At 42.0% G+C, this 288358-nt stretch overlaps 1 protein-coding gene and 1 long non-coding RNA gene across 3 annotated transcripts; both read right to left on the bottom strand.

Moving 5' to 3' along the window:
* Positions 1–68571: 68571 nt before the first annotated feature.
* Positions 68572–70049, bottom strand: LOC310964471. Its single transcript, XR_014593747.1, has 3 exons — positions 69846–70049; positions 69392–69573; positions 68572–69275 (listed from the first exon to the last, which is right to left on the bottom strand). It is a non-coding gene; the product is annotated as an uncharacterized lncRNA (long non-coding RNA).
* Positions 70050–74912: 4863 nt separating this feature from the next.
* Positions 74913–225378, bottom strand: afap1 (actin filament associated protein 1). 2 transcript variants are annotated; one of them, XM_083937348.1, is made up of 17 exons: positions 225159–225378; positions 190107–190235; positions 180704–180786; positions 151691–151799; positions 151300–151511; positions 150915–151094; positions 127782–127868; positions 122737–122812; positions 122414–122566; positions 120261–120472; positions 118618–118763; positions 117316–117430; positions 106176–106305; positions 92750–92914; positions 88176–88378; positions 87146–87313; positions 74913–79404 (listed from the first exon to the last, which is right to left on the bottom strand). In XM_083937348.1, the coding sequence occupies exons 1-17, from the start codon at positions 225193–225195 to the stop codon at positions 79378–79380; spliced, it is 2232 nt and encodes a 743-aa protein (XP_083793474.1). In that variant the 5' UTR covers positions 225196–225378; the 3' UTR covers positions 74913–79377. The 2 variants fall into 2 exon arrangements, with proteins under 2 accessions (XP_083793474.1, XP_083793475.1); XM_083937349.1 differs by having other exon boundaries at positions 88188–88378.
* Positions 225379–288358: the final 62980 nt, after the last annotated feature.

The raw sequence follows: 288358 nt of genomic DNA, 5'->3' as shown, positions 1-288358 counted from the left end.
TCGTCTGTTTTTAGTTGTTTTGTCATGTTTTTGTGGTGTTTTCATCTGTTTTTAGTCGTTTCATAATGTTTTTGTGGAGTGTTAGTGGTATTTTAATCAGTTTTTAGTTGTTTTTGTGGTGTCTTGCGTCTATTTTTAGTCGTTTAATCACGTTTTTGTGGTGTTTTACTCTGTTTTTAGTTGTTTTATCATATTTTTGTGGTGTTTTGATAATTTTTTTGTCGTTTTGTCATTTTTTTGTGGTGTTTTCATCCGTTTTTAGTCGTTTTGTCACATTTTTGTGGTGTCTTGCGTCTGTTTTTGGTCGTTTCATCACGTTTTTGTAGTGTGTTTCGTCTGTTTTTAGTTGTTTTATCACGTTTTTGTGGTGTTTTCATCTGTTTTTAGTCGTTTCATCACGTTTTTGTGGTGTTTTCATCTGTTTTTAGTTGTTTCATAATGTTTTTGTAGAGTGTTAGTGGTATTTTAATCAGTTTTTAGTTGTTTTATCACGTTTTTGTGGTGTTTTCATCTGTTTTGAGGCGTTTCATCACGTTTCTGTGGTGTTTTCATCTGTTTTTAGTCGTTTTTGTGGTGTCTTGCATCTGTTTTTAGTTGTTTAACATTCTAGAACTGTCAATTAAAATTCTAGAATTGTAAATTAACATTCTTGAACTGACTTTCTCTAGAAATCAATGCCCCATGATGTCCTCCTAAGATTAGATTAATATGAACTCTAGTGAATAGCATAATACATGATCAATAGAATATGTTTATGTGCACTTAACATACCAGGTATGTGACTTAACATTTGAGAATTGTAACTTAACATTCTAGAACTTTGACTTAACATTCTTGAACTGTGATTTAACATTCTAGAATTGTTATTTAACATTCTAGATTTTTAACTTAACATTCTAGAACGGTGACCTAACATTCTAGAATTGTCAATTAACATTCTAGAATTGAGAATCAACATTCGCTAACTTACTTTCTCTTGAAACCAATGTCCCATGAGGACCTCCCAAGATCAGATTAATATGACGTCTAGTGAATAGCATAATTTAGGATCAAGGCAATAATATGTTTGTGTGCACTTAACATACCAGGTATGCGACATAACATTTGAAAATTGTAGCTAAATATTCTAGAACTTTGACCTCACATTCTGGAATTGTTACTTAACATTCTAGAACTTTGACTAAACATTCTAGAACTGTGACTTAATGTTCTAGAATTGTTACTTAACATTTTAGAACTTTGACTTATATATTACGTATATACTTTCTTGAACTGACTTTCTCTAGAAAACAAAGTCCCATGATGACCTCCCAAGATTAGATTAATATGAACTCTAGTGAATAGCATAATGCAGGATCAAAGCAATGATATGTTTGTGTGCACTTAACATACAAGGTATGGGACTAAACATTTCAGAATTGTAACTTGACATTCTAGAACTTTACCTTAACATTCTAGAACTTTGATTTGACATTCTAGAATTGTGATTTAACACTATTAAACTAAACTTCTCTGGAAACCAATGTCCCATGATGTCTTTTACAAAGATCAGATTAATATGAACTCTAGTGAATATCATAATAAAGGATCAAAATAATATGTTAATGTGGACTTAACATACTAGGTATGTGACTTAACATTTGATAGTTGTAAATAAATATTCTAGAACTTTGACCTAACATTCTAGAACTGTGATATAACCTCCTAGAATTGTTACATAACATTCTAGATCTATGACTTGACATTCTAGAACTGTGATTTAACATTCTAGAATTGTAACTTAAGATTCTGGAACTGTAACCTTACATTGTAAAACAGTGGCATCATATTCTAGGACTTAACCATAACACTATAGAACTGTAACTTAACATTCTAGAACTTTGACTTAACATTCTAGAATTGAGATTGTACATTCTTGAACTGACCTTCTCTGGAAACCAATATCCCATGATGTCATCCCAAGATCATATTAATATAAACTCTAGTAAATAGCATAATGCAGAATTCAAGCAATGATATGTTCATGTGCACTTAACATACTAGGTGTGTGACTTAACATTTGAGAATTGTAACTTAACATTCTATAACTGTAAAATAACATTCTAGGATTATTACTTAACATTCTACAACTTTGACTTAACATTAAAGAACTGTGATTTAACATTCTAGAATTGTAACTTAAGATCTTGGAACTGTTACTTAACATTGTAAAACAGTGTTTTCATATTCTATAACTGCGACTTAACATTGTGCCATTGTGACTCTACATTCTAGGACTTAACCATAACAAAATAGAACTGTAACTTAACATTCTAGAACTTTGACTTAACATGCTAGAATTGTGATTCAACATTATGGAACTAAACTTCTCTGGAAACCAATGTCCCATGATGTCTTTTACCAAGAAAAGATTATTATGAACTGTAGTGAATAGCATAATGAAGGATCAAAATAATATGTTAATGTGCAATTAACATACTAGGTATGTGACTTAACATTTGAAAATTGTAAATGAATATTTAAGAACTTTGACTTAACATTCTAGAACTGTGACATAACCTCCAAGAATTGTTACTTAACATTTCAGAACTTTGACTTGACATTCTAGAACTGTGATTTAACATTCTAGAATTGTAACTTACATTCTAGGATTGTTACTTAACATTGTACAAATTTGACTTAACATTCAAGAACTTTGACTTGACATTCTAGAAATGTGATTTAACATTCTAGAATTGTACCTTAACATTTCAGAACTTTGACTTAACATTCAAAAACTGTGATTTAACATTCTAGAATTGTGAATTAACATTCTTGAACTGACTTTCTCTGGAAATCAATGTCCCATGATGTCCTCCCAAGATCAGATTAATATGAACTCTAGTGAATAGCATAATGCAGGATCAATAGAATATATTAATGAGTACTTGATATAAAAGGTATGTGACTTAACATTGGAGAAATGTAGCTTACCATTCTAGAACTGTGATTTAACATTCTAGAATTGTTACTTAATATTCTATAACTTTGACTTAACATACAATTTTACTGGAAATCGATGTCCCATGATGTCCTCCCAAGATCAGATTAATATGAACTCTAATTAATAGCATAATGCAGGATCAATAGAATATGTTAATATGCACTTAACATACCAGCTATGTGACTTAACATTTGAGAATTGTAACTAAACATTTTAGAACTTTTACTTAACATTCTAGAAGTGTGATTTAACACTCTAGAATTGTTACTTAACTTTCTACAACTTTGACTTAACATTCTAGACCTGTGATTTAATATTCTAGAATTGTTACTAAACATTCTAGAACTTTGACTTAACATTCTAGAACTGTGACTAAACGTTCTAGAATTATTACTTCAACTAGAACTGTGACTTTACATTCTAGAATTGTGATTTAAGATTCTTGAACTGACTTTCTCTGGGAAACCAATATCCCATGATGTCTTTTACCAAGGTCAGATTAATATGAACTCTAGTGAATAGCATAGTGAAGGATCAAAGCAATGATATATCCGTGTGCACTTATCATACCAGGTATGTGACTTAACATTTGAGAATTGTAACTTAACATTCTAGAACTTAGACTTAACATTCTAGAACTGTGACTTGACATTCTAGAACTGGGATTTAACATTCTAGAATTGTGATTTAACATTATTGAACTCAACTTCTCTGGAAACCAAAGTCACATTATGTGTTTTACCAAGATCGGATTAATATGAACTCTAGTGAATAGCATAATGAAGGATCAAAATTATATGTTAATGTGCACTTACATACATACTAGCACATACTAGGTATGTGACTTAACATTTGAGAATTGTAAATTAATATTCTAGAACTTTGACTTTGAATTCGAGAACTGTGACATAACTGTGACATAACCTCCTAGAATTGTTATTTACCATAACATTATCAAACTGTAACTTAACATTCTAAAACCAAGATCATGTTAATATGAACTCTAGTGAATAGCATAATGCAGAATCTAAGCAATGATATGTTCATGTGCACTTAACATACCAGGTGTGTGACTTAACATTTGAGAATTGTAACTTAACATTCTATAACTGTAACTTAACATTCTATTATTGTTACTTAACATTTTACAACTTTGACTTCACATTCAAGAACTTAATATTCTAGATTGAAACTCATGATCCTGGAACTGTTACTTAACATTGTAAAACAGTGTTTTCATATTCCATATCTGCAACTTAACATTGTGCCATTGTGACTTTACAGTCTAGGACGAAACCGTGACAAAATAGAACTGTAACTTAACATTCTAGAACTTTGACTTAACATGCTAGAATTGTGATTTAACATTCTTAAACTCAACTTTTCTGGAAACCAATGTCCCGTGATGTCTTTTACCAAGATCAGATTAATATGAACTCTAGTGAATAGCATAATGCAGGATTAAAGCAATGATATGTCCATGTCTACTCAACATACCAGGTGTGTGACTTAACATTTGAGAAATGTAACTTAACATTCTATAACTATAACCTAACATTCTAGGATTGTTACTTTGCATTCTACAACTTTGACTTAACATTCTAAAACTTTGACTTAATGTTCTAGAACTGTGATTTTACATTCTAGAATTTTGACTTTAAATTTAAGAACTGTGATTTAACATTCTAGAATTGTGACGTAAATTGTTGTCTGTTTCTGTTCGTCTCTATGTGCCCTGAGATAGACTGGCATCCTGTCCATTGTGTACCCCACCTCACGCCAGATGTCAGCTAGGATCGGCTCCAGCCCCCCGCGACCCCGACACCGGGATAAGCGGTTGAAGACGAATGAATGAATTGTGATTCAACATTATGGAACTAAACTTCTCTGGAAACCAATGTCCCATGATGTCTTTTACCAAGATCTGATTAATATGAACTCTAGTGAATAGCGTAATGCAGGATTAAAGCAACTATATGTCCGTGTGCACTCAAAATACCAGGTGTGTGACTTAACATTTTAGAATTGTAACTTAACATTCTAGAACTTTGACTTAACATTCTAGAGCTGTGATTTAACATTCTAGAATTGTGATTTAACATTATTGAACTAAACCTCTCTGGAAACCAATGTCCCATGATGTCTTTTACCAAGATAAGATTAATATGAACTCTAGTGAAAAGCATAATGCAGGATCAATAGAATATGTTAATGTACACTTAACATACCAGGTATGTGACTTGAAATTTGAGAATTGTTACTTAACATTCTAGAACTGTGACTTAACATACTAGAACTGTGACTTAACATTCTAGAATTGTAACTTAAAATTCTTGAACTTTGACTTGACATTCTAGAACTGTGACTTAACATTCTAGAATTATTACTTAACATTCTAGAACTTTGACTTAACATTCAAGAACTGTGACTTAACATTTTAGAATTATTACTTAAAATTCTAGAGCTGTGAATTAACATTCTAGAGTTGTGAATTAACATTCTTGAACTGAATTTCACTGAAAATCAATGTCCCATGATGTCCTCCCAAGATCAGAGTAATATGAACTCTAATGAATAGCATAATGCAGGATCAATAGAATATGTTAATATGCACTTAACATACCAGGTATGTGACTTAACATTTGAGAATTGTAACTTAACATTTCAGAACTTTGACTTAACATTCTAGAGCTGTGACTTAACATTCTAGAATTGTTACTTAACATTCTAGAATTGTGAATTAACATTCTTGAACTGACTTTCAATGGAAATCAATGTCCCATGATGTCCTCCAAGATCAGATTAATATGGACTCTAATGAATAGCATAATGCAGGATCAATAGAATGTCTTAAAATGCACTTAACACACCAGGTATGTGACTTAACATTTGAGAATTGTAACTCAACATTCTAGAACTTTGACTTAACATTCTAGAAGTGTGATTTAACACTCTAGAGTTGTTACTTAACATTCTAGAACTTTGACTTAACATTCTGGAACTGTGATGTAACATTCTAGAATTGTTACTTGATATTCTAGAACTTTAACTTAAAATTCTAGAATTTTGACTTAACATTCTAGAATTGTGTATAAACTAACTTGAACTGACTTTTTCTGGAAAACAATGACCCATGATGACCTCCCAAGATCAGAATAATATAAATTCTAGTGAATAGCATAATGCAGGAACAAAGCAAGGATGTGTTTGTGTGTACTTAACATACAAATGTGACTAAACATTTGATAATTGTTACTTAATATTCCAGAACTTTGAACTTTGATAGTGCGCATGCGCCGCGGTGTATGCAGCCTGTTCTAGTCGCTCCTGCTTACTTTTACTTTGTTTTCAACTTTTCTCATTTTTACTTTATCTTACTTTTTTTTTTTTTCTTTTAACATAGTTGTTTATTAGCCTCTCTCTTTAAACATGCTTGTGTGGAGAGTTTTTGTTGTGGCGTTTTTGGTTGAATCGCTGCTTTTACTCCGCCACACGACGGTTGCTCAGCAACTCCGCATTGTTTACTCCAGGGATCAGCTGATAGAGCTGAAGCCGGCCGGCTCGGCTACGGTGAAGGCGGACATCCCTGCTGAACTATGGAGGAAAACACACCGTGGAGGCAGAGGGAAAGGATCGCTACGGCGGAGAAAAGGAGCGAAACACCGGAGACTTATGGAGAGGAAGACATTCAAGCCGTGTCTCCCATCTCTCATCATGGGCAACGTGAGATCACTGGGGAATAAGATGGACGAGCTAACAGCGCTAACCCGGAGTCGTCAGGAATACCGGGAGTGTAGCCTGATGATTTTCTCGGAGTCATGGCTACACGCGGATGTTCCTGACCACAATATTTCCACCGAGGGCTTCCACACTGTCCGGGCTGACAGGGACTGCACTACGAGCGGCAAGCGTAAAGGAGGGGGGCTTGCTGTTTACGTGAACAACAGGTGGTGCAATCCTGGTCACGTTACCATCAAAGACCGCATCTGCAGTCCGGATATTGAACTGTTATCTGTGGGCCTCCGTCTGTACTATTTACCCCGTGAATTCTCACATGCTATCGTTGTGGCTGTTTACATTCCCCCGTCCGCTAACCCAACGCCGGCATGTGACGTCATCCACTCCACAATAGCCAGACTACAGACCGCACACCCGACTGCTCTGATTATAATCTCGGGTGACTTCAACCATGTCTGCATTAAAAAGACACTGCCGAAATTCACCCAGTATGTGACCTGTACAACAAGAGAGGAAAGGACCCTGGACCTGTTGTATGCTAATGTGAAGGACGCATACACCTCCACGTCCCTTCCCCCCCTGGGGAGATCAGATCACAACCTGGTGCTTCTCACCCCCTGCTATGTGCCTCTAGTGAAGAGGCTGCCTGTGACCACAAAGACAGTGAGGACATGGTCAGAGGACTGCTATGAGGCACTGCAGGGCTGTTTTGAGGTGACAGACTGGAATGCACTCTGTGAGCCGCATGGAGAGGACATTGATGGGCTTACTGAATGCATCACAGACTACATAAATTTCTGTGTGGACGGCATTGTCCCAGCTCGGTCTGTGCGTTGTTACCCAAACAACAAGCCCTGGGTAACCAAAGACATCAAAGCCACTCTGAACCAGAAGAAGAGGGCCTTCAGAGGTGGCAACAGGGAGGAGCTTCGGGACGTTCAGAGGGAGCTTAACAACAAGATCAGAGAGGCTAAGGACAGCTACAGGAGGAAGCTGGAGATGAAACTCCAGCAAAACAACATGAGGGAGGTCTGGAGTGGCATGAAGACCATCACAGGCTTCAGACCAGCTAGCGGTGGATCTGATGGCAGTGTGGCTGGGGCTAATGAGTTGAATCTGTTCTTCAACAGGTTTGACACTGCAGCCCAGGCCCCTGCTGTCTCTCCTGCTGACTGTCTCCAGCCATCACTGCTTCTGACCCCCCCTCCTCCTCCTGTTAGCACCTCATTCAACGCCATGAGACCCTCACACCCATCCCCCTCTCTTCACACCTCTCCTGGCTCCCCTGCTACCTGCCCTCCTCTCACTCTGGACTTCAAACCTCCCCCTGCTCAACCTGCACAGTTTACACCGCTTCAGGTACGGAGACAACTGAGCAAACTCCACGCCGGTAAGGCTGCAGGCCCTGATGGTGTCAGTCCACGGGTTCTCAGAGCCTGCGCCGAACAGCTATGTGGAGTTCTACACCGCGTCTTCGAGATGAGCCTGAGCCTCCAGAGGGTCCCTGTGATATGGAAGACGTCCTGCCTTGTTCCAGTGCCAAAGACGCCGCAGCCCAGCGGTCTCTCAGACTACTGACCGGTGGCACTGACGTCTCATATCATGAAGACCCTGGAGAGACTCGTCCTGGAGCAGCTCAGGCCTATGGTCAGGCCACACCTGGACCCCCTGCAGTTCGCCTATCAGCCCCGGATTGGAGTTGAGGATGCCATCATCTACCTGCTAAACCGTGCCTACACCCACCTGGACAAGCCGAGGAGCACTGTGAGGGTCACTTTCTTTGACTTCTCCAGCGCATTCAACACCATCAGGCCTGCTCTACTGGGTGACAAGATGACGGCGATGCTGGTGGATCCCCCCCTTGTTTCCTGGATTGTGGACTACCTCACTGGTCGACCACAGTACGTGCGCCTGCGTCACTGTGTGTCAGATACAGTGGTTAGCAGCACTGGCGCACCACAAGGGACTGTTCTCTCTCCTTTCCTCTTCACCCTTTACACCACGGACTTCAGCTACCAGACAGAGTCTTGCCATCTTCAGAAGTTTTCTGATGACTCTGCTGTAGTGGGATGTATCAGTAAGGGTGAGGAGGCTGAATACAGGGCTGTGGTTGAGCTGAACCACCTGCAGCTCAACACAGCAAAAACCAAAGAGCTTGTGGTGGATCTGAGGAGGACAAAGACACCAGTGACCCCAGTTTCCATCCGGGGGCATAACGTGGACATTGTAGAACACTACAAATATCTGGGGGTGTTCATTGACAATAAACTGGACTGGACTAAGAACACTGAAGTCCTTTACAAGAAGGGACAGAGCCGCCTCTATTTTCTGAGGAGGCTCCGCTCCTTCAACATCTGTCGGACCATGCTGAGGATGTTTTATGAGTCTGTGGTGGCTAGTGCTTTTATGTTTGCTGTAGTGTGCTGGGGCAGCAGACTGAAGGTTGCAGATGCCAACAGACTCAATAAACTGATCAGAAAGGCCAGTGACATTGTGGGGGTGGAGCTGGACACCTTGGCTGCAGTGTCAGACAGGAGGATGCTGTCGAAGGTGCGGGCGATACTGCAGCATGGCTCTCACCCTCTCCACAACACTCTGGCTGAACTGAGGAGCACCTTCAGCCAGAGACTGATTGCTCCTAAATGCACCACTGAGCGCCACAGGAGGTCATTCTTACCTGTGGCCATTAAACTGTACAACTCATCTCTTTAATTATCGGACTCTTGACTACTTCAAAACAAAACAAAACAAAATATAAATATCTGTTCTCATTTCATTTCATTTGCCATAACAACCTAATTGTACAGTGTATATATCTCAGATTGTATTTTCACACCCACTCACTGTTTACTTGATTGTTTATTATTTATTTGAACTGTATTTTATTGGCTATTTATTAGCTACTTAGATTTATTTTAATTGTATTTTATTTGAGTCTTTACTTTATTTTATTTCTACTTTATTCATCTTTATGGCTTGTTTCTACTGTGCACGGAGCATTGGAACGAAAGAATTTCCCCCCGGGGATCAATAAAGTATTCTGATTCTGATTCTGATTCTGATTAACATTCTAGAACTTTGACTTTTCATGCTAGAATTGTAATTTAACATTCTTCAACTTACCTTTTCTAGAAACCAATGTCCCATGATGTCTTTTACCAAGATCAGATTAATATGAATTCTAGGGAATAGCATAATACAGGATTAAAGCAATGATATGTCCGTGTGCACTCAACATACCAGGTGTGTGACTTAACTTTTGAGAATTGTAACTTAACATTCTATAATTATAACTTAACATTATAGGATTGTTACTTTACATTCTACAACTTTGACTTAACATTCTAAAACTTTGAGTTAACATTCTAGAACTGTGATTTTACATTCTAGAATTGTTACTTAACATTCTAGAACTTTGACTGAACATTCAAGAACTGCGATTTAACATTCTAGAATTGTGATGTAACATCATTGAACTAAACTTCTCTGGAAACCAATGTCCCATGATGTCTTTTGCCAAGATCAGATTAACATGAACTCTAGTGAATAGCATAATGATGGATCAAAATAATGTGTTAATGTGCACTTAGCATACTAGGTATGTGACTTAATATTTGAGAATTGTAACTTAAGATCCTGGAACTGTTATTTAACATTGTAGAACAGTGACTTCATATTCTAGGAAATAACCATATTAATATAGAACTGTAACTTAACATTCTAGAATTGTGATTTTACATTCCTGAACTGACCCTCTCTGGAAACCAATGTCCAATGATGTCCTCCCAAGATCATATTAGTATGAACTCTAGTGAATAACATAATGCAGGATTAAAGCAATGATATGTCCGTGTGTACTTAACATACTAGGCATGTGACTTAACATTTGAGAATTGAAAGTTAATATTCTAGAACTTTGACTTAACATTCTAAACCTGTGTCTTATCCATCTAGATCTGTAACTTAACCTTCTACAACATTGACTTGACATTCTAGAACTGTAACTTAACATTCTAGGATGTTTACTTAACATTCTAGAACTTGGACTTAACATTCTAGAACTGTGATTTTACATTCTAGAATTGTTACTTAACATTCTAGAACCGTTAATTAACATTCTAGTACTGTGAATTAACATTCTTGAACTGACTTTCTCTAGAAATCAATGTCCCATGATGTCCTCCCAAGATCAGATTAATATGAACTCTAGGGAATAGAATAATGCAGAATCAATGGAATATGTTTATGTGCACTTAACATACCAGGTATGTGACTTAACATTTGAGAATTGTTACTTAACATTTCAGAACTTTGACTTAACATTCTATAACTGTGATATAACATTCTAGAATTGTTGCTTAACATTCTAGAACTTTGACTTAATATTCTAGAACTGTGACTTAACATTCTAGAATTGTTACTTAACATTCTAGAATTGTGATTTTACATTATTGAACTAAACTTCTCTGGAAACCAATGTCCCATGATGTTTTTATCAAGATCAGATTAAGATGAACTCTAGCAATAGCATAATGCAAGATCAATAGAATATGTTAATATGCATTTAACATACCAGGTATGTGACTTAACTTAATTGTACCTTAACATTCTAGAACATTGACTTAACATTCTAGAAATTTTATTAACATTCTAGAACTTTGACTTAACGTTCTAGAACTGTGATTTTACATTCTAGAATTGTGATTTAACATTATTAATCTAAAATTCTCTGGAAACCAATGTCCCATATTGTCTTTTACCAAGATCAGATTAATATGAACTCTACTGAATAGCATAATGAAGGATCAAAAGACTATGTTAATGTGCACATAACATACTAGATATGTGACTTAACATTTGAGAATTGTAACTTAATATTCTAGAACTTTGAGTTAACATTCTAAAACTGTGATTTTACATTCTAGAATTGTTAATTAACATTCTAGAACTTTGACTTAACATTTTAGAAATATGACATAACATTCTAGAATTGTTACTTAACATTCTGGAATTGTGATTTAACATTATTGAACTAAACTTCTCTGGAAACCAATGTCCCATGATGTCTTTACCAACATCAGATTAATATAAACTCTAGTGAATAGCATAATGCAGGATCAAAGCAATGATATGTCTATGTGCTATCAACATACAAGGTGTCTGAATTAACATTTGAGAATTGTAACTTAACACTCAAGAATTGTTATTAAACATTTTACAACTCTGACTTAACATTCTAGACCTTTGATTTTAACATTCTAGAATTGTTAGTCAACATTCTAGAACATTAAGATAACATTCTAGAATTGTGAATTAACATTCTTTAATTGACTTTTTCTGGAAACCAATGTCCCATGATGACCTCCCAAAATCTGATTGATATGAACTCTAGTGAATAGCATAATATAGGATGAATAGAATATGTTAATGTTACTTAACATTCTAGAACTTTGACTTTAAATTTAAGAACTGTGATTTAACATTCTAGAATTGTGACGTAAATTGTTGTCTGTATCTGTTCGTCTCTATGTGCCCTGAGATAGACTGGCATCCTGTCCATTGTGTACCCCACCTCACGCCAGATGTCAGCTAGGATCGGCTCCAGCCCCCCGGAAGCCCAACCCCGGGATAAGCGGTTGAAGATGAATGAATGAATGAATTGTGATTCAACATTATGGAACTAAACTTCTCTGGAAACCAATGTCCCATGATGTCTTTACCAACATCAGATTAATATAAACTCTAGTGAATAGCATAATGCAGGATCAAAGCAATGATATGTCTATGTGCTATCAACATACAAGGTGTCTGAATTAACATTTGAGAATTGTAACTTAACATTCTAGAACTATAACTTAACACTCAAGAATTGTTATTAAACATTTTACAACTCTGACTTAACATTCTAGACCTTTGATTTTAACATTCTAGAATTGTTAGTCAACATTCTAGAACATTAAGATAACATTCTAGAATTGTGAATTAACATTCTTTAATTGACTTTTTCTGGAAACCAATGTCCCATGATGACCTCCCAAAATCTGATTGATATGAACTCTAGTGAATAGCATAATATAGGATGAATAGAATATGTTAATGTTACTTAACATTCTAGAACTTTGACTTTAAATTTAAGAACTGTGATTTAACATTCTAGAATTGTGACGTAAATTGTTGTCTGTATCTGTTCGTCTCTATGTGCCCTGAGATAGACTGGCATCCTGTCCATTGTGTACCCCACCTCACGCCAGATGTCAGCTAGGATCGGCTCCAGCCCCCCGGAAGCCCAACCCCGGGATAAGCGGTTGAAGATGAATGAATGAATGAATTGTGATTCAACATTATGGAACTAAACTTCTCTGGAAACCAATGTCCCATGATGTCTTTACCAACATCAGATTAATATAAACTCTAGTGAATAGCATAATGCAGGATCAAAGCAATGATATGTCTATGTGCTATCAACATACAAGGTGTCTGAATTAACATTTGAGAATTGTAACTTAACATTCTAGAACTATAACTTAACACTCAAGAATTGTTATTAAACATTTTACAACTCTGACTTAACATTCTAGACCTTTGATTTTAACATTCTAGAATTGTTAGTCAACATTCTAGAACATTAAGATAACATTCTAGAATTGTGAATTAACATTCTTTAATTGACTTTTTCTGGAAACCAATGTCCCATGATGACCTCCCAAAATCTGATTGATATGAACTCTAGTGAATAGCATAATATAGGATGAATAGAATATATTAACGTGCACTTAACATAACAGGTATATGACTTAACATTTGAGAATTTAACTTTAAATTCTAGAACTTTGACTTAACATTCTAGATCCGTGACTTAACATTCTAGAATTGTTACTAAACATTCTAGAACTATTAATTAACATTCTAAAACTGTGCTTTAACATTATAGAATTGTGACTTGACATTCTTGAAGTAAACTTCTCTGGAAACCAATGTCCCATGATGTCTTTTACCAAGATCAGATTAACATGAACTCTAGTGAATAGCATAATGAAGGATATAAAAGACATGTTAATTTTCACTTAACATACCTGGTATGTGACATTTGAGAAGTGTAACTTAATATTCTAGAACTGTGACTTAACATTCTAGAATTGTTACTTAACATTCTAAAACTTTTACTTCACGTTCTAGAACCGTGATTTAACATTCTAGAATTGTAACTTAAGATCCTGGAACTGTTACTTAACATTGTAAAACGGTGACTTCATATTCTAGAACTGCGACTTAACATTGGGCCACTGTGACTTCACATTCTAGGATATAACCATAACAAAGTAGAACTTTGACTTAACATTCTAGAATTGTAACTTAACATTCTAGAATTGTGATTTAACATTCTTGAACTGACTTTCTCTGGAAACCAATGGCCCATGATGACCTCCCAAGATCAGATTAGTATGAACTCTAGTGAATAGCATGAAGCAGGATCAAAGCAATTATATGTGCGTGTGCACTTAACATACCAGGAATGTGACTTAACATATGTGAATTGTAATTAATATTGTAGAACTTTGACATTACATTCTAGAATTGTGAATTAACATTCTAGAACTTTGACTTTACATTCTAGAATTGTGAATTAACATTCTTAAACTGACTTTCTCTGGAAAGTAAAGTCCCATGATGTCCTCCCAAGATCAGATTATTATGAACTCTAGTGAATAGCATAATGCAGGATCAATAGAATATGGTAATTTGCACTTAACCTACCAGGTATGTGACTTGAACATTATGACTTAACATTCTAGAACTTTGACTTAACATTCTAGAACTATGATTTAACATTGCAGAATTGTTACTTAAATTCTAGAACTTTGATTTAACATTCTAGATGTTACTTAACATTCTAGAACTTTTACTTAACATTCTAGATCTGTGACCAAACATTCTAGAATTGTAACTTAACATTTCAGAACTTTGACTTGACATTCTAGAACTGTGATTTAACATTCTAGAATTGTAACTTAAGATCCTGGAACTGTTACTTTACATTGTAAAACAGTGACATCATATTCTAGGACTTAACCATAACATTCTAGAACTGTAACTTAACAATCTAGAACTTTGACTTAACATTCTAGAATTGTGATTTTTACATTCTTGAACTGACCTTCTCTGGAAACCAGTGTCCCATGATGTCCTCCCAAGATCATGTTAATATGAACACTAGTAAATAGCATAATGCAGAATCTAAGCACTGATATGTTCATGTGCACTTCACATACCAGGTGTGTGACTTAACATTTGAGAATTGTAATTTAACATTCTATAACTGTAACTTAACATTCTAGGATTGTAACTTAACATTGTAACTATTTGACTCAACATTCAAGAACTTTGACTTGACATTCTAGAACTGTGATTTAAAATTTCTTGAATTGAAACTTAAGATCCTGGAACTGTTACTTAACATTTGAGAATTGTAACTAAACATTCTAGAATTTTGACTTAACATTCTAGAACTGTGATTTAACATTATTGAACTAAACTTCTCTGGAAACCAATGTCCCATGATGTCTTTTACCCAATCAGATTAATATGAACTCTAGTGAAAAGCATAATGCAGGATCAATAGAATATGTTAAGGTACACTTAACATACCAGGTATGTGACTTAACATTTGAGAATTGTAACTTATTATTCTAGAACTTTGACTTAACATACTAGAACCGTGACTTAACATTGTAGAATTGTTACTTAACATTCTAGAATTTTGACTTGACATTCTAGAAATGTGATTTAACATTATAGAATTGTAACTTAAGATCCTGGAACTGTTACTTAACACCGTAAAACAGTGTTTTCATATTATATCACTGCGACTTAAAATTGTGCCGTTGTGACTTTACATTCTAGGACTAAACCATAACAAAATAGAACTGTAACTTAACATTCTAGAACTTTGACTTAACATGCTAGAATTGTGATTTAACATTCTTGATCTCAAGTTTTCTGGAAACCAATGTCCCATAATGTCTTTTACCAAGATCAGATTAATATGAACTCTAGGAAATAGCATAATGCAGGATTAAAGCAATGATATGTCCGTGTGCAATCAACATGACAGGTGTGTGAATTAACATTTGAGAATTGTAACTTAACATTCCAGAACTGTAATTTAACATTCTAGAAGTCTTACTTAACATTCTAGAACTTTGACCCAACATTCTAGAACTGTGATTTAGCATTCTAGAATTATTACTTAACATTCTAGAACTTTTACTTAACATTCTAGAATTGTGAACTAACATTCTTGACCTGACTTTCTCTGGAAACCCATGTCCCATGATGACCTCACAAGATCAGATTAAAATGAACTCTAGTGAAAAACGTAGTGCAGGATCAAAGCAATGATATGTTCGTGTGCACTTAACATACCAGGTATGTGACTAAACATTTGAGAATTAGAACTGAAAATTCTAGAACTGTGATTTAACATTCTAAAATGTTTACTTAACATTCTAGAACATTGACTTAACATTCAAAAACTGTGATTTTACATTCTAGAATTGTTACTTAACATTCTAGAACCGTTAATTAACATTCTAGTACTTGATCTGAGTGAGTACAAAGCATTTTATGTTTTATTAGATTTGTATGCCTTGCCCATTTTATTTAGTAATGTTAAATATGTATTAACAACCTCAATTGGCAAATATTCTGTAAATTGTTTATTTTTTAATGAACAGTGTCTGTGTGTGCGTCAAACATGTTTCTATGACACTGCGGGTTTGTGTGTGATGATGCGCTGTTTGGAGAACACACTTGTTAAAGCCCATCGCTGTAGTGTTGGTGGACTTCATACAACTTTGTATTATAACTTAAAAGCCTTCTATTGTTTTCTGAAATTATGCCTTTGTGTGATATATAATGGCGCGTGAGCCCGTGGTGGAATACACTGAGCAAATGAAAGCCACAGTACAGCTTATAGTTGAGTTATTTTCGTATTTGAGTTGGGGACTTTTGCAGCTTTCTTTATTTTGCAGAGTTAATATGATTGTTAAAAAAATATATTAACGAATGTTTCTGTGACGCTGCTTCGGCTGCGACTTGATTGGTTGGACAGTGCGCTCTGCGCTGTTTTGTGAACAAACTTGTTAAAGCTCATACTGTTGGTTGAGTCAATAAAACTCAGTAGAGTAATATAACTCTGTTGTACTTGACTATATGTTAAGGGGATGCAACGCCCAGTTGTGCTGTGTTTTGGTCTAAATGCATAATGTGTAGAGCCATGGCATCATAATTATGGTTTTAAGAGGTGGATTAAGTCTGGTAGGGCATCGCTGCAGGCGCAGGTCTGAAATGCACGGCCCGCCACGCCATTAGACACATGGTATGAGATAATCTGGCATGGAACAGGGGGGAAGACACGGACTTTACACACATGAGGGAAGTGGAACCACAGGTGGAAACAATCGGGAATCAGGGAATGACGTCAGACTGGTAACACAAAAGGAAGGGCAATTGACCTGGAACGAGAGGAGAGTTATCTTTCAAAATAAAGCAGGAAATTTACAAGACAAAAACCCAAAGACAGGACAGACCTCACCATGGCGTGACAGCTTGAAAAAGCTGAAAAAGATGTTTTTAAGCTTGTTAAGGCTGGAAATGACATTTCATATGTGAATCGGCCAAATAACATAAAAATGTGATCCCAAACACATATTCTTCATATGTAGGCTACCTTACACATATGATACTTTGAGATTTGTATTTTAAAGCTTCCAAACAGAACTTAGTCTATTCCATGCAAACATGGTTTTAGGTGTTTCATAGCTTAAAAAAGGCTAAAATAGTGTGTGTGTGTGTGTGTGTGTGTGTGTGTGTGTGTGTGTGTGTGTGTGTGTGTGTGTGTGTGTGTGTGTGTGTGTGTCGAGAGCAGGTCCAGCAGACTGGGTGAGGGTAGACTCCTTCTGGAGGAGTAGGACCTTCTGGCTGGGGTGGTACTCTCTGCGCCTGGCCTGTTGGTCATACCATGCCTTCTGGGTCTGCTGGGCCTCGCGAAGGTTGACTTCGGCCTCGTCCCGGTACTTTGCCAACCGGTCCCTCATCTCCAACACGAACTGGACCACACCACGATCACTGACGCCAGTTCTGGGAGCCTCCCAGACCTTCAGCAGCAGGTCCAAAGGCCCCTGTACGTCCCAGCCATACAGAAGCTCAAACGGGGATAATCCCTTGGACGCTTGGGAACCTCCCGGTAGGCAAACAGCAAGTAGGGCAACCACTGGTCCCAGTGTCGGCCACAAACTTCTGCAGCATCTTCTTCAGGGTTTGATTGAAGCACTCAACCAGACCGTCTGTCTGAGGGTGGTATGGGGTAATCGCGGAAATCCCCAACTGTCGGTGGAAGAGCTGCAGGAGTCTGGAGGTGAAGTTGGTCCCCTGGTTGGTAATGATCTTGTACGGAACACCAACCCTGGAAAACAGCTGGACAAGACAACGCAACACAGCAGGAGCAGTGACAGTGCGCAAGGGAAAAGCCTTCGGAAACCGTGTGGCATAATCACAGAGTACCAGAATGTACTGGTGCCCTCCACTGCTTTTGACCAATGGGCCAACAATGTCCATGGCTATACGCCTAAATGGAGTGGAGATCACAGGCAGGGGTTGGAGGTAGGCGCGGTCTGACTGGCGGACATAGCAAGTCCTCTGACTGGTGGGACAGGTTTTGCAGAAGGTCTGCACATCAACATACATGGAAGGCCAATGGAATCTGGAGGATATGCGCAAGTAGGTTTTGTTGCGGCCAAGATGACCTGCCCAAGGCAAGGTGTGTGCCAGGTGCATTATCATCGACCGACATGACACAGGAACCACAAGGCGTTTGACACCGTCTGCCACTACATACAAAACATCACTGTCAACAATAAAACATTCTGTCTCCCCTTTTGCCATATCCAGCCCCCCAACCACCGTGGCGAACAAGGGCTTCAGAGTCCCGCCCCTTTTCTGACCGCCGCTGGCGACGAGACTTCCTGGGCCCCTTTGTGCCCCCTCAAACATACTGCTGTCCAGGGTTGTGGATCAGGCCCCTTTGCTACCGGGTCAGGCGCCACCCCTGCTCTTGCCTGGGCGCGAGTGATCACATGACCGGACAAACCCTTCCCCAGGTCACTGTTTTTGGGACCGGCCTCCAGCAACAAGTCCAGTAGCACAGGTAAGTCCCAACCCAGGAAAGCAGCAACAGTTAACCTTTCCACCACCCCCACAGTTAGTAAGGTTGCTCGTCCACCACCACCGTCACCTCTGCTGTGGGGTAGGAATGGCTGTCCCCATGCACACACAAAATGTCTTCCTGTCTGCTATAGTCCACAATGCCCATTGGCACCAACTCCCTTCGGACCAGTGTCAGGTAGCACCCCGAGTCAACCAGTGCAGTCACAGATTCACCGTTAATGGTAATGTCTTTAAAACGCTGCTGCACTCTCCCAGCACTTGCAACCCTCAGAGTGTAACATGCCCCGTTAAGTTTCGCTTTTCTGATAGGGCACAAAGAAGCCTTGTGGCAGGAAAAAAAGAATAGAATAGAATAGAATTACTTTAATGATGCCAGACTGGGAAATTATTTTGTAACAGCAGTAGTGGGTCAGCAAATAAAAACTTTGTACATAACATAAATAGAATCCAATATATACATAGTGTATATATACAGTGCATAGTGTGCTATAACAATAAGCAATAATAATATATACAACAAAATATGCAAAATATACTATAACAATAATATATACAAAACAGTAGAGAGAGCAGAGATTAGCAAAACCATCACAAAAACAACACAAAGGTGCCGTGAAAGTTCAAAAAAAGAAAGGTGTTCGTCCTCTCCCAGTCTCCGGAGAAGAGTCGCCAAAAGTTCAGCAAAAACCAAAACACAAACACAACAAAAACTTTTTAAAAACTTAAAAACCCACGGGAGCTGCTGTTACAGGCTGCCACCTAGTACGGTGGCATAGCAACTACATATGAGCTCCTACCGGGGCTGCGCTGGCGAGGTGTGGGCTGGCAGATGCTGGCTGGCTCTGGTTGCTGGTCTGGGCTGTGGCAGAACGTGACGACTGGGACCACCCTGGTAGGCAGTCGGGCCTCCCCTCCGGGCGTTAAGGTACTGCAGCGCTAGCTTGCCTGCAGCTAGCCCATCCGTCGGCTCGTGCTCCTTCACCCAGGTGCGGATGTCTGCCGGGAAGACACGCAGCAGCTGCTCCAAAATGACCTGCTCACCGATCTGCTCCTTTGTATGTTGCTCTGGCAGAATCCATTGACCGTAGAGACCCTTCAAGCAGTGGTAAGTCTCTGTTGGGTTCTCTCCCGGTAGAACTGCCAGGGACCGGAACTGCTGGCGATACGTCTCCAGAGAGACGTCTAACTTAGTCAGGAGCGCTGCCTTCAGGTCCGGGTACCAGTGAGCCCTGTCCTCAGCCATTGCTGTGTATGCTTCGAGCGCATTCCCCGTGAGAGGCACCAGGCGACACGCCCACTCCCCATCTGGCCAACCCCGCATTCTGGCAAATGCGTTCGAAGCGGAGCAGGTAATTTCCAATGTCCTCTCCAGCCAGGTACTGTGGGATCTTGGGGTCGCCAAAGGGTCTGCTCTCTGGCTTTGGAGGTTCTGACCCGCTGCTCACCCCAAACCTTGGTGGCCTTTAGGGTGAACTGCGGCGCGGCGCAGTGGGTGTAGGCAAGTCCATTCTAAGGCTCATCTGCGACTCAGATACTGATGGGGCCCTGGGTGGTGTTTGGATAGGTGCGCCAGCCTCAGCTCTGCCACTGCCTGACCCAGTTGCGGGGTGGGCCACGTAGCCCGGAGTCCCCTTAGCTCTGCCAGAAACTCCTCCTCTCTTTTCTGCTGTCCCTCCAGGAAGGTCCGCATGACCGCAACCAGCTCCTCTCCTGCACTTGGAGCTCTGGAGCGCAGGACTGGAGCTGCAGCACCTCCTCCGCACTCCTCGTCTGTGGACCAGGCTCCCTCCTCAACATCTTCCTCATGAGCTGGTTCCTGCTTTTGTGAGCGCAATCCAGTACGTCTTCCTGTGTACCAGACGCATGCTCCTCGTCGACTGGCCATCCCACTTCTGACACCAAATGTCAGGGTTCGCACTTTGAAGTTGATAGATGATGGCCCAGTCGGCAAGCTTCATTGTGGTGATTTTTTTTATTGACACCAAAAAACCCAAAGAAAAATATCCACAGGTGGCAAAGCAAAGGTAGCAGGATTATTTACAACAGGACGGAGAGAAAAAATATTTACAACAAGACAGAGAAAAAATATTTTTTGAAATAATTAGGACCCACATGCCTCTTAGCCGAATGCCCTCCTCAAGTGAGCCGAGCTTCCCTTATATACCCCCTTGGCCCCGCGGGCAAACCAATTATCCCAACACAGGGGTGTCAACACATAAACAGGGAAACAGAATACCTAAACACAAAAACCCCATAATCTTTTACATCTGTATGTGGCACTAACGATATAGCTGTGCCATAGCTGTGCCTATGTTTACTCAGAACACTTCAATTATCATTAATCATATTATTTGTATAGTCCGCGGTCAGCTGACCCATTGAAGTGCGCCAACCAGCGCTATTTAAATCAGGATCCGGAACTGCCTCGGTTCGGCCGTGAACCCAAGACAGACCTCTACAGCAACAGCAGGTGAGCGTGTGTGTGTTGCGTAAGCGCCGAGTGTGCACCCTCGACGACCTACGGTGGGCAAACAGAGTTCAGGGAAATGGGCGAAAGTTTGTGTCACTGTTGGACCCAGTTTTGATGGAGCTTGGCGCCGCCGGAATAATGCGAGCGCCGCGTGCGTTTCCGACACACACACACACACACACACACACACACACACACACACACACACACACACACACACACACACACACACACACACACACACACACACACACACACACACACACACACACACTAAATCCGTCCTGTTCCGTACGCATGTCAAAGTTCGGGACATGAGTGTACCGTTCGGTTTATTATGGCAGGCCGAATGTGCCACAGTTCGTGCGTAGTTTTTGTGCATCCTAAAGTGCGTTCTGAACGACTTTGCGCATCCCGCAACGCGTAAATTACGCCGTTATTTGCATTTCAAACACGCTTTTTGATGAGTGTTAAGGATATGCATATTAAATAGTCAGATGCTAATGATCTACTACTACTACAAACTATTACAGGACTACTTGTTTATGGTGTTTGTTTAGTGTGCTTGAAAAAAAAAATCACATATCTAACATTTGTGGACATTTTATGTTTAAAGATATTTCAAATATATTTTTGCTATTTATGTCTTCCTGACACTGAGAAGAACTGATAGTAGTATGGTTAGAGTGTCAGTTTGTGAGGCAGTTCCCTACTGAGGTGCAGCTTCAGATCCCACTTTATGCATCACTCTTCCATGCTGTCTATTATGCTGTTAATAATATAATACATAACCCAATAAGGCTGAATTTGGTTTTAAGTATTAACATGCATTTACATAGCCTGAAGATGACAACATAAAAACAAGTTGCACCTTTAAGATTATACAGAGTCCAAAAGAGAGAATAAACAGTGTGGAAATATTTTAAATATGCTGTAATTGTGTGCCCAGATAAAAAAAAAAATCCCAGCACACTGTAGCAGGAAATATAGGCCTATATGTGCATCAGTAGACCACTGATATGTCCGTAAAAATATGGAAGAAAACATACAGTAAAAATCTTTAATTTATTGAAAAAATAACAGTCATAATGTTAAAAGTTCAAATCTTAAATGTTCAAAGTTTCCCCTTAAAAAATAAGAAGAAATATGTATAAAGAGGTTTGAATCCTCGACATTTTACATTTATTATGGGTAATTAGTGTAATAAGTGTTTTTTAAACAAGAAATGTGAATATCACCTTGATGTTCATCTTCTCTTTTGAGCTCTCTTATTATTAGTATCAGTGCAGTGTGCGGTCATGCAAACTATCAGGGTGGACGTGCACAAACCTGTGCAAATTACAAACCTGTGCCAACCAATGCAATGAGGAAGAGCCTCCCAGCACACCTGACAGACTCAGATGTAGATGATGTTGATTAAAAAAATAATCTGTACACTATGATGTTCAGTGAAATTTTAACATTTCTTCTGTTCTCATCTGTTATGTTACCTGTGATTTGGCTTGTGCTGAAGTCATAAAATGCCTTGTTACTCTGGTATATGTTCTGCTTCACACAGGATGATTGTAAAGAGTGTATACATCAATATACTTTGTTTTCACCTCATTTGTTTTTGTTGGTATATGATATCGCAGGGTTAGAGGTTGGAGGTTGGATGACGACAGCATCGTTCAACAAAGTCTGTGGTTTCGCCGGCTGCGTGTGGATGGTCGGCCAAAACGATACTAAAGTTGTGCGGTTACAGGAAAACGCATCTCCATGTGCATGGGCCCTAAAAGTGCTAGGATTCAAAGATTCAAACCTCCCCGTTTCCTGATTCCCATTGAGTCCTAATCTTTCAACATGTTACACAAAACAGTGCCTGTCTATAACCTATTAAAAGACAAAATAGTTTTCTTCATTACAGGGAAAATGCACAAACACGTCTTCTTCCCCTGGAAAGTCAGTGTGGTCTTTCGCACTGGACTGCTCGGATATCTCCACCAGGATCCCACCAAGGCAGCCAAACTGCTGAAGGACAACCTTTCACTGCAGGACAAGTCTGCTGCGTTGAAGGAGGAGCAGATCAGGGATAATGCTCGGACTGTGGTTGTCATTAGAAGGGGTGATGCCTCAGAAATGATGGTCCCACCAAGGCAGCCAAACTGCTGAAGGATAACCCGTCACTGCAGGACTGGGAGAGTACATCCTACAATTTGGAAAATACAAGGGGGAAAACTTTATGCTGGCTCCTGAAAATGAGATAGGGTACACTGTATATCTGATCTAGAACCAGCAAAAAGAAGAGGCTGCAGGAGTATTCATAGATATTTTTAAAGCTGAGGGCATAATTCAGAAATGCCAGGAGGCTGTCCTTGCTGTGTCCCTCAGCTTTAAAAATATCCAGTATCTTCTCCGCTACAAGTCATAGAAGCCAGTTGTGACAGCAGCAGCATCATAGGATAAGCTGATTGGTTTTTGCATTGTGTCACGTTTACCTGAAGACAATGTCAGGGGACTGTATAAACACCAGGGGTCTGTATAATGCGGCGGAGGGTCACGCTGACCAGAGGACAACGTAAAGGGGGCTGTATAACGCGGTGGTGGGTCACGGTGACCCAAAGACAATGTCAGGGGACTGTATAAACACCAGGGGTCTGTATAATGCGGCGGTGGGTCACGGTGACCTGAAGACAACGTAAGGGGGGCTGAATAAACACCAAGGGTCTGTATAATGCGGTGGTGGGTCACGCTGACCCGAAGACAACGTAAGGGGGGCTATATAAACACACCAGGGGTCTGTATAATGCGGTGGTGGGTCACGATGACCCGAGGACAATGTCAGGGGGGCTGCATAAACATTAGGGATCTGTATAACGCATCGCTGGGTCACACTGACCCGAGGACAACGTAAAGGGGTCTGTATAATGCGGTGGTGGGTCACGCTACCCGAAGGCCTGCACATCAACATACATGGAAGGCCAATAGAATATGGAGGATATGCGCAAATAGGTTTTGTTGCGACCAAGATGACCTGCCCAAGGCAAGGTGTGTGCCAGGTACATTATCATTGGCCGACATGACACAGGAACCACAAGGCGTTTGACACCGTCTGCCACTGCATACAAAACATTACTGTCAACAAAACATTCTGTCTCCCCTTTTGCCATATCCAGCCCCCCAACGACCTTAGCGAATAAGGGCTTCAGAGTCCCGTCCTCCATTTTCAATGTCCCAATGTCCCCTGGCACTTCCCACATGCCTTTTGCACAGTCTGGCTCCAGGTATTTCAGCCCCTTTTCAAACCGTCACTGGCGGCAAGACTTGCTGGGCACCTTTGTGCCCCCCTCAAACATACTGCTGTCCAGGGTTGCAAAAAGTTCTGGATCAGGCCCCTTTGCCTGCCCCGGGTCAGGCGCCACCCGCTCTTGTCCGGGGCGCGAGTGATCACATGACCAGACAAACCCTTCCCCAGGTCACCGTCTTTGGGACCGGCCTCCAGCAACAGGTCCAGTAGCACAGGTAAGTCCCAACCCAGGATAACAGCAACGGGTAACCTTTCCACCACCCCCACAGTTAGCAGGTAAGGTTGCTCGTCCACCACCACCGTCACCTCTGCTGTGGGGTAGGAATGGCTGTCCCCATGCACACACAAAATGTCTTCCTGTCTGCTATAATCCACAATGCCCGTTGGCACAAACTCCCTTCGGACCAGTGTCAGGAAGCTCCCCGAGTCAACCAGTGCAGTCACAGATTCACCGTTAATGGTAATGTCTTTAAAACGCTGTTGCCCTCTCCCAGCACTTGCAACCTCAGAGTGTAACATGCCCCGTTAAGTTTCGCTTTTCTGATAGGGCACAAAGAAGCCTTGCGCCCTGCCTGCTTGCAGTAAAAAGAGATGAGCGCCTTACCTGGGCTGCGCTGGCGAGGTGGGGGACGGTGTTCTCCAGGCGAATGCTGGCTGGCTCTGGTTGCTGGTCTGGGCTGCGACAGAACATGATGACTGGGACAACCCTGGTAAGCAGTCGGGCCTCCCCTCTGGGCGTTGAGGTACTGCAGCGCGAGCTTGCCTGCAGCTAGCCCATCTGTCGGCTCGTGCTCCTTCACCCAGGTGCGGATGTCGACGGGGAAGACATGCAGCAGCTGCTCCAAAATGACCTGCTCACCGATCTGCTCCTTTGTATGTTGCTCTGGCCGAATCCATCGACGGTAGAGACCCTTTAAGCGGTGGTAAGTCTCTGTTGGGTCCTCTCCCTGTGGAATTGCCAGGGACCAGAACTGCTGGCGATATGTCAAACTTGGTCAGGAGCGCTGCCTTCAGGTCCGGGTACCAGTGAGCCCTGTCCTCGTCCATTGTTGTGTATGCTTCGAGCGCCTTCCCTGTGAGCAGAAGAACCAGGCGACACGCCCACTCCTTATCTGGCCAACCCCACGTTCTGGCAATACGCTCGAAGCGGAGCAGGTAATTTCCAATGTCCTCTCCAGCCAGGTACTGTGGGATATTGGGGTCGCCAAAGGGTCTGCTCTCCGGCCTAGGAGGTTCTGACCCGCTGCTCACCCCAAACCTTGGTGGCCTTAAGGGTGAACTGCGGTGCGGTGCAGCGGGTGCAGCGGGTGCAGGCAAGTCCATTCTAAGGCTCATCAGCAACTCAGATAGTGATGGGGCCCTGGGTGGTGCTTGGATAGGTGCGTCCAGCCTCAGCTCTGCCACTGCCTGACCCAGTTGCGGGGCTGGCCACGCAGCCCGGGGTCCCCTTAGCTCTGCCAGAAACCCCTCCTCTCTTTTCTGCTGTCCCTCCAGGAAGGTCCACATGACCGCCAGCAGCTCCTCTCCTGCACTTGGAGCTCCAGGGCAGACCTGCAGGACTGGAGCTGCAGCACCTCCTCCGCACTCCTAGTCTGTGGACCAGGCTCCCTCCTCAACATCTTCCTGATGAGCTGGTTCCTGCTTTGGTGGGTGCAATCCAGTACGTCTTCCTGTGTACCGGATGCATGCTCCTCGTCAACTGGCCATCCCACTTCTGACACCAAATGTCGGGGTTCGGACTTTGCGATGGATAGATGTTGGCCCAGTCGGCAAACTTCAGTGTGGTGATTTTTTTATTGACACCCAAAACCAAAGAAAAATATCCACAGGTGGCAAAGCAAAAGTAACAGGAATATTAACAACAGGACAGAGAGAAAAAATATTTACAAAAGGACAGAGAGAAAAACTATTGACATCGATCGGGATTTCACAGCAGCAATTAGGACCCACATGCCTCTCAGCCGAAATGCCCCCCTCAAGTGAGCCAAGCTTCCCTTTAATACCCTTTGGCCCCTCCCCCGGGCAAACCAATTATCCCAGCACAGGGGTTTCAATACATAAACAAAGAAACAGAATACCCAAACAAACAAAAAAAACATTAACTTTCACGTCACAATGTTGCACTAAAAACCCTCCATATGGCTGTGCCATTGTTTACACAGAACACCTCAATTCCCCATACATTCATCATAAATTATAATCTTAGTATAGCCCGCGGTCAGCTGACCCATTAAAGCGCGCCAACCAGCGCTATTTATATCAGAATCCGGAACTGCTTCGGTTCGGCCCGTGAACCCAAGACAGACCTCTACAGTAACAGCAGGTGAGCGTGTGTGTTCGTCTATGTGTGTTGCGTAGTTGCCGAGTGTGCACCCTGAACAATGTATGGTGGTTTAGGGAGTTTAGCGAAATGTGCGAACGTTTGTATCACTGCTAGACCGCAAGATGCGGTCTTTTAGAAGACAGTTGGGATGGAGCTTGGCTCCGCCGGAACAATGAGAGCGCAGCGTGCGCTCCCAGCACCGGCACTCTCTGAGAGAAAGAGCGCGCCGGTCAGGGAATGACGGGCGTTGAATGGAGCTCCGTCACATTGATTAATAGGCCTGAGTCATAAATAGCTGCAACGCTTCCTCCTCGACCACTGCCTCGAGCTATATGAGTATTAATATGACTTGGAGGAGTGGATTAATTTAGGCTAACATATTTTTCATGACACAGCCAGGTTTCAGTCAGACAGAGTAAATCAGTATGGTTATCTGATATCAGATCATTTACTAATACGGCTTTAAATGGCAGAGATCTGATGTTTAAAAGTCCACATTTTATTTTCTGATTTTGTTGCATTATCACAGATTTGGTGTTGATTTGTATCAAGTTTTTCTGTATAGCGCCTCTTCTGTTCACAGCGTTTGTATAATATATTGAGCTGGAAAACGCTCCACAGGGACCGCAGAGAGGCGTATAAGACTGCTACTCTGCTCCCTGGGTATCTGTGATAAAGGCAGAGCAGAGAGGTGTATTAAACTGCGACTCTGCTTCCTGATCCCAACACTGTGTTGGCATGGTTTTAGACCGCTAACCGCTAACAACTGCGGGCCGTATGTTATGAATAAAAGTAAATTTAGTACATTGACTAAATTAATTTAAAAATAAATGAAAAGCAGATTCAGGACATTGACTTAATTAATTTAAAAATAAAAAGTAGATTAGTACATTGATTAAATTAATTTAACAATAAATAAATATAAATCAGATTTAGATTAAGTACATTGACTAAATTATTTTAAAAATAAAAAAGCAGATTTAGTACATTGACTAAATTTATTTAAAATAAAAAGTAGATTAGTACATTGACTAAATTAATTTAAAAATAATTAAAAAGCGGATTAAGTACATTGAATGAATTAATTTAAAATAAAAAGTAGATTAGTACATTGACTAAATTAATTTAAAAAATTTAAAAATATTAAGCAGATTTAGATTTAGTACATTGACTAAATTAATTTAAAAATGAATAAAAAGCAGATTTAGTACATTGACTTAATTATTTTAAATTAAAAAGTAGATAAGTACATTGATTCAATTAATTTAAAAATATATAAGTATAAAGCAGATTTAGGTTAAGTACATTGACTAAATTATTTAAAAAAAAAAGCAGATTTAGTACAATGACTAAATTAATTTAAAAATAAGTAAAAAGCAGACTAGTACAGTGACTAAATCAATTTAAAAATAGATAAAAAGCAGATTTAGTATATTAACAAAATTAATTTAAAATAAAAGTAGATTAGTACATTGACTAAATTATTTTAAAAATAAAAATAAATAAAGCAGATTTAGTACATTGACTTAATAATTTAAACATAAAACGTAGATATGTACATTGATTAAATTAATTTTAAAATATATAAATATAAAGCAGATTTAGATTAAGTACATTGACTAAATTATTTAAAAAATAAAAAAGCAGATTTAGTACATTGACTAAATTAATTTAAAAATAAATGTAAAGCAGATTTAGTACTTTGACTAAATGAAGTCAAAAATAAATGTAAAGCAGATTTAGTACATTGACTAAATTAAGTTAAAAATAAGTAAAAAGCAGACTAGTACAGTGACTAAATTAATTTAAAAATAAATGAAAAGTAGATTTAGTACATTGACTTAATTTAAAATAAAAAGAAGATTAGTACATTGATTAAATTAATTTAAAAATATATAAATATAAAGCAGATTTAGTACTTTGACTAAATTAAGTTAAAAATAAATGTAAAGCAGATTAGTACATTGACTAAATTAATTTTAAAATAAATGTAAAGCAGATTTAGTACATTGACTAAATTAATTTAAAAATAAGTAAAAAGCGGACTAGTACAGTGACTAAATCAATTTAAAAAATAAATAAAAAGCAGATTTAGTTAATTAACAAAATTAATTTAAAATAAAAAGTAGATTAGTACATTGATTAAATTTATTTAAAAATAAAAATATATAAAGCAGATTTAGATTTAGTACATTGACTAAATGAATCTAAAAATAAGTAAAAAGTGGATTTAGTACATTGAATAAATTAATTTAAAAAATGAATAAAAAGCAGATTTAGTACATTGACTTAATTATTTTAAAATAAAAAGTAGATTAGTACATTGATTAAATTAATTTAAAAATTAATAAATATTAAGCAGATTTAGATTTAGTACATTGACTAAATTAGTTTAAAAATAAATGTTAAGCAGATTTAGTACATTGACTAAATTAATTTAAAAATAAATGTAAAGCAGATTTAGTACATTGACTAAATTTAAGTTAAAAATAAGTAAAAAGCAGACTAGTACAGTGACTAAATTAATTTAGAAATAAATGAAAAGCAGATCTAGTACATTGACTTAATTAATTTAAAATAAAAAGTAGATTAGTACATTGATTAAATTAATTTAAAAATATATAAATATAAAGCAGATTTAGATTAAGTACATTGACTAAATTATTTAAAAAATAAAAAAGCAGATTTAGTACATTGACTAAATTAATTTAAAAATAAATGTAAAGCAGATTTAGTACATTGAATAAATTAATTTAAAATAAAAAAGTAGATTAGAACATTGACTAACTTAATTAAAAATAAAAAATATAAAGCAGATTTAGATTTAGTACATTGACTAAATTAATTTAAAAATGAATAAAAAGCAGATTTTGTACATCGACTACATTTATTTAAAATAAAAAGTAGATAAGTACATTAACTAAATTAATTTAAAAATGAATAAAAAGCAGATTTAGTATGTTGACTTAATTATTTTAAACTAAAAATTAGATTAGTACATTGATTAAATTAATTTAAAAATAAAAATATATAAAGCAGATTTAGATTAAGTACATTAACTAAATTATTTAAAAAATAAAAAAGCAGATTTAGTACATTAACTAAATTAATTTAAAAATAAATGTAAAGCAGATTTAGTACTTTGACTTAAGTTAAAAATAAATGTAAAGCAGATTCAGTACATTGACTAAATTAATTTAAAAATAAGTAAAAAGCAGACTAGTACAGTGACTAAATTAATTTAAAAATAAATGAAAAGCAGATTTAGTACATTGACTTAATTTAAAATAAAAAGAAGATAAGTACATTGATTAAATTAATTTAAAAATAAAAAATATAAAGCAGATTTAGATTTAGTACATTGACTAAATTTTTAAAAAATGAAAAGTAGATATGTACATTGACTAAATTAATTTAAAAATAAATAAAAAGCAGATTTAGTATGTTGACTTAATTATTTTAAACTAAAAGGTAGATTAGTACATTGATTAAATTAATTTAAAAATTAATAAATATTAAGCAGATTTAGATTTAGTACATTGACTAAATTAATTTAAAAATAAATGTAAAGCAGATTTAGTACATTGTCTAATTTAATTTAAAAATAAATGTAAAGCAGATTTAGTACATTGACTAAATTAATTTATAAATAATTAAAAAGCAGACTAGTACAGTGACTAAATTAATTTAAAAATAAATGAAAAGCAGATATGGTACATTGACTTAATTAATTTAAAATAAAAAGTAGATTAGTACATTGACTAAATTAATTTAAAAATGTATAAATATAAAGCAGATTTAGATTAAGTACATTGACTAAATTATTTAAAAAATAAAAAAGCAGATTTAGTACATTGACTAAATTAATTTAAAAAATAAATGTAAAGCAGATTTAGTACATTGACTTAATTTAAAATAAAAAAGTAGATTAGAACATTGACTAACTTAATTAAAAAATAAAAAATATAAAGCAGATTTAGATTTAGTACGTTGACTAAATTCATTTAAAAATGAATAAAAAGCAGATTTTGTACATTGACTACATTTATTTAAAATAAAAAGTAGATAAGTACATTGACTAAATTAATTTAAAAATGAATAAAAAGCAGATTTAGTATGTTGACTTAATTATTTTAAACTAAAAATTAGATTAGTACATTGATTAAATTAATTTAAAAATAAAAATATATAAAGCAGATTTAGTACATTGACTAAATTAATTTAAAAATAAATAAAAAGTGGATTTAGTACATTGAATAAATTAATTTAAAATAAAAAAGTAGATTAGTACATTGACTAACTTAATTTAAAAATAAAAAATATGAAGCAGATTTAGATTTAGTACATTGACTAAATTAATTTAAAAATGAATAAAAAGCAGATTAAGTACATTGACTTAATTATTTGAAATTAAAAAGTAGATTAGTACATTGATTAAATTAATTTAAAAATAAATAAATATAAAGCAGATTTAGATTAAGTACATTAACTAAATTATTTAAAAAATAAAAAAGCAGATTTAGTACATTCACTAAATTAATTTAAAAATAAATGTAAAGCAGATTTAGTACTTTGACTTAAGTTAAAAATAAATGTAAAGCAGATTTAGTACATTGACTAAATTAAGTTAAAAATAAGTAAAAAGCAGACTAGTACAGTGACTAAATTAATTTAAAAATAAATGAAAAGCAGATTTAGTACATTGACTTAATTTAAAATAAAAAGAAGATTAGTACATTGATTAAATTAATTTAAAAATAAAAAATATAAAGCAGATTTAGATTTAGTACATTGACTAAATTTTAAAAAAATAAAAAGTAGATATGTACTTTGACTAAATTAATTTAAAAATAAATAAAAAGCAGATTTAGTATGTTGACTTAATTATTTTAAACTAAAAGGTAGATTAGTACATTGATTAAATTAATTTAAAAATTAATAAATATTAAGCAGATTTAGATTTAGTACATTGACTAAATTAATTTAAAAATAAATGTAAAGCAGATTTAGTACATTGACTAATTTAATTTAAAAATAAATGTAAAGCAGATTTAGTACATTGACTAAATTAATTTAAAAATAAGTAAAAAGCAGACTAGTACAGTGACTAAATTAATTTTAAAAATAAATGAAAAGCAGATATAGTACATTGACTTAATTAATTTAAAATAAAAAGTAGATTAGTACATTGACTAAATTAATTTAAAAATATATAAATATAAAGCAGATTTAGATTAAGTACATTGACTAAATTAATTAAAAAATAAATGAAAAGCAGATTTAGTACATTGACTTAATTAATTTAAAATAAAAAGTAGATTAGTACATTGATTAAATTAATTTAAAAATATATAAATATAAAGCAGATTTAGATTATGTACATTGACTAAATTATTTAAAAAATAAAAAAGCAGATTTAGTACATTGACTAAATTAATTTAAAAATAAATGTAAAGCAGATTTAGTACATTGACTTAATTTAAAATAAAAAGTAGATTAGTACATTGATTAAATTATTTTAAAAATAAAAATAAATAAAACAGATTTAGATTTAGTACATTGATTAAATTATTTTAAAAATAAAAATAAATAAAACAGATTTAGATTTAGTACATTGACTAAATTAATTTATAAATAAATAAAAAGTGGATTTAGTACATTGAATAAATTCATTTAAAATAAAAAAGAAGAGTAGTACAGTGACTAAATTAATTTAAAAATAAATGAAAAGCAGATTTAGTATGTTGACTTAATTAATTTAAAAGAAAAAGTAGATTAGTACATTGATTAAATTAATTTAACAATAAATAAATATAAAGCAGATTTAGATTAAGTACATTGACGAAATTATTTAAAAAATAAAAAAGCAGATTTAGTACATTGACATCCTGGTTTGGTGCATGTGCAACTAATTTAACCAGAATGATCAGAACAGACTAGATCAAGTTTGGCTTTTTCATTTATCGCGGACGTTTTAATTCTGCCTTCCTGCAACAGCCCCCTGATGCAGTGAAAATTTGAAAGAAAGCACATAACTGTAGGGTCTATATATGACAAATATTTTCAAGTTCTCTTGTTTGTTTTCTTGTGTTGTAGAGCTCAGGGATTTGTGTGGACATTAAATGATTCCATGAAGGAGGTTAAACCTTGGATTCAGTTGGTGAGTCAGTTGTTGTTAGTCAGGTTTCTCCATATTGTAAATGGTGATCTGGTCCATGCGAATGTATTCAGCTACAGTCTTGTTTATCTTCTGTGTTTCTGCTGACTTGGCTCCATATTATCTCTGCTGATTAAATCGTAAGTATAGCAGCTGCCACAGTTTCTGTCTCACTGTTGGTTGACTTTTCAGACCCGTTACTGTGTCATCCTGTTAAATAAACGTTAGACACAATGACTGATAATGTTAGCTGCTCAGGACTACCGTTAATCATTAATCAGAATCAGAAATACTTGAATAATCCCCAGGGGAAATTATTTTTGTTACACAACTCCAGATATACAAACAAGTGTTATACAGACTAAACATGTATTAGAAAAGACTCAAAGGTAAATTTATAGAAATTAATATTTACAGTAGTGAAGTATAAAGATGATCAAAGATTGTGTGTGGTTGAGTCTGAATTACCGAGAGGAGGTGACAGACTCTCCACCGGCCCTCCTGATCAGTTTGTTCAGTCTGTTGGTGTCTACGAATTTCAGAGTGGAGTCTTGTCAGCTGTCTTCTCGGCCAAAGATGGGGCAAAAGGGACTGCTTGGGGGGGAGGGAAAAAGAAGAGGGGAGGGGGAAGAGGGGGGAGAGAGAGGAGAGGAGAGGAGAGGAGAGAGAGAGAGGGAGAGAAGAGAGAGCGAGAGAGAAGAGGGAGGAGAGAGAGAGAGAGAGGGAGGAGAGAGAGAGAGATAATCAAATACATCTTTGTCCTATACCACGCGTGTTTTTCTTAGAAATAAAACATTGAGGGGTTTGTTTCTCAGTGGCTTTTTATTGTTGAAATAACAACAGTGATAATAGACTCATGACTCATGACACAGCTCCGCTAATTATGCAGGTGCATGCCGGGAAATGACGTTTCAAAAGGGTCATATACGCTGTGATTTTGCCACTAAAACATGTTTTAATGTCACACAAAGCTCATTTTATATTTTAATAAAGATTGAATTCCGATCCCACTCACTTTAAATACCCTATTTGTTGTTTCTGATAACATGTAACAGTTAATAGTGTACTGCCTCGTCATTAACGTTACTGCCAAACTAACGTAAGGTGAATAACGTTAGGCAGTAACCTTCCTGTCTATGTGACACTGTGTAGATTTATTTTGTTAGTCAGTCATCACTTAATCCCCACCTCACATCACCACAGACCATGTTTGATCTTATAACAGTTGTTAACAACAGTGATAATACACAAAATAATACAAGTAAATATGTTTCTCTTTGGCGTTTTATTGTTGGAATAACAACAGTGATAATACACAAAATAATACAAGTAAATATGTTTTTCAGTGGCTTTTTATTGTTGGAATAACAACAGTGATAATAGACTCATGACTCATGACACAGCTCCGCTAATTATGCAGGAAATGACGTTTAAAAGGGGTCATATGCGCTGTGATATTGCCACTAAAACATGTTTTAATGTCACACAAAGCTCATTTTATATTTTAATAAAGATTGAATTCCGATCCCACTCACTTTAAATACCCTATTTGTTGTTTCTGATAACATGTAACAGTTAATAGTGTACTGCCTCGTCATTAACGTTACTGCCTAACTAACGTAAGGTGAATAACGTAAGCAAATAACTTTCCTGTAATGTGACACTGTGTAGATTTATTTTGTAAGTCAGTCATCACTTAATCCCCACCTCACATCACCACAGACCATGTTTGATCTTATAACAGTTGTTAACAACAGTGATAATACACAAAATAATACAAGTAAATATGTTTCTCAGTGGCTTTTTATTGTTGGAATAACAACAGTGATAATACACAAAATAATACAAGTAAATATGTTTTTCAGTGGCTTTTTATTGTTGGAATAACAACAGTGATAATACAGTGATAAAATAATAAAAGTAAATATGTTTCTAAGTGGCTTTTTATTGTTGGAATAACAACAGTGATAATACATTCATAAAATAATAAAAGTAAATATGTTTTTCAGTGGCTTTTTATTGTTGGAATAACAACAGTGATAATACAGTCATAAAATAATAAAAGTAAATATGTTTTTCAGTGGCTTTTTATTGTTGGAATAACAACAGTGATAATACAGTGATAAAATAATAAAAGTAAATATGTTTCTAAGTGGCTTTTTATTGTTGGAATAACAACAGTGATAATACAGTCATAAAATAATAAAAGTAAATATGTTTTTCAGTGGCTTTTTATTGTTGGAATAACAACAGTGATAATACAGTGATAAAATAATAAAAGTAAATATGTTTCTAAGTGGCTTTTTATTGTTGGAATAACAACAGTGATAATACAGTCATAAAATAATAAAAGTAAATATGTTTTTCAGTGGCTTTTTATTGTTGGAATAACAACAGTGATAATACAGTCATAAAATAATAAAAGTAAATATGTTTTTCAGTGGCTTTTTATTGTTGGAATAACAACAGTGATAATACAGTGATAAAATAATAAAAGTAAATATGTTTCTAAGTGGCTTTTTATTGTTGGAATAACAACAGTGATAATACAGTCATAAAATAATAAAAGTAAATATGTTTTTCAGTGGCTTTTTATTGTTGGAATAACAACAGTGATAATACAGTGATAAAATAATAAAAGTAAATATGTTTCTAAGTGGCTTTTTATTGTTGGAATAACAACAGTGATAATACAGTCATAAAATAATAAAAGTAAATATGTTGTATGTATGTATAAAGTTATATAGAAAATAATAAAATGCTTTTAACAGTCCTACAATATAATAGTTATCAGGCTGTGCAATAGCTGTACATTATAGATTAATAGCTGTATAATATAGTTTAATAATGTAGTATAGCAGTTTAATAAAATAGTTCAATAGTTGCATTAGTTTAACAGTGTAAAAGTTGTATAATGAAGTGCAATGGTGTGATTGTATAATAACTGTACAATATAGTTTATAAAACATTTGACAAAAAAACTAAAACTTTTGAAAAATTCAGTTAAATAACACTCAAACAATATTAAAACATGAATAGAAAAAAAATTGCCACTAGTGGTTGGCAGTGCTCTTTAAACAGACTTCCACTACTTATTGAGAGTGTCTTTCCATTCTGCTACATTCTGTCCAGACGCTGGACAGTACCACTTCCCCTTTACCTGTGTATGACCAGTGCTCTTATTTTTAGACTGTCCACATGTTTTGCACTGGTAATGGTAATCTTCTTTGCGCAGACGTTTTTTTGGTGGCTCTCCTCTTGCCATACGCTCCTGGTCTTCAAGGGCTGCCTTTTGCAGTCTCCATTTTCGATGCCGACTTAAGTTGCCGGCAGACAGCTCTGATGTGGCTGCTTGTGGAGGTAGATAGGAGGCTGGAGGGTAGAATGGGTGTGGAGGAGTTGGTGGTGGCTGCCAGGACGGGATGGGATGGGATGGGGCCGGAGGTGGGTTGCCCTGTGCAAATGGGGGCCAGTAAGGTGATGGGGCCGGAGGTGGGTTGCCCTGTGCAAATGGGGGCCAGTAAGGTGATGGGGCCGGAGGTGGGTTTCCCTGTGCAAATGGGGGCCAGTAAGGTGATGGGGCCGGAGGTGGGTTTCCCTGTACAAATGGGGGCCAGTAAGGTGATGGGGCCGGAGGTGGGTTTCCCTGTGCAAATGGGGGCCAGGCAGGTGATGGGGCCGGAGGTGGGTAACCCTGCTGTTATTCAGAAGAACCAGGAGGACAGTAGTGTTCTATATCAGTTCTGACACTTCGGCGCTGACGTATAACTGCCTCGCCCTCCCGATTCTCTGGCTCCTGGAACTCTAGGACTTCATGTCCATGATGAACAGGTGAAGATGGAAGATCCCTAGCCTTTACCAGAGGATCTTTTGCTGCAGAGATGGTTTGGGGAAGCAGGGTTCCTTGCAGCAATGAGTCCCGATTTGCCCTCTGCTGTCTTTCGTGCAACCTAAAAATATAATAATGTAAAATTAATTCAACATGTATCTTATCAAGTGCAGCTAGGTGAGTGTAAGTGATAGTTAATGTTGGCAGCCAAACATGTATCTCACCAAGCAGACACTGTGGTGTTGTTGAGGGTGACCAGCGACAAGTTAGTCTGTTCTTGTATCTGCCGGCTGTCCTCAAGCAGTTGTTTGATGTGAGTGTAGGAGAGCACTATGGACTGCGGTATTGGCAAGGTTCTACCCTTGGCATCTTGTGGCCGATTTCTGGCAAGCCTATACTGCTTCGAGAGCCTGATGCAGACACATTCTGACACTCTGTTCAGATCAGGTCTCTGTGCAGCCTGGCCATGGGTCATAAATAATCTGTAAAGGAAAAGAGGATGTAATCAGTATTAAACAACATACATTTCCAACACTGATCATTTGTTAAACATAGGTACTGTGTTACAGTATCATTCTTTTAGTATTTATAGTGTATCTGTTGCCAAAGAGTCTTATTAAGACATATAGAACATGACTCTGCTTCTGTGAAATACCACTGACTTTAACATTTGATAACGATTAATATGATAGATGTGTAGTACATAGTGTGTATATCTTCTACAGTGTTCACCTTTCAGATGCTTGTTGACCAGGGGCAGAGCCGCTTCTTTTTCTGGAAGCCCTCCATGACCCTGTCAAGGTAGTCTTCTTTGACTTCGGACTATACTTTGACGGCATCTTGTCCATTGGGCAAAGGAAAGAATACAGCCGCACAATATCAGCAGCCTCTCTTGTTGAGAGTGCTGTTATTGTGCAGTTGAGGTTGAGCAGGTAGTCAGCTAAGGTTTCCACCTTCTCCCATCCTGGAACACCTCTTGTGTCACATCGCTCCTCCTGAAAAGAATTAGAACAGATACATTTTTATTGGTCATATCAATTTTGAGCCCACAGAGGCAAATTGTAATATCGGGGCAAAAATAGTTTACACTTTAGCTGTCTTACGTCTGCAGGGCTGCTCTGTGTAGGGGAGGCTGACGGCGGTCTTTCAGCTGAGCTGCTCGGTGTAGCAGGCGCTGATGGCAGCCACCAGGTATTGGCTGACATGTCGGGACTTTGGCACACACCTCGGTCAAAATTGGGCTCCTGGAAATGAGGAGAAAACAGCAAAAAAGGATCACTTTATTATTTAGTCCTTTTATTTCACCTATATGTATTTCAGGCTGGATTGAGTGTCCTTCCCAGAGACCTGATCAGAACAAATAGACTGGTAGGATATTGAAATAAGCAAACAAAAAAGACTTCAACCTAACCTCTGTGTAGAGGCAAATTCAAATCAAAACAACTGTCACAGCTTGTAAAAACATTATTTTGATTGGAAGGATAAAAATTACCCAAATAAATTGACACAGCCGTTTGTCACGGAACTTATCTTGAGAGCTCAAAGAATCGCACACAAATTTCAATAACTTTGCTGTATATTAATGTTTTAATGACAGATGATCATGAAGTGGATGATTACCTGAGGTGTGTCAGCTTTGTCACTTATCGTGTGGAAAAGCAACTCATCCTCCTGATCTTCTACCTGCAGGTCAGGCAAGATGTCCCCCAGTTCTTCATGCTGTTGAATACTGAGCAGGTCGCCTCTGTCTGACTGTGACAGCAAGTATTCAACAGCAATCGGCTCACCTGTTGGAGGGAGGGGGGGACAGCATTTTGAATTCACAAGAATAGAAATATCTACTCTAATGGTATGAGTGAAATGTGAACATTTGACTAAATTTGCAGTTGCAAGGACAAGTGTCTTACCAGTCGGTCTCCCGGGGGGAACAAACTCTGGTAATAGAGCACAGCCAAGGACTCTGTTGCTAAGGGCATTCAGGTTGGACATGAGACGGACATCATACATCCTCGTCTGGGATGCCCCTCTCATATCCAAAGCTTCATGCGCGCGGTTGACATTCCAGCGTGATGCGCCCTCGAGCATGTACATCTGGGTGTGCAGTGCATTACTTCTCCATCCTTGAAAAAGAAACATTATGTTTGAGTGTTAGTTTGAGGTTGCATTTATTAAATGATAATACACACTTGGGCAAGTTTCTCTTTAAAAACTTGAGGTCAAGAGAGGCAAATTCTGTTATTTAATTACAACAGACATGTGAAAAACATGAATAATGCCCAACATATTTCATTTCTCCTTACCTGGGATAAAGGTACACTGGTGGCGATGAAAGCTCTCCACAGATGACGAACCTCTGCCACATCTCAGGACATCCAGAACCTTGTCCCCCTTTTGCAAGCCTTTGCCCAGTCGGGTGTACAGTTCAACGCCAGGTGGGTCCTGGATGCATGACAGGTGTTTCTGTTGAGCTGCCCACACTCGATCCATGCTGTCCGGATTAATTAGACGTAGACCTGTGGTGTCGGTCAGTTCCCACATGGACTGAAGCAACCCTTCGATCAATCCACGCGTTTCCTCAACCCCACGAGTCCTGCGTCTGCAGTGCCGGGCCAGCTCACTTGAGGCGATTTCCGCCAGAACTTGCCTGTCTGACGGAGCAACACCGGCAAACCTCTTCTGTAGCTCAGATTTTTTTGCCTCCTTTAGCTGCTTGATGTCATGTTGGTCCCATTCAAAAATGCAGCTTGACATCTTTGAGCAGAATGTGCTAAATAAAGGATGGTGCTCTGTTGTAAGGCCAGTGGTGAATCTGCGCATGAAATGGAAAATGTCCAGCCTCACGCGTGTCTTCCACGGCCGAAACCACTCAAGAACTTGGGGTAAACCTGCACAAATGAAAAACAAAGCAATGATATGATGGAAGAAAAGGCATGGCAACTACACAGACAAAAGAGTGAACCGAACTTAAATAGACTCAGACAGGGGAGACAACAAGACACAGGTAAAACACTTTAGGGCAGGGCCAATAATCAAACAAGAGACAGGACATGGGAACACATAAGACGAGATACGACCAAAATAAAACACCAAATGTTTTTATACACTGTGGGATGTAATTGTGCTGTGTTTTACTCTTAGTTGTAATGCATAATTAAAATCCTGCACTAGAAGGTTTTCTATAAATGTCAATAGAGTAATACAATTGTACTTGAAAAGTCACACACCTTTCTCACTGCAACAGTCCCTGTCAACATAGATGACCTGTGGCTCTGACTCCCCTGCGTCCTCATAGCGCTTGACAATACCCTGGCACAGGTTGTCGAGTGCAGGTCCTTCACCAGTGGTGAGAACGCAGTTTAGGACCTGCCCACACTCATTGCTCACATTGGTCATCCATGTGGCAGTGTCAGCTATGCCGCCAGCCAGTTTTTTGACGATCTGTGAGACAAAGAAAAAGATCAGAATAAAAACATAATAAAGTAGAATCATTGACGATGATTTATTTATCAAAAGTTTGATATGTTTTCTTTTACCTTTTTGGTTGAGTCCAGCTTCAGAATCCTTCCATATGTAGATGTTATAACACCTTTCATCTCGTCCAGATGACCTAAGATGTCATTGGCATGGACAGTCTCAAACCACTGGGCCAGAGGAAGGGGGACGAAGGGCGGTGGCTGCTCATAGACAACTGCTTTAGATGTAAATGAACAGCTCCTCTTGTGGAGTTCACAGTGAGAAAGGTACTCAACAGAGCGCCTTGCCCACTCCTCGCTGTGAACTTCCGCTACGGCTTGCTGCAGATAACTGGACGTATTTCCAGCTGTCCGTGGTCTGAGCATCGTCACAACCTTCCTGTCGAGAGCCAGCTGGGTGGTGAGAACAGCAGGGAACTTGTTTCTGTGGGCAGGATTTAACTGACTCAGTATTTCGGTACTCCAAGGACAGACGGGGATCTTGCATTGACTGCAACGCGGATAATCCCCGCCAACCAAGTAGTACCTTGAGTCGAGGTCGATGACTTCCCTCACCTTTTTGTAGATCCCCGAGTGGTGCAGCTTTTTGTTGCACTGTGGACACTTCAAAGGAATCGCCCACATCCGCATCGGAGCCCACAGAAACATTCGCTGCCGGAAGTAGGTCATCGGATCTGGTGGTGCAGATGACACTCTGGGGGCAACTGGAGGATGGAACCAGTTTTGGGTCACCTGCTGTCTCAGCTGTCCTGTTGACTCATAGAGACATTGAGCAATCCACTCTCGGTCAGCAGGCTTAATGACTCTAATAAACTGCTTCGGCAGAAAGCCAATCCAGTTTATCGCAGGTGGCCTCAGGTGAGTTATGGCAGGGGGGTGAGAAGTTGTGGGCTGCTGTGGAGCTGGAGCACGGGCTTGTGTGGCTGCTGGGGATGGAGCACGGGCTTGTGTGGCTGCTGGGGATGGAGCACGGGCTTGTGCGGCTGCTGGGGATGGAGCACGGGCTTGTGTGGCTGCTGGGGATGGAGCACGGGCTTGTGCGGCTGCTGGGGATGGAGCATGGGCTTGTGCGGGCTGCTGTGGAGCTGGTGGTGGTGAAGAATGGCCTTCTTCTATGTGCTGGAGCAGCCCAAGTGCACCATTAACTCTTTTTCCACACTGCTCACAGGTCTCTTCAGCATGGAAATCTGAAAGGTGTTCAGTGAACAGTTCCGCCTCAACAAACTGGCCACAGAGAGAGCAGCGTATTTGCTCTGGGGCAGATTGTGGCGCTTTCACTGCTGTGGAGTTGCTCTTGGTAGCGGGTGCTGATGCTGGTGTTGATCCGGTAGATGCCCTTCTCTGTTAAAAAGAAAAAAGACAAGAAAACCTTATGTATAGGTCTAAAATACTATTTGAACCTTACTGTGCAACAATTGTGGAGCCACGTGTTTGGTAAGTACACATATATATATATATATAATGTCTAACAGTAATTGTTTTGATGATTGTGTTTTAACAAACCGTTATTTGCTCTGGGGCAGATTGTGGCGCTTTCACTGCTCTGACGTCGCTCTTGGTAGCGGGATCTCTGAAGACGCTCTTGGTAGCGGGATCTCTGAAGTCGCTCTTGGTAGCGGGATCTCTGAAGTCGCTCTTGGTAGCGGGATCTCTGAAGACGCTCTTGGTAGCGGGGGGTGTGACGTCGCTCTGGGTAGCGGGATCTCTGAAGTCGCTCTGGGTAGCGGGATCTCTGAAGACGCTCTTGGTAGCGGGGGGTGTGACGTCGCTCTGGGTAGCGGGATCTCTGAAGTCGCTCTGGGTAGCGGGATCTCTGAAGACGCTCTTGGTAGCGGGATCTCTGAAGTCGCTCTTGGTAGCGGGGGGTGTGACGTCGCTCTTGGAAGCGGGATCTCCGAAGTCGCTCTTGGTAGCGGGGGGTGTGACGTCGCTCTTGGTAGCGGGATCTCCGAAGTCGCTCTTGGTAGCGGGTGCTGATGCTGGTGTTGATCCGGTAGATGTCCTTGTCTGTTAAAAAGAAAAAAGACAAGAAAACCTTATTTATAGGTCTAAAATACTATTTGAACCTTACTGTGCAACAATTGTGGAGCCACGTGTTTGGTAAGTACACATATATATATATATATATAATGTCTAACAGTAATTGTTTTGAGTATTGTGTCTTAACAAACCGTTATTTGCCAAAATTTCCTTTAATCACAGTGGGCCTACATGGTACAGAGCCCCTAAAATAAGCAGATACAAGGTAACTTTGAATAATAATAACAACTTAATAATTCTAAATGTTGACTAGATATTAAATGTTCTCTTCATACTTTTATAAAAATGTATTAAGGTAATGAATCCTCTCTCTTTCTACCAGGGCTCACTGTTGAACCAATTAAGCCCACTGCGTTCCACATAAGCACACTTTGTGTGTTTCAAAGGGTAATTCCTATTAAAGTGTAAAAAAAAATGTCATCCACTCTCACTTTAGTGCTGTGTGGATTGCTTGATAATAGCATTATTGTTCATTTAGCTCATTGGAAACTACATTTAAAGTGACTTATATAACCTACTCAGGGATGTCAAAGTCAAATACATCAGAGGGCCAAAAAAACTAATTTGCTCCAAGCCGAGGGCCGGACTGGTTCAATGATTATTAAAACAATTAAAATTATTGCATATAACCTGTTGAACCAAGACCTAAAGGGGGAGGGGGGGATGCTGAAAGCCCACATCTGCCCTGAATGCTGATGAATAATGAAGCCGAGGCGGGCCACTTGCGGCGCTGCAGTGAGTTCGCGGGCTACCGTTGCATTGTGGGTAATGTAGTTTTGGTGAGTGAAAAACTCCAGCAGTCGGCTGTGGCGTGCGGGCCGTTTTAACGGTTTTACTAATCAAATATCATCCCGGGGGCCAAGATAATTCTTTTGCGGGCCGGATCTGGCCCACGGGCCTTGACTTTGACACCCATGGCTATGTTGTCACTAAATTGTTCGATGAACTATGGAATATATATTTATATATATATATGAATACACTGGCCACAAACTAGAGTTTTGGCGGTAGTATCGGCTGCTTTTCAAACGTCCAGTATTCATAGTGATATAATATGGTAACTTTGAGTTACGTACAGTTGTAGTTATAAACGCCGTAAGTAGCGTAACGCTGTGTCGCTGTAAGTAGCATATGAACCGTTGCTACCACCGTTAATAACGTATACGTTTATTCAGAGACGTTAACCGAAGGAGAAAAGCTCGTAGTTCTATATCAAATGAATACATTAAGTGTACACATCACTCGCCTTGTGGTATCCACATCTGCAGGGTATTTCCTTGCCGAAAATGTCTCGGTGTCGGACGGGAAAGTTGAATGCCGGCGTTAGCGGGCAGTCGTCGATGACTTTAATCGCCAACTTCCACTTCTTCGCTCCCGGCTTCTTACCTGTTGTGAACCGTAAAGTCCCCTGGGCATACTGGAACATAATTCCTGCCCAGTAGGAGTCCGGTTTACCTGTCTTAGTCATTTTTTTTTTTAGCGATAGCGAGAACGATAGAGCAGTAACGGTAGCCAAGTAATTGACTGCGGTTTGAAAAAAAACATGCCGCGGCCCTAACTTGAACGTTGGCTTTCCCCGCCCCTTTCCCCGCCCCCGTCTTTGCCCCGTCTCTTTCCCCCGTCTTTGCCCTGTGTCTTTGCCCCATGTCTTCGCCCCGTCCCCTTTGTTCCCAGTTGCTAGGAACGGGGTCGCTAAAGTGTTCGGACGTGTGTGGGATGTGTTACGACATGTCTGGACTGGTTATGAAGGCGATAGGACATAGTTAGGACCTGTGAGGACCGCGGAGGCAGTCCAGTTGCTGGAGGTGACGGCCAGGTCATGCGTGAAGGACACTGTAGAGGTGTCCGTCAGGGGAGGGCTGAGGTCATAAGGTATGGAGCTAGAACAGTGACAGTTAACTGAGGTATTGAAGAAAAAAATGTAAGCACTGAAAAAATGTTCAACTTAAAAATAAAATACAAGAAAAAGAAATCATCTCACAATCATGTTTTGCATTTTCATTTTAATATTTTTATGCATTATGATGGGTTTTTCAATTTGAATCTATAGATTTTTCTTGATGTCTGTGTTTTTTCAATAATTACCACATTTATGAGGCCTTGTGTATCAGCAATAACACTGCCCTGAAAGACCTAGTAGACGATAAATACTAGATCATAGAGGACAGATGAACATCCGGGGGCTGAGTTGAGGTATTAGCCAGCATTAACGTTGGCGCTTGTTCAGCTAACCTCTGCCAAAACAGCACAGCGTCCATTAAAAGTTAACATTAAACCAGGCTGCTTCTTATTTGAAAAAACAATTAAATTTTATTTACAGTGCCAAATCATAACAAAAGTTATCTCAGGACACTTTACAAAGTAGGTAAAGACCACAATCTATGAGTTATATAGGATTTACAGAGACCCAACAATTCCCCCTTTGAGCACAGTAGCGTTGAAAACCTTCCCTTTAACAGGCAAGAACGTCTGACAGACCAAGCTCTATGGAGGATGGACAACTGTCTTGACCGGTTGGGGAGGAAGAAAAGGAGAGGGAAAAGACAAAGATGGAAAGAGAGAGAGACAAAGACGGACACAAACACAGAAAGAGAGACAGTTCCAGAGATGCAAGCAACCACAAAAGTAAAACAGTAAGTATAATAATAGCTATAGTAATGTGAGTATAACTTATGTTTTGCAGTTGTATAGTACAATAATAGAAACAATCACAGAGATGAAACTCGATGCATTGATAGTCGTTTTATAATCGCAGTGCAGTCCTCTGAATTGTAATCAAATTGAAGGTGCCTAGAGATTCCCATCCCAATGAATAGTAGAAATAATGGGAATAAAGGTAGTAGAAATATGAATATGAATAATTATGGTGGGGAATATGTCACAAAAACAGACAGACGAATAGATGAATAAAACACCATATTTTAGTCCAACTTTTCAATTTTATCTGAATAGCACCAAATCACAACTGAGGTTCTCTCATGACACCTGGAGTCAACCATGAGCAGATGACCTACAAGAACAGCACCATTCTGTCATTTTAACTCAAATTTTATAAGCTTGCCATTCTTACTTATACTAATAATGTTACCACCAGTAAAAAAAAAAAACCTAATCAAGTCCTTGTACTTTATAACCTCGCTGGTTATGTTGAAGAAAAGGACTAATGCCGGCGTCTCTTTGGAAATGAATACCTCCGCTCCATCATGTGTGTTTCCGACCACAATAAGCTGTGACGGGTGTGTTTTTCAGGAGGATTTAGCGATTCGGGCTCCCCAACGTCATATTACTTTTTCTACACACAACACAGCTAAACGATTAGCATTACCTATATTGCAGTAAGTACTGCTGATGGCTGCCCTCATGTTACTCTATAAGATACTGACAGAGGCATCTTGGTGGATCTTACTGGATTCTCCACGGCCGCTATTTTGTCCTCATCTTACATTCAAACTTTAAACTTCTTGTCCGTTAAATACTAGCATTGTCTGATTTAACTATTTTAAAGGGGTATGGTGCTGGCATGTTTTCCTGTTTTTTCTGTGAACCATTCATTTTTATGACATGTTCTGTTGTACGGCAGAAATACACTATAGCAGTTGGATTGACATCAGTGACAAGATGATTGGTTTTGGCACCAACAGCCAAGGCTGGATTACCAACCAGGCGAACTGGGCAACTGTCCCATGGCAACTAGGGATGCAAATTATAATTCATTAACCAATAGTTGTTTCATTTTATCAATCGATGATCGATTATTTGATAAACGCAATTCTTCTGAGAAGCTGAATTTCCCTCTGAATAGGTTAACTGTATAGACCCTTTTAATGGAATTCCATTACTAGGCAACAGCCTTGGTCCTTGTTAACTTCCTGTCAGCTGATGTTGTTCACATTCACTGCAACAGGAATCAAACTTGGACACATGTAGAATGTTTGTTTACAACTTAAAAAAGGTCTATACTTAACATATTTATTTAGCAATATAAATAGTAGCAATCCTTATTAAAGGAACTTGCCTGTTAACTAGAGGTTTACACTCAACAATTATTGTACTAAAGTACATATTTGAGGCTCCTGCCCCCTACTTGAGTATTTTCTTTTTATGCTCCTTTAAACTTCTACTCCACTACAAATCAGTGGAATTACTCTTCTTTTTACTCCACTACATTAACTGATTACTTCAGTTACTAGTTACTTTACCAATCTTAAAAGTACATATGAAACATTAGTTTATTCATCAAAAACTGGACTGACAAAATTTAACGTAATGTAAATGCAGAGTATTTTTTACACTCCAGTGGTAAAGTGGTGTTAAAGCATGATTTTTCTTAAAATGCCTTATCAAGTTGTACTCCTGACACAAAAAACACAGGCTTCACAGTGACAGTTAGAAACAAAAACTTCTCTGTCCATTCACTGGTGAATTGACGGTTTTGTGTGTCAACCTTTCTTTTTCAGAGTAGAAAGAGACATTGATGTGGTGATTTAACCACGGATTTAACCAGACAGAAACGATTGAGATCAACAACAGAGTGGAGCTTGAGGAGCTGTTGCCAAGAGGATTCAGAAACCCACGAAGAAGAGCGTAGCAGGAGCGTGTGGAGCAAGTCTCCCAGCTAGCCGGGAGTCTACACGCGGAGATCAGAGAGGACAGCAGTCAACATCAGCCACCACGGCCATGGATTACTGTTTCACACAGGCTTCTACTCCAAGGGCTAGGAAACATTCCATTGTTCGTTCGCAATCAATTGTGCAGTCCTAGTTTATACACATAAAAATACACATATATATTTCATTTGTATTTTGTCATTTTACTATGCACTTATTTACAGCAATTAATTAATTAATTAGATACATCCCTAATAAACTCAGAAACATGTAAAGCACGTAAGTCTGTGCCCTGTCTTCCAGCAGGAGCAATCTTGCAATGGGTGGAGATTACAACAACTAAATGTTCAGTGGAGATCAAATTTAGAGAACAAATTAGAAATACTTGATTTATTCTGAAAGACTGTAATATCAGCTGTGGCTATACCACTGCTGTACTAGCATTTTTGTTTTAGATACCAAGAGAACCAAGGTACTTCAACAAATAAATATTGTATTTAAAAGGTTATAAGCCCAACAATGCAGTCTCTCATCCACTGCCACTGTTTTACACACACAGTGCGGTAATCTGCAAATAGCGAAATATTGAAACAAGTTAAGATGAAAGCTGTCTGTATCTATTCTGTTTTTCTTAGGTTGACATAAATCTTTGGCAAAGTGCTATAAAGGAGCTCCTGGTTGAAACAAACCAGCACCCGTCTATACCATAGGTGGTTTTAATGGGTTATTTATCAGATGCTGTAAGTGAGGTATTTGATGTATTTAAATTGAGGTCATTTATTTAAAGCATTAAATGTCACGCCGCGGTGAGGTTTGTCCTGTCTTTGGGTTTTTGTCTTGTGAATTTCCTTTTTTATTTTGAAAGATAACTCTCTTCTCGTTCCAGGTCACTTGCCCTTCCTCTTGTGTCCCCGGTGTGACGTCATTCCCTGATTCCCGATTGTTTCCACCTGTGGTTCCCCTTCCCTCATGTGTAGAAAGTCTGTGTCTTCCCCCTTGTTCAGTGCCAGATTATTTCGTACCTTGTCAAATGTATCCAGCGGTTTTTCCCACAGTCTTGTTCATGCCATCAAGCTTATTGTTTCCACGTTCAGGTGATAGTATTTCTTGTTTTGTTAAAGTAAGTGTAGTGTTTTTGAATTCTTGTTTGTCCATTGTTTTCCCCTCCTGGTTGGACCGTCCTTGTTTAATTAATTATTTTGTTCACTTTGCCTTTTGTTTTTTCCTCCTGGATGGAGTGACTTTATTTTGTACTTTACTTTATTGCTGGCAACTTTCTTTTTGTTCCTCCTGTGCGGAGTGATTTTTTGTTTGTGGATTTTGCTCTGCGCCACGTTCCAGCTACATGACTTGCTGGGGCATTTGTCTCGACCAGCGACCTCAGCTCCTCCTTCGGATAAGGGAGTGGGACGAGTGGAAGATGGGATTCAACACCCCTAGTGGACACTACGAGTATCGGGTCATGCCTTTTGGTCTCACCAATGCGCCGGCAGTGTTTCAGGCCATGATCAATGACGTGCTTAGAGACTTTCTTGACCACTTTGTCTACGTGTATCTCAACGACATAATTTAATTTACTCCCCAGACCTAGACACCCACCAGAGCCATGTTACCCAGGTGCTCAAAAGACTACTGGATAACCATCTTTATGTCAAAGCCAAGAAAAGTGTTTTTCATGCCGACACCGTATCTTTTCTGGGCTTCATTGTAGCCCCTGGAAAGGTACAGATGGACCCGGCTAAAGTTAGCGCAGTTCCGCTGGTCGCCGGAAGCAGAGAAGGCCTGGCAGACCCTCAAGAGACGCTTCACCTCAGCCCCCATCCTCACCATGCCTGATCTGCGCCGCCAATTCGTGGAGGTGTACGTCTCCAACGAAGGGGTGGGAGCGGTCGTCTCACAGCGTCCAGAGCAGGACGGCAAGATGCACCCTTGCGCCTTTCTGTCTAAGCGGCTGTCCAAGGCGGAACGGAACTACGATGTCGGCAACCAAGAGTTGCTGGCGGAAAGTCGCCTTGGAAGAATGGAGGCGTTGGCTTGAGGGGGTCCAGCTGACATGTGGTGGGCTTGGACTTATGGATGAGGTCGGAAATCTCTGAGAGAGTGGGGAGCTCGAAAGAGGAAAAGGGGTGGGCGGGTGGGTGGAGGTCAGAAGTGACACTGGAGGAGTTTAAACCAAGACCCTGATGGATTGTCTGCATTATGGTGTTGAAGAAAGACATAAGAGAGTTATAGAAGGCAGTTGAGTACAAGTGGGGTGGTATAGAAACTGAGGATCTAGTGATATTGTTGAACAGTGAAAAGAGTGACTTTGTCATGAACGGTACAGAGATACAACACAAAAGAGAGGACCCAAGGCAGACACAGACGCGGAATAAAAGTACAAACAAATATTTAATTACAATTACAAACAAAATGCAAAACACTACAGGGGAAAAACAGGCAATATCAATGACGAGACGGTTGAGGGAAAAACAGGAACAAGGAGATGCTGACGTATTAGTATTTAGGCGCAGGAATGCGATGGCGATCCGCCATCCCGCGGTTCTGCTCCGCCGTCTGAAGCAAGGCCCCTCGGGTCTCTCTCCAAATCCGACGTACTCTCCGGAGATGGATTTGGATGGACGGAACAGCTATCTCAGCTTCCTGGGCCGAAACCAGAGGGGAACGAAGCCTCGAAGGGAGACATACCTGTATACCTGAGTATTCCACCCAGGAGAGTTGTGATGACCACGACGAGGGATTGCGGGCACAGATGCAGCGAAGAGCGGCCTCAAGTGCCTGGTTAGCCCGCTCCGTTTGTCCGTTAGACTTGGGATGGAACCCCGACGTTAAGCTAACCTTAGCTCCCAAAGCCTGGCAGAAAGCTTTCCAGACCCGATAGGTGAATTGGGGCCCACGGTCAGAAACGATGTCCGCTGGAATTCCGTGGATGCGGAAGACATGGTCCACCAGGATCTGTGCCGTCTCCATGGCGGACGGCAGCTGAGGAAGCGGGACAAAGTGAACCATCTTAGAAAAACAGTCTACAATGGTGACAATTGTGTCATTACCTTGAGATACAGGAAGTCCTGTAACAAAATCCAAGGCGATATGGGACCATGGTCGACCGGGTACCGGGAGAGGACGGAGAAGACCTGCTGGAGGGCGATGAGAAGTCTTTCCCCAGGCGCAGGCGGTGCAGTCCAGGACAAACTCCAGATCCGTACCCATGGTCTTCCACCAGAAGTGCAGACGAAGAAGGGACAGCGTCCTGGTGATTCCGGGATGACAGGAGAGACGAGAAGAGTGCCCCCACTGGAGCACCTGGGAGCGAACGCCGGCAGGAACAAACAGACGCCCAGGTGTACCACCACCAGGGTCGGGGTTAGAGCGCTGAGGATGGACTCATTCTCCCAGGTTAATGCTACCATCACACATGATGAGGGAACGATGTTATCCACAACGGATTCTTCCTCCTCGGCTGGTCCAAACTGCCGAGAAAGGGCAGCTGGCTTGATGCTTATTACTGCCAGGAATATAAGTCAAAGTGAAGTTTTAAGAATTTAGTTTCTTGGCGGTCTGAATATAAGCCAAGTTTTTGTGGTCAGTCCAGACCACGAATGGAACTTCTGCCCCCTCAACCAATGTCGCCACTCCTCTAAAGCTAGCTCAACCGCTAGTAGCTCCCGTTTCCCAATGTCGTAGTTCCTCTCCGTAGGCGATAGCTTCTTAGAAAAGAATGCACATGGGTGAACCTTGTTATCAGATATTGCCTGCTGGGAAATAACCGCCCCAACTCCCAGATCCAAGGCATCTACTTCGACAATGAACTGGAGGGCAGTATCCGGTTGGACTAGCACGGGGGCGGACGGGAAACACTTCTTGAGAGTCAGAAAGGCATTGTTGGCGGCAGGAGACCAGTCAAAAGGAGTAGAGAGGGAAGTCAACCTAGTCATCGGTGAAACTACCTGGCTGTGGTTACGGATGAACCAACGGTAGAAGTTAGCGAAACCCAAAAATCGCTGTAGTTGCTTCCTAGAGGTAGGCGTCGACCATTCAGTCACCGCAGTGACCTTTGTAGGGTCAGCCCTAACCTGTCCACTCTCCACGATATACCCCAAAAATGTTACGGAGGAGACGTGGAACTCTCATTTCTCGGCTTTGACAAAGAGACAATTCTCCTAGAGACGCTGAAGAACCTGACGAATGTGCACCACATGCTCGTTCAAGTCCTTGGAAAAAATCAGGATGTTGTCCAGGTACACGAAGACAGAGCGATTAAGCATATCACGAAGTACGTCATTAACCAGGGCCTGAAAAACGGCTGGCGCGTTAGTTAACCCAAACGGCATGACCAGATACTCAAAGTGTCCGAGTGGAGTGTAGAAAGACTGTCTTCCACTCGTCCCCCTCCCTCATAAGATGATATGCGTTGTGGAGGTCTAGCTTGGAGAAGATGGTCGCTCAATGCAACGGCTCGAACGCGGAATTGATCAACGGGAGGGCTACTTGTTTTTAACCGTGATATTGTTGAGACCACGGCAGTCAAGGCAGGGGCGTAGCGATTTATCTTTTTTGGCCCCAAAGAAAAAAACAGCTCCTAGTGGAGAAGAAGAGGGGCGAATGATCCCTGACTTAAGCTAGTCATTAATGTAAGTTTCCCGCTCGGGACCTGACAGGTTATAGAGACGACTAGTGGGAAAAGTTGACCCGGGCAACAACTCAATGGGACAATCGTAAGGACGGTGAGGGGGTAAGGATAATGCCTTAGCCTTGCTAAATACCTTGGCGATATCCTGATACACGGGAGGCACGGAAGACAAGTCAGGAGGATGAGGTAGTAAGGAACTGGGGGTACTAGGACATCTAGGAGGAGCTGAACGAAGACAAGAAGAATGGCAATTGCTACTCCAATTCACAACCCTGCCTGTTAACCAGTCAATAACTGGGTTGTGAGTGATAAGCCAGGGGAGACCAAGAACTATGGGAGCATTAGTGGAAGGCAATGGACTGGTTACCAGCAAGAGACATGGTTAAAGGCAAAGTCTCTGCGGAGATCTGAGCGAGTTCGCTTCCACTGAGACTATTAACCATTAATGGAGTGTCTAGCTGGTTCACAGGAATAGCATTAGCTTTAACAAATTCAGTATAATATTAGTTTCAGCCCGAGAGTCAATTAATGCATGAAGGAAAAATTCCCTGCCCTCACAACTCAAAACTATGTCCAGATTAATACATTGGCGGGGACTATTAGGAACAACCGAACGACTCACCAGGACCCCGTCTTTGACTGGTGGGTCTGACAGTTTAACCGTCTGTGACAGTTGGCTATCTGATGATTGGGAGCTCCACAGTAAATACATAATCGGTCTCTAAAGCGCCGCTCAGGTTCAGCGGGAGTCAAGTGACTACGACCTAGCTGCATGTGTCATGGCTACTCTTGCATACAAAAAAGTTAAAAAATCATCAGAGTAGTTTCTGAGGAGGAGGTCTACGACTCACTAAATAAAAAGCACTCGCGGAGATGTTTCTTGTTTCAACAAAAAGGGTTTCGCATTTATTTACATAAACAGAAATATCCTCCGGTTGACTTCAAACCATAAGCAAATAAAAAACGTAATTAAGCTGTTGATAAAGTGTTTCACTCCTCACTACTTCAACACAAAAAGCCGACCAGCAAACAAGCTGTTCTCTCTCCTTAATCACGGGAGGAGGATGGCCTGACTAGAAGGAGGAGTGCCATAAACAACAAAAACAATCATAATAAATAGTAGTTCATGTACATTACACATTCTAAATAGTTATCCTCATTATTTTATGCCGTTACCATATACCATTTTCCTAATAATTAATACAAAGAATTAATAGGCTCCAACAGCATGGGTTCCTCCTGGTCTGGAGCGGGAGACAGGGGAACCTGGTTGCTCACTGGAACAAAGGAAGTATGCTCGGGGAAACTGGAAAGAGGACCTGGAGTTACTGTGAAAACTGGCCGTCTCTCACGTAGACGGTTGTCTATCTTTATGGCAAGACTAATAAGCTCCTGGAGGTTAGCAGGCTCAGACCTACCAACTAAACTGTCCTTAACCTCCTCATTAAGCCCCTTAAAAAAAAATATTCTGAAGAGCCCGATCATCCCATCCTAATTCCGCCGCTAAAGTGCGAAACTCAACGAAGTAATCAGCAGCACAAGCGGAACCCTGGCGTAGATCCAGCAACCGATTGCTGGAATCGCAATTAGAAACAGGATGATCGAAAACCGACATAATCTCACTGGAGATCTGCTGGAAAGTAGCCTGCCGAGTCAGGGGGTTATTCCAAAACGCAGCTCCCCAGACTCGAGCCCTACAGGACAACAAGCCTAGCACATAGGCTATCTTGGAGCTATCGTTAGCGTATGTGAGAGGCTGCTGACCAAAAACCAGAGAGCATTGAAACAGAAAAATCCTGCATTCACCCGATGTACTACAATAACACTCTGGAGCAGGAACATAGGGCTCACGAGGGAGGACAGTACTCACGGTAGTAGCGGGTGACTCAGCATTCACAGGAGCAGCAAACAGAGGTCCTACCTATCCTTTCTCCAAATGAGCTACGCAGGCAGTCAGCTGACTGAGACTCTCCAGGATTCTTTGCAGCGTCTGTGAATGTTTATCGAGCAGTACTCCCTGGGAAGTAACCGCGTGACGAACGGAAAAATCCGGGGATCAATTTCCATGTCCGCGGGGTCCATGTTATGGCCAGACTGTTTTGTCATGAATGGTACAGAGACAACACACAAAAGAGAGGACCCAATGCAGACATTGACGCGCAATTAAAGTACAAAAAAATGTTTAATTACAATTCCAAACAAAACGAAAAACACTACAGGGGAAAAACAAGCAATACCATGTCGAGGAAAAAAAAGGAACGAGGAGACCAAGGAGAATCAGGGAGACGGACGAGGAAACAGGAACACGGGAAACTACGGAGAAACAGGAACAAACACACAACAAATACTTAGCGAGCGTGCTAACCACAACGAGAAAAGGAATGCCAATCCGGGGGGAATAGTTTACCAATGAAGGAATACAACGGTCTGGCGCTGCATGCCTGTCAGCTCAGGGTATAAGCTGGAGTAATAGTATGATTTGGATTTAGTAATATAGTCCTGGTAGTGCAGAAAATGATTTTTGTACATTTCTTTGTAAACAGTTCAAGCTGCCTGCCTTTGGCTTTCATACGCCAGAATTCAGGCGTAAACCAGGGAGCACAGAAGGAGTAAGAGACGGATCTGGTTTTAAGTGGAGCGAGGGAGTTGAGGATATCATGAAGTCCTGTGTTATAGTAGGAAACAGCTGTTCAGGGGTGGATAAGTCTTCAATGTCTATGAAATTGTCAATACCAGAGGAGAGAGGGTCCGTATTTATGTCCTTAATATTGTGAAAGGAGATGAGACGACGTTAAATGAGAGGAGGAAGTGGTCGGTGATGGGGATTTCAGCTATGGCCTTTTGAGTGTGTGGGAATATGTGTGTGCTGCTGAAATCCAGAGCTCTCAAAGCAGGATGCTAAGTCTCTGGTAAAAGGATGGTTTATATTGTCAATGTGCATGTTAAAATCTCCCAGCAATATTAAGCAGCAGTCATTTAAAAACTTGCTATTTGGTTTCGGGGGGCGGTAAACAGTTGCAATAGTTGTAGGATATTTTGATAGATATTGGAATGGTTGCTAAATTGCTAAACATTTGTCCAAATGTAGTCCTGCGACATTGTACATCACAATCTCCTCCACTCAGTGCTCTGGTGTTTACTCTGGAGTGTTTTTTCTTTCTGAAGGCCTGTAATAGTGGAGGAGTTAGTCCATTCAAAACCTTAAAAATGAGGAAGACATCCAAAAACAACTGGTAGCTTTCAAAGTATTTATTCATTAAGCAGAGTGGTTTGTAGGTGCAACCGGCACCCCAAAGATGATTGTACATTTCTTGATTAACTCAAACTTTCAGTTTGATTAAAAGAAGGTCAGCCTGCTGAAACAAAGGCCGGCCATGCAACCTTCCCCCACAACAGGTCACGACCAGGTGTGAATTATTCAAGGGACCCCCAAACTGTCATTGGCTAACCTGACCTCTGGTGATGACATCACCGGTGTCTATAAAACTGTAGGACACTTCCTGCACTTTCTCTCTCTCCCGGATCGCTCTCCTCGAAACTCCACGCTCAACTCGACGCGCTCGTGCTGGATCCAGCGACCAGCTGCCCACTGGACCTGGCCTATGGCGTAGGATCACCAGCAAAGGTTAACCAACCGGTTATCCACTCAACTTAGCAGAACAAAGAGCGATCTGAGGGCGCACTCACACTGTCCTTCCGCACCGGGCCAAAACAGGTTTTTAGGGTAGAGCCTAGTGCGTTTGACCAGTCCTGCACGCACGTCTCGGCTGATGGTGGTGATGCCTGCTGCTGTGGACCTGTGTGTTGGTCTCTGCTGATCGTGGTGGTGCTTGCTGCAGTGGTCCTGTGTGCTGGTCCCTGCTGATGTTGGTGGTGCCTGCTGCCCTGGTCCTGTGTGCAGGTCCCTGCTGATCGTGGTGGTGCCTGCTGCCGTGGTCCTGCATGACGCTTCCTGCTACTTCAATAACTATTAGTCATTTATTCTGTCAATAGTTTTATAAATTATAAAATTTGTAGCAATAAAAACACCATCGTAGCTGCTATTGCCCCTACTCATCATTGATCATGTTTGTCATAATTATTTTCATTTTCATGTTCTGTCACCCTGGATGTGCGTGTTCCTGCTGTTCTGCTATGCAGACTGCCATAACATGTGGGTCATGTTCACATTACTATAGATATTGTTATAGTTACTGTTACTCGCTGGCTGCTTGCATCTCTGGAAGTGTGTCAGTCTCTCTGTCTTTTGTCTATCTTTATGTTTCTCTCTTTCTCTCTCCTTTTCTTCCTCCCCAACCGGTCAAGACAGATGGCCGTCCTCCACAGAGCTGGGTCTGTCCGACGTTCCTGCCTGTTAAAGGGAAGGTTTTCGTTGCCACCGTACTCTATGGGGGAATTGCTGGGTCTATGCCTACTCTGTAAAGTGTCCTGAGATAACTTTTGTTATGATTTGGCACTATAAATAAAATTGAATTGAACCAGTGAGTGCAACCGCTCCACGTCTAGCTGCAGCCAAGTTGGCCGTCCACAGCCCGTTTGAGAGAGGTGGGCTTTTGTAGAGCGCATTTGCACAAGTACGAGCACGACGCCTACGGCAGCTCTCACGTCATTTTATGTGTGCCTGTTCGGACATAGAAAAAAGAAAAGATGGACCATGCGCGGACATTTAACAACAACAACAATGGTGGCAAAAGGTTCACGTTGGTGTGATGCTGAGGTGGAGTGTTTACTGCAGATTTGGGCGGATGAAAATATTTAAAAACAGTCGGACAAGACGCACAAAAACTCTGAGGTCTATGGAAAGATTTGTAAACAAAGCCACGCATCGCGATGTCAATCAATGCGTGTGACGTGTTACGGCATGATGACGTATGGACAGGCAAGAAGCATCCGCGCGGGCTCAGGCAGTGTGAGTGCAAACGGGCTGGCCAGTGGGGGGAGAGGGAGGGGGGGACAAGTACCCTAAAGCCCGTGGCGCGGTGCGGAAGGACAGTGTGAGTGCGCCCTTAGTCCTCTTTTGCCTAAGAGCAACAACCAAGACATAACCTGTCTGCAACCAGCTTCCTTACTTCAACCAGCCACTGGCATCAAGCAACGCAACTTATCTCCCATCTCATGGACTGGTTACTGATCACCAACTGGGCATTACTACATGTTATAGGATTTTATGGACGGGTAGATAGAACTGTAACTTTGTTGTAACTTGAATAAGAACTGAGATTTCAAGCTGCTGGCCTTTGTGTAACTTAAATGTTCACAACTTCTCTGCAGGGGTCCAAGCCCCCACCTCTCCTCTTTGTCTTATTTTCACACACACACAAACACAAACATTTGCTGTTAGCTTTAGTTAGTTTATTGTGTTTTGTTTGTTGCATTTATTAATGTGTTAATAAATGTTTGTGTTTACCATATGTCTGTTTATTTAATATTACACAAAGATGAATGAGCCAGCCTCTACTAAGAAAATAACTTTTAAATCCTTCAACTAATTAAACTATTACATTTATCGATGTTCAACCCTTAATTAGTAGTTTAATATATTAAATGAGACTTTAATATTAGTTGTCACTCCGTCTATGACGCTGGTGCCCCGAGGAACTCTGGTTTAACTAGAGTAATTTTTATTACTATCTTTGAAAATTATAGGTGATAACTAATATTTACTTGATTAACGATAAGTTTATTGAGAATACTCAATCTCATAATCTGAACGTGAGTCAAGGCCCTACATTTAATTGGTTCTCCGTGTGAAGTTTTTAATAAATTAAAGTTATTCATTTTTTGTAATTTTTCTTTATTAATTTTCTTTATCAAATATTCCATTTTATAGTCACACCTTTGATCCAATTAGACCTAAAGTACCTACAGGTTTATTTCAGAGTAGTATTGTATTATAATTATTTATAGGTTAATGTAATTAACACTTTAATGTTGCAGCTGATAAAGGTAGGGATACTTTTATTGACTGCTGTTTAGCTTAATGTATAACAATATGTGTCATTTCATTTGTATTAACAATCTAAATCTGTTAAGTTACTAGATAAATGTAGTCGAGTATAAAGTAGATTCAAATGGAATTACTAATGTACAAGTACCTCAAAATTGTACCTAACGTAATGTAGTAAATGTACTTTCCACCACTGCAACAGCAACTCTCAGGGCTTTTCATACTGCGTCATGCTGTGTATGCTACAATACTGTCACTTTATTTTATTCTTTTTTTTTACCAGGTAAAAGTAAATCAGTGGATCTTTCAGTACAGTTGCAGTGATAGTTTGGACAAACTGTAAGTAAAATACACATGCACCATATACATAGGCGCCACTTTCTCATTACATTTAAAGACTTTTCACACCTTCTTAGAGCTTGATTTATGAAAAAGAGACTAGAGAGCAGTTAAGCTCCTTATTCAGAGAATCAGGGAAAAGGGAGAAATCTGTGGTCGGCCTAATTCATTCCCATACATGTGGCTTAGAGTCCAGTTCAGTAACAGTCTATGGGGTCTGTCTTTCTCCTCTCACGCAGCAGCACTGTTGTTGGTATGTGACACCGCGGGGTTAGAGGTCGGAGGTGGGATGATGACAGCCTTGTTCAACAAATCTGTGGTTTCGCCGGCTGCGTGTGGATGGTCGGCCAAAACGATACTAAAGTTGTACGGTTAGAGGAAAACGCATCTCTGTGTGCATGGGCCCTAAAAGTGCTGGGCCTAAGATTCAAACCTCCCTGTTTCCTGATTCCCATTGAGCCCCGATCTTTCAACATATGTTACACAAAACAGTGCCTGTCTATAACCTATTGAAGGACAAAATAGTTTTCTTCATTACAGGGAAAATGCACAAACACAGTTTCTTCCCTGGGAAAGTCAGTGTGGTCTTTCGCACTGGACCGCTCGGATATCTTCACCAGGATCCCACCGAGGCAGACAAACTGCTGAAGGACAACCCGTCACTGCAGGACAAGTCTGCTGCGTTGAAGGAGGAGCAGGGATAATGCTCGGATTGTGGTTGTCATGAGAGGGGGTGATGCCTCAGACAAAACAGAAATGATGGGAGAGTACATCCTACAGTTTGGAAAATACAAGAGGGAAAACTTTATGCTGGCTCTTGAAAATGACATAGGGTACACTGTATACCTGATCGATAACCAGCAAAAAGAAGAGGCTGCTGGAGTATTCATAGCTGAGTACCACATCAAGGACAGCCTCCTGGCATTTCTGAGTTATGCCCTCAGCTTTAAAAATATCCAGTCTCCGGTACGAGTCAGAGAAGCCAGTTGTGACAGCAGCAGCATCATAGGATAACCAGCTGATTTTGCATTCATGCTAAAGACACCTGGAGATAGTTTTGGGTCAGTAGGAATGATGGCTCTGCTGCTTTCATATGTAGGACCCTGAGAGGAAGTGCTGTTTTGTGAGTTCTTTGTGTCTGGTTTTTCTGCTCGCGCGTCACAGGAAGGGAGCGGGAGATAAGACGTTTTTATACTTGTTTCAATATGAGATATGGTGTGTTTTACAACCTCAAACCCTCCTAGGGTAATTAAAACCCAGAAATTCAGGATGAAGGACCCTTTTATCCTAAATCAACGTCAAATCTGACCGCAATTCAAGATTCAAGAAGCTTTATTTATCCCGAGGGAAATTATTGTGCAGTTTCAATACAAAGGTGGGAAAGGGTCAGAGTAACAATAAGCATAAAAACATAAATCAAATCAAAATAAAGCTAACGTAAAATCAGTCAAGCAATTAAGTGTGACAGAGTGCAACAGACATTGTGGTTAAGCGTAGGTATATACAATATACAGCAATTCGCACAGTGCAGTTTAGCAGCAGATTGAAATGAAACAGTGTCTCCACTGTTCCTTACCTGACCAGGGGGAGATGAATTATAAAGTTTGATGGCCGCCGGAAGAAAAGACTTCCTCCGGCGTTCAGTATTACACCGGGGGAGAATGAGTCTGTGGCTGAAGGTGCTTCTGCTGGAAGTCAGCAGATGGTGGAGAGGGTGAGAGTTCTTGTCCAGGCTGCTGTGCAGTTTAGACAGCATCCTCCTCTCAGACACCGCCACCAAAGAGTCTAGTTTGACCCCCAGGACGGAGCCAGCCTTCCTGATGATCTTACCGATCCTCTTGGCGTCTACTGCCCTCAGTCTGCTGCCCCAGCACACAACAGCAAAGAAGATGGCACTGGCTACCACCGACTGATAGAACATCCTCAGCATGGTGTTACATACATTGAATGACCGGAGCCTCCTCAGGAAATAGAGACGACTCTGGCCCTTCTTGTAAACAGCCTCAGTGTTCTTGGACCAGTCCAGTTTGTTGTCCAGGTATACTCCAAGGTATTTGTAATCCTGGACAACATCCGCAGTCACGCCGTTGATGGAGATGGATGTGGGGGCAGATTTACTCCTGCGGAAATCCACCACTAGCCCCTTAGTCTTGGTGGCGTTTAGAACCAGGTGATTAGCTGCACACCAGTCAACAAAGGAGTCCACAACGCCCCTGTATTCCTCCTCCTTTCCCTCACTGACACAGCCAACAATTGCAGAATCTTCAGCAAACTTCTGCAGGTGGCAGGACTCAGAGAGGAACTGAAAGTCTGAGGTTTACAGGGTGAACAGTAATGGGGAAAGAACAGTTCCCTGTGGAGCTCCAGTGCTGCTGACCGCAGTGTCAGACACTCCGTCCTGCAATCTGACATACTGTGGTCGACCCGTCAAGTAACTGAAGTGAACTGAATTCTCGATTTACTGTACCACTCCCAATTGTCTTGTCTTGTTGTCTTGTTTTCACTCTACCTAAGGGCGCACTCACACTGTCCTTCCGCACCGGGCCAAAACTGGTTTTTCGGCTAAAGCCTAGTGTGTTTGACCAGTGTGAGTGCAACCGCTCCGGGTATAACTGCGGCCAGTGGGCCGTCCACAGCCCGCCTGAGAGAGGTGGGCTTTTGTAGAGCCCGTTTGAACATGTACGAGCCAATCACGATGCCTACGGCGGTTCTGACGTCATTTATGTGCGCCTGTTCGGACATAGTAAATAGAAGGACGGACCATGCGCGGACATTTAACAACAACAACAATGGCGGCAAAAAGGTTCACGGTGGTGTGATGCGGAGGTGGAGTGTTTACTGCAGATTTGGTCGATGAAAATATTCAAAAACAGTCGACAAGACGCACAAAAACTCAGAGGTCTATGGAAAGATTTGTAAACAAAGAGATGCATGCCGATGACGTCAATCAATGCATGTGACATGTGAAGCATTTGCGCGAGGCCCAGGCAGTGTGAGTACAAACGGGCCTGGGGCGCGGGGGGAGAGGGAGGGGGGACAAGTACCCTAAAGCCCGAGGCGCGGTGCGGAGGGACAGTGTGAGTGCGCCCTAAGTCACTGGTGAACAGGGTTATGTACTACTAGATATATAAAGATATATAAACACATTGCTATCTATCAATTTTGGATAAAATATCCTGAAAATGAACATTTACATTGCAGGATTAGAATTCGGAAGTTGTTCCTTAACGCATATCTGACGGTCTTTGATATCTTATAGTGTGGTTTTGACCTGCTCTTTATGAAAAGTGTCCTGAGACTACTTCTGTTATGATTAGATACCATGAATAAAATTTAATTGGATCGTTTGTAGCGTTAGCTGTGTTTTTAGATATTGAAGCATGTGATGCTTCCCTTGTCTCACACTGAATTGGAATAGCTGTGTTTGTTACCAAGGTCTTTTGTTTTTTAAATTGCTACTTAAACAGTTTATAGTGACCTCACTCTGAGTCTCAATGTATAGCTTATATGTATAGGTATTAAAGCATAAAATATATTTTTTTATTTATTATGACCTTCCATTTATGTATCCAATTTTCTGTCTTGTGATTTTGTGCCAATTTTGTTTCAGCTCCACAATCGACATCCCATCCTCCTTGCCATCAGAGCTCTAAATGGGTTTACAGCCGAGTGTGTCTGTCCATGGGAAATGGACACAGAAGATGCCAGGAATGCCCTTATTACAATTAAGAGGATTTATGAAAGTCTTCTTAGCGGTAATGTACACAGTGCATGCTATATTTTCAAGACTCCTTTGAAATACTGCCTTTGCAACACATTTCTGCATATAGAAAAGCAAAGTCTTTTTTTCTTTGTTAACATGTGAACAACATGGCTTAGGATGAAAATGCAGACCTGGTTACCCATCAGTCTTTAACTGTGTCCTTCCACAATTTGATGCAGAATAATGAATCTTGATTGATTCCATAGTGGTATTATGTCTCTTTCATTTGGTACTGACATGTTCAGTTTGTACAGCAAACTGTTTTGTGCTCTAATCAAGTGTCACACACTTATTGTTCCTTATATCTTTCTTTCTTTTTTAAGGACCGTGCCGAGGTGTTGGTGCAGTGGCTGCCTTGCTCTGGATGGTGTGTATGTTCTTAAGTTTATTTTACTGTAGATGAGGAAAATCCACTAATAAAAATAGTAAAATGTCTTCAACTTTAACTGCAGTTTAATAAGGGTCAGCAAAGTCTGAGGGTCAAGCAAGTCACATAGCAGTCAAATGTTTTGGGCAGTATTGTGCATTGGACTTGAAATAAATTCACAGTATATAACATAATCAAGAAACCCCCTGTGCAATATCACTATAATGTGAAATGATTCAAAATTGTATCACCTTATAAAAGTGAACGCCACAATTTTCTCAGTCTTGGCCTGGTGTCTAATGCAATCTAAGAAAAAAACATCTCTCATAAAACGGCACAAAACTGCAAGATTTAACTTGGCCAAAAACATGAAGAAAAAAAGATTCATACTGGCAATACATTCTTTAGTCAAATTAAACCTAAATTTACAAATTTTTTTCCCCCGTACAGATTTCCCATTTACTCAGACGTCGACTCTGTGCTGTTGCGTCTCTGTGACTACCTCCAATGCCAGCTCAGAGGTGTAACAGTTCTGTTGCCCCCATTCCTTCTCCATACCTTTCACACAGACGTTGGGGAGTTTTCTTATACACTGTCTAAATATGATATTGAAAAGCTCATTTTCAAAAAAGAATGCATGCATACCTGTATAATCCATATCTCATTGTAAATAGTACAGTGTCAGTTATATTCTCAAAAATTATGAACAATTTGACAGTAATACTTCTTGCTGTGTTTCTGTCTTACAGTGGGGACAAATGGAAAAACTCCTGGGAGCCGAAAGAAAATGTTTTGCAAAAATAAATGTTTTTAAATCACATATACCAGTTACTGGCTGTGTTCCTTCATATACACTTGATTTCTATGATCGTTCAGAACCTTTCAAGGGCGAATTGTAGTAGTTGCAGTTTCCCAAAAAAAAACAACATTTTGTGTTATTTTTACTGTTGGCAAATTTAGTGTTCAGTCACCATCTTAAAAACATGAGAAATAGAATGATTTACTGAAAAAAGGTGGATGTAAAACAATTATTTTTTGGCTTATTCCCTCACCTTTTCTTAGAGCAGAAATATTTTTCCATCCCCTGGGTTTCTTTCTATGTATTATGTATTTGTACGCTGAAGACAATACCCAGACAAAAGGAAAAGTACATCCTGTTAACACAGCTAAAAATAAACTTTTAAATGTATTCACAATCACCATGATCTACAGGCACCTTATCGATTTATCTGAAATGCTCATTCTTGGCTAACCAATAAGGATAAGGTAAGAAGATGCCAGAGAGGGATAACGTTTTAATCGTAGAATCACTTAGCTTAGACTCATAATTGTTGTCCTTTACTAAGTAAATAATTGGGCTTTTGTTTTTGAATACATTTATGACTTGACATGGGTTTTAAATCATCCTGCAGTCCCATTGGAGAACCGAGGACCCGCCTCCCGGAAGTATTTTTTTCAACAATCTCCTGATAAAGAGTCCTTAATAACTTCACAATACGATGGGTTAATGCAATGGCCATCGATTATAATTATTTCTTTCGGATCTGAGAAATATAGTTTTATTTTGTCAGTTTTGGATAACGGAAGGCTACGTTTTTACCCCCAGCCACCGTTGCGCTTGTTTGGCTTGTGTTGCAGGCGGAAGTGGTGTGTTCGAATACTATTATGAGCTATCCGCCGTGGATGGGCTGCATTCCAACTCAAATTGCCGCCGCTCAGCGTGGTGTGTTCGAATACTATTTTGAGCTGTCCGCCGTGGATGGGCTGCATTCCAACTCAAATTGCCGCCGCTCAGCGTGGTGGGTTCGAATACTATTTTGAGCTGTCCGCCGTGGATGGGCTGCATTCCAACTCAATTTGCCGCCGGTCAGCGTCACTAGCTCTGGCGATGAGACATTTTATAGCCAGTGATTGTAAAATATGAAGTGGCTCATTAATATAATTTAATATTATATTTTTAAGAATATATGGCTGATTATATTTACAATAAAATCGTCATATTAAAAGGAAAAAGACCAAAAAATAAATAAAAGGTAAATACTAAATAATAGATAACAGGCTATAGACATTTGAATGTAATTCCCGTGCTAGGCAACAGCCTTGGTCCTTGTTAACTTCCCCAAATTTCAGTCCTGGAGGGCCACTGTCCTGCATGTTTAAGTTTCTCCCTGGTCCAACAAACCTGATTCTAATGATGTGCTCGTTATCAAGCAGCTGAAGCTTGTCACAGGTTTGAAAATCATATAATCTATATATGTAATAATATGTTGCTGAGGATATTTGATCTACATCATCAAATAAAGCACTGTGTGTGTGTGTGTGTGTGTGTGTGTGTGTGTGTGTGTGTGTGTGTGTGTGTGTGTGTGTGTGTGTGTGTGTGTGAGTGAGTGAGTGAGTGAGTGAGTGAGTGATTGAGTGAGTCTGTGTGTGTGTCTGTGTGTGCGTGCGTGCGTGCGCGCGTGCGGCATTTGTGCGTCATACATAAAACATCATTCTTAATGCTTGCATTGGCTAATAATAACATATACACAGTGAATATTGTGATATATGAAGGTGACTCATGTCAGTCAACAAAGAAACAAACAAAGAATGAAAGAAACAAACAAACAAAGAAACTTTTATGTGTAGAGCCTTCAAAGTGCTGTCTGGATGTAGGGTTTGGATGACCTGAGTCCATGACATGAAAAAATTCAAACTTTGCTGTAGAGCTAAACCAAATACATCATTGGAAAGGTCTCGACCTGGGGAGTAATAATGTTTGAGGGCTTATAATTCTGCAATAAAAAGAAATGCAGAAATGGGACCAACTGTTATAGAGAGCTCTTGACCCCAGCTATAACATGAGTACAATCAACAATTTTGGGTTTTGTCAATTATGGGTCAAATTAATTTTCACCTATGAAATAATTTGATTTTAAAAATCTGATTACATCAATGTGTTAACTATGCCCTTAAACTCCTCAATGTATTCTCATTTCAACATTTACAACTTCCAATTCTATGAAAAATACAACCTTAATTAAAGAACTACAACTCCAATGAGCCGCGCAATAACGCTAAGTACTGCTATCTGCCATAGTTGTAGTTTTCTGTAGTTCTTCCGGTTTGTAAATAAATGGGTTCACAAAAAAAAAAATTATGTATATATATATATATATATATATATATATATATATATATATATATATATATATATATTACATATATCATATATCTAGAACAGCTGGATTAGTATTTAGATTACATAAAGATGAGCTATGTCAACAAAAAGTAAAGATGCCTGTGAATGTTCTCATTCGTCCAGGTCATCGTTATCCTCAAAGCAATTTCAGTCAAAAACAACTGGACTGGTTGTTTGTCTAGGAAGACGTTTCACCTCTCATCCAAGAGGCTTTATCAGTTCATGTACGCATCTGACCAGGCTGGGACTGGTCCAACTAACTGGTGTGGAGATCCAGGTATTTAACCTCTCACAAGGCCGATGATGTCACTGAAACCCTTTGTGCTCCAAGTGCCCACGCCCGTCGTTAGAGTGACAGTCGGTGGTGGGCAGTTGGTTTCGACGTCGTTAGTGCTCTATTGAGTCTGAACGACAGTCGTTGGGGTCACCCGGGCCATGTGTGAACAGTTGTCCTTTGAGGTTAGATTGTTGAATCTCCTGGGAAGGGATGAAAGGGCGGCATTGTAAATTGGAGATAAGTGGTGTCTCAGACCCCCTCCTCTGTTTAGCGATGGTTTCTCCACTTTTACATAGATGGCTTCTTTTACTCCTCTTTCAAACCATCTGTCCTCTCTGTCCAAGATTTGGACATTGCTGTCATCAAAGGAGTGGGATTTCTCCTTGAGGTGTAAGTGGACAGCCGAGTCCAGGCCTGAGGAGTTAGCTCTCCTGTGTTGGGCCATGCGTTTATGCAGTGGTTGTTTTGTTTCTCCAATGTAAAAATCTTTGCATTCCTCGTTGCATTGGACAGCATAAACCAGGTTGCTTTTGTGGTGGTGTGGTGTTCTGTCCTTCGGATGTACTAGTCTCTGTCTGAGTGTGTTACCGGGTTTGAAATACACAGGGATGCAGTGTTTGTTGAAAATCCTCCTGAGTTTCTCCGATACCGATGGAGATGTTCAGTAAAAGTTTGCACCTCTTTGGATTTGATCTTAAATCCAGATGAAACCATGGTGTCCTACGATGTGACTTCCTTGTTCACCTGTATTCCAACCATGGAGGCCTTGGCCACGGTAAGAGAGCGGCTCACACAGGACATTTCCTTACAAAACCGACGATGTGACTTCCTTGTTCACCTGTATTCCAACCATGGAGGCCTTGGCCACGGTAAGAGAGCGGCTCACACAGGACATTTCCTTACAAAACCGAACAAATCTCAAACCAGACCACATTTGCCAACTTCTGGATTTGTGCCTGAATACCACATATTTCCAGTTTAATGGCATTTTTTACAGACAGAAACACGGCTGTGCCATGGGTTCACCAGTATCCCCTATTGTGGCAAATCTGTACATGGAGGAGGTAGAGGGCAAGGCGTTGAACTCCTTTAAAGGAGTAACCCCAAGCCATTGGTTCAGATATGTGGACGACACATGGGTTAAGATCAAATCCAAAGAGGTGCAAACTTTTACTGAACATATCAACTCAGTGGACAGAAACATCAAGTTCACCAGAGAGGAAGTTAAAGACAACAGCTTGCCCTTCTTGGACTGTGACGTCCATATGGAGAATGACAGGAGCCTCCACATAGGGGTATACAGAAAACCCACTCACACGGATCAATATCTACTTTTCGACTCTCACCACCCTTTGGAACACAAGCTTGGCGTTATCAGAACACTGCAGCACAGAGCTGATAACGTACCCACTAGCTCACAGGCTCAAGGGGAAGAACGCAAGCACCTGAGAGGCGCCCTCACAACTTGTGGCTACCCCAGCTGGACCTTTGTTAAAACGGCAGCTGCCTCCAGAAAGAAAACCAAAGTGGTTGAGAAAGAAAAAGATAACAGGAGAAACAACATAGTCATCCCATATGTGGCTGGGGTATCGGAGAAACTCAGGAGGATTTTCAACAAACACTGCATCCCTGTGTATTTCAAACCCGGTAACACACTCAGACAGAGACTAGTACATCCGAAGGACAGAACACCACACCACCACAAAAGCAACCTGGTTTATGCTGTCCAATGCAACGAGGAATGCAAAGATTTTTACATTGGAGAAACAAAACAACCACTGCATAAACGCATGGCCCAACACAGGAGAGCTAACTCCTCAGGCCTGGACTCGGCTGTCCACTTACACCTGAAGGAGAAAGCCCACTCCTTTGATGACAGCAATGTCCAAATCTTGGACAGAGAGGACAGATGGTTTGAAAGAGGAGTAAAAGAAGCCATCTATGTAAAAGTGGAGAAACCATCGCTAAACAGAGGAGGGGGTCTGAGACACCACTTATCTCCAATTTACAATGCCGCCCTTTCATCCCTTCCCAGGAGATTCAACAATCTAACCTCAAAGGACAACTGTTCACACATGGCCCGGGTGACCCCAACGACTGTCGTTCAGACTCAATAGAGCACTAACGACGTCGAAACCAACTGCCCACCACCGACTGTCACTCTAACGACGGGCGTGGGCACTTGGAGCACAAAGGGTTTCAGTGACATCATCGGCCTTGTGAGAGGTTAAATACCTGGATCTCCACACCAGTTATTTGGACCAGTCCCAGCCTGGTCAGATGCGTACATGAACTGATGAAGCCTCTTGGATGAGAGGTGAAACGTCTTCCTAGACAAACAACCAGTCCAGTTGTTTTTGACTGAAATTGCTTTGAGGATAAAAAAGTAAAGATGTTTCTTGAAATAGGTATACAGTTTTCTGGTTTGCAAATAGGGTAGTAAATAATGTGCCGTATACTTTAAATATTGAATATAGCCTAACTCCCGTTTTTTCTTCATATATATGGTCTTTATGTTAAGAAACAGTTCAGATGCTAGGTGTTTGAACAATATTTATTAGTTTTAAGTAAATTAGGGTTTGCATGCAGCGGACTGGCTCCGTCTCTATAGCCACTTCCGGCGTGCGTGGCAACCACCATAGCGACAATAGAAAACGAGACATCTGTGCATTCCAACTATTTGTTCGCTTTGTAATAACTCATAAATAATATATCATAAACATTCACTAGACAAAGCTGTAGATTAGACATTTATTTGTGAGGCTTAATTCTTCATGTCTACATTGTTTTTACATACAAAATACAATATTTTTAAAGATTATCTCCAGACATGTTAGATGTATGAAATATACCTCGTTTGTAATAACAGTAATGTTTGAATGAGCCACCGGTATACTGGATGAACCAGAACACCATGGCACAACAATTTGTGACACGAATAATGTTACATTTCAAAACGCTATGTTTTTATATTCTATGTACTCACATTAGAATATGCCACTCTCATGCAAAATAAAACACATCCCACTGTGATATACTGTAAAACTTACAGCATCTTTAAAATATTTAAACAAATAATTGGTCACACTGTCCAGCACTAGGCACTATATAAATGCAGCCATTTACTGAACTTCCACGAGTAACAAGTACAGAACTCTGAAACTGAGCACATCTTTCGTCACCTGTTATGTAAACTTTATACAACAGTTAGTTTCCAGCTTACACAAAGTATCAAGCTATTGCACAGACAAATGGTTATGTGTTGCTTAGCAACAGTCCAGTTCCAGTCTGGGGCTTTGTAGAAAGGATGTATAAAAGCAATATCACACGAGAGGTAGTGATGTGCTGAACATCATCACAGCTGTGAATATGTAAAAGGCACACGGCCTGCTGCCTTATGTCCACAACTGAATCCCAGCCTCAAAGGCTTTACATTTCTTCCTCTGAATATCTGGAGTGCTGTTGTCCTCCTGGTCACTGTCCTCATTGTCTTCCTCCAACATGAAAAAGGAGGGTTCAGTGTCAAAATGGGTGTTAGTGCTGGTGACTGCGCTCAGTTTCTGCTGCAGAATGTGCAGCTTGTGCAGCAGACAACAGAGCAGCCCCCTGTATCCCTTTTCTCTCAGCTCTCTGGGAGGCTCTAAAATAAAATGTAAAAAAAATAAATAATAATAATCAGATAGAAAATAAGGCAACTCTTTATGAACATTAAAATGCAGATTGTCTGCCCAGCTCTGAGACTGTACTACTACATACCATACTATGTTTCGTGATATTCTCTTGAGTGTGACGAAGGAGGCTGTATACTTGGTCCAAGGCCTTTCTCAGGTACTGGCAATGCTGGGTCATCTCCTTCACAATTATAACTTTTTCCTCTTTCATAGGCCTGACCAGCATAACCTGGTCAAAAAGTCGCCTCTTCAGGCGAAGACTCACCACTGTTTTGGAAAAGAGAACAGATGGGACAAAAGTAAAACACTTAAGCCCCTTTCACATATACACTGCGAACATAAAATGATCTAGACAATCAGTATGTGAAAACACAAATATTTGATCCAGTCAGACTGTACATCAAGTGGAATTTACCTGGCCAGCTCCCAAGTACTACTACTATGAGCTACATGTCTCTTTTGAAAAACAGAAACAAGCAAAATTGACCATAAAAAAATAGTATTGTAAAACATATAGCGAAATGTACCATAACACATACCGTGGCTGCCCACTGCTGGACGTCACACACCCATTCCTCCGTGTCCTCCAGAGAGAAGTTGAGCTCCTGCTTGAGACTCTCAAGATTAGCTCCTTCGATTTCTGCCCTCTGTTTAGTCCATTTAGAATGTTTAAAAAAAAAAAAAAACATAGATAAGTCATGGTGTGATCCGTAAAAAGGTATGTTAACATAGGGCATTAGAGATAAGAGAATAAAGATGTTTTCACATTTGAACCCAGAATAATGTCAGAGAATCAGGTCCGGAGATAGTCCCGAGTTTCTCTTTCACACACGCAGCACACACTTAGATGTGTTCACACTTAATGTAACTACTTAGTTTGGTTTAGGCAAGGGGAGCGTGCAGCTGTATTCACACACGTGCACACTCTGGAATTACCCAGTCCTTGCACTATTAAGCTGGGAGGGTAAACTCCTATCTTAATCCGATATTTGTGTACACACACAGCTGTACCAGGAGATGTTCAGATAGTTTCAGGTTTGCAGTGCATGTGTGACAAGGGCTTAAGATGTAGGACAACTATCTAGTGGAATTTAATACACCAAAAGTATTTCATAGTATCAGAAAAAATGTGTAATATCAGTGAGTGTATCTCTAATCATGATTGAAAAACCTAAATGACAACACGCAAAACATTCAAGCACAAATTTATGAGGATATTCTTAAAGGTATGACCTCAAAAGAGACTATGTGCCTCATGAAACAATTATTTCCTTGTTATAACAAAGGCTATTTTATGGTGAAAGAATGCAATAGGTATATAAGAATGCTAATTGGATAGAAAGGGTATGAGTTGTTTGCTGCAGTCATTTGATGTCAAAAACACTTAATGGTGATTTTTGTGAGTTGTCATGATGACAACACACGCCAGTGGGGCCGTCAAGTGTGCCACAGCTAGTTGGGAGAATGTTCTTCAGAGGAAGGTGTGAGGAGAAGGGACTGTTAAACTCAGTAGCAGTGAGTCAGTGGACCATAAGCCCATTGTTCTGCTCATTTTTTGCAGCCAATGCAGCACAAAAACACAGCGATCCAGCAAGCCAGCAGCCAACCAGCATATGGCTCTGCCATGCCTCCACACCACACCAGTCACCGGACATGAGCTGAACAAAGTTGTCACTCCTTTAACCTGTGATGCCAGTATTCAAGCCCACAGAAAGTAACCATGAAATGACAAATGTTAACTTGCAGTAACTTGCAGAAAAATCTTTTTGCCAGGGTCTTGTGCAGACTCTCTGTCTTCCTGTTGTTTCATCCCATGGCAAGCACAGTTATCATCTCTGCTCTGCCTGTAAAAAAAATATCCACACACACAAAATCCCCCAGAAAATCTCAAAATTCAGAAAAATTTTACAATCTGGTACCGTGTCAAGCCTACCCTTTTCTGACTACACACCAACCAGCATCAGCTGTTTTTCATTGCTGACAGCAATGTGGAGTTACAGTCTCTGCGCCCAATTTCGAATTCAAGAGCTCTGACATTGCAGCTCTGAATTCTTTTTCAGACATTAACTGTTTTCTTGTCCATGCTGACATTGTAGGTGTCTCCTCCACTTTAGTCTCTGAAGATGTTGATCTACAATAATAAAACACAAAAATTGATGTAAAGGACAGTGAATTTAAAGACAGAAAAGTAATTTCCATAATGGCTTTGTGCCATTTTAGATAAGAGAGAGAGAGAGAGAGAGAGAGAGAGAGAGAGAGAGAGAGAGAGAGAGAGAGAGAGAGAAGAAACTAACAAACAGAAGACCAAACAAAGGCTACAGTCAAAGTAAAGACAAAGAGACAAAATGACAAACAAAAGCTCAGAAAATTAAATTAGTGTAACAGGGAGAAGGATTAAGAAAATGGCTCTTAAAAGAACCGTTGGATTTGTGATATATGAAGAGAGTTTTTTGGATAATAAATGAATGATATGAAGCGGGATTAGTTGCACTTCCATAAATGTTACTTATTGCCACTAAAAATAAAAATTTAGCAAAATGTAGGGTAAATAATCAAAAGAATAAAAAGAGAAATAAAATGTGTGCCTACAAAGGTTATGAGTACACTAACACTAATTAAAACTATCAGGGCTCTGTATTTGAGAAATGATTAAGTATCAAAATGCGCTCTCTAAGTTCTTACAGTGCATTTTCACCTGTTTATTACCAAAATAAATAGTTAACAGATGTCCTTATACTGACGGAAATACACAAAATCACATAAGGTAGCATTTTTTTGTCAAGATAGCATAAATAAAAAGCGTGTTAGCATGTGCGCTAACATTAGCGCCTTATTGATAGTTAACATACGACCTCCGTGGCATTCCAAACTGAGTTGTAACTTAAACGTCAAACTGAACTAACTTACTTACACATGATTTGCAGACAATCACCGTGATAGCTCACGCACAGAACACAACATGACCACATAAATTAGTACACAAACGGACTTACCAATGCTACGACGTCCAGTGAAACGTGAATGCCACGCCTCCTTCTGGCGCATCACATTTTGATTGGTGCCAAAGGTTAAAGGGTAGGCGATGACGACATACCCAACACACCGTTTATTGTAGTTATGTACACGACCGCTAAACTCGAAACGTGCCTATGGGTCGTAATAAGCTCCTTGATCAAACAACCTATGTGGTCGTTTTTGGGTGGAGGACAGGCTGCTTACATTGGAATGAGTTGAAAGCCCCCTGCGTCGGGTTTGTAGGTTTAAGGAGCTCTCCGATGAGCGCCCCGAAGAGCGCCCCGAGGAGCGCCCCGAGGAGCGCCCCGAGGAGCGCTCTTCGAGCTTCAAATATCGGCGCGGACGGGCTTACATTGGAATGGGTTAAAAGCCCCCTGCGTCGGGTTTATACGTTTAAAGACTGCCCTGAGCTTCAAATATGGACGTTTAAGGAGAGCCCAAAACTTCAGATATGGACGTTAAAGGAGAGCCCTAAGCTTCAAATAACGCCGCGGACGGGCTTACATCGGAATGAGTTGAAAGCCCTCTGCGTCGGGTTTGTACGTTTAAGGTCCGTAACTAACGCCAAAGGCCCTGACCAATCTATCTATATTTTGGTTAAATTGGATATCAGAATGATTAATAACGGAAAATCAACCAGAGAGTTCAATCTTCCCTGTTAGGATTCTGGCATATAAAGCAGTTAATTTGCTCCAAACGCAGAGGTTTGGGTTAGCCCAAGATCCCCCTTCTCACTCTTCCTGGGTTCCCTCTTCTGCGCTTCCTGTGTTTTGGTTCTTTGTTTCTTTTGTTCAACTTTGTTGTCCAAAAGTTTGCAAGAGACGTTACTTTATAATTTGTTTTCTTACTAAAGCATTTTCGTTTATTAATCTATTTTTATCGCACGACTCTATAAGTTTTCTACGACACGTTTTATCTTTTACAAGTATAGTAAAACCCCTTGTGCTGTCTTTGCCTTTTTGTCCGGCCGACAAATTGCATCAACTCGCGACACCAGTCCACCGAACCAGTCAGAACTTTTTGTCAACCAACAAACCATCGCCAGAGGCAAGCCACCTGAAGAGCTGAATCCAAGCCGTGACGGTAGCAGACAAGCCCCGCCGATCTAACTGTGCAGCTGACCCAGTCTACAGACCAGAACTCAGGTCCACCAAAATCGAGAATCGGACCTAAGAAACCGGCAAAGTAAGGTTGGCCTTTTAATACAACTCCTGGTTGAAACGTTGGTGACAGTTAAATTCTGATCCGAGTTCTGTTGACAGGCTAACTAGAGCCAGTTTAAGTCGCCAGTAATTTTATGAGCCAGCCCCGTATGTCTGAATCACTCTGGTTTTAAACTTTTTTATATCCACATTTAACCCTCTTTCACTTCTCTATTCAGTGTAGGACTATCCTGTATTCTCCTTGCTAGGTAGTCAAATAAATGTTTATAACTTTACGTCATTGTGAGAGTCTTCCGTTCTGTACAGAATGTGTTAGTCCCTGATAAGGCTGTGGTATGAACTAACGCGTTCAAGACGAGACTGATACATTTTAAACAATCAATTACTTCACATAAAGCACACTGTTACTAAGATATAGTTTGTCAGGAGGTTTATTCATTTATATACAAGCATGTCTGTCACCAAGGCGGAGACTGTCTGAGATATACAATAGTGCAGAAACAAACACTTATGCATGAATCCCCCCAATAACCCCCACAACAGGTTCACTGACATCAGACATCTTGCTAAGAAAAAACAAGCTGAACCAAATGATGATTTAAATGAACTAAATACTTGTATATATAAGGTGTCGGTTTGAAAACAGGAAGAACATAGTTATGTGAGCAAGGAGCAGTTGGCGCATTGTGGCATTGGTTTCCAAACTTTGGTGATATTGAACGCTAATGCCAATGGAACATAAAACCATTAAAGATGCACCATAAAAATGTGGCATTGATGTGTAAAACACTAAAATTGAAAGTCTTTAATTTAGCAGAACACAATAATTTGATTTACAGCAAGTGCCTCCATTTCAGTCAGCAGCAATATGTTCACAATTCTGGTGTTCTCTCGTGAATGCCAATGGAGCTGCCCGGTGCTGGGCTGTGAGCACAGGTCCCACTAGAGGATGTTGGGCCCTCATGCCATCTTCATGGAGTCTATTTCTGACAGTTATATCAGAAACATGCGCACCAGCAGCCTGCTGGAGGTCATTCTGTAGGGCTCTGCCAGTGCTCCTCCTCATTTTCACAAAAGAGCAGATACCAGTCTTGCTGCTGGGTTGGTGCCCTTCTATGGCCCTGTCCAACTCTCCTCATGTAATGGTCAGTCTCCTGGTATGTCCTCCATGCTCTTGAGACTGTGCTTGGTGTTATACTGTAACAATTATGTGCTCTCTTAATCGAGACGAAATTTTAATGAATGGACTACATCTAAAGGTAACCTTATAATTTCTGTGAGCATTTGGACCATTTGCAATTGCTGTTTGATCACACAAAACATCAATAGAACAACAGGAACAACAAATGGCTTAATTTGTTGATGTCGTTCTTTTTTGAAAAATTTAAAACTCTATCCCAGTCCTGACTGATCTGATAAATTCATTTGGACAGACATCAGGATACAAAGTGAACAAGAGGAAGATACATTATTTAATGTTGCTTAAAACAAGGAAACAAAATAACTGAAAATCTTCAAGATCATAGACTGTTTTACATACCTGTGTATAAAGATAGTGCCACGCGTTAGGGACATTGTTAGGGTTAATTATACGAATGTGGTTGATTCAATGGGCCCTTTCACACTGCCTATTTATTAAAAGGCTGGTTTGTCTTTATCAGGGCTCCAGACTAACTTTTTTCACTAGGAACACTGTGGACCCCAACTGAAAATTTAAGGGGCACAACCAGAAATTTTAGGGCCACACACCGAGAAATGAATAATAGATGCAGAAATTACAATGTGCGGTTTTAAATTCGGTGTCACATTTTTATTGTGCTCTTTTGAAGATGAAACATAGAAGGTAAACCGTATTTTAACACTTTTAAAATTGGGGGATAATTTTAGCAGAGAGCTGTGGTGCTACAGGTATACTTGTGTTAGCCACGGTGTAGCCTACAGTAGGCGGTAAAATATAACCCTCTTCCCGACCCGGTCCACTGCGGGGGTGCCTCGCCGTCTAAAAGAGCCCCGCTCATTTGTGAAAATGACGGCCTCTATGGACAGTTGGTATACTCCCTGCCTGTACTGCTTATAGTAAGAACTAATATTCTTAAATCCAACATCTTGCCCGAGCTCCTGTATTTCTTTCACAACATCCAGCTGCCACCTCCCATTCTCAAACTTAAAGATTGTAACTTGTAAGATTTCTTAGGGATAATAGGTGTACCAGACTATGATAGAAGAGTTGCCCCAACTCAGTTTGGTATTAAGGGGCAGTCCAACTAAGGACAATGACGTTCTATCTTTCAGATAAATCCTCTCTTTCTTAAAAGAACAATAAACATTGCTTCTCCCTCTGTATTTATACTTAGCAAAAGATACATCTTGAAAAATAATACAAATAACCCTATGGTTAGAAATAGGATTATGGTATAATCAGATTTAGAGGGGAACCCTTAGGGATTCAGAGAAGGCCCAACAAGTCCAAGTCATTTTAAAAGTAATTTTATTTATTTCAATTACTAGTAATATTCTCTTTAATTCTAATTTAACCTAATTTTTGATCAAGCTCGCTCAGATTTAGTTGTTGTTGTCTCTATGCAGAAAAAAAGGTTACAGCTCTCTGCTCACTCATTGGTTGGGACTTTATTTAGTCCAGAGCTTGTGTTCATTTGGTAGGTGACAGGTGAATCAGGCAATCAAATGTTGCTAGTGTAGGGGGCGGGACAAAAAAAATAAATAGCTGGAAGCCTTCCAAAACATAGACATAGTATATACGTAGATGCTGCATTGACTGTTTTGGCCCGTTCCTTTAGCTTAAACTGATTGAGGAATAATTTTTCCATTATTAATGATGATGATATGATTTTATTATTTTATTTTAGCAGTATATATACTCAAAAATCATAGAAAAATGCTTTAGAAGATGCAAACTTGTACATTTTCCCCCCTCTCCCACAATCACTAAACTACAGTTACACCTTCTCAAATATTTAATCACAGTTACACACCCTATTCTGTCGACTATCAGTGGGGACCGGAACAGTGAGCCGCTGTTTCTTTAAAACTGTTTTATTCTATTTATGAAGATGCAAAGAAGTTAGATTTAAAACTTCTACACAACTGAAATTGAATTGAAACTTTAGCCTCTCTAGCATAATGTAGTTCAGATTATTCGAGTTTAGGTAAAGTGGTTTAAAATTCTAAAAAAAAGCAGGCAAATCTCTAGTTCATGAATAGAATAAAGCTTTCATAAATATTAAAATGGGTTCCAGACAGCTTTAATGCTTTACCTAAAATGTCAAACATGCTTTCACAACGGTAACAGGTGTGAAAAAAAACGAGGAGTGGTCACTCAGCTATGTAAAGTTAAGTTTCCCTTAAAGTGTAATTCTGGCGTAAAATCATCCCAGGGTCTTTTTCGGCAATTACATCAAATAAGCCATCCAGACAGGTTTTTTTCATGTATGAACTATAAACGGAGAAATCCGGGAGAGTCGCTACGTGGCTTACACTGATTAGCTCTGGGCACTACGGTGAAGACATTAAAAGTCCCAGACAGCAACTTTTCCCTGCAGCACCCACTCATGCGGGGGGATGGGGGAGTGTGTTGCCAGAAGGGGCTACAGGTAGAGGTAGCATTAGCATTCTCGGTGTGCGGGCATTTTTTGGTGTGCCTGTGGGTATTGTGAGCCCATGAGCACCAAAGAAGAATGTTTATGCTGCCAAGAGAGTGATATTTTTTGCCGTGGCCTGGAATCATTGAATACCGCAACAAGCTGTGTGACTGCTATGGAGGATTCCCCATCCCTCATCAACAGCTACGTACTGGACACTGTTTTGGTCCCCTGAATATTTTGTAAGATGCAACCAATTCCTAAATAAATCATCAATGGGCTCCCTCCTTTTGGATGCATTTGGTAATTGACTAGAATGGACTTTACTACAAGAGGAGCTGGTACTGGGGCCAGTAGGTAAGTCTTTCAAAACACTCTTAATAAACTACATTGTTGGTGCTTTGTTTTCTGTGCAAGGACTCTTATCATGCTACTCCAGACGTTTGTTGTTATTTTGAGAAGTATTAGTGGTTAAAAAAGACATTTTAATGACTTCACCATACTGCTAATCAGTGTTGGTCACGTCCAGCTGTAAGCAACTGTTAGCGGCTCTCTCGGATTTCTCTGTTAATAGAGAAAAAAAACTGCTTATTTTGATATATATAACTGCTGAAAAAGACCATGGGGTGATTTTATGCCGGAATTACACTTTAAGTTTCCCCTTAACTGGTGAATTGGATTCTAATTTCTGCATCGTTGACCACAGTGTGCTGCTGCTGTCAGGTGCAAAGCTCTCAGTCTCCCGCTGGAGCTCCGACTGCAGCTTGAAAGAGGCAATGTGTTTTTCTCCGCTGTGCCAGCAGTTGTAGCCCCGGCGAGTGATCAGACAGCAGTGTCTTGCTTCTTCAGTCCCCCCTGATAGTTGGCAGCTTCTGGGGGAGGATATGCTCATCCTTTGCTTACTTGGAGCCAATATCGTCATCCCACTGCTGAAGTCAGAGTTTGAGTTTGACTGACTCTTGACTTCGAACTTTGAATCAGAAACCAAGCAGTGTAGCATGAAAGTATGGTGGAATCACAGATTATTACATTCTTATTTCCATAGTATATGTTGGAATTAGAAAACTAGCTAGCTGCTTGCAAATAACCAGGCGAGCCAGCCACTCGTAACTTGCCATCTCCATTCATTTCAATGAGAGGCAGGTAGTAGAGGGAAAGCAGTTTTGACCAAAGTGGCAGGGGTAAAGAAGCATTTACTACCCAAGTTAACGCACACAGATTTTGCTCTGCCACCATGAATTCTGAACTTCGGGTGAAAGACGCCTGGTGGCAGGAGCCGCTTATAAAATGCTTTGCTTTTTTGGGAAACGCTCTTGAAAAAATGTGGTTGACAGGGTGGTTGCCATGCATCGGTGTGAAATCAGCGTGTGGTTAACCTGTTTTATCGTGTCATACTGTGCAGCGTATCCTACCAACAAGTCAACTGTGAAACAAAATACAGACCTAGGTTTACTTAGGTGATCTGAGTCGGGGCTAAAATACAATAAAAATTTCCCAGGACAGATTATTTACAGGATATTTGATCATTTTAATCAATTTCCGGGTGTTACCATGACTGGAAACGTAGTCTCTAAATTCCCAGGATTCGTGGGAATTTTTTAATACAAAAGTGTTCATTTTCAAGTATACTACTTTGCATTATTCAGTTAGTTTAGTTGAACATGTCAACATGTCTCACCAACATACAGATCAACCTCCACAGTTGATTGTGTTTTTAAAGTTTGGACGATCTTGAGAATAATTCTGAAATTCCTGAAATAGCCTTTAGAGAGGAGGTGCAGTGTTACTCAGCTAGTGTGGGATGATGATTATGGTGAGAAGCTGTGTTTGCTGAGAGCCATGACTGTAGGAGACAATATTCTGTGAATTGCCACAAATTCAACAAATATTTTTAAATATATAAACATAAATAAACAAAGGGAAGCTATTATTTTCTCTAAACATTTACAAATAAATACTTGGGTCAGACCTTCAAAAAATTCTGACCATTCTTAACCCAAACTGTCAATCTGCTGAAACAGATTTAAATGAAAAGAAAAAATGGTGGTAACAGTGGGCAACACAAGTTGCACAACTCATACTCAATGGTAGAACAGTTTAAAAAGGTTGCTACGTCAGTATGTTTTGGTACTTACAGTATACTAAAAGCAGCAACTGGTTTTGTTGATGTGAATGCTATGCTTGTGTGCAGAAACAACACACTCGGAATGCAACAGTTTTAAATAAATATATACACAATTTTTTTTAAAGAAAAATAGGAATGAAATTATGACTGATGTGAGGGGTTTGGTGGTTCATGTGGTGGTCTTCTGCTCCCATTCCTGCAAAACAAACAGAGAAGCCACCTATTTATCACAACAATCACTTTTTCAGAACACACATAGACACACATATTTTGAGATTAGTTGTGACTTCAACTTTCTGAGGATATCATTATAGGTTTTTATTTGTCTTCAGTATCAAAGTAATTCAGTGATAGTTGTCTGTACATATGTGGATACACTTATAATAGGAACTGTTGCAAGCAAATTCAGCATACTTTTAATGGTGGCAAATTGACAAGATGGAAACAAATACAGGCTGAAGTACAGAACTCATGTCGCTAACGCCATGACAACATCATATTACCCATTGAAACACTTTATGAGAACTGTAGTTCCAATACATAGAGCATGATTGTCATATCAAAGTGCAGTCAAGTATGGTAAAATATGTTTGCACACAGTTGTTTCACTGCACACACTGTTATAACCATTTTTATTATTTGGGCTCAGGGAGGAAACCAAGTCAAAATGTTGAAGTCCAAGGGAAGTCAAAAGTCATGTTAAAGGTTGAATATGTAGAATCTTTATTAAAAGCTATATATATCTATACATATATATATATACAGTATATATATATATATATATATATATTTTTTTTTTTTAAATAATAAACCCAGGGGGCTTTTGGAGGATGGCGGTGGCAAGGAGACGCAGCTAGGCAGCGAGGAGAGGAGATGCAGCGAGGCAGGGGATGCATACCCACACTTCTTATTACATCTAGAAGGCTACTCATCTTCCACCAAAGCGCTTTTGTCAGCCACAAAGCCATGATCTGGCAAAAAATTTACAACACGCTTTTTATAGCTCTGTTGCTGCTTACTTCTGTCAGCCCTCCACTACGGGTCAACCTGTCAGGGAAGACACAGGCGGAAAATCAATGCTTTGACAACCACTAGATGCAACAGGTGGCTTGGACAGGAGAACGCTGGTGTTTGCACTCAAACTGTTCCGCAAACACTCGGACTGTATCCTACCACCATAACTTGCTTGGACTCTATGCCATCTACTCATCTGTTTTGCATAATGGTAGTACCACGATTGACCAAAGGTAACCACAAAAGACAGCGGGGACTAACCTCTCCACCACGGAAGATCCACAGCATAGGTTTACTACTCCTCTTACTGCTGTTATCCGGGGATGTACAACTCAATCCAGGACAAGTAGTCACTCTAAGCGCATCACAAGTCAGCGGTATCAACCTCCCTACAACAACAGTAGCGACATCGCCCAAGGAGGTGAGCTTATGTGGAATTCCCGTACCTTGCCAGACTGGAGTAGATGCCTTGGCCTTAGACTTTAACAACCTAGCCAGCACAACGGCAGCGTTAACGGGGGAACATCATCTTATAAATTCTGGTCAGGTGCATCAATCCTGCTGTTAAAAAACAAATTCCTTTTAAAACTTTTCAAACTGTTAACCACGCGGAGGTAGTTTGGGATCTGAAGCGGAAACCGAGAGGACTTCTTGGTGGCATCTTAAACATCATAAGTATCGTCTCAAAAACGGTTGACTCGTCTTCTAGCGAACTCAAACTTTTTGTGCATATCTAAAAAAAGGGTTAGGGTTAGTTCAAGCTGGCATGTTTTTCAAGCTCGCAATCTCCCTTGAGTATGTTGCACTTGAAGTAGTCTTGTCTCAGCCAATGTCATACAGCATCATAGGCTTTTATAGACGCCCGACTGCCAATGACACATTTTATGAAGAACTTACTGATATACTTAAAGAATGTGATAGTAACAAAGAAATTATCCTCATGGGGGATTTCTTTTTTTATCACTTAGATTTTTTCACATATAGGAAAAAACAATACAAAAAACAAGGTACAAGTTAGATTAACAATAATAACACTAACATACTGTCTGGAGATGCTACTGTTCAATCACCTTATTTATAGTTTCATTTGACCTTATCTCTTTGGTGAAATAATCTCTCAACTGCAGATATCTATAAAAATCTTTGTTTTCGAGGCTATACTTTGTCTTTAGATCTTGGAAACTTAGAAATTGTCCACCTTCTGATACTGTACATATTGCAGTCACACCTTTTTGTGCCCATTCTTTGAATGCTGGGTCGTACATCCCTGGCTTGAACTTTAAGTCATACGCAAACCACACCAGATTGCATATATCCCTCTTTAGTTTGTATTTTATTACAGCAGTGCTTCATATTTTAAGTGTAAATGCTACTATTGGGTTCATAGCATGTCTCAAAGCACTTATCAAATGTTTATTCCCCACAAATATCTGGGTTTGAAAACCCTGTACTTCCCTTTCCATTTCATTCCATTAAGACTCATAGTCAGGTCTACACCAACAGGCCAAAGCCTTAACCTAAGTTGAGCTGCATAAAAGTATTCTGAAAGGTTAGGTGAAGCCACCCCCCCTTGCTTTTAGGTAGTTGATGTGTCGTAAATTTTATTCTAGGTTGTTTACTATTCCGAAATAATCTAGAAATCATCTTGTCCCAGGCTAAAAATGTGTTTTGGGGGATGTTAATTGGAAGAGCTTGAAATAAATATAACAATTTAGGTAAAATGTTAATTATGACTGTCCATATTCTAGCACTGAAGTCTAATGGGAGGGTAGACCACCTTTCAAAATCTTTTTTGAGTTACACCAAGATACTTCACTGTTTTATTCCATTTCAAATTATATGGATATTTTATTTGTCGGGATGGAGAATAATTTAACAAGAGAATTTGAGTTTTTGATATATTCAGTTTTTACCCTGAATAGTATTTGTATTTTTACCAACATATATCTGGTTGTTAAAGAAAAATAATGAAATTATCTGCGAAAAAAAAAAAAAAAAAAAAAATATATATATATATATATATATATATATATATATTTTTTTTTAAACATTATGAGAATAATAAAGTAGCTGCCCTGCCAAACCGTAATTGAATGAAAAAAGATATCCCTAAAAATTAAAACATACTCGTGTTGATTGTCTGTTACTCGTAATATTTAATAAATAATAAAGCATGAAGTGCGGATATTTTTCGGTTTCTTTATGGAGCCAACCACATACTGTGACAAGGTAGAGAATAAAGATTACTTGGGGGAATCCGCTCAAACTCCTGTAATCTTTCCCTTGCACTGAGCGTAGCATCTGTGCTCATCTCCCCAGCTCGCTGCTATGTTGGGGCTTGAAGAAGCCGCTCTATCTCCCGGCTCGGGTTCGCGGCGCTGCTGCCTGGTATTTCCAATGAGCCTCTCTTCCTTAGCCCCTAGGCTGCATCCTGGCTCTCTCAGAAGTGCGTGTTACAGAGTCACAGTGAATACGCATCTTGTCCAGCGGAGTCTGAAAACGAATTCCTCTCTCTTTCAGGAGCCTCTTTATCTCTGTGTATGCCTTGCGCTTCTGAATAACTTCTGTGGCATAGTCATGATTAAATGACAGGCGTCGCCCCTCAATCATTATTTTCTTTTCCCAGGCTTTTTTCGATGCTGCTTCTTTGGTATTAAACTTCAAAAAATGTACCACTATAGACCTGTTGTTTTGCTCTGGTTGCGGGCTAAAGCTCTGTGTGCGCGCTGAATCTGCAGGCTATTGTCCGTTCTCAGTGCAAGCTCACTTTTCAGAAGTTGTTCCACAAAGTCAGACACGGACTTACCTTCTTTCCCTTCGGGTATGCCGTAAATGCGACTGTTATTCAGCCGAGGCAGCCCCTCAATATCTGTCAACTTTTCCTGCATTGTTTTTTGTCTTTCCATGGACTTAATGAGCGCCTCCTTCATGGCCATGTTAGCCGACTCAGTCTCATTGATCCGTGCTTCTGCTTCATTCAGCCTGGTGTCATTGGCCTGGATCCGAGTGGAGTTAGCAGAAAGTTTTTGGTGAATATCCTGTTTGAGATCTTTGAGTTAATTTTTCATGTCTTCCTTAAGTTCTTCTTTGAGTGTGTAGATCTGCTTTGTGCTCACTCCTGAAGTCGCGTATTTCCTTACTGATAGTTTGAAGCATGGAGCACATGTTTCCACCAGGTTGTCGCTAGCCCACTGAGTGTCGTCCATCTCCAGGGAATTCTTTCCTTCTTGAATGTCACGTTTCGTTTGACTTTTAGTTGTTAACCCCTATTCATTCCAAAGTAAAATTCTTCTATGAATTGCTCAGCAATAGTGAATTTAGAGGGGGGGTAATTCTGACTTGCTATCGGGAGCTCAAGTCTTGCTCCACCGGACATTCTCATGGGGGATTTCAATCTGAATTGGGAGGATAAATCTAAGGGCGCACTCATACTGTCCATCCGTACCATGCCCCAGGCTTTAGGGTACTTGTCCCCTCCTCCCAGGCCCGTACTCACACTGCCTTGGCCTCGCGTAAATGCTTATTACCTGTATATATGCCATCACGCCTTCACATGCATTGATTGACGTCATCGCGATGCGTCGCTTTGTTTACAAATCCTTCCATAGACCTTGTGCGTCTTGTCCAACTGTTTTTAAATATTTTCATCCGACCAAATCTGCAGTAAACACTCAGCATCACACCAGCGTGAACCTTTTGTTTTAAATGTCAGCGCATGGTCCGTCTTTTTAAATTCTTTTAAAAAAAATTCTATGTCCGAACAGCCGCACATAAAATGACGTCAGGCCTCGCGCTCGTGCTCGTACACGTGCTCATGCTCGTGCTCGTACATGTGCAGACGTGCTTTACAAAAGCCCACCTCCCCCAAATGGTCTGTGGCTGGCAAGCTGGCCGCAGCTAGGCGCAGTGAGGTTGCACACTGGTCAAACGAACTAGGCTTTAACCGTAAAACCTGTTGGGGCATGGCACGGATGGACAGTGTGAGTGCGCCCTAAGAAAGCTTAAAGTTATTAGAGATATGTTGAAGAAAGTAAGGTTCTGCCATTGAAAAAGTGTGTATGCAACAAGAACAGTGGATAACCGGAAATAGAGGCCAATAAGATCGCATCCAGTCAAGTGAATAACAGGACTATTTATGCGTATGTTTTGATGACGTTCTGGACACACTAGGAGAGTCTTGGAGGTGATGTAGTAATAGGAGTGTACATATGAAATCAAGGGGCGTGTAAACTTTGTCAACACACGAACATTAGTGTAAAGTGAATTAAAATTATAATAAAATAAAATGGCTGAGGAGGTCTCTGCTGACTCATTTGTGAATCTTTCTATTTTTATAATACATCGTTCTGCAATAAAATGGTGACCCCTGACGTGATCGGTTTGGACCTGCTCGCTTGGGCGGTGGCTGGGTTTCATCATCGGAGCTGTGCAGAAGGTGCCAAAAAAGGTAGGAATTTTTTTCCTATCGTGCACAGTAAATCCAGCCCAACTCAGTGCAGCATTTTTGATGTCCATCCCCAATTGAACAGTCAGCTGAGACGCCTCTGGTTGTCTTGTGTTCCTGCATGCAGGAAAGCTGCTGTAAATCTTTAAAATTTGCTACAATATAACAATAATTTGAAACTATGGACTGTTTCAGCAGCTGTGATACAAAAGGAAAAAGAACACTGGCTAGACAGAAAGAGTTGAAATTGTGTGTGTGTGTGTGTGGGTGACCGGTTATTTTGTGGAAATGTGGGAGAGTGGATGTGTGTTCAGAAAAAAACAGACTGAATTGTGGAATTGACCTCAGAGAATATTCCCAAAGAGTTTGGGAATTAAAACTATGGAGGGGCGTGCGCTTTTAGGTGCGTCTATGTAGGTCACACGCACATTGTGACCCGCTACCACCACGCGCTGATCACCGTGGGGCTACAGAGTCAACTAAATAATTTACATATACCTGAAAGGAAATTCACTAGCAACTGAGCAGGATCTGTTTCAGCACTGGATGATAATAGGAAAACACACACACACACACAGAAACAAGTAAAAGTGTCTCAAAGTAATTCAGTCGGTAATGGGAACACACTGCTTAACTCCCACACAAAAAACATATAAACTGCATGCATGATACATAAAGCACCAATTAATAAAGGAAAGTTATTGTTTTAGTATTTTCTAAACAGGAAAGAGTGTCAAAATAATATCAGAATAATATAATCTATACATAAATCTGTAAAAATCTGTCTATAATCTACCTATACAAATCTATAGACTGAAGTCTTGAAAATCTTTGACCTAACGGGTTAATTACTGACTCACCCAGTCTCACTGACTGAGACAAGACTGTAAAAAGAATATATGTGTGCGTGTGATTGTTGAGAGGCCTAGTGTGTGTGTATGTGGGAAGTCCATTGAACAGCTGGTTTACATTATTCCAAAGTCAAAAAGTTAATGTGGCTCGGTTGATTCAAATCCAGAGGAAAACCAGCAGACTAAAGAATTGGGTGAAGACATCCTGTGAATTAAACAACTGGGTTTTTGTGGGCGTTCAGAAGAGCTATCAATCGCCATCTTGAAGTTGTGGCTCAGTTGAATTTCAGGATTGGGTATGGTTGTATTATCCAATCGACATTTTGAAGCAAACATTGCGCAATTTACAGTTTTTGGTAGACGTCACTCCTGCCAGGAGTGGCTTGGAAGCCCATCATACAGGAAGCTGGGTGTAACAGATAGCATCAGATGAGAGGGCCTGGCAGTTAGCTATAGGCCCAGAGAGCATAGGAATAATATTGATACATAACCACTATGTCATGACTGTTTATGCATGATTAGGCATGAAGTACAAATGTACATGTAAAAAGGAATTTTTGTTTGTTTTTTGTTTGTCAGTGGCTGCTTTTGTAAATTGCTGTTTTTGATTATGCTCTCCGGAGAGTTGTTAAAGAGCCCATCAACTGTTCAATCCCTAGTCTTTGCCACAACATAAGTGACATAATTAGCATCCTGTTACGAACAAGACACAACATCGGTGCTGCATCTTCTCTCCTGGCAAAAGACGCACGGCTAGCACCCAAAACCAAGAGATCTTTTGATCCATCATTCGGTTTGTTCAGTCTTCTTTAGGGCTGAGGTGCAGCTGGGGGTGTCTGAAAATTCTTCCAAAAAGAACCTTTAAAGCTGACTGAAGTACTGAGACAAGGAATTTGCACAGTCGATGTCTGCATGTTTACTAACATATGTTAACAGAGACAGGAAGTCTCTGGGTGTCCATAGCTGTGTTTTTTTCTAAAGAAAATAATAGTTTTTTTGAAATTGTGTAAAATGTATTTACTAGAAAAAGAGGAGTGTATTAAATAGGGTATTTAATAAACTGTAGTTTTAAAGCCAATATAAAAAAACACTTTCACAACAATGCACCCACTAACCTTTTGGTGACCGTCATTATTTTGAATTTCAGTCACTTTCATTTACCCAGTGGGCTGTCATGGAGTGTATGTGTGTATGGGTGTAGTGCTGTGTATGCTGCCACACCCTCTGACCATGTAATGTGTGTGTGTGTCTGTGTGTGTGTGTGTGTGTGATATATTACTGTATGTTACATGTTCTTACTTGTTGAGTGATGTCTGATATTTTTATCTGTGCTGTATTTGTTTGTTCCTAGGGACTGCAGATGCAAATTAGCCTAAGGCTTACTCTGGTGTAATGCTTCAAATTGTTACATTTATGTTTTTAATTGCACATAGTCCCTTTTAAATAAAGTTTTTAGATGAAATTAAAGTATATTTAAACACATTTTTTGACAGGTTTGACAATGACTTTCTGTCACGTTCTAGCGGTAGCTACTGTATGCTGGCACTGGGTGAAATGGAGTTTCCCAATCCTGCAGATGCTTATTTGTCCCAGCAGCTGAGTGACCGGTCTAGATTATGGGCTCTGACCTTGGCCTTCCTGAGGACATGTCCCCGGACTGGCGAGGGCTTCTGGCCGCGCTGCTGCTGGCGGAGCATCGAGGCGCTGTTGACCGGCAGGGAGCAGGATTCTGCATCACTGGTGTCGCAGCTGGAGAAGGGAGAATACTCCTGGGTCCGTCGCAACATCGCTGGTGACTGCCCACCGACAGGGAAAGAATGAGACAGCTAATGGTACACATATGGAGCTAAATTCAGGCCACACATTAAATATAATATTGTTTCTGTTCTGGAATTCTTTTAAATAAATGATTTATTCTCATTTTCATAAATATTTTGAAATATGTAGGCTTATTATTTTCAATTGAAGATTTTCTGTTTTCAGGTTCACTTCACAGTATAACACAACACTTCTAATACACCTTATCCATGTGATTTGCAGTAAAAAAAAATAGTGACAAGTGACAAGGTCCCGTTTAGCAGGCTGTTTTTGACCGTACTTGTTATAAAATTGCAGTATAAGAACAATAAACTATGCCAGATTGTGGAGTTTAACAACAACACTTTAAGACTTGATGTTTACCACTTCCACATAGTACTGGGAATGCAGCGTAGCATCCACTAGGCAGGGAATCTAAGCATAGGGCAATCATTAACTAGCTTCTAGTGTTCATAGATTTAAACTCAAGTTTTTGCCTTTAATGTGTTTTGTCTTTGACAAAATCTGTGTTTGCCAACTGCACTGAGATAAATGTGCTCTCACAGAACCTCTCTGTAAATATAATAATGCTAGGTAATAACTATAAGGTATATTAGTGTTACCGTATCAGTCAGTTTACACAGTATTACCTTTGCAGTCCTCTTTGTTGTTGTACTCTGATACATAAGTTAGGTTGAGTTATACATTTCCTGAAGACAGCATGATAGTGGAAGGTCCTCAACCCTCTTTATTATGTTCAAATGAGCAAAACATGCAGTTAGTTTCTAGCTAGAAATATAAAATTCCTGAATTTCTTGTTAAGTATTAAAGCACCACAAACAAAGACCCACAAGAACGTACAGGTGGTCTGACCTGGATTCCAGAGGAGCCAACTTTTGGTTCGATAGTGAGGCCGAGGGTGACCCCACCACTCAGGGCTTTCTTCAGGCTCTCCTTCACCTCGGTCAGCTCCAGTTCCAGGTTCACCCGTTCTTCCTCTCTCTGTCTGCAGTCCTCCTCCACCTTCTTCAGTCGCTCAGACATTGAGGCTTGTGACCGTTTGCCTAATGAAGTTGGAGAGGGGATATTTCTCTGTGAATGTTCATCACTTTAAATTGAAAAAATTTGTACCTAGCAAGATGTTGAGTGGAGAGGCTGGACAGATTTCATATAATAAAAACAGAACACAATGATTTGCAAATCCTTTTAAACCTATATACTTAAGCAATGAAGTGAGCTATTGCTTATATAAAACAGTTACCATCAAAGGCTGTATTAAAGGGGATGGACATATTCCTATATATATAGAAATATAGATATAGATATGTATAATATATATATATGACGGAAGCGGGTGCGTTCAGCATCATGTAAATAAACGTTGCTGAAACCTGTTTTACAGTCTGTTTATGATACAAACTTGCACTTAGGAGGACAGTCTAAGGTTGTTTTGATGTTTCATGTTTATTTTAATGTTAAATCCCAAATAAATTGTTGAAATTCTGATGGTGTTTTAAGTGTGGTTTTGTTAACAATGGGTGTGTCCTGATTGTGAACTGTAATAGCCCACGGTTAATTTATTCCACGAGCCAATAACAGTAGCAAGCTCGTGAGGAACGAGTCAGCTCGTGAAGAATGGGTTGTTGGTAACTGAAGTTAGTTCTCAGATACCTTACCTGGCTAACGTTAGCACCTCTTCTGTTTCTTCTTCTCCTCTGATAAAATGGTATACGGGAGTACAATGTAGTGTACATCATATGTACACTTAAATTACTCGAGCATTGTGGGTATTTTAGTGTTGACTACACAGTGGATGATATTAACCACGGAGAATTCAAACACCACCACAAAATGGCGTACACACTATATAGTGCACTTTTTCTATGATAGTGAAAGATTTCAAACATAGCTAGAAAATCCTCCATATAGCAAGGCCCTTCTGGCAGGCTGGCAGTTGCTATAGAAAGTACCATCTTGATGTAATTTAGCTTGTTGTTGCCCTGTTGTAGCCTAGATGGCTTGTAGACATTGTGAAGTTTCTCAAACTGAATAAATGCCACACATATAATAACTAAACTGCTTTGCTAGCTTAATCCTGTAAAATAGTTTTTCTGTGGACAGATTTAGCTATTACGTCTGTGAACATGTAGTATTAGCTTAAGCTAAAGACAGTACTCCGTCAGTCACCGTGTCAGCATCACATGGGAACAGCTGATTGACATTTCCAATAAATAAGGATAACCAATCACTTTATAAATAAGTTGAAATCTTCTGCAAGTTTGTTGTTTGTTTAAGTCCCTACACTGTATGAAAAGAGGAAAGCAGAGTGATATATAATTGACAAGGGACTGGACGTCATAGTCATGGTATATGGGATTCATACGACGGCTGACAAATCAGATTGTTGAAGAGCCATCTGTTGAAAGCATCCTCAGCTGGGACCTCACTTCCTGGTTTGGAAACAGCAGGAAGAACGCCGGCATCTTGACCGGATATTGCAAACAACCAGCAGGATCACCGGTGCCCCTTTACTTTTCTTATTAGAGATCTTCCACCAGCGCTGCATCAGCAGAGCTACCAAGATCATCAAAGACTCTCGCCACCCATCCTGTCTTTTCTCCCTCCTGCCCTCAGGTAGGAGGTACAGAAGTAGCCGCTTCCTCCCACAAGCCACCAGGAATGGACTGTGCCCCCTACGACTACCACTACCAAGCTCACAAAACACACGCCCCCCTTGACACCACACCAGCACCTGATACCAACTGTACTGTATATTGACCAAACCGCATAGCCACTGCATGCACCTTACAAATACACACTGAAGTTTATTGTTGTTATTTACATTCTCTATTTTGCACTGACTAGACCTGGAGAAATGGAGCATTTTGTTTTTTTATGTATGCAAATACACAAGTAAATGACAAATTAAGCATCTTGAATTTTTCGATTACACAAAGTCATCAAGTATGTCGTCATTTATCCAGGGTGATGACTTGAGCAAGATGTGAAAATATCAATAAAGTAGTTTGTTATGTCATTAATATGCAAAGATGATAACCCAATTTGATCCAAAACAGAAAAGATAGAAGATGCAGCAAAGGTGTAATGTGGAGGTCCAGCTACTTGGCTAGCTACAAGTTGGCAGCGACACGGGTAAAAACTTATGCGAGGCTCCACAAACAGGAGTCCACAGCCTTATCTTGGCTTGGGCAGAGATAATAACAGGTTTAGGTTCTCCGAGGTCGGAAACTCACTTCTATAGGCTGAAATACTGGGCCTGCTGAGATGAGTGAGTATCTGACAGGTTTTTGGTAGTCGGATACAGTGTGCAGATTTCCTCCAAAACTCTTTGCTGCAGATTAAAATGTCAGATGGCTAAAATGTATTAATTGGTTAAACATGTGGCTAGAAATGACAAGGATCTAAAAAGTGCTCCATATATTATGGCTTAAAACTGGATAATATGTCAAGTCCTCACAGAGCTTTCTGACGGACAAACCAAGCATTCACTGCAGAAAATTCCAGACATAACGCCTTTAATACAACAACAACAACAACCCCCTCCTCCACCTCAACACAATCCCCGCCTCACATCACCACAGACCGGGTCAGAGGACAGCTGAGGAAGCTCCGGCCCAGGAAAGCAGCAGGCCCGGAAAAAGTGTGTCCGAGACTACTGAAGATCTGCGCTGAAGAACTGGGGGAACCACGACAACCGATCTTCAACCTTAGCCTGCAGCTGTGCCTACCCTCTGGAAGACATCCTGCATCGTTCTGGTTCCCAAGAAGAACAGGCCCAGCGAGCTGAATGACTTCTGACCGGTGGCACTCACTTCACACCTGATGAAGACCTTGGAGCTTCATCTCTTCCTCAGCCTCCTCAGACCCCAGGTACGATACGCCCAGGCTCTTCCTCAGCCTCCTCAGACCCCAGGTACAACACGTCCAGGACCGCCTGCAGTTTGCGTACCAGCCAGATGTTGGTGTGGAGGATGCCATCCTCTATATGCTGCACATGAGTCCATCTGGAGATAAGGGAAGCGGCACAGCGGGGACTCTCTTCTTGGACTTCTCCAGTGCCTTTAATACCACACAGCCCCTATACTTCAGGACAAACTGAACAGAATGGGAGTGGACCCCTATCTGGTGGACTGGGTTAGAGAAAACCTCACTGACCCCACGTCGGACACTATGGTCAGCAGTACTGGAGCCCCTCAGGGCACAGTGCTGGCCCCTCTTCTCTTCACCCTGTACACCTCAGACTTCTGCTACAACTCGGAGCTGTGTCACATAAAGAATTACGCCGATGACCAACCATCGTGGGATGTATCAGGGATGACAAAGAGGAGGAGTATCGGAGTCTGGTGGGGGACTTTGCTCTCTGCTGCCACACTAACCACCTACAGCTCAATACCTCCAAGACGAAGGAGCTGGTCATTAATTTTCGGAGGTCCAGACCAGTCCTGCTAGAGGGAGCTGAGGTGGAGGCTTCGGACTCAAATACAACTCATACAAATACCTCGGGCTGTGGCACACACACCAGCCACCTGTACAGGAAGACACAAAGCAGGTTGTACTTCCTGAGGAGACTGCGGTCCTTCAACATCTACAGAAAACTGCTGTGGATGTTTTACCAGTCTGTGGTCACCAGTGTCCTCTTCTACACTGTGGTGTGCTGGGGGGCAGCATATCCAAGAAGGACACCTCCAGACTGGATAAACTGATCAGGGGGTTGGGCTCGGTGGTCGGCATGAAACTGGACTCGCTGGTGACGGTGGCATGGAGGAGGACACTGGACAAATTGCTGGACATTATAGTCAATGCCAGCCACCCCCTGCACACCGTCACCAGCAACCAGAGGAGCATGTTCAGTGGAAGGCTGCTCCTGCCCAAGTGTAGGACCAACAGGCTCAAGAACTCCTTTGTCACTTAGGCAATTTCACTTTACAACTCTTCACTCTGGGGGAGGAGGAAATAAAGAGGACAGAAGGGAAGAAGTGGGAGCCACTCACTGTGCAATTAATAATCTATTCTTAAATACCTGGACACTTTTTGTGCAATAACTTTATCCACCACTTAAGTGCAATAATTTAATCTTACTGCTCATTTCTGTCATATACAGTCATACATATTTTATCTTATACATTTCCTCTACATTTAACTTATATGATTTAATTTTCCGTGAATTTAATTTGACCTGTATTCTTACATCTACCTCATATATATTTGACTAAGAGTTCATTGTTTACTGTTGATTGTTTTTTTATACTTTCTCTATTTATTTAGCTAAGAGTTTATTGGTCTTCCTATACTGTATTTTTTATACCTCCCTTGTTTTTGTAAGTTGCTGGAAACTCAATTTCCTTGTGGGAGTCTTCCCAAAGGGATCAGTAAAGAGAAGTCTAAGTCTAATGACAAGATTTTATTACCCCTACCAGCAGCAGCTTCCACTGCAGTGCGCAGGTCTCTCCTCTCCTTTTTCAGCTGAGTTAGATGGTTCCTGATCTCCTGCTTCTTCTTCATCAGCTCTTCTTCCTTTAGCTGCAGCCTTTTGGCATCAGCCTCCACACGGTTCTTCCCGTACTTACACTGCTCTGCATCTGCACAGAAAAGATTACATGGTAAAAAAAAAAAAGCTAGCTGTACTGCTAGCACTTTTGCATGCTATGTCATAAATTACAGTGACCATGGATAAACGTAAATATGGTAAGATTGTTAGTCACGTCTGTGGTAATGACACCTGATTACGCCAATCGGAAGTCACAGGAGTTAATGTTGAGTCGGAGTGTACACATGAAAACCTGGTCTTATTAGGAGAGATGGTATTCATTCAACTTTGGAGGGTGCCTTATATCTCATATCTAATAATCTGGACAAATTTGTTAGCGGTCTTAAACCATGACAACAAACTAGTGTTAGGTCAGAGCAGAGTCAAAGTCTAAAACACCTCTCTGCTCTGCCCTTACAACAGGACTCAACTTTCAGGAGCACTGCACTGAATTATCAAATGCGCTTGGTGCTCTGTCTGAGAAGATGGAGTGCCCTCCACCCTATAGGAGTGTGGTGCTCTCTAAATGGTTCATCCCAACAGCGCTCTGAATTTATGAACGGTCTTGTTTGTGCCTGAGTGTGCTCATGACTTCACATGTGACTCTTGTACTGTCATGGTTGCAGTTTTTCAACCACAAATTGGAGAACAAAGCGGATGACCTTTTGTTTGGGTTTAGTGGAGCGGCGTGCAGACAGTTCTGCAGTTGTTTAATTGCGACTTCATGAAGATGATGAAGTATATAGTGGAAACACTGTTATTTAATCATTAATTATATAATGATAGCCATTTTGATGCATTTTTCAGGTGTTGCTCCAACAGAAAGCGGTCTGAAAGACCCCTATTTGGTTATTTGGTTGCGCATTGCCAAACTGAAAATAAGAGATATTCTAGGTCAAGACCGAATAGAATAGAAATACTTTATTGATCCCAAGCTGGGGAATTGCAGTGTAACAGCAGCATTACACACAGACACATAAAAACAGTAATATAAAAATACAATATAAAAGATACATAAAAAAATAAATAAAAGCAGACTAACTGTAGTGCAAATGTAAACATATAATAATATAAGGTGCAGTGGACAGATTATGAGGAGAAACATAAGGTGCTTCCGATTGTATTGTTCTGAAAAGTTTAACTGTAATTGTACAGTGTGATGACATGTGGCAGGAAAGATTTCCTATATCTGTCCCTTCAACAGCGAAGCTGGGGCAGCCTGTGTGAGAAGGTGCTCTGCTGTCTGACCACTGTGTGATGGAGAGGGTGCTGATCATTGTCTATGATGGCTATTGACTTGAGATGACATGTATAGCCCTATGTCATCATTCCATCGATGGCTGTCTGGATGGTGCCCGGTAAATAATGTGGGCTTCGTAGATAATTGGCAGTCTTTCTGGGGAAAACCTGGTCTTATTAGGAGAGATGGTATTCATCCTACTTTGGAGGGTCTCATATCTAAGAACCTGGACGCAGTTGTTAGCGGTCTAAAACCATGACAACCCAGATTCGATTGGTTTTAGTCAGAGTGTACATAAACCTACTCACTGGTTTAATCACACCCTCGACCTTGTTTTGGCTTATGGTGTGGAAATCAATGACATAACAGTTTTTTTCACAGAATCCTATTTTATCAGACCATTATTTAATAACTTTTGAATTTATATTACAGGACTACTCACCTCTGGGCAAAAGTTTCTACACTAGATGTTTATCTGATAGTGCTGTAACTAATTTGGGAAGCGATTCAATCTGCATGTAATTTAATGACTTATCCTAATATTCAAGATTTCTGCACTAACGTTAGTTTCTCTGAAATTGATCACCTTGTTGACAGTGTTGCAGGCTCACTACGAACAACACTCGACTCTGTTGCTCCTTTAAAAAAGAAGAAAAAGAAACAGAGGAAGTTAGCTCCGTGGTATAACTCACAAACCTGTGAATTAAAACAAGTATCGCGGAAATTGGAAAGTAAGTGGCGCTCCACTAAATTGGAGGAATCTCACTTAGTTTGGCAAGAAAGTCTAAAAACATATAAGAAGGCCCTCCGTAATGCCAGAACAGCCTATTACTCATCTTTAATAGAGGAGAATAAGAACAATCCTTGATTTCTTTTCATCACTGTAGCCAGGCTAACAGAGAGCCACAGCTCTATTGAGCCATGTATTCCTATAACCCTCAGTAGTAACGACTTCATGACCTTCTTTAATGACAAAATTATAACTATTAGAGACAAAATCAACTGGCTTGGCACCAACTTCAAACCCAGGAACCTTAGAAACAACTGTACCACCTGATATATTCTTGGACTGCTTTTCTACAGTTCTCATCTCATCTTCATCCGCTTATCCAGGGTCGGGTCGCAGGGGCAGCAACTTTAGCAGGGGACCCCAAACTTCCCTTTCCCGGGCCACATTAACCAGCTCTAACTGGGGGATCCCGAGGCGTTCCCAGGCCAGTGTGGAGATATAATCTCTCCACCTAGTCCTGGGTCATCCCCGGGGCCTCCTCCCAGCTGGACGTGCCTGGAACACCTCCTACTCTGAGTTCCTCACGGATGGCTGAACTTCTCACCCTATCTCCAAGGGAGACTCCAGCCACCCTCCTGAGAAAACCCATTTCGGCCGCTTGTACCCGCGACCTCGTTCTTTCGGTCATGACCCAGCTTTCATGACCATAGGTGAGGGTAGGAACGAAGATTGACCGGTATATCTAGAGGTTTGCCTTCCGGCTCAGCTCTCTTTTCGTCACAACGGTACGGTCGAGCGACTGCAACACCGCTCAGGCTGCTCCAATTCTCCGGCCAAACTCACGCTCCATCGTCCCCTCACTCGCTTTAGGGTACTTGTCCCCCCCTCCCTCTCCCCCGCTTGTCAGGCCCCTTTGTACTCACACTGCCTGGGCTGCGCGGATGCTTCTTGCCTGTCCATACGTCATAACGCCGTAACACGTCACACGCATTGATTGACATCATCGCGATGCGTCGCTTTGTTTACAAATCTTTCCATAGACCTCAGAGTTTTTGTGCGTCTTGGCCAACTGTTTTTGAATATTTTCATCTGACCAAATCTGCAGTAAACACTCCACCTCTGCATTACACCAATGTGAACCTTTCGCCGCCATTGTTGTTGTTGTTAGATGTCCGCGCATGGTCCGTCTTTTTCTTTTTTTTCTGTGTCCGAACAGGTGCCCATAAAATGACGTCAGAGCTGCCGTAGGCCTTGTGCTCGTTCTTGTACACGTGCGCACGCTCGTACATGAGCAAACACGCTCTACAAAAGCCCACCTCTCCCAAACAGTCGGTGGCCGGCAAGCGGGCTGCAGCTAGGCGCAGTGCGGTTGCACTCACACTGGTCATATGAACTAGGCTTTACCCGTCAAACCTGTTTAGGGACGGTACGGATGGACAGGGTGAGTGCGACCTAAACCTCTTTAGCCAACTATAGACCTATATCTAACCTTCCTTTTCTCTCTAAGATCCTCGAGAAATTAGTCGCCAATCAGCTGTGTGACTTTTTACACAATAATGAGTTATTTGAGGACTTCCAATCAGGATTTAGAGAGAATCATAGCAGAGACAGCACTGTCAAAAATTACTAACGACCTTCTAATAGCTTCAGACAAAGGACTTGTTTCTTTGCTTGTTCTACTAGATCTTAGTGCTGCATTCGACACTTTTATGGTTATGCTAATGATACGCAATTATATTTGTCGATCAAACCAGAAGAAACCAATCAGTTAGCTGCTCTTCAAATGTGCATTAAGGAAATAAAAAGCTGGAATTTTCTGATGTAAAATTCAGATAAAACTGAAGTTATTACACTTGGCCCTGAAGGCCTCCAAAACTAGCTAAAATATATATATATATATATATAGCTAAAGATATTGTTACTCTGGATGATGTTATGTTGTCCTCCAGCACCACAGTACGGAATCTGGGTGTTATTTTTTATCAGGATATGTCCTTCTATTCTCACATAAAACTAACGACAAGGACTGCATATTTTCACCTGCGTAATATTGTGAAAATAAGGAAAATTGTGTCTCAGAAAGATGCAGAAAAACTAGTCCATGCATTTGTTACTTCTAGGCTGGACTACTGCAACTCCTTATTATCAGGCTGCTCCAATAAGTCTGTTAAGAGTCTCCAGTTGGTCCAAAATGCTGCTGCTCGTGTACCAACTAAAACAAATCGAAGAGAACATTTTTCTCCTGTTTTAGCTTCTTTGCACTGGCTACCTGTAAAGTATAGAATAGAATTTAAAATCCTTCTCCTTACCTACAAAGCTCTTATTGGTCAGGCTCCGTCGTATCTTAAAGAGCTCATAGTATCGTATTACCCGACTAAATCGCTGCACTCTGAGAATGCAGGGCTACTTGTCGTTCCTAGAGTCTCCAAAAGTAGAATGGGAGGCAGACCCTTCAGCTACCAAGCTCCTCTCCTGTGGAACAAACTCCCAAGTGTTATTCGGGAGGTGTCCCCATATTTAAGAGTAAACTTAAAACTTTCCTTTTTGATAAAGCTTACAGCTAGAACTTACGAGCCCTCAGCTATGTTGTTATTTTTAAAGCTGAGTTTGTTCTGCTTAATGATGCTGCTATAGGCCTAGTCTGCCTGGGGATAATACTTTTCCTGATACTGTGAGCTTCTCTCCTCTCTGCCTGTATCATTCATGTCTCATCAATGCTGTTTTCCTCGACCGTCTTGTCCCTAGTATTCCTGTTACCCTGTAGTGTTTGACGTTTTTATTTGTCGTTTTTATATAAAGTTTTTTTGTACTTTTATCCCATGTCCGTGTCTGCATTTGGGTTCAGTTTCTTTGTGTTATATCCCCGTACTGTTCATGACATAATTATGCTGCTATAGGCCTAGTCTGCCGGAAAGGATAATACTTTACCAGATACTCTGAGCTTCTCTCCTCTTTGTCTGTATCATTCATGTCTCATCAATGCATGTTACTAATTCAACTTCTACCCCGGAGTTGTTTGTGCTTTGTCGTCTCGCAAGTCTCTACTGATCGTGGTGTTGCCTGCTTCCGTGGTCCTGCATGACGCTTCTTGCTGCTATTATCACTGTTACTCATATATACTATCACTAGTTTAATAAACTATAAAATTTGTAGCCATAAATACACCATTAGTGGTATGTCTCGCTGTATCGTAGCTGCTATTGTCACTACTCATCATTGATCATGTTTGCCACCATAATTACTATCATTTTCATAATCTTTCACCTTAGTTGTGCTTGTTTCCACTTTTCTGCTGTATTAACTGCCATAACATATAAGTCATATTCACATTACTATAGATATTATTATAGTGACTGTTACGCTTTGGTTGCTTGCATCTCTCAAAGTGTGTCTGTCTGTCTCTCTCTGTCCATCTGTGCGTCCTTTCTATCTTTTCTTCCTCCCCAACCAATCAAGACAGATGGCCGTCCTCCACAGAGCTGGGTCTGTCTGTCCGATAGATTGTTGGGTCTATGTAAATCATAAATAAGTCATAGAGTGTGGTCTTTACCTACTCTGTAAAGTGTCCTGAGATAACTTTTGTTATGATTTGACCCTATGAATAAAATTGAATTGAATTGAATTAAAGTTTTGTTCAAAGTTCTCCTCTCCACCACGGACTCAAAAGACCCCAGCCCGAGACAAAGTACAGAGACAGCCTTCTTGATGATTTTATAAAGTCTGTTGGTGTCACTGGCTCTAATGCTGCCCAACACACAGCAGCAAAGAAAATGGCGCTAGAAACAACCGACTGGTAGAAGATCTTCAACATCTTGCTGTACACGTTGAAGGATCTCAGCTTCCTCAGGAAATAGAGTCTGCTCATCCCCTTCTTGCCTCAGTGTAAGATTTTCAGTCCAGTCTGTTGTCAATCACCACTCCCAAGTATTTGTAGTCCTCCACCACCTCCCCCCTGATTCCTGGTGGCTGTGAAGGCATCCTCCTCTTCCTGCTGAAGTCGATCACCATCTCTCTGGTCTTGTTGACGTTCAGACTCAGGTGATTCTGTTCAGACCACTCTACAAAGTTGTCTACCAGTGTCCTGTACTCACCCTCATCCCCTCTCCTTACACACCCGACAACAGCTGAGCCGTCAGAAAGATTCTGCAGGTGACATGACTCAGTGTTGTGCTGAAAGTCAGTGGTGTATAAGGCGAAGAGGAAGGGAGAAAGCACAGTTCCCTGTGGAGCTCCTATATCACTGACCACCATGTCAGACAGGACACTGCCCAGACGGACAAACTGTGGCCTGACTGTCAAGTAGTCAGTAATCCAGGAGATCTTCGAGTCGTCCCACCACCCGCAGCTTATCACCCATGAGCAGAGGCTGAATGGTGTTGAAAGCACTGGAGAAATCAAAGAAAGTGATCCTCACAGTGCCTCCCCTACCATCCAGATGCATATGGACTTGTTGCAGCAGGTAGATGACAGCATCATCGACTCCTAAACCGGACTGAAACTGCAAAGGGTCCAGAAACGTCCCCACCTGTGGCCAAGACCAGTCTCTCCAGGACCTTCATCAAATGAGATTTCAGGGCGACTGGTCTGTAGTCTGCTGGGTCAGATGGCCTTGAATTCATGGGGACTGGGACCAAGCAAGAGATTTTCCACAGCAACAGGACTTTCTCCGGACTCAGGCTCAGGTTGTCCAAATGTCCAAGTACAGGCGACAGGTGGCTGGGCTTGTTATTGGAGAAGCAGTGAACGGTCCTGGCAGGTATGGTAGTGTCCTTGCAGAATCTAATATAATCCGTAATGCAGTCGGTCATCTTATCAATGTCCTCAATGTCTGTGGCTCACAGAGTACATCCCAGTCTGTTGACTGGAAGCAGTCCTGCAGTGCCTTAGCGATCTCCTGTGTCCACCTCCTCACTGTCCTGGTGCGCACAGGCTGCCTTCACTGAAGCAAAATAAGCTACACTCGCGGTACTCCCTCTGGGTCTTCACCAGCACTGAAAGTTAGTCCATCTTATTCCCCAAAGACCTCAAGTTTCCCATTAGAATTGCTGGGACCGCTGGCTTATGTCTTCTTCTTTTCTCCCTCCGTTTGGTTCCAGCATCTCCTCCGTAACTCCTGCGGGACCACAGGTCTGTCTCCTGGCAGCAGCACAGGCTTACACAGCACAATCAGCTGTTTACGTGTGTAAACAATGCCCCCACTACTCCCGGCAAGGTTCTCTGAAACAAAAAGTAACAGAAGAACGCGGAGAACAGTAACAAAACTTGGGCCAGCCATTGTCTCAACGTTTATGCACAGAATGGGATTAATTCAACAAAACAAACGAAAAGACTGATACCAACAAATAACAAGGTTAAAAAAAACATGATGGGAGCTGCGGCTACAAGCTACTGCCTGAGGCAGTGCCAGAGAGTGAACTGATATACTAGAAGGAGATATATAGTATAGTATACAGTGTTGGTAACGTTACTTTAAAAAAGTAATTAATTATAGTTACTCACTACTTGTTCCAAAAAGTAACTGAGTTAGAAACTGAATTACTCTATAATAAAAGTAACTACCTACCAGGAAAGCAACTATTTACAATATTGTTTAAAAAAGTTGCTATATGTGAAAAGCATTTTTCACAAGACAGTTAAAATATATAGTCTACTGTACTGTATTTTCTTCATTAAAAGACGTAAACAGTTTAACAACATGGAGTCCTTTTAAAAGATTGAACTATAGCTCCAAGATATTCATCTACCCATCCAAACACTCCTTCCAAATTAATAATCCTATCATGTATCAGTCATGTATCCGGCTAACCATCCTACCCTTCAAACAACTGACTGTATCTAAGAAGCAGCAGCATTTCAAACCTCTTGTCAGACAGCCTGCTCCTCTTTGGGGGGGTGGAGGTAGCTGTGTTTTTTGGCCAGTGGCTTTGTAAATGCGACGTGTGTGTCGTTGTGAGATGCTTCACTAAATCAGTTGCTTGCAACAGATGTCGACAAAGTCTTCGCTCCTGGTCATAATGTACACTTTACATGCACGTTCTTGTCTTTGACCTCAATGAATTTGAAGTAGTGCTTATACCGCCACTTAGAAAATGCCAAATTTTCATCGGATTGCTCCAGACTCGCCATTTCTTTTGCTTCTTCGATTCAGTTTGTGTGTTGGCGTATTTGTGTGTGTGTGGATTGCGTGCATGTCCTGGCTTGAGTGTAAAAACAGTGGCTCTGATTGGCTACCATGAAACATGACACTGCCTTAGCCAATCGTTTATCTGGTTGATAACCCAGCCGGTCTCCTCACTAGCAGTGTGTGTGTGGAGCATGGAGCCAGGGTTGCGTTTGGATTACGCAGTTGATTCAATCAATTTATAGTAATGCACCACATTTAACATTCAGTAATGGTAACGGCGTTGTAACGGTGGAAACAGTTATTAGTTAGATTGCCCCGTTACTGAAAAAATAACGGCGTTAGTAACATGCAACAAGCTTTTTCCTCTTTTTATATTTCTTTTGCACTTTTTTTAAATATTCCTTATTAACACTATTTTGAGCTCTCTCTTGGGCAGTATGGAGACCAGACTTGCGTACTTCGTTCTGGTCTCAATACTTATTTTTTCAACTTTTTCCGTTGTGTCCGGGGAGCCTGTACGCAGCCCTGTTGTTTACAGTAGGGATCAGCTGTTGGCCCTCAGAAGCGCTGCGGTGCAGCCGCACGAGCGGCCTGATGTCCCCCGCGAGCTGAGGAGGAGGAGAAGCGGGTGCCGTTCCGGAGCTGCTCGCCGTCGCAGGAGGACACGCTACAGACCCGTCCTCCCGTCTGTCATCATGGGGAATGTAAGATCTCTTCCCAACAAGATGGACGAGCTAACGGCGCTGACCCGGCATCAGAGGGACTACTGCGAGTGCAGCATCATAGTGCTCACTGAGACGTGGCTAACGGAGCTGACCCCCGACACGGGCGCTAACCTGGACGGGTTTCAATTACGGCGGGCAGACAGGACGGCAGAGAGCGGTAAGAGGAAAGGAGGAGGCTGGCTGTGTTTGTTAATGACAGATGGTGCAACTCTGGGCACATCACTGTTCAAGAGCAAGTCTGCAATAGGGACATCGAACTGTTAGCTGCTAGCATGAGGCCGTACTACCTCCCGAGGGAGTTCACACAGGTGATTGTGTTAGCTGTGTACATCCCCCCCTCTGCTAACGCTGATGCAGCTTGTGATGTTCTTCATTCAGTCTCAAGCTTACTGCAGACACAGCACCCAAAGGCCCTCTTCCTCATCTCTGGGGACTTTAATCATGCCTCTCTGTCCTCTACTCTGCCCACATTCACACAGTATGTCACCTGCCAGAGAAAATAAAACGCTGGACTTATTGTACGCCAACATCAAGGAGGCATACAACTCATCCCCCCTCCCTCCCCTCCCTCCCCTGGGAAGATCTGACCACAACCTGGTGCATCTCCTGCCTGTGTACAAGCCCCTTGTAAACAGGCAGCCAGTGGAAGTCCGCACAGTTAAAGCATGGACTAAGGAGTCTGAGGAGGCTCTGAGGGACTGTTTTGACTCAACTGTGTGGGAAGAACTGTGTGTTTCTCATGGGGAGGACATCGACAGCTTAACAGACTGCATAACGGACTACATAAACTTTTGTGTTGATAACACTGTACCCACCAAGACTGTACAGTGTTTCCCATACAGTGTTTTTCAAACACTGTACAGAAAAAGAAGGCCTTTAGGTCAGGAGACCAGGAGGAGCTGAAGGCCTTGCAGAGGGAGCTGAGGAAGAAGATCAGAGAGGGGAAGAATAGCTACAGGAGGAAGATGGAAAACCAGCTGCAGCAGAGGAATGTCAGTGGAGTCTGGAAAAGCCTAAAAACTATCTCAGGGCAGAGGACACCAGGCTCCCAGGCTGCGGGGGATCAGACGTGGGTGAACAACATAAACCTGTTTTCCATCTCTGCTGCCCCCGACCACCTCTCCCATCCCTCCTGTTTATTGTCCCGTTAACACCTTTACCCTCTGCCTCTCCACGGCTCTCATGCCACAGACTCCCCCCACCGCCCCCCATGACATTCACCCTCCCCCCATACACGACACTCAATGCCCCGTTATCACCTCTACCTCCCTCTCCACGGCTCTCATGCCACAGACTCCCCCCAAAGCCCACCTTGACACTCACCCTCACCCAATACACGACACTCAGAGCGTACTCACACTGTCCTCCCGGACCGCGACCCGGACTTTAGGGTACTTGTCCCCCCTCCCTCTCCCCCCGCGCCCCAGCCCCGTTTGTACTCACACTGCCAGGGCCGGCCAATGCTTCTTGCTGTCCATACGCCATCACGCCGTAACACGTCACACGCATTGATCGCGTGTGTGTGGCTTTGTTACAAATCTTTCCATAGACCTCGGAGTTTATGTGCTCTTGTCGACTGTTTTTGAATATTTTCATCCGACCAAATCTGCAGTAAACACTCCACCTCCGCATCACACCAACGTGAACCTTTCACCGCCATTGTTGTTGTTGTTAAATGTCCGCGCATGGTCCGTCCTTCTATTAACATGTCCGAACAGGCGGACATAACGCTACTGCCGTAGGGCTCGTGCTCGTGCTCGTACACGTGCGCACGCTCGTGCTCGTTCATGTGCAAACGGCTCCGCTAAAGCCCACCTCTTTCAAGCGGGCCGTGGACAGCCCGCTGGCCACAGTTGTGCGCGGAGCGGGTGCACTCACACTGCTTAAAGGTACCAGGCTTTAGCTGAAAAAAACGGTTTTGGCCGCGGCCAAAAGGACAGTGTGAGTAGGCTGTCAGCCCCCCTGCTCCACTTTGTCCCTCTCGTCTCTCCAGGTGAGGAATGAGCTGAGGAAGATGAAGGTGAAGAAGGCTACGGGTCCAGATGGGATCAGCTCCAGGCTCCTCAAGTCCTGTGCAGACCAGCTGTGCAGGATTGTAGAGCACATCTTTAACATGAGCCTGAAGCTGGGAAAAGTGCCACTGCTGTGGAAAACCTCCTGCGTGGTACCTGTACCAAAGATCCCTCACCCAAAAGCCTTCAACAGCTACAGACCAGTTGCTCTCACTTCACACCTGATGAAGACCCTGGAGCGGCTAGTCCTCATCCATCTCCGCCAGCTGGTGGGCCCTTTTTTGGACCCTCTCCAGTTCGCCTACCAACCCGGCATCGGTGTGGACGACGCCATCATCTTCCTCCTGGACAGATCACTGTCTCACCTGGAGAAGGCTGGAGACACTGTGAAGATTATGTTCTTTGATTTCTCCAGTGCCTTTAACACCATCCAGCCTGCACTTCTGGGTGACAAACTGGAGCTGGCAGGGGTGACCCAGCACCTCACATCCTGGATCCTGGATTACCTTACTAACCAGCCACAGTATGTGAGGACTCGGGACTACGTGTCAGACACAATTATCTGCAGTACGGGGGGCCCACAGGGAACGGTCCTGGCTCCTTTCCTGTTCACCCTGTACACCCCAGACTTCTACCACCATTCCCCTTACTGCCATCTACAAAAGTTCTCTGACGACTCTGCTATCGTCGGCCTGATCAGGGACGGTGACGACGGAGCCTAAAGAGAACTTATTCAGGACTTTGTGGACTGGTGCCGGCGGAACCACCTCCAGCTAAACGCTGGGAAGACCAAAGACCTGGTGGTGGATTTCCGCAGGCACAAACAACCCTGCACACAGGTGAACATCCGGGGAACGGACATTGAGATGGTGACATCTTACAAGTGCCTGGGAGTTCACCTGAACAATAAACTGGACTGGTCTGACCACACCGCAGCAACATATAAGAAAGGTCAGAGCAGACTGTACCTTCTGAGGAAGCTCAGGTCCTTTGGAGTGCAAGGGGCACTCCTGACCTCCTTCTATGACTCTGTGGTGGCATCAGCCATCTTCTATGGAGTAGTCTGCTGGAGCAGCAGCATGTCGGCAGCAGACAGGAGGAGACTTGATAAACTTATCAAGAAGGCTGGCTCCATCCTGGGACGCCCTGTGGACCCAGTGCGGGTGGTGGGAGAGAGCAGGATGCTGGACAAGCTGTCATCCCTGCTGGTGCAGGAGTCCCACCCCCTGCAGGTCACTCTCACAGCACTGGGCAGCTCCTTCAGCAACAGACTGATACACCCTAAGTGTGCGAAGGAGAGGTACCGCAGGTCCTTCCTTCCTGCTGCTGTCAGACTTTACAATCAGCACTGCTCCCAATAGACTATTGACCTCCTGTACCCTGCACTGTGCAATATATCTGTACCAAGGTCACTTCTGCTTTTTGCACTATTTGGACTTATTTAATCATATTTATTCACTCCATATTACATTATTACAAACAAACAAAACAAGAACAACTGCACTGTATCATGTCAATATGTATATACCGGTATGTCTATTTTCCATTTCTTCCCTTTTTAAATTTAACTTTATTGTTAATTTTTGCTATTTTTTATCTTATTTTGTCATACTCTGTTGCTGCTGTAACAAAAGAATTTCCCCGTCTGCGGGACATTAAAGGTTTTCTGATTCTGATTCAACACTGATAGTATATATAGTAGAAGGGTAGAAGGAAAACATAACCTTTATTATCAGAGCACTGTTAAGATATAAAGAGATATCAAGAGCCCAGAAACCCACTGAACAACCACAGCCTTAAGAAGTAATTCATTAAACCAGGACAGTTTCACCCTGTCCCAACCATTTGGGCTTCTGCTATCATGTCTATTCAACCTTAGCAGTTGATTAAAGTCTGGCTCTTGTGCATCACATGGGATATTCTCAAGTTATTTACTCCCTCCTATTCAAACCAACTGTAATTTGGAGATCCTGCATTTTAAAAACTGCTGAGGAGCAGAATTTTTCAGCAGTGGTGAGGCTGGGTCTGGGGAGCCAGACACACTGTCTGATATTCGCTTACAGCCCAAATCTGACAATTGGAATACTCTCAGAAGTTATCATTTTAATTATATTTCAATTATGAATTTCTGCCCTACGCAGTATAATAAGTTCTTCTGATATCAACACTCTTTTTTAAAATATTATGTGTATGGCTTTTGCCCTTATTATAGTGCAGCTACAGATTAATATAGGAAATGGAGAGAGCGAGAGAGAGAGAGAGAGAGAGAGAGAGAGAGAGAGAGAGAGAGAGAGAGAGAGAGAGAGAGAGAGAGAGAGAGAGAGAGAGAGAGAGAGAGAGAGGGAGGCATGCAACAAAGGACGGTCAAGGGAGTCAAACCCGGGCTGCTGCATTGAGGACTTTCAGCCTCAGAATATTGGACGCATACTCTAACCAATGAGCCACCAGGCGCCTCTTCAGCACTGTTTTTGTTACTACTTACTGGAGTTGTTACGTTTCAGAGAAGCTGTCCCATATGTTCGATTGACTCCATTCTTCTTGGGCTGGTTCTTTGGCTCTGCCTTCTGTTTTGACGCCATCCCATTGGGCCCTGTTCCCTTTTTTCCCCTTAGCTGATTAGAGAAGAAGAACAAGAAGGGAGACTTTTCAAATATCTCAGAAAAGTTAATACTGTACTGTATATAATTTGCATGTACATATTAGTTCTATGTTTTTCTTCTTTCTAAGATCGGTTCCTCAAACCGCTGTAAAAAAAATGGGAGCAGTACAAGCTGAAAAACATGAGTTTGATAAAATACACGCTTAGAGAAACTTGTTATAACTAACATATAAGCAAGTTGTTGACTATCTACTTATCCAGCAGACACATGTACAATATCTTTTTTGTCTCAACCAACTTATTTTCTAAAGTTCTTACAACATATGAGTGTTTTGTTTTTTGTTTTTTCAAGAGAGGTTGAGTAACACATACTTTAATGTATGATTGTCATTTTGAGGATAAAAAATATAAATTAGATTATGACCTTAAATCTGAATCTGAATTACTATTTTCGCTTTACAATCTGGCATTGTGAACTTCTCAAGATTGCATGTTTGTGTTGTTCCCTTACCTAAGACACTATAGATAAAGCAATCAACCATTTTTTTTTGCAATTTAGCATCCTATCAGTCAAAGGTTTATACCAACCAGATATGAAATTAATTCCATGAATAAACCCTCTTGGAGGAGTCCGAAAAGGTTTATATAAAAACCTCAATTCCAATGAAGTTGGGACATTGTGGAAAATGTAAATAAAAACTGAATCCCATAATTTGCAGATCCTTTCAACCTATATTCAATTAAATACACTACAAAGACAAGATTTTTAATGTTAAAACTGATAAACTTTATTCTTTTTCTGCAAAAATTTACTAATTTTGAATGTGATGCCTGCAACACGTTCCAAAAAAGTTGGGACAGGGGCAATACATTACATTTCATTTAGCTGGCGCTTTTTCACAAGCGACTTTCAATAAGTGCATGCAACAATTAGGGTACAAACCAGAAGAGCAAGTTCTTGAGTAAGTGTGGTAGCTTCAAATAAGCCGTTTTGATAGAGTGCTACATATAAGTGTTTTTTCCCCCTATCTTCTCATCTGCTTAGCCGAGGTGCAGTCGAAAGAGATGCGTTTTTAGCCTGCGGCGGAAGATGTGTAGATTTTCTGCCTTCCAAATATCGATGGGGAGCTCGTTCCACCATCTGGGAACCAGGACGGAAAACTTTAGTCGAGTGACTGTGTTCCTCTCAGTGAGGGAGCAGCAAGCGGATTTGCCAATGCAGAGCGGAGAGGGCAGGCTGGGATGTAAGGTTTAATCATGTCCTGGATTTAAGCTGGGCCTGATCCGTTAGAAGCACGATAAGCAAGTGCTAGTATCTTGAAATGGAATGCGAGCAGCAACAGGAAGCCAGTGAAGGGAGTGGAGTATTGTGAGAGAACTTAGGTAGGTTGAAGACCAGTCAAGTCGCTGCATTCGGGATGAGCTGCAGAGGTCAGATGGCACAGGCCCGCAGACCAGCCAGGAGGAAGTTACAGTAGTCAAGGCATGAGATGACAAGAGCCTGGACCAGAATCTGTGTTGCCTTCTGGGTCAGAAGAGGACGTATCTTCCTGATGTTGTGCAACATATATCTGCCCGATCGGGTTGTTGCAGCAATGTTGGTGGTAAGGGAGAGTTGGTCGTCAGGTGTCACATCCAGGTTCCTTGCAGTCTGGGTGGGGGCTACCACTGAATTGTCAAGGTTGATAGTAAGGTCTTGGGTGGGAGAGCCTTTTCCAGGAAGAAAAAGCTACTCTGTCTTGTCTAGGTGGAGATTCAGGTGGTGTGCAGACATCCATTGAGAAATGCCAGTCAGACAGGCAGAAATCCGTTCTGCTGCGAGTGTATCGGACTGAGGAGAAGAGAGAGTAAGTTGGGTGTCATCAGAATAGCTGTGATTTGACAAGCCATGTGAGAGAATAACAGAACCAAGAGAGTTGGTGTACAGAGAAAGAGGAGAGGCCTCAGGACTGAACCTTGAGGGACCCCAGTAGTAAGATGACAGGGTTCCGACACAGAGCATTTCCAAGTTACCTGGTATGTGCGTTTTTTTTAGGTAGGATATGACAGGGAGAGTGCAAAGCCTGAGATACCTTATTGCTGTAGGGTGGTGTGGAAGAAAATGTGATTGAGAAAGTGAATAACAGGCAGAGGTCACAGTGTACTGGGGACATAGGCCTGATAAGCACATTCTGTTTAGAAAACAATTGAACTGTATTTGGGCATGATGACGTCTGGACACCAAGTAGACGCCACTTATTGTAAATGTACTGAGTGTGTATTGGAAAAACCTGACGGGGCGTGTACGTGTTGTCAGCCTCATTATAAGTCAGGAAGTTCTGTTAAGAGACACTTGGAATTTAGGAATTTTGGTATTGTGGATCTTGGAACTCTGTGATGAGTGTATCAAACCTTGATTCAATAAATTCTCCTTGATTGCTGTGAGACCTCTCTGCTGACTCCTTCTTGTAGACCTTTCTATTTTTATAATACATTGTTCTACCATAGTGGAAACAAGGATCTGGTGGTTAACTGTGTAAAATGCTGCAGAAAGGTCCAAAAGCATGAGTGCAGAGGAGAGAGAAGCTGCCCTAGCCATGTGAAGTTGCTCGGTGACAGCAAGAATGGCAGTTTCGGTGGCCGGCCTTGAAACCGGAGTGGTGAGGACCAAGGAGGTTGTTCAGGCGAAGGTAGGAAGAGAGTTGGTTAAAGACGGCACGCTCCAGAGTTTTGGAGAGAAATGGAAGAAGAGAGACAGGTCTGCAGTTATTTACTTCAGACGGGTCAAGGGTAGGTTTTTTGAGGAGGGGGTTCACTCTTGCCTCTTTAAGAGAGTCAGGGAAGCAGCCAGTGGATAAAGATCTGTTAATAAGATGGGTGAGAAAAGGAAGGTCAGTTGCACCAGATTGGAGAAGGTGAGTGGGGATGGGGTCAAGGCGTCTTTTGGCTAAAATACTAAAAGTTGTTATGACACAAACAAAAACCGCTAAAAAGCACACGCTTGTCTGGATAAGCACCAACATATCCGCGGTGTGGACGTATTTCAGTGTATAGGGAAAAAGATGCAGAGGACATAGTTGACATCTGGAGGCAGCATTGTGCAGCTTTGTTCTGTATTAAGAGTGAACCTTAGGAAAATATTCATTTTCAAACCAATGGTGTTCTTAATGCTATTGGGCAACAAGCTAGTGGCCTGGACAACATTACAGCAGAGCACTTAAAGTTAGCTGGCCCAAGGTTGGCAGTGATGCTGTCTATCTGCTTTACTGGTGACTCGTGGCACATTGCCAGACCCCATGATGTCATTGATTCTTGTCCCAGTCATCAAAGACAAGGCTGGTTAAGTTGGTGATTGATAACTATAGACCCATAAGACTTGTCAGCATTCTCTCCACTTTGAGCTGTTTAATAAGCTCAAGCTTAGGGGTGTGCCCAGTAGCTTAGTACGCGTTCTAGCTTACTGGTACACTAACCAACGTATGCAGGTTAAATGTGGAAAAGGGGTGTTTGGTAAGCCATACCTTGATAAATCACTTCTTATATGTGGATCACCTTGCCAATCTATCCCTCAGTAGCAGCGGGTTTCAACTGCTGCTCAACATCTGTTAATTATGGAGATTTGACCTTTAATATAATGCTAAGAGTGGGGTAATGGTTTGTAGGGTTAGGATGACATATAAAGTTCCCTACTTTTTATCTCACATTATCACTGATACATTGGAAGATGAGACATGACATGATTAGACAGAGGAGCTTGCTCTACGGTATGTCGAAGCTAATATGTTGGTCAGATAATTCCGCCACTGATCTGTTGTTGTCAAGGTAAACCTGTTTAGAGCCTACCGACCCCCTCTATATACAGCTCCACTCTTGGTGAAGTACAAGAAGGATAGCTTGCATAAGTTAAAAGTGGTGTACAATGACTGTCTTAGGATTCTCCTGAAGAAATTAAGGAGTACTAGGAGCCAGAGACCTTTTCTGTAAACTGGGACTAACCACCTTCATGGCCCCGTTGAGGAACCTCGCCTTTAAGTTTAGGAGCAGGCTGGGCCACTCTACAAATGAGATCATTGTTTTGATGACAGATACAGGTCCTAGCTCTGTCAAGTATAATTCTAAATTCTGGTCTGCCTTGAGGGTCTCAGGCCTGTATTAAAGTTCATTCTTCTTGCAATTATTTTCATGTATGAACTATTAACGGTGACATCCCGGAGAGTTACTAACAGCCTGCCGTGTCTAACACCTATAAGCTCGGGGCAGTACAGTGAACCCATTAAAATGGCTTTTTTAACCACTAATACTGTTTAAAATAACATCAAACCTCTGCAGTAGCATTATAGGAGTCCCTACACATAAAACGAAGCACCAGCAATGTAGTTAGTGAACACTAAGTTTATTAAAAAAGTGTTTTGAAAGACTTGTGTCCCTGTGAACCTGAGGGCGGTGTTGTCTGGAGCCTGGTGCTCCTGGTAGGGTCTACCATGGCAGAGTGGTCTCAGGCGAGGGACCGGACTAAGAATGGTTCACAAAGACTCAATGGACAAACGAGGAAGAGGAAGAGAGACCCTGCCTGGAGGAAGCCCGTGGCCCCAGTCTGGAGCCAGGCCCAGACAGAGGGTTCGCCGTTGAGCGCCTGGTGGCCGGGTTTGCCACGGAGCCCGGCTGGGCACAGCCCAAAAAAGTGACGTGACACCTCCCTCCTCTCCATCCTGTGGGCCCACCACTTGCAGGAGGAAACACTTGGGTCAGGTGCGCTGCTGCACGGGCAGCAGGAGCTGGCTCTGGGCACGTAGAATGTCACCTCTCTGTCGAGGAAGGAGCCGGAGCTTGTGCCGGAGGTGGAGCGCTACCAGTAAGATCTAGTGGGGCTTACCTCAACAGGACGGTTCTGGAATCGTACTCCTGGATAGGGGTTGGACCCTATTCTTCTCTGGAGTTACCCAGGGTGTTAGGCGCCGGGCGGGTGTGGGGATACTCACAAACCCCCAGCTGAGCGCCGTGGTGTTGGAGTTCACCCCGGGGGACGAGAGGGTCGCCTCCTTCTGCCTGCGGGTGGTAGGGGGGAAAACTCTGACTGTTGTTCGGGCATATGCACGGAACAGCAGTTCAGAGTATATATAGAGACCCTGAATGGAGTCCTGCATGGGGCTCCAGTAGGGGACTCCATAGTTCTGCTGGGAGACTTCAACGCGTGATTGGGAGAAACGACCTCCCTGATCTAAATCCGATTGGTCGTCAGTTATTAGACTTCTGTGCTAGTCACGGATTGTCTATAACTAACACCATGTTCGAACATAAGGATACTTCATAAGTGTACGTGGTACCAGAGCACCCTAGGCCAAGGGTCGGTGATCGATTTTGTGATCGTATCATCTGATCTGAGGCCGTATGTTTTGGACACTCGAGTGAAGAGAGGGGCAGAGCTGTCAACTGATCACCATCTGGTGATGAGTTGGGTCAGAGGATGGGATTCCGGACAGACCAGGTAAGCCCAAACAAGTAGTGCGGGTGAACTGGGAACGTCTGGAGAAGGCCCCTGTCCTAGAGATCTTCAACTCACACCTCCGGCATCCTTGTGAAGGTTGGGGGTATTGAACCGGAGTGGGCAATGTTCAAAGCTTCCATTGCTGAAGCTGCAGCTGTGAGCTGTGGCATCAAGGTCTTAGGTGCCTCAAGGGGTGGTAATCCTCGAACACTGTGGTGGATACCGGTGGAGAGGGAAGCTATCCGACTGAAGAAGGAGGCCTTCAGGGATATGTTATCCCAGAAGACTCCGGAGGCAGGTGCAAGGTACCGACAGGCCAGAAGGGCCGCAGCTTCTGCTGTGTCAGAGGCAAAGCAGTGGGTGTGGGGAAACGGGGAACCGTCCAAGCTGTTTACAGTAAGGACGGGACGCTGGTGCCCTCAGCTGATGAGGTAGTGGGGCGGTGAAAGGAGCACTTTGAGGAACTCCTTAATCTGACTAACAAGCCCTCTTTTGTAGAGGCAGAGCTGGAGGCTGATGGGGAATCATTGTCAATTGTGTGCCAATTACAGGGGTATCACACTACTCAGCCTGCCTGGTAAAGTCTACTCCAAGGTGCTGGAAAGGAGGGTACGTCCTATAGTCGAACCTCAGATTGAAGAGGAACAATGCGGATTCCGTCCTGGACGTGGTAAGTTGATGAACGGACTAGCTCTTCACTCTCGCAAGGATCCTGGAGGGGGCCTGGGAGTATGCCCATCCATTCTACATGTGTTTTGTGGATCTGGAGAAGGCATATGACCGGGTCCCTTGGGAGATACTTTGGGAGGTGCTGCGGGAGTATGGGGCGAGGGGGTCACTTCTGTGGGCCATCCAATCTCGGTACACCCAAAGCGAGAGCTGTGTCCGGATCCTCAGCAGTAAGTCGGATTCGTTCCCGGTGGGGGTTGGCCTCCGCCAGGGGTGCGTTTTGTCACCAATCCTGTTTGTGATTTTCATGGACAGGATATCGAGGCGTAGTCGTGGTGGGGAGGGGTTGCAGTTTGGTGGGCTGAGGATCTCGTCTCTGCTTTTTGCAGATGATGTGGTCCAGATTGCATCGTCGGTCAGTGACCTTCAGCACTCACTGGATTGGTTCGCAGCCGAGTGTGAAACGGCTGGGATGAGGATCAGCATCTCTAAATCTGAGGCCATGGCTCTCAGCAGGAAACCAGTGGATTGCTTACTCAAGGTAGGGAATGAGTCCTTACCCCAAGTGAAGGAGTTCAAGTACCTCGGGATCATGTTCACGAGTGAGGGGACGATGGAGTGTGAGTTTGGCTGGAGAATCGGAGCAGTGTCTACCGGTCAATCTTCGTTCCTACTCTCACCTATGGTCATGAAAGCGGGGTCATGACCGAATGAACGAGGTCACGGGTCCAAGCGGCCAAAATGGGTTTTCTCAGGAGGGTGGCTGGAGTCTCCCTTAGAGATAGGGTGAGAAGTTCAGCCATCCGTGAGGAACTCGGAGTAGAGCCGCTGCTCCTTAGCGTTGAAAAGAGCCAGTTGAGGTGGTTCGGGCATCTGGGAAGGATGCCCCCTGGGCGGTCCAGCTGGGAGGAGGCCTCGGGGAAGACCCAGGACCAGGTGGAGAGATTATATCTCCACACTGGCCTGGGAACGCCTCGGGGTCCCCAGTTAAAGCTGGTTAATGTGGCCTGGGAAAGGGAAGTTTGGGGTCCCCTGCTAAAGCAGATGAGATGAGATGAGATGAGACGTTCTCTTTGGGTTCATTAGGTCAGAAGCTTTTCTAGGAGTTAGGTAGATGTCTTTTTCGAAATGTTTGCAGCAGACACGGTAATCCCCCGATCAGTGTCTGGATTGGCGTCTCAATGTCCAGATTTAAAACAATAAGCCACTGGTTTATCAGAGCATGGCCATTGTACCGCAATGGCAGCCTATGAAAAGTCTCTGGGTTGTAAGCTTTTATTTTTGTTTCGCAGCAGGGAAAGATACAAACACGACCCATTCTGTCTCCCTTCACTTCAAGTTGCAGGCCAGTCGTCTTTACCTGTGCTTGCACTCGCATATGCTGTGCATCTTGCGGCAACAAACGACCCCTGCCCCCTGAGATCTAGCGTAACGTTTCCGTGCTGCAGGGAAAGATGCTGTCTGGGACTTTTCCAAACGTTCTACCATCTATTATAATTTTATACTTCACCAAACTGCCACAAACCACAATGTTTACATGTTTTGCTGGAATAAATCATCAATGGGCTCCTTCCTTTTGGATTGCATTTGGTAATCCACGTAAATGGACTTAAATAAATGTAAATGGAGGAGCTGGTACCGGGGCCAGTATTCAAGTCTTTAAAAATACTCTTTTAATACACTGTGTTCACTTACTACGACTACAACAGGGCAGTATTTGTGGTCAAAAAAGAGGTTTTAATGCATTCATCTAGCTGCCCCAAGCGAATTCGTGTTAGCCACAGCAGGCTGTTAGCGTCTGTAACGACTCCCTGGAAAATCTCTGGTAATAGTTCATACATGAAAAAAATTGTCTTGATGGTTTATTTGATGACCGAATTTGCCGAAAAAGACCCTGGGATGATTTTTGCTGGAATATCACTTTAAGTTTAGTTACTTCACCAAAAATATCAGAACCTTAGCAGCACAATAACAACCCCCCACCTCCACACCCCTTTACAGCTAAGGTTAATGCTGTGGTTGCTTGCATCCCTGCGTCTGTCTGTCTGTCTTTGTGTCTGTCTGTTACTTTTGTTATGATTTGGCACTATAGATAAAATTGAAAATCAAAGCATATGGACTCTTTGACAGACAGTATGTCAGAGAGATCTTATGCTAAGAGGACACATCTTTTAATAAAGAGCTCAAATTCACATACATTTTCTGGGAGTTATCAGCAAATGGGAAACAAAAAATCCATAATCAAACGTTCTCTGACCAAAATGGAAAAACACTGAAATCACAGATGCAAAAACGGTGAATAATAGACCAAGTGTAGAACAGGAAAACAGCAAGGATGAAGAAGAAGATTGAGAAGTGGCTCACCTGAGAAGTGGCTTTGGTTTTAGGATCAGCAGTGAGGAATTTCGAAGATATTTTAGAAACAGGGATTTTGTAGTGACTGCTCGAGGTGAAGGAAGAAGAATTAGAAGAAGAAGAAGGCTTGGGAGGACAGGGACTGCTCAGCTCGGTAGAGGGCATGTTCTCATAGAAGTCAGCAATCTCATTATGCACTTCCTTTTTCAGCTGATGCCCCCCTGTGCTGGTAGTGGAGTACTGCACCTCCAGGTCCTTGGATTAGACCGGACAAGCATGCAAACAATCAGAGAGGAGAAAAGAGAGGAGGAGACGACAGGTGAAAAGAAAAGAAAGGAGTGAAGAGAGGAGAGGGCAGATGAGAGGGGAAGGCATAATAGAAAGAAAGATCACAGGAGAACAGAAAGGGAAAGTTGATAGCAGAATAGTTAGTTAGTTAGTTAGCTACTTAGCAAGTGTCATTGCAATAATGTGAATAAAGGGGCTACATGTGTATTTCTAAGATGTTATAATGCCTAAAATTTTATGACATGTTTTCACTAGCCCTATAGTGTGGCTGCTCTGAAAGTTTTAGGGCACTTTCAAATGGCTGTTCACTCGCCGTGTTTCCATTACAAAAAAAGGCACGACAGGGATTTACAAGACTCCACAGGTGACGTATCATTCTGAATGGGTTTAGATCGCCGGTGATCAGCTAATCAGTGATACAGCACTGCGCCATATTTCCTCAAAGTGAGAAATACAGAATAGCTTAATTTAAGGTGGCCCGTATGATTCACAATGTCAACTTATGTACAAGTAACTTGAAAGAAAACACTTCACCTTAAAGATTCGAGACGCTGTGAAAGTGTATGTTGACAGACAGGCCGTCATCCCGCTCGCAGTACTAACGTTACGATGTGTGTGTTTGTAAATGGGAGAGAGAGAGGGAGAGGGAGCATGCAGCAAAGGGCTATGCCAGTGCATGCACAGATCATTTTCTGCGCTGCGTTCTACTACACCACTGGATAAAAGTGTCTACTCTATTTCACTGTGTTGTTGTGGCGTCTGTACTACCACACGTCACAGGGGACAAAACAAGCCCTGCTCCTCAACAGGGCCATTTTCTACCCGGTCAAACGGCCTCCTGAGTGAATCACATGCAAATTAGGGCCGTTTTTGGCGAGATAGACCCGCCTCATTCCGGGCAGTCGACCATAGTGGAAACACACCTCATGTTACAAGGTTACAGGCCTGCTAGCCATTCAGAAACTATTAGGAGCCTGGTTTGGGTAGCAAAAAAAATGACAGTTAATTTAATTTAGGTGTTATAGTTAATAACACCTAACTGCAAATTAAGTTCAATAAACTGACTAAGCTGAAGTGAACAGGGAGTGTGTCCTTTGTTGCTTGATCTAGCACCTCTGCTCTTTTTCTCTGAAGGTTTTATGTTATGAAATACTTAATTAATATTGATATATGACATATTGTTTTCACATTAGGATAAGAAAGGATAAGTGACAGTGACTTCCTGGTTGATCCAATAAAAAAATGTCAAAAACTGCAGTTTTCCGAGTTTCCACTAGGAGTAGTTTGCACAAATGTTTCTCACAGCAGTTTCTCATTGATGCCCATGTTAAACAGGCCGTTTTCACAGCATAATTAAACCTTTTTAAGGCCTGGTACAAAAAAAATCTGTATGTTTAGGTCATATCTCCATGACAACACTAAGGGGGGTGACATTTTTTGGACCAGGCCAGTTTTAATTTTATTGGAGGTTAAAGTTGATGAATAATTAGGGGCGTGGTCAATTGAGTGACAGCTGGCCTCTGGCCCTCACTTCTCCTCAGAGGTATACGTCAGCCAGATGGACGTATCTCCATCCCCCCAACATCACATCAATGCCCTTTTTTGGTAAGAGGAAATGAGGCAGAGTCATCGTCCAACAAGATGGCGACTCCCGTAGGAGAGTACGATTGGATCAAGTTGAGAGGACTGACCATTTTTTATACAGTCTATTTGCACTCCTGTATCAAACAACACCACAATACACCAGTGATAACAAGATACTAGTTATCTTAACTACTACCTTAACTACAGTACTTATACCAACATATGGTCAGTGTCGGAAGCCTTGACATATTTTGTAATTTTTCTTTTTTTTTAATAAGTCACTCTCTACGTCTGTGTGTGGGTCTTTATAATGTTTTAACCAAGTATTAAAAAGAGCTTGTGAATTAATCTTGTAACACCATTGGATCAAACTGTCAGAAAAACCTCACATTCCTGAAAAATTACGGTTTGGACATACAAGGTTTCCACCCGACAGCAACGATATGACAGTTAATCCGACAATGATACATTTAAGTTATAAATTCTACATTTAGCACCTTTAATGTTACATAGAAAAGTGAAAAGCAGCAAAGAAAACAACGATCAAAGAAGAGTGCCGAGAATTTCAAAAACAGCTAGATGTGTTAAGGTGTTACATAATTAATATGATAAAGCAGCTCAATAAACAGTATGTATATCACCTATAAGTAGGTATGTCCTCACCGTTCCGTTAATGGGCACATCATCATAGTGCAGAGCCATACCAGTGGGGCAGGCGTAGCCGTTGACCGGGTTGTCCAGGTAAGAATTAGGAGTGACAGCACGCTTACTTGTAAAACTGTGAGGAGAAAACATCAAGATTCATTCAAAAGAACCCACATTCACTCATGGGCGGAGGTTGAGACAGTGGGCCCTTGAGACAGTTGGGACATGTAGGAAGCCCCCCAACCTGCCTATACAGAAACAAGGAACAAGACCACCAAACTCAGAGAGTTGTCTTTTGGTTAATTTTGTCCATTTGTGGTCATTTTGCATATATTTATAGACGTTTTACTCACGTCTCTTTAATGTCATTTTGGGTAATTTTAAGTCGGTATGTGCAGTTTTGTCTTGTTTTCAGTTATAAACTGTCCCTTAGCAGTCTTTGCAGGTAATTTTGTGTCTATTTTCAGTCATTAGGTGTCTCTTGTGATCATCTTGTGTTTTTCTTGCATCTCTTTGTATTAATTTTGCACCTCTTTGTAGTTGTTATTCTAAGTTGTCATTTGTGTCTTTAGTCATTCAGGTTCATTTTTAGCCGGTGTGTGTGTGTGCACTTTGGTCGTTTTTTTGTCTTCAGTCATTAAGCGTCTCTTTGGGGTCATTTTCAATCAATTTTGGGGTGATTTTTCACCTGTCGTCAATTTGTAGTGGTTTGGGATCTATTTTTAGTGTTTGTGTGATTCTTTGAAGGCAATTTGGGGTTTGTTTGAAGTTTGTGTCCGTTGTAATTTTGCACTCAGTGGTCATCGTGTGGTTGTTTTGCATCTCTTTGTTGAATTCTGAGGTTTCAGTTAATCTTTAGTTATTTTGCACCTCCTAGCGGCCATTTAGCAGTTATTTTCCATCTCTGATGCATCTTTTTGTGTTGGTTTCTTTGTCAATATTTTGGGTCACTTGTAGCCGTTATGTCTATATTTTCGTTTTAGTGTCTCTCTGTGGTCATTTTGCATCTCTTAAGTCGTCTGTGGTCATGTTTCATCTCATTGTGATTGTTTTTGTGTGTTTTTCCATAACATTTTGTGAGTCTGCATCCCTGACCCCTTGGGCCCCTGGACCCGGCAGGCCTGTTCAGTAATCCATCCATGAGTACATGGATCAATAACAGCCGTAATATCAAGCCTTTGGCTGCAATAAGGGCTGGATATTCAGCATTTACATCAACTTTTACACTGCAACAGTCACACTGAAAACATCATATCTTTATGATCCATTTTATTGCTAAACAGAAAATACAAACTTGTCGAGAAAATGTTTGTCCCTCACCAGAAGGACTGCTTGGCTAGCTGGATGACATTGGCAGTGGTCTCAACGTCGATGTAGTCATAGTGCAGGGTGGCTGGGTCAGTGGTCGAACCAGTGTCAGCCAATAAAATCCCCAACCAGCGACCCATTTCCTCAGAGGACGAAGCCTGGAGGAAAAGTACAGAGTTACAAGAACTGGCTAAATTAAAGTTGAGATGAAGTACAAAGCCGGCTCTTGCATCTTTTAGTTCAGGACCTATATAGCTTTCTAATAAGAGTTCAGGGCAGTTTGTGTTTTATCATCATTAACTCTAACTTAAACATTGAGTCAGTTTTTCAAGGAACTACTGGTGTTTCAATTCATTGAAGGATTTGAAGTCCTGCTATTTGTAAAGGTCAACAATCAACGGAAATAGACTCAGCACTGGGGGGCAGAGATGCAGATAGAGAGGCAGCCAAGGGATGTGCAAGGCATTTTCAAGTAAGTAAGTGCTCTATGGGCGCACTCACACTGTCCATCCGTACCGCCTGCCCGTTTGTACTCACACTACCTGGGCCTCAGCGAATGCTTCTTGCCTGTCTATACGTCATCATACCGTAACACGTCACTCGCATTAATTGACGTCATCGCGATGCGTCGCTTTGTTTACAAATCTTTCCATAGACCTCAGAGTTTTTGTGCGTCTTGTCCAACTGTTTGTGAATATTTTCATCCGACCAAATCTGCAGTGAACACTCCACCTCCTCATCACACCAACGTGAACCTTTCGCCACCATTGTTTTAAATGTCTGCACATGGTCCGGCTTTCTTTTTTCTATGTCCGAACAGGCGCACATAAAATGGCGTCAGATCTGCCGTAGGCCTCGTGCTCGTACACGTGCGCACGCTCATGCTCGTACATGTACAAACGTGCTTTACAAAAGCCCAACTCCCCCAAACGGTCCGTGGTACGGTTGCACTCACACTGGTCAAACGAACTAGACTTTAGCCGTGAAACGTGTTTGGGCACGGTACGGATGGACAGTGTGAGTGCGCCCTATGTTAAGTTTTTCAATAGGTTTTCAATAGGTGACAGGTCGGGTGGAAATAGGACCCCAAGGCACCCAATCCTCTGGCTCAACCATCGACAATTGTCTGGTTGGAATAAAGTTTTTGTACAGTGTGCTGTTAAAAAGGTTCCTCACATTTAGACCGATTTACTTTGATTCCGAGGAACATAGAAAAAGAGGTGATAGTGGACAGTAATACACGGATTCCAGTTCATATTCTTGGCATTGCCGAGGCAGCAATTGCTCGGGGCGTCTTCCATGGTAGCCTTCATTTCTGGCTTCATCAAAGACAAATCTTTGAGACGCTGAGATTTCCATAGCTCTCGATTAGGCATTGATCTTTTTTATTGGAGAGCTGAGAAGTTGATGTAGTTGTCAACAATTATATCTTGTGCGAAAAGAGTAATTATACTGACTTTATTTTTAGTGTTGGGTTTGACATGTCCATCCAGAGCTCACGTGACCTCTGTATGATTGTGTTTTAATATATTCCCGGGCATTTCTACTTCATTTCATGGTTGACAGTGGCGTTTTAGTAGCTGGCTTTAAAAAAAGAAAATGCAACTCCTAATAGACCATTTAGATGTTAGAAGGATTCTTTGAACACAGCTCACCTCCAGTACAGCGACCTCCTGGCCATTACGAAGCACGCGAAAGGCAAAGGGGTGTTTTTGGTCGAGGCCGGGGCTGACCTCGCAGCCTCGGAGGGGAAGCGAGGCGATGTGGCTCTTCAGGTCTTCACGGTCCTTATGGAGGAGCAGCTGGTTGTCTTTTAGGCGGCACCAGCGCTCCCTCCAACGGTTATTGGACAACACGTTGAGGTAGCCTGTTGAGCAAAGCAAACACAGTCAGAAAAATCAAGCCATAACAAACTAAACTGGCTTTTTCATATGTTTTTACATTATTAGGGCATGACTCGGAAAGGACTTAGCCAGACGTATCTCTGTTCTTGGAGAATTACGGCACGCTACACATACATACAGTACATTAGGCTAGTGGCTAGCAGACTTTTCCTCTGCTCATAGTTAATCCCAACAGAACACCATGGTTACATTTCTAGTTAAACTAGTGTGACTGTAAATGACACTGAACTTAAATGGGAACACAGCACTGTGCACATGTCTTTTAGTTTGATTAAAGGTATTATTTTTTGGGGGGATTCTGTTGTTGTGCCGTTGGAAAACATACACAAATCTTTTGTTTAATATCTGAATCCCCAAACTGAAAACTGAATGCCTACCCAAAGAAGGAATATCCAAATGGTTTGTTTGCTGTAAAGGCATATAACAGTTGCTCTGAGTAGCCTCTCAAGGTACGTTTGCTTCCCCAAAAAGGTCTCTACTTGTGTCATTTTGAACAGAACTCTGGGACCCAAATCTTGTTCTTTGCCGTGGAGGACCCAAATTATTAAAACGCACTTGCTGTTATTACCAGTAACCACAGATAATTTTGTTGTACTTGTACAACGACAATAAAGACAATTCAATTCAGATATCTAACAATAAACCAGGCCCTCAGTTAAGGCTCATGGGGTCAAATCATGAAATCCACCAAATCTAAGAAAGAGAAACGACTAGAAGTAGAAATAAGTAGCATTAAATAAGTGATTCAAAGCAAAAGGATCCAACATGTCCTCTGGTCAGCTACAAAGGAACAGCTGGCAGAGTGTCTGACAAAAAAAGGAGCTTCTTTCCTGCTGCTTCTGAAAGTGCTGAAGGACGGAAAGTAGAAGCTTGAGGAATGACTACAGAAAAACAAACAAACAAAAGACTGTTAAAAATGTTACTTGTTGTTAGTGTTTGTAGAAAGAGAAATTACTTCTTACAGCATGTTATTTTTCAAAAGACACAGGGAGGGGAAATTGTTAAGTTAAATTTGTTGGCGCCTCTATTTTAGAATTTACGGTAAGCTTCGAGGGAGCGCTCAGTTATGACGTAGTTGTGTGCTAGGCAGGCTATTGCTGTGGTAGCCTCTAGTGATGTCCAAATGAAGCATCATGAAGCAGTAGTTGTATTTGTTGAGTCCACTAGATGAATCTCCTGGTTTAAAGGAAAGGGCTCAATGAATGGGGATTCAGTGTGTTTTCAACCCTTTGTTTTCTAGTGGAAATTGTTCATGAAGCTTCAATTTGGACGTCACTAGTAGCCATGCTGTAATGTTATGCTACTGAGAGCGATAATAAAACTGACAAGTTGAAAGAGAACAGTTATTGGAGATTAACACATCAGTAGGCACACTGGAAGGTAAGTTGGACAAGAAGCTTTGACTTGCGGGTCCACATGCCTGGTCACCAATCATGTACATTTTAGCTGGGATGTTAACTTTCTAATTATCATCCCAACATACAATAATGCCGCTTAGACGAGGGCTCAACTAGGGTTGAACCAGGGGATTGTGCGTTTGAAAAGGTTAACCCGTGCTGACTGAGACCCAGGTCAAAAGGTTCTTACCAGGATTGCTAAGAGAGACTCTAAGTGTGTACTATTATCTCCATTCATAAAATTAATTATATTGAAGACAGTCAAAACTCTTCAGTTGGGCTCTGACTCGTATCTAGTCATAGAAACACCTTTCACACATTCTACAAGCTAATTCATTTCAAGCATACTAATACCTTTAGGACAATGACTTTAATGTTTTCCTTTTTATGTAGCCGTCTGCGTTCTTGTTTTTATTTGCTTGCTGAGTCTTGCTAAGTCATGAGAAAGGTGCCCATTAATAAAATAAATTATTATTTTTATTATTATCCTTAATGTCCTTGTCTTACCACATGTGGGTACATCTTCTTCCGCTGACGAGGTCTGCTCATCTGTGGATGGCTTCTTCTTCCCCAGCCCAATGATTTTAGTGATCGTCTTCCCTGCTCCCTTGCCCACGGCCCCAGTCTTCTGCTCAGACTTTGAGTTCTTCTTCCCTTTTCCTGAAAGAGAGAGAGAGAGAGAGATGTTTAAATGATCCATGATATTCACTGCAGTGATATTACTGTAAGCATGGAAATGTTTATAAAATCCAAAACTGTTTCTAGAGCCGATCCGTTCATCCCTATGGGTATGAAAATTCCTATTTTTGATCATGTGTTTGGATTCTCACCTAAGTCCTTACAGTCGCTGTGTCCGTTCTCATGAGTCGCTTCTCCATCGGAGCTCGGTCTGTCACATGACACCTTCTGGCAGTTAGAATGATTATACAGAAGATGGAGAATGAATGCACAAGAAGGTACAAAGTGAACAACTGCCTAAATACATTGTATACTGTAAAAACCTTAAAGAGCATCTGCAACATGGTATAGATAAATAATTAGAAGGGGCTTGTGTTTGCCAAGTTGGGAGCAGTTTCACATTAAAGAGTGCGTCATTTTCCACTACTTAAAAGGATAGGCATCATGAACCGTTTTCATTATTTTCTACTCCACTAGATGGAGCTCTCTGTTCTAAAGTCTGTTGAAAAAACAGTGGGGTCTAGTGGGGTCAACAAATATAACTACTGGTTCGTGAAGCCTTGACTAAACATACATTTATAAGCAAGCACACATTTTCCCAGTTTTTTCCTTTCAGCTCCCACTTCAGCTTTTACTACCCGGTGTGATTGTGATCATTTATGCCAAGCATAGAGGCACTTATCGAGATGGAGGTATATTTCTGTGGTCTACTGCAATGGGATCCAATAAAGCCATCATTGATATGAGAGGAAGACAAGAGAAAAAAAAACAATTATTTAAATAAACAATCCTTCACTATGACACAAGCTACAAAATTGTGTTGGGATTTGATAGCATTTTATACATTTTGAATCTAGTATGGTAAATGGACTTATATACGTACTTATAAAGTAGCTTTCTAGTCTTCTGACTACTCAAGGCGCTTTTACACTGCTCCCACATTCACCCATTCACACAGACATTCATACTGATGGCAGAGGCTACCTGCCCATCAACTATTCTGATCATTCAAACTACATTCACACACCAATGCGCAGAACAGGGAGCAATTTGGGGTTCAGTGTTCCCGAGGACACTTTGACATGCGAACCGGAGGAGCCAGGGGGCTTTTTTCAAATGCCATTAAGTGGATGGCACTTGGATGACCCCCTGCTTGGGTATAAGTTTTGGTGTCATCCACAAAATCACTTCCTTTTCATCTTCTCACTTTGCAGGTTAACGCTTGTTACTGCGGAATCATTAGCTTTAGCTATACGTTCGGCTCGTCACTTGTAGCCTCGTGATCTCTAGATCGGAGTTGTGTATTGTTCGCCCTCCAGAGGCTGCGACAAGCTGTCCTTTGAGAAGGATCGGTGAGTACAGGCCGTTCGGCTTTTTGCCGGGACGGACGGATGCTTGGATCCTCGTTCGTCATTAAGAAAGAGGAACAAACTACCTTCATCTGGTAGGGTCGATTGGTTTGTTATATTATGCTAGCAGGAGTTAGCAAATGTTGATACAGTATCAGTGAAGTGAGTGCCCTCGCTCCCCTCCCCTGGCCCGTATCATCGTTTTCTTACTTTAGAACACGTGGAAACTGTATCTTAGTATCAGAACAGGTGGAAACTGTTTTCTAACTGGTGTTCAGTTGAGAATGATCCAGTGCACTGCTCTGTGCCTACCATTCTTAAGTTTTCGCAATCGCTCCTAGATGATCAGTGGTCTCCTTCTACACTGAGGGTGTATGTTGCTGCAATTTCATTGCAGCACGCCAGGATCGACAATGACACAGTGGGAAGCCACAGGTCGGAGTCCCTCTTCTGGAAAGGGGCAGTGAGATTACGCCTCCTAGCGCCCCTAGAGCTCCTGCATGGGACCTGCCCCTGATCTTGGACGCCCAATGCTTGCCACCTTTTGAACCGTTGGCACAGGCAGAGCTGAAGTCGTTGTCTTCCAAAACTGCCTTCCTACTGGCCATCACTTCGGCGAAGCGTGTAGGTGAGCTGCACGCCTTGTTTGTGAGCAATTAATGCTTGAGGTGGAACTCAGACGGCTCTGGCGTTACTTTGTGGCCAAACACGGCTTTTCTTCCTATGGTGCTGGTGTGCTCTGAGCTGCTGTGCCCGGTGCGGGCCCTTAGAGTCTTTGTACTGTAGACATGAGGCTGTCTGATCAGCAATTTATCTGTCACGGTGGACCTAGGAAAGGTCATGATGTGACCAAGCAACGCCTGTCCCACTGGATTGTGGACATCATAGCCTCGGCATATGAGTTGAGCCTCTCTTTACCATCTGGGGTGAAATGCCACTCTACTAGGAGTGTTTCAACATCATGGCCTGCCCTGAGAGGTGTGCCCTTGGAGGTCATATGTGCTGCGGCCTCATGGGCATCACCAAGCAAGTTCTCCAGATATTACAATGTGAATGCTGCCACCCCCCATCCATTGGGCATGGTTTTCCAACGGACTCCCTCCAACTCATCCGTATAGGTGGGTATCCGGTATTCCTTATGACTCTGTTGGTATGAGTCATCCAGTGTTAAGCACTGCCTCTGGCGGTCAGTAATGATGAAATAGAACGAAAGTTCTGAATGTAACTACGGTTCTATGACTCCTGGATAACCGCCAGAGAGCCAGGTCACTCTGAATCTCGTTAACTGCAAGAAGATTCTGTAGTGATCTTGTGGATGACACCGGAACTTATAGCCAAGCTGGGCGTCATCCAAGGTCACATGTGACTTTGTTGATATTAATACTCGACCTGCGCATGCGTGAGACAGAAGATATTCAGTGTTAAGCATAGCCTCTGACGGTCATCCAGGATTCAAAGAACCGTAGTTACATTCATAACTTTTGTTTTATAGACACGGTGATGTCATTAGACAGAAGGTCTGGACTGACAGTTTGGGGTCTTTTGAGGGTTTGTCACACCTGGGTGTGACCTGTTGAAGTACCTTTGGCAGTATCTTTGTCTGTGACCAGGTGGCCAAACAGGCTTCTGGGCCTTGTCTTTTCCTTTGTTTGATGAGGCTTAGGACTTCTCATAATCAAACTGGAAGTTCAAATTAATCCAGAAATGAACAATCATCTTTGGGATGAAAAAAGTACAAAAGCCTTTATTGAGATGGTTATTTCATGTTGCAAATAATACATTTGCAGCTGGGAAACAACCCACGCCGAGCAGCATAGCCATCGTGTCCCTACAAGATAATCACAGGCATCTGGTTATTGCAACCACCTGAGCAACGAGCCAATAAAGTCACAGGTAACAGATGCAAAATGTGACCTCCGGATGGTGGATATAATAACACTATGTAACAATCTACAATATTTTTGGCTACAGCATCAGACCACATACATAAAACAGGCTAAAGCTTATCCAGACAGTCCTTTTTGTAGTGATTCTCACGTATGTGCTATTTTCCCCTGTCCAATAGTGTATCCCCTTTTAAATTATAGGTGCTCTCTGGTTAAGGTAAGGGCATACAATTTGGTTCAGGTTAAGACAGAGGACATACAACACGGTGAAGCTCTGCGCTTGACCAGAGTAGTGAGCCACTGCAGAGCTTTGAAATGCTGTTCAAAGATGGCAGTGTGTTTTCCTACGCTGTGCCAGAAGTCAAAGCTCCGGAGAGAGACACGCCGCACCTGACAGCAGCAATGTGCTGCTCCACAGCTGCTCCGCCAGTCCCCACTTAGTTTCAATTTGACTGACCTTTACTTTAAACTTTACTTTGAATCAGAACAACAGCTCAACAAGCTAGCTAGCTGCTTGTCACAGAAATCTACCAATCACAGCACAATAGCGCTGCAATAAGGCATGCATCATAAAGAAGTGGAGGTGATTTAATCTAAACTGGGTTAGAAAAATCAGGACATTGACTCACCGCCTGACTTTGATGGCCTCAAACTTTGCAGGATAAAGTGTGTTTTTCTTGGCTCTGGCACTGGTGTTTAACTTTGTTCTACTATCGTTTCAGGGTATCCACAGCACTGTTTCTCTGGACTTGATTTCCTATTTCTGTGAGATGTCGCACAACGTCATCATCAGGATATCCTGGCTCATGAGGCATGGACTGAACTGAATTTTACAACACTGCACTGGTTTTCTTCAGTATCGACCTACTACCTCAGCTGCTCTTATATATTACCCCGACTCATGTGATATAAACGCACAATGGCCTTGCTCCTCAGTGTAGTGTGTTTCTAATCATTGTGTGGTCTTCGTGGAAGAATACGTAGAAGAAACATACGCGTTACTTGACAGCCTACTTACAGACTAACTTGATTTTTCTAGTTAACGTTACAGTGGCAGGTTAAGTTAGTTAAACAGCATAATACATCGACGGCATTAAAAGTAACCTGATAATTGTGGAACCTCAAAAAGACGTTTTCATCCATAAAAAAATCATGCTGTTATCTTGATTGTGATTGGTCAAAAGACTCCGGACGTCGCATCGAAGACAATCTCGACAGCTAGAGACTTCTATGTTGTCATGTTCTCACTCCAGTCTGTGGAAAATTATAATGTCCAATTCTTGTGAAAAAAGTAAATTGTAATGGCTATTTCAATAACCAAAAGGGGTGGGGGTGTACCAATTTTTTTTTTTATTAACGTAAGTTTCATGTGAATGTGCTTCTCTCAAGAGCTAACATGAAAAATCCTGAAGAATAATCTCTTATTGAGATATTGATTCATGAGCGGAATGTAGCATGGGCAAAAGCCAGGAGAGTCTTGACTCCGACTGGCTACTTTTCAGACAACAATGCATGCACAGTTGCAACTAGAAAAGCCAAACTGTGTTACTTGTGCTGCTGCCTGGCTCGGTCAGGACACTCTTAAAAAAGATATTTTTTATCTCAATGAGTCTTTTTCCTGGCTAAAAGGTTACGGTCACTTGTGGCTATGTGGACACAGAAAGCATGATATGTAGTTTAGTGAGTGATGTTGCCTCTCTGCTAAAACTGAAGATTTAGGCCTGGTAGATTTTTGGGCTATTGTAAAATGGATTACATGTTAACGATAACTAGCCACAGCTAATGCACAGTAATATGTAGCTGGCAATATTTGTAATTTTAAGAGACAATCAACTCCAGCTAAAAAAGAATAAGAAAAGTAAGAAGCCTGTACAGGAATATTCTGTGTTCACTGCAAAATTGGTAGGAAAGAAAAAGGATACAAGCTTACAGCACAGCACATCAGTGTATGGGTGTGTTTACCTTTTCTAGTTCGAGTTTGTGCAGTGGTGATCCAGATCCAGCTCCATCCAAGTCTACACCCCCATTAACACACACCTCTCTCATCACCTGGAAAACAGAAGGGCAAACAATCTAATGATGCTGCAGTTCACATTAAACAAATGGTAAGTCCCCACATACACAAACTCTGATCAGTGAGGGAAATCAATCTATACACTTCTGTGTCTAACTGGACTTGAGGGATGTTGGGTCCTAACAGTAATCAGTACACATGGGTGGATACCTAATTCAAAATCCTTAAATATTTCCTCACACCATTGCCACATAATTAAGATCATTGCTTCAGCATGGGAAGCATGCCTGGGTTAATTGACGCCACATGTACGGTGAACTCCCTCTACTGTCATATCACATTATGCTACTGAATGGGAGCCAAGGGATCTTAAGGCAATACAGACCATGCAGTTAAGTAACTGCAGAAGGTAGAGCATGTATGCATGTGGGGTAGGAATTGGTAGGGGGTGGGGGGCGTCTGCTACACGCATTAGACACCACAGAATTTTACAATTTCCAAGGAATCCTTATGCAATAAGGTCCAGTAAGGGTGAATGAGATCTGCAAGGCTCTGGATGGGGCGCCAGTGTGCAATACTGTGACTTCATTGGATGTGGCGACCAACCATCAGCTCTGCCAATTCTAGGCGTGTGATGTGACAGGCTTGTGTGTAGATGAGTAGTGGACAGCGGGAAATAAGATTTCAGTCAAGTGTGTGCAAGTCGGCTAATGCACTCTGAAACACACACACACACCCACACACACACACACACACACACACACACACACACACACACACACACACACACAAACTATCTCGCCATGCAGAGCTCCTAAGCTCATTGGTTTTGGCTTGGAGGGAGCATAATTGTTTTTTGCGGGGAAAATGACTGTGTTTCCATGGGTTTGGCTCAGAGACAAGCTCAGAGGCCAAGGAGTAAGGCAGACTCCAGCATCATGTCTATCTTCAACTGGAGAGCTATGTTGCCAGACTGGGGTGCTATGTAGGTCTGATGATGTACTACAAGTAAAACTTGAGGAGGTACTGGGACTGTGTGTGGTACTTTTGGATGCAGAAATACTATTTTCAATAGAAGAATATGCTGGTGATTGGCCAGACAGTGTTAGGTAATTATTAAAGGTTGAATATGTAGGATCTTTATTAAAAGCTATATTTAAAAATAATAATTATACACCATTCTGAGCATTACAGAATGAAAGTAGTGCTTTTCCCATAAAAAATATATTGTCTGAATTAATATTTGAAATTTTTTGACAGGTTTGACAATGACTTTCTGTCAAGTTCTGTTTACATTGTAGCAGCCAATAGTGTTCTCGCATTTTGGGTTGCCAGGATTGTCTGTTGTTGGGTAGCTAGTGTAGGCTTGCACTGGGTGAAATGGAGTTTACCAATCCTGCAGCTGCTCTGGAGCCTTATTGACGGGGGCGTTATTTGTTCCAGCAGCTGAGTGACCGGAGACGGGCAGAACCAGAGTCAATATAGGCCAAGCATTCACTCCACGGACTGAGAACGGTATTAAAACGCACGCCCAAATGACTACGTTTCTCCTTTATCGGTAAGCTAACTTTCATGTTTACTTAGCTGTAACGGCTAACGGTAACTGTCAGTCAAACTTGTCACAGTTCCTCTCTGCCTCACACTCTGCACCTGCTTCAATCTGTCAATCAGACACACCCCTCTCATCAAGCCAACTCCACTCACCTGTGCTCTCTGCTCTGGCTGCATTTAAATCCCAACTCCACACTCACTCACTGCCAGATTGTTCTCGATGCTTGCACCAGACTCTCCAGCGTTACTCTGCCTGATCTCCCGGTTTCGACCCAGCCTGCCTCTGACTATCCTGCCTGACCGATGTCCTGGAAACCACCTCAGCCTTCCGTCCCTGACCACGATCCTCGCCTGTCCCCTTCTGGATTCTGCCTGTCAGCTCCTGTGGCTAACTGGCGGTTACCTGGTTCAGCTCTTCAGAGTGAGTGTAACTCAAGTCTCCTCTGTGGCTACCTGCAGCGGCGTGACTCTGATTATTCCCTGCATCAAGCCAATAAAGTTTGTTACCAACGATACCTGCCTGTATTTGTGCTGCTATTGGGTCCCAACCAAACCCATTACAGTACAATCTGGCCATGAGTGTGGACCCAGCGCACAACCCGGATCCACTGGCTCGCCTAGACCGGGTGGAGACCCAGCTCCAGCACCAAGAGGTGATGTTAGCCTCCACCACGGCTAACATTCAGGTAGCAGCAGCTAACCAAGAGCAAGCGCTAGCCACGCTATCCGCCCAGGTTCAACAACTCACCATTACACTCGCCCAGTCCCTCCCTCTGCCAGCTCCCGCGAGTCATCCTCCTCCACCAGCTCCGGTATATCCTGGTCCCGTCCTTGAGCCTCGAGTGGGAGTCCCAGAACGCTACGCCGGGGATCCAGAGGGTTGCATCCATTTATCTCAAACTGTTCAATCCTCTTTGCTCTGCAACCTCACACCTTCGCCTCCGAGGAAGCAAGGGTGGCGTTCATGATAAATAACCTGACTGGTCGTGCTCGTCTGTGGGGAACAGCCGAGTGGGAACGCCACACACCTGCTTGCCTATCCTTCAACGCCTTCTCCACCGAGCTCCGCAAGGTGTTTGGTGTAGCATCCAGAGGTCCCGACGCTTCTGGGGGTCTTCTGGGTCTCAGACAGGGAGGCTGCTCGGTGACTGACTACGCCATTGACTTCCGCATCCGGGCTCGGCCGAGGGAGTGGAACCAGGCGGCTCAGGTGGACGCTTTCCTGCTTGGACTGGCCGACTACATCAAAAATGAGCTGGTGTCCTACGACCTTTCTACCTCTCTGGACAATATCATCGAGCTGGCTTCCTGTGTGGACAGACGGATTCAAGCCAGACACCGAGAGAGACGTCAGGGACGAGGGGAGGGGCTTCCGACTCCTCGTTCTCGTGCTCCTGCCAGGTCATTAACTCCGCTCCCCAGCACACTGAGGAGGGATTCTGAACCCCTGTCCAGTAAAAGGTCAGGCTCACCAGTGAGGAAGGAGGTCCTGGTGAGTCACACCTCTAAACCCTCCTTCGCTTCACGTCCCCTGTGCCAGGTTCAACTACTGCCACCCCAAAGCTCTCAGACTCTTGCCACACTCATAGACTCTGGTTCAGACGCTAACATCATCGATAACAACCTAGCACATCAGCTAGGCGTTGGTCGAATTCGCCTGCCAGTTCCTGCTCCCGCCAATGCTTTGGACGGTCACCTCCTGGGAACTGTCACCCACCAGACAGTGCCCATCCACATGCTCCTGTCTGGCAACCACCATGAGACTATCCAGTTCCATATCCTGCCCTCTCCTCGTCATCCACTCCTCCTGGGATTTCTTTGGCTCCGGCGTCATAATCCTCACATTGACTGGACCACGGGGGCGATCCTAGGTTGGAGCTCTACGTGTCATCAAGTCTGCCTTAAACAAGCCCCCGCTCCTCAGTCATCTACCTGCTCTAGCCCTGCTCCAGATATGTCGGGGGTCCCCGCTGAATACCTAGACTTCCGAGAGGTCTTCAGCAAAGCAAAGGCAACCTCTCTTCCCCCGCATAGACCCTACGACTGCGGCATCGACCTCCAGCCTGGTTCTGTTCCACCCAGGGGTCGCCTGTACTCTATATCCACCTCTGAGAGAGAAGCCATGGACACTTACATCAATGACTCCTTGGCCGCAGGCATCATCCGACCCTCATCATCTCCAGCAGGGGCGGGTTTCTCCTTTGTGGCTAAGAAGGACAAGACGCTCCGCCCCTGTATTGATTATCGAGGACTAAATGACATTACGGTGAAGAACCGTTATCCCCTGCCCCTCATCGCCTCAGCGTTCGAGCTCCTGGAGGGAGCCACCATCCTCACTAAGCTCGACCTACGCAATGCCTACCACCTGGTCCGGGTCCGAGAGGGAGACGAATGGAAGACGCCATTCAACACCCCTACCGGCCACTACAAGTACCTGGTGATGCCTTTTGGCCTCACAAATGCTTCTGCTGTCTTCCAGGCCCTGGTGAATGACGTACTCAGGGACATGCTCAATAAGTCTGTCTTCGTCTACCTCGAAGACATCCTGATCTTCTCCCGTTCCATAGACGAACACATCCACCATGTCCAGAGGGTTCTCCAATGCCTTCTGGAGAATTTTCTCTTTGTAAAGGCTGAAAAGTGTGAATTCCACGCTACGTCCGTCTCCTTCCTGGGGTACGTCATAGGGAAGGGGACCATCCAGATGGACTCTGCCAAGGTCTCTGCTGTCACCTCCTGGCCCACTCCAGACTCCCGTAAGCAGCTTCAACGATTTCTGGGCTTTGCCAACTTTTACCGGAGGTTCATCAGAGGGTACAGCACGGTGGCAGCCCTCTCACAGCCCTCACCTCCTCCAAGGTGCCCTTCCAGTGGTCTTCGGCCGCCAATTAGGCTTTCCGGTCCCTGAAGACACGTTTTACAACAGCCCCCATCCTCGTAATGCCTGACACCGAACGACAATTCGTGGTTGAGGTGGACGCCTCCGACGTGGGAGTAGGGGCTGTCCTATCTCAGAGGGCCGCCATCGACCAGAAGCTTCAGCCCTGTGCCTTCTTCTCCAGGCGGTTGACCCCGGCCGAAAGAAACTATGATATTGGTAACAGGGAGCTACTAGCAGTGAAGTTGGCTCTGGAGGAGTGGCGTCACTGGTTAGAGGGGACCAAACTGCCGTTCCTGGTGTGGACGGACCACAAGAACCTGGAGTACATCCAGTCAGCCAAGAGACTGAACTCCCGCCAGGCCCGGTGGTCTCTCTTCCTCACCAGATTCAACTTCTCCCTCTCATATCGGCCGGGGTCCCGCAACGTCAAACCTGATGCCTTGTCTCTGCAGTTTCAGGAGGAGGAGAAGGAGGCTCGAGAGCCTGAAACCATTCTCCCAGCTTCACGCCTCATCGCCACACTTACCTGGGAGGTGGAAGAGAGAGTCAGAGCTGCCATCCAGGACCAGCCTGGACCCAGTTCCTGTCCACCAGAACGTCTGTATTTTCCACCTGACCTCTGGTCCGAGGTCCTCCAGTGGGCTCACAGCTCCAACCTCAGCTGTCACCCTGGGATCCAGCGGACGAAGGAAGTGGTGCAGCGTCGCTTCTGGTGGTCCACTCTGGCTGAAGATACACGGAGCTTCGTCAACGCCTGCCCCATCTGCAACCAACATAAACCCACACTCCAAGCTCCTGCTGGTCTTCTGCACCCACTACCGATACCTCATCGTCCATGGTCACACATCTCCGTGGACTTCGTCACCGGTCTACCACCGTCCAACGGCAACACCACCATTGACGGTGGTGGACCGGTTCAGCAAGATGGCCCACTTTGTGCCCCTGCCCAAACTCCCTTCTGCCAAAGGGACTTCAAGACTGTTGCTTAAACATGTTGTCCGCCTCCATGGCATCCCAGTAGACGTGGTTTCTGATCGGGGCCCCCAGTTCGCCTCTGTTTTCTGGAGAGAATTTTGCTCACTCCTGGGGGCCACTGCCAGTCTCTCATCAGGATACCATCCCCAGTCTAACGGTCAGACGGAACGCAAAAATCAGGAGATGGAGACGGCACTCCGCTGCATGTCATCCCAATCCCCCTCATCTTGGTCCGAACAGCTCCTGTGGGTGGAATACTCGCACAACACCCTGACCAGTTCCGCCACAGGCCTCTCTCCCTTCCAGTGCGTCTATGGCTACCAACCACCTCTGTTCCCGACCCTGGAGAGAGAGACTTCTTGTCCGTCCGTCCAGGCCTTCATCCACCGCTGCCGCAGGACCTGGATCCGAGCTCGAGCTGCCCTCCTCAAAGCCGCTGGACGCTATGCCTCTGCCTCTAACCGCCACCGCTCCCAGGCTCCAGAATATCAGCTTGGTCAAAGGGTTTGGCTCTCCACCCGTGACCTTCCCCTGAGGGTGGAGTCAAAGAAGCTTCATTGGTCCCTTCGAGGTGATCAAGATCATCAATCCCGCAGCGGTGAGACTCAAACTCCCCAGATCTATGCGTGTTCATTCCACGTCTCCAGAATCAAACCGGTCCGAGAGAGTGCCCTGGTCCCCGCCATCCCACCTCCTCCACCTCCTCGTTTCATTGACGGAGGCCTCACCTACACAGTCCGTCGTCTCCTGCAGTCCCGCCGACGTGGGAGGGGCCTCCAATACCTGGTGGATTGGGAGGGATACGGCCCCGAGGAGAGATCCTGGGTTCCTGCCAGACACATATTGGATCGCCACCTTGTCAGGGACTTTCATCAGCGTCACCCCGTCACCCCAACAATTGGATGATGAGTCCGATAACCCACCCTCGGATGCAGATGACGCATTCCCTACAGTCAGGGATGAGGGGATGGAGGTGGACGTCTCTGCAGTTATTTTATGTTGTTGCAACTACGATCTTGAGACACTAGATGGCAGTGTTCTGCTCATTCTCCATATTCAACCTTTAATGTTAGGGCCTGGGCACTGACAGCCCTGGTTGTATGAGGCATTATTAGAATTGCTGTTTATTTTTATTTAATGGAGTAAATTGCCTGTTTGACATGCTAAAAGTGCAAATACTCAAAAGTTGGCACAATTTTCAGAGTTTTAAAAAAGGGGGGGATTACTGTAGTTCAGACTCCAACTGGGGGCCGCTCCCAAGCACATGCTCTACCCAGTGAGTTAGATGCCACCCCCAGTTGTGAAACTTGAAAGTTTAAAGTAGGCATATGTAACGCTGAGAGGTACAGAATAGCTTCTTGGAGGTAAACCCTAATCCCAACAGGAAGTCTTTTGCAATAAGAATTTTACATGGCATGGTAAAATTTACATGGTATTTGGCTTCCCTTTTGTACAGTGGGAGTAAATGGAGCCACGCTGCTGTGTGTTTTTTTTGTATGCTTTCTCAAGTCACACACTGATGCTGCAATATGCTGCTATTGTTTGATTCAGTGTAAAAAAAGCAAAGCCATCATAACTGCAGATCTTTACGGCAGTATTAAGGTATCTCTGTGTGAAAGAGGCTTGGGTTTCTGTCTCAGTGACATGGGGCTGCTATCAGAACCTGTGGTCCCAGTTTAGAAATCTTTAGTTGGACAGATATCATATTCTGCTCAGGGGATCAATATGTGGAACGCACATAACTTAAAGATTGATCAAGAGTGGAATCATCTAAAGTTGAAACAGATCTTAAAGGGGGATCAGTGATGTAGACATGAATGATCTAGTACTTGTCATTGAGTTTTTCTCTAATTCCAATACATTATTGTTTGTGTCTTGTGCTGTGCTGAATGTATTTTGTTGTTTATTTTTGTAGTAGTATCTTAAAAGGTCCACCGAGGGACAGGAATTATAAATTAGCTTAGGCAATTTAATGCTGTGGTAGGTTGTGTAGGATGGCCGTGCACATTCAGATTGCAGTGGACGATACAGTACACATTGGAACAGATAAGTCATGACTACACAAAAAATGAATATACAACTACACTAACAATGTACAAACAATGTAATATACAACTTACTTGAAAATAGAATTTAGGAAGGAAGATAAGACATAAGTCAGAGACAAAGAATAGCAGGTCATACCATAGCAGATACATAAGGTACAGTACAATACATGCAATTTGCAACTTCTCTACAACTACTGCTCTTTAAAATTTACCAATGATGTATCCTCCTCATTGAAAATTTAGGTTTCCTGATATTTGCCAATATGAAAACCTTTTTTACAGAACATACAATACAGAAAACGTTGCTTGGGGTAATTTAGAATTTATGTCATATAGCTATTTATTTATAATAATTTATTCTTTTAGTCAGAAGTTGATTGATACTGTAATCAGTTTTAGCGATTGTTTTCTCTGTGTTCATTCCTGGAATTGGTTGACACATTGCATGTATAATGTTGTTAAATATTCTTAAATAAAGTTAAATGTGTTGGAAAAGCTAGACACAAAGCTAGAGCAGAGAGCCAGAGAAGGCTGCAGGGTGGCGATAAAAAACACTCTTGAAAAGTAGAGGCCGAAGACGAGAGGATACATTGTAATGATTGGAAGTTATTACTATTAAGTATTAAAAGACAATATGTATGCTGTGTGTTTGTTTCAGAAGGTACTCTCACGCAGTGTGTGCAGAACTTCAGTTGAGCCTCTTGTGCAAAAAACTGCATCTAGTCATGGAGCAGCAAGACACAAACTTCCATGGATGTGTTTCTTTGAAGAAGAGAGTGGCTATCGCACTTTGGAAGCTTGCTACCTGCAGCAGCAACAGCAGTTGAGCCTGTGGTGGCATATTCTGGCCTCTCAATATAGCAAAGATCAAAATTAGAGAACAAATTATACATTTTTTATTCTTAAATACTGAACTAAAATTTTTTGTTGTTTAGAATTTTATAGAATATCTGCTGTGACTATACTACTACTGTACTAGATTTTTTTTTAAATAACCAAAGCACTTCCACAAAAACCTTTATTTTGTCAAAAATAATCTGGCACCTGGTGACAATTGACTTAATTGTTGGACACACCCAACACTGAAGCTGGAGTTGCTTGCCAGTTCAGTGCTGAACAGGGCAAGGAACTGTCTCGGCACATAGTGTCTCATCGTTTAAGACTTTTGGACTGAAAGCCAACTCTGCAGTGACCAAACCTCTCATCAGCAGAAATAATAAAAAGCCTAGACTGCAAACAGGTTAAGCATAAGAAGATAAGAATATTGAAAGAATGAAATGGCTAGCACAGAGTCCAGATCTAAACCCCATAGAGAATCTCTGGAAAATCTTTGGCAACAAAGTAATGGCTATAAAACCCACTACAGTTACTGAACTGTGGAAGAGACTGAAGAAGAATGGACCAAGATCAAACCAGAGCATTTAGAGACTTCCAGATGTGCTTCAGCCTCCAGGAGTGTATAACAGGATGGCAGCGGTTGGAAGTTGGCATCGCCATGGGGTGTTCCATCTCCCCAGTCCTTTTTGTAGCAGCTTTTGAGATCATCCTCCGCGGAGCCCGACAGACCGTAGGAGGAATAAAGCTGCAGACAGGGCAGAGGCTTCCACCACGCCGAAGCTACATGGACGATGTCACTGTGGTGCTGCAGACAGCTCCATGCACAAGGAGGTGCCTGAAGAGGCTGGATGAGCTGGTGACGTGGGCGCGGATGAAGATAAAACTCTCCAAGTCGAGAAGCCTCTCCTTGCAAAAAGGGACCAGGAACGACAATACCTTCTTTTCCGCAGGAGGTGAGCAGATCCCTCTACTGGCCAACCAGTCCATCAAAAGCCTAGGGAGGCAGTACGATGCAGATCTGTCGGATAGGCATGCAGGCAAGGCAGCACGGAAACAACTCTCGGGAGGCCTGGTGAGCATCGACAAGAGCCAGCTCCCCGGAAAGTACAAGTTGTGGTGCTATAACTTCACTTTGTACCAAAGGGTCATGTGGCCACTAAAGATGTGCGAGATTCCATCCTCGACAGCCAACGGGTTGGATATGCTAGCGAACTCTTATATCAGGAAATGGCTAGGCCTACCACGTTGCTTCTCCGACACAGGGTTGTTTGGGGCAACTTTGCTGCAACTTCCGATCCAGTCCATCACTCTGGGCAATAAGCAGGAGAAGGCCAGGTTGGTCCTGGAGCTGAAGGAATCCTCGGATCCTACCGTGAGGAATGCCCTCGTACCCACCCGAACAGGCCGGAAGTGGCAAGCCGGGCTAGAGGTTGCAAAGGCCATCGGCAGGCTCCAACACCAGGAGATAGTTGGCAGGGTGCAAGTATGGAGAACCGGGCTTGGCTTGGAGATTATCCATGTCTCTGGTCCAAGGCCACGAAGAGGGAACGCAAGGCAATGGTCGTGGAAGAGGTGTCAAGGGCAAACCAGGAGCAGTACACCATCAAAGCTGTCTCGCAAGGTCATCAAGGAAGGTGGACCACTTGGGAAGGCACCATCAAGAGTCCGATAAGCTGGGCCGACCTGTGGAAGATGCCACAAGCCAGACTCAGCTTTCTTCTCCGGGCAACCTATGACACCCTGCCATGCCGCAGAAACCTCCACCAGTGGTTTGGCAAGGAGGAGAGCTGTCCCCTGTGCAGTGCACCCAACGCCAGCCTACAGCACTTGTTGTCCGGCTGCAAGACCGTATTGAAGCAGGGCCGATACAGATGGTGACATGATCAAGTCCTGACAAGACTGGCCAAAGTCCTGGAGAACAGCAGACGAGAGGCCAACAACCAGCCCACACCCAAACAGCTACCTGTCAGGTTTGTGAGGCCAGGGGAAGGCAGAGGAAACACCAGCAGACGGGGCCCCCGGAATGTCCTCTCTAAGGCAAGGGACTGGAGCATGAGGGCTGACATCGGGGAGCAGCTGCAGTTCCCCCGGGAGATTACCACCACATCACTCCGGCCAGACATCGTACTGTGGTCCGTTGCTACCAGGTCGGCCATGCTTGTAGAGCTCACCACCCCCTGGGAGGAGGGAATCCAAGCCGCCTACGAGCGCAGAGCAGCCAAGTATGCAGACCTGGAGGCTGAGTGCAGAGAGGCAGACTGGTCCACTACCATCTACCCTGTGGGAGTAGGCTGTCGGGGCTTCGTCGGCACATCAACAACGAGGCTGCTTCGAGATGTGGGAACAACCGGGGCGAAACACCGAAGGGAAACCAAGGCCCTCGCTGAGGAAGCAGAGAAGGGGAGCTTCTGGCTGTGGCTGAGGAGAAGGGATAAGAACTGGGGGGCAAAGCAATGAGATGGGTCAGCTGCAGGGGGTGGCAGGGAGACGTCCCTGGTGTTCCGGGGTTAAAGAGAGCGAAACTCCAATGAGCGGTGGTCCCCGGCTGATGACCCTGCAGCTGACCCAAGGCACTGTAGGAGGCGCGTCAGGCATATTTGCCTAGCACAATCAATCAAATGTATGCGAACCACAACATTTACTCCATACATCACCATCTTCCCCCAACCTGTCTTTTCAGTCATACACTCGGCTGGCTTAACCCTAATGTCCGGCCCACCAGTACCCTGTCTCCATCCCACCTCGGATCAACAGATATCTCAACTGATCATGTCTTCCAGGTCTACAACTTGTCTACTCGATCCACTTCTTACCACATTGGTCAAGGCCTGCCTCCCCACACGCCTCACTCATCACGCAAATCATTCACTCCTCCCTGTCAAATGGTATTGTTCCCTCCCCACTCAAAACTTCTACACTAACACCTATACTAAAGAAACCTGGCCTAGACCCGAATGAATTCAATAAATACCGTTCTATCTGAAACCTCCCATTCATCTCAAATGTTCTTGAACGTACAGTAGCCTGCCAACTTCAGAAACAACTCTCACTCAAATAACAAATGACCTTTTCTTAGAAGCGGATTCTGGCCTACTCACCACACTTATACTCCTAGACCTCAGTGCTGCCTTCCACAAAATATCTCACACCATCCTCCCTGATCATTTGGCTGGCACTGGGGTCTTTGGCATCCCTCTCCAGTGGTTCCACTCTTACCTGTCTGACTGTTTGCAGTTCATCACAGGGGAAATTCCAGATCATCCCCCTCACCACTCCTTTGGTGTTCCACAAGGTTCTGTCCTCGGTCCCCTACTCTTCATCAGCCACATCCTCCCAGTTGGTAATATCTTCCGTCGTTTTGGTATCTTCCACCGTCATGCTGATGACACCCAAATCTTCATCACTACCAAACCGACACTACATTACCACCTACTGCCCTCATCGACTGCCTGCAAACCATCACAAACTGGATGTCAAACAACAAGCTCGAACTCAATGGAAATAAAAGTGAAATTCTTCTCATCGGTTCCAAATTATCATTCTCCGAATCCCACCCCCTCAGTATTCTCATCGACGGCTATCTGGTCCTCACTTCAACTAACAAAAGTTAAAGTCTTAGTGTTATTTTGGATAGTAACCTCTCTTTCTTGAAAAACAGTTAAAGTTCAATGTTTCATCGCAACTGGCTGTTCAAAGACATTCTTCCAAATGTGTAACTGTGTATGCATTATATGTATCTTGTTGTGATTTTGTTTATGTGGTTTCAGAAGTGCAAAGTCTCTGTCTAATTCCTGAAATATTCTGTGTTTTAATAATACTTCCCTTCACTCAGTAAGGTTATCTGTTAAAACTGCCTGTCTAAAGATTTTGGTTAAATTGGATATCAGAAAAGTTTAATAACGGAAAATCAACCAGAGATAGTTTAATCTTCCCTGTTAGAATGCTGTAATATAAAGCAGCTAATTCGCTCAGAACGCATATGGTTCGGTTAACCCAAGACCCCCCTTTTCGCTCCCCCGGGGGATAAAGAGTCTACACAGAGGTCTCTGCGCTTTCACTTCATCCTCTCTTCCCCTCTTCACTTCATCCTTACTTCATCTTCACCTCCTGCACTCTTCTCTCTTCTCCCCCTCTTCTGCGCTTCCTGCATTTTGTTTTCTTTTGTTCAACTTTGTTATCCAAAAGCTCGCAACAGACGTTACTTTATATTTTGTTTTCTTGTTAAAATATTTTCATTTTAATCTATTTTTATCGTGCAACTTTATAAGTTTTCTACGCTACGTTTTTGTCTTTTATAAGTATAGTAAAAGCCCTCTTTGCCTTTTTGTCCGGCCGACAAATTGCATCGAACTCGCGACTCCAGTCAACAGAACAGGTCAGAACCTTTTTTTTTGTCAACCAACAAACAACAGCCAGAGGCAAGGCACGTGCAGAGCTGCAGCCACCTGAAGAGCTGAGTCCAAGCCGGGACGGGAGCAGACAAGGCACGTGCAGAGCTGCAGCCACCTGAAGAGCTGAGTCCAAGCCGGGACGGGAGCAGACAAGCCCCGCTGAAACAACTACACAGCTGACCCAGTCTACAGATCAGAACTCAGGTCCGCCAAACACCGGGACTCGGACCTACGGAACCTGCATTGGTACTGTAAGATGCCAGGGCGACTGTAATATCAACGGCAAAGTAAGGTTGGCCTTTTACTACAACTCCTGGTAAAAAAACGTTGGTGGTAATAAGGTTCTGATCCGAGTTCTGTTGACAGGCTAATTAGAGCCAGTTTAAGTCCGCCAGTAATATTATAAATCAGCCCCATAGGTCTGAATCAATCTGTTCTTAAACTTTTTTTATATCCACATTTAACCCTCTTTCAATCCTCTATTCAGTGTTGCACTATTCTGTATTCTCCTTGCTAGGTAGTCCAATAAATGTTTATAACTTTACGTCGTTGTGAGGGTCTTCCCTTCTGTGCAGAAATTGATGGTCCCTGATAAGGCTGTGGTACGAACTAACGCGTTTGAGACAAGACTAATAAAATTTAAACAATCAATTACTTTAAGTTGCTAACAGGTATTAAACCTTCACCAAAGTTTAATAAACTTCCTGTCTTATTTTGGTGTGGTGCCCAACTTCGAGGTAAAATAAATCCTAAATTTTAACCAGTCGAGTTAATTCATATTTAATTCAGCGACAAATATATTCTAGCCATAATATGTGTAGGCTCACTCTCCTACATAGTATTCCTTGATATACTGGTGCTACCAATAAAGTGTACACATCTGTGTACTGACAGATGAAATAGAAAAATGATACAATCACATAAGTCACTAAATTATTTATTAAAACCAAAGTAGGATCCAATTTAAATCAGTGCAGCACAGCTAATTATACAAAATGTGTAAAATCCAAACTATATATTAAAAGTGTATGCAATGAAAATCCAAAATACACATATAACTAAATACATGTCTTAAGAGGGTCCAATCCTGTAGTAGGGGGGAATGGGTCACACACACCGTTCACGCATCTCCTCCACAAACTGGCCCACACACGCAGAAATGATTCGCTGAAGGCAGCATTCATTATGTGCACTTCCAGATCCCTTGCTTCTCCTGCCTCATTGAGGAGCAACTGGTGGTGTTGGGCTGGGCTCAGTTCAGCTCCTGTTGACCCAAATCTTCGGTATGAATGTCCCTAATGAGATTTGTATGCTTCTGTTGGAACAGACTCTTTTTTTTCTCTTGCCTAGACAACAATGAAGAAAGGTAGAAATTGGGGGGTGGTTAACCAAAAACAAGTTTAAAAAATATATTGCGCAAATACATTTGGAGCTAAATTCAACGCAATATGAAAAAAATTCTTACCAGTGGTAACCCATGCTGTGTTGTGCTGGACGCTGCCGGTGCAGAAAGTGGTGCTGATGCCAAAGCTGTTGCCAGTGCCGGAGTTGGTGCCGATGTCGAAACTGCTGCTGGGTGTCGTTGTCGATGGTGGTGGGAACCCTCCTTCTTGCTTATGGAAAGGGATTATTGAACAAAAAGTGTACACACACGACTTACCGTGCATTCTCACCGGGAGCATTGGAGGCGATTAAATCGCCCGGAACACTTGTATCGCAGCACTTGCTCACATTTGTCACATTTTTGCAGTCACAGTTAGAAGCTGAGGCAGCTTGCTAACTGAACCTAACCCCCGGCTCAGCCTATTCGGCTGTTGTGCTAAATGGGAAATTATATTAGTGCTAACCAGGGATCTGAAAGCTTTTAAAATAACAGAAATTAGTTCTCAGAGGAAGTGTGTAGCTCTTAAAAGAGCTGTTGTGTTGTAGTGAGATCAGACCGTCAGTGATTTAACCTTCAACGCTGTACAGGGTGCTGCCCGGTCTCCCGTAGATCAGACCGGGAGTCGCTTCAATATGCAATGATGGCTTTTTTCTTCTTCTAGATTTACGGCAGACTAGATGCTTATAGCATTGCTTTGCTAACATCCACAGGTCAGAGTTATATCCATTATATTATATCCTATTAGGAACAGTCTGGTTTCCTTGATGAGGTCCCCTGGATGTTTCACGGAGAACTTTGATGATGCTAACCGCAATCTCAACACTTATTGGCTGTGGTGTCACAGCGTCACGCGATGTTGCTTGAGAAGTTCAAAATTTTCAACTTCTTTAGCTGTTAGTTGCGAGCTGGAGAGCTCAGATGGTGTTTTTTCTATAGGAGTAGCCCTTAGATTGGTCACAATGTTATTGGCTTGTTTCCTTCATGTTGTTTTTTAATGTTTTATGTGTTTTATTCTGTTTTACCCTTCCTCCCTTCACAGTATGTGGTTGGTGGACCGTGATGTCGGTCATCATTTTCTGTCAAACTAACTAATAGACACTCAGAAAATCAATAAAGACCCACCCATTACTGTTCCTGACGCTGGCAGCGGGTGGGTGGGGGTGGGTGGGGGTCTCTAGACTCCAGCCAGTCTGAGGTTTCTGATGGCTGGGGCTGGGGCTGAGGGAGTGAGAGAGTTCATCAGTCTCACAGAGTGCCTTACGGGTGAGGCGGGTTGTGTAAATGTCCTGAAGGGAGGGGAGGGTTTCTCCTATGATTTTTCCAGCTGCATTTGCTATGCGCTGGAGTGACTTTTTGTTGTAGTCAGTGCAGCTTCCACCCCACACAGTAATGCAGCTGGTGAGAATGCTCTCAATTGTGCCCCTGTAGAATGTTATCATGATGGGTGGAGGGGCCCCTTCCCGCTTGCGTTTCCGCAAGATGTAGAGGCGCTGCTGTGCTTTCTTTGCCAGTGCTGTGGTGTTGGTGGTCCAGGAGAGGTCCTCGCTGATGTGCACCCCCAGGAATTTGGCGCTGCTCACCCTCTCTACAGCAGCACCGTCGATGGTCAGTGGGGGTTGTTGGGTCTGACCTCTCTGGAAGCTGACAACAACCTCCTTTGTCTTGCTGACATTTAGCAGGAGGTTGTTGCTTTTGCACCATGAGGTCAGGAGGTCTACCTCTTTCCTGTATTGCGTCTCCCTTGGTGATGAGCCCCACCAGAGTTGTGTCATCTGCAAACTTCACCAGGTGGTTTGAGCTGTAGGTTGGTTCACAGTCATGTGTCAGCAGTGTGAAAAGCAGAGGACTGAGCACGCAGCCTTGTGGGGCCCCTGTGCTCAGAGTGATTCTGCTGGAGGTGTTGTTGCCGACACGCACTGCTTGTGGCCTCTGGCTGAGGAAGTCCAGTAGCCAGTTGCAGAGGGAGGTGTTGAGGCCCAGCTTGTCGAGTTTGCAGATGAGTTGTTGTGGTATTATGGTATTGAATGCTGAACTAAAGTCTATGAACAGCATTCTCACATATGAGTCTTTCTTGTCCAGGTGAGTGAGGGCTGGGTGGAGGGCAGAGCAGATTGCATCCTCTATGGATCTTTTAGCTCTGTATGCAAACTGGAAGGGGTCCAGGGTGGGGGGTAGGATGGATTTGATGTGAGCCATGACTAGCCGTTCAAAGCACTTCATGATGATTGGTGTCAATGCTACCGGGCGGTAGTCATTGAAACAGGATGGAGATGGTTTCTTTGGCACAGGTATGATGGTGGCAGTCTTGAAGCATGATGGGACAGTGGCTTGCCTCAGGGAGGTGTTGAAGATGTCTGTGAACACATCTTTCAGCTCCTCTGCACAGTCTCTCAGCACCCTTCAAGGGATGTTGTCTGGACCCGCTGCTTTCCTGGTGTTGATGGTGGAAAGTGTTCTTTTCACACTGGATGCGGACAGGCACAGAGTCTGGTCGTGCGGAGGGGGTGGGGTCTTCTGTGGACTGTGTGTTGTTTTGTTCTTCAAAGCGTGCAAAGAAGCTGTTCAGGTTGTTGAGCAGAGTGATGTTGCTCTCGCAGCTCTGTGGCGTGGGCTTATAGTCCGTGATAGACTGGATCCCCTGCCATAGGCTCCTTGAATCTTAGCCGTCGCTGAAGTGGCGGGTTATCCTGTGTGTGTGGTCTAGTTTTGCTTTCCTGATGCCTCGTGACAGGTTGGCTCTTGCGGTCTTCAGGCCAGGTTCGTCTCCTGCCTTGAAAGCCTTGTCTCTGGCTCTCAGCAGTCGGTGGACATCCCCTGTCAGCCATGGCTTCTGGTTAGCCCGTGTGATGACGCTCTTTGTGTGGGTCAAATCATCAATGCATTTGGTGATATAGGCGGTCACTGTATCGGTGTATTCTTCGATGTCTGTGTGGTTGTTGTAGGTAGCTGCCTGTTTGAATATTTCCCAGTTTGTGCATTCAAAGCAGTCCATTAGCATTTCTGATGCATCTTCACACCACACTCTCACCTGCTTTGGAACTGCTTTGGTCACTTTTACTCTCTGTCTGTATGCTGGCATTAGCATAACAGTGATGTGGTCAGAGAGGCCGATGTGGGGGAGGGGGGTGGCTTTGTATGCACCTTTGTGAGAAGTGTAAACAACGTCCAAGGTGTTATCTCCTCTTGTTGGGAAGTGAACATGCTGATGAAATTTCGGCAAAACAGACTTCAGGTTCGCGTGGTTGAAATCTCCAGCGAGAATGACGAAACCATCTGGGTGTGCTGTCTGTTGTTCGCTGATGGCCTGATACAGCTCGTTCAGCGCCGCCTTCCTATCACTGTTGTTGTTAGTTGGGGGTATATAAACAGCGACCAGCAGAATCGCTGTTATCTCCCTTGGCGGATAGAACGGCCGGCGCTGCACGATCATAAACTCCGCCAGTGGTGAGCAGTGTCTGCATACTATAGTTACGTCTCGGCACAATGCATCTGGGATGTAAACACAGACTCCCCCGCCTTTCGTTTTACCTCCTTCTATGAGTGCCCTATCCGCTCGGTAGCATGCTAGCTGCTCCAGTTGTATGGCAGAGTCGGGGATGTTATCATTTAGCCATGTCAAACTGATCCAGTAAAGGGCTGCAGGTTTTCCTTCTAACCAAGCAAGAACTGACTCGACTTATTCAATTCGCTACCAGGAACATAAACATAAAAACATGCACATTATGTAAATATTGTAAATTGTGTATTTTGTATATAATAAATATTTGGCTTGGAAGAGAAACATTTGTAATGCTATTTTTCTTCATTTGCACACATCCCATGAAGCTAGATATCTAGTATGAAGTCCCACTTCATGGTGAAAAAAGAGCGAGACAACACTTTTTCTCAAAAAAGGGATACTGACAAAATTCCATTTCAGACATTCATTTTACATGCATCTATTTTATTCATATATTACACTACTTCTGTGAACCTAAGGCTTTGGTAAACTCATTTGAAGCACCAAAACAGTTCGCCCACATGAGTATAGGTATGTTTACATAAGAGATAAAGAATTTGAAAAAGCAGAATTCACTTGGGCCAATTAATCTCTTAACACATTGCTCTAGGAGAAATTTGGGCCTCACTAAACATAAAGCTGAGTTTGTTCTGAACATTTCCATATAAATAAAAAAATACTTTATTGATCCCAAACTGGGAAATTGCAGAAATACTTGGGTACAATGTTATATGCAAGTACCCTTAAAAAGGGAATTTACAAAGTATGCAAAATTGAGAAAACAGCCTTAGTCCTCAGAGGGTTAAGATGGATATGAGGTTTCTGCAGGAAACATATCTCAGATCCGCTGGGGAAATCCCCATGGGAAAGCTTTCTCCGTTTTTTCACACATACACCACACATTCTCTCGATTGATTTCTTCTTACTTGAAAACAATCTCCTCGACAGTGTGAGAGCATGTGAATACCACCCAATAGTCTCTGACCATGCTCCTACCACAGTAGACATTAGTTCTCCATGGGATACAATTCCCTGTTCACCATGGAGGTTCAGCTCACACTTACTGTCAGATAGTAAGTTAAAATTTTTTTGTTGCGTCTCAAATCCGCTCTTACTTAGAGCTTAATGACACCCCTGATGTCAGCAGTGGAACTCTGTGTGAAGTGCTTAAAGCTACTATTCGGGGACAAGTGTTATCCTATATTTCTCAATGGAACTTAGTCCACCTCTCCATATCGCTAGGGAACCATCTCTCTGTTGGAGGTGCATGAAGCGATCAAGTCTATGCAAAACAGGAAATCTCCTGGTCCTGATGGTTTTACAGTCGAGTTCTTTACGGCGTACTCGATGCTATTAGCTCATATCTTTGTGAGAATGTTCAATGGCTCCTTTCATGAAGGTAGACTGCCAGCAACCTTGTGTGAGGCATCTATTTTATTGCTCCTGAAGAAAGACAGGGATTCTACTTCATGTGGCAGCTACAGACCGGTCTCACTTTTAAACGTAGATTGTAAGATCCTTGCTAAGGTCCTCACCCTCCGCCTCCAAAGTGGGATGTCATCGATAACTTCACTAGACCAGACAGGCTTCACATAAGGGAGACACCCATTCTTCAATACCAGAAAGTTGCTCAAAACATATTCTCACCTGGGTTGGACACTCCTGAGGTCGTAGTGGCGCTAGATGCAGAGAAAGCCTTTCGACCGGGTGGGGTGGGGCTTTCTATTTTTCATTTTGGAGAAATTTGGCTTTTATTCTAATTTTATTTCTTGGGTTAAGCTTCTGTATGTAACCCCCTCTACATCTGTAAATACTAACGGTATACTTCTCTTATATATTTCAAACCCTCTGGACCTGTTTGGGCACCTATCGGGGTACAAGTTGAATATTCAGAAAAGTGTACACACCAAAACAGCTGTCGAGGGGTTCAAGTATTTGGGGTTTTTTATCACCAGCTCCTTCAGGGACCTTTTTCAAAAGAACTTCCAGCTGCTATTGGATAAATGCAAGTCAGACTCGTCTAGATGGGTGGGCCTCCCCCTGTCCCTTGCAGGCTGAGTTTATCTATTTAAGATGGTCATTTTACTAAAGTTCCTGTATCTTTTTTAACACCTCCCAATTTGTCTTAACAAATTGTTTTTTACTAATCCAGACCAACAACTTAACGCCTTCATTTGGCAGAATAAACCAGCCGTTTAAAAAAATAGATTCTTCAACTCCCTAAACCTGAAGGGGTTCTAGCTTTCCCTAATTTCTGCCACTACTTCTGGGCTTGCAAAATGAATAAACTTGTATATTGGCTCAGCCTTGGAGTTGCAGACGTCTGCCCGCCCTGGGCTCATACTGAGAACATCTTCCTCCTGCTCTTTGCATTTTATGATTTTCTCACAGCTCCCCATAACTGCCCACAAGGTCTCACCTCATCCGGTTGTCGTCAATACCATTAAAATTCGGATCCAGTTCAGGAAGCAGTACAACTTCGATCCTTGCCCCAGTTTTGAATAACTATGCGTTTCCCCCGTCCTGCACTGACCTTGCATGCCACATATGGTCAGATAAGGGCCTCAAAGTACAAAGTGGAAGGTGCTTCATAGAACCCATTTCACCAATGCTAAATTGGCTAAGATATACTCTAGTCACAGTGATGCTTGTAACCGTTGTAAGCAGTCCCCAGCCGACCACGCACAAATTCTGGACGTGTTTGAAGCTTGCTGAATTTTGGTCCAATATATTTCAAACCATCAAACAGGCTCTTAAAACAAATTTTGAACCCAATCCCCTGACTGCTCTTTTTGAGCTCCCTCCGTCAAAAAATCTGCCCATTACTACGCAACGTGTCGTGGCCTTTACCACCCTGCTCAGCAGACGTAACTCATAATAGTTGGACACGTGAAATTTTACAATGTCTAAGGTTAGAGAAGTTAAGGTTTTCACAGAGGGGATCTTTGACAGCATCAGAATCAGAATCAGAATCAGAATCAGAATCAGGTTTATTGCTAAGTATGTTGGACATACAGAGAATTTGACTCCGGCTCATGCTTTACTCACAGTTTCCAAACATTTAACAGGACAAACCTAAACATAACAATAACAATAACAATGACAGAACAATAACAGAACAACACAGAACAATAATTTAAGATAAAAAATAGAGGTAATATTAAAAATAGGTTAACAGTAAATATGAGAAATTTAAAATAGAAAGATAAAATAATTGTGCAAAGTAAAGTGACCAGGCTGTTATAAATATCTTTGTTATATTATTTACAGTGATATACATAAGGTGCATTAGGTGCATGTGTCTTGTATGTCTGGCATGTGTGTGTGATGTGTCGGGTGGGGTCAATTGTTCAGCAGTGTGACGGCCTGGGGGTAGAAACTGTTTTTATGTCTGGCTGTTTTTGTGTACAAAATGTGTACAGCATTCTACCAAACCTGGGACTCACTGCTGGCTCTTATTATTATTAGTCTTACTGTTAGTCCTAATGACGCTGAAGATACTAAGTGTCTACTGCCTTTTTTTTGTTGTTATCCTATTTATTTTTGCTATTAGTTATTTTGATGTTTTTTACTTAACCTATCTACTTATGTTATATGTTGTTTGGTTGCTTGATTGGTTATTGTGACCGTGTCTGACATGGGTTGTCGGGAGGGATTGCAGGATTCATGTTGGGTTTTTTTTAAATTTTGTCTCTGTATTTTCACTTTATAGCAGAAACACTGTACGGCTGCTATATTTTTTCTTGTGTACTTGTCTGCAAAATTCAATACAAAAATAAAAGTAATAAAAACAACATATTATACAGTTTGACAGATGAACACATTCATTGATGACATGCTGACTTTAGGTTTTGTCGTCAGAAGCGAATACGTTAGCAGAGCATGGAGTTACCGTTGATTGCTAATAAATAGCTAGCTCACTGTGTGCATACAGGAGACAATGATGTTAGTTTACACAAGTTCAAGAGTCAAAATATCCTTGTTCCAAGTGCGCTTCCCATCAATAGGATAAGTAAAGTCCTACTTTGCTTTAAAGCAAACTACAGACTTAAGTTTCAAAAACACTTACCATCATCAATCGCATCCAACAAAGACATGGTCAAGTCGAGGCCACCCACCCTACCCTTGTTCATAGGTCAATGTCCGTATATGGCGTCCATTCGGTCGAACCATTTCCAATTCTTGCGGTTCAACCCACTCCAGCCGTTCTGGACCTGTAGTCCCTTTGAGCTTTTGTCTACACTGCTGGTCCGGTGGTACCAGTGATCCTTCAGCATCTTGGCCACCTCCTTGTATATCCTTTCGTTTTGGGTGGTTCAGTCCTGCTCTTTATTGATTTTATCCTCAACCACCAGACACCGGAACATCTGCACCTCGGCAACGGACAATGGTGTGGTTTTTCTACACAGCTGGCATGTTGAACGTCGAGAAACATTTGAAATCAAACAGTGGCAACTGTTGGCTGTTACACTGTTGCCAGTATTTAAAGTGCTGGGTGTTGGAATCGGACATAGCGTTCATGACATCACCTTCTAGTATCAGCTATGCTCGTATGGATCTTGACATATATGATGCCAAAAATAATACCAGGTACCAAGTTTTGGTAATGGAGATGCAAATTGTCATACCAGGTGTAGGTGTACAGACAGGTGAGATCAGAAGAGGTCTGTGTTGGTAGACAACTATCTATTATAGTTTCAGCAGTCACAATGCTGAGCAAGAAAGCTGTAGCACTAAAAGGGTTGCAGACCAAACCTCCAACAAAGTCTGACTGAGTAGATACTGTGACTGATGGTCAAAGTATGTAGATAATGACTTCTTTTGCTACCTTTACCAGTTAATACATTCTTGCATTACTGGGAAAAATGAATTGTGTGTGTGTGTGTGTGTGTTGCTGTATAAACCTGCTATAACCTCTATAAGATTATATAGATCAGTATAACATTCCATGTTTGTTGTATTTCTGTTTCACAAAAACAAAGAATAAAAAAAGAAGCTTGGATCGATGGTAAAGATACAATCACAAAACTTAACAGGTTTGTTGTTGAGATCAAAATGAAGGTCAAGTTCAAAGATGGGTGCTGTCTGAGCAAGGGTACCAGCCATTGCCCCAACACTTTGCTCCCCTGGCCTGATTTGGCGTCGCAGCTGGTGTGATGCCATTGCAAAATAACCTCAGTTTCATTGTAAACTTGATTTTGATGTCAGGAATACCATTTATTGTATTGACATTTTGGATTTGTTTCCATTTAGATATTATTAAGTTTATATAGTGACTTTGCTATTTTGCTGCTTTAGAAGGGAGCATTGCCGAGGAGAACAATGACGCAAAAAGGATAATTTTGTGTCATCACTTCCCAAATTTCGCCACATCTTTGATGCTCCGTTCTGCCATGGAGACAGGCCAAACATTGTTCATCTAAACATAACGCCCACATTGCCATGACACAGACCTGGATTAAAATGGGTAAAATACATCTTTAATGCAATCTGGTTTTTGGGTTCATTGTGTTACCTTGAGCCACTCCTCAGCCTGTTCTTTACTCTGCACAGCCAGCACCAGTGCATCTGCTCCCTGGTGGACGACCCTCAGTTCATGCTTCTTCTTTTTCCCGTCTTTAGGGATGTGAGTGATGCTGCACCCTGACAGGGTCAGCTCCATCTGGGGGGTGTGGTCTTTTGAGGACTTATAACACTGGAGGGAGAGAAAAGGAGCGAGAAAAAGTTTAACTGGACGAATTAAACATGATGCTGCCGTCTGTCATGTTTTTTTACGTCATCACTTGGCTAAAATTTTTAATGTCACTATTTCTACACATGCAAACATGCACAAGTATGTACATATATCTTCTATTGGAACGCTTTAAACTGTGCCTTGCTATGCTACATGTGTCCCTTACCAGCAGTTTGTTATCTTTGATGACACAGAGGAGTTTGGTCCACTGGCCAAAGCGTTTCTTGCGCAGCAAGAATGCACAGATCCGAGCATCCTTCACCAGATCCATTGACGCCTCTGCAGACGGCCACTGGTGACGCATCTTCTGGCACTTCCCATCCTCCTCTTCCTCGTCATATGACTCATAGGAGCTGCTCATGGCGTCAGAGTCATAGTCTGAGAGGGAGGTGCAGAATGAAGTCGTAAATATTGTTTTTCATATACTGCCACACATTTTCCATGATTAAATTACAAGTAAATATAAAAAATTTTTTTTATTCAACAGCGTGTACTGTATGGATATGAATAAGAGCATAACATCAGTGTTGTGAATTGAAAATTAGTTTGCCACTCACTGGCAGTGATGTATTCAGGAGCCTTTCCAGGACTTAAAGGGACAGCTTCCTCATAGTATCCTTCTGGTAGAGAGGAGCTGGGCAGAGGAGGAGGACCGTTGTTTGGAGACTGTAGAGAGAACATAAACTTCCACTAATGACAAGTTCACATCAAATAAAATGACAGCTTTTATAATTGACATTTTAACGCTTCAACTCTTTTAAGTGTTTGAACTGTCACCCACACAGACCATATCACTGGCAGAGAAACAACATTTTAGAAAACTAGAAACTAGTGCAGTGCCTGTTTAGAACGGGCTACTTGGCCTCCAGTATCGCCAAGCTCATTCAAACAACTTCACAGTTGAAACTTCCTTGGGTCCTGAGCAATACAGTTGCCATGAAAATAACTTTGCATCAACCTTTGGGACCAGGCTTTTTTCTTAAACAGAAGCGTTCATTTTGAAAGTTACATCACTGATGGTTGAAATGTTTGCTACAATGTCACATTTCCAGTCTCTCTTTCATCATCTGTTCCTGAATGTACTGCTGTACCCAACATGCTGTTCGGTGGTGTAAATGCTAACGGGGCTTCTCTCCTAATAGACCCTTTCACAGCCGAAATGAAATAATCACATTAGTGATGGTTCTGTTCCATTAAGTGACTCAGTAAGCTATGTTAGTGAGTGAAAATGCACAAAACCAGAGCCCAGAAATGTCTTCCTTAATAGAATACAGCCATCATTAATGTTATTAATTCTGCCTTTGCTTTTCCTGCTTTGTCCAATGTCTGACCATTACGGGGATATCATTCCTACCTATAATTACCATAATTAATATTATTAATCAACATAATTTAGTTTAATATTATTACTGCTATTATTGCTAATATTCATATTATTCTTTTATATCCAGTTATGAACTAGTTATCATTCTTTTTTTCTATTGTCATTACTGCTATTATTTTTAAATTCTACAGCCCATTTGACAAAAGAGTTGGGGTGTTGTGTAAAATACAAATAAAAGCAGAATGCAATAATTTGCATATCATTGAAACCTCATATTTAATTTAAAGTAGCACTAAAGCAATTTTTTTAATTTTGAAAGAGAAAAATGTAATTGTTTTTGAATATTTGAAAATCATTTAGAATTTGATGCCGATAATGCTGATAACGAGCAGGATGGTGCCTCTTGTCTATAGCGCTAAGGACGCAGCAACGATGATTTCCAAAAATAATTGTTCTGTTGACTCGTTAGACCACAGGACAGTTTTCCACTGGTCATCCATCTTAAATGAGCTTAGGCCCAGAGAAGACTGCTGTGTTTCTGAATCTGGTTTATATACAGTTTCCTCTTTGTATGGTGGAATCTCAACCGTCATTTGTGGATGCAGCAGTAAACTGTGTTCACAGACAATGGTTTATGGAAGTGTTTCTGAGCCCATGGACTGATGTCCACTAGGGGTGGAACGGTTTATTAAAAAAATCTGTCCCGTTCGGTACGCTTGTCACAGTTTGGTACACTTGTGTACCGTTCGGTTTATGAGGTGTAACTTAGCGTAAGCCTTCATGACCACTGTCCTTTTCTCGTATCCATCTCAGCGCTAGATCTCACCGCTACGTGTCAAATCCCAGCATGTATGGCAGGCTAAATGTGCCACAATTCGCGGGTAACTTTGCGCGTCCCGCAAACGCGGCCCCGCTAGGCACGCCCCCGCTAGGCACGCCCCCGCTAGGCACGCTCCCGCTACACTCTTCTTCGTGGGTTTTTTGAATCTTCTTGGAAACAGCTCGCTAAACTCCGCTCTGTTTGTTCAAACACGGCCAGAACGCTACGCACGCTCCCGCTATGCACGTTCCCGCTACTCACGCTCTCGCTACGCTCTTCTTCGTTGTTTTTTTAAATCTTCTTGGCAACAGCTCACTAAACTCCGCTCCGTTTGTTCGTTTCTGTCTAGTCAAATCCGTGGTTAAATCACCACATCAATGTCTCTTTCTACTCTGAAAAAAAGAAAGGTTGTCACAGAAAACCGTCAGTTCACCAGAGAATAGACAGAGAAGTTTTTGTTTCTGTCACTGTGAAGCCTGTGCTTACTCTGCAGCCATATCGGTGTGTAAAGAGGATAAGTTGATTAGGCATTTTCAGAAAAATCATGCTACTCTACATTTATATTACATTAATTTGTGTCAGTCCAGTTTTTGATGAATAAACTAATGTTTCATATATGCTTGTAAGCCTGGTAAAGTAACTAGTAACTGAAGTAATCAGATAAATGCAGTGGAGTAAAAAGTAGAATATTTCTACTGGTTTGTAGTGGAGTAGAAGAATTAAGTAGCATGTAAATAAAATGCTCAAGTAAAGGACAAGAATCTCAAACTTGTACTTTAGTCCAATAATTAAGTAAAAACCTCTGGTTAACAGGCCTGTGAATCTTCTCATTTCTCCAGGTCATCGTTATCCTCAAAGCAATTTCAGTCAAAAGAAACTGGACTTGGTTATTTGTCTAGGAAGACGTTTCACCTCTCATCCAAGAGGCTTCATCAGTTCATGTACGCATCTGACCAGGCTGGGACTGGTCCAACTAGCTGGTGTGGAGATCCAGTAACCTGGATCTCACAAGTCCAGTTGCTTTTGACTGAAATTGCTTTGAGGACTCTGGTTAACAGGTTTGTTCATTTAACAAGGATTGTTTTTTGACAAGCTTGTTGCACTTTGAGGCCTATGAATAATATTTACATTGATAAAATAAAGACAATATACTGTATGCACTTAATTCAAATGTGTCAAATCATAACAAAAGTTATCTCAGGACACTTTACAGAATAGGTAAAGACCACACTCTATGACTTATTTATGACTTAGGACTTATTTACTCCTATGTCACTGCATTGTTTTACAATATCCATTGTGATGCTCATATTTTTCCGGCCCCTCATTTTGGATAATTTTCGTCCAAATTAACCCTGATGTTGGCTATTTCAGTCAGTTCAGTGATTGCTGTTTGTGTGTATTTTAGTGAAAGAAAACCTATTTTTTTTTCATTTTTTTCAAGATTTGATAATGTAAAAATGTTTATATTCTTACCTAGAAGGCAAACAATTGTTTACCTTTTTGCAAACTAAATATATAAACGCGTAACTGTAGCAATGTGTCTCCTACTGTTTCAAAATCTCACTTCACTTTCATTTAAGATTGTTACTGTAAATCCCTAAGCAAGCTGCCATATTATTTTTAATTTTTGCATGATTGCATGACATGTCCTTGAGAATATCTGATTAAAATTTTTTGGGCTACAGATCTGATACACGGTATTTTTAGAATCTAAAAGAAATAGAAAAAACAACCGAACCGAACTGAAAAACTGTGACCCGAAAACAACCGAACAGTGGATTTTGTGAACCGTTCCATCCCTAATGTCCACTACACAATCTGTCTGTTTTATCTGTAGTGCCCTACAAGGACCCCTGGTACAGATGTTTCCCATTTCATCTGACCACCCCCCCTGTCATTCCACAGCAGTGCATCGTGGCGGGAAGCAGGAAGGATTAAGTGGGGGCTGCACCTGAAAACTGTAGACGTTAGGGGGCAGCAGTATGCTTAAAATCTGTTGACAGGATTAAAGGAAAATACACCCTCCGACCACAAAGTGGGTTGCAATGACAATGAGTGTCTGCAGTTCTGCATGTTGACTCTACAGTGAAATAAGCAGCTGAAAAAGTAATGTTAAAGTGACAGCTACAGTTAGCTGAAAACAAGAACTGAAAAATGGGATAATCGATAAACTCACAGGACTTGATGTTGACTGGTGGACTGATATTCATCTTATTTATTCAGCCGATTTTCGGCTGTAGAGCTGAATCAACGGACGGGTTAGGGTCCCAGACGAGACATGACCGTCCTGTTGTCTGTGCATTTCATCATTGTTAACATCTGTTTTTTAAATCAATCTGTAGCTAGGGTTAATGTGGCACAGAGTATATTTACTCAGCTGTTTTTCTTTATATAATATAGTATATTTACCGATACAACTGTATCTACATGTGTACATGTATTTGCTGAGTATTCTTTATATAGTACACATTTAATATTCATAATTACAGATAACCCCAAATTAATTTATTTATAATTTGAAGATAAATGTGCGATATCATCCGTTGGTAAGCTAAATAAGCTATTGGTTTGCACTGCGTTTTTCAGTTGACATTTAACAGCCTAAGTAAGCCTGATATTGTTTTTAAAGTTGCCGGTTTTTCATGTGCTGCAAGTCATTGTTTGGACATGCATATATTACATAGAATTAAGTCACTGAGCAGAAATTGTGAAATAAAAATTGTTTTATTTAGTCTTATCTTTTTTTTTCTTTTCCTATTTAATACTACCTGTGATTGAACTTGTCTATCTGCCCTGACGGCGTGAAGCCACAGAACCAGAGGAACTCAGCCATTAATTGTTTCCATTGAGTTCTGTCCATTTATTTTATACTGTCTATAGTCATAACACAATGTACACTATGCAATTAAGGGCGCGCTCACACTATCCTCCCGGACCGAGACCCGGACTTTAGGGTACTTGTCCCCCCTCCCTCTCCCCCCCGCGCCCCAGCCCCGTTTGTACTCACACTACCAGGGCCTCGGCCAATACTTCTTGCTGTCCACACGCCATCACGCCGTAACACGTCACACGCATTGATCGCGTGTGTGGCTTTGTTTACAAATCTTTCCATAGACCTCGGAGTTTTTGTGCGTCTTGTCGACTGTTTTTGAATATTTTCATCCGACCAAATCTGCAGTAAACACTCCACCTCCGCACCACACCAACGTGAACCTTTCACCACCATTGTTGTTGTTGTTAAATGTCCGCGCATGGTCCTTCCTTCTATTTACATGTCCGAACAGGCGGACATAACGCTACTGCCGTAGGGCTCGTGCTCGTGCGCGTACACGTGCGCACGCTCGTGCTCGTACATGTGCAAACGGCTCCGCTAAAGCCCACCTCTTTCAAGCGGGCCGTGGAGGGCCAGCTGGCCCCAGTTGAGCGCGGAGCGGGTGCGCTCACACTACTTAAAGGTACTAGACTTTAGCTGAAAAAACGGTTTTGGCCGCGGCCAAAAGCACAGTGTGAGCACGCTGTAAGACTCTGTAATGTGTAAGGGCGTGATCACATTATCCTTTTGGCCGCGGCCAAAACCGGTTTTTCAGCTAAAGTCTAGTACCTTTAAGTAGTGTGAGCGCACCCGCTCCGCGCTCAACTGGGGCCAGCTGGGCCGCCACGGCCCGCTTGAAATAGGTGGGCTTTAGCGGAGCCGTTTGCACATGTACGAGCACGAGCACGAGCCCTACGGCAGTAGCGTTATGTCCGCCTGTTCGGACATGTAAATAGAAGGACGGACCATGCGCGGACATTTAACAACAACAACAATGGCGGTGAAAGGTTCATGTTGGTGTGATGCGGAGGTGGAGTGTTTACTGCAGATTTGGTCGGATGAAAATATTCAAAAACAGTCGACAAGACGCACAAAAACTGTCTGTGGAAAGATTTGTAAACAAAGCCACACACACGCGATCAATGCCTGTGACGTGTTACGGCTTGAAGGCGTATGGACAGCAAGAAGTATTGGCCGAGGCCCTGGTAGTGTGAGTACAAACGGGGCTGGGGCGCGGGGGGGAGAGGGAGGGGGGACAAGTACCCTAAAGTCCGGGTCTCGGTCCGGGAGGATAGTGTGAGCGCGCCCTAAGTATACTGTAAAAGTCCAGCAGATAATTTGTGCTAAAGTGCTATGATTCATTCCCAAAATGTTTTCATCTCCTTTCTCCCTTTGTCTGTCAGTACCTACTGGGCTGCTCACATGTACCACCTGGTGTGCACTGCAGCTTCTGCAGCCACTGAAACTAACACCTGAATAAATCATGTCTGACCCCCCCTTAGTGACACTACGGCATTCACGCAGAGCTCAGGTCAAATGAAAGGGGAAACATCTGCATATGACAGTGTGACATTAATTCAGCACGAATGATACCAGAACCCTGACACTGAGGCAGCTAAATAGAATCCAGCCGTCATTCATTGTATTATTTACACCCATGTTTCTGCTACAGTCATATGTAAAAATGTCTTCTGTGGAAAAGGACCATATGTAGTGTTTGTCCCTAGAAAGGCAATATGCAATGTGTCTGATGTCAAATGGCTTTTCAAATTGAAATTAGGAATTCTTAAGGATGTAAATGAACAGTAATAATGCTTTTAATAATGGGTTACAGGAGCCAGAAGTACTAACCAGTACCAGTGCATAAAATGTTGTAAAGCTGTAAAGATGTTATAAGGCCACACTCTAAGTCTCTCTGAAATTACCATTAAGCAGTGAGGACTGCAGACATGTTCCTCTTTTGGAAAACCCATTTTATTTTTCTTTATATTATATTTATATTTAAACGCCATAACTGTTATGAAACTATGTGCTATGGACTATTGGTTACAGTTGAGCCAATCAGGCATCCGCCTTGCAGTGTTGTCAGCATCCATTGCTGTTACAATGTGGAACATTCATAAAAGGAGCTGGCTGACATGCAGCCACAACGACTATGGAACGGTTATGGAAACTTTGCCTACTTTAAATATGTGGCTCTTCAGTTGTATTATTATTCCTGAGTTATGTTCCTGAATGTCTACAGGCCACCTAAATACTGTGCAGCCTTTTTAGAAGAATTTTCAGAACTATGGTCTAAAAATCTGTATTTGACTGTGTAGTTTTTGTTGGTGGTTTTGCAGTGTTAGCATTTCTAAGGTTGTTGTGATTGATGTTAATATTTCTGATCATTCCTTCTCTTCCTGTGCAAATTAATGTTAAAAAAAAAGTTTTCAAAAAGGCTACAGTGGAGATCAAATTAGAGAACAAAGCATCAATTCTTGATTAATTCTGAAATACTGTTTTTTAATCCTGTTTATCTGTTCTATCCCACTGCTCTACTAGCATGTTTTTGAAATAACCAAGGTACTTCAACAAAAACCTTTATTTTGTGATAAAAGCAGTAAGCACAATTAGAGAATATTAACCATTGTGTCAGTTGAGAAGATTTCAACAATGTTTTCTTGTCAACGAACCTTTATCACGTGAGGAAACTAGACGAGACGCAACGTAAATGCTGGTCATGTGACAATAACTATAATTAAATATATAATGCAATGTTGTTGACGAATAAAAACGAGACTAAATTTGGTTTACAAAATAGAAACTATGCTAAAATGTCTTTTCATTTGCGTTGACCAAAACGAGGCGAAATAACGTTGTTTCGTCTCGTTTAGTCACGTTATTATTATTATTTAGCGTTTTTTCTGTTTCCTGTGTCTCGCGTCTGGGTGACGTCACTTCCTCAATCACCACACACAGCATTATTTAGATTCAGAAGATGCAGCTGCTGCGGGTTAGCATTACCGACAACTAAGAAAGAAAAATGAGAACAAAGTCTGACACAGGGAAAGGGACCGATGGCAGGCCGGCCGGGGATTGTCTTTGAGAGAAAAAGAAGAAACGACATTTGGACACACCTACATTACATAGGCGTGGAAAAGAAAACCCATAATGAAATTTAGGTAAGTCAAGACATTAAAGAAAGGATACTTTCTGTTTTAGAAAGCTCATGCGACATGCCAACTCATGAGGCTACGGTTAATGTGTCGGATTTTAACGTTAGCTTTAGACGTCAGCCACTGGAGCTGAGAACAAATGTGTGTGACTAGCGTGTGTATGTATATTTGTTTGTGAGAGTGTGTTACGTGGGTTAACGTGTGTGAGAGTGTAAAGTGGGTTTTTAGTTCCTACCTGACTGACACACTCTTAAGTGCACTAAGCATCCCACGTTCACTCGTTTTGTTATTCACATAGCAATCACACTGAACTGAATTTGGCATCAACATGACTTTGGAATAACTTATTCTAGACCCGAACATGCATGTAAACAAAAGATATTTGCATGAGTTTTGCTAAAAGAAAATGTTGGTTTCATCAATACTACTAGGTACCTTGATTATATTAATTCAATATAATTGCACTACTAAAAAAGAGACTAATATACAATTTTCTTTGACTAAAACTAGACTGAAATGTCATAAGTTTTCGACGACTAAAACTTGACAAAAATAGTCATGGACATTTCTAACTTAAATGCTCAGACTTTTAGTCGACTGAAACTTGACTAGACTAAAAAGAATATAACCGTGACTAAAACCAATAAAAACTAAAATGACAGATTGACACAAAGACTAGACTAAAACTAAAAGTAAAACAGGCCGCCAAAAACAACACTACCACCCGGGCGTGGGCACTGCTCATGCAGTAAATTATGCATGATATAGCAAAACGTTTTAGTTCGAGCAGTTGTATGGGGCAACGGCCTTCTCCAAACTAGACCTCCGCAACGCGTATCATCTTGTGAGGGTGAGGGAGGGGGACGAATGGAAGACAGCTTTCAACACTCCACTTGGACACTTCGAGTATCTAGTCATGCTGTTCGGGTTAACTAATGCACCAGCCGTCTTTCAGGCATTAGTTAACGACGTGCTTCGTGATATGCTGAATCGTTCGGTCTTCATATACCTGGATGATATCCTGATTTTTTCAAAGGACTTGACCGAACATGTGGTGCATGTCCGTCAGGTCCTCCAGCGTCTTCAGGAGAACCGTCTTTTCATTAAAGCAGAGAAATGCGAGTTCCACGTCTCCTCTGTGACATTTCTGGGGTATATTGTGGAGAGTGGACTGGTTAGAGCAGATCCTACGAAGGTCACTGCGGTGACTGAATGGCCCACGCCCACCTCCAGGAAGCAACTACAGCGATTTTTGGGTTTCGCCAACTTTTACCGTTGTTTTATCTTAAACTACAGTCAGGGACATTCACCGATGACCAGGTTGACGTCCCCCTCAACTCCCTTTACCTGGTCTTCTGCAGCCAACGATACTTTCTGACCCCGAAGAAGCGTTTAACAAGGTTAACCTATGCGCATTCCCCCCAAGAAGCTGTCTCCCGCTGAGAGGAACTACGACGTTGGGAACCGTGAACTGCTAGCGGTTAAGTTAGCGGTTAGAGGGGGCAGAAATTCTGTTCGTGGTCTGGACTGACCACAAGAACTTAGCGTATATCCAGACTGCAAAGAGACGGCATCAATTTTGGTGGACCATGTCTTTCGCCTTCACGGGATACCTGCAGACATTGTTTGGATCGCCATCGCATCCCTGCGCCCAAGTATAGACCAGGTCAGAAAGTCTGGTTAAACTTTCACGACATCCCCCTGAACGTCGCATCCAAGAAACTCGCTCCTCGCTTTATTGACCCCTTCGAGGTGGAGGCCATCATCAACATCAGTGCTGTCCGCCTGAAGCTCCCTGCATCCCTCAGGATCCATCCAACCTTTCATGTTTCCCAGTTGAAGCCAGTACCCACCAGCACGTTGTGCCCGCCTGCCCCACCCCCCCCCCCCCCTGTACCGTTAACGGCCATCCGGCATTCACGGTCAGCTCGATTTTGGATGTGCGACACAGAGGGCGTGGTCTCCAGTACCTGGTGGACTGGAAGGGATACGTCCAGAGGAATGGAGCTGGGTCTCTAGATCCCTTATCCTGGACCCATCCCTGATCCGGGACTTCTACCGGGCCCGGTGGAGCGCCTGGTGGCGCCCGTTGGGGGGGGGTCCTGTCAAGAGTCGGTTCTGTCAGTACCCTCCTCTCTCCCTTTTGTGTGAGTTTGTCTCCCTCTGTCCGTCTTTCCCTGCATGTGTCTCCCTCTTGTTTTTTGTCGTCCAGGTCCGGTAGGCGTGTTCCCCCCAGCTGCAGCCTGTTACACTAATCACCTGATGGAGTATTTAAACCCTGAGCTGACAGGCATGCAGCGCCGGACCGTTGTTATCCTTCTTTTGGTAAACTGTTTGCCCCGGATTGGCTCCCGTTACTTGTTTGTGGTTTTTGCGCTCCTCGTTGGTAATTGTATTAATCGTTGTTGTCTTTTGTTTCTCCTTAGTAACCCGTGTTCCTGTTCCCTCGTCCTGTTCCCTGATCGAACGTCTCGTCCCTAGTACTCCTGTTACCCTGTAGTGTTTAATGTTTTTGTTTGTTTGTACTTTTAGCCCGTGTCCATGTCTGCATTTGGGTTCAGTGTCTTTGTGTTATATCCCCGCCATAACATGGACCCCGCGGACATAGAAATCGATCCCCAGGTTTTTTCCGTTCGTCACGCGGTTACCTCCCAGGGAGTACTACTCGGTAAGCATTCGCAGACGCTGCAAGGAATCCTGGAGAGACTGAGTCAGCTGACTGCCTGCGTATCTCGTTTGGAGGGAAGACAGGTAGGACCTCTCCTACGTCCATCGTTTCCTCATTCCTGTTTTCTTTTCGTTCGTCTTGTCCCTAGTATTCCTGTTACCCTCTAGTGTTTAAAGTTTTTGTTTGTCGTTTATATTAAAAGTTTGCTTGTACTTTTATCCCATGTCCGTGTCTGCATTTGGGTTCAGTCTCTTTGTGTTATATCCCCTATCGTTCATGACATAATTATGCTGCTATAGGCCTAGTCTGCCGAGGGATAATACTTTACCAGATACTCTGAGCTTCTCTCCTCTTTGTCTGTATCATTCATGTCTCATCAATGCATGTAACTAATTCAACTTCTTCCCTGGAGTTGTTTGTGCTTTGTCGTCTCGCAGGTCTCTGTTGATCGTGGTGGTGCCTGCTGCCGTGGTCCTGCATCACGCTTCCTGCTACTATTATAATCTATAACCTTAGCTGTGCTTGTTTCTACTATTCTGCTGTATTAACTGCCATAACATATAAGTCAAATTCACATTACTATAGATATTATTAGTTAGTTGTCTGTCTCTGTCATTGTGTCTGTCTTTGTCTCTCTCTGTGCATCTTTTCTCTCTCCTTTTCTTTACTCCCCAACCGGTCAAGACAGATGGCCGTCCTCCACAGAGCTGGGTCTGTCTGACGTTCCTGCCTGTAATAGGGAAAGTTTTTGTTGCCACCGTACTCTACGGGGGAATTGTTGGGTCTATGTAAATCATAAATAAGTCATAGAGTGTGGTCTTTACCTAGTTTGTAAAGTGTCCTGAGATAACTTTTGTTATGATTTGGCACTATAAATAAAATTGAATTGAATTGAATTGAAGATGTTTTGAGTTCTAAAAATATACTTGGAAAAACAAGTACTCAATTGGCCCTTAAGGAATTGATGCGATCCCTCGATCTATTAACTACTCGTACGAATCCCTAGTTACCAGTAACTAACTAATAAAGCGTTACTGTAATAATATTGCTTTTCCCAGTAATGAGTAGTGAAACGATTTACTAATAAAAGATATTAGTAATATGACAGTTACCCCTCAATAAAACATCTCATTACAATGTTTCTATTTGTCCTTGATTCAAATTATACAATGCTATTTTTCTTTTTCTTAATCAATGCCGCCAAACTTATTTTCCCATATATGTCACCCTGCAGCAACTAGGTGGAAAGATGGACACATTCACACCCCTGGCTAAACAACAGAAACAGAATTTTAATCATGGTTGTGGACAGCAGGCTACAAGCGACAAACAACTGATGATGATGATAGATGATGATAGATGTGGCTAAATATGTGGTGGATGAGATATTGTCTATCTCCACAGTGGACTTGCCGTCTTTCAGACAGATCCTTGAGAAAATGCCAGCCACAGGTAACAGAAGACTCCCAGGTAAAAAATATTTTACAAAATATCTGAACAAAGAATCCACTCTGATGGAAGCTTGGCAGAAGAACGCTGTCAAAGATATAGACTTTGTCTCTACAACTGCCAACATCTGCTCTGCTTTATTCAGGTGATGCAGCAGTTTGTGGCGTATCTTGTTATGTTAACAGTTACAATTACATCCAGAGATGCTTCCCCTTAATTCACTTTTGGTGAATGTAGCCTTGTTGATGCCCTGGCTTCCAGCTAAGTTCCTCTCTCCTGCTCCATAACTTTTGACCCGCTCTTACAAACTTAATTTATGGTATTGCTCTCCCATGTGGTTGCCGTTTCTTGCGTCTTTCTTGCTCCAGGCTGTTAGCAAGTGTCATGAGCACCTTGTCATGGTGCCACCTGTATCTTCCTTGGGCAAGTGCTGTTTTACACCCTGACAGGATGTGTGCCATGGTACCCCTCTCCCCGCAAAGCTTGCAAAATGGGTCCTCCCTCAAGCCCCATTTGTGCAAGTTTGTCAGAGTCGGGAGTGTGTCATACACCAACCTGAGCAAGAATGAGATGCGGAAAGGCTCCAATCTCCACAGATCTCCCCATGTGATCTTCCTCTTGTGTAGGTCCCACTTGGTCCATGCTCACTGGGACGCTAGCTCCACTGCCCTTGCCCTTCGTCCTTCCTCCTCCAGTTTCCGTACCTCCTCCTGGATCATGGCCCTTCTGGATCCTGCCTTCCGCCATTGCTGGACAGGGGAAGTTCAAAGACCCTGTCTTCCTGTGCATGGCGTTCCAAAGATGTCACGTAGCTTCAACATGCTTTCAGCTTGTGCAACAGATAAGTCAGCTGCCCACTTGTGTCCTGATCTTGTGAGGATGCCTGCATGCCTGACTTGTTCATCCTTGGAGTCTCTGTATGTTTTATGGCTCTGCACTTTGCTACCTTAAATTCCTCCACCACGGATGACAGAGGAAGTTGGGGCTGCCCTGATCTTATGTGGAGGCCTACTGAAGTGAAGCTTGGAGGGATTCCCAGCCACCTTCGGAGATGCTTGTTGATCTTCCTCTCAACTCCTTCAATGCTTGTCATCGGAAATTCATACACAGTTAACAGCCACATGAGTCTTGGCAGCAACCCATGTTGGTACAGCCATGTTTTGAACTTCCCCGGGAGCCCTGATTTTTCGATCCTCCTCAGCCATTCCTCTGTCTTCTTCTCTGTACTGCTGATGTTGTTCCTGTCTGTAAGTGAGTTGTCAAACCTCGTCAGGTCCTTGATGCCTTCCCTTTAGTGATCTTTTGAACTGCATGTAAAGCGCCTTGATTTCTTCCCTTAAGCGATTGATTTCCCTTTCTCTTCAGCTTGGTTGGTGTGCAGCCCTGATATTCACCTTCTTGAGATCTTGGTCTAGTTGGTTCCATTCCTTGGTGTCGCCCATCTTGGGCCATTTGATTCGCTCCCTCACAGGATGGGTTTGGCTCTCTGGGGATGTATTGGGAGAGTCCCTCCTGAGGTCTTGAGGTGACACAGGTGCTGAGAGATCTCCAGGGCTATGGGGTTTTTCATGTCTGGAGCTCTCTTGCGTCTCACCAGATGCTACCTCTGTGCGCTGCATCTGTGACCCCTCCTTTCCGCATTTGGTCCTGCCTTGGTGTATTTTAAGGCCTTTTGTGTTCTTGCAGGTCTTTCCGCAGTGACACGCTACTTTCATGACCTCCCCAGTTAACGTTTTTTGGGTGAGCCTTCTCTTTATCCGTGAGTCCGTTGTCCTAGCCGTAAACGTTGTTGTGTCCGTCCTGTTGAGTCCCCCCCCTCTCGGGCGACACTGGGGGTATTGCTTCGTATTATTTCCGTAGCCAATATAATTATTCAAGACAATTTGGCAGCGCCAACAAGCACATGTACTTTAAGTGCAGCGTTTTTCAATATTACTGTGGCAGTTTCGTTAGTAGCTTAAGTAGGGCTGAGCAATTTCATTGATTCTGCGATATTTTGTTTCCCAATAAAATATCGATTTTTAAGCCGCTAGTATCGATAAATAAATCCCTTTCATTTCCCCCGTTCGCTTTGCAGGTCCGCCAGCCGCTAGTGTCGCTGTAGAGCAAGTTACCTGTCTAGATACTCTCTTTGCACAGACGTCTATACCTCTACCTGTTTACGGAGTCAGAGCGAGGAGATTCAAGAAAATGGCGGCGAATATAAATCCAGCAACATCGTGCTTAAAAGCAGACGTGTGGGAGCACTTTGGGTTTAAAAGGAAGAAGAAAAGTGATGACTTAGACAAAAGCATCGCGGTTTGCAAGCAGTGTCACACAAACGTGAAATACTCCGGAAACACCACCAACCTACGAGTTTAGTTTTCAGTTCAATTAATTCAATCCAAGTAACTGTACCTTTAAAATCTTTCAGAAAATGATGTGTGTGTATCGAATTATATCGGACCGTATCGATTCATGTCGTTGACTGAATATCGTGATATATATCGTATCGTGAGCTGAATATCATATATCGTATTGTTAGATTGGTGTATCGTTACAGCCCTAAGTTTAAGTCAGGTAACGTTTTGCCATCAAGCCTCAAGTCAAATATCACAGCATACAGACAGCTCTTCAGTTTCTTCATATCGGTTCATTTTCAGGACAAACAGGACATGATCAGGGATATTTTTAGGAGTAATGGGAAGTAATATTATTACTTACTTTTGCCATTGAGTAATAAGTAAAGTAGTTCACTTTTTAACCTTGAAAAAAAGAGACTTCCTGACTTCCTTTTGTTTACCAAAGGCATCCTGAACTGAAAACCGTCTTTTGGGATGTTTATGGTATTATTTCTTGTCCTAACAGCATGCAAGTCACTCAATTTAAAGTTTAAAACGTATACAAATAAAGAAAAACAAATATTTAAAAAAAGAATTGTGAATTGTTTCATACTTTATGGAACTCCTAACTCACTTAAACCAATTACTTTAAGAGCTTCAATGAGGTTGGCATGGTCTGAAAGCTGTTCCTCCCTGAGAAAAACACATTTCTAGAGGAAGCATTGCAACAATCATAAAAACAGCAGCATGAATAGATCATGTGCATGGATGCATATCAGAAATGTCAGAATTCCACATCAGGTTTAATTTGGTAGTGTTAAAGGAGTCCTTTAACACCTTGGTGTGGTTTACTTTGAATGGGAGGTATGTCTGTTGTTCCAAAAGTGGCCTGAAACTCACATCCAAACATTTATACCACGTATCAATTTTTGCCCAGCAGGACTGGACCTTAATGTTTCTGTCACTGTGCAAATGGGACACTGGAATGGATAAACTGAGCGGACACAGGAAAGCCACTCCTTTAGGAGAGGCTTCAGAAAGGGAAAACTGTATTTCCAATTATGCTTGGCAAATGTTTCCAGCTTCCGTCGATCCTAAGATATTTTCTACATTTCAATTTTGACGGTGAACAATGCAACCCCCTTATTAGTTAAAACTGTATTTGTAAATGACAGCACATGTCATGTTTAGTTTGTAACATTAATGGTCAACACTGCGCCCACACTACGTGACAGTCATTTTGGGTGTTTAGAAGTATAGAAGAACTAAGGTACGTTCACATTCAAAATGACCATGCATTGTATGGTCTAAGTATGTGGCGATGAAGCCAAAGAGGATAGGCTATGGAGTAAGAGAGCTGTCAAAAAGATGTGTCCATGATTAAAAGATTTGTCCGTGATTCGTATTCCTAAATAAAAAAGTTGTACACAAAATTCCACTCTAATTTCTACGACTACGAAGTCTCCCCTTTGAACACAAATTCTGTTTGTGGGTACGAGTAGAAAAAGTATGATAAAATGGTAAAATGGCTTCACATAGGTCACAGGCAGGTCACAGGGGAAGGTAATCGAACCCCGAATGATGCGCCGAAGCTGAGGATGGCTGACAACAGTGCACTCAATGACATCGTCGGTAACTCAGGGGAAGCATCATCACAGCTAAAGTCAATAACACAGCTAACATTTATTTATTTTTTTAGTTATTTATTTCATGAAATTGTACTGTTTACCCAACAGCTCAAAGGCCCAAGGGGAAGAACGCAAGCACCTGAGAGGCATGAACTGATGAAGCCTCTTGGATGAGAGGCGAAACGTCTTCCGACAACGACAAATAAGTCCAGTTGTTTTTGACCGAAATGGCTTCGGGGATATTATTATTCAAGGTCTGAAAATACTTAATATTTTTGTTTTTTTGACTAGTTTAGTCATTAGCCAAAAAAATCTCTGAAGGACAATAATTCTTTTTTTAATTTTGGGAGAAATGTTGTCAATAGTTGATAGAATAAAAAAAAAAAAAGGTATTTAATTTACTCAAACACTTACCAATAAAAAGTCAAACCAGAGAAACTGATCATTTTGGGAGTGGTCTCTTATTTATTTTCCAGAGCTGTATATGCCAATCATTAGCATGCAAGTTAATAAAACAAATATGAATTATTATATGATTATTATTATTATTATTACTATTACTACATTCTGGGCCCATGCAAACCACACCTGAGTGCCTGATCTCAAGCAAATGACTACAGGCAAATAATAATAACTCTTATAGTGCTTCATTAAATGTTATCAATGTTGGTCTGTTATTTCTGTTTATTAGACCGCTGCTGGGGACACAGCTCCGATTACCTTGATTAAACCGCTTCAGAGTAATAGTGCTGGTAAAATAAATGACTAATTACGGAGAATGCAGCCTCAGACCCGGTGTCCCAGCTCTTGTCTCTGCAGCACTACGACACAAACGCGCACCGTAACGCCTAATCTCTTGTTTATGACAGATGACAATAAAAAAATATACACGTGGTAATGTTTATGCTTTGTTGTAAACAACTGCACGTGACCGAGAACAGAGTCAGCAAAACGGAATTGAAACCGGACTTATACAATGGAGAGATTTATACGCCAATTGACACAATTTATTAATCGTTAAAAGACGTACTTTGGTCAACATTATATCTCAAATTAGTTATTGTTTTTGTTTTCATCAGTGCTAATTAGCTAACTTAAGCCAACTTCTATTGCTAGCAGCTAATGCAAGCAATAACTGAGCATCACTGGCCGGCATGTCGTGAGCTTGTAAGTTAAAGCAGTATGTCTTAGCGTCCATAAACTGTATATTATTTAAAACAGTACAATTTCATGAAATAAATAACTAAATAAAAATAAATAAATGTTGGATGTGTTATTTACTTTAGCTGTGATGATGCTTCCGCTGAGTTACCGGGGGTGTCAGTGGGTGCACTGTTGTTCGGCGCATCATTCAGGGTTCAATTACTTTCCCGTGTGACCTGCCTGTGACCTATGTGACGTAATTTCAACACTTTTTCTACTTGTACCCACAAACTGAATTTGTGTTGACAGGGGAGACTTTGTAGTCGTAGATTAGAACTACCTACTCAGCTTTAGATTCATATTCACATAAAAACAATCCTAACCCGAACAATTTCTCAGACTTGTGTATGACAGCAGGATTTAGTGTACAACTTTTTTATTTACGAATAGGAATGGTTAGAATCACAAACATATCTTTTAATCATGGACACATCTTTTTGAGAGCTGTCTTACTCCCTATTTTAGGCCACAATACATTCAGCCATTTAAATCAATTTACGAAGAATTTGGGAAGAATTCGTCTACTACATTATGGTGCAGATTTCCACCTCTGACTGGCTTTGTTTCCATAGCAACAACAGGCAAGGCTCAGTGGTGTAGTATTTAGAGCTGTTCACCATGCCAAACTAGCTGTGAGTTGAAATAATTAAAACAGATGCCTATGTTGTAGTATAGTGTGGGACATGATGAAGAGCACACACACCTCGACTCTCCATCATGAGTGACGGCTCCCTTTATTTTATTTTATTTTTGTAATGTGTTGGTGTAGAAACCTGGCCTCTGTTCTTGTATACTATATGGATAGTGCTGTGAAGACCTGGCTTGTTATGGGTTATGTTTATTAGAATTAAAGTAACATGCCGTAATCACACATGTTGCCTGTCGGCCCTATAGCTAACCAGAGCTACCGCTACTATCGCCGGCCATAATCTTCACCTACACCAGCCTATGTTACAATTGAATATGCCAGGTGACGGAGAAGTCGATGGACACGGAGGTGGGTGTTAGGTCCTATCCAGTTCCACGATTCCTCACCATATTCCTACAATGCATTCCTCGATTCCGAAACTGGCGCTATTTGCGACACGGCTTATTACTTAGCTTTAGCAGGTCCCATAACTTGCTAACAGCTAATGTCATTAAAATAATAGACTTTCCTTTATGGGTCTCCGAAAGACTTCTATAGGACATATGGGGCAGGACACAAGCTTTATATGGTATTGTATTAATTATGCTAATTTACAATGTACATGAACATCACATTCATCATGTTTACGCAGGTCATTTACACAGTTATTTGAAGGTTTGCTGACGTGGCCCACTCATGCCATACGAAGTTAAGATAAGATTACGAAAATGTTCCTGCATGAGGATCAAGAATTATAAATTGATGTCAGACTGCAGGAGAAGATGATAATTCAGTTAAATTTTATTTATACTGTCAAACCATAATAAAGGTTATCTCAGGACACTTTCCATATAGAATGGTCCAGACCACATTCTTTGATTTACAGACCCAATAATTCCTCCATGAGCATACAGTTGAGTTGAGCAGTGACAGACAATGAGAGATGACCTGAGTGAGAGAAACGACACAGAGGCAGAGTACAGTATCATTGACAAAACCTGACCCAGAATATAATGATGACAATGTAATAAGCTTCATTAGCAGGTAGCAGCCGAGGTGGCTTGCTAACTGAAGCTAACCCTTGACTCAGCCTACTATGCTGTTGTGCTAAATGGGAAGTTATGCTAGTGCTAACCAGGGATCTCAATGTTTTTAAAAGAAATGAAATGAGATCTCAGAGGAAGTGTGTGGCTCTTAAAAGAGCTGTTGTGTTGCATTGAGATCTGGCCGTCAGTGATTTACAGTGGCTGTAGAGGGTGCTGACCTGCCTCCACTGCTCTCCTGTAGATCAGACTGGGATATGCGCATGGGATACACTTCACTCTGCACTGACGGCTTTCTTCTTCTTCTGGATTTTCAGCAGACTTGATGCCTAAAAAAACATCGCTGCCATCTAATGGTCAGAGTCATATCCATTATATTATATCCATAGGAACAGTCTGAATTCCCCCAAGGACTGCAACAATGGCAGCTTTTTGTGAGCACCTGGATGTATAACAGAGAAATTTGATGCTGCTTACCACAACAAATGAGAAAACTCACAGGCTATAAACAGTTAGCTGCATTTAGACAAGCCAGAACACTGTTTATGAATCTGGGTTATCAGCTGAATATATATGTGTAGTATATATACTGTATATATATATATATATATATATATATATATATATATATATATGTCCTTTCTGCGGGGCTCAAGGCCTTGTCCAAGCTCATGACCCACCAACCTCTGTGATACACATCTAAGTGTTCCAGAGCGGCGGATGTGCTAGCCTGCCGGCTGTAATAAAAAGATAAGACTGGGGCATTGGGTTGTGTTTCCTGCTTTTCTCTCACCTCACAATGAGGTGTAAACATGGGTCAGCAGGAGATGGTGGTCCAAAGCTTTGTTTAAGCTTTGGACGTGAAGGAGGTCCATGAATCTAAGTTAAAACACATGTACTGTACAATACATATACACAACAACACAAGTGCACACACACACACACACACACACACACACACAAACTTTAATAAATCACAATGTTTCCAAGAAACACAGCCTGTGAGGTGACAGTGGAGCAGAGCATACCACATCCCCACAGTGCTTCAGCACCAGGTAGCAGCAGGCCCAAGCAGTAGAGTAAGAAATGATAATACAATTTACAACTGCTTATAAAACAGCCAAATAAGAGCTAAAGTGTTTATTAAAATTAAAGGTTTAATATGGAGAATGAGTAGAACACCACAATCTAGTGTCTCAAGATCGTAGTTGCAACAACAACAATAAAAAATTACCAGATGTGTTGCCAGGTCTGGAGACAGACTAGCAGTCTGTCTCCAGACCTGGCAACATGAAAGTGATCTTAGTGATCGAGGAGAAACGTAGCCATTTGGGCGAGTGTTTTAATTCCGTTGAACTCCTTTATCTCAGTCCATGGAGTGAATGCATGGCTGCTGGGACTCCATTTCCCCAAGTGCCAGCCTACAGTAGCTGCACCCAACAACAGACAACCCTGGCAACCAGAAACACCCAACGCTATTGGCTGCTACAATGGAAACAGAACATGACAGAAAGTCATCACCAAACCCATGAAAAATGTTTTAAAATATTAATTCAGACTAACTATATTTTTATGAAAAAGCAATACTTTCATTCTGTACCCCTCAAAACGCCCCATGGGTGTATTTTGTTATTTATGTTTTTAATATAGCTTCTAATAAAGGCTCTATATATTCAACCTTTAAGTCCTAGATAATCCTTATGATTATTGCGATTCATTGTTTGTGCTACGATTAAAAAAAAAAAAAAGAAGTTTACAATAATTTACACTGTGTGTAATGTGGGAAATAACAAATAAAGGAATAGTAAAATGTATTTCCCTATTGCAGCACCAAAAGATGCAGTGAATGTTTTAGGTTTCATTAATTAGATATAGGAACACTCCACTGATATTGCATTGCACTCTATAATACTGCTGGACTCACGGTTCACGATTTTTATTCCATGTATTGTTCCTTCTATATTACCAACAATGCAAATAGACTGACAAAGGTTTGGTTCAAGATTGGTGTGTGTCATGCCAGTAGCAGCTAATTTAGCCTGGAGCCTCCAGTGTGTGCTATCATCACCATGTGACAGTCAGTTTTTCACTTTAATTTGGTCCAACTGCATTAGTTCTCTACCAGACTGCAGAAATAGCCACACATTTCCCTCAGTGCTTTAAGTCACTGTGATCACATCATGTGTCAGGAAAAAAAATCTTGGCATTGTAAAAAGCCTTCAAAAGCACTTGAGTGGGGAAAAAGTTGTGAAATAGGTTTTCCATTCGTGGCCCAGTTTCTCAGCGGGGACTTTTTCCAAAGATTATTCGTAGGCTGAAACAGACTGTGGGCATGTCACACTTAACGTTAACGTCCCACTGGTCACTGCAGTTAAGACTTAATCAAGCTTCAGTTTGCCACTTATTTGGTTTCCCAAGTGACAAAGTGTGACATATTTCAATGTGATCTCTTAAACGACCTAATTTACAATCTCAAGTCAATGACACAACAGCGCTTATGTCACTGAATGGTTTACTGTGGTTTACCAAGCCACAGGGTAGGGGAACCCCACGGAGTTAAGTAAAACAGATTTATCAGCACCAAATAGAGACCAAAACATGTTATGGAACTACCTCCTGAAGAGAGATCATTTCTGAAGATGTACAAAAGCAGGACCGATTCAACTTAAATTGTCTGATTGGGAGCCAACTCTTGCTGTGCATGCAATTTGTAGCTTGACACAGAACAGTTACACTTGTACTTGCGCCAATGTGTTTCCCTTTCAGGCTAGAAAACATTTGGTTTGGCAAAATACAGCGGGCCACAAACATGGCAATGACTTCCACTGGGTAAGAAATGCTTTGAAAAGATGTTTTGTTCAAAGAAGAAGGATCACTTCAAACAACTAGTGATACCTAACAATACATGAGTGCATTTAGATAGAGTGTACCGTATTTACTACATTTGAATACAAAGTTTGATCCAAGACACATATTAATCTTCTTGGGGTTCCCCAGGGCTCAGGGAGGAGAGGGTTGTCAAAATGAGAAGGGGAGTAAATTAATTCCAAATGGGACACAGCCTGCTGCAGACAACGCAACCTGGCTGGTGTGTATCCAGTTTATCCATTTTTTGAACACACTTCTGTACATTGGTTGACTTGTGTAGTGAGGGAGGGTCTGTTTGGGGCATGACAAGGGTGGATAGGGGGGAAAAGTGGGAGTGGCAGCACTATCCAACACCAACACAGATGGAAATCATTGGTTCACATTCTCCTTTTGCAAAGCCAAAGTGTCACCTAGGAAGCAATGGCGATGTGACTGGAATACTGACATTAATGCAACTGTTGGAGAAAGCACTGCTGCAAAAACAATAAGCAAAAATTCTAAGCATACACTGAGTTTATACTATTATTAAATTAATTTTAAATAGAATCGGAGAATGAAAATGAGCAAACCATAAGCTCTCTCTCCTCAAAGGCATCCATTGTGTTGCACTCAGGTATTGACATGAACATTAACAAAAGTGTAAAGAGCAGTGTTGGTAACATTAGTTTAAAAAAGTAATTTGTTATAGTTACTCACTACTTGTTCCAAAGGGTAACTGAATTAGTAACTGAATTACTCTATAATAAAAGTAATTATCAGGGAAAGTTACTATTTGCGTTAATGTTAAAAAGAGATTCTCTGTCAAAGAATTTGGATTTTTCTGAGCAGTTTTCACAAGACAGTTGAAGTCAGTAGAACAGGCAGGTACTTGTAAATAACCTTCAATATTTACTGCACATCAACAGACCAAAAGAGGTCTATCCTGCACTTCAAGTATTATCGTTGTAACAAAAGTAAACCGTATAAGTAAACAATATAGAGTGTGTTTAACTCTATATCAAATCAAACTCTCACAACCTGAGACAACTGGTCAAGTAAAGAACCTGTACTTCCAAGAATTTTGTTCACAACAAAAGTCAACATTTAAACCAAAAAAGTGCATTTAACTCTGTAGTCTTAATTAAATAAATCAATCTCAGACGACTGCTCTGGTAGACATTCTTAAAGTATTTTCTTCAAAAGTAAACAGTTAAACAACATTGAGTGCTTTTAAAGATTGAACTATAGGTATAGAGGTAAAAAAAAATACAGCATAAGATATCCAATAAACTAGTTAGTTAGTTAGTTAAATAAACTGTATATGAAGTACAGGTAAAATAAAATCCATGGAAGATGAAATGGGATAAGTTAAATGTAGAGGAAATGTATAAGATAAAATATGGATGACTGTATATGACAGAAATGAGCAGTAAGATTAAATTATTGCACTTGAGTGGTGGATTAAGTTATTGCACAAAAGAAAAAGAAGATAAGTGTCCTGGTATGTAAGAGTAGATTATTAATTGCACAGTGAGTGGCTCCCACTCCTTCCCTTCTGTCCTCTTTATTTATGATGGCCTGAGGGACAAGGCCATCATCCTCTAAATTAAGCCTCATTTGGACATCACTAGCTAAGGGTTTTATGGCAATATCAAACAGGAGGGGATTTAAAGGACAGCCACATCAATGCCTTTTTTTGTTAAGAGGAAATAAGGCGGAGTCAAAGTCTGACAAGTTGGGACTCCAGTAGGCGAGTATGGTTGGATCAAGTTGAGAGAATGGACCTCGACGTAGAGGCTACATCCATTATTTTACACAGTCTATGGTTCAAACACAGCCCTAGAGTGCTCCGGTGATAAGGGTAAGAGCGGAAGACAAAGGAAGGGTGGTGTTTCTGCCTGAGAGGCTTCTGCTGCCCCTGAGTTGGTCATGAATTTGATAAAAGGCTGGAGATCTAGCTTTGAACTTAGGCTATTGTTTTAGTAAGCCGACTCGTGGTCCGATGGAGAAGTGAGTAGGGGCAACTATGTAAAGTGTTTCAGCATGGTTAGATGTCCCCAGTCTGCTGACATTGGGCCGAATAAAATGGGAAATGTTTGTGATGTTGGGTGTTACTCCTTCAGTAAAATCCAATATGCCAGTAGCATGCAATCAATAAGCAGTTAAAAGATTAAAATCAATTAAAAACTAGACACCCAGACCCATTTGATTTAAAATGGGCGATAAATGTATAGGATTGTTTCATGACACTCACATTCTAAAGCACACAAAAAAGAACATAATAAGATGACGTACTGTCGAGACGGATGGTCTGCATTTAATTAATTACATCCAATGTGCAGCAGTATATACTACACAGCAGGAAAATAACGTTGAGACTAAACCTAAGGTGCTTTTTTTTTTTTTTTCAAAATGCCTTTTTTTTAATTAAACAGGTAGGCATACTGAGCTGTAGGCTGTACCGCTTGTCCGTCATGTTCCTTTTTTATATGTCAGCAGACTAATTTACCTAATCTTCACAGGTATTTAGACCACTATGGAAACTCAATGGGCTGAAGGAACTCTACAGTTCATGGAAAAGTAGCCATGGGACAAAAATTGTTATATATAGTGTTTGCAAGCTCAAGAATGACCTTCAATGCTCAGGTAACCAAAATAATTTCCATACCTATTCCTATTGTAAGTTAAAATTTACTGATGCTGACACTTGAAACTCTTGTGGTTGTGTGTTCTATGAAGCAGTTTGAGATACGTTTTATTTATCAATTTTCAAAAGTTGTTTTGATTGGAGGATGGAAAAATGCAACAAAGACAGCAAACATTGCTACAAAAACACTCCTCCAGTGTTCCAGGAAAACCTTGGCTATGATTTCCAGACACGCACTGGGTCACTGGAGGAGGCCGAGGCTGTGGACTGCTTCTAATTACAAACTGCACTGTAAGGCCTTGTGCCTCACTGTGTGTTTGTGTGTGTGTTTAAGCGAGGGTGTAGAGAAGGCGTTGTGGCTTATTGTTACAGTGAGAAGACTGTGAAAGCCATCACAGCCACCTGCTTTCCATCACAGGTAAATGCCATAGTAGAGATTTTACATTCCTTACTGGTTGTCAGGGTGATACCAGGCACCGTGTGAGATCGGGTAGCATATTGAAGCCACGACTGACATTAACAAGAGAATGTAAACCATGTTAAACACATCACACACAGATTCCACATGCCACTGTATTACTAAATCTGAAATTTATGTGACTAAAAGTTCAGGGTAATCTAACCTTTGACCTAATGTCAACATCTTTACTACGTTTTTCTGGTTGTTTGCATCCCTGGGTCAGCTGTCTGTCTGTCAATCTGTGCAGGGCTCCAGATTGCGACCACAATTTGAGTGTGTGACTTTTACATGTAGTCGCACATGCGCAACCAGATGTCTCGCCATATCAGTATGTAAGAGGCTAAACAGCAACATAGTGACAGATAAGACAGGAACAATATGTAAGCACTGTAAGAAGATAGTGCAGTCAGCACAGTAACACAAACACGAAACACGTGAGCCCCGCAGCTAGTCACAGTGTTGGGACCTGGCAGACCTTATGGCTCTGTATGTGACGAGCTGGGACAGACTGTCTCTGCCGTCTGTCAGCAGCTCCCGAGCCGAGTGACTGCAGAAATTTACTAAACCACTGATCTGATCAGTCAGTGTAGATAGGCAGTGTTTCCCACAGATCAGGTAGCAATGTGTGGTGCAGGGCCACCCAGTCCCTTTAATCTGCAGAAATACCTTTTTTTTTAACTGAAATATCTTTTTGGCACCATGACGGAAATGACGGACCCTTTATGTTGCTTTGTTATCATGTTTGTAACAGTAACAGTAACAACGATAACAATATTGCAGCTTGACCAGAAGCCTGTTATTAAACATTCAATTCAATTCAATTTTATTTATAGTGCCAAATCATAACAAAAGTTATCTCAGGACACTTTACAGAGTAGGTAAAGACCACACTCTATGACTTATTTATGATTTACATAGACTCAACAATTCCCCCATAGAGTACGGTGGCAACGAAAACCTTCCCTATAACAGGCAGGAACGTCAGACAGACCACCGTTTAATGAGACTTCAGTAGGGATGGAAGGAAACACTGACTGAACTCACAATTGGATTCCATTCACAATATGATGTTTTCAATATTGTAGCCTTTGTCATGACAGTGATGGTTCTGTCAGTTTACCTTCTATGTTGCATCTTCAAAAGTCACAATAAAAATATGAAACTGAATTTGAAACAGCACATTGGAATTTCTGCATCGATAATTGATTTACCATTTGTGCCCCTAAAATTTCTGGTTGCGCCCTTAAAATTTTCAGTTGGGGGCCACAGTGCTCCTGACGAAAAAAGTAAGTCTGGAGTCTCTTTTTCTTCCTCCCCAACCGGTCAAGACAGATGTCTTTTCTCCACAGAGCTGGGTCTGCTCTTACGTTTCAGCCTGTTAAAGGAAGGTCTTCATCACCACTGTGTGCACAAGATTGCTGGATTTTGCCATTTTCAGCTGCTCATGGGGAATTGATGGGTCTCTGTTAATCATGAATAAGTCAAAGTGTGGTCTAGACCTTCTCTATAGACGCATCCGGCGAGCAGTTTGTGTATCTCGCCATCTAGTGGCGCGGCCATTGCTGCGGTGGCGTCTCCCTCCAGTATGCGCACACTTGAATTAGAGTGTATCTTTTCTACTTTTACCTGCCTACTTTTTATGCAGCATTACTTTTGCCAACGATGTCTAGGAATTCGGGAAGAACCTGTTGGAAAAAAGCTGAATGTGAACAACGCAAACCTTTACCTCATAAAGGGCGCCGCTGTCTGAGGCCTTACGGTCTACATGGATTCAAAACCTTTGCCTCATGAAGAGTGCCCCTGTCTGAGGCTGTATGGTCTACATGGATTCAAACCTTTGCCTCATGAAGAGTACCCCTGTCTGAGGCCGTTTGGTCTACATCGATCCTGATGTTGCCAACAGCACTCTCAGTTTTGGTTAACACTCGTCAATCTCACAATGAATAGGTGCGGTTCCACTATGGTCGTATACCCGGAATGAGGCGGGTCTATCTCACCGAAAAGCCCCTAATTTGCATGAGAGTCGCTCGAGCGGCCGTTTGAACACTCAAACCCCTGAGAGAAGCCTGGTTGCTGATTGGATGAAAACTTTTACAGCGCCCAGAATTTTTAAGGTAGAGTGTTTTCTTTCTTGTTGTACAAAAGTTGACGACGTGAATCATATAGACCACCTTTAATCGAACTGCAACTATTCTGTATTTCTCACTTTCAGAAAGAGCGGAGTGCCGCTGTATTACTGATCAGCTGATCACCGGCGATCCAAACACATTCAGAGTGGTACGTCACCTCCGGAGTCTCCTAAATCCCTCTGGGACCTTTTTTTGTAATGGAAACACGGCGAGTGAACGGCGTGGGCTGAAACGTTCGGAGCGGCCGCATTTTACTGTAATGGAAACCCACCTAATAGCATGCGACTATCTAGCTTAACACAGTGAAAAAGTAATGTCAGCTAAGCTAAAACTTAGCTAGCTCACCTTAGACGCCTCTATCAAGGCGGCCATGGTCACACACAGTAAATCAACTCAATGTGGTGTTATTGTGAAATATAACCTAAGTTGTTCTAACGAGAGCAACCTCATGACCACAATGTAAACGTCAAGTATCTGAGTTAATCAGTGATGGAGGTAAATAATTACAAGTACTCTTCATGAGGTAAAGGTTTGTGTGGTTTGTATTCGGTTTATCTGGTACTTTTCTGGATTCGTCTATATGTAAAGTGTCTTAAGCTAACTTTTGTCATGATTTGGCACTTTAAATAAGATTGAATTGAACCTAGCCATATGAGAAAACTGAATGTGATACAGCAAAGAAACATTTGCAGCTGAAAGCATGTTGGGTTATTTGCTTTATGTCAGCACATCTGTTAATAAGTTAATGTACTATCTGATGAAGCAGGGCACAATAAACTCTGCAGAGTGATGAACCATATACTGGAAAGTATCGACACAAATGAGACACATAGGTCTTCAGAGTGTATTTGCTTAGATGCTTTGGTCAATCGAACATTTACGACTAAGTGTTCCCATCTGTTTGAAGTTTTTGATATTGTGTCTGACATATTAAGTGAATTAGTGATGGATCAGCATCATTCAAAGTAGTCTGATTTTACACATGATCAATGTGGATGAAGATACAGCAAAAGAGACATATATGGAAAAAAATGGCATGGTAGTAGTTTAATACTGTTGAAAATTAGCCTCATGTGTTGCAGTCACAGCCTCATGTTATTTGATGTTAATTATGGTAATGGGAATACAGATATTTTAAATTTGAGAAAAAGAGAGCACTGGTGCTGGATCAGTATTCTTATGCTGTGATCAGACCGCCTGCGATGGATGCTATAAAAGCAGCATGATTACATACAAAGTCAATCAACAGACGCGATTTGAACGCAGGCGGTGTGTTCCTTACTTTACTCATGTTAAACGCAAATATCGATTGATTTCCGCATCTAACGTGACAGTTGTAAATATTGAACTTTTTCAGCCGAATCGCGTGACGCTGTAGCCCATCAGCCAATCAGCATTGAGTTTGCGGTAAGCGCTATAACATCCAGAGATCACCGGGGGATCACAGCCTCCATTGTTGCAGTTCTTGACTACATCAGAGGAAACCGGACTGTTCCTATGGATATAATATAATGGATATAACTCTGACCTGTTGATGGCAATTAACATTCTCTGTCACATTTCAATTCCTTGCCTGAAGATTTAATGAATGCCTCTGCACCATGGACATGTAGCTCACGCTCACAAAATGTCATTTTTTCTTTGCCATCGTCCTGTATGCTGTGTTCTTAGCAACATTTTTACATAGATCGTTACAAACAGACGCAAAAAGGACAAATTGGATGGAAAACTTTATGGGCGTGTTGGTGCTGTAATATCATGAATTAAATATCTGTTGTGAATCGGACCTTGAGAAAGGACAGATAGTGCTTGCCATTGATGTGCAATTCATGGTGCAATGAGTGGCCGGAATTTGTATTGGTGGAGGAAAAAATCGAATTCGTATATTCCTTTGTTTCAGCATTTAATATTTAAGAACTCTGGCTTTTTTGTTACAGGTTTAAAAAAAAGGTTTTCTTCTGATGTGAAACAAGTCTATTGCATTGCAGTACCAATAGACTCAAAACATTTTAACTGTTACCCAGCCTACATTACCCTCTTCTGTCTTCATGTGTATTATCTAACATTTCCAGTAATCACCTTCATTACCTTGACATGGTTGAAATTTAGTAAGTAGACCCTGAATTAAGATTTTTATATGACACTGAGTTCACTGAAATGTGGAGAAACACCTCTGTTCAGTGAAATGTCCAAGCCCCACAGTGGTAGGCTGATGTACTGGGGACACACTGGGCCATCGCACATGCATGTCTTGCTCAAAATAGAATCACATCTGGTGTGGTTACATCCTTCAAAACAACAGATACTACATAAAAGGTAATTTGACACAGAGCATGAAGGATTGTGGTGTTCCCTGTAAGACTAAATGCTGCCAAGTAACATGTTTTGTAGGAGGCACTTAAAGGTCATAGGTGATGATAGATGTCCTACCAGCCAGGGGTGAGGGATCTCAGGGAGGGGCATCTGAGGTGGAGCCGACAAACCACTGTTGATCTCTGACTTGAACAAAGGCTCTGGGAAGGAGGAGCAAGTATCAGAAAATTAGACAAAGATCTTAACTACCACACACACCCGATATGATTTGTGTATTTTAAATTTCAGTAGTTCTATCGGGAAAACAACCCTTCAATTTGGACACAACATTGGTGCTTTGACCATAAAAAAAGATCTGCTTCAATCCCCATAATGAGGAGGTTTTTCTGTCAACATAAAAATATACTTTACATTACACTGTTGATGAGATCTTATATAATTGACTTAAGGTGTAATTCCAGTGTAAAATCATCCCATGGTCTTTTTCGGCACTTATATTCATCAAATAAACTATGGAGACAGTTTTTTCGTGTTTAAACTATTAACACAGAAATCCGTGAGAGTCGCTAACAGCTGGACGTGGCTAACACTGATTAGCTCAGGGCAGTACGCTGAAGGTATTAAAACGGCTTTTTAACCACTAATACTGCTGAAAAATAACACCAAACCTCTGCAGAGTCCCTACACATAAAATGAAGCATCAATGGGTTCCTTCCTTTTGGATTGCATTTGGTAATTGACTTGAATGGACTTTACTAACAGAGGAGCTGGTACTGGGACTAGTAGTAAAGTCTTTATGGGCGCGATCACACTGTCCGTCCGTACCGTGCCCCGGGCTTTAGGGTACTTGTCCCCCTCCCCCTCTCCCCCCGTGGGCCAGGCCCGTTTGTACTCACACTGCCTGGGCCTCGCGCGAATGCTTCTTTCCTGTCTATACGTCATCACGCCGTAACACGTCACACGCATTGATCGACATCATCGCAATGCATCGCCTTGTTTACAAATCTTTCCATAGACCTCGGAGTTTTTGTGCGTCTTGTGCAACTGTTTTTGAATATTTTCATCCGACCAAATCTGCAGTAAACACTCCACATCCACATCACACCAACCTTTCGCTGCCATTGTTTTAAATGTCTGCGCATGGTCCGTCCACCTCTCCCAAACGGTCCGTGGCCGCAGCTAGGCGCGGTACGGTTGCACTCACACTGGTCGAACGAACTAGGCTTTACCCGTAAAACCTGCTTGGGCACGGTGCGTTGCTGGTGCTTTGTTTCATGTGTAAGGAATATTCCGTGCTACTGCAGAGGTCTGTGTTATTTTGAGCAGTATAGTGGTTAAAAAAGCAATTTTAATGAGCTGCCCTGAGCTAATCAGTGTTAGCCACATCCGGCTGTTAGCAACTCTCCCGAATTTCTGCGTTAATAGTTGTTACGCGAAAAAAACTGTCTCGATAATTTATTTGATGTATGTAAGTGCAGAAAAAGACCATGGGATGGTTGTGCGCCGGACTTACACAACTTAAAGTTTAAACACCACCAGTAAAAAATAAACAAATGAACAGCCCAAAAGATGAGATGAACTGGAATTACTGCCTATGCCTCTGCCAATCAGTCATGTTGCAGTTTACATCCATACTGTCCAGACTTAGATACTGTATGTAGTGAAGACTTTGAAGAAATGTAATGAAAGTACACTTGGATGTTTTAAACATGTATCTCCTCTTCTGTTCCTGAGTAATGTTGTTTAAGAATGATGTCTCTGAGGTTGACCTTTTGGATATAAAATCTATTCACTTCATTAAGCCTGTGAATGTTCTCTTTTGTCCAAGTCATCGTTATCCTCAAAGCAATTTCAGTCTAAAGCAAATGGACTTGGTTGTTTGTCTAGGAAGACGTTTCACCTCTCATCCAAGAGGCTTCATCAGTTCATGTACGCATCTGACCAGGCTGGGACTGGTCCAACTAACTGGTGTTGAGATCCAGGTATTTAACCTCTCACAAGGCCGATGATGTCACTGGAACCCTTTGTGCTCCAAGTGGCAACGAGCATTGTTAGAGACTCAATAGTCGAAACCAACCGCACTGGCCACAACAGACTCATAAAACAACTTCAGCATCGTCCAACAGATGTTAAAGGACCTCAGCCTCTTCAGGAAGAAGAGTGGGACGCGGTGTCTTTGGCACAGGCACGAAGCAGGACGTCTTCCACAGCACAGGGAATATCTGGAGGTGCAGGCTCAGGCTGAAGACTTGACTCAGTACTCTCAGCTGGGGGGCACAGGCTTTAAGCACCCTGGGAAATACGCGATCGGGGCCTACAGTTTTCCCAGAGTGTCTTGTCATCTGTCTTCTCACCAGGTCAGGCGTGACACTATAGAGGTGTCAGTTAGGGGAGGGCTGAGGTCGTCAGGTTGTAGAGGACATGATGTAGAGCAGGGGGGAGGGGTGGAATAGGTAGGTGTGAAGTGAGGTGGTGAGGGGCAAACAAGGAGTATGTAAGGAGGAGGAGTAGGGGGAGGTAAATTGTCATTGGTTGAGGGGCCGGCAGCAGCAGAGTCATGTGGGGGATGGACCGCTGTATCTAACCTATTGAAAAATAGGTTCAAGTTAAGATCGTTGGCCTGGTCCACATGGTCGTCCAACCCCGTACTACCAGGCTTCTGGAACCCAGTGATGGTTCTCATGCCACTCCACATGTTCCTCATGTTGTTAAGCTGGAGTTTATTCTCCAGCTTTCTCCTATAATTGTCTTTAGCCTCCCTGATTTTAATTCTGAGAACCCCTTGCACTTTCCTCACCTTATCATGGTTGCCATCTCTGAATGCTCTCTTCTTTTCATTCAGGATGGCCTTAATGTCCTTGGTGATCCAGAGTTTGTTGTTGGTGTAGCAGGTCACAATGTGAGCTGGGTCATTGCAGTCGACGCAAAAATGTAGTCTATGATGCACTCAGTGAGCCCATCGATGTCCTCCCTGTGAGGCTCACGAAGTGCAGGCCAGTCAGTCACTTCAAAGCAACCCTGCAGTATCTCATAAGCCTCCTCAGACCACCTCCTCACAGTCCTTGTGGTCGTAGGCTTCCTCATCACCAGAGGCACATAGCAGGGTTTGAGGTGAACAAGGTTATGATCTGACTTGCCCAGAGGGGGGAGAGAAGAGAAGATGTATGCATCCTTAATGTTAGCATACATCAGGTCCAGAGTCCTCTCCTCTCTGGCAGGACAGCTCACGTATTATTGGAAGGTCAGCAAAACTCTTTCCAAGGTGACGTGGTTAAAGTCTCCCGACATGATGTAAGGGCACTGCGGTGTTGAGTCTGGAGATAGTGGTTTATATGATGCTGCAGGCAGATGTCGGGTTTGCAGAGGGAGGGATGCACAGAGCAAACGGTGATGACATGTGGGATCTCTCTAGGCAGACAGTATGGACGAAGTCCAACGGCCAGAAGTTCAACATCCGGGCTACAGAGCTGTTCTTTAACGGTGCTATGACCAGGATTACAGCATCTGCCATTTACTTGAACGGCAAGCCCCCCTACTTTCCGCTTACCGCTCTCGTTGCAGTCCTGCAATCCCGTATGGTGTGGAAGCCATCCACGGAGACGTTCTGGTCCATAATGTCCCTGTGCAGCCATGTCTCCGTGAAACACATCAGACTGCACTCACGGCACTCTGGGTGCAGTAGCGCAATATGGAATTATGGAGAAATTAGCTTTGTCTGCCGTTAGCATGTAGCTACATGTAGTAAACGGCCACATGTTCTACCAGAGCTGTTTGAGCTGAACTTCACGGGCGTGCTCAGCGTGCCGTGCCGTGAGGCAGATGACCTTATTTGAAAAAGCTTGATCTGAGACCTGCCGAGAAAGTAGAAAAAACTGTCTGAAAGAGGCAGGGTCATACATTACATACATTTTATTTCCTGTGTTTTTCCCATGATAAGATAATTTTGATCCGTTTTCCTCCATTTTCTCTGGAGGAATATTAATTCATTCTAATTGATTTAAGATCTGGAAAAAACAAAACGATGGTGTAGTCCACTGGTTCTCCCGCTGGTGGTACTCGAGCTCTATCTGGTGGTACTTGAAGAAAAATAAAAAAGGAAACATTAGTTACTAAATTAATATAACGTTAAGAAAATACTAGTTCCTTGAAATGTAATTTAAAATAGGTTTAGCATTTCCTGGAGTATTTTTGTTTCAGTATTTTATGTATGTTATGTTAGGGTTAGACCTGTTATTGTTGTCCTTGTCATTGTTTTCCTTTGATGACAACAATGTCCACATCCTGGACAAAGAGGACAGATGGTTTGAAAGAGGAGTAAAAGAAGCCATCTATGCAAAAGTAGAGAAACCATCGCTAAACAGAGGAGGAGGTCTGAGACACCACTTATCTCCATTTTACAATGCTGCCCTATCATCCCTCCCCAGGAGATTCAATAATCTAACCTCAAAGAACAACTGTTCACAAATGGCCTCCTGTGACTCCAACAACTGTAGTTATGACCCAATAGAGCACTACCAAAGTAGAAACCAAATTCCCACCAACGACTGTCACTCTAACGGCGGCCGTTGGCACTTGGAGCACAAAGGGTTACAGTGACACCATCGGCCTTTTGAAAGGTTAAATACCTGGATCTCCACACCAGATAGTTGAACCAGTCCCAGCCTGGTCAGATGAGTACATGAACTGATGAAGCCTCTTGGATGAGAGGTGAAACGTCTTCCTAGACAAAAAACCAAGTCCAGTTGCTTTTTGACTGAAATTGCTTTGGGGATAACGATGACCTAGACAAAAGAGAACATTCACAGGCTCATTACTATTACTACTGCACATTGTGATTGAAATTCACCTGAGCTAAGTATTTCACACTGAAGTGAACCCAGTTGGTGAATGGTATAGTGCAGTTATTGTCATTATTTATTATTATTGTTTTGGTGTGTGTGGTCTACTGGGAACAGTACGGATTGTACAGTCCGACAGCTGCAGGAAGGAAAGACCTGTGATACCACTCCGTCACACACTTTGGGTTTGCCTGCAGAAATTAACCACCAGTTCTCTTGTTTTCCCTGCGTTGATTTGGAGGCGGTTCCGCTGGCACCAGTCCACAAAGTCCTGAGTCAGTCCTCTGTACCTGCAGGATTCTCCAGGTGAATGTGAATGGGTGAATGTGACAAGTAGTGTGACAGCGCCTTGAGTAGTCAGAAGACTAGAAAGGCGCTATATAGGTACAAGTCCATTTACCAATTACCATAGAGCTCGGTGTTAGAGGAAGATGGCGGCGTCATCCACCCTGATGCCAGGCTGGTAGACAAACTGAAACGATGGGCTCACCAGGGGGCGGAGATGGACAAGGACCAGCAATTCCAGGGTCTTCATCAGGTGGGATGTCAGTGCCACACTTGTAGCCGCTGAGCACCACGCAGGAAGTTTTCCACAGCTGTCACCCACCCTCGCTTTAGACTCAGGTTGAACATGTTTTCAACTATCCCGCATAGATGTCTTTACAGTAGAGGTTGCTCCTTAATAGTGATGTGCCCAGAGTTTCATCACTCACAAACACTGCCAGCCCTCCTCCTTTCCTCTTAACGCGCTTCCTCGTCCTGCCTGCCCGCAGCAGCTTGAAACCGTCCAGTGCAGAGGCCGTGTCTTGGGTCGGCGTAGTCAGCCATGTTTCCGTGAACACCATGATGCTGGCATCCCGGTATTTCCCCTGGTGCTGGGTCAATGCCGCTAACTCATCCATCTTATTGGGGAGAGATCTCACATTCCCCATAATGATGGACGGGAGAACGGGTCTGTATCTCCTCCTCTTGGCGCGGACCACAGCTCCGCCACGGCTCCCCCGTCTACTCCTCTTCAGTTCACGGGGAACATCAGGTCTCTTGTTGGGCAACACCTTAAACAGCTGATCCCTGCTGTAAACAAATAGGGCCATGGCTGCAACAGCGGTCCCCAGACACGGAAGTTAACACTGCATTAAACAAATGAAAAGCCAAAGTAAACATGGCGACTTTGGTCTCCATAGTGCACTGGTACATTTAAAAACACAAACATGTAAAAAATATATTAAAAGTAGGAAACAAAAAACAAAAGTAGAAGGGAAAGAGCTCAACTGTGGGAGAGAGCTGCTGTAACAAGCTGCCACTAGAGCAGCGCCATCTTGAAAGCCATCTTACAGCGTGGCTGTAGACAATCAACAATAAATAATCTTCTGATTAATAATAAACCTTCCTGTCTGTAGCTGAATATTGTTGGCCTACACTATTGCATTTTAACATTGGTCTTAGTGGTGGTAGTTCTTGCTGTTTGGACGCAGAGAAGAATGCTGCATGCGTCTTTTCCGTGTCTGAATCAGTAAATTTGTACTCGACCTCGCGGTCTACCTTTGAAATCCGTGAACGCACACTCAACAGAATTACTTACACCTGGCTTGACATAGACGCTGCTTCTCATCCTGGCTTGGTGTATGTGCCACCGATTAAGCCAGAATGATCAGACCAGACTAATTCAAGGCTGGCTTTTTCATTCATCCCGAATGTCTTAATTCTGCCTTCGTGCAACAGCCCTCAGGTTAAATATTGTCCAAACAAACATGATAATAAAGCAAAAGAAAAAAAAGAAAGGTATTTCTGCAGATCAAAGGGACTGGGTGGCTCTAATGTGTCCCACATAAATATATACAAGTATAGGGAAACACTGTTAGCATAACTCGTTCTTTTTTATGAACTATATCACCGTAAGGTGTATTAAAGTTCTATCACACCTGGCCCAGCCAGTGACCTCCAGGAAAGTCTGGATGACGGCAATGAAAAGAGTGATGACGGCTGGAGAGACAGCGGACAGCCCCGAGAGACGGCAACCGAGGTAGAAAGAGTTAGCCCCCCGAACTACAGCCCCCGTGAGGGAGCACCCAAAAATTGCTACGAAGAACCCTACAGAAAAATACCCCCACCAAGCAAGTGGTCCTGCTAGAACTGTCTGTCCCATGGGAGGACTGGATTGATGAGGCCAACGAGGACAAGAGGGCCAAGTAGGCTGAGCTTACCAGTGAGTGCCGGAGCAACGGCTGGAAAGCCCGCTGTGAGCCTGTCGAAAATCGGGTGCAGAGGTTTCGCAGGGCATTCACTCCAGAGAGTGTTCAAATTCCTTGGTATTAGAGGACTGCAGTTAAGGAGAGCCACTAACAACATTCTTGAGGCCGCAGAAAAGGCCTCACGGTGGCTGTGGATCCGTAGGGGGGATCTGTGGTGGGCGCTACTTGTACACAAGCCGGGGGGTTGATCGCCCCTGGTTGGGTCGCCTGGGGCAGAAGGGTGTCCGATGATAAGACCCAAAACACCCTGAGAACCCAGGTCCATCACTGATGATGTGTATACAAGTATCACCGTAAGGTGTATTAAAATTCTTCTATAGATGCCAGACCGCGGAGCAGGAGTCGTTTTCTAAAAGACTTTTCATGGTTCACCTTACGGCAAGTGGCAAGCATTGACGACTCACAGCAGTAAGTCACTGCTGGGTTCAATCCCTGGTACAGGCAGTGACTTCACGTAGAGCGGCTGCCCAATGCTCCTAGATGTGTTAAAGGCAAAGGACAAAGATCTATCTTTATAATAATAATAATAAGCTTGGGCACCGAATGAAAAACATCAAATTTAATGATTTCTGATAATGAGATTGTGATTCAGAAAACTTCTGTTGTGACGTGACAAAAGCATTTCGTTTTTACAGTCAATGTAAGGTCAATGTGAAAGGGATGAGAGTCGCTATCATTAGCCAACAAATTTATATATACATATTAAAAAAAACACACACATTTGAATAGTAATTTGAGAATTTCATTACATTACATTGTTAAATTTATATTCAAACCCTGAAATATTATTCCAACAGCCCTAGTTTTGAGGGGACTGATGTTTAGCGAGTACCTGAGTTCAGAAAATTTCGGCAAATTTTTAAGATTAGTGACAAACTAAGATAAACAGTTAAACTACATAGAGAAAGCTTCTGTTTTAGCTTGGAGTTGTTTGGAACAATTCACATTATCCATTTATCTTTAAGAAGTTTTACTGCACTGGCAGCCACTGTCTATTTTTCATAGAATCTTCTCTTTTGTAAAAATAAAATATAATAATGATAATAATAATAATCTGGAACTCTCAGAACACTTTAATGTATTCATTTTATTTTTCTATTATTGCAGGGACAGCGCACAATTGGAAGGAATTATGCCAGATCAGCTTATTTACATTTGTTGTCCCTGGGCAGGTAGACAAAGAACAACCACAGACCCACACAAATACATCACGAAACACAGCACAATACATCAAAAGTAGGGCTGTCAATCATTTAAAAATATTTAATCATGATCAATCGCATGTTTGTGGGAAAATTAAATTAAATTAAATGAATGAGCAAATATGCTGCTTTATAAAAATGTAAGTTTATTATTATTGCAACAAAACAAAAAAATGACAAATCATGTTCAGAATATTCTCTACAATAACCGTCAAGGTATTACATGCTCAAAAAAATATGAACATGAAAAAGTAGATTAACCTGAATGGAACATTAATTAGTAGGGCTGGACAAATATTTGAATATTCTTTTGTTGAGTAGGTATTCGATCTTTAAATTTTGGTATTCAGATATTCATTGTTTTTTTTGCACATTCCTTTAAAATAATTATGCCTTTTAATTAAACGAAAAAACACATTTTGCAGAACAGTTTCTCTTTTCCTCTCCTCACAGTCCGTTGCATGATCAACAGAGATCAGCTGCCGGAAAGTCACTAACTTGTTGTTCTGCTACCAACGTTAGCTGCTCTGTTTCAACTAGTGTTGCATGGTAAACCGGTACTAGAAAGGTACCACGGAACCCTGCTGTAAGAAACAATAGTATTTCATCTTTTATTAGTATCGGTACTTTATGAACTCTGTGCAACAGCTGGGCAGCATGTCTGTGTGCGGCTCCTCTCTGCTTCTTTACTGGCTGCAGCCAGAGTAGGCGTGGTTTCATAGTGTTTATAATCAGACAGACGGAGCGAAAACATAACAGACTGTCACGGATGCCACAAAATAAACATTCGCTTGACTTAACATCACAAGTAGGGTGGCAAAGGGGCTGAAAATTTCAAGAAACGTCCACGGGAAGGTCAAGCTGGGAATTTTGGAAATATTACATATTGGAATTAAAGGAATTTATGGGAATTATGGAAATTAACTTGAAATTGGGGGCAATTTCAACAAACTATCATAGCCACACATAAATATAAAGATTTTTTTTCGTCATAGGCAGACATCGTGAAAAATAATAGAATTAAAAAACTTTACACTTCAACAGATTTATTTGTAAGTAGAACTTTATCCAGTTTTAATAAATTTGTTGAACAATCAATTCTTCCGTTGAACAATTAATTAATGTTCTGTAAAATATTAATCAACCCCCCAAACCACACCCATTCAGAACTAAAATCCCCCCCCCCCCCCAATAGTTTAGTAGTAGTTAGGGTGTCTTTCCATCTCACCTTTATCTGAGAGGACTCTGTGGAGGATGTTGGAGAGGTGCATCTTCTTCTCTCTAACCCCAGCACTCAGATACTCCCTGTCCAACAAGTCAAGGAACAGACGAAGCTCGAACACCAGCTCCTCCATAGCTGCAGCACAAACACGAAAACATTAAGCAGTATATTAAGGGATGCCATTATTATTTCACACACTAAAGATTTAAGTGCTGGAAGCAGACAACAAGGTCCAACAGGGCTATCACAATCATGAATATTAGTAATGATTAATTCTCATATAAATAATTATGATCAATAATTGGAATGTCTATTTCTGTTATTTTTATCCTTTTTTAAAGTTAATTCGGGAATTGTGTTTCTCCATTGCATATTAACCACTTCCTGGTCAGGAAGCAAAGAGGAGACTGTGTTCTGCACTGTACATTTACTACTACACTACCTTTACCTCTCTGTTGTGTCAGACAACAACTGTCTGCTCCGAGTGCTTCCACAGTCACTGTGTTGCTTAACCACACACTTGCTATGCACGCACTACATACTACGCTTACAGTAACTTGCTGTACCTGCAGGGCAGAATCTCCATTACAAATTAAGAGACTTAAAAAAAAGTAGGCCTACAAAGGATTTCAGCATCAAGGAAACTGTGTTTTTATTATTTCTGAGTGTAAACAGTGTAAATTATATGAGAGAATATTTATTCAGCAACAAACTCTTTGGACTGTTTCTTCCTCTTTACCATGACTCCTTCTTGCTGCAAGTTTCCAGCATAGTAGACACTTACAGTTGCATTGCACAACTGTCAGAAACATATGCTTGCATTGAGAAAATGTATTACTCAGCTGGGAGGCATACAATTCCAATAGATTGTACAATTTGGAACTGGTTCATGATTCCAATAGCTGCAACAGATCAAACTGCCCAACAGCAGTAAGATCAAAACAGCCAAGTTCTCTTTTGAATTTTTCCACAGAGAGCAAAACAATAGGAGGGAATCCAAACATAATGAAAAGTGTGCTTATGTCCCTTCATCTCAACACACTCCTATCTCAGACCTTGTTGTGATACGGATGACATCGCATTGATTTCATAACTGTGACTCAATGGTGAAATGCTCTGCACAGCAATGCAATGTCATCCGTCAAACTCGGGGTCCTGGGTTGTTTTAGTGCAACTCAAGCTTTTGGTCAACAAGTAATCACATGTTTGCAATATCATGCTGAAAAGCAGCTGCAGACTGAAAAGGGAAGTGAAGTTAATGATGATACATTTATGCTGATCTATTAAACCTCTGTGAAGTGTGTAAAAGCTGACAGAGGTCCATGATCTTCTCTAGCGATACCCTGAGTCACACCCTGGCCACAACTCTGAGCAGCTGGGGTAATTGAAGGTTCAAGAATGCCTTTACAAGTAGTTGTTCAGGCAGGCTGAAAACCTGCCCAAGCTGGGGTATTCACTGAACCAATGACTCACAAGCTGACTTCTAAGCCCTGGTGTGGTATTTATTTGCTCACTGAACCCCCCCAACAGGGGCTCAAGGACTCTTCAGCAGGGGCATGCTTACTCAAACATAAGAGCTGCAACTCAAGACAACATTGACAACATTCCTTCTATCCCCCTACTTCTGGCACCTTTGCTCGGACCACATCCATCAACTTGGTTTTCATTTGGATCTCAACTACACACCCATAACGTTTTGTGACTGAATCTTGAATAGTTATCAAGCCAAGTGCATACAGTGGGAGGGCCAAGGCCCATCTTTCAGCCCTCTTGCTAAGAGATTTCATTTTGATCTCAACTACGCACTGGAGTTGTCACGATACAAGAACTTCAAGGTCCATACTAACCCAGGAAAATCCTCAATACCATTTTTGAGAAAAATAAAAAAAATGAAGGAAGAATTTTTAAAACAAAGATTAGAAAAATACAACACAAGTTGTCTGACAGATTTAAAACAAGACAGAAAACACATAAGTGTATGGTGAATATAAATATGACAAATATTTTCTTGTGTTGTAGAGCTCAGGGATTTGTGTGGGCATTAAACGATTCCATGAAGGAGGTTAAACATTGGATTCAGTTTGTGAATCAGTTGTTGTTAGTCAGGTTTATCCACAGTGTAAACAGGGATCTGCTCCATGCTAATGTATTCAGCGACAGTCCTGTTTGTCTTCTGTGTTTCAGCACTTGTTGCCTCTTTGCTGAGTATTCCAATCTGTGTGTCTGTGAAGACATTCCCTCACTACTATAAATGTAAATACCCCACCATGTTAGTGACGCTGATGACAGCGGTTGGTCTGCAGGTGGAACCGGTTATGCTACATTCACTTGTAATCAGAAATCTGGAACTTCCAACTCATGAGTCAGGCTTATATTCTTCAAAAGAAGCAAGGCACAGAAAGTGAGCTCGGATGAGGCCACGGAGATAGGTAGGCACAGACATAACTCCATCAGTTTTTCTGTCTCTGAAAACATGGCTCTTGTTTGTGGCTGGTGCTTTGTCAAATGTCATGCTACATCTTGGACTGAGACACACTTGGACCCTCTGTCTTTTGTGAGATCGGAGAGCTGCTTGGCGATGCTTGGCCTAAGCATTTTGAGCTGGAGTTCCAAGTACCAAGCCAATGCCACAGAACGTGGGAACGTTTCATTACCACAATGCCCTGCAGGAAATTTGAAACTGGATGTTGGCTGTAAAGGCTTGTCTAATCCAATCACGCTAGGCTGGGTTGCGGGTGCTGGGGCTGGGCCTGGCGGACCAACTGCAGGCAGAGGCAGACAGTCTCCTCATTTCGGCTGCTTACCGTTGCCGTGGTTGCGGTACTAGTGTTCTTCTTCACTGGGGGTGGTTTTCCAAAAAATTCCGTTTCTGTGCCACATTTCCTCCTCGTTTTGTCAGACTGTAAATGTACTAGTCTGCTGCTGCCATGGATGTATGCTGCATGGAAGAAACGGGAAACCTCTTTACTCAGCGACCACAAGCCTGCCTGATGTTAACAACGGAACTTCCGTTGTTCGTGCAGGTTCCGGCGCTGTGTAAAGCGGCAGCCAGCAACAGTTGCTCCCTCTCCTTTTCCGCACTTTTTTGTTATTTTATCTTATTTTACTGTCTTTTAATTAGTGCTTTTTCCTGTAAGTCGTAGTGCTAACCTTAGCCAACTATGTTCGTGAACTTTCTTACGTGTTTTTTCGTCCGTTTGTCTCATTCTTGGGACTATTTTTGCCGACCGCGTCTCCGTCTGGACGCAACAATGCGGCGGCTCCATTGTTTACACCCGTGAACAGCTGTTGTCGCTAACACCAACGGCGCTAATGCGGGAGAGGCCTGAAATCCCCAAAGAACTGAGGAGAAAGTATCAGTTTCAGATTACCAGTCAGGTAATGAACAGTGGAGACACTGTATCCTGAAAATGTCACTTTGTCACTTTATACCATCACTGCACCACTTTATTCAGTTGTACTGTCACTTAGTTCAGTAAGTAATGCTGCTATACTACACTGTCACTTTATACCACCACTACATCACTTATTTGTGGTACTGTAACTTACTGCTGCTACACTTTACACTGTCTCTTTATATCACCACTACATCACTTTATTTATTTATTAATGGTACTGTAACTATCTGCTGATACACTTACTGTGCTTTAGGACATGCTGCTACATTTCACTGTGGTTTACTGTAACTGACTTAAGTACGAAATGCTGCTACACTCCACTGTGCCATACTGTCACTTAGTTCTGTAGGAAATGCTGCTACATTTTTAACATTTTTAACACTTAAAACTTATCGCTCCTTCTCACTTATCTAGTTTGTACTTATTTTATTTCAATCTGCTGCTAAACTGCACAGTGTGTATTGTTGTATATTGTATATACCTACACTTAACCACGATGTCTGTTGCACTCTGTCACACTTAGTTCATTGCTTGATTTATCTGATGTTAGCTTTATTTTGATTTGATTTATGTTTATGCTTATTGTTACTCTGATCCTTTTCCGCCTTTGTATTGAAACTGTTGCACAATAATTTCCCTCGGGATAAATAAAGCTTCTTGAATCTCGAATCCGTTAACCTGTGTTGATTAGGCCTCAAAATAATTGAATTAAAATTCAAAATACACATAATCAAAAAAATCATTGTGCAAAATATTTTTAATACATTTTTTAAAAATCTCAGCACCCCTGGTGGTGACAAAACAAACTGCTTGTGTGTTTGGAGTGTCGTGAGCTCACTCTGACACCCTCATTCACTTAATCTTTGCCATACTGGCTGTTAGATATTTAAAAGATATATACAACTTTTGATAATTTCACATTTCAGAACCCCAAACGTCACAACAAATAGTAATATTCGTCTCTTTTCGACGGATACACCACCGAAATATGTCGACACATGCGACCAGACAGTCTGTAAAAGACCGTAGGGTGAAGGTTAGCACTGCAGACAAGGCAGGCGGCGAGATAAGCATGGCGGCTATTGCTAACCTCTGGGAAAAGCACCGTACAGCCCTATCCGCCGAGTTCAAAGCCCTCTCCATCAATCTTAAAACCTCCATTTTAACACTCGAAGCAAAGCTGGACCAGGTCCTCGCCACAGTGTCCGAACACGCTCAGAAGATATGCTTCCTCCAGATAAATGCAGATTTACAAGATGAGCGTTTGTCGACACTGGAGGCCTCCTTTGCCACGCTAGCAAAGAGCACCGCTAAGCTGCTGGCTAAAGTAAGCGTCCTGGAGTCCAGGAGCTGGCAAAATAATATCTGAGTCATTGGTGTAACTGAATCAGTGGAGGGGCCGTGGATGACAGCCTTCTTCGCGGTGCTGCTCATGGAGGTTTTCGGCAAAGGCTTTGTGGAATCACCGGCGGAATGTGACAGGGCCCTTTCATGCTATCCAACAACGCCAGAAATACCGAGGGATGATGTCGGAGCTTTACAACCTGGGCTTCAAACCCACGTTGCTATACCATGCCAGGCTTGTCATCGTGATGAAGGACGGAGGTAGGAAGAGGCGCTCTTCGGTCACTGAGGTTAAAGGCCACCTAACATCCACCCACGCGAAAGAAACCTGATGACCGAGGGAGGCTGTTGATTTCACCGCGGACGAGCTGCTATCATGTTATCGGGATAACCTTGAGTTGATGTGATGCCAGCTGTATAGCTGTGCTTTTTAGACTGCAGCACTAATAGTTAAAGCCCGGACGGACTGCTGATATTCCTATTGTTAAGAGTTTGAACAGAAATCGCTAAATGGACATTTTAACGCACTGCAGACATGTTGATTTGAGATCCAGTGTTTTCTGATAGTTTCTGAATTCACGTTTTTTAATTGTTCTTTCTGCGCCTGTTTTCACTATTATCTGAATTCAGATTATATTTAATTGGCTCTTGTGCCAAGAACTGGAAGCTCATCTACATGCAGATTTCAGTTCGTTATCATATTTTTTTCTTCACAGCTTTATTTCATTTCATTTCGAATCTTTATCGCTCACCTACACAGGGTTATCTGTGCACTCTAAGAAGATAGTGCAGTCAGCACCGTAACACAAACGTAAAACATGAGCTCCCGCAATGTAGTTAACATCAGGCTACAAGTTATTGTCACAGTGTGGAGACCTGACGGACCCGAAGCCTTCGTATGTGAGACATAGGGACAGACAATCTCTGCCGTCTGTCGGCAGCTCTCGAGCCGAGTGACAGCAGAAATTTACTAAACCAAAACAGTTTTCATGTCGGCTCTATGGGAAGAAATCAACAGTGTTTAACTGATTCATTGACTTTATACTTTACCTCCGTGAGTACCATAGGCTACACTGTGGCTAACCCAAGTACTATGCATCTCATCTTGTTCTCGTGCACTCAATATCATGTTTCGTTTCGTCTCATGAGCTGAGGGTCTGGTCACACCCCTTATTCTGAATGAATGGTATAATTTTTTTTAAATTGTACTGTCATGACAGCGATGGTCGGTTTACCTTCTATGTTGCATCTTCAAAAGTGCACAATAAAAATGTGACACTGAATTCGAAACAGAACATTGTAATTTTTGCACTGATTTACAGCGTGTGTGCCACTAAAATTTCTGGTTGCGCCCCTAAAAGTTTAAGTTGGGGGCCCCAGTTCTCCGAGTGAAAAAAGTTAGTCTGGAGCACTGGATGACGTTTTTTTGGATGGGAGTAGCCCTCAGATTGGGCAAGGTAGTGTTTTGTTCCCTTTTATGTTGTTTTGTTCTCTTTTGTGTGTTTTTTATAACTTTTTAACCCTTGCTCCACTACTACAGAATACTTCAGGTCACGCAGTGTCAGTCTAACTTATCATTATTGTTTCTAGGGCTAATGCTGTAAAGACAGGTACTGGAGTGCTTCTGATTTCCTGGAATACTACGGGAATGAACAAAGCGGTCAAAATCGGTAAGGTTCTGACACAGTTGCAGCACCTTAAGGGGGATGTGATGTTTCTGCAGGAAACACATCTCAAATCAGCTGACACTCCACGTATTAAGAGGGGGTGGATGAGGCTCCTGTTCCATTCGAGATTTACAGATAGAGTTAGAGGGGCAGCTATCCTCGTTCATTAAAGGGTCCTGTTTGAGTCAACAAATGTAATCCTAGATGCTGACGGCCGTTATGTCATAGTTTAAGGCACACACTTAGTTTCGGTTTATGCGCCCACCTGGGACGATGAACAGTTTTTCATAAGGCTATTTGCAAAAATCCCAAACGCTGACAGTCACTACATTATCATGGGTGGGGACTATAATCTGGTGCAGGATGAGACTCTCGACAGATCTTCTACTACACAGATTACACTATCCAAATCAGCACACACAATAAAAACCTATGCAACAAAGTTGGGAATTTCTGACCCTTGGAGGTTTAGAAATCCCCATGGTAAAGTTTTCTCTTTTTTTCCACATTCACCACACATTCTCCGGAATTGATTTCTTTTTACTCAATAACAATCTCCTCGACTGTGTGAATGCGTATGAATATCACCCAATATTCACTTCTGACCATGCTCCTACCACAGTTTACATAAGTTTTCTATGAGATACAATTCCACTTTCACCATGGAGGTTCAGCTGACACTTACTGTTAGATAGTAAGTGTAAAGATTTTGTTGCAACTCAAATCCGCTCTTACATTGAGTTTAATGACACCCCTGATGTCAGCAGTGGCACTTTGTGGGAAGCGCTTAAAGCTACTATTCGGGAAAAAGTGATATCCTATGTTTCTCAAATGAGAAGAGCTGAACGTGCTAGGCTGGTGGAAATTGCAGAGGAACTGTGAAAACGTGATTGAACTTACTCTGCCTCTCCATCCCAATTAAACTACTATCAACAGCCACACTTCTGATCCAGTGATTATCCACTTCATCTGATTTCCACACCGCACTATATACTTCTGAATAGGGATGGGCATTTGATTAAATTATCTTAGTCGATCGTCAGGAGAATTAACAATTGATTTTCGATTAATCATTAATATTTAATTAAAATTAACTACATTCAAAATGCAATAAAAATACTAAACACAGCGTTTTTTCCACATTTAGATCTTTATTATTAGATGAGCAATACATGTGGAAGTTCCTGAAGCATTTAACGGTTACACTTGATATGCGCTACTGTGCTCTTAAGCAGCGAAGCCTGCCGGTGCTCATAAACAAAACGGACCCTCGTTTTTTCCGAAAATAATAATAATATAAATAATAATACTAATATTAATACAAACAAACAATCATGTTATAACTTAACCAAAAATATATCACAGCCTACTTAGTTTGGACAGATTTTGACAAACGTAACTCAAAAATGACCAAAGGCACACAGTCGAGAAAGAGGGTGATTGTTACAATAAATTAGGCTTATTAATAAAGCTGCAGAAAAAAAGAACCAGTAACTCACATACATCTTCAACACCAGTCTACTGATTTTTGTTGAGAAAGATGAGCATGTTAACATGCTCTGGAGTCAGACGTGACCGCAGCCTGGTGACAGTCAGTCCAGCCGCGGAAAACACCCGCTCTGAGGGGACCAACGTTGCTGTGATGCACAGATACCTCCGTCCTAATTTGGCAAGCCGGGGGAACCTTATTCCATTCACTTTCCACCAGCTTGTAGGGGTGCAATCCAGGTGTCCCAAGTGTCATCACTTATGTAGTGGCAGGTGATGGTGATGTAGCTCTCCGCTGTTAACGCGGTCCAATAGTCTGTTGTTAGAGCGACTTTTTCAGTTGTGCTAAATTCTTTTAACAGCTCTTGCTTCCGTTCTTCGTAGTGAGTCTCTATCAGTCGGGTGATGGTACGTCGAGACGGAATGTGATACGCTGGTTCCAATAAGTTTATCAGTTTTGTAAAACCTTCGCCCTCGACAATACTTAAGGGCAGCATATCCATCTCAATGAACTTGCAGATCCCTTGGGTAATTTTCTCTGATCGTTGTGCATCGCAGCTCCTCCGTGTCCGTGCTTACATCGAGTTGATGCTAGGTTGAGACTGAGCGTCGGATCCACCGCTACTAACCAGGGTCGGATGCGTGTTGTTCAAGTGGTACATCATTTGAGTCGTGGCCGTGTTGTACTTATACACAGCTTCGCAGTGTTTGCAGTGAACTAAGTCATTTTTTAAATCAAAATGATCCCACGCCACACTTCGCCGTGACCTCGTCCTCTTCATGAATACTTTTGAAGTAGACGGAAACTCAGGAGGGCCGAGATCCTCCCAGTGGCTTTTTTTCCAACATTGCCCCCGTGTGGTAAAATGTTTAATTGCTTCCACATAATGAAATTCATTTCATTCCTCATGACCCACACTACGCAACAGAACCTGCATTAGTTTTATCGATGAAAAATGAATGTCATCGACGAAATCCTTAATAATAAATTAATCGATCGTCGAGTAATCATGCCCATCCCTACTTCTTAATGCAGCCCAATTACTACAGCGACCACTAATACCTTACCCTGTTTAACCTACCCTCAGATTGATATAAATATCGCTAGAGAACTCTGTAGACAAAAGGTGCACAAAAGGATCAAGTCTATGCAAAACAGGAAATCTCCTGGTCCCGATGGTTTTACTGTCAAGTTCTTTAAGGCGTACTCGATGCTATTAGCCCCCATGCTCGTGAGAATGTTCAAGGACTCCTTTACTGAAGGCAGAAGAAAGACAGGGATCCTACCTCATGTGGCAGCTACAGAACGGTCTCAATTTTAAACGTAGTTTGTAAGATCCTAGCTAAGGTCCTCACCCTCCGTGTGATGTCATCAATAATTTCCCTAGATAAGACAGGCTTCATATTAGGGGGAAATCCATTCTTCAACACCAGAAGGCTGCTCAAAATCATCTTCGCACCTGGATCGGCAACTCCCGAGGTCGTAGTGGCGCTAGATGCAGAGAATGTCTTTGACCAGCTGGAGTGGGGCTTTCCATTTTTCATTTTGGAGAAATTTGGCTTAGAGCGTACTCACACTGTCCTTCCGGACCGCGACCCGAACTTTAGGGTACTTGTCCCCCCTCCCTCTCCCCAGCCCCGTTTGTACTCACACTGCCAGGGCCGGCCAATGCTTCTTGCTGTCCATACGCCATCACGCCGTAACACGTCACACGCATTGATCGCGTGTGTGTGGCTTTGTTTACAAATCTTTCCATAGACCTTGGAGTTTTTGTGCTCTTGTCGACTGTTTTTGAATATTTTCATCCGACCAAATCTGCAGTAAACACTCCACCTCCGCATCACACCAACATGAACCTTTCACCGCCATTGTTTTTGTTGTTAAATGTCCGCGCATGGTCCGTCCTTCTATTTACATGCCCGAACAGGCGGACATAACGCTACTGCCGTAGGGCTCGTGCTCGTGCGCGTACACGTGCGCACGCTCGTGCTCGTACATGTGCAAACGGCTCCGCTAAAGCCCACCTCTTTCAAGCGGGCCGTGGACAGCCCGCTGGCCGCAGTTGTGCGCGGAGCGGGTGCACTCACACTGCTTAAAGGTACTAGGCTTTAGCTGAAAAAATGGTTTTGGCCCCGGCCAGAAGGACAGTGTGAGTACGCTCTTAGACTTTATTTCTTGGGTAAAGCTTCTGTTTGTAACCTCCTCTGCATCTGTGGTGTCTGTGGTGAACGGTGTCTGTTCATCATATTTCCCTTTCAAACTTGGGACCCGGCAGGGCTGTCCGCTCTCACCCTTGTTGTTCAACATAGCCATCGACTCAATAGCCATCTGGCTTAGAAACCAGAATGAGTTTAAAGGCATCACTTGTTTCGGTCTAGTCCACAAACTTTCCCACATCCTCCCTCCCCCCAGTTTCATCAATTCTGGATCAGTTTGAGCACAAATCGGGGTATAAGTTGATTATTCAGAAGTGAGTTATTTTTTGTCAACAACTTGGCGAGATCACTCCAACAATCCATATTTCCTTTCAAAACAGCTAACAAGGAGTTCAAGTATTTGGGAGTGTTTATCACCAGCTCCTTCAGGGACCCTTTTCAAAAGAACTTCCAGCCACTATTAGATAAATGAAAGTCAGACTTGTCTAAATGAGTGGGCCTCCCCCTGTCCCTTGCAGGCCGGGTTAATCTTATTAAGATGGTCATTTTACCAAAGTTTCTGTATCTTTTTCAACACCTCACAATTTGTCTAAATAAATTGTTTTTTTACTAATCTAGACTAAAAACGTAACGCTTTTATTTGGCAGAATAAACCAGCCCATATCAAAAAACATATTTTTCAACTCCCTTAACTTGAAGGGAGACTAGTAGGGAGAACTGGGCTTGCAACATTAAAAGAAATGTAATATTGGCTCCGCGGTGGAGTTACAGATGTCTGCCCACCCTGGGCTCCTACTGAGATACTGAGAACATCTTCCTGTTCATTGCAATCTTTGGTCGCTGTACTAACTTCAGTCTTGAGGATTTCAGCGACAGCTTCTAAGCGGTGGCATGCCGTGTGCACGCATGCATGCCGTTTTCAAGACCTTTGCTGACCAGAGATCAGTTCTTATGGCCCAGTCCTACCATTGCTTTAGTAGTTGGAAATTGCAAACTGGTCCTGTATCAGAAGATTAGCTGTCATAATGTTATATAATGTGAACGCTCCAGAAAAGCTACTAAATTGATCTCTATTGCCGTATGTACTTGTACATTTGGTCTGCACTGCTGGAAAAGGCTGTGAAAGTCACGTAATATACCTGTCATAAATGTTCCATAAAGAGTCTGTAAAGTGCCGGCTTGGAGTAGAAAGGAAGAGATGGCTGATGTTGCTTAGCTGAAGTTGTCTTATTCGCTCACCCTTTCTCAGGTCTGTAATTACAGTTATTAAGGTTAGTGTGTTTTCTTCCCATTGGACATAGAACATCACAAAGCAGGGCCGACTGCTATTGAACAGTACAGGTGGTGAACTGTATGAGCAGGTGTTTCCCTGACCACAAATATACATCTGCAAAACCCTGATCTGAAGAAAGAAGGGAGGAAGAAAGGGATAGGGAAGGAGGAATAGGTCAGTGCTGACATAGGTTTACAAAAGATATGAGCTAAGAGGAGGAAAGATGGTGGGAGAAAGAGGGCTTCTCCAATAGCAAACTTAAGATAGATGTTTGAGCAATAACAATGATGCTCTCTTCGGAATCTATAAAACAAAACTATAGAGAAACTTCAGGATTCTTTATTCTGGTGGGAATAGGGTACATGTGGTTTTCTTAATTGAACCGGGAATGGTAGTTGCTTGGGAGTGAGAAATGACACATTGTAAACGACAACATCTTCTCTATTGTTCCCTCTTCTCAGCTGCAGAGCTGAGAATGCCCTGACTAGTTGATGCTGTATTTTCGCAGCCTCCTTACATTACTAGGATGTAGGCATAAGAAAATTTCTGATACAGTTACAAGTGTAATCAAAAGGATTTTCATTGTTTGGGTCTATTTAGTAATGCTACTGTAAACCACCATTGCTCCATACATAAGGGCCTACATCTTAGTCTAACATTTATTGTATTATGCTTATGGTAACTATAATATCTGTGTGAAATAGCCAAAATATCTTAGTCATATCATGTAAATCTAACTGCACTTGTCACTTGTAACTGCTCCATTATGATGATACCTTACCCTGAACTTTGCGCCCTTTCTTAAGGTGTTTTTATCCAGAATATAAGTCACATTGGCGGCCAGGCATAGGTGGAAATTTGACGTCCTGTCTCTGAAACCAAGGTGTTATATTCCTCTTTTCAAACCAATCCAAATTAAAAAAGCAGAGACTAATCTTTACAATAATAATGATCCTGAAAAACTGTGATGTGCTATGAGTAGTGATGTCCGAATGAAGCTTTGTGAACCAGTAGTTGTATTTGTTGAGCCCACTAGATGGGGTTTTAGGAAAAGGGCTCAATGAGTGATGATTCAGTGTGTTTTCAACCCTTTGTTGAACAGAGAGCTCCTTCTAGTGAAAAACCAAAGAACCAAGATGAAAAAGCAGGAAAATTGTTTGCCTGAAGGATAAAGAAAATGCAAGTTGAGAGAACAATTTGCAGTATAATGTCTGACAACTTAAAAGTGGAACCATTAGAGATACTGTGGCTCAGTGAAAGAGTGGTTCGTCCTCCATTCGAGAGACCGGTGGTTCGATCCCCACCTCCCCCGGTCCACATGTCGAATTGTCCTTGGGCAGGACACTGAACCCTGAATTGCTACTCGTGCTGCGCATGACTGTGTAAATGTGGTGTGAATGATTAAATTAGATAGTATGTAGATGTCCACTGCCATCAGTGTGAATGTCTGGGTGAATGTGACAAACACTGTGAAAGCGCCTTGAGTAGTCAGAAGACTAGAAAGGCACCACCTAAGTCCACAAGTCCAAGTCCATAAATAATACTCTCAGAGACTTTTATAAATTACTATACAAATCGGTAAACAGAAAATAGTAAAGCACAGAACATGTTTTCTACAATAAAAGTAACAATTTCGGACCATAGTGGATGATGAGAAATCAGCACTAGATCATACATTAACAACAGAAGACCTTTTGGCCATGGTAAAGCCCCCATTTGGATGGACTATCAATAGAATTCTATAAAACATTTAAAAGATAACTCGTAAGATCGCTTCTTGAAATGTATGAGGATCTTTTATTGAGCTGGTGCCTCCAGGTTCATTAAGCAGTGTTTCCCCTACCATTATATTGGGGTAACACTTATATAAACAAACTGAAATTATATCTTTATTTTGTTGTTCTTGAAATCATGAAGTGATTTTTGATTTAACTTTGGACTATTTCTGTTGTAAAACATTATTTGGACCTTTTGGACAATTATTTCAAAGAAGTTTTCTGATGCCTAGTTTAGCTCATTGTGCAACACACTGATTTAAACTGAGTTTGCATTGTGGCTATGATTATTGCTTGTATAATTGTGATCCTTCTGTCTGGTGATTTGTAACACCTTTTAACACTGATTCATTTATCCATGTGGGGATTGACACTTCAATATGAATAAACACTGACTGGCACGCTAAGAAAAGAACATTCAGGCAATCTGCTACAGTGCATTGGAAACACGTGAAAACCATGATTCCTTTAAATATTTTGTCATTGCATCAAGTATATTCCATATATCGCCCACCCCTAAAAGCTATGGTGCCTTTTAAGTGGAGTGACTGCATCAGACGATGGGGCACCATTTACTAAAAAGCCTTTTATATGCTATATTGTTTGTCAGCAACCGATCATATTGTAATTTAGGTGGCAGTTTGGCCTTATGTGCTCTAAATAATTTGTCATGCAGTTAATACACCAATCGTAATTATAACTCAACTCCTGGCATTGGCTGTGTTCTTCAACACTTAAATTATAGCAAAACCATTGGCACATATTTTTAACCTGACCATAGTAAGTGGTAAATTACCTAAAGTCTGGAAGACTGCACATGTTGTCCCACTTCTGAAAGGTGGTGATCCAACAAACCCTAACAGTAACAGACCTTTATCTAAAATCTCAGTGCTTGCTAAGGTTTTGGAAGGAATTATTAGTAATCAATTAAAGGAGTTTTTATCGAGTAATGGCATTCTAAATGACTTACAATCTGGTTTTAGAAAAAAAAAAAACACAGTACTGTCACTGCTTCAATGAAGGTTTTAAATGATATTATAAATGTAATTGATGAGAAAGAGCATTGTGCTGCATTATTTTTAGACTTATCCAAAGCTTTTGAAAGTCTCTGTTCTATTACAAAAGCTTGTTAACTTAGGGATGGCCTCTAAAAAAGTTAAATGGCTTGAAAATTACTTAAGCGATAGAACACAATGGCCCTCATTTATCAAATGAACATACGGCAGAAAAATGTGCGTACGACCATTTCCACGCAAACTTCGGCATTTATCAATTTGGACATGAGCAGGAGCTACGATCAAATCTCACGTCAGGTCTGAGATCGTGTACGCAAATTTGAGCCTGTGGATTTGCGGTGCAGCACAGCAAAATCTGGCTGAAAATAATTAACAAACCTCAGCTGTCATTAAGCATAAGCAGTCACATATTAAGAGCAGATATAAAACAAAAAATTGTGGTTGGAGCAATTGATTGTACTCATGTGCGTCTGAAGGTACCATCCATGAATGATTACGCATTCATTAATCGCAAAAACTACCACTCGATAAATGAACAGGTGATTTGTGATGCCAAGCTATCGCTTTTAAACGTGGTGGCCACGTGGCCAGGGGACACACACACGATTCTTTTATACTTCAAAACAGCTGTGCTGGCGCGCGGCTGCAGGAAGGCGCACTGCAGAGCCAAAGTCATCTCCTCGGTAAGTGGCTACCCTCGATAAATTGCATTAAATGAAACAAGGTATCAGATAATTAACATTTTGGTATGGTTCTTCTAGGTGACAAAGGTTATCCTCTAACGGAATAAACCCGCTGGCAAACCCCGCTACAGAGCAGGAGCGCAGGTTCAACAGTGCGCACACACGCACACGGTGGAGCGCTGCTTCGGGTTGACTGCCTTCGTTATTCTTTTCCATACAGCGTTTTATGGGCCCCTTTTATTCCACTCTTAAGACTGCCAAAAAGCACATCTTTATTTTGCTTGATCTTGGATGTCAGGATGCCGATCTCTGTCGGAAAAGTTTCTTTTCTTACCTGTGTTTCTTGAGGGGGGGATGAGGCCTCCGAACCTGGAATATTTAAGGGCGTAACATGTTAATGACGATTGAATTCAGCCGCCGCATTTATCAAGGCCCGCTCATTCGTACGCTGAGATTGGTCAGATACGAATGTTTCATAAATCACACGTGTGTCCTGTCGTACGACCAATTCTGCGCTCAGATCGGCGCCCGTTTTCACGCAAAATTGATAAATGAGGGCCATCGTGTCCAAGCTGAGGGTTTATTTTCTCACTTCATGACTATACAAAATGATGTCCCCCAAGGGTCCATTTTGGGACCCATTTTATTTACTGTCTATATTAATAATTTGTGTCACAAATACAAAATTTCATTGTCTATGCAGCTATGCAGATGACACCATTATTAATAGCTCTGCCTCATCTTTAGAAAGTGCAATTAAGGACCTTCAATCTACCTTCAAAAGAGTTCAGAAAAATCTTTGTGAATTGAGACTTGTATTAAATGTTAATAAAACTAAAATGATCTGCTTCTCAAGACTTAAGACCGTTGTATGTCAGACAAATGTAAAGAACATACAGATTGTTACTCACAATAATAAGGTGATTGAGAAAGTCTACCTATAAATACCTAATAATACTACTGACTAAAATTGCTTTGGTCCCCAAAAGAAAGAATTGCATTTTTTTCAGTGATTGGATGGCAAACACATTTAGTGTTGTGTAAACTGCTCCGAACGACAGGTCAAGTTTGTGAGCTCAAGTTGCAAAAAATGGTCTCACTACATGAAATTAGGGTCGTAACGATATACTGAACTCTTGATTATATGTGATTCACAATACGATTTTCCCATTTATTTTTTAACAAAATTAGATTTAAGACAAATTATGAGAGAAAAAGTAGGGAAGCCCTAAAAGGGCATAGATTACATACATTTTATTTTTCTGTTTTTCCGTGATAATGAGATAATACCTCTATTTTCTTGTGATAACAAGATAATTCTCCTCTGTTTCTCGTGATAACGAGGGCGGCTGTGGCTTGGTGCCAGAGTGGGTCGTCCTCTGTTCGAGAGATAGGTGGTTCGATCCCCATCTCCCCCCGGTCCACATGCCGAAGTGTCCTTGGGCAAGACACTGAACCCTGAATTGCTCCCCGTGCTGCGCATTGGTGTGTAAATGTGGTGTGAATGGTTAGATCAGATTAGATGGTATGTAGATGTCCACTGCCATCAGAGTGAACGTCTGTGTGAATGGGTGAATGTGACAGACACTGTGAAGCGCCTTGAGTGGTCAGATGACTAGAAAGGCGCTATATAAGTCCATTTACCATAATTGGTTTGAAATCTGGATAATCAGTGTAGCAATGTCAGAGGAGCAGGAGAATATTGATTACCTTCACATATCTCTTTTAATTATGGCTGAAACAACTTTATGCCTTTTTATTACTGTTAATGTTCAAATTAGTGTGCATCATCTAAGTAGACGTTAGAAAGGGTTCAGCTTTATCAGAGGCGTGAATGAGCCTGATGTCCTCATTGACTACAGTTTTATTTGTTTTTTTAAACAAACTTCATTGTCAACAATATTATATTAGAACAACATAAATACCAGTACAGGGAAGAGTTTTACAATTTTCTCATAAATATACAGTTTAATTTCATAACAGTAAATAACCAACTGAAATCATCTGTCAATGTTATCTATAGTCTTCTTCAAGATATGACAAGTCTTTATGAGGCATGACAAGTCAGGTGTGATGGAAATCTCAGGCCTATCACATTTCATTCAATATCCATCAAATTAATTATCTCGTCATGTCAGGAAAACAGAGGGAAATTATCTCGTTATAACGAGAAAACTGATCAGAATGCAATAAGCCACCTTTTATTTATATGCCATTTTATCCACACATCCACACAAAGATGCTCTCTACAACTCCCCACTCGGGGGGAGGAGGAAATAAAGAGGGGCACTTGTCTTTTTTATGTTTTTGTGCAATAACATAATCCACAACTTACGTGCATTAATTTAATTTTATTGCTCATTTCTGTCATATACAGTCTTACATATTTTATCTCATGCATTTCCTCTACATTTTACTTATGTGATTTAATTTTCCGTGAATTTTATTTTACCTGTATTCTTACATCTACTTCATATATATTTAACTAAGAGTTTATTGTTTACTGTGATTCTATACAGTACTTTCTGTATTTAATTATGCAAAGAGTTTATGGTTATCTTATACTGTATTTTTCATACCTCCCTTGGGTTTTTGTAAGCTACTAGAAATTCAATTTCCTCACGGGAGTCATCCCAAAGGGATCAATAAAGAGAAGTCCAAGTCTGTGCATAAAAGCTAGGAAGAGAGACGAGGAGTCAGCAGCTGTAGAGTTTGATTACTCGAGATCCTCAAGAAAATAGTCCCCAGTCAGCTGTGTGACTTTTTACATTATGAGTTATTTGACGACTTCCAGTCAGGATTTAGAGTAAATCATAACACTGAGACAGAAGCCTTTTAACAGCCTCAGACAAAGGTCTGTACTTAGATCTTAGTGCGGCCTTCGACACTATTGACCATCGCATCCTGCTACAGAGACTGGAGCATCTAATTGGCATTAAAGGAACCGCATAAAGCTGGTTTAAGTCTTATTTATCAGACCGATCTCAGTTTGTACATGTAAATGACAAATCTTCCATGCACACTAAAGTCAGTCACAGAGTCCCACAGGGTTCTGTCCTTGGACCGATTCTATTCACCTTATATATGCTTCCCTTAGGAAATATTATAAGGAAGCACTTCAGAAATTTTCATTGTTATGCTGATGATACACAATTATACTATTTATCAATCAAACCAGAAGAAACCGATCAGTTAGATAAATGTGCATTAAGAAAATAAAAAGCTGGATGACCTGCAATTTTCTGATGTTAATCTCAGACAAAACTGAAGTTATTGTACTTGGCCCCAAAGGCCTCTGAAACTCAATAGCTAAAGATATTGCTACTCTGGATGATGTGTTGTCCTCCAGCACCAAAATAAGGAATCTGGGTGTTATTTTTGATCAGGATATGTCCTTCGATTCTCACATAAAACTAATGACAAGGACTGCATATTTTCACCTGCGAAAAGTAGAAGTATTGTGTCTCAGGAAGATGCAGAAAAACTAGTCCATGCATTTGTTACTTCTAGGCTGGACTATTGCAACTCCTTATTATCAGGTGACTCCAACAAGTCTGTTAAGAGTCTCCAGTTGGTCCAAAATATAGAGTACTGAAAAAAAAAAAAAAAAAAAAGGGTCATATTTCTCCTGTATTAGCTTCTCTGCACTGGCAACCTGTAAAATCTAGCATAGAATTTAAAAACGTTCTCCTTACCTACAAAGCTCTAATCGATTTGGCACCGTTTTATCTTAAAGAGCTCATAGTACCGTATTACCCGACCAGATCACTGCGCTCTGAGAATGCAGGGCTACTTGTGAAAACTTTTGTTATGATTTGAAACTATAAATAAAATTGAATTTAACTGCTGTTGAACCTTTCACTATCTCTGCTGTTGAACCTTTCATTGTAAACTACAGAAAACGGCCTCACATAAACAGCATTATATCCGCTCAGCTCTAGTTTTACATGGCTCGTCTATTTCTCCTCCACTGAACGCAGGTATGTGGCCCTCCAGCAGGTAAAAACTACATAGAACTGAGTAAAAACGAGTAGAATCTGAAAACATACAGCACAGCTTCCAATCCTGCAGAACCAACTGAATTAAAACTCAATGTCACAAAGGTTTCTGTACAATCTTTTGTAGCTTGTAAAGAATACATGTGTTGCCACAAGGAATATTCCTGGGCATGTAAATGGTTAAAGATAAATCAGTTTATGGTTAGCTGCTTCAAATTTGTAAAACGGATGTAAAAGTCAGTGTATCCAAACAATCATGGTACAGGGCATGGAGACTACGCTGTATTCGGACTGATGCAAATAAAGCATGACCCAAGTTCACAAGCTTGGGTTCTGCAAAGAAACTTTCAGCTGTTCACTGTTAGCAACATTCAGCACAACAAGCTGATTGACGTATCCTGTGTTGGGAAAGTTCATTTTCTAAATTAACTAGTTCAAAGTTCAGTTCACAAATTTTAAAATGAACTAGTTCAGTTCATAGTACACAATGCAAAAAATGAACCACTTCTTTTTTTCAATATGTTGCTGCAAGCTTTTATTTTTCAAAATTATTGTCTATATAGAACCACAGCAATTATTTTATCAAGTTTAACACAAACTATGCGTCAGATTTCATCTTCATATCCAATTTTGAATCTTATCCAACCAGGGTTTACATTGGAATTTAGGGGACAGCATTTCCACATTGTTGCTTTAACACTTTGCTGCTGTCCATTCTGTCCACACACGAGCAGCTGCAGCTTTCTCACCTACCGTATCTTTTAATGTGGAATTATAAAAACAGGACAGTAATCCTTAAGGTGCAATTTTTTTTTATTTAAATCATTTTTCATTTCAGTACATACTAAAAAGGAATACTGGAAACCTGGCAAATATACCAGGTTCAACAAACAAGTTACATGAATAGTAAAACCAGGAACCAGGCTGAGGTATGAAATTAAGTTTGAACTTGAAATTTATTTTATGAAAGCTGGGCTGTCCACTTTACTCAAAGTGGGCAGGTCTCGGATGATTTACTGCACCTCCAGGTTTTCCACACTGCATGAAAAGTGGCATTTACGGCAGTTATCATGGTAAATTGCCGTGAAACTCCCAGCCAACTGGAAGTCAGTGATAACTGCCAGGATAGATCTTAGTATTAACGTTAACTATGGACGCAAAATCCAAGCAGTGGTTGATGGAGGAGACAAACTGTCTCCTCAGAGTATGGTCGTTGTCTGAGGTAAATCCCCATCCCCGTATACAGACACGACGTGACTTCCAGACCACTTAAACCCACCCGCAGCTTGGCTCGAGGCAACAGTGATACGCTGCTGCAGACTTAACCCTGGTAAGTTTCACTTTTCAAATGTTTCACCTTGTTGCAAACCAACTATACATTTCTTAGCTGTTTGGTTTACCAATTTAACGTTAGTGATAATATTGGTAACAGCACCCGAAATGCTGGCTTGGGTAATGTAAGCTGGCCAGCTAGTGTGATATTGTTAACAACAGCCATTGTTAACAGTGCCATTGACTCACTAAACGTTAGTAATTACCAAAGTGTCTTAACACCTGGTTTCACAAAAAGCGGACACTGGGTAGAGTGTAACTTAGAGGACAAGTTTGTGGTTTGAGACTGTTTTCTTGTTTGTTGTTGTTTATAGAGCTGAAGGCGATCGAAGATAATGAAACAGACCGTGGGCCGAGAATGCAGGCCCAACAAACTCTGAGTCTGCCCTCTGAGTTGATCCTGACATCGGAAACTCTGCCTTTTCTGAACAGCCGATCAGAGTTATTTCAATCAACTCTGAGTAGGTTGAGCATGAGCATAAAAAAACATCATCAATGGAGCTCTGATACTACAGTTTACCATGGCAACAGGTAAATTAATTTATTCATAATTATAACCTTTTTTCAAACTCTGGAATATACTGAGGAGCAACCTCATTTGATATATAGTCGAGATAAAAACGCAAAAGCCTCCATTTTAATCCAGTGAATGTAGAGATATTAATGCATGTACTGTGCACCTGTGCACATTTATCCTTAAAGAAAGAAGCCTTATTCTGAGGAGGGAAAGTGTCAATACGTTAACACCATAAGTCATTCTGTGTTCTCCATTAATTCATAATTTTAAATAAATATAGTTCAAGATTGGAAAAAATGTCCTGAAAAATAATCCTGCTTTCTGAAATAGGGCCTGGGAGCTATGTGCACTGGACTATAGCTTGCCCAGACCGAGGGTATAAACAGACACCATGCAAACATTGAGATTTACATTCACCAGCCACTTCATTAGATGCTCTTGTAGACACTGATCCAAAACAAAAGACAAAAAGTCTAAAATGTAAGTAAATGTCTGTGAACTGATGTTGTTTTCATTTGCTTTGACAGACTGAGCTTGTCCCACAGTGAGGCTGTGACTTCGTATTTGGTGGAAGAGACTGGAGTCTTTATATGTAAGTAACTTTAATCTGAAAACATTTTCTGTTTTGTTGTACACGAGCACTCTTGTAACACACTGAACTGTGTTCAGTTTTGCAGTAGAGACAACCCACCACAGAATGCAACCAACCAACATCATATGACCCTCAAGCAACCAAGACACCCTTCATTAAACTCAATAGAGCACAAAGTTGAAACCTACTACTCACCAACGACTGTCACTCTAACAACGGTCGTTGGCACTCAGAGCACAAAGGGTTCCAGTGACATCATTGGCCTTGTGAGAGGTTAAATACCTGGATCTCCACACCAGTTAGTTGGACCAGTCCCAGCCTGGTCAGTTGCGTACACAAACTGATGAAGCCTCTTGGATGAGAGGTGAAACGTCCTCATAGACGAATAACCAAGTCCAGTTGCTTTTGACAGAAATTGCTTTGGGGATAACGATGACCTGGACAAATGAGAATATTCACAGGCCCTTCATTCAAATGTGACCCAGACCAGGGGAACACAGTGGAAAGTGTTTGTGTCTTTTTTTTTAATTAAGCTTTACTATTTCAGCATGTTCCTTCCTATGTCTCTTTTATACTCAATAAACTGCTACTGTGATAGGTCTAGTAAATAATAGCAATAATGATTATTAGTAGGAACAGTATTCTCATTAGTTGTAGTATTGTAAGTAGTAGTATCATTATTCTTATTATTCTTATTATTCTTATTCTTATTATTATTATTATTATTATTATTATTAGGGCCCGAGCACCAACTGAAAGTCAAACTTCACAGATCATTCGGGGGTGGTGAAAATGTACGTATTTCAGTGTTTTCAAAATTGGGTGTGGTAAATTGACTCGCTGGCGCCCCCTAAAATTCAGCCCCAACTCCCAGTTTGGCGTAACTTTATGAAAATCGGTGAACATATAGAACCCACCTAGACGTACAAAAAAAGCCTCTTGGAGGTATATCCTAAACTCAACTGGAAGTCAGCCATTTTGAATTGAATGGCCATTTTTCCACTTTTGTGTCCAACTTTTAACGAACTCCTCCTAGAGATTTAACACAATTGACTTAAAAAATAGATCAGAACCATCAAAACACATGTCTGATCAAACGATACTGAAAACTTTCATTGCAACGTGTGGGATTATCGTAGCGCCAATGTCAGCCCTACCGCCAAACAAGAGGAAGTTGTTAAAACCTGACCATGCATTGTTCAATTTGCACCAAATTTACATGACAAGAGTCAAGGCCTGAACACACCTACAACTCAATATTGACTCACAATGATAGCACCTTCTTTTGGCAAAAACTAAATTACAGCCCCTCCCCCAAGATTGACATAACAAAAAGGTAGGCATATATAACTCATCGAGGCGTACAAAAAAGTGTCTTGGAGTGTTAAACAGAATGAACGCATTCACAGTAACGTTCATCAGGCAGAATAGTTCACATTTGCCAAAAATATGAACACATTCAGGCACAACACTGGACGTATCCTTATGGATTTGAGTATTTTAAGCTGTACAACACTCACACCACACTGTGACTCCAAAACTGGGTTACCTAAAACTATAACCGCATGGCCTCAACCTTTACTCAGCAAACTTCCACTAATATAAAAAGGGCAAAGCCTCAACTAATGTCTTTCCCCAAAAAGTAATTTGCCTGATTCCTATAAATGTACCTCCAAGAAAATATGCAGGGAAATTGGGTAAATCCTCATCCAAATCCAAAACAGCACATGATCTGCTACATTTTCGTGTGCAGCTAAGATGTGATTACAACCCCTCTACACAATGGATGTCTTTCAGAACCTCACCAAATGCCAGGCAGAGGAGCACCACCGGGCTAACTGATACCCTGCAGCTGCTAGCAGAGGTCCTGTTATTGTAAGACTCCATTTACTGCTACAAGCAGGAGAAATGAGAGATATGGAGCATTTGTGTTGTCATTACAGGATCAAGTTAGGAAACCTCTGGCTGTGGTGTGGAGTTACCCCAATGTTGACCTGGACTTTGTAATATCTGACAGGGCAGTGGCAGCTTTAGTTGAGCTGGGAAATCTGATAGAAAATAAATTATGTGGATGAAAAGCAATACTTTTCAATTCAGCAAATCACTTCACAGTATAGTAGGTCTACTACTTTGAGTGAGGCATATGTAGCCGCCAGAGGAGGGCGGGGTTATAAATTAGGACAGGCAGATTTAAGGATGCCCTAATCAGGCAGATGGGTTGCTGTCTGTCTGGAGTCTCACCAGCTAATTTGCTGCAGGCTGGTGAGGAGCATTGTGAGGGCACTGCTGATTCTGTTAGGAGCTGTTCCGGGAGGTATGTTTATGTCTATGAATAAAAATAGATAGATAGACAACATGGCGCCCACCGCGGCAAACGTCTTTGCGTCGTCTCCCCGGCAATTACTTTGTTTTATTTATATTATTGTTTTGATTTGCACCCTAGATTTTAAGTTTGGCCATGCTGCAGTTAGATACAGCAGAGATACGCTTTTGGAGATTGGTTTAGCTCACCATGAGCTCACTTTCAGCTTGACGGACTTTAACTTTCTGTTACGCCGAAACCCCACTAACCACAACCAGGAAGGCCCAACAGCACCGGCAGTGGGTGACCAGCACAGCCGATGGAGAGAGCAGACAAGGCGGCTACGCGGTAAGAGAGGGGGGCTACATGCTAGGCTAAAGGCAAGGGCTACACGCCCACCGCTACCTAGCTTGCTGCTAGCCAACGTCCGCTCTATCGATAACAAGATGGATGAGCTGAGGACCAGGATAACAACACAGCGTGAGATAAGAGAATGCTGTGCTCTTATTTTCACAGAAACCTGGCTTTCGGACAGCATCCCAGACTCTGCCATTCATCTTACAACGCACTCCGTCCACCGCGGAGACCGTACAATGGCTTCGGAAAGGAAGGGAGGTGGCGGCGTGTGCTTCTATGTAAACAACAGTTGGTGCTCGGACGTACAGGTGGTTGAAAGACACTGCTCGTCTGATATCGAACTTTTAATGGTGAAATGCAGACCATTCTATCTGCCTTGGGAGTTCAGTGCTGTGTTTTTGCTGAGTGCCATGAACTGAGGCTGCTGCATGACATCATCAACAAATACGAGACCACACACCCAGACGCAGCGTTCGTTGCTGCTGGGGATTTTAACCACCGCAACCTCAAGAGTGTTCTCCCCAAATACCACCAACAAGTGAACTTTCCGCCGAGGGAGAACAACACTCTGGACAAGGTCTACTGCAACATAAAGCGAGCCTACAAGGCTGTGCCTTGGCCTCACTTTGGTCAGTCCGACCACATCTCAGCTTTCCTCTACCCTGCATACAGACAACACCTCAAGCAAGCCCCCCCAGTAAGTACTACTGTTAAAGTGTGGAATGAAGAAACTGAACTGGTGCTTCAGGACTGCTTTGGTAGTACAAATTGGGACATTTTTAAAGCTGCTGCTACGGGGACTGACTGTATTGTGGACTTGCTGGAATATGCCTCCAGTGTAACATGCTACATCAGTACATGTGAAAAAAACATTGTACCCACAAAACATCACAGGATATACCCAAACCAAAAGCCCTGGATCAACTGTGAAGTTCGGTCCATGCTACATGCACGCTCCGCTGCATTTGCCTCAGGCAGCGCTGATGACTACAAAAAGGCCAGATATGACCTGCGTAAGTCCATCAGAGATGCCAAGAGGCAATACAGACTGAAGCTGGAGGGTTTCTACTCCACCACAGATTCCCGTTGCATGTGGCAAGGATTGCAGCACATCACTGACTACAAGCAGGGGAGCAGATGGGCCACAACCAGACAGCCCTCACTACCAGATGAGCTTAATGAGTTCTATGCTCGCTTCGAGGCCCTCAAAACCAACCAACAGAGAGGACCACTGACTACGGAGCGTGCACAAGACTCACCACTCACCATGACAACAGCTGAGGTGCGCACAGCTCTGAGGAGAACAAATCCACGGAAAGCAGCCGGCCCAGACAACATCTCCGGGCGTGCCCTCAGGGTCTGTTCATGGAAACTGGCTGATGTCCTTGCTGATATCTACAACCTGTCACTAGCACAAGCTGTTGTTCCTGTCTGCTTCAAATCCACCACCATCATTCCCCTCCCAAAGAAAAACATTGTGACCTGCCTGAATGACTATCGTCCCATTGCACTCACCCCTATAGTGATGAAGTGTTTCGAGAGGATAGTCATGACACACATCAAAAAGAACATCTCCGACACCTTGGACCCTTTACAGTTTGCGTACCGTCAGAACCGGTCCAAAGACGATGTCATAAACACTGTAATTCACACCACCCTCACTCACCTAGAGGCCAAGGACACATACGTCAGACTCCTTTCATAGACTACAGCTCAGCGTTTAACATGGTCATTCCCCATAAACTCTCTACTAAGCTCCTCACTCTTGGTTTGACACCTGGCCTCTGTAACTGGGTGCTGAGCTTCCTCAATGACAAACCCCAGTCAGTCAGAGTTGACAACTGCACATCTCAAACAAGAACTGTAAGCATAGGGACCCCACAGGGCTGCGTGCTGAGTCCCTCGCTTTACACCCTCTTCACCTACGATTGTGTGGCCACCCAGAACAACAACAGTATCGTAAAGTTTGCGGACGATACTACAGTCATCGGACTGATTACTGGTGGGTCAGAGATGGCGTATAGGAGAGAGGTGGCAGAACTTGTGGCCTGGTGTCAAGACAATAATCTCTCCCTGAATGCAGAAAAGACCAAGGAGATGATCATTGACCCGAGAAGGACAGTGCAGCACATACCACTGTGCATAGGTGAGACAGAAGTGGACAAGGTGAAAACCTTCAAATTCCTCGGGACTTACATCAGCGAGGACCTCACGTGGTCTCACAACGCACAGCAGAGGATTAAAAAAGCCCAGCAGCGACTGTACTTCCTGAGAAAGCTGAGAAAATTTGGCATGTTATCCAAAATCCTCAGCAACTTCAGTGTACGGTTGAGAGCATCCTCAACAGCTCCATCACAGTCTGGTATGGAAACTGCACTGCCCAAGACAGGAAGGCCCTGGTCAAAACTGCACAGTCCATCTCTGGAACAGCCTTCCACTCACTTCAGGACATCTACTCCACCAGGGCCACCAGAAGAGCCCACAACATCATCAAAGACACTACCCACCCACAGCACAGACTCTTCACGCTGCTGCCATCAGGCAGACGCTACAGGAGTCTGAGATCCAGAACCACAAAGATGACGAACAGTTTTTATCCACAGGCCATCAGGCTGGTGAACAGCTCCCTCATCAAGACCCCCCCCCCCCCCTCACATCCCTGAACTGACACACACACACACACACACACACACACACACACACACACACACACACACACACACACACACACACACACACACACACACACACACACACACACACACACACACACACACACACACACACACACACACACACACACACACACACACACACACACAGAACTGATTAGTATACACTGCTGCTACTCTCTGTACTCTCAATACTTGTTGTCATTTCTTCCTATAATCAATCATGCAATACTGTCAATTTTTTTCATTTTAATTGTGCAATATTGTTCTTGGATCTGTTCTAAGATTCCATCTTTTCAGTTTAATTTTAATTTAGTTTTATTTTTAGTCCTTACATTTTTTTTTTACTTAAATTTTATTGTAGCCTTTTTAAAATTATATTTTTTGACACGGTTTAGTTAAATACATATTTTTATTTCATTTTTACTTTCTTTGTGACCAGGGAGATGTGCAAAGTAAGAATTTCATTGTCAGTGCGACGTCTGTCTTAACTGAACATATGACAATAAACATCTTGAATCTTGAATCTTGAAAAAGAGTGTCCACTGTTCACTCAGCCGGTTGTGTGTATGTGTGCATATGTTAATGCTGACCATGTTGCATGTTTGTTGCCACTAAAACAGTTACAGGAGGGAAGCGAGCCAATGAGTGTTGGGCAGATCAGTGTGTGCACCCTTTGGCAGTCGTATGGTATGTGTTGCTTGCATTGTAGTTTGTGTTTTGATATTTTAAGATGTTTTATAGCTTGTATGTTCGACTGCTGGCTTGCTATATGTTGTTGGTGAAAAGTATTTGTTTTGTATTGTAGGTGCATGAGGAGCAGCAGTGTATGGCCTGACTGCTGTTCCTTTTCGTCTTCTTATTTGTTTGTTTTGGTGATGTGTTCAGTTGAGCAGCTATCCCTGAGCGGGATTGCGCTCCTTTGTATGGCCTTGTGTTAAGATAACACAGGTTTGTTTTGTTGGTTTTGTTTGTTTTGACCACTCTCCCACCTATTGACCAGGTTTAGCAGTCGGCTTTAAGTCTCCAAGGGTGCTCAGCCTGCCTTAAACCGAGGGGCTTAGGGGTTTGCTGTGTACACCGCCAGGAGTGGTATTTTGAGTGTGTGCAGTGGTTATGGTTGCTCTGTAGAGGTGTCGTGTAATAGTTACTGCCAGGTGCGTGTGTAGCATTATTAATCACTGTTTTGCTTATCCCCTCTCTCGCCCGCAGTAAGCCCGAGAGAGCCAGGCCGGCTGTGACCCGAATCTTTAGGGGAGATGTTTTAGTCATTGTTGCTTGCAACAATTCCTTTACATGTGGCAATAAATAAATAAATAAATAGATTTGAGCCTAACTTTTGTATGAATAAAGAAACACATGTTTTAAACGTTATACTGGAGTTCTGTCTCATTCTCCGAACCGAGGGTTACACATACAATCATGTCATGCTCCTTCCATTTGTTTAAGATGGTTTACAGAGATTTCCATTACATTGCCAGTGCCAGGCAACCATACTGCTGTGACTCCAGGCACCTCTCGCAGCAAGCATTAGTCCCGTAGTGGCCGAGACCATTAGACCCAGCACTGCAACTGACCACCATCCAGCTGTTCAGCTCATTTTCGGTCATGTTAACCAGTTTAGCATGAAAGTATGGTGGAATTAGCAATCTAGCTAACTACCCAGCTGCTGAACACATTACAATTACTAAAATTACAACTTAATCCTAATACACACTTTCTTTCCATGCATTGTTATAGCCAGATGAGTGACAACTTTTCTCAGCTCATATTTTACTGTAGAAAGTCTAGCATGAGGGCATGATGGAATTAGCAAAATAGTGCCAGTGCCAGCTGCTTAATAAAAGTGGGTTGGAAAAGTAAACGATAGGCGCCTGTAAAGGCTAATATATAGATTGACAACTAGGTTCAGACAGCGTATAGAAACAGAAGATTGCCTCTGAGTGAACAAATAAAAAAAAAAAAAACGCTACTCCACCCTCTGGTCTTCAGAGAAACAAATGAGTTTCTTAGTATTATTGACAGTTAGGCTATTTTAAGAACACTACTGATCCCTTATTTTATGTTTTAGTGAAACATGCAACATAATGTGTTGCTGCGTCTGATCTGTTGTCTAGCAACGATGAGGTAATTAAACCAGACTTGCTTTAAGGTCACAATTCTAGAAAAGGGTTCGGTCAGAAAGCAGAAATGATAAAACATACTTCAAATCAATATCAGCTACAGGCTACAAGTGAGTTGCTCCCAAAGACTGTATAATGAATGGACGGAGCTACGGTGACGTCACTCGTAGATTTGCGAACCTTCGAACAAAAACAAACCCCCAGACGCTGCCATCTTCTTTTTTCTGTGTCCACCGGAAAGGATTTTTTTTTTTTTTTTACATAGATACACTTGAATATAAATTTTGCACTGAATTATTATTTATTACATTCTTCTGACCACATTTAGGTATTATCTTTGCAGGGTTTACATTGATAATATAATTGTTGAAATGAAGTCAGATTTTAATGTGCAATAAAAGTTCTTATGAAGGTCTTTCAAAAAACTTTGTTGATGTTATTTTGTGGTGCAGATCTGGTATAATTTTAACATTAGCAACAAGTACAGTATTGTAACCAGACAAGAACACATTGATAAAAGTTTTTGCCACAACTTGTAATTAGTTACAATGCTCTTTATACATTACGTTAGCGGTTATCAACATTATAGAAATGTGTGTTGTGATTAACCAAGCAAGAGTATTCTGTAGTTCATGTTAATACTCTCAGTACTGTAAAATAACAGTAGGAAAACAGAAAACTAAGATCATCACTTATTACATTTTTCATTTACAATAGCTGTGGATATGAATAAAAGTATTGTGCACATTAAGGACAGAGAATAATAAATAAATTGCAAAAACTGCAGTGGTATTTTAAAGAGGTCACAACATTAACAGAGCCTGGCGGGCATAAGTGATTTGGTGATGATTCTCCTTCACAATAAAAATATTTTCTCTTGTGTAGCATAAAGTGAATACAACTTGCATTTTATTGTGCAACCCTGTGTTGTAGAATGACGTATAAATCCATCCATTCATCATCACCACACATTTGAGAACTAAAGATGTTGTCCATGCAGTCGCCCTTCTCTACAACCAGATGAATGACACCAAATCTGCCCCTCCACAGATGAGCTCTATCTTCTGTTGGACTGGTCAATCACTTTTCTCTATGTGGAGACCCTTTACAGATGTAGCAAAAAGACAAACAACATCAAATCAATAAATTATTATACCATATAAAATAAAGAGAAAACCTCAAACGTTACCAGATGTTAGTTTTTACATTCACCATTAAGTATTGATACATTTACTGTGTGATCAGTGCATCATAATGATCCTCCTCAGAGTGTGTACTGACTTGTCTGATGGGTCCAGTTGTCTTCTCATGTTTACCAACCACTGGTCAGCCTGCCACCATCACCTGAAGGAAATCTGTTTGAAAAAATGTGTTTACTGTTGTGCATTCAGACTCAACATTATAGTATAACATTTATATTCACATTAGGTTTTTCCTACTAACATGTGACCACATCTTCTCAAGCATCTGCAATGAAAATGAGGATTGTTTATGACAGTTGCATATCACAAAATTATGTGCAAATTAACTGTATAAACTAACAAGTTACTACATCTGCAATATGCATCTGCTATTAAACTGAACTTGTTTATGTTTATTTAAGACGTGAAAATTCATCATTTTTGCAAAACACTAACTAACAACAGCGTATTAACTCAAAGCTAATATCAGGTAACATTAGCGCTAGCTTGGTGAACAACATGCATCCATGTTAACTGTGATTTTAGCTGACTTGCCAAGTTTGGTTAGCAAGAGTTAAGGCTTAAAATAATATGTAACGTTACTTACCGGATAAACTGAACAGCAGACTGCTTGGAGTGTCTTTAGTTCAACCGGTTTAACTGAAAACAAACTGCGAACACCGAAGACCAACGTCACGGTTTCCACAGCAGCTGTAAGATTAGGTTTGAGATTCAAGATCTCAGAGACCTGTCAATCGCAAGTAAACCATGCCCCCAATGCATCCTCTGCTTTATTGTGTATTTGACTCAAACTGGGACCGAATTTGAAAAAATGAACACCAGTGGGTATTGTGAAAGGCATAGAACTAATGATAGAGACAATAAAAACCTCTGTAACTGGCTCATTTTCACCGTTGACTTGAATGCAACCGGATGTCTTCTGCAACCCACGTATCACCCCCTGCCGGCCACTGGCTTCAGACCCGGTCGCTCCGTCCATTCATTTATACAGTCTTTGGTTGCTCCACAATAAGTCATAAGGGATTAGTGATAAGATAATGTCAACCCGTATGGAGCTAGAACAGTGAGAGTTAATTGTGGTATTGAAAATAAAAAATGGCATTGAAATAACACGCCTTGGGACTGAAAAAATGTTCAACCGAAAAACAAACCACAAACATTCAAAAATTATAATCTCACAATCATGTTATATTTTTTTATTATGATATTTTTATACATTATAATGGAGTCTTTACATTTTTCTTTTTTTAAATGACAGTTTTTAAGACGTCAGGATTTTTGCAATGTCACTGGTTTCAGTTTTAACTTTCTGTCACTCTTTTGGCGTGGAGAGGAGGGGCTTGAGGCGCCTTTTGTGGATAATTTGAATATAGTTTGCATACTGGAGAGAGAGCATGTGACACACTGTCTGCCCTCCTCTCAGAGGACTGAATGCAGCTGTGGAGAGTACCGTATTTTCCACACTATAAGGCGCACCACATTATAAGGCGCACCTTCAATGAACTCTTCCGGAGAGTCGCTAACAGCCCGTCGCAGCTAACACGGATTAGCTCGGGCGGCAAGTAAAATATCTTTTTTAAAACACTAATACTGGTCCAAATAACACCAAACCTCAGCAGTAGCATGATAAGAGTCCCTACACATAAAATTAATTGATCCAAAGGGAAGGAGCTCATTGATGATTTATTCCAGCAAAACAAGTCTCAGTGTCCGGATTCAAAACAATAAGCCACTGGTTTATCAAAGCACAGCCATCGTACCGCAATGGCAGCAGGTTCTAGGTTGTAAGCTTTCCTCTTTGTTTCGCAGCATATAAAGATAAAAACAAACCACTCTGTCTCTCTTCACTTTTAGTTTCACGCTAGTCGGCTTTACCTGTGCCTGCACTCACTGTGGGTCTTCCGGCAATACACGCCCCCCGCCCCCTGCTCCCCGAATCCTGCGTAATGTTTCGGTGCTGCAGGGAAAGCTGTGTGGGACATTTCATCAAACTGCCACAAACGTTTACATGTTTTGCTGGAATAAATCATCAATGAGCTCCTTCCTTTTGGATTGTATTTCGTAATTGACTTAAATAGAGCAGCTGGTACCGGGACTTGAAGTGAAGAGAGCTGCGAAACAAAAATGAAAGCTTACAACCCAGAGACTTTTCATAGGCTCCCAGTACGGTACGATGGCCTGCTCTGATAAACCTGTGGCTTATTGTTTTAAATCTGGACATTGAGATGCCAATCGAGGCGCTGATCAAGGGATTACCTTGTCTACTGTAAACATTTCAAAAAGGACGTCTTCCTAATTCCTAGAAAAGCTTCTGACCTAAGGAACCCAGAGAGGACGTGCTTGAAGAAGAATGCCATAGGTAAGTCTTTCAAAACACTTTTTTATAAACTCAGTGTTCACCAACTACGTTGTTGGTGCTTCGGTTAATGTTTAGGGACTCTTATCATGCTACTGCAGAGGTTTGGTGTTATCATAAGCAGTATTAGTGGTTAAAAGAGATGTTTTAATGCGTCCAACTCGCCGACCCAAGCTTATCCATGTTAGCCGCGGCAGGCTGTTAGCGTCTCTCCGGAAAATCTACTTTATTAGTTCATACACGAAATAACTATCTTGATGGCTTATTTGATGACCCAATTTGCCCAAAGGGAAGCTTACAACCTAGAACCTGCTGCCATTGCGGTACGATGGCCGTGCTCTGATAAACCAGTGGCTTATTGTTTTGAATCTGGACATTGAGATTTTACACTAGAATTTCACTTGAGGTACTTGTAGTTCACTTTATACTTCTATTCTAATACATTTCAGAGGAAATACTGTATTTTTCACTCCACCCCATTTATTTGGTAACCTTAGTTACTTTACAGATTCAGATTAATACAGAATATTATCAACAAATAAAATAGGGTATATTGTTATAGAATAAGAACACAAGTTATTAAAATTAACAGCTGCAACATTATACATTTACATTAATCTCTCAATAATTATAATCCAATATGTTATTCTGAAGCAGCCAATTATACATAATTAGTTAATTTACTTTTTGATGTTAATGCTTTTGAACTTTTACTTTGGAAGCATTTTGAATGCAGGACTTTTAAGAGTATTTCTATAGTGTGGTATTAAAAGCTCTGGGTACTTCTTCCACCTCTGCCTGAATGACCTAGTCTGCGATGGCTTCCACAAATTCACCTGCTGTCACCAAATCTCAAGTAAGTCTGTGTATTTCTGCCCTTGTTATTTCTAGATTGGAGCAGTCTGGTTAAATGTTAACTTTTAACGGACACTGTGCTGTTTGGGCAGAGGTTATCTCAATGTGTCCTAATGTTAATGCTAGCTAATACCACACGTCAGTCCTGGGGTGTCGATATGTCCTCTATAAACTAATATTTATAGTATTTATAGCATCACTGCTTAATATAATGATATATTTAGCGTTAACATGTCTATGAGGCCTTGTGCATCAGCAATAACACTGGACTCAAACATCTAGAAGAAAACTAGATTGAATGGGTGGGGTTGGGGGGTGAGTAATATTTTACTCAACATTCATGTTTTTGTTATTCAATGAAATAATTGATTATTCAATAACATAATTAAAACTTGGTAAAGTTCTACTTACAAATAAATCTGTTTAAATGTGATGTTTTTAATTCTATTATTTTGCATGATGAAAACAAAGTATTTATATTTATGATTGGATATGAAACAGTTTGTTTAAATTACCCCGAATTTCCAGTTAATTCCCATACTGTAAGTCCTATGGTTAATTTCAAATATGGAATATTTCCAAAATGACCCATCTTAACTTCCCATGAAAAGTTAATGTAAAGTTTCCAGATATTTAGCGGAAATATTCCACCCCAGCTATTTCCATTGTTGTGAAGTTAAATTCAGTGATGAAATATGTCTTGGGTACAGTCTAATAAAGACATCTATTCTTCAGTGTGGCCTGCACATTAATGTAGCTATTCTGTTAATCATATCATCATTCCACCAAATTCTACTGTGGTAGCTAGCAGAAATGAGCAGCCTGACCTAGGCCTAAAAGTTTGAATTGAATCAAAGTGCTACATGGAATGCACAGGTTATAAAACAAGGTCAAGATCTTAACTCTTGTAGACAAAAGGTCTTCACATTCATGAGGCGTCCATTTGTGCATTAAGATCACATTCAATTGTCAGATGACTGCATGGACTTTGGCATGAAGTTCATACAACCGGCCACAACCCTAATGACACTGTCAAGGCGGCAGTCTGTACTCCACTCCCTCCCGCTCACCCCCACCATTCTGTTAGAGAAACTAGCCCCTCTTTTTAAATACATTGCTCAAACTTTTTCAACTATTCACCACTGGCTCTGCAGATTTCAGAACAAAAAACTAAAAATTGCTGTTCTATGAACATAGTGTTGACAAAACATCATCTGGGAGTTGCGTGGATGCAGATCCAGGTTTAGGGGGCGACACAAAAGGATTTTATCTTTTTTATTTTTTTGCCTGCATGCAACTCATACCATGCCATCATAAATCACAATTTAGTCTTATAGGTCTCGCCATGTATTGCACATGGAATCATTTACTGTTCTTACCTTTCTTTAGCATTTGTCCTAAACAGTCAACAGTGCGTATCACTGCTTACTTAGCTGTTATATTACTAAATCATCATTGTAAGGGTCTTTAAAAGGTCATGTAATGTCTACTCATCCACGTTTGCATAGATAGAATACCCTATTGCTAATCCAATCTCATCAAAACCGTATAGCTGTATAAAATGTAGCAATCTTAAATAACGGTTTGTATTCAAATCCTTAGCCTACCTTTGGCACGTGAAACTTTCGAAATTATGACTGTTAGCCTAAATGTTATTCACTACAGGCCTACTGTATACTATGGTAGCTGCTACAGAAGTGACCACAGAGATAGCAAAATATGAATATAACGTTAAAATGGTTCCTGCGAACTCCAGACGCTAGCATCTCATAAAAAAACAGACTTTTGTAGAACTGTAACGGACTTTAAGGAACTGCTACGTGAGATAGCCTACGATAATAAAGTAAAGTCCCTACACACACTTTAATCCCATATGGGATTATTCCTGCAAATAAAAGAAGCTACAGTGAGTTTCCCGATCGGAAAAGTAGCCCCAGAGTGAGCCACTCACCCCTGTTGGAAGTGAACAGAACAGGGTCGCTCCTCATCGTGAAGTCAAATTCATCGAACCGCGCCCGACGACGCACAGGAGCGGGCGCGTGCCCAGCGGCTCCCCGGCAGCAGTAATATCCCCACACGGACACACTTTAGGCCGTTTGTGCCTTCACTTTTAACCTCCACTTATTCCTTTTCCACTGTAACGCCTCTCTATTCCTTTCAAACGTTTTCTCCGGATCTTTCTCCTCTGACTCCTCCTTCCTTTCCCTCCTCCTCCTCCTCCTCCTACTCCTCTCCTCTCCTCTCCTCCCCTCTCCTCCCCTCTCCTCCCCTCTCCTCTCCTCCCCTCTCCTCCCCTCTCCTCTCCTCTCTCTCCCACAAACTGCCTGCATTAAAAGGCCTTCGGCAATAACATTATTTTCTTTCTAATTACGTAACACTGGTTTTTCTTTCTCTTTTTCGTACTGCTATATCAAGTTGTAGCCTACTCTGTCATATTAAAGCAGTTTATATTGAGCACAGTGTAACATTTTTAATAGCATCAAATAAACTCATACTTTTATTATGCGAATTAATTTTAAAATAATAGTTAGAGTAGAAAAACAACAACTTTGTAAAACAATAAATCTGTTAATGCCTGGTTTGTACGTCTTCTTTTTAATTATTTTCAGTACTGAAAAAGAAAATACACAGTCCACTTTGCTCCAGGCTATGTCCAGCTAAAGCACACAAAAGCACAAATTGAGATTTACCTAAGTGCACTTGAAGGCAACTTTTTCCTCCTCTTTTGTTAATCTTGACAAAGCCCCCACCCCAGAGACTTTCTGGTTGATCCAATACGGAAGTGCCAAAAACTGCAGTTCACAGAGTGTCCATTAGGAGTAGTTTGCACAATAGAGCAGTTTCTCATTGAACCCCATGTTAAACAGGCCGATTTGTTACAGCATAATTGACTTGTTTACAAAAAACATTCTAGTCTGTATGTTTATGTCATATTTCTGTGACAACACTTAGGAGGGTGAATATTTTTGTGACAGGCTAGTTTTAATTTATTGGAGGTTCAAGTTAATGAATAATTAGGGGCGCTGCCGCTTGAGTGACAGTTAGCCTCTGGCCCTCACTTCTCCTCTGAGGCTGGTTGTCAGGATTAGCATGCTAACTCCGTCATCTCGACCTGGACTGCGGTCATTTGTATTGGTTGTGTTTCCATAAGTGACAAGATGGTTTGCTCTTCAATCAACTGAACAAACAGATGGGTTAGGAAAACACCGTGTTAACGTTAGCTTTGTTATGCTTTAATATGCATTAAATAGCCGCACTTGCACCATGACTTGAAGTACAGCCTGCTATCGATGGCACATACACTAGACGCTAATCTGGAGCAGTGGGAGGATTCAAGCTTTGAGGGTTGGTGTTTCCCAGTCTATGGTCATGGTACTGTGTTGAATATCAGATTAAATCATATCCTGCCTGCACTTCACTCCCAGAGCCGCTGTAATCTCTGCTAGAGACACGGGACTCCCACTCCGCATGTTTTTTTAAATAACCAAGGAACTTCAACAAAAACCTTTATTCAGTGAAAAAAAAAGGGTGATCAAAATTAGAGAACAGTAACCACTGTGTCAGAAGAGAAGATTTCAATAATGTTTTCTTCTATAGGATTAAAAAATGAATAGGAAGTGTAGAGGCCACAGCTTTGAATGACTTCAGCACATCTGCGCCAACAGGACAAAACTAGTTTCTCACACTGCTCTGGTTTGATCTTGGTCCATTCTTCTTCAGTCTCTTCCACAGTTCACTAACTGGAGTGGGTTTCTTAGACATTACTTTGTCTCCAAGGATTTTCCAAAGATTCTCTATGGGGTTTAGATCCAAGTCAAATCTGTTCATAAAACGCTTTTCTTTACAAGGGCATAAAACAACATACAGGGCAAACACAGGAGGACGCCGACCTCCACTGTCAGAATGTCAGAAGTCCAGGGGCACGCAAAACCGCATTTCTCTGAGGATGTAGCCTAGCTGTAGAAAGCTACTGATAGCTGCTATGCAAGCAACCATTGCTATGTTGTTATATAGTCATAAATATTGTAAATGTCAGTGTCACATTGTGGTCAGTTCTGCTTTTTTTTGAAGAGCAGCATTTTTCTTCTTTCTGTTCACAATGTGCTCGCAGATCATTGGAACCGTAAAACTTACACATACGTTATTTATCATTTTTTATTTTTTATCTATCCTGCAAGGGAAGAGTATGTTGTGATTTATTTTATTATTTTTATTGTTCGTACCCGTTATAAGAGCTCCAAACTGAAATGTGCATCAAGCTAGAGAGCAAGCTAGCCGATGGCTGCAATCCTGTAATTAGCGCCCTTGGAGAGCGGAATGAGGTAGGAAAATGTGAGGGTTGTATTACCTATTACAGTAATATCAGAGGAGATTTTATTTTAATGTATAATATGTAATGTCATTCATCTATTTGTTTGCATTTAGTCATAAGGATAAAGGCAATATATATTCTGTGAAAGATTACAATATATTGAACTTAGTTGAGTTAAATCAGTTGTATTGGGTGTAAACAAAATTACTATTGGAACATGACTGATGTGTGAATTACTTGTCAAACTAAATAAATTTGTATTTTTTCTGTTTTATATTCTGTAGTTTTCACGGTGCTTATCGTTCATGGTGCACGCAGATTGAAGAAATAAAAAGACACCCGTTTGAAACTCTCTGCGTCTTAATTAATGAATCTGAGGGGCCGCTACAAATATGGACATGACATCTACACATGGAGATAATATGGACAATATGTCTACACTGCTTGATTGTTGCTTTTTGTAAACAAAACAATGCAACAACAAAAAAGTTTTCCCTTCTGTGGCTATAGTGGGATCTCAGCCGCTCGACCCTAGCCTTAGGATTTTCCGGATAAACAGCTGGCGATGTCAGTCCATCTGTCAGCGTGGTCCACTTTGGCGGCTGCAAAATAAAAAAAAGGGAACTGCTTGACTTCTTCAAGGAAAGATTTCAAACCCAATCTTACAATTTTGTTTGTCAAGCTGTGGGCAAACAGTGGAGACAATACGTATGTCCATCTTTCTCCCGCAACCATAAAACAAGCGCTACCTGATATCCAGTCGTCTGCATGCAGATCCTGTTTGATGCCATGTTTTCATTTAAAAAAGAGAGAATGCGCTCATCCCTGTTCAGGATGAAAAGGTGTTGTACAAAAACGTTATTATAATTCACCCCCTTTTTTTTTTAGTTTCTCAGTTTTACCCTACATTCCGCAGATGGTTAGATAAGGGCCTCAAAACACCTAATGACCTGTATGACATAGGTGTTTTTGCGTCCTTTGCATCTATGTCGGACAAAAACAGCCTGCCTAATAGCCAGGTACCTTCAAATGAGACATTTTATCCAAAAGCAATTCCTGAATTTTCCGAACCGCCCCCCTGAAGCTGAGATGGACCAATTCCTGGCTCTCAACGTACAGCCCAAACGACTGATGTAAGCAGTCCCCAGCCCACACAGCACACATGTTCTGGATGAGCCCAAAGCTTTTTGAATTTTGGTCTGATATATTCCAAACCCCCAAATAGGCTCTTAACACAAATTGGGAACCAAATGCTCTTTTTGGCCTCCCTCCATCTAAAAATCTGCCCATTACTATACAACGTGTCGTGGCCTTAACCACTCTGCTCATCAGATGTAACATTCTCCCTAAATGGAAACATGTTTCTCCACCGACTGATAATAGTTGGATACGTGAAAATTTACAATGTCTAAGGTTGGAGAAATTATCACTTATTTATTTTTGCTATTAGTTTTAGTTTAGTTTTTTTTTTACTTTACCTATCTACTTAAGTTACATGTTATTCAGTTACTTGGTTGGTTATTGTGACCGTGTCTGACGTGGGATTCATGTTGGGTTTTGATCAAACCAAAACATTTTTTATCCCCCACCACTGTGCTGGGATTGGCAATCTAAAACAGACAGATGATCTGGTCACTGGTCACTGATCGCTCAGCCCTTGGAAAGACTAATTCCAGACTAATTCACATTTGATTGATTTGGTCTGAGGGTAGCAAAAGGCCAGGGCTCCAGACTGCGACCAAATGGTTGCATTTTGCAACCAAAATTTAAGAATGTGCAACGGAATTTTACATCTGGTAACGCATGTGCTACCAGATGTCTACCTTTATCAATATGTAAGTGGCTAAACAGCAATAGAGTGATAGATAAGACAGGAACAATATGTAGGCACTAGGGGTGGAATGGTTCACAAAATCCACTATTCGGTTCATATCACGGTTTTGGGGTCACGGTTTTTGGTTTGGTTGTTTTTTTCTATTTCTTTTAGATTCTAATAATACCATGTATACGATCTATAGCCTAATAATTAGATTCTTTTTTAATCAGATATTCTTAAGGACATGTCATGCAATCATGCAAACCTGAAATAATGAGGCATCTTAAATTAAAGTGAAGTGAGATTTTGAAAAAGTAGGAGAGACATTGCTGCATTTTTGCTCTTATATATTTATTTGGCAAAAAGGTACACAATTGTTTGCCCTCTAGGGCATGGTAAGAATATAAACACTTATACATCATAAACTCTTAATAAATGAAGAAAATAGGTTTTCTTTCACTTAAATACGCACAAACAGCAATCACTGAACTGAATGGAAAAGGCTACATCATATTCAATTAATTTAGAATTGAAGCCGGTTGACAAAAATGATCCAATATGAGGGGCCGGAAAAATCACATTAATGGATTAATGGATTTGCATGTTCACCCTGTGTCAGCGTGAGTTTTCTGCGGGTTCTCCGGTTTCCTCCCACAATCCTAGACTGAGGGGCCGGAATGATAGACTGATAGACTGGCGTCCTGTCCAGGGTGTACCCATGTCAGCTGGGAGCGGCTCCAGCGACCCCAACAGGGACAAGCGGTTGAAGATGAATGAATAGTAGTCATGACCTCAAAGTGCAACAAGCTTGTCAAAAACAATCCTTGTGGATCTAACATACCTATTAATCAGAGGTTTTCACTCAATTATTGGCACAAGTTCTGACACGGGGGAGAACATGCAAACTCCTGGAACCTGGGACCTTCCCGCTGTAAGGCGACAGTGCTAACCACTACACAACCGTGTAGCCCCGTAGAATCAGAAATACTTAAATAATCCAAAGGGGAAATTATTTTCGTTACAGAATTGGAGCAAGTTTCCCAGCGCCGGTATTTGGCGCACTGAGACGGATACAAGAGAGGACAGTGGTAATGAAGGCTTACGCTACGATGCACCTCATAAACCGAACGGTAAACACGTGTCCCGAACCGTGAGAAGCGCACCGAACGGGACGGATTTTTAAAATAAATCGTTCCACCCCTAGTAGGCACTATAAGAAGATAGTGCCGTCAGTGGATATAATAGAATGAGATGAATAATAGCAGTAATAATAACATAAATATGATTAATAATAATTACAGCTAAGGATATGTGTATGGATATACTAGAATAATATAAAACCTGGAGGAAAGCGCTGTCTGACGGCAAGGTAAAGTGATGAAAATAGTTTATAAATTTAAACTAGGGCTGGAGCCAAATAATCAAAATTTCGATATATGTTGTTTGGTAGGTATTCGGTTTAGAATTTTGGGATTCAGATAATATTTTTTTTATTAGACCTTAAAAAATAATGCCTCTAATTAAACTGAAAGACATGTCGCAGCACTTTGTTTCTACTTCAGCATAATGAGAGCCTTTGTTGCTCTGCTAGCTGTTAAACACTTCAGCACTGTGGTGTCTATCACAAGACAGAGCAAATTAAGGTGAAGCAGACTCCCAGCAGAAACTGAAACTGCCACACACTGATGGTTTAGAAGAGTTACTTTTGTATTAGTCTATACATTGTTCTCTCGGATAAACCTGCATATTATACCTTTAATAGAGATGCAGAGGCTTGGGGAAATGAGAATGTGGCAGAGGGAGGGACAGAGAGAAAGAAGAAACCCAACCCAAATCGTGGGGGAGGAACTGGACACCCTGACGACCGTGGCAGAGAGGAGGAGGCTGTCCAGGCTCCGGTCTATCCTGGACAATCACTCCCACCCTCTCCACGAAACAACTGGCCCAGCAGAGGAGCACCTTCAGCAGGAGACTCCTCTTACCCAGATGCACCACAGAGCGCCACAGGAAATCTTTCCTGCCTGTGTTCATTAAACTATACAATGCATCCCTTGGAGAGTCTGTCACCTCCTCTCTGTAATACGGACTCAATCATAAAAAATTCTGTTCTTTTGCACATTAGTCTGGTATTTTTGATCTTGTATATATTTCACTACTGTAAATATTAATTTCTGTAAATTTAAATGTGATATTTCATATATATATATATAGTTTTATATATATATATATATATATATATATATAGTTATATATAGTTATATATATTCATATTCTGTTTTTCTAATATAAGTTGTCTGTATAATAGTTGTTGTGTGTATATGTAACGGAAATAAGTTCCCACTGGGATTATTTAAGTATTTCTGATTCATATTCTGAACATGACAGGAACTGACATGCAGAAAGTCATTCAGCCAGTCCCAGTTGTAGTATTTGTCAGAGTTTGGTGTGACCCTGCATCTCTGGTTTCCCATCAGCTCCTGACAGTACCACCAGAGGCTCTCCATACAATGGGAGCCTTGTCTCAAAACCAAACTATGTGTCTTAATTCAATAAGGCAAACTAGAAAGGAGGGTTGAGAAACTCTTATTTATTCCAAGTCACTCTTTTAACAAAGTCCGGGTTCACTAACTACGTTGTTGGTTCTTCGTTTTATGTGTAGGGACTCTCATCATGCTACTGCAGAGGTTTGGTGTTATTTTGAGCAGTATTAGTGGTTAAATAAGACGTTTTAATGCCTTCACTGTGCTGCCCCAAGCTAATCAGTGTTAGCCACCTCCTGCTGTTAGCGACTCCCTGGAATTTCTCACTAAATAGTTGTTAGATGAAAAGAATTGTCTCTATGGCTTATTTGATTAATGGAATTGCCGGAAAAGACCCTGGGATGATTTTACGCCCAAATTTCACTTTAATACATTTTATACCCTGTCCTTGACAACCTGATTTTGCGCCAGAATTTCACTTTAACGCATGTTGGAAATTATAGAGTATTATTTATACTGTGTTAACATAGATAACTCAGAAACAAGAATGTGAAGAAGCAAAACATCTCCCAAGGAGAAGGGTATTATTAACTCAAATTAGTACAGAGCAAAAGTTTGCTCAGTGGGCTGTAATAAATACCATAAATAACATGGTAGGTTGATGGCGGACCGGCACAGGGAACAGTCCAAGTTATTACAGTATCTCATTCTCTATTAGATTTAATCTCAGTCAGGGGGCTGAACATTGATGTCACTGTTGACTTTTATACAGCAGAGCTAAACATCTATCCAGTATGAGATGTCACTGTGCGTGTGTGTGTGTGTGTGTGTGTGTGTGTGTGTGTAGAATATTATAACTGAGAGTTAAAAATGATGCTTCACTGTAATCCATCCACTCTTTCATCACTCATCATTCACACATCACATTGTCACCACACACTCCCTCTCCACCATCATATCTTACCCTGATAAGAGTTTCATAGCTTAAGCAGAAATTCTACCACTGAATTTCTCCTCTTCAATTTAGTGACTTCAGACTTGCATACTTCCTCTAAGTACAACACAGTGAACAGGTCTGTTAGGGATGCCACCTTCTTTTGCCCATAAAAACACCCCATCCCCAGCCTTCCTCGTGTGTTTTAAAGTGGTATTTGCGTGACCCTTAATAATCAGGTTAGAAAAGTCAGTTTAAGTGGAAAGCAAATTTGGAGGGTTTTTGGATTCAGATAAACCCACTGTTTGTTTTGACAGGCAGGTAAGAAGTGATTGATAGCCCTCAGGGCTCCAGACCAACTTTTTTCACTATGAGCACTATGGTCCCCAATCAATAAAAGATGCAGAAATTACAATGTGCTGTTTCAAATTCAATGTCACATTTTTATTGTTAACTTTTGAAGATAGAGGCAACATAGAAGGTAAACTGACAGCACCATAACTGTCATGACAGTACAATATTAAAAAATTAACCATACATTCAGAATAGGGGGTGTGACGAGACCCTCAGCTCACAAGATGAGACGATACACAATATTGAGTCCACGTGAACGAGACAAGATTGTATTTCCTTTACAGGGGGGTTGATTTTGGCAGAGAGCTGTGGTGGTGCCGCAGGTGTCATTGCATAGTACTTGTGTTAGCCACAGTGCAGCCTACAGTACTCACGGTGGTATAGTATTATAAAAAAAAAATATATATATATATATATATATATATATATATATATTAGGGGTGGAACGGTTCATAAAATCCACTGTTTGGTTCGTACCACGGTTTTCGGGTCACCGTTTTTTCGGTTTGGTTCGGTTGTTTTTTCTATTTCTTTTGGATTCTAAAAATACCATGTATCAGATCTGTAGCCTAAAAAATTTTAATCAGATATTCTTAAGGACATGTAAAGTCACGCGCGAATTTTGGCACATTCGGCCTGCCATACATGCTGAGGTTTAACGCGCTGAGAAGTAGCGCTGAGACGGATACGAGAAAGGACAGTGGTCATGAAACCGAACGTGTACCGTACCGTGACAAGCGTACCGAACGGGACGGATTTATTTAATAAACCGTTCCACCCCTAATATATATATATATAATCTTCTTAACTCTCAGAAACAGCGCCACCTGTTGGTAACAGGAAGTCAGCATACTATGACAAACTTCATCCAATTTACATCAAATTTTCAATGTGTGTTCTTCGTTTGATATACAACAAGGCAAAACATGTTTGGTAGGTGCTCTCTAGCACCACAAAGTGGACGTAGGAAGTGGGGCAGGTTTAATTTAAGTTTAATTTTCTAATGTTTGTCAGCTTCAAAATAAACCAGCATAATGGTTTCAGTAATAAGAACCGAGGTGTGATTAGTGCTCTTGCTGTAAAGCAGCTATGGAACACACCAGCTAAAAGGCTAATGTTATTGCTAGCTGACGTTAGCATTAGCAGTTTTGTCAAACCTACAAGTTAATCCGGGGAATTCTGTAACGTCAGTTCGCTAATGGTAAAACCCTGAAATGTAGTTACAGAGCATTAGTTACTGATTATGTTTGCATAGCTCCAATGGTATTAGAGGGAGGAACCCACCGGAAACCCAGAAGAATAAAATGCCTCCTATTTTTGAGTTAAGGCCTCTACAGTGGTTGGTGAGTAAATAGACCCACTATAACGGAACAGTTTACTTTGATATTACACGAAGGGCTGTAGCGGGGCCACTTGATTTACTGGGGCTTATATTTTTATTTTTCATTTTACTATACTCAATTCAATAAGAAGGGTTCCACTGAAACAGACTCTAAATGGGGAGTTTCAATTACCCCCCCCCCCCCCCCCCCTTCCAGAAATGCAAAGCTTCTCTAATGTAACAAAAGAATCGACAAGGAGATCCATTGAATTAGTGACTGGACACATCTAGAACCTTTCCAGGTATACTCCAATTCACTAGGGGGGGTCCTTTGTACACCAAAGGTTATCCCTCACTCCCACCAACAGGGAGACAGGGCCTATGGGGAATATGGCCCTTTTTTGCTTGGGAGTTCAGTTTCAGGTTCTGTGTTTGTTCTTATTTTGTTCGTAAGAAAATGAGGGTTGATAATATTACAGTGGAAGGGTCACGAATCACTGCAAGAGACAAACAATACAATATAATGATATCAAGGTGGTGTCAATCCATGGCCTGAACAATAAAAAAAAATAGGTAAAGCTTTAACTAAATTTAGAAAAGAGAAGATGCAGATTATTTTTTTACAGGAGACATACCTATCACGAGAGGAGCACGAAAAATTAAAAAAATTAGGATACAGGAATTAATTTGCCAGTTCTTTTGGTCAAAACCATAAGAGGGGTGTGGCAATATTGATTGTTAACACGATAAAGTTTGAATTGATCAAGGAAGTTGCTGATAAGGTAGATATATCATGATTAAAGGGAAATTTGAAAATCAACTGGTAACACTACCAATGTGTATGCCCCTCCGGAAAGCGGGAAAGCTTTCTTTCAGAAAATATTTGATCTCATAAATTTGGAAACGGAAGGGACATTGATATGTGGCGGGGACTTCAACGTGGTATTAAACTACAGGTTGGACACAACAAGTCTGAAGAGAAATAAAAAGCAAGTTAATAGATTTATGAAGACGGTGTTGTCAGAAATGGATATGTTAGATGTATGGAGAGAACTCCACCCAGTTGATCAGGATTATACTCACTACTCGGCCCCTCATGCTATGTACTCTAGAATTGATTATTTTCTAATGAACAAGGGAGATATATATAAATTGAAAGAATGCAGGATTGGGGTAACTGATATATCAGACCACAGTGCAGTTTACCTAGAAATTAATCTGAACAGAAAGAGGAGAAATACAGTATGAAGACTTAATGAAGGTATACTGAACAACAAGGGATAAGTTGAAGAATAAAAAGGGGAAATAATTAGATATAGGGAGGAAAATGATAATGGGGAAGAAGACCAAACAATTTTGTGGGATGCCCTTAAAGCTGTAATAAGGGTGAGACTGATCTCATACACAGCTTATGCCAAAAAAGCCAGATTAGAAACGTATCAGAAACAAATTGAAGAATTGAGTGAATTGCAACACCATCATAAACAGACAAAAGACTAGACAATACTTAATGGGATAAAAGAAGTCAGGAAAGAAGTAGACGATATCCTGTTGGAAGAGGTGGAAAGTCAAGCTAGGTATATAAAACAAACTTACTATGAGGGAGGTTCTAAAGCCACAAAAAATAAGGAAACAACAAACATTAAATAATATAGATAAAAAAAGAGATCCTACAACCAATAAAAGTCTATATGAACCAGAAGAATTAGAGAAAATATGTGTGGAATATTATAGTACATTATATGCACAGCCAACCTCAGTGGGTGAAGAGGACTTAGGGAAGTTTTTAGACCAGTTAGATCTGCCAACAATAGGTAAAAAGCAGAATGCGATGTTGACCTCCAAAATAACAGTAGAAGAGATTGAAAAGGCAATTAGTCGGGCAAAATCAGGGAAATCACCTGGAGCTGATGGACTGGGCGCCTCCTTTTACAAAACATTTAAAGAGGAGTTAACCCCACTATTATGCAACTCATTTAACTATAGCCTCAAGAATGGCAAGATCCCTCCCTCATGGAAAGAAGCTATTATCACTGTTATTCCAAAGGAAGGTAAAGATAAGTTTCGCTGTAATTACAGACCAATATCAGAGATTAGAGACATTTATGCAGGATTTGATTGATGAAGATCAGACTGGCTTCATTAAAGAGAGGCAAACACAAGATAACATAAAAAGGACTCTACATTTCATTGAGAAGGTACAAAAGGAGGGAGATAGTGTAATTTTGGTAAGCATAGATGCGGAAAAGGCGTTTGACAGTGTGAATTGGGCATTTCTGTATAAGGTCTTGGAAAAATTTGGATTTAATGAGTATTCTGTAAACTGTATTAAGTCAATATATCAGGAACCAATGGTTTGACGAAGCGGTTCAATCTGGGTAGGGGAACGAGGCAGGGCTGTTGCCTCTCACCAAGTCTCTTTGCGCTGTTTGTCGAACCATTAGCTCAGATGATTAGGCAGGAGGGAGAAATTAAAGGGGTGACAATAGGACAGGAAGAGCACAAGATAGGGCTTTTTGCAGGTGATATATTAATCTTCCTAAAACAACCTAATGAAAGCTTCCCAAAAACTATGAAACTATTAGAGAACTATGGAATCTACTAAGGATACCTAATTAATGTCACAAAAACACAGATCTTATCAATAAACTATTCTCCATCTCAGGTGTTAAAGGACACATATAAGCTCAAGTGGAATGCTAAGTAAATAAGGTATCTAGGGGTAAATATCACAAAAGGACTAGACAAGCTTTATGATGCGAATTACAGAAAAATGTCAAAAGTCAAGAAATTAGGAGGGACTTGGAGAGATGGTCAATGACCAATTTTGATTTCAGCTCAAGGATAGAGATAGTTTAGATACATATCTTACCAAGGCTTCTATATCTGTTTCAATCACTGCCAGTGATGATCCTACTATTATAATATATAACCTAAGCTGTGCTTGTTTCTACTATTCTGCTGTATTAACTGCCATAACATATAAGTCATATTCACATAACTGTAGATATTATTATAGTTACTGGAAGTGTGTCTGTCTCTGTCTTTGTGTCTGTCTTTGTCTCTCTCTGTCCATCTGTCTGTCTTTTCTCTCTTTCTCTTAGGATGCATTTTTAAAATATGTATCTAGCTGTAGCATTTGCAAGTTGAAATAGGTCAAGTAGTCAACCTTTCATATAAAAGACAGATATTTCTGGGTTTGAAAAACTGCTGGACACTCAGCATCAAAGCCTGAAGCTGGACTCTTCTCCCCCCTTGTGGCCCAATTGTTGAAAAACGCATGCTAAAGTGCCCCCTGGGAGCCAAAACGCGTGTTAAAGTGCCCTCTTGGCAGCCAAAATGTGTGCTAAAGTGCCCTCTTCAGTGGCAAGAACACGCTATAAGTGCCCTTTTTTTTTCCTTTTCGCCCCTGCCCTTCAAAAAGTCTGTGCACGCCACTAAGGGTAAGCTACTGTGCTGTAAGGTCAAACTTTGACACAAGCCACCCAACCTGGCAATCCCTGTAGTGTAACTGACTGATCGTAGCTCCAGGCGGTATCCATAGCCAGTCTTGTTGATTATTTGGCTTAGGGGGTTCAGACCTATGCAGAAAGGGTGCAGTGGGGACAGAGCATCTCCTTGGTAGATGCCACATTTGATGGATACTTGTGGCCTCGAGTTTGGTTTTCCACATCCCCATTGAGTTTGCAACAAAGGCCCTTAGAATGCTGTTGATGTTGTACAACTTCAAGCTTTCCGTGATCCATGTGTGTGGCATCGCATATGGCTGTGCACAGGTTGGTGTGTTGGGACTTGCAGTCTTGGGCGACTGTCAACCAGGAGCTGGTGTTTTGCTTTTCTGGTGTCTCTACCAATGCCCTTCTGTGCTTTGCTCATGTATTGGTCCATGTGCCCACTGATCTTAGCGCTTCCATGTTGTTGACAGTTTATTGGCAGATAGTTGGAGGGGACTGCACCCTTTATGGGGTCCTTCATGATCAGGACCGCCATTCTGTGTCTCTCAGCAGCTGGTTCATTTGTGCTGCAAGGCGCTCATGGAGTGCTGCAAGTCTCCTGAGCCAGTAGTCGTTGATCGTGTCCGGGCCGGGTGCTGTCCAGTTATTCTTACCTGAGACGTCTGCCTCTGTGATGGTCACTGGGTTCTGTTCAGGGAGGTTGCTGTGCTCCTCTCTCAGAGTGCACTGTTGTTATGTGCTGCCTCCTTCTCCCGTATGTTCTTCCAGAACCGTTCAGTTTCCAGCCCCGGTGGATCTGCTCTGCTGTTATTACCTTACAACGCAGGTTGAGTTGCGAACAACCTGTTAATTCGTCTGGCATCATTGTCTTTCGTATACCTCTGTAGGCGGCTGGCTGGGGCTTGCAGCCTTTGTTTGGCAGTTTCGAGTGCTTCAGGTATGTGCATCTAGCTGTATCTGTTTGGTATTGGTTTGTTCATTGCGCCTCTCTGGGCCGCTGTCAATTGGCTCACTTCTCTCCGAGTTGCCTTAATCTTAGCCTCCAACCGTCATTTACATGGTGGGTATTGTTACTCATGGCTCCCATGGTTGTCTTATACCCCCGCATCCCTAGGATCACTGCTGCTGAGTGGGGGTTTGCCTTGTGCTCATTCTTGCCTTCATCCTGTCTTTCAGGTCAGTTGCTGCCTAGCTCAGCGTGATTGGTTCCATTGGGGCTATGTACCCAATCTCTGTTCGGGGAGTCTGGTTCCCCCTTGCTGTGACATTTGTGTTGTATCTTGTCAATCTCAAGTTGTGATAGCAGTTGCTGTTTGTGTTACTTGAGTAGTAGTTTATTCCAGGGTTACTTGAGTTGTAGCATTCCAACAGAGCATTGTTCTCGCATCTTGCCCATTTTCGCCTTGTTCCAGTAGCCAGTTTCTCATCAAGGTGCCCTGGTTCCTCGGCACCTGACGCAGACCTTGTTTGGCCGGGCGACGTCTGAGCCAACATCTCAATGCATTTGTTGTCTCTTATCATGGTATGAGGTGGGCAGTATAGCATTAAGGGTCTTGCCCAAGGGCCCACACTGGATGTTGTTGGTGTTAGTTGTGCTCCAGGAATCGAACCCTGTCCCACCGTGTGCCAGTCCTGTCTCCTATCAACTGAGTGCCCCCCCCCACTAACGTTGCCCTGGTCTCTCTCCCTCTCTCTCACCTCAGAAACTGACACGAGCCCTCTGACTGCCTCGGTCCAGGACTGAAGAGATTTGAGTTGCCTTCTGCTGAATGAAGAAAGGTTTTGAATATGGAAGAGACCTTGAGAGCCATTTTGTCAACCCAAGCCACGTTGCAGTCTGCTGTAGCGGAGGTCTGCAAGCATACAGGGAGGCCAGAACGACGGCCGAAGGATGTACTGACTAAGCTGAATCCTGATGATGACGTCGAGACCTACATTGCGCTGTTTGAGAGGACCGCAGCGAGAGAGAGATGGCAAAGAGTAGAATGGGCGAATATTTTGATGCCTTTCTTGACTGGTGAGGCCCAGAAAGCGTGTCGTGACCTCTCAGTAACCGATGCTGCTAATTATGATCGGTTGAAGGCTGCATTTCTAGCCCAATATGGACTTAGCCACCCTGCTAGGGCACAACGGGTCCATGACTGGGCCTTTGACCCTGCTGTCCCAGTCCGAGCACAAGTAGAGGCGCTGGTCCGATTAACCAGGAGCTGGCTGTAAGAAGCAACTGGCCCACCTGTGGTGGATCGAGTGGTGATTGACCGGTGCATCAGGGCATTACCAAATGACGCCAAGAGGTACGTTGCCCAGCAGGGGGCCTTAACTGTGGAGACGCTGATAGTCTTGTTGGAGAATCATCGGGTGATGGGTAATCTAATGCGGTCTGAAAGTAACAAGCTGAGCAGCTCCCAACCCAAGTCAGAGAGGGACGTGGCTGGCAGAACAGGGAATCACCCGACAGGCCGAACTTCCTCAGTGGGGGCTGGGCCCACTCCAAGAAGACCCCAAATGCCCTCTCTGCTCCCACGATGTTTTTCCTGTGGAAGAGAGGGACATCTAGCCTGAGACTGCCCTGGCCGTGACGAGTCAATGCCCACCGCCGGATCCACAGAGGGTAAGGCCTTCAACTGCAACCACTTCACCACCTGTTGGGCTCATGAGGGGGTACCAGCCCCAACGTTCCCCGTGAAGGTTGATGGGAAAGACACAGAGGCTTTTAGACTTTTAGACTCTGGAAGTATGGTCTCCCTGATCAGGCCCGAATTCGCCAGTGGAACCCAAGGTGAAGAAATATCTGTTGCCTGCATCCATGGGGACACCCGGAAGTATCCCACCTCTGAGGTCCAGATGATCACTCCACGAGGACAGTTCACCCTACAGGTAGGGGTTGTTCGGCAGCTCCCAGTCCCGGTGCTTTTGGGCCGGGATAGCCCACTTTACCCCCACCACTGGTCTGGGAAAGTAAATGGTCCAAAGAAGCGGTCCAGAAAACACCCCAAAAAGACGGAGAAGCACCCTGCTGCCCAGCCCGCTTGGGCTGCTCTTTCTCCAGGTGGTAGTCGTGCAGGAACCAGTGAGGACGAGGTGGGTGATGCCATCCACACGAGAAGAACTGCTACTGGTCCCGAGCGAGTAGCTGGTGAGGTTCCCCTGGAAGACATACAATCAGATGAGGTGTTCTCTCACTTTCCGCAAGTGGAAGTTGGCGATGTTCACCGGTCAGGTAAATTTGGCTCTGCACAGCTTCGGGATCCCAACCTGACTCGAGCCTGGAGAGACGTCCAGGTGGTCGAGGGCCGCACAGAGGATGGGGTGAGTGAAGTGTCTTTTCCACATTTCATGATCAAAAATAAGCTGTTATACCGTGTGACTAAGAGAAACTCAGAAACCTGTGAACAGTTGCTTATCCCCAAAGAATATGTTTCGAAGGTACTGTACCTAGCTCACGCTCACATATTAGGGGGACATTTAGGAAGGGAGAAAACGTATGAACGAATTCTGAGCCGTTTCTACTGGCCAGGGGTTAAGAGAGCTGTGGAGGATTACTGCCGACACTGTGCCGAATGCCAGATCAATTGCCCAAAAACAGTGTACCGGAATCCGCTAATACCGCTCCCCATTATCGAAACGCCCTTTGGCAGGATTGGCATGGACATAGTTGGACCCCTCTCAAAGTCTAGCCGGGGTCATCGCTATATCCTAGTTATACTGGATTATGCCACTCGCTATCCGGAGGCAATTCCTCTTCGCTCAGCGACTGGAAAGGCAGTAGCCAGGGAAATGTTCCAGCTTTTCAGTAGAGTGGGGCCTGCCTGAAGAAATCTTGATTGATCAAGGGTCCTGTTTTATGTCCGAGGTGATGAAAAGAATGTGCCAAAGTCTGAAAGTGGGGCAGATCAGAACCTCTGTGTATCACCCTCAAACCGATGGCCTCGTAGAAAGGTTCAACAAAACTCTAAAACACATGCTACGCAAGGTCATAGATGTTGATGGTAAGAACTGGGATCAGCTGCTGCCATATGTCTTGTTCTCCATACGTGAAGTTCCACAGAGTTCCACAGGATTCTCTCAGTTCGAGCTTCTGTATGGACGGAGACCTCAGGGCCTGCTGGACTTGGCCAAGGAAGCCTGGGAGCAACAACCCTCCACCCAGCGCAGCATCGTGGAGTATGTTGAACAAATGCATCACCGGATAACTCAAGTCTGGCCCATAGTTCGGGAGCACATGCAACAGGCCCAGGCGCAACAAGCACAGGTATACAATCGGGGAGCCCAGGTGAGGGAATTCAAACCAGGGGACAAGGCGATGGTCTTAATCCCGACAAGTGATTGCAAGTTCTTGGCCAAATGGCATGGGCCCTATGAGGTAATGGAGCGGGTAGGACCAGTCAACTACAGAGTACGGCAGGTGGGTCGTAGGAAAGGTCAGCAGATCTATCATATAAACTTGCTAAAGCCGTGGCATGAACCTATTCCTATCCCCACCCAGGCCTTTGTTGCTAACATGACTGTCCAGGTTCTGCCCCCAGTGAGGATGGGTGACCAGCTGTCTTCCAGACCGATACAGGACCTCAAAGAACCACTGGACAGAAACCGAGACGTGTTCTCAGAGATCCCCGGGCGGACGACGGTCATCACCAATGACATCAGAACAGAACCGGGAAAGACGGTAAGGTTGCGGCCCTACCGGATTCCAGAAGCCTGACGGGACGCCATCCGGGAAGAGGTGAGGAATATGCTAGATCTTGGGGTAGTGGAAGAGTCTCACAGTCCCTGGTCCAGCCCAATAGTCCTGGTTGGAAAACCCGATGGGAGCATTAGGTTCTGCAATGACTACAGGAAACTGAATGAAATCTCTCTGTTTGATGCATACCCTATGCCCCGTGTAGACGAACTGATTGGGAGGTTGGGGCCTGCTCGTTTCATCTCCACCCTAGATCTAACAAAAGGATACTGGCAGGTGTCTCTCACCCCACAGGCAAAAGAGAAGACCAGCTGGCCTTCAACACTTTGAGAGAAGCCCTGTGCAGTGAACCGGTGTTGCGCTCCCCAGACTTCAGCAAGACCTTTTTGGTGCAAACGGATGCTTCAGAGGTAGGCCTTGGGGCAGTCTTGTCCCAAGTATGGGATGGCGTTGAATACCCAATTACCTTCATCAGCCGTAAGCTTCTCCCCCATGAAAGAAATTATACAACCATAGAGAAGGAATGCTTAGCTGTTAAGTGGGCAATGGAGAAATTACGGTATTACCTATTGGGCAGGGAGTTCACCTTAGTCACAGACCATGCCCCGTTGAAGTGGATGGCCAACAATAAAGACAAAAATGCACGAATAACCCGTTGGTTTCTACACCTGCAGGATTTCAGGTTTACAGTGGAACACAGAGCGGGGAAGCTGCATGGGAATGCTGATGCCATGTCGAGAAGTGATGAGTGCTTGTGGTCTGCCGCTCCCCACAGTGGTTCGGAGCTGAGGGGGAGGGTATGTGAGGGCTCAGTCAGGGGTCAGTGCCCCACATGGCTACAAACAGGCCAACAAAGGCAGATGAGAGGCATGGTTATGGATGGGCGGTACTACCCCAGAGCTGTCCTAACGAAGCTCCACCCCCCAGGTGTCTTTGATCACCTCTGGCCAGGTGCAGTGTGTTGATAAGGCAATTGGCTGCCTTTTTAAAGCCGACCAGGACAGACTTCAGGCAGACTGGTTTGAGGAGAGTGAAGAGTGAAGAGTGGAAACCCGACATCAAACTGACATCAAACCAGTCTCAGGGTAAGGGCCTACGGCCACCCCTCTAACGTAGTGTTCTGTTTTACTTGTGGAAGACTGTGGGACTGTGTGCTGCAACCAGCTGAAGCCGGAGAAGAGGGCCAGGACTTCCACTAACGTTGTCCTGGTCTCTCTCCCTCTCTCTCACCTCAGAAGCTGACACGAGCCCTCTGACTGCCTCGGTCCAGGACTGAAGAGATTTGAGTTGCCTTCTGCTCCCCAACCCTTTCCCCATCGGTTATAAATAAATACCTAAGTTTGTTTCACTGCAACCTCTGTGTCTGACCTACTTTGTTCCAACTGGTTAGCCCACTACCCTGTCTCGCACGGCCCGGCGGCCACAGTGCTCCGAGTGGGAATCTAACCCTGCCCCCCCATGTGCCAGTCCTGTCTCAATTCAATTCAATTCATTTTTATTTATAGTGCCAAATCATAACAAAAGTTATCTCAGGACACTTTACAAACTAGGTAAAGACCACACTCTATGACTTATTTATGATAAACATAGACCCAACAATTCCCCCGTAGAGTACGGTGGCAACGAAAACCTTCCCTATTACAGGCAGGAACTTCAGAAGCCTTCGCTGTAGTTCACTTCCACATGGGGTTTGTTATGCCATGTGAGTTCCACTTCTTCATGACCTACTTCTGAATGCAAGTATGACTGGAACACTCTATACACTCTATACTCTACATAGGAGACACAGCACCGAAACTTCCTGTGCCTCGGTGCTTCCGGTGCCTCAAAAAATAGGCATCGTCCGTGTTTTTTATTTTAGAATCGAAAGGTATCGGAAGTATCGGTTCTCACGACATCCCTAATCCTGACCAACTGCATAGCTGTAGAGCTGACCTGCATAGGGTGGTGAAGGTGGCCCAGCGTATCATCGGGCTGGAGCTCCCTAACCTCGACACCATTTAAGCCAGCAGACTGAGGAAGAAAGCCAGCAACATACTCAGGGACATCACACACCCTGGGAAAACGCTGTTTGAGCCACTGCCATCTGGTAAAGGGTTCAGGGAACTAAGATCCAGCAGCAGCAGGACGAAGAACAGCTTCTATTCCTGCGGCCTCTGTCACCCCCCGCACTCACCCACCCACTACATGTTGGAGTATAGTAGTACAGATGTACAAGTATGTGGGGGCACATACTGTACATTGTGTACAAAGGACTTGTACTGCCAGCAGAACCTCAGGGACACAACCTAGCTTTTATAACTTATAATAGATTGCACCATTTTGTAAAAACACATTTTTAAACACTTTAAAAACTGTGAAGAGAACTTTAATTCCCACTCTATTTGGCAACTGCTGCTGACTTTGTCTTTGTGTTTCTGTTTTTATTCTGATCTTATTTATTGTTTGATATGTTTAAACGGAGGAAGCAATACTGAATTTCGATTTTGATCTTCCTCTTCTTCTCAGTTTTAAATGCAACTGAGAACTGCATGCATACAGCCTAGATCAGCGACACTCAATAGGCGGTGGTCCGCTGGCCACCTATTTGTGGTCCCTAAACTGTTCTTTCTTTAGTACGTCTCTGCTTTCCCCCATACGTCTCTGCTTTCCCCCATCAGAACTATGCTGAATAAGTCAAATATTAATTATTATAAATAAGGCCCCTCAACATGCCTGGAGTTTTCTGGTATCATTCTAGTCAATCACCGGATTGAAGCATCCTTACCAGTTGATACAGCAACAGATTTGCAAGATCTCAAATCATTTTTTAGGCAGGAATACTACAGCGTCATTTGCTTTCCCTCTCAGCGACCTTTTCTTTTCATGCATTACTGCTTGCATTTATCAGCACTTTTCATTTTAAACATATAGCGATTTTGCATCTTATCTGCTCTTGTGGCACCTACACTTCACCATGCGTGTACTTCTCAGGACACCTGTCTGATTGTCTCTGTGCGTCTCTATGTGCCCTGTGATAGACTGGCGTCCTGTCCAGGGTGTACCGCGCCTCACGCCCGATGTCAGCTGGGCAGCTCTAGCCCCCTGCGACCCCGACAGGGACAAGCGGATCGAAGACGAATGAATGAAATTAATGATCCTTTTCACTATAGCCTTAATCTCAGCACTTTAATTTGGCAATCGTTGCTCGCAGCAATCCGCACTTTTCTTTCAAATTTTCTGGACTCAGATCTAAATTAGTACATTCGATTCTTTTTTTTTATACATTGGATACACTCATGACCAGTCTAGCTTATTCCGCATCCTGCTTAATCATAGGGTTTCCCCCACAATTCAACAAGGTAATTCAAAGTGCTTTACATAAAACATTAAGCATTGGGAAAAATAACAAATAAAACCTATTTATAAACAGAGCATTCCTTTAGAATAGGTGCTGCCACTTCCGCGGCAATCAGGACAATTTCCTCTTCCTCACTTCAATAACTGGCTGGCGGTCTTTCTATGCCTTCAGTCTCTAATACCATCCTCAGTTCTAATGTTCTAAAACCCCATCCGAGTACGTTTTGCATGTAACTGGTGGTGGTTTGTTTTTGACCTCATAACATATGCTATTGATCAGCACTTTAAATTCATATGCTTTAACCATTTTTGCAGTTTATAAGCACCTTTCATCTCCATGCCTAACAGTTGTTAGTTTATGAGCTCCTTTCTTTACATGCCTACGTTGGCATTTTATGAGCTTCTGTTTTTTTTTCAGGCCTAACAGTATGCATTTTATCAGCTTTATTTGACATGACTTTTACGGCTGCATTTTTCAGCACTTTTAAGTTTTATGCAACATGGCTTTGCATCTTTGAGCACTTGTAAGTTGTATGCAATACGACTTTGCATCTTTGAGCACCTTAAGTTACATGCAATAATCAGCTTTTTATATCAGCAGCACCTCTCATTTACATGCTTAAAAGTTGGCATTTTATCAGCTCCTTTATTTTACATGAATTCTACGGCTGCATTTTTCAGCACTTTTAAGTTGTATGCAATATGGCTTTGCATCTTTGAGCACTTGTAAGTTGTATGCAATACGACTTTGCATCTTTGAGCACCTTAAGTTACATGCAATAATCAGCTTTTCATATCAGCAGCACCTCTCATTTACATGCTTAAAAGTTGGCATTTTATCAGCTCCTTTATTTTACATGAATTCTACGGCTGCATTTTTCAGCACTTTTAAGTTGTATGCAATATGGCTTTGCATCTTTGAGCACTTGTAAGTTGTATGCAATACGACTTTGCCTCTTTGAGCACCTTAAGTTACATGCAATAATCGGCTTTTCATATCAGCAGCACCTCTCATTTACGTGCTTAAAAGTTGGCATTTTATCAGCGCCTTACATCGGCATTTTCAGCACCTTTTATTTTCTGCTTTTCAGCACTTATCATTATATGCAAACTGCTTAGCCTTTTATCATTTCCGCTTTACATTCTGCTGCTAACAATTGTTCTATCCATTGCTGAGATACACCTTTACAGTCTACGCTCGACTTAGTCATGCAGCCTCCTTGCATTTGTAATCTTCTGTCCACATGTTTGCTTCATATGTTAACTCTCTTTTTCTGCTCATGCTGAATTCATGGTGTCACTCAGGTAATGTATTGGGGGTATCCTGCTCTACCCTCGGCTTTACAATCCTTTTAACTCGATTGAGTTTAATCGTCAAAGACTCTCATTCAATCATATTATTGGTCATGCATTGTTAAATAAATTCTTACTTTCACATCTATAACAGAATCATTAAGTCTTGTTGTGCTGGGGCTGTAGGAGACGGCTGCCTCTGCAGTAGCTCTCCGGTTTTTAGCTCTTTTACCCTATTTTGACCTCTTTCTTTCTACTTTTTTACTCTTCTTGTGAAGAGATTGTGTGTTTTAAATATATTTTTTATGGACATTTCTAACTTTAAAATACAACAAAGAGACAGTATTCTCAATTACTCAAGAGAGGAACTGCTGGCTCTTTGCACAATGGGGACGATTTGGGATACGACAACCCGTGAGGAGGAGACCCAGGGGCTGCAAGGCCGGGGTGAAGCTAAAGGCTGAGCGAGCGGTGAATCAGAGGCGCTACAAGCCATCGATTCCCTCCGTAATCATGGGGCATGTGAACTTGCTGCCGAACAAGATTGGCGAGCTCTCCGCGCTGAACAACCAGCGGCTCTAGCGTGAGAGCAGCTTGTTCATCTTCATGGAGATATGGCTAAACCATCTCGTACCGGATGCTCATGTGGACCTGCCAGGATTCACTGCTGTGAGAGCCGAGAGAGACACAGAAACGAGCGGAAAAAGCAAAGGTGGGGGACTCATCATGTATGTGAACAGCCGCTGGTGTAACCCAAGACATATCTCCGTAAAGAAAATCTCATGTTGCCGGTACCTCGAGCTGCTAGCTGTTAGCCTGCGGCCATAATATCTGCTGAGGGAGTTCAGTCATGTGATCACCATCTGTGTTTACATCCCTCCGAGAGCGGACTCAGCCACTGCCTGTGACAAGATCCACTCAGTCACTGCAAGGCTGCAGACACAGCACCCTGAGGCATTTATGATCATCTCTGGGGACTAATCACGCAACTTTGGATTCTACTTTGGCTGTTTTTCTCCGGGTTGTAGACTGTCCCACCAGAAACAACAGGACAATTGACGACAATTGAGCGACTCCCCTCACTGGGGAAGTCTGATCACAACCTACAGCCACTGTATATCCCCTGATCCAAAAACAACCGGTGACAACTCGCACCATCAGGAGGTGGTCCCCAGAGATGGAAAGTGCCCTGAGAGACTGTTATAACACCACAGTCGTGGTGATGTGCTGATCAACCCGCACGGTGAGGACATAAAGGTAATGACACATTGTCTGAAGGAGTACCTGATCCTCTGTGCAGACGTGGTCTCCCCTGTAAAGACTGTCCACTGTTAACCTAATAACAAGCCATGGGTAATGCCGGATGTTAAGGCTGTCCTCAACAAGAAGAAGGCTGCCTTCAGGAGCAGGGACAGGGAGGCCATGAAGAGAGCACAGCAGGAGGTGAAACACTGTATGAGGGAAGCTAAGGATAGCTACAGAAGAAACGTGGAGCAGAAGCTGAGGGAGAACAACATGAGGGAGGTCTGGCAAGTTATGAGGACCATCACAGTTCACAACACAAAGACCAGAGCTACACCCTCACTGCAGCAATCTTTCCTTCTTCCCTCTACCCCCCCCCCCCCCACACACACAGACACACACACACACACACACCACAACAACACCCCCCTCCTCCTTCACCTCAACACAATCCCCGCCTCACATAACAACGGACCAGTTCAGAGGACAGCTGAGGAAGCTCCGGCTAAGGAAAGCAGCAGGCCCGGATAAAGTGTGACCGCGACTACTGAAGACCTGTGCTGCCGAACTGGGGGAACCACTCCAATAGGTCTTCGACCTTAGCCTGTAGCTAGGGAGACAGGCATCCTGCATCGTTCCGGTTCCTAAGAAGAACAGGCCCAGCGAGCTAAATGACTTCCGACCGGTGGCACTCACTTCACACCTGATGAAGACGTTGGAGCGGCTCTTCCTCAGCCTCCTCAGACGCCCAGGACCACCTGCAATTTGCGTACCAGCCAGATGTTGGTGTGGAGGATGCCATCCTCTACATGCTGCACTGAGTCCACTCCCATCTGGATAAGGGAAGCGGCACAGCAAGGATTCTCTTCTTGGACTTCTCCAGTACCTTTAATACCATCCAGCATATCAAAGGACATCTTCAGACTGGATAAACTAATCAGACGGGCCGGCTCTGTGTTTGGCGTTAAACTGGACTCACTGTTGACGGTGGCAGAGAGGACACTGGACAGACTGCTGGACATTATGGACAATGCCAGCCACCCCCTGCACACCGTCATCAGCAACCAGAGGAGTCTGTTCAGTGAAAGGCTGCACCTGCTCAAGTGTAGGACCAACAGGCTCAAGAACTCCTTTGGCCATCACACTCTACAACTCCTCACTCGGGGGGAGGAGGAAATAAAGAGGAAAGAAGGGAAGAGTGGGAGCCACTCACTCTGCAATTAATAATCTACTCATACATACCTACACTTATCTTCTTTTCTTTGTGCAATAACTTTATCCACCCCTTAAGTGCAATAATTTAATCTTACTGTTTATTTCTGTCGTATACAGTCATACATATTTTATCTTATCTGATTAAATTTTCCGTGAATTTGATTTGACCTATATTCTTTAATCTATCTCATATATATTTATAAGAGTTTAGTGCTTACTGTTTATTGTTTTTTTATACCTTCTGTATCTATTGTCTATGAGTTTATTGGTTATCCTATACTATTTTTTTGCTGCTGGAAACTCAAGTTCCTTGCGGTAGTCATCCCAAAGGGATCAATAAAGAGAAGTCTAAGTCTAAGTCTTTGTGTAGTTAGGAAATAGGAAGAGGAGTGTCAGTAGTGAAAATAATTTCACGAACATAACTTGTACTTGAACTTATCAAACATGTATGCATGAACAGCATGTATGATAGGCTGGGTTGGCTATCTATAAGATATAGGTCTACCTATGCTTTGTTGAATTTTTTTAAGAAATACACTTGTGACACGAGTACCAAAATTACTGTATGACAGTTTGCATTCCAATTTTGTCTAACATATTTATCGATCAAGAAGTACATCAGAAGGGAGGTTCATACTGCCGAGAGTGAGAACAGGTATAATCCAAATAACAGTTCTGTACAGAGCTATGGTTGCCTGGAACTCTCTACTAGTTAATATTGCTCATGAAAGTAACAAAGAAAGAAAAAATGCTGTTAAAACTGTATCTTTTAGAATTGAATGAATTATGATTTCCCATATTTAGCCTATAAAGAAGACTGGTTTACAGTTTGAATGGAGTTGTGGTTGAACCCTTTTTCTTGGATATATGTGTATTTTATGATATATGTGTATGGGTAGTTGAAGTGTATGGTTGCGGTCACTTCAGGCAGTTAAAACTTATTTATGTGTTTTATTTAGATTTTTCTATTTACTTTGTGTGTTTATTATACTAGGTTATTTAAGGTACTTAAGTATAGAATGAAATCTGAGTGAAGAGAAATGGTGGTGTCTGTCAAATGTCTGTCAGATTTGTTTTTTCTGTGGTTTGATAATTATAGGGAGATGTCGTTTCTTCTTTTTGTGTTATGTAAAATGTATGTTTCTAATGCTTAAGTATGAATGTGTATGTGTAGAATAGCTAATGCTTCCGCGGGTACCTAGTCTGCCGGGGGATAATCCTGTTACTGATACTTTTATCATGTCCGTCTGTATCATTCATGTCTCATCAATACATGTAACTAATTTAACTCCATGTTTGCCACCATAATTATTATCATTGCCATGTTCTCTCACTCTAGCTGTGCCTGTTTCTTGTTGTTCTGCTGTATTAACTGCCATAACTTGTAAGTCATATTCACATTGCTTTAGCTATCACTATAGTCACTGTTGCTTTTGTGGTTGCTTGCTGGAAGTGTGTCTGGCCTTCTGTCTTTGTATCTGTCTTTGTCTCTCTCTGTCCATCTGTCCATCTTTTCTCTTTTTCTGTGTGAGTGTGGTCTATACCTACTCTGTAAAGTGTCCTGAGATAACTTTTGTTATGATTTGGCACTATAAATAAAATTGAATTGAATTGAATTATGGGATGCTACGTTACGCGTGGAGCGTGCGCAAAGTGAACAAGGAAGTGTTGATGTACACATGAGACTGATATTATCTATATTATATTATTATGTTAGTTTCTCTGAAATTGATCACCTTGTTGACAGTGTTGCAGGCTCACTACAAACAACACTCGACTCTGTTGCTTCTTTAAAAAGAAGACAATGAAACAAAGGAAGTTAGCTCCATGGTATCTCACAAACCCGTGAATTAAAACAAGTATCGTGAAAATTGGAAAGTAAATGATGTTCGCTACATTGGTGGAATCTCGCTTAGTTTGGCAAGAAAGTCCAAAAAACATATAGGAAGACCCTCCGTAAAGCCTATTACTCATCTTTAATAGAGGCGAATAAGAACAATCCTAGATTTCTTTTCAGTACTGTAGCCAGGCTGACAGAGAGCCACAGCCATGTATTTCTATAACCCTCAGTAGTAACGACTTCATGACCTTCTTTAATGACAAAATTCGAACTATTAGAGACATCAACTTGCTTGGCACCAATTTTTCTTCAAACCCAAGAACCTTAGAAACAACTGTATGGACCTGATGTATTCTTGGACTGCTTTTCTACAGTTGACCTCTACTATTTCGGCATCAAAGCCTTCTACTTGTCTCTGAGACTCTATTTGAACTAGGTTGCTTAAAGAAGTGTTACCTTTAGTTAGCACTCCTGTACTAGATATGATTAATATGTCTTTGTCAGCAGGTTAATGTACCATAGTATTTTAAAGTAGCTGTAGTTAAACCTATTCTTAAAAAGCCCAGTCGAGATCCAGAGGTTCTAGCCAACTATAGACCTATATCTAATCTTCCTTTTCTCTCTAAAATCCTCGAGAAATTAGTCGCCAATCAGCTGTGTGACTTTTTACATACTAATGAGTTATTTGAGGACTTCCACTCAGGATTTAGAGCGAATCATAGCACTGAGACAGCACTGGTAAAAATTAGTAACGACCTTCTAATAGCCTCAGATGAAGGACTTGTCTCTGTACTTGTTTTACTAGATCTTAGGAGGAGCAAAGTGAGATTTTGAGGGCAGAAAAATACATTTTGTGAGCACATATTCTGAGTTGAGCAAGCAGAATATTCTGTGCTTGATAAATGTTTTTGCGTGTTTGCTCTTATTAATTTTAACATGCAATAATAAGCCCTCTCACTCAGTTTTACTCATATGCTCTCTCAAAACTCTTGCATGACCGCTGCATGCACGCTCTCAATCTCTCCCTTCAGTGCGCACTCAACCTTACCTTTACGCTCACTCAACTTGGCACACCATCACAAATGTGTCACCATTCCAACTAATCAGAGACCTAGAAAAGTTCAATTCAGATTGGCTGTTTCATCTCCAATCAGCTCACTAGTAGAAGTATTACAGCGTACATCCCGGAAATATTCAGAAACATCCGGCATGAACAGCAACACCAAAATGTCCCATCAGTGCCACATGTAACTAGTATGAATCGCTTTGGTTATATCATATTTATGAACCTTTTATTAAAGTTTGTTTGTGCGTTAGTTAGCTTGTAAACTATCTTGTATGTTTCTAATGCTTGCTAATTCATGTCAAAAACAGTAGCTAACAACAAAACAGCCAATCTGAATCGAGCTTTTCTAGGTCTCTGATTGGTTGGAGTTGTGGCACACATTTGTGACCCTGTGCCAAGTTGAGAGAGCACAGAAGGGAGAGCTTGAGAGCGCACATGCAGCGGTGTGCAGAGCAGCAAGCATCAATTTTGAGAGAGCATATGAGTGAGAGGGCTTAATTATCATTGCACGTTAAAATGAATAAGAGCAAACATGCTAATACATTTACTGAGCATAGAATATTTTTTTGCTTGCTCAACTATTTTTCTGTGCTCAAAATATCACTTTGCTCCTTCCCTAATGTGGCACAAATACACACACTCTCCTACGAAAGTAAATTAACGATTAACGGAGAAATCCCAGAGAGACGCCAACAACACCGGCAGTGGCCGTCTTTTAGCTAACACTAACTAGCTTGGGGCAGCACGGTGAATGCATTAAAGTGAAACTTGTTGGTTCATTTTTTAATTAAATTTACATTTAACCTCTCTCGCATTGAAAAGTTAATGCAGGATTCTTTATGTTTTACAAAACATATGGGCAGAAATTGGAGGTGAAAGTGGCCGTTTTTAGCATTGCTTCTAAAAACCTATTTTTCGACATCATATGTGAAATGCGTCATATTACATAGGAGAAGGGAGTTGTCTTCGCTGTCCACTGTAGGATCATAGGCGACAGTAGGTTTGAACGGTTTAGTTTTTTTACTTTTTTTTTTGTTCTTTTTTCTGTAGTTTTACATTAAATTTAACCCTTTTTAATCATCATGGTGATTTATTTGATTTGTAAAGGAGGCACTAACTTTAGCCTGTCAAGACCTGAAGTCCGTAATTTATAAGAAAATGACCGGAACTAACTTTGTGCCTCAGGGTGTTTGCGGGTGAAGAGACATTATTTCACCGCTGTCGTGGACACACTGTCGTGTAACGTTAGGCCGCTCTCCTATTTTCCCGGTGATATAATGCATTTCAGAGTGAGATATTGGAGCCGACATATCGGTTTATGTGAGGCAGACAGCTCGTGCACCTCCTTCAGTGCAGCCAGTGCTGCTGAGCCCTGATGGGATGGATGGTCATTATCATGGAGACTCAGCTGGACAGAAACATAAACTGTGCACCGTAAATTTAAATTAATAATGTTTGTCAGCGTCCACATGAACCAGCATAAGTGTTTCGGTAATAAGAACCGAGCTGTATTTAGTACTGTTGCTGTAAAGGAGTCGAAACACACCAGCTAATAAACTAATGTTATTGTTAGCCTGCATTAGCAGTTAGCATTGGATTTTGTCAAACTTTTCTTCCAAGGAGAGGAAGCTCATTTTTCTGGCCTACATCATAAATGTGTTTGTTTATTTATATGTAAATTCTACCCTTTATAAGAAAATGGTCTGTGTCGTACCAATTAGGCGTCCAAGGACTTGACCAGTTTCCTCTCAATGGCCAGCAGAGTAAGGCTGCTTGAACGGTCTTGGCCCAGCTATAGCTGCTGCGCTAGGCTAATGTGAGTGACCGCCTGTGTGTGTGAGTGACAGGGGGAGAAGCTTATGGAGAAAGACAGCTGTCAAAAAGATGTGTCCATGATTAAAAGATCCATCCGTGATTCTAACCATTCATATTCGTAAACAAAAAAGTTGTACACAAAATTCTGCTGTCATACACAAGTCTGAGAAATTGTTAGGGTTAGGATTGTTTTTATGTTAGTATGAATCTAAAAGCTGTGAGTACAACTCTAATTTATACGACTACGAAGTCTCCCCTGTGAACACGAATTTAGTTTGTGGGTACGAGTAGAAATAGTGTTAAAAATTAGGTTTTCTGTGTGTTGTCATTCCCTGTTTGTATGACTCCTCCTGTGTCTCCATGTTGGTGTTGGTGCATGTGGGTGTGGTTTATACTCCACAAGCAGCGCAGGTGTTTCGTATCAACTATCAACCCTCCATAAAGCCTTTGGGTTCCCTCCTACTCATTGCCCGATCGTTTCATTAGTCTACGTGGTAGTTGCAGCCTGGCGCCCTTGTGGTTTGCACTCTTGTCTTTGTTGCTTGTGTAGCTAATGCTTCTTCTGTTTTCATTCACCCTTTCTTCAGATGACCACGTTTGCCTCGTGATCTTGTGTTGCTTCCTTCCTGCCTGTGGAGCTACCAGTATGAACTCATAAACAGACACACTGAAAATGACAATGCAAATTGCACATTTCGACCTGCTGCCATCAATCGTTTTGCACTATTATGCCGCCATCTGCACTTTATTACTATTTTTATTATTACTATGGTGTTCTTTGTTGTTACTATAGCAGTTAGATAATTCATGTTGTGTCACTTACCATTGTGTCTTGCACTTTACTAATTGTGTCTTGTCTTTGTCTTGTCTAGTCTGCGCATGAGAGAGGGAGAAACAAAATTTCGATTCCTTGTTTGTCTGGTTCATGTGAAGAATTGACAATAAAGTTGACTTTGACTTTGACTTACTGTTGTCTAAGTCGTGCATTTGGGTCCAGGTCTCGTTCACACCCTAACAATTTTGGTTATTTGTTTAACACTTTACCATGGGCAAAACATGAATCAATTCATGGGTCAGGGGGAGACTGAGAGAGAATTGAATTGACAGACACTAAGACAGACGGACAGACCCCTTTTGGAAAAACACTAAAGTGATATTGTAATTAAGGCCCTAGTTTTCGGCATAATATGTTCTGATTTCACTGTTTTCATATCAGACAAAACACATGCTACATTACGGATCCTGATATGTGTGATAGGTCGATGTGCAGCATAGCGCTGAAGTGTTTATTAAGTCAGGGTTTAATAGAAACATACTCAAATAGATCTTTCAATGATTCTTGTCTTTGACTTAACCTCTTTCTTTGACTTGGCCAAGCATCTGTCAACTATTGAGCAAACTGCAGCAAGCTTTTAACAGGAGCACTGCTCCCTCAAGGTATCTCATTAAATGCATCTACTCTGGACCAAATTCAAGCCACACCACTTTTCTCTTTTGGGTTTTCCTTGGATGTGGCTGAGGCGCTAATAATACATCACTCTTTTCGTCCTATCTCCATCCTCATCCCTCACTTGCAATCACTACCATGTGGGGAATGCTCAGTGGTCAGGTTTGTGGTGTGTGTGTGTGGAGTAGGCCAGATTTTATTTTTTTCTGCCTCATCTTCATTTATTACCATTGTATCTGCTTCTGAGTAACACAATGAGTAGGAGAGAGATTCAAAAAGGAGAACACATGGAGATAGAGGTGAGACAGTGTAACCTATGAAAGAACTGACTGACTGGCATTTCTTCATACTAAAACTATTGTCATGATAGTTTCAAAGAAATACTTTACCCTTAAAATTATCACTTCTGCAAATTGGAAAAGAGTTTCCGTAATGGAGTGTCTATAGCAGTTTCCCAACAACAAGTACTGACAACTCTACAGAGAGAGCTGGAGAGAAAAAAACTTTATAATCACAAGTGGTGTCAGGGGTCCTAACTTCAGCTGTAAAAACTGTAAGAAATTAACATTAATAAGAATTGACTGTGGCTGGTAGCCTCACGAGACCATCCTGATCTCCAGTGTATTTTACTCCCTGATCAGTCTGGTAATGTGCGATGGAGAAAATTTGGAGAAGTTGGCCAAACGACCTAACCAATCAGCTTTGGTTTTTAGGCGGCTCGAAGTATGACGCAACGAGAATAGACTTAAGTGTAAACTACATGGCGGCATCCGCGAATGAGATGAGCACAACTATCGAGCAAGTTGCTCACTAACTCTTTTTTCTCTTGGATCATTCTGTTGCACTGTTGCAGCCATTCTGTGGCACCTGAAATTGTGCCTTTTATCCGTAAATTCACATTACACAAATGGCAAATATCCTTTACCGACATGTTGTTTACTTTCTGAGCTTTGCCTTGAACAGAAAAGACAAAGACAGAGCTGGAGAGCAAGGTGGGTAGAACAAAGGGAGTTAAGATGGTGAGGATCATGAAGGGAAAAGAGAACCAAAGAAAACCAGCAGCTAAATGCTAGAGTGAAAATAGAAATGCTCAGTCAAATTAATTATTTATGCTATGACTTTTTTCAGTAACACCTCATTGCTAAGACAAAATCTTTCTGGATAATGTTACTCATAATTAAAATTATTAAAAACATAATTTTATTTTCAATTAGGATGTGTTCTTCGCACTATTATGAAAAAAAGGTAAATGATTATCATGCTGCTTTCCTATTCACAATGATGCTCTTGTTTTCTGTTCTGCTCTCTTATTAATCCAGCGTACCCTCTCCTTTACTACAGTGCACTGTTTATTTTCACTGAGCTACATCCTGGAATGTTGATTATAGTTGAGCAAAATGTTATTGTCAAGTTATTCTTATAATGAGGCTTGTACAACGACGTAGTCGGAGTCAGTCTTTATTTATTAACCTTGTACAACGGCCGTGCACTAGTGTGTATTTTTCCCGGAGCTGTTTTCCCCGTAGCGACATCACATCCGGTTGCTACAAAATAAAGGCATTCCTTACACTATTATTCCATAATTCCACATCTCCCTTTCTTTGAGAACAAAGGGTGGACTACCTTTGTAGTTTATTCTGCCCGTTTGCTGGAAGACCTGTCCCTAATCTGTCCCTGTTTTAAACATCCAAAATAGAAATAAAATAACTTACACAATACCATACTTTGAACTTTTACTAATTATAGCAGGCTGTGTTCTTTAAAACTTTAAAACTCTCAGGTTTCAGGTAAATGCAAGATATGGGTCTGATGCCTTTGTCAGCAGGTTTTTCACGGTTTGTACCGCGTTCCTCCTCCCCATTGCCCTGAGGAAAGTTGGGGCTGCTTGTGATGTGCACAAAGCCATACTCTGCTGCGAAGGCTTTAAAGTGGTTACCTGAGAACTGGGGCCCATTGTCACTTTTAAAAAAATCACAGATTCCATGACGAGAAAACATGGATTTCAGGTGCACAACCACATCTGTGGACCTTGTGGGGGACAGCAGCGCAATTTCCACATACCTTGAGAAATAATCTACTACTAGTAGATAGGTCTAGGTCTAGGTCTTGCCTTTCAGCGTGAACAGGTCAACACCCAAGGTTTGCCAAGGCCTGTCTGGCATCTCCGTTGGCATCAGCAGCTCTTTGAAATTCCATCTCTCTTGGATGCAGGTTCTACATTTCACTACAATGTCATTCAGCTGGCTGCTAAGTCTGTTTGGCCCGGTCCCTGCACTCTGTCACCCCCAGGTGTCCTTCATGTATTCTCTGCAGCACATCTTCCTGGTTAGGCTGATGGGATGACGAGCCTCGTGCCTCGCAGCAGCAGTCCATCATGCACAGTCAGCACTGCTCTATCAGCCCAGTAATGTCTCATCGCTCCCTGCAGTTGGCCTTTGTCAGGCCAGCCGCCTGTGCAGTACTCCATCAGTGCAGAACATGTGCTGTCTGTCTTTAGGTGCTCACGTAATCTGCTCAGATAATCTCCACTGATAGGAATGTTGCTGATTACAGAGTCTACATAGATATTGGTGTCCTCTAGTAAGCTTGCATCCGTGTGTGCTCTTGCAGCTCTTAGAGGAGCACGAGATAAAGTGTCGGTTGTCCACAGGCTTTTGCCAGGGACATGACTGACTGTATAGTTGTACCTCATGAGTCTCATCCTAAATCTTTGGATTCTTGGTGGGAGGTCATCCAAAGCTTTCCTTCCCAGCAGACTCACCAACAGCTTATGGTCAGTTTCCAGCTCGAATGATCTTCCCAGGATGAAACAGCTGAATCTTTCGCAAGCCCACGTTGCAGCCAATGCCTCCTTCTCTACTTGAGCATAACGCTGCTCTGTTGGTGTCATTGACCTGGATGCATATGCCACAGGTGACCAGCATCACTCTTTTGCAGCAGGACTGCCCCCAGGCCAAAGGAAGAGGCATCAGCAGAGATTTTAAGTGCACTGTTTGGGTTGTATAGTGTGAGCACTGGTGTGGATGACAGCTCTGTTTTCAACTGATCCCCCAGTACCAGTGGTTCTTCTTGGACAGCAGGTCTCGTAGCACTTTGTCCTTTCAGCTAGGTTAGGCAAGAAGCGGCCCAGCTGATTGACCATGCCCAGAAAACTCCTGAGTTCGCTGACCTTTTTGGGTGCATCCATCTTCTGTACTGCTCTCGTCTTCTCTGGATCCGGCTTCACTCCTTCTGATGAAATCACGTGACCCAGGAATCTGACTGTGTGGCGTGAGAGCTCACATTTGTCCATGTTGAGTGTAATGCCGGCCTTTTGTGCCTTCACTTGCACTGCATGTAGCCGCACATCATGCTCCTCCTGCGTCTGTCCCCAGCCAGGATGTCATTAATGTGACACAGTACCCCCTCCAGGCTAAAGGTGGTGTATTTGGCAGACTCTTTTGTCAATGGTACTTGCCAAAAGCCCATGTTGGCATCTAATTTGCTGAATACTGTTGCGCCAGCTAGCATGCCCAGAGTGTGCTCAACAGAAGGCAGGATAAACTTTTCCCTGCAAACAGATTCATTCATCATTGTGAAATCCACACAAATGCGAACATCAACTGCTTTTTTCGGCACCACCACCATCCCGGCACACCAATCAGTTGGCTCCTCAATCTTGGTGATCACACCCATCTTCTCCATACGGTCTATCTCCTCCTTCACTTTTCCCATAAGCAGCAGAGGGACTATGCGTGGTGTGTGGAGAGAAAAGGGCACAGCCTCTGGCTTTAATTTAATTGAGTATGGCCTCAGAACAAGGCCCAAGCCTCTACACAGCTTCGGGTACTGTTGTTTTACTGATTCCATGGTGATGCTGTCAACCCTGAACACAAGCTGAAGCTGTGTGTAATGTCATGGTACACCTCAGCTGGCATGCCGGTAACATCAGCACCAGTGTCTATTTTAAAGCACACTTTTTTTTGTTTCACTTGTTTCACCAGCATCCACAGCTCCCAGGAAAAAGCTCTCCTCTTCCTCCGTGGAAGCAGCATTCAGAGATTTAGCACTGTTTCTGCACACTTTGCCATAATGTCCCTTTTTGCCACAGTTGTGACACACAGCATCTATGGCAGGGCATTCCATTTTTCCATGTAAGTGTATTTTCCCACATCTATAACAAGCCTTTGAACCTGGCTGTGACCATGTATTAAGTTTATTTTGAGTGTCGCTGAGGCTTTGAGGGAATTTTTGGTTTTCTGTAGCTTTTAGCATGCACAGCATCCACATTAGGGCACTTGCCTGCACCGCCATTTTCTCCTCTTAAGTCAGACTGCTGTCGCCTAACTTCTTCAGACTGCCTTGTTTTTGTTATAGCAGTTTCAAGGGTTAGGTTTCTGTCTAGCTGTAGATTTTCTGACAATGCAACGTTTCTCAGCCCGACCACCAACCTGTCGCAGATCAGCTCGTTCTGTAACTGTCCATAGTTGCAGTGTTCAGCTAATCCGTGGAGTGCAGTAATGAAGGAATCCACCGTAATCCTCCTGGCAGTTGTACACGCTGATTGAACTTGGCTCTTTTGTAGATTACATTCCTTTTAGGCACAAAAAATTAATCAAAGCACACCTTGATATCCGTGTACACCTTCCTCTCATCTGCAGTTAGCGTTGGCCCCTTTAGCACATCTTCGGCTTCGTCACCCATGCAATACACTAACATGTTCACCTGGTTTTCATCCGAAGTCATGTTTAAGTTGCTTGCAAGGCGAAAGCGGTCGAATCTCCTGATCCAACGCTACCAATCTTGAGGCTTGGTGAAATCGAATGGCTCTGGAGGTTGTATTGTGAACGTAACAGTTGGTGTAGGTTGCGCCATATCTGCCGGCTCATCTCCCATTCTTCCGCCCAAAGGATACACTCCCTCGTCTTATTATTTTCTTTCGCTTACAAGTCGCCCACTTCTGACACCATGTCAAGTTATTCTTATATTGAGGCTCGTACAACGACGTAGTCGGAGTCTCTCTTTATTTATTAACCTTGTACAGCTGCCGTGTGCTAGTGTCTATTTTTACCGGGCCTGTTTGGTCAATAGATTGTGGCAGTCCAACAAATTTGATCTAATTTATTTTGGTCTAATTTAATTTTTTTTTTTTTTTTTATATATTGAATATATGTTTAGTAGTTTGAAGGGCACCAGTGTTACAACATAGTTGATCATATTTGTTATGATCTAATTTATTTTTAGTTATTATTTAGATATTTATTTAAATATATATATTATTAATATATTATACAGTGAAGGAGTTCAAGTACCTTGGGATCATGTTCACGAGTGAGGGGACGATGGAGCGTGAGTTTGGCCGGAGAATCGCAGCAGCGGGGGCGGTGTTGCAGTCGCTCTACCTCACCGTTGTGACGAAAAGAGAGCTGAGCCAGAAGGCAAAGCTCTCGATCTACCGGTCAATCTTCGTTCCTATCCTCACCTATGGTCATGAAAGCTGGGTCATGACCGCAAGAACGAGGTCGCAGGTACAAGCAGCCGAAACGGATTTTCTCAGGAGGGTGGCTGGAGTCTCCCTTAGAGTTAAGGTGAGTCGTTCAGCCATCCGTGAGGAACTCGGAGTAGAGTCGCTACTCCTTTGCGTTGAAAGGAGCCAGTTGAGGGGGTTCGGGCATCTAGTAAGGATGCCCCCTGGGCGCCTCCCTAGGGAGATGTTCCGGGCACGTCGAGCTGGGAGGAGGCCTCGGGGAAGACCCAGGACTAGGAGGAGGGATTATATCTCCACACTGGCCTGGGAACGCCTCGGGATCCCCCAGTTAGAGCTGGTTAATGTGGCCTGGGAAAGGGAAGTTTGGTCTGCCTCCTGACTCTGGCCCTTTCATCTCATCAACTCATCCACTCTATAGTATATCTACCCTGGTTCTCCATCCATTCAGTGTCAGACCCTTGTTACAGCTTCTGTGGTAGTTAGTTGTTGGCCCCTTTGTTTGTATCACAGCAATTTTTCCTTTGTAAACTCATAGCCATGGGAAGTGGGGGTGCTGGGGGTGCGGCAACTCATTCATCTTTTTCTTTGCGTATCTGTTCCATTGGTTTCCTCAGAGCGATCTTTCTCAAATCTGAGAAGATTAAAAACATGGCTGAGGTCCACAACGACACAGAAATTACTCACGCACCTGTCCCTCATTAATGTGCACTCGGACATCCTGAACGCTTTAGGAGGACTTTGTCTCCACTACCCCTAACGTCAAGCAATGTTTGGTGTTATTCATTAAAGACCAAATTGTTGTCTCATGGTAAGGGATGGATTTATTATCAGCTGCCGCCGAGCAGTGTATGCCTAATGATGATACCTGAGTAGTATATTTGTCTTGTCTGGTCTTTTAATGGAGTAGTTTTTTTATAAATTTATGCTGATGGTTTATATGCTCTGCGCTTTGTTTTTTGAAAAGAAATGTATGGCCACACTGTGCGTTTATGATGTTTTATAGCAGTTGTTGTACATATGTGATATGTGGATCAGTTTAATGTAGCCTATGAATTTTGGGTTGTGTAGGCCTATGATGTTTTGAGTCAATGTGTTAAAATGCTGTGTGATAGAGTGGTCTTAGCCTGCTTTGACGCCCATGTCAGAAGCGTCAATAATTAAGTTTTATTTTATTTATTTTGGTGTTCAACAGTTTGATATTTCACGTGTTTTCACAGTCGATTTCAGTGCAAGGCTATACAGCAACATTTGTTAACTTAGACAGTTACTTTGTTTGCATTAGTATCAATCTGTGTGCGTTTTGTGAGCCCCCACTACAGCACCCCCAACCAAAGCTCACTTCCCACAGCGTTGTGTAAGCTTTGCCTTCACTCACTGTCTTTTCTTGTGTCTCCAGGATCATCTCAGACACCCCAGCCTCCCTTAAACTCCAAGACATCTCACAGTCAAGATCTCCCCCTCATCAGCCCAACCCCAAGCCATTCCCCAGCCACGCTCTCCCCCTCATCATTCTGCCCCTCCTCAGCTGGACATCTGCTATGGCCCTGTACTCCTGTCCTCCTCTGTTCTACCTCTGCTTTCCCCTTCATTGTCTAAATTAATCCAGCGTTACTTCTCTGTCCGAATCCGCGTTTGGGTCCACCAGTAGAGATCTAAACAAACAGGAGAGATAAACTGAACACAACATAGGTTAAACTGACAGGCGGGCTGCCCATCAAACACACACACACACACACACTGAACCCAGATGTCCAATAGTGATCAGCAGGCCACGTGTAGGCCAATGACAGGGCTAGAAAAATTAAGCCAGCTGCTCAGAAAACTCAAAGCTCATATAATAAATTCAACGTGTGTATGAATACATGAAATAAATAAATGAATAAATTATAAAAATAAAATAATAATAATAATGTAGGTGCAACCGGCATCCCAAAGATGATTGTTCATTTCTGGATCAGTGTAAACTTTCAGTTTGATTATGAGAGGGCCTCAGTCTGATCCAACAAAGGAAAAGACTAGGCTCGAAAGCCTGGTAGCCTTTGTTCCTGAGCATGGTCACAGACAAAGAACTGCCATGCAACTCTCCCCCAACAGGTCACACCCAGGTGTGAACTCTCCAAGGGACCCCAAACACTCAGTCCATTGACTGATCTGTCCTCTGGGGATGACATCACCATCATGTCTATAAAACTGTAGGACACCCTCCTACTCACTCTCTTCTTGGATCCTCTTTCTTTAAATCTCCTCACTCGACTCTCTTCTGCTGGATCATGGGACCTTCTGCCAGCTGTCCCTAGGCCCTGAGCATGGCCTGTATGGAGTAGGATCAGCAGCCAGGTTAACCAACTGGTTACCAACCCAACTGAGCAGCACAAAGAGGGATCTGATTCCTCTTTTGTCTAAGGTCGCACTTACACTGTCCTTCCGTACCGTGCCCCAGGACGTTTCACGGCTAAAGTCTAGTTTGTTTGACCACTGTGAGTGCTCCTAGAAGCGGTACGCTTGCCGTCCACGGCCTTTTGGGAGAGGTGGGCTTTTGTAAAGCACGTTTGCACATGTACGAGCACGAGCGTGCGCACGTGTACAAGCGCGAGCACCAGAATCAGTTTATGTGCGCCTGTTTGGACATAGAAAAAAAGGACGGACCATGCGTGGACATTTAAAACAATGGCAGCAAAAGGTTTACGTTGGTGTGATGCAGAGGTTGAGTGTTTACTGCAGATTTGGTCGGATGAAAATATTCATTATTATATAACAGTTGGACAAGATGCACAAAAACTCTGAAGTCTAAGGAAAGACTTGTAAACAAAGCGACGCATCGCGATGACGCCAATAAATGCGTGTGACGTGTTACGGCGTGATGACGTATAGGCAGGCAAGAAGCATTCTGCCAAGGCCCAGGTAGTGTGAGTACAAACGGGCCTGGCCCATGGGGGGAGAGGGAGGGGGGGACAAGTACCCTAAAGTACGGGGCACGGTATGGATGGACAGTGTGAGTGCGCCCTAAGAGCAAACAACAAGGACAAGAACCTTTTCTTCAACCAGCTTCCTTCTCAAGGAACAGACACTGGCATCGAAGCAACGCAACTTATATCTCCCATCTCATGGACTGGTAACTAACACCAACTGGGGCATTACTACATGTTATGAGACATTTATATTAGTTGTCACTCCATCTGTGACGGTGGTGCCCCGAGGAACTCTTTCTATCACCTTAGCTGTGCTTGTTTCTACTATTCTGCTGTATTAACTGCCGTAACATATAAGTCATATTCACATTACTATAGATATAATTATAGTTACTGTTGCGCTTTAGTTACTTGCATCTCTGGAAGTGTGTCTATTTGTCTCTCTCTATCCATCGGCCTGTCTTCTCTCTCTTTCTCTCTCCCTTTCTTCCTCCCCAACCGGTCAAGAGGTGGCCGTCCTCCACAGAGCTTCCTGCCTGTTGTAGGGAAGGTTTCGTTGCCACCGTACTCTACAGAGGAATTACCTACTCTGTAAAGTGTCCTGAGACAACTTTTGTTATGATTTGACACTATAAATAAAACTGAATTGAATTGGTTTAACTAGAGTAATTTTTATTATTATCTTTGATAATTATTGGTGATAGCTAATATTTACTTGATTAATCTGAACGTGAGTCAAGGCAATACATTTAATTGGTTCTTCGTGTGAGGTTTTTCATAAATTAAAGTTATTAATTTTTATTCATTTTTATTTATTAATTTTCTTTTTTAAATAATTCATTTGATAGTCACACTTTTGACCAAATTAACCTAGAGCACCTACAATAATAATAATTTAAAAGTATAGGAATTAGAATTAAAATTAAAAAAAAAATTGATTTTATTCAGTTGGCTATATATCAAAGCTGCGGTCAGTAAGTCTGGCAGATGGAGTTGACTTGACTTGTTCCAACTTTCACGCCCCTCCCTCTAACACCAAGCTCCTTGGCTCCCACCCATCGAGTGCTCGTCAGTGCGTTTGCAACAGATTCCTGTGAACACACCCATCACGGTCCCTATCCCCTGAGTACTCATTGCACCACGCCCCCTCAGACAGACTTTTAAGCAGTTGATTCACAAGGCCCAGAGGTCTGGTCTCGTTGATTGTTCACAAACTCCTGAACTGACTCAGACAACCCCAGCAATTCTGTGTATTTCCCCGAGCCTTGATTCCTTTCCCTCGCGTTCTAACTCCTGTTCTCAGTGCTTTTCCTCCGTTCCAGTTCCTACCAACAAGTAACTGTGAGTTTTGGCTATTTTTGAGTTGCCCACCTTTTTGCACGCGTGGCGTGTGTTGTTTTGGTTTGCCTCATTACACAGTATCCCCTCTTGGAACAGAGTATTATTGTTTTGTTTCCCACGCACGGCGTGTGGTACTTATCCATGTTGATTCCCTGTTCTCAATAAATATTTACTGAGCAATACACGTACTGAGTCTGAGTCTATGACAGTAACATGCGGGGAGGGGGTATCTGTGGACAGAATGACTCGGGCGTGGTGGATTTTTGCAAAACAAGCTTTTTTTTCTAGTTCTAAAACTGGATCATTGATGTTGTTCTGTCGGAGCATAGTGCCTGCTTCAGTGAATATGATCAAACAATTGTTGCAGTCTGGGACTTTAACTATTTTGCGGCTGCCGCGAATAGTCATCATATATGCTGCTCCTGTTTCAGGAGACTGTTGCTAACTTTGGTTGATGCTCAACAGTGTTTATTGTGAGTTACTCAAAACGAAGTAATCAAACAAGTGTTTCAAATTTGAAGCAGTAATACTAACCGTCTGGAATTTTTACAAGGGTCCTCATTAAACTGCTAACCATTTGATCCCTAGCAGTGGCCGCTACTGGTCTTTATTTTATTTGAAATGTATTAATTTCTCTTTCAAGGAGGGGAAGCTCATTTTTCTGGCCTACATCATAAATGTGTTTGTTTATTTATATGTAATTTCTACCCTTTGTACTTTTTCAAGAAAATTATCTGTGACCTTGTCGTACCTACTGTCGTCTTTTCCAGGGACTTGACCAGTGTCCTCTCAATGGCCAGCAGAGCTAGGCTGCTTAAACGGCCTTGGCCCAGCTATAGCTGCTGCGCCGGCTACTGTGAAGTGTGACCGCCTGTGAGTGTGAGTGTGACTGACGGGGGGAGAAGCTCCGCAGCTGCCGCTGCTCGTCTGGGAAAGATGATGCTCCGCTGGGTGTTTATTCTTCGAGATAGCTGATCCGTTCATTTAGCTGTCAATCAAAAAAGGATTCCGCCTCAGACAGCTCATCCAATCATCATGCAGAAGCCAAGCGTCCAGGCCAGCCCACTGTCCCATAGACCCCCAGAGACGCTGAGCGTTTGATGGGTGGGACAAAGCCCAGCATTTATCCAATGACTGTCTAGTTTCACTGCAGTGGAACAACCTGCTCTTCGCTTCCCCATTGAAGTCAGTAGAAGCTGAGCGTCCGACTGTGTAAAGCGCTGTGGGGAGTAGAGCCGGTTACCTGTGATATGTAGCTGATTCTGAACAAAAGATGAAGGCTTTCTAGTGCGTATTTAGTCAATGAAATGTACACACTGCACTACATATTTCACCACTTTTGGGGTTTTTTTAAAAATATTTTAGGGGAAGCTGAGCTTCCCTTGCAGTCTTAGAGCAATCACCACTATTGCTATCTATTTATATATTTAGTTTAATATTCATATACATTTATACATTCATACATATTTAGTTCAAACACTCAATACTTATCAGAGGGCCTTTGCATGAAGGCAGAATTAAGACATCCGGGATGAATAAAAAAGCCAGCCTTGAACTAGTCTGGTCTTTCCTCAAGGCAGTGGTCGAGGAGGAGGCGTTGCAGCTATCAATGACTCAGGCCTATTAATAAACACTAAAACTATACTAAATTATAACTCAATAGAAAATCTTGTTCATAGTCTATCACATTCAACCTGGAAAACCGTGCAGCCAATTATACTTGTTATAGTGTACTGTGCTCCTGGTCCGTACTCTGAATTTCTATCTGAATTTTCAGAGTTTGTCAAATTTAGTTCTTAAATCTTATAAACAAATTATTGTAGGAGATTTTAATATTCACGCTGACGTTGATAATAATAGCCTTAGTATTGCGCTTATCTCTCTATTAGATTCGATTAGTTTTAGTCAGAGTGTACATAAACAATACATACAATACAAATACAATACAAAATATACTATAACATTAATAATATATACAACAAAACAGTAGAGAGACCAGAGTTCTCTGTCAGGCAGAGATGAGAGTCTTATTATATACAGTGATGGATGATGGCAGGAAAGATTTCCTGTATCGGTTGCTACAACAGCGAATTTTGGGTTCAGTCTTTCCCAAATTGAACTTTAGCAATGTCATGACATGATTTCGGGGATGTTTTCTGCAGCAGGAGTTGGGCCTCTTGTAAACATACATGGCAGGGTGAATGCAAATATTTATGTGTCTCCTTCAGCAACATGCAATCCCTTCACTGCAATTGTCTCCCCCAATCAGCTGCAATTGCTTGAACTAGTCTGGTCTTTCCTTGAGGCAGTGGTCGAGGAGGAGGCGTTGCAGCTATTAATGACTCAGGCCTATTAATAAACACTAAAACTATACTAAATTATAACTCAAACGAAAATATTGTTCATAGTCTTTCACATTCAACCTGGAAAACCGTGCAGCCAATTATACTTGTTATAGTGTACTGTGCTCCTGGTCCGTACTCTGAATTTCTATCTGAATTCTCAGAGTTCGTCAAATTTAGTCCTTAAATCTGATAAAGTAATTATTGTAGGAGATTTTAATATTCACATGGACGTCGATAATAATAGCCTTAGTATTGCATTTATCTCTCTATTAGATTTGATTAGTTTTAGTCAGAGTGTACATAAACAATACATACAATACAAATACGATACAAAATATACTATAACGATAATAATATATATAACAAAACAGTAGAGGGACCAGAGTTCTCTGTCAGGCAGAGGTGAGAGAGTTATTATGTACAGTGATGGATTGTGGCAGGAAAGATTTCCTGTATCGGTTGCTACAACAATTTTGGGTTCAGTCTTTCCCAAATTGAACTTTAGCAATGTCAAGTCATGATTTAGGGGATGTTATCTGCAGCAGGAGTTGGGCCTCTTGTACACATACATGGCAGGGTGAATGCAAATATTTATGTGCCTCCTTCGCTCTAAAATCGTGTCTGTAGATTGACTTTGTATGTAATCACGCTGCTTCGATTACGCCTATCACGGGCCGTGTGATCACAGCATAAGAATATTGAACCATGAAGTGGCCAGCCCAGAGTCCAGATCTAAATCTCATAGAGAATCTCTGGAAAATCCTTGGCGGCAAAATAAAATCTAAGAAACTCACTACAGTTACCGAACTTCGAGACTGAAGAAGAATGGACCACGATCAAACCAGAGCAATGGGAGAAACTAGTGATGTCCTGTTGGCACAGATGTGCTGAAGTCAATCAAAGCAGTGGCCTCTATAAATTTTTCTATAGAAGAAAACACTGTTAAAATCTTCTCTTCTGACGCAGTGGTTACTGTTCTCTCATTTTGATCACTGTTTTTTTTCATTAAATAAAGATTTTTGTTGAAGCGGTTGGTTATTTAAAAATAATGCTAGTACAGCAGTGGTATAGTCACAGAAGATATTCTATCAAATTATGAACAATAAATTAATATTTCAGAATAAATCAAGAATTAATACTTTGTTCTCTAATTTGGATCTCCAGCATACATAATTGTTAAAATAATTCCCCGCCTTCTATGGAAAGGCCAATCAGTGATTACGTTTTTTTTTAATTTTAGAAAGCTGCAAAGAAAGGGTAAATTGCCATTTACCAACACCGTATAGGGTTAAAGTAGTCACAGTATAAAACTGAAGTTGGATATTGCACAATATGATTCTGTTATTGTCAAGTTATTATACTTGTAATGTTTACAAATAGGCGTAATACAAAAAAAAAGAGAATTGTAAAAAAATCAGCAACAACTTGCTTCTGGACTGCTTCCTCCTCGGCTATGAGATATTTACAGGATAGCAAACGAGAGGCAAAAACAAGCATCTATGATTCATTCTTTCATTGTCTAATTAATTTAAACACAGAACACGATTCTTGACATGCTTCTTTGTTCTTGCTTATTTCCAAAACGTGTCTTAACATCCTCAAAAGTAAGATGTCCACAATTATGATAACCAGATTTTTTATATCCCTTATCCTCTCAGTACAGACCCTGGGAGCAGGAGGTCATAGCATGGAGACAGTTGACAGAGATCTAGGCTCCCAGCTGGTCCCCCACCCCCACCTGCCCACCCTTCCCTTGGGCTGCTGAGGCTGGGCGCAGCCTGCAGTCTACAGGCCAGGTTTTCACACACCCTCAGTCTGCCAATTAATCACACTCCTCCTCCCTCCTCCTCCTTTCTCTGCCGTCCCCTCCTCTTCTACCACATGGTCCTTTGTACCTCTTACTTTCACAACACCGAGTAACATTTACCAGAACGATGCTATTAACACAGGTCACCATTTAAGACTATAAGTTAACTTTAAAATAGAAATATAACAAATAGGCCTACCATATAACCTTAATATATAATATTAATAATGTTGTAGGCTGTTAATAAGACTAATACACATATTAAATTACACAAAGTTGACTTTCAATCTACTTCTTAAGAGACAAGTCCCCATAGGAATTACATGTCAATACTCCGAGATACTTAAATATATGCCTTTAAAAAAATGGACATGAATTAAAAGCCTACCGTCCCATCCCTCTTCTCTTTTTCTCTGAATGAACCATCTGAAGAAGCTCACTGCTCCCTGAAAACAGACCACGCTAAAATAAACAAAAAACAGCAGACAACCTGTGAATGGAAGTCCACTGGTACAGTGTTTCACAACAGCAAACAGCTTACCTTTGTCGTCCTTCTGCTCTTCTTTGTTCAAAATAAACATTCCTCTCGCACCAGTGACAATAGAGCCGAGGCGGGTGCGCCTGTCAACCCCCAGCCAGCAGTGACTGACAACAGGGCCGGCCAATTGCAGGCTACGTTACAGTGGGCGGGTCTTGTATAACGAGCCCTTTAATCGAGTCAGACTCCCATCTGCAATTCCATTTGAGATATCCATAATAGCATTTCTCCTGGTCAAAATTGTATTCTTACTAGTCTATAGTAGACCAAAGATATTCACAAATAACATTCTTACTAGTACAAATTGTATTTCTAGATATTCAAAACTTTATTTCTCCTCATAAACATTCAGTTTAAGATAGGCAATCTTTAAATCCTTAAAACAAAAAATAAATATATTCAGTATATAATATTTGATAGCTAGAATGGATATTTGATATCTAACATATGTGAGAACAGGCGTGTCACTACACAGCAAATGTGCCAGTGTTATTTTTTTGGTATTGGTGTAAATTAACAGGGGTTACTATTAATTTTACTCAGAATTGATCAAAATTAACTCCCCCTAGAGTCAGTTCCTGATAGTGTCAGAGTTGATTTCCGTCGTTATGAGACCCGGAGTACAAGCCCCTCACTTGACACAGGTCCCTCACTTGACAAAGCCCCTTGCTTGACGGAAGTGAATCAGTAAGTACGCGGGAATTTTAGCGAACTCGCTGTAACGGCTGAACATGATGAAGATAATGGAGACGTTTAAAAACAACGTAAGCTTTGCTATGTTGATAATGTTGCTAACTACGAGCTAACTAGCAATATTTGATGCGCGGGAATTTGAGGATAGTGCTGTCACTCTGTGGCAAATACATTTCTGATAAAGTTTTTTTGCAACCTGTGAGATGTGTAAGGGATTTTCCTGCGCTGAGAATGTTGTGTCGGCCGCTAGAGGCTTATTAAATGCGGTTGTTAAGTCTGACGTAACACCCTTTCAAAATACGATTTCCGGATCCAAATGCTCCGTTGAAACAAAACAGACAACGGTCGAACATGTGAACATCACCTCGATCACCTCTTTCATCAGTTAGACATCTTTTTCATCGATAAGAAAGAGGTAAAATGACAATTATGTTGTCTTTTTAAAAACTCTGATCTTTTCAGACAACGGGGAACACAGCACTGCAGTGTTGCAGAAATACGAGGCTCTGTACAGCTTGGACCCGGAAATCATGTTTTGAAAGGGTGTTACGTCACGTCTTAACAGCCGGATTGCCAGTGCTAATGAAAACCATGAGCACCACAATGATGAAAAGACAAGCCAGCCTCGGCATATTTCTCTTTAACCCAAATATGGATGCACTTTGTATTTGTGGCAATGTTCTTCCTTTAGGATGACATGGCAGCTCTGCGGGGATGGTGGTGTGCAGTGCTAATGGAAAACCTGCAACTGGAGGGGTCTGTGTGTGTCTGTTTTTGTCTGTCATATTTTGACTATTTGTTTGTTCTACAGACATGGCAGAAGGTTTGACCATTTTTCCAAGGAGGCAGAAAGCTGAATGGTCTTCTTCAGCCAGTCTTTAGACTAAAACGAAAGAGAGGTGAATTAAGTGTCCAATTTTATAAAAGTCTATGTATGTTAATCACCATAACTGATTGATTTCTAACAGTTTGACATGGTAAAAAAATAAATACTTTCCTCAAAAGGACACAGCTGTTTTTAATGTCCAGGAGGAGGTGACAAGCCAAGCGGAGGACAAAAATGGAAAGGTTTGAGACATTATTTGTTTAAGAAACTAATGTGTTTTTTACAATTTTAAATAGTGGTAGTAATGTACATTTTCTTGACATTGCTAAAAGTTCATTACAATATAAATGTGGCCAACAGGAGCTAACACAGGATGATCACGTCATCAGGGAGCACAGTGACTTAAAGAGGCCATGCACAATCAACCTGCCTGAGTTGGTTAGTATGTGATTTAGTTATTAGTATCAAGCATGCTATCTTGTCTCCCTAATTTATATCAAGCATTTACTAAACATAACTAAATTTTAAAATGTTTAATTTTAGGACAATGGATCTAATGGAGCATGAAAAGACTAGAGGTCAGTAAAAAGCCATCTAAGTATGTGGAATTAACTGCGCTTAGTATAATTTTAATATTTGCTCTATGAAATTACAGGATATGGTAGAAGAGGCACAGGAGAAGCGGAAACAGCGGTGTTGAGTACTGATTGACTTCATAACAGGGAAGACTAAACTAAGACAACACCGTGAGGAATCTATATGGCACTAAATTCATTAGCAGTTATGGCATTCACTGGATGTCCATCTTAAAGCATTTCTCTGAAGATGATCAATGCCATGTCATTTTAAAGTGATGTTTATTTGCAGACCATCACCATATCTATCTGCATTCGCTGTGGGAAGGAAAAAAGCAAACGGCCACCATCTGCTTTGATGACACGCAGCTTGATGAAGTTGTCTCTTTTCTTTTTGGAATCCTTAAAGACACACCAGGAGCGAGACAACCTATAGATTCTGTTGCCTTTGTCTTTAACGTGCTTTTGCCTGAGGTAAAATGTCAGTGTTCATCATTCAGATCCAGATTGGTAGAAACTGGTATATTGCCTTACCATACATGACTATTAGTGTTAAAGATTTGAACGGTGTAGATGTGAACCCAGTGCAGGACACCCCTGTGGCCTCCAGGAAGGAAGACACCTACATTCACTCCAGTGTGGACGTGGAGATCCAGAGACATGTGGAGAAGTTACCAGAAGGAGCCGCTATCTTCTTTGAATTCAAGCACTACAAACCTAAAAAGAGGTTCACCGGCACTAAATGTTTTGCCTTGGGCCCCATTGTCATGGAACTGTACAAGAAGCCCACAGACTTCAAGAGGAAGAAACTGCAGCTTCTAACAAAGAAACACCTCTATCTCCATCTTCACAGCCACTGCCTTGATAAATAACACGTAAACCGCATCATGTTTTGATCCATCATGCCGCAAAAAGTCCCAGAATTCTGTTCAGAATTGTTTGTGTGCCATAAAGACTTTTTTGATGTTTAATTATTACCATTTAAATAGATTAAATAAAAAAAGCTAGATCGGCTCCAGCCATTTATTAATATAAATTTATATATTTTTCAATTGTATTAATATGTATTGGCAGCCACAGGACTGTTGTGCTCATGGACTGACTAAGTATCGTCCTTTCCTACAGCCCACTACTTTTATTTTGAAATTTCATGTCACCCTGTTATAAAGGGCTTTTAAGTTTTTGTTTATTAAAGTTGCATTTAATTTTCGTTTCCATTAAAACTTTGCAGATGTTTATCTTCATTGTAATATTTGATTTAAAATTTTATCTATGTAATGTCACAATATTTAAGACTAAATTAACCGTAATATACACTGTATGTAGGACTGATACCTGACTGAGGGGAATTGTATGTTCTTTTTCCAAAAAACGGAAACAACAATTTTTTCAATAAGTTAAAAAAAAACGATTTCCTTTAACTTGCTTTGTTTTGTGCTTTTTCAAAAACGTTGAAATAACCTATTAAAAAAAACTATTGCGTGACTTTGCATAAAGTAAAACAAAAAAAACTATTGCGTGACTTTGCATAAAGTAAAAAAAAAAACTACATTTTCACTTCCGTCAAGCAAGGGGCTTTGTCAAGTGAGGGACTTGTGCTCCGGGTCTGCGGCTGGATACTATTGCTGAATTTACTATCTGGCTCGTTAAATTGGCCACACCCACCGTCTGAATCACTTGCCGTGGCAGTGACTGACCGGCACACTGGTCGCACACAAAGTCAGCAGCAGACTGCAGTCATAGCCTACTTGTTGTCCAAATCTCTTCTTTGAAAGAAGACAGAACTTCTTTCTAAGGTAAGGTAAGTTTCAGTCGATAAAATTCTCTCTTTGGCACTGATATTAGTGTTTTTTTTGTGTGGTTGATTTTGGATGCTAGCTAGCGAAGTTGACTATCTTGCTAACGTTAGCTTAGCTCGGTAGCCCTGGCCAACCAGGGTTTAGCAGTGGCAGGAAAGACCATTTAATCTGTATTCTCGCTGCTCTCCGGTCAAATATTTATACGCAATTAATTTAGATTATCCCTTCCTTCATCACGGTCAGTGTCATGTTGGCTGTCATGTGCGCGGTAGTCGCGGTAATTGTACAGTGTTCAAATTACCCCCACCCCGGGGAAAACACTGGGTGTAAATGTAAGAAATTAGGAACAATAAATGATGCCATTCTTGTCTTTGAAGCGACATGCTGGTTCCTGTAGAATATAAAGGAGTCAGCAAATGGGTCAGGGTACCAGAGGCGGAGGACGAGTACAATTACTCCCAGTTTTTGCAAGCAGGTAACTGTTAGGCTAATTTGACTGTCAAGTTTATTTGTGCATTTAGGTTTTTCCAATGTTTTTCCTAGAGACTACAGATGAAAATCAGTTTTCCTGCTAACTCCAGGGTATTTAAAGTTCATCAGCTCTGTTCAATGCATGTTTGTCCCTTCCAAATCTTGCTTACATTATCTTATGTTTCAGTGCTGGCAAAATTCAATTTGCCAGGTTCTGCTTCCTTGAGCCTGAAGGATTCCTCTAACGTGGAAGTGGATTCGGACATATTTGATGAACTCTTGAAATCATCAGGGGTGTCGTTCAAGGCCGAAGAATGTGATGGTAAGGGATTGCAGGCTTATTTTTTTAATTTTTAATAATTTACGTCTGTTCTCTACAAAAGGTAAATTGAGCTGTAACTCGTTTCCTCTCATGGTCAATTGCGTCTTTTACAATGCAAGGCTGTATGTTTTCTTAGGTAGCAATGCTGAGGAGTTCTCAGAGGGCTCATCTTTATCAGACTGGTCACCATCACCATCACGTGCATCCCAAGGGTCATCATCAGGTTCTGACTCAACACTGATACTGGAATCTACCAAAGCTCGGAAAAGACAGCTGGTTGAAGGACCCCTGGATAGCAACGTTGCAAGAGATGTAAGTTGACCACCTGATATTGACCCTGATACCTTAAAATTTCATAATAAGTATATTAGTACTGCTGCTTTAGTAGGTGTCAGACTGAGGACCCAGAGCTCCGTTATGTTAGCTAATTCTCATTTATCATTCACCCCCTAACCAACTGTTACTTCAGACCGGGGCATAGGCTGAAATACCTACTGTACCTACCTTCAGTGTGAATGTTATGCAATTGTCATTTTAGAATGTTAGAGTTGCTCTGTATTCAAAGCGTGGTGGAAGAGAAATATTCAAAGAGTATGAGAAAACAAGCACCATCAGTGATGTTACAAGAAGAAAGATGGTAAACATTCTTGTGGCAGATATGGTGGAGAGCCATGGGTAAGTGAATGCACTTGCAATAACAGGTTGTGGTTGTTTTTGTTTTGTTTTTTACCTCCAAAAGTCGCTGCCGATAATGTCTTCACCCACACTCATTTGCACATCAAGGTTATTATAGTTTAGCATTTTTCATTAGTTTTATTTATATTTAGCTATTCAATTGGCTTTTTTGTTTCAGTTCAGTTTTAGTTCATTCATCAGTTTTTCAGGTTTTAGGAGAAAGCCTCAGTTAGACCACGGAAGATTAACTTCTGTTTTAGTTCCATAATGTTCCCATTAGTCATTTTCCATTCACTCTTATCTTATCTCTTTTCAGGAGGGTGCCTCCGGTGAATGTGCAGATCCTCTACGCACTTGGGATTACAACACTGTTCCCTAAATTGAGGGACCCGGATTCCAATAACGGCTATGTGAGTATAAACAGTAATGCATCCCCATACATTCTGTGTTGTAAACTGTTTTTGTCTATTGCAAGTCTGCCAGTACTGGGTGAGGGATCCCTACTCTGTTGCTCACCCTGAGGTTTCTCCAGTTTTTTTCCAGTTGATGTGAGTTGATGTGTTTTTCTTTATCAACAGGAACATTTCTATGATCACCAGAGTGGTTCCGGCTACCTAGCGTGGAGGCTGAAAACTGTTCAGAGGAACTCTGCTCAAGACAGCAAGAAATCCAGGACAACTTTCCAAGAGGGCCCCAAGACTCCACGCAGTATCCGTTCAGATGAGAAGCAGTTGACCGATGATGAATGCAGGGAAGCCATATCGGTGATGAAACACTCAAGTGATACAACCCTTGTCACAAATAAGATGAAGGCAACATTCCAGCACAGACAAAAGGTGGTTCAAGTACCGGATACTGCCTCTACTGTCCTGGATCTCTTTCCCAGATTCTTGGATACACCTGGCTTGGTAAGCATAAAATGAATTGCTGACAACTTTGTGGTTGCCTTATTTTGCTTGACTGTTTATTAATTGACATCCATAGCACCATTACAATGGTGTTTTCATTCACACACATAAACATTTTCTGTTTAAGATCGACCAAGACTTCAGAATGATCTTTGGTGAGGAGGTGTCCGGTAAATTCCTGTCCAAGTGGCCAACATTTTTCAAACCGAGAGTCATCGCAGATTGCTGCAAGAATCTAACCCCAAGTCCACATGTGGATGAGCTACTTCTGTCTGCACAACAGGAGAATGATGATGGTGGTAAGTGTTAATTGAAAAGTGGACACAGTAGATTGCACATGTCTTTAGTGTACACAACAGAAGTGGACATTGTTGTGTTCTTTCATTGTTGTGTTCTTTTTGGCCCCTTTACTACAAATCACATACTGCACCTTACTGCTAACCATAGTCAATCCAATGGATAATTTAAGAAAACTTTACTATAACTCATACTGTAATGCTTATAAGGAAATAAGACATTTTATAGTGTCACTTCTAATTCTGCAGTGTGGCATTCTGAAGAGTGGGACTCGGAGATGGCCGGCATCCTTCTGCTGCTTCACCTCTTGCCTCCAACAGTTAAAGGCAAGAAGGCCGGCAAGATGAGCGCATTGGATGCTGCTGGACACCTGATCAAGTTCATGAAGGTATTTTCTTAGGACTGTACATCACTGATGCAAGGTTTTCATGTCAGCTGATGTAAGGTTTTCAGGAGCCAATATGGCAGGGTAATTGGGGGGATGCAGTTAAATAGTTTTAAAAAGTCATCCATCCATTTACCACACAAAAATAAATTAATGTTGTGCACATTCATAGATCCATCCCTGAAATAATTACTTGTGTACATCTATCAAATATTAACTCTCTGTCTCTCTCACTCTCACTCTCACTCAGGTGGGGTCAAGCATGGAGACCTTCCTTAAAGAAACTGGCCCCAAACAGCCCTTTCTTCTTGGTGTCGGAGAAAGAAGCAACAGCATCCAGGACTTCTACATCATCCTGGACCAGAAGGCCATTCCCTGCAGGATGCAGACCCCAGTTGCTGCCTTTGATGAGCTCTTCAAGGCACATTATGCTTTTGCCGTGTCGTATGATGATGCGCTGTCCAGCTTCTTCATCTTCATCCAAACCACCGTGTATGGCATCGACGTCGGCAAAGTGAAAGAGAGTCCTCGAGTAAAAGAAATCAGAGCAAGGCTTCTTCACTGTGAGGTTTGAAGACCGATACATTTTGACCAGAAATGTACACGTTACATTTGCAAGGTACACCACACCAGTTGTTCAATGTTATTTAGACATTTGAAGTTTGAGCGTGGATTGTATCCCGGAAGGTCTCTGCGCTTGAACTGTGGAGAGCCTGGTTGTTCATTTGTTTTTAGTACATATTGTGGTTACCAATGTCACCTATCTCGAGCACATAAAGACTATCTTGATCCAGATCCCGTCTGCAGTTTTGAATTTGAGCCTGTAGCTGGACCTTCCACACCAGTGAATGTGGATCCTCCTGTGAGGGTCACTACACATGTTCCAGTTGAAAAGAAGAATATACTGGACATGTGCAGCTCTGTTATTGCTCAGGTTCAAGCCTCAGGTGTTCCAGAGAGTACTGTGCAGTGTCTAGTTGGCTCAATGGAGGAACTGGTTAGTGGCATCCATGCTCACACAAAGGAAGCTGTTGGTAATTGTTTGTCTTCTGATGCATCTAGAGAAACTTTGGAGAGAGTTGAGAGTTGTTTTGATCAACTAGAAAACCCATTTTCGTGTCTTAACACAGAATCTAAAAGGATGAGGCATTTTGAAAAGAAATGGAATATAGTAGAACCTGTAGAGCATGTTCTGGGGGTCCGTTTTGATGTAAGAAGAGATAGAAAAACAGGCACATATAGGCAAGTTCCGGTCAATGATAAGCTCATGTATGTACCTATCCGGGGGTCTCTCACATCTATGTTTGAACTCTGTAAAAGTTTCCAAGAAGTAAAACCACACCAGGAGGGATTTTACAGAGATATAAGTGATGGGTCCTACTTTAAGAATCATAGTTTATTTTCTCAGCAAGAACCCGCTCTTCCGATCCAGCTCTATTATGACGATTTTGAAACTGCCAATCCATTGGGCTCAAAAAAGGGGGTGCACAAACTGGGATGTGTTTATTTTGTTTTGAGAAATTTATCACCAAAGCTCAATTCTGTGTTAATGAATATTCATCTTGTCGCTCTCTTTCACTCAGAGGATCTTAAGAAATATGGGTTTGAGCCGATTCTGAAGCCACTTGTTGATTGATTTTGGAGACTGAAGGAATACAGTTGCCTTTTTCAGCTACACCTTTGAAGGGTTCAGTCATTCAGGTTACAGGAGACAATTTAGCTCTACATGCACTTTTTGGTTTTGTTGAATCATTCAGTGCGACGTACTGCTGTAGGTTATGTTTAACTGATAGAAGTGAATATCAGTCAGTTTTCAGTGAAGATCACCCAGGTTTAACTCTACGTTCAAAAGACCTTCATGTTGAGCATGTTCGTGTCATCCAGGAAAATCCTGCTTTGAAATCAACATTTGGTGTCAAACGAGACTGTCCACTCAATTCCCTCCAGTTTTTCCATTCATCAAACAATTACGCTGTAGACATAATGCATGACCTGCTAGAAGGAGTGGTCCAATATGAGTTAAAGCTTGTGTTTCAGTATTTGATCAAGAATTCAATATCCCTGTGTTCACTGTCTGAAAGAATTGTTAGCTTTAGTTATGGATACACACAGAGAAAGAACAGGCCAGGTGGGCTTCAGCTGGCTGACAACAGCAAAGATCTTGGACTTAATGCTATCCAGTCTTGGTGCCTCCTACGCAATGCCCCACTGATATTTGGAGATTTAGTTGAAAATCGTAAACATAGTGTTTTCAACAACTGTAACTCATGGTATGACTTATTTGAAACATTTAATTTTTGAACATCACAAACTTTTTAAATCCATCTTCCCAGAGCACAATCTCATTCCAAAACATCACCATATGATCCACTACCCGAGCTGTATTAGAAGACTTGGACCACTCATACACATTTGGTGCATGCGATTTGAAGGAAAACATAATTTCTTCAGGAAATCTGTTAAAAACTTCAAAAATATTGCAAAGACTCTGGTTAAGAAACATCAGGCTCAGTTAGCATTTCATTTTGAGAACTTTTATTTCCAAAGATTACAGTTTGGTCCGATCTCCGAAGTCCTGGTCAGCAGTATAGAGGGTGGAGAGGTGCTGAATGAAGCTTTTGATGTGTTGTCAGTTTCCACCACTTCCTGGGTCAAAAACTATGGCACCGAGTATCAAGTTGGGATGTTTGTGGTTACTGGAGTTGAAAATGAGATGCCTTTGTTCAACAGGATTGGCAGTATAATTGTTAAAGACAACAATGCCCATCTTTTGATTTGTAAAGTCTCAAATAATTTTTTTGATGATCATTTAAATGCATTTGGTATTGAGGAGAAAAATGAGTTTTTCACAGTGATCTGTGTAAATGACCTGGGGCCTCATGTACTAAGACTTGCGTGGCTTTCTTACTAAAACATGGCTTACGCTAGAATCCAGAAACTGGCGTAAGCACAAAAAAATTCAGATGTATCAAAGTGTGCGTACGCATGGATCCAAGCACTTTTCCTTTGTACATCCCAATCAACGTGGAATTGAGCGCACATGTAGAAGTGCTGAACTCCTCCCTGTCCACGCCTCCATTTAAATATGCAAATATATTTAAATAGGGCCTGCACCGGGGATTCCCTCTCTGCACCATCAGATTTAAACGATGAGTAAAGGTAAGAAGGGCAACTTCACTGAGTCTGAAGTGGAGACCCGAAGAGCTGTGTTATTTGGTAGCCTCTTTTCAGGGATAAACAAAGAAAAAGACATTTGAGTGAGAGTGTGTGTGTGGGGCAGTGAACGCTGTGGGGTCGGAGCAGCGCACAACCACCGAAGTATCACCGCAACGGGCGGGGTGACAGGAGGGGAGGAACTGACCCCCTTTTGATCAGAGAGTGGCGGCTATTGTGGAGGACACAGCTCTAAGCGGAGTTGTGGGGGCCCATGAAGGCGACACAGATCATCTTCAAGGTAAATGTGTTAAACTCAGAAATGTCATTATACTGGTCGCACAATAGGCTGCTCACATTACACATGCTCGTGCGTTAAGTTGCCAGGATATAAACACATTGACTCATGATTAATTACTTCATTTTTTTATTATAATTTCTCAATAGAAGACGAGACAGGAGAGGGCTCATCCCTCTGCACCGTGCACCCTGGCGTCTTCACCGGCACCTCCAGCACCACGCGCCCCGGTGACTCCACCGGCACCTCCAGCACCACGCGCCCCGGCATCCGGTTCCTCTGGTGGGGGGATGTGCTCTGGCAGTGGTATGCCATGGCGGTGTGCCAAGTTGTGCAGGACACCATAGGCCAGCACGATGCGGCACACCTTCTCAGGTGTGTACAGCAGCACTCGCCCGACCGGTCTAGACACCGCCAGCGCCCCTTCAATAGGTCAATTGCCCTCTCCACCACTGCCCGAGTTCGGGAATGGCGGTCGTTGTACCTCCCCTCTTGGTCGGTACCGGGGTTAGTGAGAGGGGTCAAAAGCCACGTTCTCAGGGGGTATATATATATATATATATATATATATATATATATATAATCACACTACTGTTCGCGGGAAAACAAACAGGACAAAACAACTTCATTACAAGGATTGACAAGACTAATCACACATATATTAATGACTGCAGAGGTGCGCCGTGGCTACTGAAGTTTACGTTACGCACGCGTTTATTGAGACAAATACTGAACACAAGGAGAAAAGATAGCTCTGCCATTCTTTTTTCACCAGGGAAAAAAACAAATACACATATTTGAATGCGCGTGTCCAAACGGGCATTGTGCTGGTTTAAATTCGGGGCGCATTACACGGATAACTTATTTACTCACCGAGAAGCCACCCATCGCGCACGTGCCAGCCTCCAATCTGTTACCAACCATGCTATTGTTTAGATTGAACGAGTCATGCGTTGCCAGAAACCCCAGAGTGGTCAGCACCTGTGTGGGAACGGACAACCCCTGGCTCCTGGCTGTGTGTCGTTCTAGGGCTGGCCACAGCTCCGCGCACAGCTCCAGTAACACTGGCCTCGGCAACCTGAAACGACTCATGAGCCAGTTGTCGTCATTTGCCAACAGATCTTCCCGCTCTCTAAACACCCTCTCACGTCTGATATTACCATTTGCGATGTCTTCTTACAAGGCCAAGACTGCCATTGTTAATGCCATTTTTCATTAAATTGCGCATGCTTTTATATCCATCCTTAAGATTGCAAACACTTGTGTGTTAATTTTCCATTAATGTGTCTCTGATGCGCACATTACACTGAGGATGAATTGTTTTCACATAACTAACAGTTTCCCAGCATCACCTCTAAGTGTCGCCAACGAAACAATAGCTGTAGAAACGTGCGTACTACAGCCATGAAGTTTGCGTGGCGTACCGCACATTTCCACGGTCATTTCACTTTTGATACATCTGAACGTTGGCGTGGAAAATGGCGTACGTCACGTTTTTGAGCGTACGCAACATTGATACATGAGGCCCCAGGGACACTTAGAGGTGATGCTGGGAAACTGTTAGTTATGTGAAAACAATTCATCCTCAGTGTAATGTGCGCATCAGAGACACATTAATGGACAATTAACACACGTGTTTGCAATCATAAGGATATAAAATAAGGAGAAGGATATAAAAGCATGCGCAATTTAATGAAAAATGGCATTAACAATGGCAGCCTTGGCCTTGTTAGAAGACATCGCAAATGGTTATATCAGACGTGAGAGGGTGTTTAGAGAGCGGGAAGATCTGTTGGCAAATGACGACAACTGGCTCATGAGTCGTTTCAGGTTGCCGAGGCCAGTGTTACTGGAGCTGTGCGCGGAGCTGTGGCCAGCCCTAGAACGACACACAGCCAGGAGCCAGGGGTTGTCCGTTCCCACACAGGTGCTGACCAGTCTGGGGTTTCTGGCAACGCATGACTCGTTCAATCTAAACAATAGCATGGTTGGTAACAGGTTGGAGGCTGGCACGGTGCGCGATGGGTGGCTTCTCGTGAGTAAATAATTTATCCGTTTAATGCGCCCCGAATTTAAACCAGCACAATGCCCGTTTGGACACGCGCATTCAAATATGTGTATTTGTTTTTTTCCTTGGTGAAAAAAGAATGGCAGAGCTATCTAGTAAGCCTTTTTTTGTCTCCTTGTGTTCATTATTCGTCTCAATAAACGCGTGCGTAAAGTTGGAAATGTCACACCTCAGTAGCCGCGGCCCACCTCTGCAGTCATTAATATAAGTGTGATCAGTCTTGTCAATCCTTGTAATGTAGTTGTTTTGTCCTGTTTGTTTTCCCGCAAAACTGTGCAGACTAGAAGACATCACTGCTCCGACGGAAGTTTTCACTCCTGACCGGTGTTTGAATTTAACCAGTTAACTGGTTACCATAGTGACAGCAGCTGCGTAATTGTCCTTGTGACTGCCTCTGTTTACTTTTCATGGCACTTTTAAACATTACGTCACCGACCTGATCAGTCTTTATAGTTTAGTTTGAGTAAATGTATCAGTGGCTGTCAGGTTTAAGCAACCTAAAACACCCAAAACTCAACAAAAGAGAGAAAGACAAGAGTTATTTTACTTGCAAGGAGAACGGACAGAGATCTGCTCAGTTACAGATGTCCTACCGATCTGAAGCACACACTGCTGAGCTGCCTGTTTTATTGGCTTTTGGTGGTTACAATGTTTACAATGAATTACCATTCTTAAGGTGAGGGACGCATAGCTGCAACTCAAGACATATCCTGTCCTTAACCAGTTGAGCAGGGTCTGTGTTTCCACAGACCCCCCTTTTGGTGACTCATTAACAGTCAGGCTTATCTGATTTCCTTGACCTGCATCCACTCAGCACGAATTGGCTATACACACACACCAAGTAAGGTTAGATTATATGTAAAGGCAATTTGAGTTAATATGAGATTACTTTATGCACATTTATTCCAACATTTCCCTCCTGTTTATCACATATTTGCTCAAATTCTCATATCACTTTCAGTCAGCCACGTGTTTGATTTTCAGCTGTAAGATCATTTTCATGAGCACAAATACATTTACACTCAGAAGTTTCTTAATACATTTCAGAGTCATAGTCGGTTGGATCAGGATACAGTTTCGTCAAATCAAAAGGAGTTTCCTGGTTGTCGTCATCTTTGCTATCATCATCACTTTGGGGATCGCTGCCAAGCAAAGGATACAGCTGCTCCATTTTGTTCTTCATGGGTGAAATAGCTGTAGTAATGAGACGGTTAAGCAAAGCACACATACAGGAAACACAACCGCATCCACAAAAGGTTAAAATTGCAGCAAAAACTGCTATTGAGACTAGGATAGAGGACACCAAAGTTCTATACTTCCCAAACGCATCTATCCAGGAGTCCCACATAGTGGTACAGACTCTAGAATGCTCCTTCATCTTACTGTTGAGAGTACAGAGCCCTGCTATTGCCTTGGTGAGGCTGCCATCAGCAGCAGTGTTGTTAGGGATTTAAGTGCAGCACTGTTCACTGAACATTGCACATACCCCTCCTTTCTCGGCCAATAGCATGTTCAGGGCTATTCGGTTTTCGAATGCCATGAGGGAAGTTGCAGCTAATTGATCATGAACTGCTTCGAACCCACTTTGTGTCCAATTACCTAGCTTTTGCACATTGTAGTGGATGTAATTGATTCTGTCAACGTTCTTGTTAACTGTACACCACAAGCAAAAAATAGATTCAAAACCTGAAGATATCTGGTTAGCTATTTTATATTCATCTGGCACCCCTCGTGGAACTCCTATAGCATCAATGTATGTTGGATCTCTTACATCTATCCATTTTGCAGATCTTTTCACACGTTGCCACTGTTCAGGCATTTCGTTGGATAGAGTAGCGGCTAAATCTGCAGCAGACATAGGATGAATAGATATTGGCAAGAGCAATGTTATGAGAGCACAGTATCCCGTCACATCTCTCGGTAAATTATTAAACAATCTCTTGTCACAACTGCACCACCAGATGTCGCTTTGTGACACAGGTTTAAATTGTCCATCTACGGGCACAATTACTTGACACCATTCTTTTGAGAGATTGCCTAGTCGTTTTTCTCCTCCTGTCATGTTTGTACATGTAAAGTTGCCTGGTGCTACTTTTTTAGAAAACATTGTTTTTTTAAGATCGACCGCAGTGATCGGGAAAATAGAATCCCAGTATCTACAATTTTCCCTAGGATTTGTGTTATTCATTATGTCAGCTACACATATTTGGGGAATTATAGCTGGGATTATTTGTAAGTGGGGTCTAGGACTCATGCTACACAATTCTGTTTAGACATGTTAGCAGCTTGTTCAACCATTAATAACCAATTGTTATTATGTCCAGATACCCCTGTTGTTGCCTGGAACCATTCATCTGGAGTATACGCTACTGTAGGTTCTCCAAATGCAAAAACTCCTTGTTCACTATATTTATACATGCATAGACTTATTAGGAACAAAGGATCATTATTATTAAACAGATAGTCACTCAGCAATAAATGGCATCTCCTAACCATCTTTGGATCATTTTGGCTAAATATATCTCCTCTACTTGGTTTGGTGTCTTATAAACGCTTCACTGACTTTCGGGTCTATCCAGCCTCTATGCGTCTGAATCCACCCTATTATCAGATTTTGCTCACTCCCCCTAACGGAGTCTTTAACCAAAATGATCCTTTGCAGTGTGTTAAATGGATCCACGTTAATCATTCTGCTATCTTTACTGCTGTGGGGTTTGTCAGCAATACGTGATACGACCCTTTACACTTAGGTGAATACCAATGTTTCTTTTTATGATTCTTATTAACACCCAGTCTCCCAGTTCCACTAGGTGGAGTTCCTGCTGGGGGACAGAAAGGTTTTTCATTAGTTTGTTCCTGTTTTTGTTTTTCCAACATGGACCTCATCTAATCAGCTAATTTAGCCTCATCATCCGTTTCCCATAATTTTTTTTAAATTGGGGTAGTCTATATGGTTTTTCAAAGAACATTTCATAAGGTATCAATTTAAAAAGTACAGGTGATATTTATGTATAATTTTACTAAATCCAAACATTTCGTCCATGTCTTTCTTCCATGCACTTCTTTAATCTATTTTTAATAGTTCCGTTCATTCTTTCTACTAGGCCAGCACTTTGTGGTTGGTAAGCACAATGATTCTTCAGATCAATATGAAACATTATATTATATTATTTACTACACTCAAAAAAACAACTCATTGGATGAACTCAATTAAATTGTGGGCAGGATTTCCATCCAAAAAATATGTTACCCCAACCTAAAACAAGTCCATCGAGTCAATATAATGTATTTGAGTTCATCTAACAATTTTTTTTTGAAGTTAGTCCAGCTGAACCTAAATTCATCTATCTAATAAAATTAGATTGAGTTACCACTACATATTTGTAACAAAGAGAGGTAAATAAAGGTGATTATATTAAAGTAGTTAAAATGAATTGTGTTTGTTCAACCTAAAAATATATGGTTAATTGGAAATGAATTATTAAAAAATTGTTGAATATTCTACCCCAATATAACATACATGAGACATTAGCTGTTTGAGGTTCTTTTATTAAAACCCAACAGCATCATTAGTGCAGCCAAAAGATAACTTTCTTTGAACCAGATACTACTAGAAGTAGTAATTCCTCAATAAGGTCCTCAAAAGGTCGATAGAGCTCTGAATAAAATATGCTCAAAATACAACTGTGCTTATGCACACAAACATTTGGACTGCAATAAAAGCTAAAGTAGTAAATATATATTTTTTAAAACACTAACGGTTTATAGACTTTGTTCTTCCAGTTTTCATTAGTTATCTGAGAACTTTTAACATGGGGTGACCCTCACGAAAACAATAGGGTTAAAAATCACCGAGTTCTCCTTAAACAATGCCAAACATTTGTCACTTTGAATTAACAACTATTAAATTAAAATAATAAAAGTGCATAAACATTTTAGAAAAATACTGTACATTTTACAAATGCAGATCGAAATTCCTCAGGCTTAAAGCAACTGTTCCAGGCAGCAAAACATCATGGAGGAGCAATTAAAGACCAATGCTCTATATTTATGGCTCAAAGCTCAGATGAGTTGCAAAAAAATTAATAATATATATATATATATATATATATATATTAAAAAAAAAAGAGAGAGAGAGAAAAAAAAGTGTCAGTCCCAGTGTTCTTGGTCACCCGTTCCTCTTTTCACATGAACAGCTTGATTTTCAACTGCTGTATTTTGGTGTTGAGCCTGTGTCCATCCAGATTCATGATGATTTTCTGGACGAACTCAAAAGTGTATTTCAGGTTGTCTGGGAAACTAAGATCCAGAGCATAGATAAGCCCAAACAGCATGATGAAAGCCATTGTAGCACTTCTGACATTGTTGAGGACTTTCACGCCTTCAATGACTACTCCAATGTCATCTGGCTCCTCAAACTGATGGACTGTGTGAATGCCCATAACTGTGTCGACAATGTTGTTCTCTGCATCCTCAGTAGCAGATGGCTGAAAAACAAAAATACACAACATTCTTTTTTACATAAAAACACTTTTCTATATAAAGCTCAAAATAACATAAACCTCAAACAAACAGGAATATGAATGAATACAGTGAATATCGTATGGCAAATGTAGGTGCAGGGGCGAGTGCTGAGAGTGGACTTGTGTGCAGGAGAGCTGAGAGACATTTTTTAAGTGTTTTTTTGAAGATAATCTGATTTCATATGATTCCTTAGTAGTGTGGGGAAGGGAACACGGCTATGTACTACACGGGAAATGGAAACCTACCAGGTATTCTTTGAAGAGAGAGTCTGGATCTTCATTGAGGTATATTATCAGGCTTTTAAGGACACACTCCCTCCTGATCTCGATGTCGTCACTCTAAAACACAAACCACAAAATAGGAGGACACTTAGCCAAATACAGGTGCAATGGTGGAACAAGAAGTAGAGCAGGTTATTGAAGAGCAAAGGCTTGTTTGTAAAGCGCCTACTATGCCAATACCCCACAAATGCACTTACACTTGCTTTACAAGGTGGTTGGCTGTTGGCGCATATCAATAATTACCCACACTACTACAATTACATTTTGTTGAATGCTTGTTAATATTATTGCAATGAAGTACTATCTTAATATTTATCAAGTATGTCTAAATTAGCAACTACTGTATATACAATAAGATCCTAAAATAAATCCCACAGCACAATAGTAATGTCTTCGTTGCATCCTCACAAACCTCATCTTTGATCGCCAGGATCCTTTTTATCTTCTGTCCCTTCACACCTCCTTTGCTCTCAAAGATTTGGAAGAGTTTCTCAGAGAAGTGGTCCAGCTGGGCCAGGAACTTGGTTTGCAGAGGTTTTGTTGTGATCCGCAGGAACTCTTCATTCACCTTGATATTTTGAGAAGTAAAAATAAAAGGCAATTAATTGATTGTTGTAAATCACTCAGACAGGCATGTGGGGTTATCACCAAATAATAATTAAAATGTTGCAGCCACTTATTACCGTGCCATAAAAAGTCAACAAGAAACTTATTTGAGTTAGTTCGTCTCACCCCTGCATACAAATGTACTGATGTACTTACTCCACTTTCCTGGAACAAGGCTGGCCATCTGTCTTTAAAGTCGGCAATCATTGGCCTCTCCTCCACAATGTCGAGGCGTCTGTGTGAGAAGGTTTTC

This window comes from Echiichthys vipera (assembly GCF_963691815.1).
Source record: "Echiichthys vipera genome assembly, chromosome: 22".
NCBI classification, from domain to species: Eukaryota; Metazoa; Chordata; class Actinopteri; order Perciformes; family Trachinidae; genus Echiichthys; species Echiichthys vipera.
Note: the sequence above shows the minus strand (reverse complement) of the source record. Positions and strands in the feature narration are given on the sequence as shown.

What these genes read in the sequence shown, in the direction of transcription:
- afap1 (XM_083937348.1), bottom strand. Translation starts at nt 225,195, where the DNA reads ATGAGGAGCGACCCTGTTCTGTTCACTTCCAACAGGG. An exon ending in CAGAGTCCTCTCAGATAAAG is followed by an intron (nt 180,787 to 190,106) that starts GTGAGATGGAAA and finishes CCTCCTTCCCAG; the next exon opens with AGCCTTTGTTCAAGTCAGAG. An exon ending in TGCAGTGGAAGCTGCTGCTG is followed by an intron (nt 88,379 to 92,749) that starts GTAGGGGTAATA and finishes CAACTTCATTAG; the next exon opens with GCAAACGGTCACAAGCCTCA.